General features: G+C 44.7%; 4 protein-coding genes and 1 long non-coding RNA gene across 7 annotated transcripts in view; 1 reads left to right on the top strand and 4 right to left on the bottom strand.

Moving 5' to 3' along the window:
- Window positions 1–2,629: 2,629 nt before the first annotated feature.
- On the bottom strand, window positions 2,630–3,583 carry LOC136610109 (putative olfactory receptor 2B8). The gene has a single exon (XM_066589370.1). It carries the CDS (start codon window positions 3,581–3,583, stop codon window positions 2,630–2,632), a length of 954 nt encoding a protein of 317 aa, XP_066445467.1.
- A 124,263-nt stretch (window positions 3,584–127,846) lies between these two features.
- On the top strand, window positions 127,847–259,002 carry IL16 (interleukin 16). 3 transcript variants are annotated; one of them, XM_066592689.1, is made up of 20 exons: window positions 127,847–128,039; window positions 162,720–162,791; window positions 176,211–176,594; window positions 184,836–184,938; window positions 199,105–199,247; window positions 202,427–202,537; window positions 206,155–206,269; window positions 207,012–207,085; window positions 212,396–212,588; window positions 215,241–215,358; window positions 217,689–217,821; window positions 220,466–220,538; window positions 227,804–228,216; window positions 230,328–230,448; window positions 231,814–232,858; window positions 237,321–237,510; window positions 238,541–238,642; window positions 249,517–249,757; window positions 250,071–250,202; window positions 254,796–259,002. In XM_066592689.1, exons 3-20 carry the CDS (start codon window positions 176,253–176,255, stop codon window positions 254,972–254,974), a joined length of 3,828 nt encoding a protein of 1,275 aa, XP_066448786.1. In that variant the 5' UTR covers window positions 127,847–128,039; window positions 162,720–162,791; window positions 176,211–176,252; the 3' UTR covers window positions 254,975–259,002. The 3 variants fall into 3 exon arrangements, with proteins under 3 accessions (XP_066448786.1, XP_066448785.1, XP_066448784.1); XM_066592688.1 differs by lacking the exon at window positions 162,720–162,791 and having other exon boundaries at window positions 212,399–212,588; XM_066592687.1 differs by lacking the exon at window positions 162,720–162,791.
- Window positions 234,701–238,618, bottom strand: LOC136612387 (uncharacterized). The gene is made up of 3 exons (XR_010790389.1): window positions 238,539–238,618; window positions 235,383–235,450; window positions 234,701–234,749 (listed from the first exon to the last, which is right to left on the bottom strand). It is a non-coding gene; the product is annotated as an uncharacterized lncRNA (long non-coding RNA).
- Window positions 259,003–260,146: 1,144 nt separating the features above from the next.
- On the bottom strand, window positions 260,147–276,413 carry STARD5 (StAR related lipid transfer domain containing 5). Its single transcript, XM_066592686.1, has 6 exons — window positions 275,997–276,413; window positions 274,272–274,321; window positions 270,752–270,884; window positions 269,512–269,629; window positions 268,203–268,296; window positions 260,147–262,846 (listed from the first exon to the last, which is right to left on the bottom strand). Exons 1-6 carry the CDS (start codon window positions 276,084–276,086, stop codon window positions 262,699–262,701), a joined length of 633 nt encoding a protein of 210 aa, XP_066448783.1. The 5' UTR covers window positions 276,087–276,413; the 3' UTR covers window positions 260,147–262,698.
- A 9,576-nt stretch (window positions 276,414–285,989) lies between these two features.
- The window catches only part of LOC136612383 (pseudouridylate synthase 1 homolog), a 10,257-nt gene continuing 7,888 nt past the window's right edge, over window positions 285,990–288,358 (bottom strand). Inside the window, exons 5-6 of the mRNA XM_066592685.1 lie at window positions 286,809–286,914; window positions 285,990–286,720 (exon numbers count right to left, since the gene is read on the bottom strand). Coding sequence (XP_066448782.1) covers window positions 286,068–286,720; window positions 286,809–286,914 — 759 coding nt within the window. The 3' untranslated portion in view covers window positions 285,990–286,067. The remainder of the gene's footprint in view (window positions 286,721–286,808; window positions 286,915–288,358) is intronic.

The following is a 288,358-nucleotide window of genomic DNA, read 5'->3' as shown; positions in this document are numbered from 1 at the left end:
TTTTGGAAATAAACATGTTATGGGCGAGTACATTGTTTTGTGATTTTGAACACATTGAATAGGATTCCCGAGAAGGGAAAATACTCCTTTATGTTAATTAAAAAAAAAAAATAACAGTTCATGGAGGTTTTTTGCAGCTTACTTACTGTTTTAAGCACTAAAGCCTGAATGAAGCATGTGTTGCAATTTTAATATATGTGTATATATATATATATATATATATATATATATATATATGTGTGAATCTCATTTCATCCAGCTGTGAAGACAACCGCAAGCCACTATTTCCACTAATGTGGTTACACGTTTCACCCCATGCACTTTTTTCCCTTGACCCCACCATCCTAAGCTGCTTGATGGGGATCATCATATAATCATTAGACTATCACTGTAAATCATAAAAATAACAAACAATCCTTTTGGATTTTAATAATATTCATAGTAAAGGCATTGTGCCAACATTGCAAAATAAAGAATAGGGGATAATTGCTGAGACCCCTGTTGATCCCCACTGTGGGAATACTTCTTCCCCCGCATTGACATAACTGTGAATGGAGTGCTGCTGATTTCAATAAGGCTGACGTAAATACCCAAGCAGATGTTCTGCTCGAGTATCTCAGCAGTCCTATTGACAGTAACCAGCAATCCATTCAGTCTCCTCCTCATTGTGGGAGAAGCAGTAACTCCACAATCTGGAAGACGAGCGGACATGGGACTCCCATTCTCAAGATTAGCAGGGATCTCAGCGGTGAGGCCCCACTGATCTGCAAGATACTTGGCTGAAGTGGTCCAAAAACTCAATGTGGGGATCTCCTCTTACAAGTGGCATCAAATTCAACTGCAACTAATAATAACAGTCAGCCCCTGGAGCAGCAGAGAGAACCATCTAGAGAACCCCCAGCTCAGGGCTGTCCCTACACTCGAGTTAGGGGTTAAGGAAGAGGTATCCAAGCTCAACAGGGATGAGAGTCGACACCTGTTTCTTCCCCAACAAGTGTGAAAGTCATCATGAATTTTACTGTGAGGGGTGTAAGCCATCCGGAATATCTTCTGAACGAAAACAGATAGAAGTGAGAAACTTTGTAGAACACGTAGATGGGGAGAGGATGTTTTGGTACTATAGTGGTGCCTGTCGGCCATCCTGGTCGCGGCCATCTTGGATTTAGCCCAAGAAACCTCCATATAAAGGGGATAATGGGCAATGTGATTTAGGATAGAATTTCATGAGAAATTGATTGGTGCAGTCATTTTTTCAATACCAGCAACCATTTTCAAATTATGCATGATGTCATGTTGGGTATTAATAAAATTGTTATGTTGAAATATGTGGTATGGAAAACACTAATCACATGTCTTTTCAGGGACCAGAAGATGCGGTTAACAATCCAGGACAGAACTGACATTATCCTGATGGTCGGTAACAGAAGTTCACATAAGGTGGCCGAGGCGTTCAATCAAGGACACCCAGGAGGAAAGCCAGTGAGTCCACGAACTGTCAGTAAACTTTTTCAGAAGTTCAGGGAAACTGGTAGCGTCCAGGAAAAACCGAGAACTGCTTGTCTGAGTAGTGTTTCTGAACCTCAGGTGTGGACAGCTGTGTAAGAAAGAACTTGCGAACCATGCATCTTGTTCACACATTTGTAATGCCCACTGACAGAATTCCAAGTGTTTATCATCTTCATGCTTCTTTTGCAGCTGCAATTTGTATGAGTGCCACTCGTGTCTTGAGGATCCTTATGACAGTTGATAAACTTACACTATGCTCCAATGTCAGTCTCCTGTGCTTTTCTGTGTACTTTTTGTGAAAACAGCCAGCATGGTCGTCAACATCTGAGGACTAGAAACACTGCTTGCAAGACCAGTTCTTGGTTTTTCCTGGAGACTACCAATTTCCCTGAACTGCTGAACCAGTTTCCTGACAGTTCATGGGCGCTCACTGGCTTTCTTCCTGGGTGTTCTTGATTGAATCACTCAGGTACCTCACGTGAACATCTGTTACTGCCCATCAGAATAATTTTAATTCTGTCCTGGATTGTTAACAGCAATTATCTGGTACCTGAAAAAACATGGGATAAGTGTTTTCCATACCACATCATTGAGCGTAACCTTATTAATACTCAACTTGACATCATCCATAACTTGAAAATGATTACAGGTATTGAAAAAAAATGTTGGCACTTGTCAATTTCTGATGAAATTCTACCCTTTAATCATATATTGCATGACTGCCTTTCCATAGAACTTTCTTGGGCTAAATTTAAGATGCCTGCTACCACGATGGCCAACAGGCACCAGTATAGTACCAAAAAGGTTTTCCCCACCCATCTATGTGTTCTATAAAGTTTGCTAATTGTATCTCTTTTATTCAGAAGATATTTCAGATGGCTCTGACTTTTGAATCACCGTTTATTTCATAGTTGTTAGATAATACTCAAATTTTCAAAGACACCAGTTTTGTAAATGTTGTACATCAATGTTATTTTTTGAGATATAAATAATATGTACTAGAAAGGCTTCCTTGACTCCTGATGTATTACAAATATGCAAAGTCAGACTGAAAGGCAGAACAGTAAATATTTCCCCCAGCTAACATTTTTTTTTCCATCTAAACAATACATGCGTCAAAGAATCAATGTCCATATCCTTTATCTGACACAACTGTTTTCCTTCTGATGTCCGCAAATGCTCCTATCACATCCTTGTTCCTCAAAGTGTATATCAAAGGATTCAGCATTGGGGCTATAACACTATAGAACAAGGAGGCCATTTTGTCTTGGTTTGCTACATGACTTGATCCTGGTCTCATATACATAAATATGATTGTACCATAAAAGAGGGATACAACTATAATGTGTGAAGCACAGGTGGAGAAAGCCTTCCTCCGCCCCACAGATGTGCTGATCTTCAGTATGCTGGAAATGATATAACCATATGTAATGAGGATGAGGAAGAATGGACCCATCACCACAAAAATAGCAAAGAAGAAAATAACAGTCTTATTAAGAGATGTATCTGCACAGGCTAGCTCCAGGACTGATGGGATCTCACAGAAAAAGTGATTAAGTACATTAGGACCACAAAACGGCAACTGCAATGCAAAGACGGTGTGTACAATTGAGTTTATTATGCCGCCAGCCCAGGAACCAGTTGCCATCTTAATGCACAAGACGGGATGCATAATAGTAGTGTAATGTAATGGACTACATATAGCCACATACCGGTCGTAGGCCATTGATAACAACAGATAGCACTCTGTCCCTCCTAGAGAGAGATGAATAAACATCTGAGTGACACAACCATTAAAAGATATGCTTTTTCTTAGTGACAAAAAGTGTATGAGCATTAGAGGAACTATGATTGATGTGTGCCAGATGTCCAAAAATGACAAATGACTCAAGAAGAAATACATAGGGGTGTGAAGCCGGGAGCTTAATCTACTGATAAGAATAATGGCTATGTTACCTTTTAATGATATAATGTAACATGGAAAAAATATCACAAACAAGATTATCTTAATATCTGGCAGGCTGGTAAGTCCAAGAAGAATGAATTCCTCAACTTTTGTGTAGTTCCACATTTTCATGCCAACACCAGGATTCTGTAGATTAAAGTACATAGTGGAGATATTATTGGTGATGTTGTGATGATCACCCAAGTACATGGTTATATTTCTTATTGGTAATGATTTATATGCATATTTAACTTCTATTATGACCACAATTATCACACTGCCGTTTTGCTCTGTATAATCATTTTCATAGAAAAGTGCAATAAATGGAAACAATCTATCATGAATACCTAATCACAGTTACATAGAAAACACACATCACAGTCAACTGTAGCATTTTATTATTACACTCTAGTTATTATGCTCACCTGTTCTCATAGAATGTCTGTAAGTGACATTGTCCTTTACATGAATAGAGAATTATTTAGACATGTGTTATTTCTTCTCATAATAAACTTACACAATTTCCAGATTGAAGTCAAGGTGCTTGGTTCAGAGGGTAATCATAAAAGTTTGCAGAAATTGTGTTTAGCTTTGTTTCCAGCCAGAATTTAAATGACTTTCAAGCTCTCCAAAGAGCAATTTACGAGTTGTAGCTGAATTTTTCAGTTTACTTAAGGGATTATATCCCAGAGTGCAATTACAAATGTTAAACTTTTTCAATAAGTTCACAGAAACATTCATGTTTGTAATGTTGATAAAATGTTTTATGTAATGAAAACTTCTCAGAACTCTCCTGTATAGAGCCACATGTTCATGCAGGATGTGTATTTTTATAAATTGTATTTTCGATACAAAATCTCAAGACTGACAGTTTTGTATGAGAATTATAAAGTAAAAACGCAACCTCAGTATTCTGAACTACAAGGGGATTCTTAAAGGGAACCTGTCATATTGTACATGCAGTCCAACCTGTGGGCAGCATGGAGGAGATGAGCAGATGTATACACAGTTTTCTGGGCATAGATTCAGTATAACTTGTTTTATTCAATGAATGGACCAAGCGCTGCCTGTGATTGGCTGAGCACTGTGACCAATCACAGGCAGCGCTCAGCTGTCAATCAAGGAATGGCTAAGGGGTGCCTGTGATTGGCTGAGCGCTCAGCCAATCAGAGACAGCATTTTCAGCTAGCGGGGATTTGAAATCCCCGCTGGCTGAAAAATCTTCGGTGTTGAGCCGTGGAGACACGTGGCAAGACCCGCTGGACCATAACAGTGGCAGACAGATGAATATATATATATATATATTTTTGTATTATTAACACAAGCTAGGGATGATTTTTAGGGTACCATTTGGAGAGGTGAGTATATATTTTTTTATTTTTTACACCAGATAGGGATGATTTTCAGGGAAGGGCTTATATTTCAAGCCCTTCCCCAAAAATCACTTTTAGGATTGCCTGCACCCCATTGCATCATATATCCTAAACTACGCTAAATATTTTTAAAAACATTACACTCCCAAGTACAGAAAAAATCATAGAATTTAAATTGCTAGTAAAAAAGTGATGTTTTTTAACTCGTAAATAACGCGTCACTTAAGTGGTTAAGCATGGTAATAGTGAGCCTACTGGATTACCCCTTAGTGACGAAGCCTGTTTGCGCCTTAGTGATGGAGCCAAATTTTGGAAATCTGACATGCGTCATTCAACGTAGCATAACTCCGTAAAGGCTTTACATATCCAAGTGATTCTAACATTATTTTTTCGCCACATGTTGTACTTTATTTTGGCTGTAAAAAGAGACTGATATAATTTGTGTATATTTATTAAAAGTACCAATATTGGAAAAAAATTGTCATTTTTTTCACATTTTCAACTGTAATATTTCAAATATGTCCAAACATACTGTACAAATTTTTGCTAAGGTATATATGTCCATCAGTTTACTTTATTCTGAATGCACACTTGAAAAACTTTTGTGTTTTTTTTAACCATTTAGAGGACGTACAAATTTAACATTACTTTTCAGCATTTTGAGGAACACTTTGTTTTTCTGCACCAAGCCAAGTTTGCAAAGGCTCATAAGTGTCAGAATAATAGATAACCCCCCCCCCCCAATGACCCCATTTTAAAAACTACACCCCTTAATGTATTCACTGAGGGGGTCATGAGTATTTTGACCCCACCAGTTTTTTTCAGGAATTAATTCAATTTAGAGGAGAAAAAATAACATTTCATATTTTTGCAAATATGTCATATTAAAGACATATTTATTTCCTATAGTTTACATGAAAATGAGGATTTACACCCCAAAATGGATCCCCCTGTTTGTCCTGTGTTCAGAAATATACCCATTGTGGCCCTAATCTTATGTCTGGATGCACAACGGGACCCAAAATGAAAGGAGTAGTCGGTGTCTTTCAGAACATAAATTTTGCTTGAAGGCGTTTTAGGCCCCATAGCACTTTTGTAGAGCTCTTGAGCGGCCAAAACCAAAGAGAACCCCCACAAATGACCCCATTTTGAAAACTAGACCCCTTAACGAATTTATCTAGGGGTGTACTGTGTATTGTGACCCCACAGTTTTTGAATGAATTCCAGCAAAGCAAAAGGAAAAAAATTTGATTTTCGTTTTTTTGGCAATTCTGTCATTTTGAAAACTGCTTTTTTTGTACAGCACACACATGAATGAAAACTTGCACCCCAAAATAGATACCCCTGTTTGTTCCGTGTTCAGAGACATACCCATTGTGGCCCTAATCTTTTGTCTAGATGCACAATGGGCCCCAAAAAGAAAGGAGTAGTCGGTGGCTTTCAGAACAGAAATTTAGCATGAAGGTGATTTAGGCCCCATTGCCCACTTGTAGAGCCCTTCAGCGGCCAAAACGACAAAGAACCCCCACAAATGACCACATTTTGAAAACTAGACCCCTTAACAAATTCATCTAGGGGTGTACTGTGTATTTTTACCCTACAATTTTTGAATAAATCTAAGCAAAGCAGTAGGAAAAAAATTACAATTTTCATTTTTTGGCAATTTTGTCAATTTAAAAACAGGTTTTTTTGTACAGTGTACATAGGAATGAAGACTTTCACCCCAAAATGGATACCCCCGTTTGTCCCGTGTTCAAAAACATACCCATTGTGGCCCTAATCTACTTAAATGACACATGGCAAGGCCTGTAATGCAGGGAACACCCGTTGAATTGCAGGGCACAACTGAATAAATCCCAGGCTCCATTGCCCACTTGTACGGAATAAAAATTGACACCTTAAAAAAATCCCCCCCCTCCCCACACACACTCCGCGCCCTTTTCGGCGTTCCCCAAATCTTAGATAAAAGTAATAATGTGAACTGTGTAGTATTTCCGAAGACAGGGGTAATTACGGAGGCTGGTTGGGATGGGTACATGGGGCAATAAAACTGTGTATCCCCCCTCCTCTCATGCTTTTTGGGGGTATTTCGTGACCTCATTAGCGGGTATGGGGTGTAAAAAGTGGCGCTTTGTGAGTCTCCGTAAGCTTGATGACACAGAAGACACTCAACAAGCTGCTCCCGGAACTGCAGGAAGGCGAGCGTTCCGGGGCTTCTTGTAAATTGCGTATTACAGGTAGCGGTCTGAATAACACCAGGCTCACGCAGCCGTAGGTGGAGTCCGCTTGCGGAGGCCCGCAGCGGATCCCATCTGTGAGCCTGGCTGTGACCCTGCGCATGGCTGCGTATTGTACTGCGCATAACTGCCTACTCACACAGGCGGTCATACGCAGTACATTTTTTTTTTGTTTGTATTTCCCGCACTGTCGCTTAGCGATGACGCGGGTACCCGCAGCCCGTATACAAGGTAGTTGCGTATGGGCTGCGGGTATATCCACGACCATGGGGCACAATGGGCTCTATGTTGCGGATATTCACAGTAAAATAGAACCTGCTGCGTTCTCTTTTCTGCAAGTGGATTACACAATTCCGACCCGCTAATGTGAGCGGAATTGTGTAATCCAATGCGATTGGTCTGCGTATTACAGCGGATCAGACACATGTGGAATCCGTAATTCCTATCCGGTCATGTGAGACCAGCCAAAGGTAGATCGCTACTTTTTTATTACGTGACCGGGGACCGCTCAACGATGTCACCTGTCACTGTTCCAGGCTCTTGGCGACCGTTGGTCGCTGGGAGTAAGGAGATTTTAAATTTCCTGGGCTCCCCGACTCCTGCGCATGTGTCCGGCATTTTGCCGGCGGTTGCATGTGCAGAATCCGGGAAAGTTCACGGAGGAAGATCACGTCGGGGTGCAAATATGGAGGCCTCCGGTAAAAAGTTTCATCTCATCTCACCGATCGCATCGGTGAGGGGAGATGAACCTTCACCTTTTTTTTACTTTTACGTGATCCCCATTATCCATTGGATAACGGCGAACACGGGATCAGGAACCGCTCACCGCGGACCCCCGTGAAATCTACAGGCTCTCGGCTAAGTTTTGTAGCCAGGAGCAGGGAGATTTTAAATTACCCTGGCAATCCACGGCTTTTGCGCTACGCCTGCCATTTTGGCGACAGGCGCGTGCGCAGAAGCTGGGGTAAGGTCCGCGGATAAATCCACGGGCCTTAGGTACGTCATTTCATCCTCCCTCATGCATATGATCCATGGGGGGAGATGAAACGTACGCTTTTTAAACTTTTTAAAAAAACTTTTTCTTACTTTTTACACTTTTTTTTTAAACTTTTTCTTACTTTTTACCTTTTTTCTTTTACTTTTTACACTTTTAAACTTTAAACTTTTTGAACTTTTTCGCGATCGCCGCTATCCAATAGCGCCGATCGCGGGCCCTGGGACCGCTCACAGTGGTCCCCTGTAACATCTCCTGGTTCCCGGCTACCTTCAGGAGCCGGGAGCCAGGAGATTTTAAATTTGCCGCGGGCTCCCGGGCTTCTGCGCATGCACCTGACGTCATCGTCTAGTGCACATGTGCAGAAGGCCAGCGGCAGGTCCGGGAGGACCCGATCTTCGGGGGACACCACGGACAAGCCGGGTGAGTATTTTCAGCTGCCCTGATGTATCCGATCCATCAGGGCAGCTGAATATCTAACTTTTTGCACAGTTTTATTTACTTTATTGCCTGGGAGGACTGCCCGCAGCCAGGGATGACAGCTCCATGCTGTCGGCTACCTGCGGGCACCGACAGTATGCAGCTGTCACGTCCTCAGGCAAGTGGGCATTAATCCAAAGATGACGCATAAAACTACGTGCTCTAGGATTAAAGCCCAGTTACTGAGGACGTAGTTTCCCGATGGGGCTGTCACTAAGGGGTTAAATGTATAGGCATATTTACAAAAAATACAATACAACAGCAACTGGATTACATTATTCCCCATAATTGGAAAAACTTACGTGGCAGAAAAAAACGGATATCATATTTGAATTCAGCGCACTAAAATTACTATAAGCCGCATATCTGCTTATCTGTTACAAAGATTGTGTTGCACAGTGTTATTAATTATAAAGTTTAATGTTGGAAATATCAGAGCACAAGAGAACATGTGCCAACATTACATAGAAGATGGTATAAGTTTCTTATGACAATACTTCCTGTTCCAATTTTTAGTTTAGGCTGTACTGCTGTCATAGCGAACTTGCATGTCCTCAAACCATTAGGGCTCATGTCCACGGGGAAAATATGATTTAGGATCCGCAGCGGATCTCCCGCATGCGGATCCGCATCCCATAGGGATGCATTGACCACCCGCGGGTACATAAATACCCGCGGATCATCAATAAAAGTGATTAAAAAAAAATGGAGCATGAAAAAATCTGGACCATGCTCCATTTTCATGCGGGTCTCTCCTAAAATAGGAATTTAAAGCATTTACTCACCCGCAGCGGGCCGCGAAGCTCTGCTCTTCCTCACGGCCGCATCTCCCTTGCTTCGGCTCGGCGGATGTGCCGGCGACGTGCCGCCGGCGTCAGGAATTCATCCGCCGGCCGAAAATGAAGATCCGGCCGTGAGGAACAGCTGATCTTCGCCGGCCGCTACGGATAGGTAAATGCTTTTAAATTGCTATTTTCGGCGCTCATGTCCGCGGGGCAGGAGGGACCCGCTGCAGATTCTCCATTGAGAATCTGCAGCGGATCTGATTTTCCCCGTGGACATGAGGCCTTATGAACAGGAATTTCTAAGTGGTAAGTGGGCTTGAATGGATAAAGACAAGAATGCTGATTTGGACACACACAAGGTGTCCATGTCAATACGACATAACAGCACTCTGAACAGCGAATGTCATCAGACTTTGCTGGCTTTCATTATATATCTTTATGAGATCAGAGCTCCATTTTCCGATACAGAACTCCATGCACCTGCTTCCCTTCACAGAGCCATTGCCTAGCAACAAAATTCTGTAAGCATGCAGCTAGTGTTCAGCGATTATTGAAATATTCAATATGAAATTTAAAAAAAATAATCGTGAATCAGTACAGCTGATATCAATTGAAATCATTGGGAGTAAAAATTGGCTTTACTAAATTGCCCTCTAAAGAGGGTGGGGTTGAGTGTCTCATTCGTTAGTTGCCTTTCAGTGTTGGGGCCATAGGTTCACGTCGCATCAAGGATAATGTCTGCATGAACTTTGAAATACTCCATCCAGATGTTGCCCTTGGACAGATTTGAATTTAGAACCCCAGCAGTACTAACAATTGTCCATTCTGCTCCAGAGGAGGAGGGGGGGGGGGGGGGGGGACGACAACCAAAGCAAACACAAAGTAAACACAGCCAGGTGTTGCCCTTGGTCAGATTTGAACCTAGAAATCCTACACTGTGAGGCAGCAGTGGCAGCAGTGCCAACAACTGAGCCACCACACCCATCCTTTCTGCTTAAGAGGAGGGGAAGGCCAGAAAGATAGTCAAAGTAAGCTATTGCCATTATTTGCAATTTTGCTGAACAGTGCAAACACCTATGAATAAGAAAGCGGCAGTAAATGTACAAAATAGCAATACTGATACATGTTCACTTGTTGCTTTCGCATATCATCTGTACACGATTTACAAACTTCAGCTGCTCGCTGAGGTGAAATTATGGCTTGTCGCTGAGTCATGTAAGTTGCATTAGCTTTACGGCAGCGTTGAACTCTCTGTGGTGACAGGTTTTCATGACAGCGACGGTTTGTTTAAACACTGGACAATGGTTCACGATTAGATGAAGACTCGACTGGTGTTGGCGGCATTAGCACTTGAGATGACATGATATCACGTCCAGGAGATGTGAAGATAGTGGAGGACTATGCTTCAATGTTGTTGGTCAATATGTACTGTCAGCTATGTATGTGGACATTTGTAAGGTGTCATTTATTGGAGTCTCCACACAGGTGTGCAGCTACAAACTGCCAGACTTAGTACTGCTATATCCATAGCAACTGACGCCACGGGGGTTTGTAGTGGATAACAGGGATAAAGGACCTGTGATGATGACACCGTCATTTGATCAGGGGTGGAGCTCAGTGCCCGATGACTGATCCCATATACATGTAACTCACACAGTCTTTCACATACAGACAGGTGGTCGTTAGTACTCCATAGCAACTGAGGTCTCGGGGGTTCGTAGGGGATGTAGTCTGCCCATAATCTGCACAAGGATAAAGGACCTGTGATGACATCACCCTCATGTGATCAGGGGTAAGACCCCCAGTGACCGATCACGTGACGTAACTCACACAGCCACTCTCACTCACTCACTTACAGACAGGTGACCATTAGCATTTTGATCCTCAACCTGCATGATTCCACTGAAGAATTCTGTCAACAAACAAGGATTTTCAACCTTACCATTCATGTTTTACCACTGCCTGAAACTTCTCTTGAGCTTTATTCTTATAGCTGTAACTTTATTTGTCTCCCACCTTCTCAGGCCATGTGCAATGTTACAGTCACTGGTCATGACCGATGGTGTCCCTTACCTTCTTCTGCCATTGTTTGTAGTCAGTGCCATGTCCCTCATGTTCTCTGCAGCAGACCCCACATCTCCCACCAGTTCCTGGTCCATTCCGAGAAGACTTTTGTCCTCTTGATCAAGCATCATTGGATTTCATCCTGGGTTCAGTTCCAGAATTGCTGATCATTGAGAAGTTAAGAATACTGTTAACTTCATCTCCCACTATTATTGTTGGCTATCATTGCTCAAGAACATATGGGACTTTGTGCCTGCCTGCCAATGTTTTACTTGTAACAAACACTCTCACCAGCATCCTGCTGGTCTCTGCTGCCATTACCTATTTTGGAGACTCAATGGAAATATATCATGAATTTGCCCGGCTACTCCAGTTGTTCAGTTGTTTGAGTTGTCTTGGATCGATTCTCAAAGATGATACACTTTGTCCCCCTTTCTAGACTGCCATCTGCAGCTTGGCTGGTTCACTTGTTTACACAGCATATTTTCCGCCATCACAGACTTCCCCAACGCATTGTTTCAGATCATGGGGTGCATTTCACCCCTTGCTTCTGGAGGGCACTATGCAGATTGCTTAGCATCAAGTTGGACTTCTCCTCTGCATATCACCCACAGTTCAATGGGCAGGTGGAATGAATAAATCAGACATTGGGATTCTACTTGTGACATTTTGTGTCATTCTAATAAAATAACTGTGTTTTGTTTCTGCCCTGAGTGAAGGTCATTCATCAGTGAATCTAAAAGAGTTTTGTTTTCATTGTCTACAGTCTTGCTACTCATGGCTCAAGCTTCAGATATACCAACAGCCAACGCCACACACCGAGACTTCCTTGCCATAGGATCAGTAAGTCTTTGTCCCAGACAGTCATTCAGATGAAGAGAAATGCTGACAAGATATTGAGGTCTCCTCTTTGCTTTTCACCCAGGTAACATACATGGTTATCATCTAGGAGCATTCCTCTGAAAGCACCCTTCTTCAAATTTTCACCCATAAAGCGGGGTACATTTCAACTATTGAAGTGCGTTAATTCAGTAACCTACTTGCTTCATTCGTCTCTCTCCTGGCATATTTTTAACTCCTTACTCCATGACCTCATTTCTGGCTCCTAAAGAATTTGACATGAAAGGAATCTTGTATGCAAAGAGAATTGGAAGAAAACTATTCTACTTGGTGGACTAATAGAGTTATGGCCCCAAAGATAGATCCTGGGAACCTGTGGAGAATATTAATGCCCCAACCTTCCTTAAATGCTTTTATTTGCAGTCCAGATTAAAAAAGAGAGTCTGTAAGCAGGAAGTATTGTTACAGCCAATGGTCATGGCCAATGGTGTCCCCTACCTACTCCCAGTGGTGTAGCAAGCTCAGGTGGTATCCGGTGCAGAAAATGTTTTTGTAAATACCCCCCATCAATTTTGGAATTATTAAAAGAAGGAAAAAGAAGATACTTACAGTTGCCATATGCGCAAACAGGCAGCATATAAATTAGCTCAAACATGCAGGCATCTCCACAAATTGCCCACCACCTGGACTGTTCTGACCAGACTGTTAGGAAGTGTTGAGGCCAGTGATGGTATGCAAACAAGGCAACTGGGCTCAGGATGACCGTAGCAGACCACCAGTACAGAGGATCATCTGATTGTCCGACAAGAAGCATTTCCAATTGTTTCATTAGAGAAAGACATTACCTGAAAGACATTTGGTCTCATGGCACCTATTACATGTACTGCCTTTGACACCCACCATCACCTCCATTTGCAGTGATGTTGTGAACGACAAAACTGAACTGCTATGGAGTGGAACTGGGTTGTCATCAGCTATTAATCCAGGTTTAGTTTTGGCAATGAGGTCGGCCATGTTCATATTTGGAGACCTGGTGAGCGCCTCAATCATGCCTTTGCTGTGGATCGGCACACTGTCCCCTACTGGTGTCATGGTCTGGGGGGCCATCGCATACAACAGTTGGTCACCCCTAGTAGTGGTACGAGGGACAATGACAGCTCAGCAATATGTTCAGGACGTCCTGCAGCCACATGTGTTGTCTCTCATGGTGACTTCCAAGAGGCATTTTGCAGCAGGATAATGCTCAGCCGTGCACACAAGGGTGTCACAGGAATGTTTTCCCAACATTGCCACACTTCTGTGGCCTGCCCGGTTACCAGATTTACCACCAATAGAACATGTATTGGACCATGTCTTGGTGTTCATGAGTTTGCATGATCTAGAGGCTCAGTTATAACAAACGTGGACCAATATGCTGCAGGAGAACATACAAAACCTGTATGTCTCTAGTACTATATTGAACTGGTGCAACAGTGTAGTAAAGCTTCCTTGCCCACCCATATCACATCTTGTATTCAAGCTAGAGGCAATACAACAGGGTACTAGAGCCTCCCTCCAAGGCGTCAGTTTTCTGCAACAAATTCTCCTTTTGCTCTGATATTGTAATCACTTATAACAACGTTACAATCACACAGAGAAAGTTTCATTAGATTTTGACAACTTCTTCTAGGGAAGGGACAACTGGTAGTATAGGCACCCCAGCCAGCCACAGTAGGAAATATAGGTACTAGAGATGAGTGAGCAGCAAAATGCTCGGGTGCTCGTTACTCGAGTCAAACTTTTCGCGATGCTCGAGGGTTCATTTCGAGTAACGAACCCCATTGAAGTCAATGGGCGACCCGAGAATTTTTGTATATCGCCGATGCTCGCTAAGGTTTTGATTTGTGAAAATCTGCAAAACCCAAGAAAGTGCTGGAAATGACACAGAAACGGATAGGGCAGGCGAGGGGCAATATGCTGGGCTGCATTTCAGGTTCCCAGGTCCCACTATTCAGCCACAATAGCGGCAAGAGTGGGCCCCCCCCCCTCCTACCAATTTTTACTTAGGACAAACCCTCATTAGCAAGGCACACCTTAGCTAAGCACCACACTACCTCCAACAAAGTACAAGCACTGCCTGCGGGACACACCCCTGCCTCTTCTCTTGGGTTACATGCTGCCCAACCCCCCCCCCCCCCCCGCACAACCAAGTGTCCACAGCGCACACCAAAGTGTCCCTGCGCAGCCTTAAGCTGCCCTCATGCCACACGCTGGCCTCACAGCCACACCACCCTCATGTCTATTTATAAGTGCGTCTGCCATGAGGAGGAACCGCAGACCAACACTGCAGAGGGTTGGCATGGCCAGGCAGCGACCCTCTTTAAAAGGGGCTGGGCGATAGCCCACAATGCTGTACAGAAGCAATGAGAACTCCAATCCTGTGCCACCTCCATCAGGAGCTGCAAATGTGGGCATAGCAATGGGGAATCCATGTGCCACACAGTATTCATTCTGTCAAGCTGTCGCATAGCTCAATCCACACTGCAAGGGGAAAGCCGTCAGCGCTCTGCCCTCTACCTAAGTCAGTCAGTGTCTTTGTGCCAGACAGGTCAAACACCGCAATGGGAACTAAGTTTGCACCAACAGCATAGGGGGGTCCTAGGAAGCCCAAGACATGAACCAAAAATTGATCTGAGCGGCCAAACATGGCAGACTTGCACCGCGCCCACGACATAGGCCTCGGCCCACAGCTTCAGCAATCCTAGGCAGGAAGCGGACTTTCACTGCACCAAGGACATAGGCCTCTGCACAAACCCTCAGCAATCGCGTGCCTACAGCAGACTCCAATGCTAGCGTAGCTGTGCACGTCTCATTAGCGCTGTATTCCTCCTGTAGTTTGTCCCAATGCAGTGCCCCGGATAGTAGAGCTAACGTCAGATTAAATACAGGTGGGCTTCGGCCCACACTGCATGCCCCAGTCAGACTGGGGTTTTTTATAAGTAGACACAGGCAGGTACAACTCCGTGTGGACCGACAGTATAGGTGGGTCCCAGGAAGCCACCGGTGGTACATAAATATATCCCATTGCATTGCCCAGCACAGCTGAGGTTACGTCCGATGAAATGCAGGTGGGCTTCGGCCCACACTGCATGCCCCAGTCTGACCGGGGTTTTTAATACATAGACACAGGCAGGTACAACTCACTAATGTGAAGTCCGTGTGGACCGACAGCATGGGTGGCTCCCTGGAACCTACCGGCGGTACATAAATAAATCCCATTGCAGTGCCCAGCACAGCTGAGGTAACGTCAGGTTTAATGCAGGTGGGCTTCGGCCCACACTGCATGCCCCAGTCAAACTGGGGTTCTTTATAAGTCGACACATGCAGTTACAACTCTGTGTGGACCGACAGCATAGGTGGGTCCCAGGAAGCCACCGGCGGTACATAAATATATCCCATTGCATTGCCCAGCACAGCTGAGGTTACGTCCGATGAAATGCAGGTGGGCTTCGGCCCACACTGCATGCCCCAGTCAGACTGGGGTTCTTTATAAGTAGACACATGCAGTTACAACTCCGTGTGGACCCACAGCATGGGTGGCTCCCTGGAACCCACCGGCGATACATAAATAAATCCCATTTCAGTGCCCAGCTCAGCAGAGCTAACGTCACATACAATACAGGTCTGCTTTGGCCCACAGTGCATGCCCCAGTCAGACTGGTATTATGTACCTTAACAGTAACCGCGTTGGTGGGAATGTGGTGGCGACTGCGGACCTAGTAGTACGGTTTTATTTAGTTGGTTTTTGGAATGTGGCCAGGATTAAGTGGGCCGTAGCGGGGGGATGGTGGGGGGGGGGCTCTCTTGTGTCGGTAAAGGTGAAATTCTTGGACTGCCACCAGACGGACCAATGCAAAGGTATTGGCCAAGAATGTTTTCATTGTTGGAGATGGAGGGGGGGGATGTTTTTGAGGCACTACGTGTCCTCTCCACGTATCCATGGTTATATGCACCTTAACAGTAACCGCGTTGGTGGGAAATGGCCTCGCCACCATCATGTCTTTGGGAAGCCTCCGTTTCCACACCGCAGTGACATAGCATTAGCAGCGGTATAGGCAGAGCCCAGAATTAGTAACATTTCAGCGGTAGCATTAGGGACAGGCCCCAGTAACATATCACTAGCAGCATTATAGGGGGAGCACAGTATTAGTTCCATTTCAGTAGTAGTAGCAGTCCAGACAGGTACCAGTAACAATTCCGAAGCAGCAGTATAGGGGGAGCACAGTCTTAGTTCCATTTCAGTAGTAGTAGCAGTCAAGACAGGCCACAGTAACAATTCCGAAGCAGCAGTATAGGGGGAGCACAGTATTAGTTCCATTTCAGTAGTAGTAGCGGTCAAGACAGGCCCCAGTAACAATTCCGAAGCAGCAGTATAGGGGGAGCACAGTATTAGTTCCATTTCAGTAGTAGTAGCAGTCAAGACAGGCCACAGTAACAATTCCGTTGCAGCAGTTTAGGGAGATAACAGTCTCTTACACATTTCAGTAGTTGCAGTATAGACAAGGCCCAAGTAACATTTATGTAGCAAAAGTGTAGGCCAACCCCACACACCTTGCTGTAGCATGAGTGCAGGTGAAGCCCATGAAAATTACTAGGATTACACTGTAGGCGATGGCCCAAAAAAATTGTTGTACCAACAGTACTGTGAGGGTTATGAACATATTAATTTATATATGTATGTATCTTTGATATACGTTTCCGGAGGCTGTAGGCCTAAATTGTACACTCTATTCTGTGTCCTATAAAAAGCTCCTGTACATTTAGCTTAGTACTCAATTACATTAAGTAGAGATGTAATCTTAAATGTCCATCATGTCTCCAAGAGCTTGTTTATCTCATTACACTGATCAAAAGGTTGTATGGAATGCTTTGTTAATGTAGAGTGTGATGATAATCAGGATACCAGACACGATGTCTACATACAAACAAATAAAGCATTGTTTATAGAGAAGACAAAATTATGTACCAGTAAAACAGGTCAACCTCTGTAACACTAGCCTACTGATACGCCTACTATTTTCTGTATAAGAATAAGGCAATGTACACAATAAACTCAGATTGCTTCTAGACACAGGCCTGATCTCTGTGTTTCATAGCTTTCTCATGGCGGCCGCCATAACAGCCTTTGATTTGGAGCCTCACAGCATATTGACGGAACATTGAATTCCCTAACAGTAATTGGCGCCCGATCGCGGGGCTTGATGGAACAAGAGGACCACCTACACCTCGAACCCCCCCGGACCCAGATGGGATAAGGAGCCACTCGGAACCACGGATTGACAAAAACTGCGCAGTAAGGTAAGGTTTTATCTTGCCACAATCTATCCGTGCTTCCTGGCTGCTCCTTTCCTGTCCGAGGGGTAAGAAGTGCATGCCTCTTATAAATCTTCAAGCTTTTTAAGAATTCATATGGTGGGCTGAATATGCTGTGCGGGTGTTTAACTGTTATTGTCTTTATTTGTTACTTTGCATGGTCAGTGTACAGAATATGATACCCTATTGCCAATCTCTGGAAGGCATGGTATAAGTTATACCAGGGAAGCCTAAAATTTTCAGGGGATAAAACCCCTGATGGGATCCTCTTATAAACATAAGAGAAGTAGTAGAGACGAGGTAAAATATGCAGGGTGAGGAAGTACAGAATATGAAACCCGCTTGCCGATCTCGGGAAGGCATGGTATAAATTGTACCAGGGAAGCCTAAAATTTTCAGGGGATAAAATCCCTGATGGGAGCCTCTTATAGGTATAAGAGAAGTAGTTGAGACGGGGGGAAATAAGCAGGGTTGGGAAGTACCGACACTTTTAGACAAGTGAGGAAGTACTGACACTTAAAGTACTGACAAAAAAAAAATAAATAAATAAAAAATTGTAACTGACATGCAAATGTTTTTGTCTTTATGTGTGTGTATAAATGGAAGGACCTGTATGAGAGTTAGACTGTGTTATATGGTGTATACTGTCCGGTAACCAGAAACGAAATGAAGCAAAAATGACCAAATGCTGAGCCAGACCACAGGGGGTGGAGCTAGGTGATGTAAGGAGATGGGAGGGAAGAACAATAGGAACAGGTCTTGCTCCACCCTACACACAGTCCAGCCTAGGTGAGAAGTGTGTCTCCATTTTAAGTGGATGTTGGTGTATATATATGTATATTGTGGTAATGTATAGAGTGAAGGTCACTCTTAGACTCCATGTTAAGTCTCTCACTTGAACAAATGGAGTGACCAAAGGAGGGGCATCTAATTTTATTCCTGAGACTAGTTGTGTGAGATAATAGCCCAGGATTACCACAGTGTATATATGTATATACAGATTCGTGGAATATGTGGAATTCAAAAATATTGAGTTGTGTTAATTTGAATATTATTGAATTTAGATATTAATATGAGATAATTGTGTACTTGAAACACCTGATAAGTACTTTAGTCAAATTAATAACAAAAGTTCTATTTAAAGTGTATCTCACTTTCAATTAACAACAGTAATATATTTGAAGAGTGTATAAAGAAAATAATAATAAAAATAATAAGCCTCTTGGTGTACATAAACCGCCAGCCATTGTCCATACTGCTGGTAAAGAGGATAAGGTGCGGAAGACTGCACAGAAAAATAGTGAAACAAACAATTGTTTTATGTGTGTGAAAGAATAAAAATAATAAGCCTCTTGGTGTACATAAACCGCCAGCCCTTGTCCATACTGCTGGTAAAGAGGATAAGGTGTGAAAGATAGCTAAAGAAATTGGCAAATGAATATTGGTCCCCATCCCACTTATTAGGGTCCCAATCAACTACAGTATGAACCTTTTATAGTGTCTAACTCTCTTTAAGGCGTAATTTGAACTAAGTCTTGCTCCTTGCAGCAATATATATTAATGGCGCTGTGAACCGGATTACGCAGAGAGTAATACACTAGTTTGTTTTAAAGGAAAATTTTGATAAACTGATAGTTGAAGAATTTCTTGTGATAATCGGGCTTAGTGTGAAAATGTCGCTGTTTAAGAAAATCCGCAATAGTACGAAAATGTCGGTAGCTAAGAACAAAGAAGTGTCCGATGAATTGTTAATAATGCCAGGGTGGAATAAAGCCCCCTATAATATATTGGCCGCTGAGTGGTCACAGTGTGGTGAATATCAGTATGTGAGTAGAAATGAGCATAAGTTGTATTGTGTTTGTCATTGGGTAGCCTATTCTGAGCGAATTGTGTAAAAACCGCGGTACTAAGAGTTTTTCTTATCTATACATAATTCGCTCATTATTGGAAGTCTGGTGTACAGTAAATACAATCCCAATTTCTACTTCACATATTATCAGTCCGTATAGGAATGAATAAAAACCCCCTTAGTGAGTGTGAATTTGCAGTTTTGTAAGGTGGGGGCAAGTGTATTACATTCTGGGTTAATCTTAAATAGACAGCCCAGGTTAGTTACACACAATAGAAGATGGTCACAGGCAGTGGAACCTGTTATACAGCTTTGCTATCTGTCTGGACAAGTTTCTGTGTTCTATAGAAGATAAGATAAATTTCAAAGGGTGGGGAGTACTGGGCTTTAGAAGACCTACTTGTCTTTGCAAAGAAATCTGAATTAAGAATTGGTTATATTTGGCTACACAGGAAGTATGTTGTATTATATATATATATATATATATATATATATATATATATATATATACACTGTTCAGTAGCTGAAAATGAAATGAGAAAAGAATTCAAAGATGTTCTCTCATTGTCGGGTTAGTTCCCTCTTCCATCTTCACCCCCTCCTTCATCTCAATTCCAACCGTCTCCTCCCCACCCTATGCCAAGTCATCCACTCCAAGGTCAAACATTGGACTGGAGGGATGGACCTGCTGGCATTGTGGACAACAGAACCCGGATTGGAGAGAGAGCTGCCCTGCTTGCGGAGCTCCTCGGCACAAACCGCTTATGCCTATGCTCACTAGATCCTAGGCTAGTGAGTGGAAGCATGAGGACAAGAAAGAGATGAAGGGAGCGGAGGGTGATATAGAAGTATATGTAAAACAGGGAAGGCAGTGGGAACGATAATCTAAAATTATGTGAAAGACTATTGTGGCACAGATTGGGATAAAATTAAACATAGAGAATTGAGAAGTGGTAAAATATTTTTAATTTGTCTGAAACATTGGGGAAAAAGAAAAAAAAATTGAGAGAATCCTCCTTGTCTCTTTCTAATATCACACAAAGAGAAGGAAGAAAGTGTAAAACAATTCTATGCCCCCCCCTTCAACAACGTTTGTCAGATCTGGGATATAGGGGCATAGAAGAGATGGGTAAACATGTACTTAGTATGGCCTTTGTAGAAGGTCTATTGAAATCCCTAAGGTCATAGATAATAAGCCAGAGTGGAGACAGTCTGAATCTCCGGCCCTTTTTCAGACAAAAGGGCATTTATGTAACTGTCCTGCAGGCTTGGACTCCGGCTTGCAATATGTTAATGACTTTCCAGCTTTGTGCTGAGGATCTGAAACATGTCAATCTGCATCTATTTCTCTTCTAAAATTTTTTTTTTAGCAGAAAATGGCTGCAAGGCTTAAAAAGGAAAAATTACAGCTTTGCAAACAAAAGGTTGTTGTCTAGCTCAAGAAGGCAGACATCTCACAGAACGACGCAGGGCTGCAGTTCAAGCCATTTCTGTATCTTCTTCTGCTGCCAAAGCTTCTGCTGCCAAAGTCCCCCTTTTTGGGACTTGTCTCATACTGCCGTCCCTGGCCTTTCATGCGACAGCAGTATTGACGCAAAAACATGGAGGACGTCCACGGTCACTTGGGTATTACTCCGGTAGCCCGAGGAGCCCCCTCCTGTGTCTGTGCGGTGGCAGCAGTACAAGTAAGGGTTGACAAGTCTTCTGAGTTGGTCCTGAACTACCCCCCCTAGTGGTTCTCACCCCTCATGACATCCAGAGTATACTTACTCAAGTACAACCTAAACATCTGTCTCTAGCTCGTCAAATAAGGTTGCAATGTGCTTTGCTCATGCCCCCCCTTTAATATTTCTTTTCAATGGTGAACCCGGCTACTCTTCTTCCAATCGAGTATCCTGTTTCAAATGGGGGAGGGGGAGGCATAGGTGATCAAATGGGGGAGGGGGATGCATAGGTGATCTATGTACTACAGATCAGCTATTTTTAAAAAATTTTTTGCAAATAAGAACGTGATCTATTTGGAATAGAATATCAGCATGATTGTCTAGCATTGATGCAACAAGAAAGTTTAAGTTTTAAAGAGTTATTGAAACCCCTTGTTAATACATATTTTGAGTTGTATTTTATAGATGGTACCAGGGTGATTGACGACTCCACACCAGATGTTCACACAACAAGATCTCTAAAAGCAGAATGCCTCCGCATGTCTCGGTACAAGAAGCGGAACTGAAGGCCCTCACTGAGGCGTGTAGAGTGACAGAAGGTAACCATTTACACTGACTCCTGGTATGTATTCGGCATAGATCATGGTTACGGCCCAATATGGAAGGCCAGACATTTTTAAACTTCTGTAGGACAACCCATTGAGAATGGTGTAGCAGTACAGAACCTTATGAAAGCCCTACTCCTACCAGACAAAGTAGCAATCCTGAAGGTGAAAGCTCATACTAAAGCCAACAGTGCAGAAGCAAAAGGCAACGCCCTAGCAGACTTCAGCGCAGACAGCGGCCCTCAAGCCGTGGAAGAAAGAAGAAAAGAAGATACTGACCGCACAAGTCAGAGACTATGATTTGGACTTTGATAAAAATTTGAACATTGATGTACTAAAGACATTACAGTCACAAGCCAGCAAAGAAGAAAAAGATAAATGGACTAATATGAGAGCAGTAGAACAGGGTGGCGTATGGCAAACAGTCAATAACTTGCCTACCACGATCCCTGTACCCCATGATGGCCCAGCTGATCCATGGAAAGACTCACCTATCGAAGGCAGCTATGTTACCTACGCTTGAGAGAGAAAGGGTTGCCCCCTGGGTTCTTTGTAGCTGCTACATCATTTGTCCAGTTTTGCATGAGCTATGCCGTAAGCAACAGGGTAGAAGTAAATTGACCACAAAGGCACTTGCCAGGACCACTCTACCCATTTCAGGGATTGCAAATTGACAACATTCAGCTCCCACGTGTTGGGAAGTATGAATATGTGCTTGTTGTTGTTGATGTTTTTCAGGTTGGAGGCGTACCCTGTTACAAAAGTAAATGAGCAGGTAACCGAAAAGAAGCTCATGAATAATGAGCAGGTAACCGAAAAGAAGCTCATGAATAAGGTAATCTGCAGATATGGGGTACCAGAGGTAATCGAGTCAGATAGAGGTACACATTTCACAGGTGAAATAATGCAACACTTCATGTCTGCCCTGGGTAACTCCCAGGCATTTGACACCCCCTTATCATCCACAAAGAGCCAGAAAACCATTGTGCATTATAATATTTCTCTTCAGGCAATGAAACCCTGCACCAGAGGAAAACGAAAATGGTATGATACCCTATTAGGGGGAATTGGTACAGGTGTAGGGGTTCTGAACTCTATAGATTTAGAGGTGATGAAGAATAAAATGGCTGGGGTAGGACAGGATGTTTCTAGATTGATAAATGTTCAGGCACAATGCATGCCTTCCTTGTTCCTCCCCCGATGTCTTGCATTAGGATATGATAAGGATGTATTAACGCTTTTTAATCTGGTTTTGCGGTTTAAAAGGATTTGTTTGTAAATATGAGTAAATTCATGAACTATACACAATGTAGCCTGCAATATGTATATATGATTCACGAGAGGGACAAAGCACTCAGATGTGATGACAAATAATGAAAAATTGTGGAGAAATATTCTCAATAATGTAATTCCAGTAGCATCTTGGATACGGCCCGCGGCTGATGGTGTAGAATGCTCTGATGAGTATAGCACTGGGGAAATGACTTTTTTTTTTTATGATGTAAAGGACACAAGCCTGATGTGTAAGTCTGTAGTACTACCTGTGGTGTTCGGACCGCCTCTATATGCTTTACAATATTGGTTGCCCAAGTTCGCAGGTATGATGATTTATAGTGAAAATAAAACCCATGGTATAGAGAACTGTGAAGAAACACTGGATGGCCTAGCATGCGGACGGAGTACAGCCGCATATGAGCCATGTTTCCAGCAGCCTTCAATCAGCATATGTGATTGGACGGTGTTACCTGCTTCTTCTATATGCTGATAGAAGTTGGCCCCCAATATGTATATGTTCTTTGTTGCCAACCGAACTGGAACCACCAGTATGTATAATCTCACCACTCCATTGTCTGGATGTATACAGAACATATCGGTGATACATAGATTTACAGAAACTTACACATTTTTGTCAGATGCTGAAGCAACATTAAGGTACTACTGGTACCCAGATACTATCCCTATGTCAACTCTGACAGTATCCTTGGGTAGAATTGTAAGACTAATGATAGATACTGAACACCTTTAAAAGCATTTGGATGTTACTAACCTCTCCCTTATGGAATTAGAAAAATGTATGGGTAGGAGATAAGCTAGTCAGCCTAGGTATTGAGATCCAGGTAGACACAGAGTATAACTGGTATGATATTTTTACTGAATGGTCACCTACAGCAGGAAAGATGATGGATTTTATGTTTCACCCATTACTAATACTGTTTCTTTTGTTCATTCTTTTGAGTGTTTGCAATTTATGGACATTCTGTGGGATACGGAGACAAGCAAATTATCTGGAATCGCTCCCTCTACGATATCGTTAAAACAGTCATACGTAAAAGAGCAACAACAGTGGGGATCCGGCGAAGAGGATAGAAAGACCGGCAGGGGTGGCTTAGCACCCTTGATAGTACCACTACAAAGGCTCTTTTCAAGATGGACTGTTTCAAAATGGGGGATTGTGAGGGTTATGAACATATTAATTTATATATGTATGTATCTTTGATATACGTTTCCGGAGGCTGTAGGCCTAAATTGTACACTCTATTCTGTGTCCTATAAAAAGCTCCTGTACATTTAGCTTAGTACTCAATTACATTAAGTAGAGGTGTAATCTTAAATGTCCATCATGTCTCCAAGAGCTTGTTTATCTCATTACACTGATCAAAAGGTTGTATGGAATGCTTTGTTAATGTAGAGTGTGATGATAATCAGGATACCAGACACGATGTCTACATACAAACAAATAAAGCATTGTTTATAGAGAAGACAAAATTATGTACCAGTAAAACAGGTCAACCTCTGTAACACTAGCCTACTGATACGCCTACTATTTTCTGTATAAGAATAAGGCAATGTACACAATAAACTCAGATTGCTTCTAGACACAGGCCTGATCTCTGTGTTTCATAGCTTTCTCATGGCGGCCGCCATAACAGCCTTTGATTTGGAGCCTCACAGCATATTGACGGAACATTGAATTCCCTAACAGTACTAATGTACCTCAGAAAAATTGCCCATGCCCAACAAAGAGGGCAGGTGAAACCTATTAATCGCTTTGGTTAATGTGGCTTAATTTGTAACTAGGCCTGGAGGCAGCCCAGTTAAAATAAAAATTGGTTCAGGTGCAAGTTTCAACGCTTTAATGAGAATTGAAACGCATAAACATTGTTTACAAAAGTCATATGACTGAGCCTTGTGGGCCTAAGAAAAATTGCCCGTTCGGCGTGATTACGTGAGCTTTCAGGAGGAGGAGCAAGAGGAGGAGGATGAATATAATACACAGATTGATGAAGCTAAAAGGTCCCCGTTTTTTATGGTGATAGAGAACGATGCTTCCATCCGCGGGTGCAGCCTACGTATTGTTTAGGTACCGCTGCTGTCCGCTGGTGGAGAAGAGAAGTCTGGGGAAATCCAGGCTTTGTTCATCTTTATGAGTGTAAGCCTGTCGGCACTGTCGGTTGACAGGCGGGTACGCTTATCCGTGATGATTCCCCCAGCCGCACTAAACACCCTCTCTGACAAGACGCTAGCCGCAGGACAAGCAAGCACCTCCAGGGCATACAGCGCGAGTTCAGGCCACGTGTCCAGCTTCGACACCCAGTAGTTGTAGGGAGCAGAGGACGGTTGTGCGATCGGCTACGTACTCCCTCACCATCCTTTTACAGTGCTCCCGCCGACTCAGCCTTGGCTGGGGAGCGGTGACACAGTCTTGCTGGGGATCCATAAAGCTGGCAAAGGCCTTGGAGAGTGTTCCCCTGCCTGTGCTGTACATGCTGCCTGATCTCTGCTCCTCCCCTGCTACCTGGCCCTCGGAACTGCGCCTTCTGCCACTAGGGCAGTCGGATGGGAATTTTACCATCAGTTTGTCCGCCAGGGTCCTGTGGTATAGCATCACTCTCGAACCCCTTTCCTCTTCGGGTATGAGAGTGGAAAGGTTCTCCTTATACTGTGGGTCGAGCAGTGTGTACACCCAGTAATCCGTAGTGGCCAGAATGCGTGTAACGCGAGGGTCACGAGAAAGGCATCCTAACATGAAGTCCGCCATGTGTGCCAGGGTACCTGTACGCAACACATGGATGTCCTCACTAGGAAGATCACTTTCAGGATCCTCCTCCTCCTCCTCAGGCCATACACGCTGAAAGGATGACAGGCAAGCAGCATGGGTACCCTCAGCAGTGGGCCAAGCTGTCTCTTCCCCCTCCTCCTCATGCTCCTCCTCCTCCTCCTCCTCCTCCTCCTCAACGCGCTGAGATATAGACATGAGGGTGCTCTGACTATACAGCGACATACTGTCCTCCCCCGCCTCCGTTTCCGAGCGCAAAGTGTCTGCCTTTATGCTTTGAAGGGAACTTCTCAAGAGGCATAGCAGAGGAATGGTGACACTAATGATTGCAGCATCGCCGCTTACCATCTGGGTAGACTCCTCAAAGTTTCCAAGGACCTGGCAGATGTCTGCCAACCAGGCCCACTCTTCTGTAAAGAATTGAGGAGGCTGACTCCCACTACGCTGCCCATGTTGGAGTTGGTATTCCACTATAGCTCTACACTGCTCATAGAGTTTGGCCAACATGTGGAGCGTAGAGTTCCACCGTGTGGGCACGTCGCACAGCAGTCGGTGCACTGGCAGATGAAACCGATGTTGCAGGGTCCGCAGGGTGGCAGCGTCCGTGTTGGACTTGTGGAAATGTACGCTAAGCCGGCGCACCTTTCCGAGCAGGTCTGACAAGCGTGGGTAGCTTTTCAGAAAGCGCTGAACCACCAAATTAAAGACGTGGGCCAGGCATGGCACGTGCGTGAGGCTGCCGAACTGCAGAGCCGCCACCAGGTTACGGCCGTTGTCACACACGACCATGCCCGGTTGGAGGCTCAGCGGCGTAAGCCAGTGGTCGGTCTGCTCTGTCAGACCCTGCAGCAGTTCGTGGGCCGTGTACCTCTTCTCTCCTAAGCTGAGTAGTTTCAGCACGGCCTGCTGACGCTTGCCCACCGCTGTGCTGCCACGACGCGCGACACCGACTGCTGGCGACGTCCTGCTGCTGACACATCTTGATTGCGAGACAGAGGTTGCGTAGGAGGAGGAGGAGGAGGGTGGATTAGTGGAGGAAACATACACCGCCGCAGATACCACCACCGAGCTGGGGCCCGCAATTCTGGGGGTGGGTAGGACGTGAGCGGTCCCAGGCTCTGACTCTGTCCCAGCCTCCACTAAATTCACAAAATGTGCCGTCAGGGAGATATAGTGGCCCTGTCCGCCTGTGCTTGTCCACGTGTCCGTTGTTAAGTGGACCTTGGCAGTAACCGCGTTGGTGAGGGCACGTACAATGTTGCGGGAGACGTGGTCGTGCAGGGCTGGGACGGCACATCGGGAAAAGTAGTGGCGACTGGGAACTGAGTAGCGCGGGGCCGCGGCCGCCATCATGCCTTTGAAAGCCTCTGTTTCCACAACCCTATACGGCAGCATCTCCAGGCTGATAAATTTGGCTATGTGCACGTTTAACGCTTGAGTGTGCGGTTGCGTGGCGGCGTACTTGCGCTTGCGCTCCAACACTAGCAGTAGCGACGGCTGGACGGTGCGCTGAGAGACATTGGTGGATGGGGCCGAGCACAGCGGAGGTGAGGGTGTGGGTGCAGGCCAGGAGACGGTAGTGCCTGTGTCCTGAGAGGGGGGTTGGATCTCAGTGGCAGGTTGGGGCACAGGGGGAGAGGCAGCGGTGCAAACCGGAGGCGGTGAACGGCCTTCGTCCCACCTTGTGGGGTGCTTGGCCATCATATGTCTGCGCATGCTGGTGGTGGTGAGGCTGGTGGTGGTGGCTCCCCGGCTGATCTTGGCGCGACAAAGGTTGCACACCACTGTTCGTGGGTCATCTGCACTCTCAGTGAAAAACTGCCTTTGAGCACCTCGGCCTCTGCAGGGTGGCATGGCGCGAGGGGGCGCTTTGGGAAACAGTTGGTGGATTATTCGTTCTGGCCCTGCCTCTACCCCTGGCCGCCGCACTGCCTCTTCCAACCTGCCCTGCTGCTGCACTTGCCTCCCCCTCTGAAGACCTGTCCTCAGTAGGCGTAGCAAACCAGGTGGGGTCAGTCACCTCATCATCCTGCTGCTCTTCCTCCGAATCCTCTGTGCGCTCCTCTTTCGGACTTACTCCAATTACTACTACCTGAGTGATAGACAACTGTGTCTCATCGTCATCGTCCTCTTCACCCACTGAAAGCTCTTGAGACAGTTGCCGGAAGTCCCCAGCCTCATCCCCCGGACCCCGGGAACTTTCCAAAGGTTGGGCATCGGTCACGACAAACTCCTCCAGTGGGAGAGGATTCGGAACCATTGCTGCCCATTCTGGGCAGGGGCCTGAGAACAGTTCCTGGGAGTCTGCCTGCTCCTCAGAATGTGTCATTGTAATGGAGGGAGGAGGCTAGGAGGAAGGAGGAGCAGCAGCCAGAGGATTCAGAGTTGCAGCAGTGGACGGCGCAGAATTCTGGGTGGTCGATAGGTTGCTCGATGCACTTTCTGCCATCCACAACAGGACCTGCTCACACTGCTCATTTTCTAATAAAGGTCTACCGCGTGGACCCATTAATTGTGCGATGAATGTGGGGACGCCAGAAACGTGCCTCTCTCCTAATCCCGCAGCAGTCGGCTGCGATACACCTGGATCAGGAGCTCGGCCTGTGCCCACACCCTGACTTGGGCCTCCGCGTCCTCGCCCGCATCCACGTCCTCTAGGCCTACCCCTACCCCTCAGCATGGTGTATTACCAGTAGTGCAGAAACAGACCGCTGTAATTAAATGTGCCACTTATTGGCCTGTGGTTGGAGGCTGACTTCCCTTACGGAATGCACAGCAGATCCAGGAAACAATTTTGCGCAAGCCTGCTGTAACGCTTAGCTGCGTATTAATTAGGACTACTACCCCCAGCAGATAGATACTGTAGGCAGCGTATAATATTATGTATACTGTTTCCCTCTGGCGGGATGACGGCGCTGATGTAACAGAGACAGCAGAGCCAGGAAACAATTTTGCGCAAGCCTGCTGTAACGCTTAGCTGCGTATTAATTAGGACTACTACCCCCAGCAGATAGATACTGTAGGCAGCGTATAATATTATGTATACTGTTTCCCTCTGGCGGGATGACGGCGCTGATGGAACAGAGACAGCAGATCCAGGAAACAATTTTGCGCCATCCTGCTGTAACGCTTAGCTGCGTATTAATTAGGACTACTACCCCCAGCAGATAGATACTGTAGGCAGCGTATAATATTATGTATACTGTTTCCCTCTGGCGGGATGACGGCGCTGATATAACAGAGACAGCAGATCCAGGAAACAATTTTGCGCAAGCCTGCTGTAACGCTTAGCTGCGTATTAATTAGGACTACTACCCCCAGCAGATAGATACTGTAGGCAGCGTATAATATTATGTATACTGTTTCCCTCTGGCGGGATGACGGCGCCGATGTAACAGAGACAGCAGATCCAGGAAACAATTTTGCGCAAGCCTGCTGTAACGCTTAGCTGCGTATTAAAGGGGTTGTCCCGCGGCGAAACGTTTTTTTTTTTTTCAATAGCCCCCCCGTTCGGCGCGAGACAAACCCGATGCAGGGATAAAAAAAAAAAAAACGGGTAGTACTTACCCATCCCCGCGCTCCAGTGACTTCTTACTTACCTTGTGAAGATGGCCGCCGGGATCTTCACCCTCGGTGGACCGCAGGTCTTCTGTGCGGTCCATTGCCGTTTCCAGCCTCCTGATTGGCTGGAATCGGCACACGTGACGGGGCGGAGCTACGAGGAGCCGCTCTCTGGCACGAGCGGCCCTATTCAGAAGACAGAAGACAGGACTGCGCAAGCGCATCTAATCGGGCGATTAGACGCTGAAGATTAGACGGCACCATGGAGACGGGGACGCTAGCAACGGAACAGGTAAGTGAATAACTTCTCTATGGCTCATAATTAATGCACAATGTACATTACAAAGTGCATTAATATGGCCATACAGAACTGTATACCCCCACTTGCTTTCGCGGGACAACCCCTTTAATTAGGACTACTACCCCCAGCAGATAGATACTGCAGGCAGCGTATAATATTATGTATACTGTTTCCCTCTGGCGGGATGACGGCGCTGATGTAACAGAGACAGCAGATACAAGAAACAAATTTGCGCCAGCCTGCTGTAACGCTTAGCTGCGTATTAATTAGGTCTACTACCCCCAGCAGATAGATACTGTAGGCAGCGTATAATATTATGTATATTGTTTTCCTCTGGCGGAATGACGGCGCTGATGGAACAGAGACAGCAGATCCAGGAAACAATTTTACGCCAGCCTGCTGTAACGCTTAGCTGCGTATTAATTAGGACTACTACCCCCAGCAGATAGATACTGTAAGCAGCGTATAATATTATGTATACTGTTTCCCTCTGGCGGGATGACGGCGCTGATGTAACAGAGACAGCAGAGCCAGGAAACAATTTTGCGCAAGCCTGCTGTAACGCTTAGCTGCGTATTAATTAGGACTACTACCCCCAGCAGATAGATACTGTAGGCAGCGTATAATATTATGTATACTGTTTCCCTCTGGCGGGATGATGGCGCTGATGTAACAGAGACAGCAGATCCAGGAAACAATTTTGCGCCAGCCTGCTGTAACGCTTAGCTGCGTATTAGTTAGGACTTCTACCCCCAGCAGATAGATACTGTAGGCAGCGTATAATATTATGTATACTGTTTCCCTCTGGCGGGATGACGGCGCTGATGTAACAGAGACAGCAGATCCAGGAAACAATTTTGCGCCATCCTGCTGTAACGCTTAGCTGCGTATTAATTAGGACTACTACCCCCAGCAGATAGATACTGTAGGCAGCGTATAATATTATGTATACTGTTTCCCTCTGGCGGGATGACGGCGCTGATGTAACAGAGACAGCAGATCCAGGAAACAATTTTGCGCAAGCCTGCTGTAACGCTTAGCTGCGTATTAAAGGGGTTGTCCCGCGGCGAAACGGGTTTTTTTTTTTTCAATAGCCCCCCGTTCGGCGCGAGACAAACCCGATGCAGGGATAAAAAAAAAAAAAACGGGTAGTACTTACCCATCCCCGCGCTCCAGTGACTTCTTACTTACCTTGTGAAGATGGCCGCCGGGATCTTCACCCTCGGTGGACCGCAGGTGTTCTGTGCGGTCCATTGCCGTTTCCAGCCTCCTGATTGGCTGGAATCGGCACACGTGACGGGGCGGAGCTACGAGGAGCCGCTCTCTGGCACGAGCGGCCCCATTCAGAAGACATAAGACAGGACTGCGCAAGCGCATCTAATCGGGCGATTAGACGCTGAAGATTAGACGGCACCATGGAGACGGGGACGCTAGCAACGGAACAGGTAAGTGAATAACTTCTCTATGGCTCATAATTAATGCACAATGTACATTACAAAGTGCATTAATATGGCCATACAGAAGTGTATACCCCCACTTGCTTTCGCGGGACAACCCCTTTAATTAGGACTACTACCCCCAGCAGTTAGATACTGCAGGCAGCGTATAATATTATGTATACTGTTTCCCTCTGGCGGGATGACGGCGCTGATGTAACAGAGACAGCAGATACAAGAAACAAATTTGCGCCAGCCTGCTGTAACGCTTAGCTACGTATTAATTAGGACTACTACCCCCAGCAGATAGATACTGTAGGCAGCGTATAATATTATGTATATTGTTTCCCTCTGGCGGGATGACGGCGCTGATGGAACAGAGACAGCAGATCCAGGAAACAATTTTACGCCAGCCTGCTGTAACGCTTAGCTGCGTATTAATTAGGACTACTACCCCCAGCAGATAGATACTGTAGGCAGCGTATAATATTATGTATACTGTTTCCCTCTGGCGGGATGACGGCGCTGATGTAACAGAGACAGCAGATCCAGGAAACAATTTTGCGCAAGCCTGCTGTAACGCTTAGTTGCGTATTAATTAGGACTGCTACCCCCAGCAGATAGATACTGTAGGCAGCGTATAATATTATGTATACTGTTTCCCTCTGGCGGGATGACGGCGCTGATGTAACAGAGACAGCAGATCCAGGAAACAATTTTGCGCAAGCCTGCTGTAACGTTTAGCTGCGTATTAATTAGGACTACTACCCCCAGCAGATAGATACTGTAGGCAGCGTATAATATTATGTATACTGTTTCCCTCTGGTGGGATGACGGCGCTGATGTAACAGAGACAGCAGATCCAGGAAACAATTTTGCGCCAGTCTGCTGTAACGCTTAGCTGCGTATTAATTAGGACTACTACCCCCAGCAGATAGATACTGTAGGCAGCGTATATTATTATGTATACTGTTTCCCTCTGGCGGGATGACGGCGCTGATGTAACAGAGACAGCAGATCCAGGAAACAATTTTGCGCCAGCCTGCTGTAACGCTTAGCTGCGTATTAATTAGGACTACTACCCCCAGCAGATAGATACTGTAGGCAGCGTATAATATTATGTATAATGTTTCCCTCTGGCGGGATGACGGCGCTGATGTAACAGAGACAGCAGATCCAGGAAACAATTTTGCGCCAGCCTGCTGTAACGCTTAGCTGCGTATTAATTAGGACTACTACCCCCAGCAGATAGATACTGTAGGCAGCGTATAATATTATGTATACTGTTTCCCTCTGGCGGGATGACGGCGCTGATGTAACAGAGACAGCAGATCCAGGAAACAATTTTGCGCCAGCCTGCTGTAACGCTTAGCTGCGTATTAATTAGGACTACTACCCCCAGCAGATAGATGCTGTAGGCAGCGTATAATATTATGTATATTGTTTCCCTCTGGCGGGATGACGGTGCTGATGTAACAGAGACAGCAGATCCAGGAAACAATTCTGCGCAAGCCTGCTGTAACGCTTAGCTGCGTATTAATTAGGACTACTACCCCCAGCAGATAGATACTGTAGGCAGCGTATAATATTATGTATACTGTTTCTTTCTGGTGGGATGACGGCGCTGATGTAACAGAGACAGCAGATCCAGGAAACAATTTTGCGCCAGCCTGCTGTAACGCTTAGCTGCGTATTAATTAGGACTACTACCCCCAGCAGATAGATACTGTAGGCAGCGTATAATATTATGTATACTGTTTCCCTCTGGCGGGATGGCGGCGCTGAAATAACAGAGACAGCAGATCCAGGAAACAATTTTGCGCAAGCCTGCTGTAACGCTGTAAACTGAAGACAGTCACAGGCAGCCCAAATATAGTATTTTTCCCCAATTTTTTGGAAAAAGCCCACTGCCTATATAGCCTGAATATCTCTTTCCCTGCCTCACCAGTACTTGCCCTATACTCTGTACAATGACTGCAGACTGAGGACGCAATGCTCTGCATGGCCGATATACAAAAAAAAAAAAAGTGCAACACTGCAAAAAGCAGCCTCAACAGTATTGCACACGGTCAGATGTGGCCCTAAGAAGGACCGTTGGGGTTCTTGAAGCCTAAAATCACTCCTAACGCTCTCCCTATAGAAGCTCCGGCATCAGCAGCACTTTCCCTGATCTCTGTCAGAACAAATCTGTGGCGAGCCGCGGGAGGGGCCGATTTATATACTCGGGTGACACCTGATCTCGCCAGCCACTCACTGCAGGGGGGTGGTATAGGGCTTGAACGTTGCAGGGGGAAGTTGCAATGCCTTCCCTGTCTTTCTATTGGCCAGAAAAGCGCGCTAACGTCTCAGAGATGAAAGTGAAAGTAACTCGAACATCGCGTGGTGCTCGCCTCTAGTAACGAGCATCTCGAACACGCTAATACTCGAACGAGTATCAAGCTCGGACGAGTACGTTCGCTCATCTCTACTTCTGACACATGCCCAGATAAGCCATCAAATTTGTGGGCCTATTCGGGTAGCTTGTCTGCGCATGCGCCGAGATTTCAGATTGGTGCATGGATGATGCCAACTACGTCATCCACATCACAGGGAGATGGAGAGGTGGGCTTTGATGGAAAAAAATAGATTTGCGAAAGATATATATATATTGCAGCGTTGTTATTGTTTTAATATGCTAAAAACTGGTGACAAGTTTCCTTTAATACACAGTACTGAGAAGGTTCGAAAGCTGCCCTTAACATCATCTATTTTTGTTAAAAGTTATCATATCTACAAGATTATTTAGTTTCTCTTGCTGGGATCAATCACGCGATACACAGTATATTCACATTATATACGTTTCTGTTACACACGTGGTATGTGTTAAATATATTCATATCTAACCTTGAGCCGGCTACCTGAACCATGCAGGGGATTGAATTTGCAACCCATGTCTAGTAGATGTTAAGCATCAGACTGTGTTTCACCACTTTTTTTCTGTAATTAATTTCCTAGTAAGAGGGATTTGTTTTAGCCACTTTGGGCACTACAGCTCATAATCGAATTGGTTTAAGTGTAGGGCCTGTGGTATGGGTCTTGTGGACACTACTGAGTGAAGAAGAATTATGTGATTACCAGTTATTGTGTGGCAACAGTATTTCTGTGAATAAAATGTGGAAATGATTTTCTGTTGATAAGGCATTTTCAGTGAATTGTACTATATGACCTGTACGAGTATGAGATTGTCACAATAGATATCAATTTTACTGTAAAGATAATATATCAGTTTACTAAAAAATAACGGTACTTGTATAACGTCTTAAGTCTGCAGATGATTCCTCAGCTGAAAAACTTTGTATCCCAGTGGGCTCGTACATTTAAGATGGCACAGGTAATTAAAAGATCCTCTCTGAGCATTATTAGTGTAATACTACTTACAACAGAGTAGTGTGGGAATAGCAAGAAGTTTAAAAAAGGCTTAGCATGTAAACCAGAGAAAAGTTAAGCGCTTAGTGTCATTTCCTGTTTTGGACTTAAGGATGTGACACTTATTTGGGGATTTTCATCTACACTTTTTAATAACTTTTTACTAGAGATGAGCGAGCACCAAAATGCTCTGGTGCTCCTTACTCGGGACGAAATTATCGCGATGCTCGAGGGTTCGTTTCGAGTAACGAACCCCATTGAAGTCAATGGGCGACTCGAGCATTTTTGTATATCGCCGATGCTCCCTAAGGTTTCCATTTGTGAAAATCGGGGCAATTCAAGAAAGTGATGGGAACGACACAGCAACGGATAGGGCAGGCGAGGGGCTACATGTTGGGCTGCATCTCAAGTTCCCAGGTCCCACTATTAAGCCACAATAGCGGCAAGAGTGGGCCCCCCCCCCAACAGCTTTTACTTCTGAAAAGCCCTCATTAGCAATGCATACCTTAGCTAAGCACCACACTACCTCCAACAAAGCACAATCACTGCCTGCATGACACTCCGCTGCCACTTCTCCTGGGTTACATGCTGACCAACCCCCCCCCCGCACGACCCAGTGTCCACAGCGCACACCAAACTGTCCCTGCCCAGCCTTCAGCTGCCCTCATGCCACGCCACACTCATGTCTATTTAGAAGTGCGTCTGCCATGAGGAGGAACCGCAGGCACACACTGCAGAGGGTTGGCACGGCTAGGCAGCGACCCTCTTTAAAAGGGGCGGGGCAATAGCTCACAATGCTGTACAGAAGCAATGAGAAATCCAATCCTGTGCCACCTCCATCTGGAGCTGCACACGTGGGCATAGCAATGGGGAACCTATGTGCCACACACTATTCATTCTGTCAAGGTGTCTGCATGCCCCAGTCAGACCGCGGTTTTTTATAAATAGTCACAGGCAGGTACAACTCCGCAATGGGAATTCCGTGTGCACCCACAGCATGGGTGGCTCCCTGGAACCCACTGGGTACATAAATATATCCCATTGCAGTGCCCATCACAGCTGAGGTAATGTCGTGCTTAATGCAGGTGGGCTTCGGCCCACACTGCATGCCCCAGTCAGACTGGGGTTCTTTAGAAGTGGACACATGCAGTTACAACTCCCTGTGGACCGACAGCATGGGTGGGTGCCAGGAAGCCACCGGCGGTACATAAATATATCCCATTGCATTGCCCATCACAGCTGAGGTAATGTCGTGCTTAATGCAGGTGGGCTTGGGCCCACACTGCATGCCCCAGTCAGACTGGGGTTCTTTAGAAGTGGACACATGCAGTTACAACTCCCTGTGGACCGACAGAATGGATGGGTGCCAGGAAGCCACCGGCGGTACATAAATATATCCCATTGCATTGCCCATCACAGCTGAGGTAATGTCGTGCTTAATGCAGGTGGGCTTCGGCCCACACTGCATGCCCCAGTCAGACTGGGGTTCTTTAGAAGTGGACACATGCAGTTACAACTCCCTGTGGACCGACAGCATGGGTGGGTGCCAGGAAGCCACCGGCGGTACATAAATATATCCCATTGCAGTGCCCAACACAGCTGATGTAACGTCAGCTGTAATGCAGGTGGGCTAAAAATTAATTTGATTACACTGTAGGCGAGGGCCCCCAAAAATTGGTGTACCAACAGTACTAATCTACCTCAGAAAAATTGCCCATGCCCAACCAAGAGGGCAGGTGAAACCCATTAATCGCTTTGGTTAATGTGGCTTAATTGGTAACTAGGCCTGGAGGCAGCCCAGTTAAAAGAAAAATTGGTTGAGGTGAAAGTTTCAACGCTTTAATGAGCATTGAAACGTATAAAAATTGTTTACAAAAATTATATGACTGAGCCTTGTGGGCCTAAGAAAAATTACCCGTTTGGCGTGATTATGTGAGGTTTCAGGAGGAGGAGCAGGAGGAGGAGGAGGAATATTATACACAGATTGATGAGCAGAAAGGTCCTCCGTTTTTGATGGTGATAGAGAACGATGCTTCCATCCGCGGGTGCAGCCTACGTATTGCTTAGGTATCGCTGCAGAGGCGTCACCGAGGACGGTCGTGCGATCGGCTACGTACTCCCTCACCATCCTTTTACAGTGCTCCCGCCAACTCAGCCTTGACTGGGGACCGGTGACACAGTCTTGCTGGGGAGCCAGAAAGCTTGCAAAGACCTTGGATAATGGTCCCCTGCTGTACTGTACATGCTGCCTGATCTCTGCGCCTCCCCTGCTACCTTGCCCTCGGAACTGCGCCTTCGGCCACCAGCGCTGTCGGATGGGAAGTTTACCATCAGTTTGTCCACCAGCGCCCTGTGGTATAGCATCATTCTCGAACCCCTCTCCTCTTTGGGAATGAGAGTGGAAAGGTTCTCCTTATACCGTGGGTCGAGCAGTGTGTACACCCAGTAATCCGTAGTGGCCAGAATGCGTGTAACGCGAGGGTCACGAGAAAGGCATCCTAACATGAAGTCAGCCATGTGTGCCAGGGTACCTGTACGCAACACATGGCTTTCCTCACTAGGAAGATCACTTTCAGGATCCTCCTCCTCCTCCTCCTCCTCCTCCTCCTCTGGCCATACACGCTGAAAGGATGACAGGCAAGCAGCATGTGTACCCTTAGCAGTGGGCCAAGCTGTCTCTTCCCCCTCCTCCTCATGCTCCTCCCCCTCCTCCTCCTCAACGCGCTGAGATATAGACATGAGGGTGCTCTGACTATCCAGCGACATACTGTCTTCCCCCGCCTCCGTTTCCGAGTGCAAAGCGTCTGCCTTTATGCTTTGCAGGGAACTTCTCAAGAGGCATAGCAGAGGAATGGTGATGCTAATAATTGCAGCATCCCCGCTCAGCATCTGGGTAGACTCCTCAAAGTTTCCAAGGACCTGGCAGATGGCTGCCAACCAGGCCCACTCTTCTGTAAATAATTGAGGAGGCTGACTCCCACTACGCCGCCCATGTTGGAGTTGGTATTCCGCAATAGCTCTACGCTGCTCATAGAGCCTGGCCAACATGTGGAGCGTAGAGTTCCACTGTGTGGGCACGTCGCACAGCAATCGGTGCACTGGCAGATTAAACCGATGTTGCAGGGTCCGCAGGGTGGCAGCGTCCGTCTTGGAGTTGCGGAAATGTGCGCTGACCCGGCGCACCTTTCCGAGCAGGTATGACAAGTGTGGGTAGCTTTTCAGAAAGCGCTAAACCACCAAATTAAAGACATGGGCCAGGCATGGCACGTGCGTGAGGCTGCCGAGCTGCAGAGCCTCCACCAGATTACGGCCGTTGTCACACACGACCATGCCCGGTTGGAGGCTCAGCGGCGCAAGCCAGTGGTCGGTCTGCTCTGTCAGACCCTGCAGCAGTTCGTGGGCCGTGTACCTCTTCTCTCCTAAGCTGAGTAGTTTCAGCACGGCCTGCTGACGCTTGCCCACCGCTGTGCTGCCGTGCCGCGCGACACCGACTGCTGGCGACGTGCTGCTGCTGCTGACACATCTTGATTGCGAGACAGAGGTTGCGTGGGAGGAGGAGGAGGAGGAGGGTGGTTTATTGTAGGAAGCATACACCGCCGCAGATACTACCACCGAGCTGGGGCACGCAATTCGGGGGGTGGGTAGGACGTGAGCGGTCCCAGGCTCTGACTCTGTCCCAGCCTCCACTAAATTCACCCAATGTGCCGTCAGGGAGATATAGTGGCCCTGCCCGCCTGTGCTTGTCCACGTGTCTGTTGTTAAGTGGACCTTGGCAGTAACCGCGTTGGTGAGAGCGCGTACAATGTTGCGGGAGACGTGGTCGTGCAGGGCTGGGACGGCACATCGGGAAAAGTAGTGGCAACTGGGAACCGAGTAGCGCGGGGCCGCCACCGCCATCATGCTTTTGAAAGCCTCCGTTTCCACAAGCCTATACGGCAGCATCTCCAGGCTGATCAATTTGGCAATGTGCACGTTTAACGCTTGAGCGTGCGGGTGCGTGGCGGCGTACTTGCGCTCAAACAGTGGTGCTAGCGACGGCTGGACGCTACGCTGAGAGACATTGCTGGATGGGGCCGAGGACAGCGGAGGTGAGGGTGTGGGTACAGGCCAAGAGACGGTAGTGCCTGTGTCCTCAGAGGGGGGTTGGATCTCAGTGGCAGGTTGGGGCACAGGGGGAGAGGCAGTGGTGCAAACCGGAGGCGGTGAACGGCCTTCGTCCCACCTTGTGGGGTGCTTGGCCATCATATGCCTGCACATGCTGGTGGTGGTGGTGGCTCCCCAGCTGATCTTGGCGCGACAAAGGTTGCACACCACTGTTCGTCGGTCGTCAGGCGTCTCTGTGAAAAACTGCCACACCGCAGAGCACCTTGACCTCTGCTGGCTGGCATGGCGCGAGGGGGCGCTTTGGGAAACAGTTGGTGGATTATTCGGTCTGGCCCTGCCTCTACCCCTGGCCACCGCACTGGCTCGGCCTGTGCCCACACCCTGACTTGGGCCTCCGCATCCTCGCCCGCGTCCACGTCCTATAGGCCTACCCCTACCCCTCAGCATGGTGTATTACCAGTAGTGCAGAAACAGAACGCTGTAATTAAATGTGCCGCTTATTGGCCTGTGGTTGGAGGCTGACTTCGCTTACAGAACGCCAGGAAATAATTTTGCGCAAGCCTGCTGTAACACTTAGCTGGCTGCGTATGAATTAGGAGGACTACTACACCCAGCACAGACACAGAACACTGAGGACAGTCACAGGCAGCCCAAATAGATTTTTTTCCCCAAATGTTTTGGCAAAGGCCCACTGCCTATATTCAATAAATATATCTCTTCTCTCTATGCGTCACCGCTACTGGCCCTGGAGTATGTCAAATAACTGCAGAGTGTTGCACTGTGGACTGGAATACAGCGGTGATTTAACAGCCAACACAGACCCAGGAAATAATTTTGCGCAAGCCTGCTGTAACACTTAGCTGGCTGCGTATGAATTAGGAGGACTACTACACCCAGCACAGACCCAGAACACTGAGGACAGTCACAGGCAGCCCAAATAGATTTTTTCCCCCAAATGTTTTGGCAAAGGCCCACTGCCTATATTCAATAAATGTCTTCTGTCCCTGCCTCACAATATATGTGTTCTGTCCCTGCCTCACAATATATGTCTTCTGTCTCTGCCTAACCACCACTTCTGGCCCTGTCGTATGAATAATTACTGCAGGGCGCAATGCTCTGCACGACCGATATACAAAAAAAAAAAAATGTGCAACACTGCAAAAAGCAGCCTCCACAGAACTACACACGGTTAGATGTGGCCCTAAGAAGGACCGTTGAGGTTCTTGAAGCCTACAATACTCCTAACACTCTCCCTATAGCAGCTCCGGCACCAACAGCACTTTTCCTCCTCTATGTCAGAACAAATCTGTGGCGAGCCGCGGGAGGGGCCGATTTTTATACTCGGGTGACACCTGATCTCGCCAGCCACTCACTGCAGGGGGGTGGTATAGGGCTTGAACGTCGCAGGGGGAAGTTGTAATGCCTTCCCTGTCTTTCTATTGGCCAGAAAAGCGCGCTAACGTCTCAGAGATGAAAGTGAAAGTAACTCGAACATCGCGTGGTACTTGTCACGAGTAACGAGCATCTCGAACACGCTAATACTCGAATGAGTATCAAGCTCGGACGAGTACGTTCGCTCATCTCTACTTTTTACATTTTCTGTCGACTTGGCCTTATGCGGGACTGTTTTTGTGTGATGAGCTGTAGTTTTATTAGTACCATTTTCTGGGTACATGTAATGTATTCTTTATTAAATTCTTTTGAAAGACTGGGAGAAAAATATTGTCTTAATTCTGCTTTTCTTTTTCATGGTTTTATTGACAGCATTATTCATGTAGCATAAATGGCATGATACATTTTTTTCTGCAGATTGCTTGATAACAACAATACCAAAATTAATTTTTTTAGGTTTTTCCACTTTTGCACAATAAAACCCCCTTTTTGGTGGAAAATTATGATTTTACTTTATATCGCTACATTCAAAGTCCCATTACTTTTTTTATTTTTTCATCAATGGAGCTCTGTAATGGCTTGATTTTCGCGCCAGGAGTGGTAGTTTTTATTAGTGCTATTTTTGGGTACATATGGCTTTTTAAATCACTTTCATTGCATTTTTCTGGGAAGTGAAATGAACAGACATCTGTACTGCAATGCTTTATTGCTAGCAATCTTATTGGATGCAGCCGGTCATGTCACAATTATGTTGAAATTTCTATCAAAAGCAATAAGAAAGGGGGAGGAGTGGTTATTATAAGTAAAACTGTTTATGATATGGAAGCTTTGAGGATGTTGGAGGGTTCCAAAAAATACTGAATTCTAGAAAGTAGCCACACTATATAGATAAGCGGCTTTGTTTGTGGATAAAGCTTCTGTTGAAAACTGTTTAACCAAAGAGAAAACAAGATTGTATTTGCTTAAAGAATCTTAAAATACCATATTTTTATTTTTTAGCTAAGATCCATGAATCTCTCTTAAATCCACCAGGCCATCCAATTATAGTGAGGGTAGGCTTGATCACCACGTAGAGATGAGCGAACGTACTCGTCCGAGCTTGATATTCGTGCGAATATTAGGGTGTTCGGGATGCTCGTTACTCGTAACGAGTACCACGCGGTGTTCTGGTTACTTTCAGTTTCCTCTCTGAGACGTTAGCGCGCTTTTCTGGCCAATTGAAAGACAGGGAAGGCATTACAACTTCCCCCTGTGACGTTCAAGCCCTATACCACCCCCCTGCTGTGAGTGGCTGGGGCGATCAGATGTCACCCGAGTATAAAAGTCGGCCCCTCCCGCGGCTCGCCACACATGCCTTGTGAGTTAGCTGAGGGAAAGTACTATCGTGCTGGTGCTGCTGTAGGGAGAGCGTTAGGAGTCAGTGTAGGCTTAAAGAACCCCAAAGGTCCTTCTTAGGGCCACATCTACCTGTGTGCAGGCTGCTGCTAGCAGTGGTTTTTTTTTTTTTTTTCTCAAAATCAGCAGTGCAGAGCATTGCACCCGGCATTAGGGACAGAAGTGGTGCATAGGCAGGGAGAGTGTTAGGAGTGAGTGTAGCCTTCAAGAACCTCAACGGTCCTTTCTAGGGCCAAATTTAACTGTGTGCAGTACTGTGCTGGCTGCTGTTAGCAGTGTTGCATTTTTTTTTTTTCTAAAAATCGTCTGTGCAGAGCATTGCACCCTCCATTGATACTACAGGGACAGAATTGTGTAGGCAGGGCCACAACACAGTTATTGTTCATTGAATATACGCAGTGGGGCCTTCCCTTTGCAAAAAAGCGAAAAAATTATATTTGGCCTGCCTGTGTCAGTCCTAAGGTCTCCGTGTACGTGTGTGCTGCGTGGAGAACGTACAAAAATCAGACGCAACCAGCTACGGTTTACTGCAGGCTTGCGCCATTGTCTTTCCTGACTTGTAAATACCTGCTCTGCTAGAGTTAATAACTCTGCTACACTAAAGTTGTGTGACCCTTTTTCAGGGCCACACCACAGTTATAAAAGTTATTGTTCATTGAATATACGCAGTGGGGCCTTCCCTTTGCAAAAAAGCGAAAAAATTATATTTGGCCTGCCTGTGTCAGTCCTAAGGTCTCCGTGTACGTGTGTGCTGCGTGGAGAACGTACAAAAATCAGACGCAACCAGCTACGGTTTACTGCAGGCTTGCGCCATTGTCTTTCCTGACTGGCAAATACCTGCTCTGCTAGAGTTAATAACTCTGCTACACTAAAGTTGTGTGACACTTTTTCAGGGCCACACCACAGTTATAAAAGTTATTGTTCATTGAATATACGCAGTGGGGCCTTCCCTTTGCAAAAAAGCGAAAAAATTATATTTGGCCTGCAGGCTTGCGCCAATTTATTTCCTGCCTGGGAAATCAAATCAATGGTAAAACAGCATGCTGAGGGGTAGGGGTAGGCCTAGAGGACGTGGACGCGGCCGAGGACGCGGAGGGCCAATTGAGGGTGTGGGCACAGGCCGAGCTCCTGATCCAGGTGTGTCGCAGCCGACTGCTGCGCGATTAGGAGAGAGGCACGTTTCTGGCGTCCCCACATTCATCGCCCAATTAATGGGTCCACGCGGGAGACCTTTATTAGAAAATGAGCAGTGTGAGCAGGTCCTGTCCTGGATGGCAGAAAGTGCTTCGAGCAACCTATCGTCCAGCCACAGTTCTGCGCCGTCCACTGCTGCAAATCAGAATCCTCTGTCTGCTGCTCCTCCTTCCTCCCAGCCTCCTCACTCCACTACAATGACACATGCTCAGGAGCGGGAACACTCCCAGGAACTTTTCTCGGGCCCCTGCTCAGATTGGGCAGCAGTGGTTCCTCTACCACCAGAGGAGTTTATCGTCACTGATGCCCAACCATTGGAAAGTTCCCGGGGTCCGGGGGATGAGACACAGTTGTCTATCGGTGAGGTAGTAGTAAGGGCAGTAAGTCCGAGGGAGCAGCGCACAGAGGATTCGGAGGAAGAGCAGCAGGACGATGAGGTGACTGACCCCACCTGGTGTGCAACGCCTACACAGGACAGGTCTTCAGAGGGGGAGGCATGGGCAGCAGCAGGGCAGGTTGCAAGAGGCAGTGCGGTGGCCAGGGGTAGAGGCAGGGCCAGACCGAATAATCCACCAAGTGTTTCCCAAAGCGCCCCCTCGCGCCATGCCACCCTGCAGAGGCCGAGGTGCTCTAAGGTCTGGCAGTTTTTCACCGAGACGCCTGACGACCGACGAACAGTGGTGTGCAACCTTTGTCGCGCCAAGATCAGCCGGGGAGCCACCACCAACAGCCTGACCACCACCAGCATGAGCAGACATATGATGGCCAAGCACCCCAGAAGGTGGGACGAAGGCCGTTCACCGCCTCCGGTTTGCACCGCTGCCTCTCCCCCTGTGCCCCAACCTGCCACTGAGATCCAACCCCCCTCTCAGGACACAGGCACGACTGTCTCATGGCCTGCACCCACACCCTCACCTCCGCTGTCCTCGGCCCCATCCAGCAATGTCTCGCACCGCAGCGTCCAGCCGTCGCTAGCGCAACTGTTGGAGCGCAAGTACGCCGCCACGCACACCCGCACGCTCAATCGTTAACCGTCCACATAGCCAAATTTATCAGCCTTGAGATGCTGCCGTATAGGGTTGTGGAAACGGAGTCCTTAAAAGCTATGATGGCGGCGGCGGCCCCGCGCTACTCAGTTCCCAGTCAGCACTACTTTTCCCGATGTGCCGTCCCAGCCCTGCACGACCACGTCTCCCGCAACATTGTACGCGCCCTCACCAATGCGGTTAGTGGCAAGGTCCACTTAACTACGGACACGTGGACAAGCACAGGCGGGCAGGGCCACTACATCTCCCTGACGGCACATTGGGTGAATTTAGTGGAGGCTGGGACAGAGTCAGAGCCTGGGACCGCTCACGTCCTACCCACCCCCAGAATTGAGGACCCCAGCTCGGTGGTGGTATGTTCGGCGGTGTATGCTTCTTCCACTAAAGCACCCTCCTCCTCCTCCTCAACCTCTGTCTCGCAATCTAGATGTGTCAGCAGCAGCAGGACGTCGCCAGCAGTCGGTGTCGCGCGGCGTGGCAGCACAGCGGTGGGCAAGCGTCAGCAGGCCGTGCTGAAACTACTCAGCTTAGGAGATAGGAGGCACACGGCCCACGAACTGCTGCAGGGTCTGACAGAGCAGACGGACCGTTGGCTTGCGCCGCTGAGCCTCCAACCGGGCATGGTCGTATGTGACAACGGGCGTAACCTGGTGGCGGCTCTGCAGCTCGGCAGCCTCACGCAAGTGCCATGCCTGGCCCACGTCTTTAATTTGGTGGTTCAGCGCTTTCTGAAAAGCTACCCACGCTTGTCAGACCTGCTCATAATGGTGCGCCGTCACTGCGCACATTTCCGCAAGTCCCACACGGACGCTGCCACCCTGCGCACCCTGCAACATCGGTTTAATCTGCCAGTGCACCGACTGCTGTGCGACGTGCCCACACGGTGGAACTCTACGCTCCACATGTTGGCTAGGCTCTATGAGCAGCGTAGAGCTATAGTGGAATACCAACTCCAACATGGGCGGCGCAGTGGGAGTCAGCCTCCTCAATTCTTTTCAGAAGAGTGGGCCTGGTTGGCAGACATCTGCCAGGTCCTTCGAAACTTTGATCAGTCTACCCAGGTGGTGAGCGGCGATGCTGCAATCATTAGCGTCACCATTCCTCTGCTATGCATCTTGAGAACTTCCCTGCAAAGCATAAAGGCAGCCACTTTGCGCTCGGAAACAGAACCGGGGGAAGACAGTATGTCGCTGGATAGTCAGAGCACCCTCCTGTCTATATCTCAGCGCGTTCAGGAGGAGGAGGAGGAGCATGAGGAGGATGAGGAGGAGGGGGAAGAGACAGCTTGGCCCACTGATGACGGTACCCATGCTGCTTGCCTGTCATCATTTCAGCGTGTATGGCCTGAGGAGGAGGAGGAGGAGGAGGAGGAGGAGGATCCTGAAAGTGATCTTCCTAGTGCGGACAGCCATGTGTTGCGTACAGGTACCCTGGCACACATGGCTGACTTCATGTTAGGATGCCTTTCTCGTGACCCTCGCATTCAACGCATTCTGGCCACTACGGATTACTGGGTGTACACACTGCTCGACCCACGCTATAAGGAGAGCCTTCCCAGTCTCATTCCCGAAGAGGAAAGGGGTTCGAGAGTGTTGCTATACCACAGGACCCTGGCGGACAAGCTGATGGTAAAATTCCCATCCGACAGCGGTAGTGGCAGAAGGCGCAGTTCCGAGGGCCAGGTAGCAGGGGAGGTGCGTAGATCGAGCAGCATGTACAGCCCAGGCAGTGCAACAGTCTTTAAGGGCCTGGCCAGCTTTATGGCTCCCCAGCAAGACTGTGTCACCGCTCCCCAGTCAAGGCTGAGTCGGCGGGAGCACTGTAAAAGGATGGTGAGGGAGTACGTAGCGGATCGCACGACCATCCTCGGTGACGCCTCTGCCCCCTACAACTACTGGGTGTCGAAGCTGGACACGTGGCCTGAACTAGTGCTGTATGCCCTGGAGGTGCTTGCTTGTCCTGCGGCTAGCGTCTTGTCGGAAAGGGTGTTTAGTGCGGCTGGGGGAATCATCACAGATAAGCGTACCCGCCTGTAAACCGACAGTGCCGACAGGCTAACACTCATCAAGATGAACAAAGCCTGGATTTCCCCAGACTTCTCTTCTCCACCAGCGGACAGCAGCGATACGTAAGCAATACGTAGGCTGCACCCGCGGATGGAAGCTACGTTCTCTCTCACCATCCAAAACGGGGACATTTCTGCTTCATCAATCTGTGTCTAATATTCCTCCTCCTCCTCCTGCTCCTCCTCCTGAAACCTCACGTAATCACGCTGAACGGGCAATTTTTCTTAGGGCCACAAGGCTCGCTCATAATTTTTCTAAACAATTTTTATATGTTTCAATGCTCTTAAAAGCGTTGAAACTTTAACTTGAACCAATTCTTAGTTAAACTGGGCTGCCTCCAGGCCTAGTTACCACTTAAGCCACAATAACCAAAGCGATTAATGGGTTTCACCTGCCCTCTTGGTTGGCCATGGCCAATTTTTTTGATGTACATTAGTACTGTTGATTCAGCAATTTTTGTGGGCCCTCGCCTACAGTGTAATCAAATTAATTTTTAGCCCACCTGCATTACAGCTGACGTTACATCCGCTGTGTTGGGCAATGCAATGTGATATTTCTGTGTACCGCCGGTGGCTTCCTGGCACCCACCCATGCTGTGGGTCCACAGGGAATTATAAATGCATCTGTTTCCACTTGTAAAGAACCCCAGTCTGACTGGGGCATGCAGTGTGGGCCGAAGCCCACCTGCATTAAGCACGACATTACTACCTCAGCTGTGTTGGGCAATGCAATGGGATATTTCTATGTACCGCCGGTGGCTTCCTGGCACCCACCCATGCTGTGGGTCCACAGGGAATTATAAATGCATCTGTTTCCACTTGTAAAGAACCCCAGTCTGACTGGGGCATGCAGTGTGGGCCGAAGCTCACCTGCATTAAGCACGACATTACTACCTCAGCTGTGTTGGGCAATGCAATGGGATATTTTTATGTACCGCCGGTGGGTTCCAGGGAGCCACCCATGCTGTAGGTGCACACGGAGTTTAACCTACATCTGTCCACTTCTAAAGAACCCCAGTCTGACTGGGGCATGCAGTGTGGGCCGAAGCCCACCTGCATTAAGCACGACATTACTACCTCAGCTGTGTTGGGCAATGCAATGGGATATTTCTATGTACCGCCGGTGGCTTCCTGGCACCCACCCATGCTGTGGGTCCACAGGGAATTATAAATGCATCTGTTTCCACTTGTAAAGAACCCCAGTCTGACTGGGGCATGCAGTGTGGGCCGAAGCCCACCTGCATTAAGCACGACATTACTACCTCAGCTGTGTTGGGCAATGCAATGGGATATTTTTATGTACCGCCGGTGGGTTCCAGGGAGCCACCCATGCTGTAGGTGCACACGGAGTTTAACCTACATCTGTCCACTTGTAAAGAACCCCAGTCTGACTGGGGCATGCAGTGTGGGCCGAAGCCCACCTGCATTAAGCACGACATTACTACCTCAGCTGTGTTGGGCAATGCAATGGGATATTTCTATGTACCGCCGGTGGCTTCCTGGCACCCACCCATGCTGTGGGTCCACAGGGAATTATAAATGCATCTGTTTCCACTTGTAAAGAACCCCAGTCTGACTGGGGCATGCAGTGTGGGCCGAAGCCCACCTGCATTAAGCACGACATTACTACCTCAGCTGTGTTGGGCAATGCAATGGGATATTTTTATGTACCGCCGGTGGGTTCCAGGGAGCCACCCATGCTGTAGGTGCACATGGAGTTTAACCTACATCTGTCCACTTGTAAAGAACCCCAGTCTGACTGGGGCATGCAGTGTGGGCCGAAGCCCACCTGCATTAACCACGACATTACCTCAGCTGTGATGAGCAATGCAATGGGATATTATTATGTACCGCCGGTGGCTTCCTGGCACCCACCCATGCTGTGGGTCCACAGGGAGTTGTAAATGCATCTGTTTCCACTTCTAAAGAACCCCAGTCTGACTGGGGCATGCAGTGTGGGCCGAAGCCCACCTGCATTAAGCACGACATTACCTCAGCTGTGTTGGGCAATGCAATGGGATATTTTTGTGTATCGCCGGTGGGTTCCAGGGAGCCACCCATGCTGTCGGTCGACAGGGACTTCACAATAGGGAGTTGTACCTGCCTGTGTCTATGAATTAAAAAGCCCGGTCTGACTGGGGCATGCAGAGACACCTTGACAGAATGAATAGTGTGTGGCACATAGGTTCCCCATTGCTATGCCCACGTGTGCAGCTCCTGATGGCGGTGGCACAGGATTCTATTTCTCATTGCTTCTGTACAGCATTGTGGGCTATCGCCCCGCCCCTTTTAAAGAGGGTCGCTGCCTAGCCGTGCCAACCCTCTGCAGTGTGTGCCTGCGGTTCCTCCTCATGGCAGACGCACTTCTAAATAGACATGAGGGTGGTGTGGCATGAGGGCAGCTGAAGGCTGCGCAGGGACACTTTGGTGTGCGCTGTGGGGGGGAGGGGGGGGGTTGGGCAGCATGTAACCCAGGAGAAGTGGCAGCGGAGTGTCATGCAGGCAGTGATTGTGCTTTTTTGGAGGTAGTGTGGTGCTTAGCAAAGGTATGCCATGCTAATGAGGGCTTTTCAGAAGTAAAAGTTTTTGGGAGGGGGGGGCCCTCTCTTGCCGCTATTGTGGCTTAATAGTGGGACCTGTGAACTTGAGATGCAGCCCAACATGTAGCGCCTCGCCTGCCCTATCCGTTGCTGTGTCGTTCCCATCACTTTCTTGAATTGCCCAGATTTTCACACAAGGAAACCTTAGCGAGCATCGGCGAAATACAAAAATGCTCGGGTCGCCCATTGACTTCAATGGGGTTCGTTACTCGAAACGAACCCTCGAGCATCGCGATAATTTCGTCCCGAGTAACGAGCACCCGAGCATTTTGGTGCTCGCTCATCTCTAATCACCAGTAATCTTTCAGAATAAATAGAAAACTAACTCCAAAGATTTGTCATGTACTTACATAGTAACATAGTATGTTAGGCTGAATGAAGACAATGTTCATCTAGTTCAGCCTCTTTCAACCCACCCTCCCCCCTTGTTAATCCAGAGGAAGGCAAAAAAAAAACAACCAGCCAATTTAGCTCATTTGGAGGGAAAAAAATTCCTTCCTGACTCCATAATAGCAGCCGGAAAAATCCCTGGATCAACATTTGGGATCAGCAACCTCGTTGATCACCTAATGTCTAGATCCTGTAATATCATAGCACTCTAGAAAGATATCTAGTCCCCTCTTAAACTCCTCTATCGATTTTGCCATTATCACGTCCTCAGGCAGAGAGTTCCAGTGTCTCACCGCTCTTACAGTAAAGAACCCCCTTCTATGTCAGTGATGAAGCCTGCTTTCTTCTAGATATAGATGTAGAAGATACCCTCTTGTTACCCTCGCAGTCCTGGTTGTATACAGATCATGAGAGAGATCCTGGTATTGAACAGAATGGGGCCCAATACTGAGCCCTGTGGCACCCCACTAGCAACGGTGGCCCATTCAGAGTGCGAACCATTTATTACCACCCTCTGTTTTCTATTTCTGAGCCAGTTCTTTACCCAGATACACATGTTTTCGCCCAGTCCAAGCTGTCTTATTTTATATATCAGCCTATTATGCGGCATGGTGTCAAATGCTTTAGAGCAGGGGTGCCCAACCACCGGTCCGCGGACCGGGGCTGGGCCGTTGGGTGTCTAGCGCTGGTCCGCGGCACCGCCGGGAACTTTTGTTCTAAACACAAGGCCCGCGGGCCTAATCCGGCCCGCTGCCTTGTGTTATGTGGCCCAGGGCGTGCTGACGCCGCTCACCCCTGAAGCGATTACCAGCGAGGGCGCCGCAGCTCCCCGCTGGTAATCGCGCTGATCCCGGTGCACACTGTGCAGCCAGGATCCTCCTCCCCGAGTCCCCTGCTCATTAGTTCCACAGGAGAGGACTCGAGGAGGAAGCGTGCCGGGCTGCACACTGACGTCAGGGCAGAGAGCGACGCTGACAGCAGGGAGGAGGTAAGTATGTGGGTTGGGGGGCTGCTTATTACTGGGGGGCTGCTTACTACTGAGGGTCTGCTTATTACTGGGGGGGATGCTTATTACTAGGGGGGCTACTTACTACTGAGGGGCTGCTTATTACTGGGGGGGCTGCTTATTACTAGAGGGGGCTGCTTACTACTGAGGGGCTGCTTATTACTGGGGGGGGGCTGCTTACAACTGGGGGGGCTGCTTACTACTAGGGGGGGCTGCTTACAACTGGGGGGCTGCTTATTACTGTGGGGGGGGGGCTGCTTATTGCTAGGAGGGGCTGCTTATTACTAGGGGGGCTGCTTATTACTGGGGGGGCTGCTTATTACATATGCTGCCCTATGTGTGTGCTGGGGGAGATAAATCATATGTTGCCCTATGTGTGTGCTGGGGGAGATAAATCATATGTTGCCCTATGTGTTTGCTGGGGGGGGGATAGATTATATACTGCCCTATGTGTGTGCTGGGGGGGGGGGGGGGATAAATCATATGCTGCCCTATGTGTGTGCTGGAGGGGGGGGGGGAATAGATTAAAAACTGCCCTATGTGTGTGCTGCCAGGCAGGAAGGGGGGGGGGATATATTATACCGCCCTATGTGTGTACTGCCAGGACATTCTAAATGTCATAATTAAATAAGTATGCACTAAACTCCAACCCCCTTCATAACCCCGCCCCATATAACCAAAGCCCCACCCATGTCCCACCCAACTCTGCCGAGCCTTGTAAAAATGGTCTTGCTTGAAGCCGGTCCCTGGTGCCAAAAAGGTTGGGGACCACTGCTTTAGAGAAATCCAGATAGACGAGATCAATAGACTCTCCCCGCTCTAGCCTAGAACTTACTTCATTGTAGAAGATGATCAAATTGGTCTGACATGATCGACCCCTCATGAACCCATGGTAATGAGGGGTTATACCATTGTTTTCCTTGAGGTATTCTAAGATGGCGTCTTTCAGAAACCTCTCGAATATTTTTCCAATTATTGAAGTGAGACTTACTGGCCTGTAGTTACTAGTATCTCTTTTGGACCCCTTTTTGTATATTGGAACCACATTGACAATGCACCAATCCAGTGGTACAAGCTCGGTCTCGATAATGTCCATAAATCTAAGAAATAGCGGTCTAACTATTATGTCACTTAGTTCCCTTAGAACCCTTGAGTGTATTCCATCTGGGCCCGGCGATTCATTGATTTTAATCCTCTTTAACCGATTCTGCATTTCCTCCTGTGTTAGGAATGCAATACTTGTGTGTGTGTGTGTGGGGGGGGGGGGGTTTATTCCACTGCAGCTCGTGTGACATTTCTTTTTCATTCGTGAATACACTCGAGAAAAACTATTTAATAGATTTGCCTTCCCTCCATCATCTTCTATGGTTTCTCCTGCATTATTTGTGAAGTGGCCAGTGCTTTCAGTGCAAATCCTTTTACTGTTTATATAATTGAAGAATAGTTTAGGGGTTATTCTTGCTCTCTTTGACAATCAGTCTTTCTGCCTCCTCCTTAGTAATTTAGGAGGCTGCCTTTTGCAGTGGTGCACATTTTTTTTTTTCCAAATCGGCCGTGCAGAGCATTGCGCCCTGCAGTAATACTACAGGGACAGAAGTGGTTAGGCAGGGAGAGTGTTAGGAGTGAGTGTAGGCTTCAAGAACCCCAACGGTCCTTCTTAGGGCCACATCTAACCGTGTGCAGTACTGTGCAGGCTGCTGTTAGCAGTGTTGCACTTTTTTTTTTTTTCCAAATCGGCCGTGCAGAGCATTGCGCCCTGCAGTAATACTACAGGGACAGAATTGTGTAGGCAGGGCCAGAAGACATATATTATTGATTGAATATAGTCAGTGGGCCTTTCCTTAAAAAAAAAAAGGGCAAAAATTCTATTTGGCCAGCAGGCTTGCGCCAATTTATTTCCTGGCTGCGAAATCACCGCTCTGCTGCAGTTAATAGCACTGCAGTTCTGTGACACACAGCAGGGCCACAGAACACATTTGTTACTTGATTGAATATAGTCACTGGGCCTTTCTTTTAAAAAAAAGGGCAAAAATTCTATTTGGCCTGCAGGCTTGCGCCAATTTATTTCCTGGCTGGGAAATCACCGCTCTGCTGCAGTTAATAACACTGCACTTCTGTGACACACAGCAGGGCCACAGAACACATTTGTTACTTGATTGAATATAGTCAGTGGGCCTTTCCTTTTTAAAAAAAGGGGGAAAAAATTCTATTTGGCCTGCCTCTGACAGTCCTCAGCGTTCTGGGTACGTGTGTGGTGGGTGGAGAACGTCAAAAAAATCATACGCAGCCAGCTAAGTTTAACAGCAGGCTTGCGCCAATTTATTTCCTGGCTGCGAAATCACCGCTCTGCTGCAGTTAATAACACTGCAGTTCTGTGACCCACAGCAGGGCCACAGAACACATTTGTTACTTGATTGAATATAGTCAGTGGGCCTTTCATTTTAAAAAAAAGGGCAAAAATTCTATTTGGCCTGCAGGCTTGCGCCAATTTATTTCCTGGCTGGGAAATCACCGCTCTGCTGCAGTTAATAACACTGCACCTCTGTGACACACAGCAGGGCCACATAACACATTTATTATTGATTGAATATAGTCAGTGGGCCTTTCCTTTAAAAAAAAGGGCAAAAATTCTATTTAGCCTGCAGGCTTGCGCCAATTTATTTCCTGGCTGGGAAATCACTGCTAATACAGCATGCTGAGGGGTAGGGGTAGGCCTAGAGGACGTGGATGCGGCCGAGGACGCGTAGGCCCAAGTGAGGGTGTGGGCACAGGCCGAGCTCCTGATCCAGGTGTATCGCAGCCGACTGCTGCGCGATTAGGAGAGAGGCACGTTTCTGGCGTCCCCACATTCATCGCACAATTAATGGGTCCACGCGGGAGACCTTTATTAGAAAATGAGCAGTGTGAGCAGGTCCTGTCGTGGATGGCAGAAAGTGCTTCGAGCAAGCTATCATCCACCCACAGTTCTGCGCCGTCCAGTGCTGCAAATCCGAATCCTCTGGCTGCTGCTCCTCCTTCCTCCCAGCCTCCTCACTCCACTACAATGACACATGCTCAGGAGCGGGAAGACTCCCAGGAGCTGTTCTCGGGCCCCTGCTCAGATTGGGCAGCAGTGGTTCCTCTCCCACCAGAGGAGTTTATCGTCACTGATGCCCAACCATTGGAAAGTTCCCGGGGTCCGGGGGATGAGGCTGGGGACTTCCGGCAACTGTCTCAAGACCTTTCAGTGGGTGAGGAGGACGATGACGATGAGACACAGTTGTCTATCGGTGAGGTAGTAGTAAGGGCAGTAAGTCCGAGGGAGGAGCGCACAGAGGATTCGGAGGAAGAGCAGCAGGACAATGAGGTGACTGACCCCACCTGGTGTGCAACGCCTACTCAGGACAGGTCTTCAGAGGGGGAGGCAAGGGCAGCAGCAGGGCAGGTTGCAAGAGGCAGTGCGGTGTCCAGGGGTAGAGGCAGGGCCAGACCGAATAATCTACCAACTGTTTCCCAAAGCGCACCCTCGCGCCATGCCACCCTGCAGAGGCCGAGGTGCTCTAAGGTCTGGCAGTTTTTCACAGAGACGCCTGACGACCGACGAACAGTGGTGTGCAACCTTTGTCGCGCCAAGATCAGCCGGGGAGCCACCACCAACAGCCTCACCACCACCAGCATGCGCAGACATATGATGGCCAAGCACCCCACAAGGTGGGACGAAGGCCGTTCACCGCCTCCGGTTTGCACCGCTGCCTCTCCCCCTGTGCCCCAACCTGCCACTGAGATCCAACCCCCCTCTCAGGACACAGGCACTACCGTCTCCTGGCCTGCACCCACACCCTCACCTCCGCTGTCCTCGGCCCCATCCACCAATGTCTCGCACCGCACCGTCCAGCCGTCGCTAGCGCAAGTGTTTGAGCGCAAGCGCAAGTACGCCGCCACGCACCCGCACGCTCAAGCGTTAACCGTCCACATAGCCAAATTTATCAGCCTTGAGATGCTGCCGTATAGGGTTGTGGAAACGGAGTCCTTCAAAAGTATGATGGCGGCGGCGGCCCCGCGCTACTCAGTTCCCAGTCGCCACTACTTTTCCAGATGTGCCATCCCAGCCCTGCATGACCACGTCTCCCGCAACATTGTACGCGCCCTCACCAACGCGGTTACTGCCAAGGTCCACTTAACAACGGACACGTGGACAAGCACAGGCGGGCAGGGCCACTACATCTCCCTGACGGCACATTGGGTGAATTTAGTGGAGGCTGGGACAGAGTCAGAGCCTGGGACCGCTCACGTCCTACCCACCCCCAGAATTGCAGGCCCCAGCTCGGTGGTGGTATGTTCGGCAGTGTATGCTTCCTCCACTAAAGCACCCTCCTCCTCCTCCTCCTCCTCAACCTCTGTCTCGCAATCTAGATGTGTCAGCAGCAGCAGGACGTCGCCAGCAGTCGGTGTCGCGCGGCGTGGCAGCACAGCGGTGGGCAAGCGTCAGCAGGCCGTTCTGAAACTACTCAGCTTAGGAGAGAAGAGGCACACGGCCCACGAACTGCTGCGGGGTCTAACAGAGCAGACCGACCATTGGCTTGCGCCGCTGAGCCTCCAACCGGGCATGGTCGTGTGTGACAACGGCCGTAACCTGGTGGCGGCTCTGCAGCTCGGCAGCCTCACGCACGTGCCATGCCTGGCCCACGTCTTTAATTTGGTGGTTCAGCGCTTTCTGAAAAGCTACCCACGCTTGTCAGACCTGCTCGGAAAGGTGCGCCGGCTCTGCGCACATTTCCGCAAGTCCCACACGGACGCTGCCACCCTGCGCACCCTGCAACATCGGTTTAATCTGCCAGTGCACCGACTGCTGTGCGACGTGCCCACACGGTGGAACTCTACGCTCCACATGTTGGCCAGGCTCTATGAGCAGCGTAGAGCTATAGTGGAATACCAACTCCAACATGGGCGGCGCAGTGGGAGTCAGCCTCCTCAATTCTTTTCAGAAGAGTGGGCCTGGTTGGCAGACATCTGCCAGGTCCTTGGAAAGTTTGAGGAGTCTACCCAGGTGGTGAGTGGCGATGCTGCAATCATTAGCGTCACCATTCCTCTGCTATGCCTCTTGAGAAGTTCCCTGCAAAGCATAAAGGCAGATGTCTTGCGCTCGGAAACGGAGGCGGGGGAAGACAGGATGTCGCTGGATAGTCAGAGCACCCTCCTGTCTATATCTCAGCGCGTTGAGGAGGAGGAGGAGGAGGAGGATGAGGAGGAGGGGGAAGAGACAGCTTGGCCCACTGCTGACGGTACCCATGCTGCTTGCCTGTCATCCTTTCAGCGTGTATGGCCTGAGGAGGTGGAGGCGGAGGAGGAGGAGGAGGAGGAGGATCCTGAAAGTGATCTTCCTAGTGAAGACAGCCATGTGTTGCGTACAGGTACCCTGGCACACATGGCTGACTTCATGTTAGGATGCCTTTCTCGTGACCCTCGCGTTGCACGCATTCTGGCCACTACGGATTACTGGGTGTACACACTGCTCGACCCACGCTATAAGGAGAACCTTTCCACTCTCATTCCCGAAGAGGAAAGGGGTTCGAGAGTGTTGCTATACCACAGGACCCTGGCGGACAAGCTGATGGTAAAATTCCCATCCGACAGCGCTAGTGGCAGAAGGCGCAGTTCCGAGGGCCAGGTAGCAGGGGAGGTGCGGAGATCGAGCAGCATGTTCAGCACAGGCAGTGCAACACTGTTTAAGGCCCTGGACAGCTTTATGGCTCCCCACCAAGACTGTGTCACCGCTCCCCAGTCAAGGCTGAGTCGGCGGGAGCACTGTAAAAGGATGGTGAGGGAGTACGTAGTCGATCGCACGACCGTCCTCCGTGACGCCTCTGCCACCTACAACTACTGGGTGTCGAAGCTGGACACGTGGCCTGAACTCGCGCTGTATGCCCTGGAGGTGCTTGCTTGTCCTGCGGCTAGCGTCTTGTCAGAGAGGGTGTTTAGTGCGGCTGGGGGAATCATCACAGATAAGCGTACACGCCTGTCAACCGACAGTGCCGACAGGCTTACACTCATCAAGATGAACAAAGCCTGGATTTCCCCAGACTTCTCTTCTCCACCAGCGGACAGCAGCGATACCTAAGCAATACGTAGGCTACACCCGCGGATGGAAGCATCGTTCTCTATCACCATCCAAAACGGGGACATTTCTGCTTCATCAATCTGTGTATAATATTCCTCCTGCTCCTCCTCCTGAAACCTCACGTAATCACGCCGAACGGGCAATTTTTCTTAGGGCCACAAGGCTCACTCATATAATTTTTCGAAACAATTTTTGCAAGTTTCAATGCTCTTACAAGCGATGAAACTTTAACTTGAACCAATTTTTCGTTAAACTGGGCTGCCTCCAGGCCTAGTTACCACTTAAGCCACATTAACCAAAGCGATTAATGGGTTTCACCTGCCATCTTGGTTGGTACACCAATTTTTTGGGGCCCTCACCTACAGTGTAATCATTGTAATTTCTATGTTCTTCGCCTGCACTCATGGTACAGAAAGGTGTGTGGGGTTGGCCTACACTTTTGCTACATAAATGTAACTGGGGCCTTGTCTATTCTGCAGCTACTGAAATGTGAAAGAGACTGTTATCTCCCTAAACTGCTGCAATGGGAATGTTACTGGGGCCTGTCTTGAGTGCTATTATTACTGAAATGGAACTAAGACTGCGCTCCCCCTATACTGCTGCTAGTGATATGTTAGTGGGGCCTGTCCCTAATGCTACCGCTGAAATGTTAATAATTCTGGGCTGCGCCTATACCGCAGCTAATGGTATGTCACTGGGGTGTGGAAACAGAGGCTTTACAAAGACATGATGGCGGCAAGGCCATTTCCCACCAACGCTGTTACTGTTAAGGTGCATATAACCACGGACACGTGGAGAGGACACATAGTGCCTCCAAAACATCCCCCTCCTCCTCCAACAATGAAAACATTCTTGGCAAATACCTTTGCATTGGTCCGTCTGGTGGCAGTCCAAGAATTTCACCTTTAACGACACAACAAGAGAGCACCACCACCATCCCCCCGCAACGGCCCACTTAATCATGGCCACATTCCGAAAACCAACTACATAAAACCGTGCTACTAGGTCTGCAGTCACCACCACATTACCACCAACGAGGTTACTGTTAAGGTACATATTACCAGTCTGACTGGGGCATGCAGTGTGGGCCGAAGCCCACCTGTATTGTATCTGACGTTAGCTCTGCTGAGTAGGGCACTGCAATGGGATATATTTATGTACCACCAGTGGGTTCCAGGGAGCCACCCATGCTGTAGGTGCACACGGAGTTTAACCTACATCTGTCCACTTGTAAAGAACCCCAGTCTGACTGGGGCATGCAGTGTGGGCCGAAGCCCACCTGCATTAAGCACGACATTACCTCAGCTGTGTTGGGCAATGCAATGGGATATATTTATGTACCGCCGGTGGCTTCCTGGCACCCACCCATGCTGTGAGTCCACAGGGAGTTGTTACTACATCTGTCCACTTGTAAAGAACCCCAGTCTGACTGCGGCATGCAGTGTGGGCCGAAGCCCACCTGCATTAACCACGCCATTACCTCAGCTGTGATGGGCAATGCAATGGGATTTATTAATGTACCACCGGTGGGTTCCAGGGAGCCACCCATGGTGTAGGTGCACACGGAGTTTAACCTACATCTGTCCACTTGTAAAGAACCGCAGTCAGACTGGGGCATGCAGTGTGGGCCGAAGCCCACCTGTATTGTATCTGACGTTAGCTCTGCTGAGTAGGGCACTGCAATGGGATATATTTATGTACCACCGGTGGGTTCCAGGGAGCCACCCATGCTGTAGGTGCACACGGAGTTTAACCTACATCTGTCCACTTGTAAAGAACCCCAGTCTGACTGGGGCATGCAGTGTGGGCCGAAGCCCACCTGCATTAAGCACGACATTACCTCAGCTGTGTTGGGCAATGCAATGGGATATATTTATGTACCGCCGGTGGCTTCCTGGCACCCACCCATGCTGTGGGTCCACAGGGAGTTGTTACTACATCTGTCCACTTGTAAAGAACCCCAGTCTGACTGCGGCATGCAGTGTGGGCCGAAGCCCACCTGCATTAACCACGCCATTACCTCTGCTGTGATGGGCAATGCAATGGGATTTATTTATGTACCACCGGTGGGTTCCAGGGAGCCACCCATGCTGTAGGTGCACACGGAGTTTAACCTACATCTGTACACTTGTAAAGAACTACTTATTTATGTACCACCGGTGGGTTCCAGGGAGCCACCCATGGTGTAGGTGCACACGGAGTTTAACCTACATCTGTCCACTTGTAAAGAACCGCAGTCAGACTGGGGCATGCAGTGTGGGCCGAAGCCCACCTGTATTGTATCTGACGTTAGCTCTGCTGAGTAGGGCACTGCAATGGGATATATTTATGTACCACCGGTGGGTTCCAGGGAGCCACCCATGCTGTAGGTGCACACGGAGTTTAACCTACATCTGTCCACTTGTAAAGAACCCCAGTCTGACTGGGGCATGCAGTGTGGGCCGAAGCCCACCTGCATTAAGCACGACATTACCTCAGCTGTGTTGGGCAATGCAATGGGATATATTTATGTACCGCCGGTGGCTTCCTGGCACCCACCCATGCTGTGAGTCCACAGGGAGTTGTTACTACATCTGTCCACTTGTAAAGAACCCCAGTCTGACTGCGGCATGCAGTGTGGGCCGAAGCCCACCTGCATTAACCACGCCATTACCTCAGCTGTGATGGGCAATGCAATGGGATTTATTTATGTACCACCGGTGGGTTCCAGGGAGCCACCCATGCTGTAGGTGCACACGGAGTTTAACCTACATCTGTACACTTGTAAAGAACTACTTATTTATGTACCACCGGTGGGTTCCAGGGAGCCACCCATGGTGTAGGTGCACACGGAGTTTAACCTACATCTGTCCACTTGTAAAGAACCGCAGTCAGACTGGGGCATGCAGTGTGGGCCGAAGCCCACCTGTATTGTATCTGACGTTAGCTCTGCTGAGTAGGGCACTGCAATGGGATATATTTATGTACCACCGGTGGGTTCCAGGGAGCCACCCATGCTGTAGGTGCACACGGAGTTTAACCTACATCTGTCCACTTGTAAAGAACCCCAGTCTGACTGGGGCATGCAGTGTGGGCCGAAGCCCACCTGCATTAAGCACGACATTACCTCAGCTGTGTTGGGCAATGCAATGGGATATATTTATGTACCGCCGGTGGCTTCCTGGCACCCACCCATGCTGTGGGTCCACAGGGAGTTGTTACTACATCTGTCCACTTGTAAAGAACCCCAGTCTGACTGCGACATGCAGTGTGGGCCGAAGCCCACCTCCATTAACCACGCCATTACCTCAGCTGTGATGGGCAATGCAATGGGATTTATTTATGTACCACCGGTGGGTTCCAGGGAGCCACCCATGCTGTGGGTGCACACAGAATTCCCATTGCGGAGTTGTTCCTGCCTGTGACTATTTATAAAAAACCGCGGTCTGACTGGGGCATGCAGACACCTTGACAGAATGAATAGTGTGTGGCACATAGGTTCCCCATTTCTATGCCCACGTGTGCAACTCCAGATGGAGGTGGCACAGGATTGGATTTCTCATTGCTTCTGTACAGCATTGTGGGCTATCGCCCCGCCCCTTTTAAAGAGGGTCGCTGCCTAGCCGTGCCAACCCTCTGCAGTGTGTGCCTGCGGTTCCTCCTCATGGCAGACGCACTTATAAATAGACATGAGGGTGGCGTGGCATGAGAGCAGCTGAAGGCTGGGCAGGGACAATCTGGTGTACGCTGTGGACACTGACGTGCGGGGGGGGGCGGGTTTGGGCAGCATGTAACCCAGGAGAAGTGGCAGCGGAGTGTCATGCGGGCAGTGATTGTGCTTTGTTGGAGGTAGTGTGGTGCTTAGCTAAGGTATGCCATGCTAATGAGGGCTTTTCAGAAGTAAAAGTTGTTGGGAGGGGGGGGGGGCCCACTCTTGCCGGTATTGTGGCTTAATAGTGGGACCTGTGAACTTGAGATGCAGCCCAACATGTAGCCCCTCGCCTGCCCTATCCGTTGCTGTGTCGTTCCCATCACTTTCTTGAATTGCCCAGATTTTCACACATGAAAACCTTAGCGAGCATCGGCGAAATACAAAAATGCTCGGGTCGCCCATTGACTTCAATGGGGTTCGTTACTCGAAACGAACCCTCGAGCATCGCGAAAAATTCGTCTCGAGTAACGAGCACCCGAGCATTTTGGTGCTCGCTCATCTCTAGTAGTTATCCTTAATTGTTCTCAAGAACTTATCACCCTTGTGAGATTTGCAGGTTCCATCTTCTCATATTATATCTGGATAATTAAAGTCCACCATAATAATTACTTCATTCTTCTATTTGTCTTAATAAAATTTCAGTTTCTTCTGTTGCTTTGGTGGTCTATAGAAAACAGTATTTTGTTATTTTTTTCTCCCTGTATTTCTAACCACATAGATTCCACATGTTCATCTCCTGCACCTATATCTTCCTGTAGCCTCGGCATTAAGTAGGACTTAACGTACAGACACACCCCTCCCCCTTTCTGTTTCCCATGGTCTCTTCTGAAGAGATTGTAACCCTGTAAATTCACCATCCAATCGCACTTATCATCAACCCATGTTTCCCTTATACCCACTATTTCGTAATTTTCATCAGTCATTCTCATTCCAAGCTCACCCACTTTACCGATTAGACTTCTTGCATTCGTTGCCATACATTTTATACTGTTGTTCTTCTTTATGTTCATTTTGCTACTAATGGTACTATTGGCTGTTCCGTTAGTTCTAACTATACTAACCCTAACCCTTCTTGACCCCCATTCCTGTTACTTGATCCTAGGTCGCTATCTACACTGTCTACCCCATGTTTCTCTTTTTGCCCTCCCCCAGTCCCTAGTTTAAACACTCCTCCAGCCTTCTAGCCATCTTCTCCTCCAGCACAGCTGCACTCGCCCCATTAAGATGTAGCTGACAGCAAAGTCAGCCCATTTCTCCGGAACCCAAACCCCTCCTTCTTACACTGACTCGGGAGCCATTTGTTTACCTCCCTATGATCCAGCTGCCTTTTTAGTGTGGCTTGTGGTGCAGGTAGTATCTCCGAGAAAACTACCCTGGAGGTACTCGCCCTAAGCTTGGATCCTAGGTCCCTGAAATTGTTTTTGAGGGCCCTCCATTGACCTCTAATTTGTTCATTGGTGCCAATGTGCACTATGACTACTGAATTCTCACCAGCCCCTCCCAGTAATCTGTCAACCCGATCTGCGATATGTCGAACTTGAGCACTAGGAAGAAAACACACCGTTTGATGATCCTGGTCTTTGTGGCAGATTGTCCTATCTATCCCCCTTATAATTGAATACCCCACCAGTAGGACCTGTCTTACCTGCCCTGTGCTCCCCATCCCCTTCTCACTGGAGCAGTCATCTCCCTGGTGTTCAGAAAGCATGTCGTGCTGCAGCGGTGCTGGCTCTGTAATGGCATCCCCCTTATCTGCCAACTTTGCAAACTTGTTGGGGTCTGCTAGGTAAAGGACTAGCCTCTCAGGTTTCTTCCTTTTACCCATTCTAACTGTCATCCAGCTAGCTGCCTGCTCCCCCTGTTCTTCCAAACTACAATCAGCCTCTGCCTCTACCACACTGAGTGTCTGCTAAGTGAGCAGCAAACTCCTTTCTATGTTGTCAATGAATCTCAGTGTTTCCAGTCGTACATTTAGATCCAGGATCTGGGCTTCCAAATGAGCGATGAGCATGCATCTTGCAAAACAATATGTAACCTCGATCGGCGGATCAAGGACTGCATACATTGCACAAGTAGCACACTGGATGGCATTGTCAGGCATGGAGCTTATACTAATAGGGATCTACAATTTACTTATGGAAGCAGTGAAGATTGACAAGAACACACTCCAAACATGCCTCCACCCGTTCGCTACCACTCACATGCCTCCAGTCCATTCGCAACAGCTCATGCGCCTCTGCACATTCGCAACCACTCACACACCTCCACCTGTTCGCAACCGCTCATGCGCCTCCGCCCCGTTCGCAACCACTTACACACAGACACTTACTGACGGACACATACACACAGACACTTGCTGACAGGCACACACAGAATATACTTAACAGTCCCTGTCAGCAGCAGCAGACTCCTCTTCAGCAGCTGATGACGTCACCCTCAGGCTCAGCATTGGGACCTCTCCCGCGGCGATCACACTCTCTGGCCTCCTGCTGCTCTGGGACCCAGTCCTCTTCTTCTGCCCACTGAACTGATCCTCCAGAGGCTCCTTCAGTCTCCTGACAGCGGCTCTGGTGCCTCGCCGATGCCCCCTTCCGCCCTGCTCCCAACTCGCTTCTGGCATCTGACGTCACTTCTGGTCACTTGTCGGCGTACCTGAAGGTTACTGGACATCTCCTATCCCTGATTGATGATGCAATATGGAAAAAAATTTACCTATGGATGACCCTGGATATAAAGTCATTATATACCAATATTCCACATGATATGGGCATACAGGTGTTAGAACCTCCTTATGCCTGAACACCAAAGGGTTTTTATATGAGGAGCTATGCATTTTATTCAGCATAAAAATAATTTTACATTTAATACCAAATTTTAGCTACAAAACAAAGCAACTGCTATGGAACAAAATTTGCACTAAATTCCGCTAACGTATACATGGCGGCCTTTGAAGAGAGTATAAATGACCACCATGTCATTTTCATAAACATTTTATAGTCAACTAGCTTACCCGTCACGCAAAAAAGACAAGCACATACATACATTCGTTTTTATATATCTAGATAACAACCAATCACAGCGCAGCTTTCAAGTTACCTCAGCGGTATAATATATAACAACCAATCACAGTGCAGCTTTCGGTGGACGCATCATTTTGTACTTGAACACGCTTGCTCGTAATGCCTTTTGCTTTCATGCTTGAGATGGAAATCAAACGATCTTTGTCTGAGGGGCATAACTGTCGACGATGCTCGCACACGCGCCACCTATTGCAGGATAGATGTAATATGCCAGTAATCTTCCCAGGAGTGTACTCAACAACTTCCCAAAGTTTCATGGTGATTGGATGAATGGTGTAGTAATGCATAAAGAACAGACAGACAGACAGACAGTCATTCATTTATATATATATATAGATGACATTGGGAAGTGAGAAAATTAGATTCCGTACGTAAAATTTGGACACTAATTGTTTGGCGCTTAGAATTGAATAATCGAGTTGGGACCCATTAGCTTTTCCTATTTAGGCATAATGAATGCTCATGCCAAATTTCAAGTTTCTATGACATTGGGAAGTGAGAGAATAAGATTTTGTACGTAAAATTTGGACGCTAATTTTTTTGCGCTTAGAATTGAATAAACAAGTTGGGACCCTTTAACTTTTCCTATTTATGACATAATCAATGCTCGTGCCAAATTACATCGGGAAGTGAGAGAATTAGATTCCATACATAAAATTTGGACGCTAATTCTTTGGCGCTTAGAATTGAATAATCGAGTTGGGACCAATTAACTTTTCCTATTTTTGACATAATCAATGCTCATGCCAAATTTCAAGTTTCTATGACATTGGGAAGCGAGAAAATTAGATTCCGTACGTAAAATTTGGACGCTAATTCTTTGGCGCTTAGAATTGAATAATCGAGTTAGCACCTGTTAACTTTTCCTATTTTTGACATAATCAATGCTCCTGCCAAATGTCAAGTTTCTATGACATTGGGAAGCGAGAAAATTAGATTCCGTACGTAAAATTTGGACGCTAATTCTTTGGCGCTTAGAATTGAATAATCGAGTTAGGACCCATTAACTTTTCCTATTTATGACATAATCAATGCTCGTGCCAAATTTCAAGTTTCTATGACATTGGGAAGCGAGAAAATTAGATTCCGTGCGTAAAATTTGGACGCTAATTCTTTGGCACTTAGAATTGAATAATCGAGTTAGGACCTGTTAACTTTTCCTATTTTTGACATAATCAATGCTCATGCCAAATTTCAAGTTTCTATGACATTGGGAAGCGAGAAAATTAGATTCCGTACGTAAAATTTGGACGCTAATTCTTTGGCACTTAGAATTGAATAATCGAGTTGGGACCCATTAACTTTTCCTATTTTTGACATAATCAATGCTCATGCCAAATTTCAAGTTTCTATGACATTGGGAAGCGAGAAAATTAGATTCCGTACGTAAAATTTGGACGCTAATTCTTTGGCGCTTTGAATTGAATAATCGAGTTAGGACCCATTAACTTTTCCTATTTATGACATAATCAATGCTCATGCGAAATTTCAAGTTTCTATGACATTGGGAAGCGAGAAAATTAGATTCCGTACGTAAAATTTGGACGCTAATTCTTTGGCGCTTAGAATTGAATAATCGAGTCGGGACCCATTAACTTTTCCTATTTATGACATAATCAATGCTCATGCCAAATTTCATGTTTCTACGACATCGGGAAGTGAGAGAATTAGTGGCAATGATGGAAATCGAACGATCTACGTGGGGGGGGCGTAACTGTCGACGACGCGCGCACGCGCGCCATTTATCATGGCATAAATGGACTATGCCTATAATCTTCCCAGGAGTGTACTCAACAACTTCCCAAAGTTTCATGGCGATCGGATGAATGATGTAGTAACGCATAAAGGACAAACAGACAGACACGCAGACATACATTCAATTTTATATATATAGATATTTTATTCATATGGGATGGTAATGAACCAGATGTAAAAACCATTTTCTGGGTCCAAAATAATATTTTGGGATCTACACCCACACATACATATCTAATAACCAGGTACATATGAAGACACATTTTGAAAAAGTAGACTCAAAGAGTTATTTAGATTTCTGAAGCTGCCACGCTAAAAAATGGAAGGTAAATGTTGCCGACAGAGTAAGTGTTGTTCCAACATCTGTCACAACCAGAAGGAGATCCATCTAGAACAAAACCTCTCGTTTACCCTGAGGGACTTCTTGAATTGTGGGTCCAACTATTAAAATGCCCATGCAGTGCATAGGCTGGAGCATTATCTCCAGGATATGGATATGAGCAAATAAACACCGTTCAAACATGCAGAAGAGGTTCACAAAGCATAGTGTTTCCAGACACTTTATAAACCATGATAACAATGACCCCTTTGGAATATGTCTAACTCCCCTAGAGACTGAGAACAAAACAAATATTATGGATCTTCCGATGGAATACACTTGCACCTAAGGGCCTCAATGAGGTACTAGAGAAGATCTAACTTATTCAGGGTACTTCGAGCAGTTGGCAGAGGGTACCCATACTTATTGAGTTTTTTAAAATATTTTTACTCATTTTTAATATTTTTATTCAGGTTTTTATTTGTTTTTAATCCGGTAATGTTTTATATGTATGCACCTTGTTAATCCAACACAGTTCATAAGTCCCCCATGTATAAATAGTAGCTGACATGCCTGGCTTCGCCCAAGTTAATGTGAAGTAGCCCTCAGTGATGAGTAATTCAGTGAGTGAAAAATCAATGAGGGCTTTCGCATTTATATATACTTTATATAGACAGATGTGAGGTAGATTCTCCTCAGTATATACACATAGAGGTAAGGTAGATTCTCCTCAGTATATACACATAGAGGTGATGTAGATGCTCCTCAGTATATACACATAAGGGCTTTTTTCACATGGGTGTGTTTTAGTCCCGTTATTCGGCTGTGATAACCAATGGTTTCAATGATTTCAATGGTTTTGCTTTCATTAGCGGTATTGTTGCCTGTTAATAGTACGGGCAAGAAAAGATAGGATTTGTCTGTATTTTCCAGCTGTTTTTTTTTTTAAACTTGTGCGCTGTGGCGCGGAGTTTGGATGGCCTGATAAAAAGGTGGAACTACGGTCCGTAGCGGCGAGTGTAGTTGTGCATACGCCTGTTTGTTTTTGCCCTATAGGTGAGGTAGATTTTCCTCAGTATATACACATAGAGGTGAGGTAGATTCTCCTCAGTATATACACATAGAGGTGAGGTAGATTCTCCTCAGTATATACACATAGAGGTGAGGTAGATTCTCCTCAGTATATACACATAGAGGTGAGGTAGATTCTCCTCAGTATATACACATAGAGGTGAGGTAGATTCTCCTCAGTATACACAAATAGAGGTGAGGTAGATTCTCCTCAGTATATACACATAGAGGTGAGGTAGATTCTCCTCAGTATATACACATAGAGGTGAGGTAGATTCTCCTCAGTATATACACATAGAGGTGAGGTAGATTCTCCTCAGTATATACACATAGAGGTGAGGTAGATTCTCCTTAGTATATACACATAGAAATGAGGTAAATTCTCCTCAGTATATACACATAGAGGTGAGGTAAATTCTCCTCAGTATATACACATAGAGGTGAGGTAGATTCTCCGCAGTATAAACACATAGAAGAGACGTAGATATTTAAGTTGCGGCCCCTTTACTTTCCCTATTAACATACCTAATTTCCAAGATTTGTATTTTGATCATGAATCATTACGCTTAAACAATGAATTTCTCAAAAAGGCATGCTTAGTATGCCACCGTGACCTAAAAGTAGTGTGAGTACAAAAAAACAATTTCCCTAGGCTTTATGGTATCTGAGAAACTTCATGTATTGTGTTTTTTTGCAGATTTTCACGATTCGAATTAAATAATCAAATTGCACCCCCTTTACTTTTCCTATTTGGGACCTAAAGAATGTTCGTGGCAAATTTCAAGTTTGTACGACACCGATTAGACACTAAGTTAGAGAATTAGTGGCGAGTCTGTCAGTCAGTTAGGGAGTCATTGAGTGAGGGCTCTTGATTTTATATATATAGATCTTTATATTGTTATTTTCTTTTTATTAACAATATTATTAGTTTAAGTTGAAACCATAATCTTATTATTACTCATTGTAGTTAATATATAACCTTTAATAATTAATTTTGCTGTCTGAATTCCATTACCGTTTAACCCACCTTCTTATTTCTTCTTATATATTATACTTTTATATTTCTCTTGTCCTATTTTCCAGAAAATATTTAATTGTATTAGGGTGGTTTCACATCTACGTCAGTGATTCCGGTTTCCTGATCTGTTTGGGGAGCAGGAAAGAGAAATTCCCTGGCCAAACGGCTTTGATTTATGACGGAATTGAACAGCACTGAATGGACCCCATTGACTGTAATGGGGTCTATTCAGCTTCCGCTCAGCTGTTTGTCAAGAAAAAAAAAAGTATTATTCTAATACATTGCTTATTAGTCTTAGTATGTTCTTATAACATATTATAATTTTTTTATACGCTTTATCATTACCATAACCATTCTTATGATACATATTTTATATATGTTTTTTATTTCTAAGTCCCACTGCCCCTCCCTATGGCTCCCCACAATTTTCACCCTGCTTATCGCATACGACCTTTACCCCTGCACCTCCTTACCGCCTCACCCTGTTTGCTTCCTAATAATTGATTTTTATATTCAACTACCAAGACTACCCTAGATGGTAAAGGGGCAAAAACTGACAGATATAAAATTGATAGATGTGACAGCACCAAGAAGCAGATAAGAACTTGGTCAGGTCAAGAACTCCACCATTGAGAAAAGAACTGGTGCCCTCTGAAAGAAGAGTCAGGTTTTTATATACTATAATAAAGGTTGATTAGCTGTCTGGGGAAATGACCAATCAGGCGACAAAACAGCAGTAAGGCGTTAACACATTGGCGCTGAGTGCCAAATGACAGGGAACATGCGCTGACACTTTGGTCATATGGGCCAGGCTGACACCAGCTTCCATGTCCTGGCCATCATGCTGTGACATAGAGTTTGCTATATCAGTCTTCACTAGATTTTTCTTAGAACCACGCTTGAAATCCCCGCCTCCAGAAAGCTAATGCTGTGATTGGCTAACTCAGGTGGCGTCACCCAATCACAGCCATTCAATGACATCATTAAATGGCTGTGATTGGCTGACGCCGCCTGAGTTAGCCAAATTACAGCTATTCAATGAGGTCATTGAATGGCTGTGATTGGCTGACGCCACGTGAGTTAGCCAATCACAGCCATTCAATTATGTCATTGAATGGCTGTGATTGGCTGGCGCCGCGTGAGTTAGCCAATCACAGCATTAGCTTTTTGGGGGCAGGGATTTCAAGCCCCGCATCCAGAAAGCAATGCTCTGTCGTGGACGAGGAGGGAGTTACAGCCTGCATCAGCGCCGCAGAATGCCGGGGGAGGTGAGTACAGCTATTGTAGCATTGTGAGAGCCACCAAGGCTAGGGTACTGAACGACATTAAAGGGGATGTCCAGCTTTGAACTATTGATGACCGAGTAAACAGCTGCATGGCAAAAAGCTAATGATAAATCATTAATAGTTCAAAGCTGAACAACATATTTAAGAACGTTGTTAATAATGTATGTTGTTTACTACCATATATACCGGTGTTTCTCAACTCTAGTCCTCAAGTACCCCCAACAGGTCATGATTTCAGGATATCCTATGAAGAAAATACCAGAGGTACTGACAATAACTATATCACCTGTGCAATACCAAGGAAATTGTGAAAACGTGACCTGTCATGGCTACCTGAGGACTAGAGTTGAGGAACACTGCCAAATACTGCATGGTAAAAAGTATGTAGACACCCATATATCCCATTCCTATGAGCTTGTTAAATATCTTATTACTAATAAAGTCTCTTCTCTTTTGCAAAGGCTTAATTGCAGGTATTCTACCACAAGAACGTGAGGTATATCAGAATTTCTCTTTACTGCTGAAACCATACATTCACACAGGAAACAATTTCCTGCTGTAGTCAAAACCAAATTTGTCTGGCTTCCAGAGGGTTATCTATTACGTCTCACTGAAAAGAACCTATAGCATTTCTACTGCTCTACAGGCCAATAACAAAACTCTTTACAAGACTATAGGTAATGCATAGCATTGTGTATAGTGTTCTCATGTTTCTTTGCAACAGTTTGAACATGGAAACCCAACCCATAATCATAAACCCAACTATAAACTTATGTTGACTTTTCTTCCAAAATCTGACAGCAAGTTCTACAACCAAGGATGGAGAAGTGCTTTACTGTTCCTCAGGCCTGTTACGTTAGATTTATTGGACTATAGCTGAGCTTTTGCTGCCCCTAAAGGTTCTATCTTCTGACATAAAACATGATATTAATAAAATCTGTGTTGAGACTAACTATAGATCACTGTCAAGGACATAACATATGTGGTCATTATCCATTATTCAATTAACTCAGTATGGCATGACGAAATGTGAAACTGATTGCATTTATTTCTATGATCAAGCAAGCTAATTCTTTGTGATATATTCCTTATTCTCACTGAGAAACTTCCTTCAAGCAACAATCCTCTAGTTAATATATCCCTCAGGACTCCTAGCATCATATTTACAGTTATAAGTCAAGTGTGTTTCCAAGAGCTTGATTAGTAGAACTGTTATTACAACAGCCCAATGGGGAATAGCCTAAGTCATAAGTGGTATCATTAATCCAACAGGATTAATTTGTTCAATGAAAGCTAGTAATTAGAAATTCTTACATCTGAGCAATGAGATGTGTTTGTGAGTTTATGAGGAACATAAACATGTAGAAATATTTGGTTATCATATGTGAAAAGGCACAACTATCCAAGACCAGATTAAGGTCCATAGAAGCCCTTGGGGAAAAAAAACAATGAAGCAGTGGAAAGTAGATCAGGAACATCAGAGTACGGGTGAACAATAAAAGTTTACTAATGTATACAGTATATTACCGTATTGTAAACAGCAGCATAATACTGCAGATAACCACCTAAAATGGCAGTGCGAAATGGTCATCTAGATCAGTGTTTCTCAACTCCAGTCCTCAGGGACCGCCAACAGGTCATGTTTTCAGGATTTCCTCAGTGTTGCACAGGTGATGTAATTATTGTCGGTGCCTCAGACATTGCCACAAGTGTTCTTACTATAGGAGATCCAGAAAACCTGGCCTGTTGGGGGTTCCCAAGGGCTGGAGTTGAAAAACACTGATCTAGGGAAATGGTCCACTCAAAAAAAGAGGCCAATAGAACCGCAATTCCAAAAAAGTAGGGACACTGTGTAAAATAGTAATAAATATAAAGAAAAACAGAATGCAATGATTTGAAAATTTCATCTAACCATATTTTCTTCACAATAGAATATAGGACACATATCAGAAGGCGAAAGTGAGACATTTTTCTCTTTCATTTAGAAATTGTTGACAGCTACACATCTCAAAAAAGTTGGGCCGGGGCCATGTCTTCCATTGTGTAGCATCCGCTTTTCTTTTTACAACAGTCTGTAAACATCTGGGAAATGAGGAGACCAATTACTTTTGTGATGGATGTAGTATGCAGTATAGAATTGTCTTGCTGAAATATGCAACGCCTGCCCTGAAAGAGACGACGTGCAGATGAAAGAATATGTTGTTCTAAAATCTATATATACTGCTCAACAAAGGCAGATTGGGAAATCAAAGTGGCCCTGGTAAAAAATGACAAAGTGGCCCAGTGTTGTAGGTGGACCCAAACCAGCAGGAAGTGGGGTGAATACAAGTAGGTAGGGGTTAGAAAATCACCTGCCACAGCCATGAGGGTGGTAGGAGGGAAGAAGCCTATTTAGCTTGCATAGCTCACTGCAGCAAATTTATTATGAAGCACACAATAGGTTAGAACTGGAGGTATACATTAAGTTGCCACTTATTTCTAACTCCTTAAGCCTCCATGACGTAAATAAACATCAGAGACTGGCTTGTCTTTAGCTTCTGCAGAGAAACACGGCCCATGCTGAGAAGCTGGCGGGGCAGAGAAGGCACTTGTCACGGTGGCTCTACCAGACTCCTCCCCAAAAAGACGCACTGAACCTCGGCTAAGGCACCGCCAGGCCCTTTTCCAGGCAATTCTGGGTAGTGGTTACCTGTATAGGTGTGTAGTGGACTATAGAAGTTGTCACTCGTGACACCACTGTTCCTTCTTACCGATGACTCTTCGGCGGTAGAAATAAAGAGAGTCCACACACGGTTAAAGAGAACCTCAATTGCTGGGAACATGCAGTGACTGGCAAACATTACTTCAGACTTTTGCAGAATACAGTTTACTCGCTCATGCAGGTAAAAGACAGTTTAGCTGATGGTCAGGGAGGAGGACTCAGGATGATATCGCGCCTACAGTCTCATTATCTGTAAGGCTCCGCTCCTGGACTCATACACTCTGGGATGCAGAATAACACCGGAGGGGACACAACACTCCGCAGACACTCACTTGAAGCTTAGCAGGTAAATTGTTGCACGGTGGTCTCTTGCTCCTCTTTCTCTCTCACTCTTCTCACAGGCGGTTCCTGGGATTTGGAACGTCAGAATACCTTTCTTCCACTTCCATCACAACACCACATGAGGGTTGAAGGTACCCCCATATGTCTGGCACTCTCACTCCTCTCACAAGAAGACCACAGACAGAAGACCACACCTAGCTCTCAGTCACTCATATTTATAATCATTTGACACCACGTGACTAGACAAACTTGATACTTTTTCAGACATGTCCCAGCCACTTTCAGACATTAACCTCTTGCATGCTGCAGCTGTGCAATACACATAACAGCAGACAAGACACTTTGCACAGTGCATCCACATAAAAGACATGACATGTATGACAATTATGGAGGAGACAGAAATGGGTGTTTCGGGCCACTACACTTCTATGACAGACAGACATGTCATGTGTCCTGCACCCTGTGTTGACTGACAGCAGAACTCTCGTTGTAATGGCAAGGATCAAAAAGACTCTGATCCCTGTCATCAAACTCCCTAGATGCCACCATCAATAGCGATCATGGTATCTAGGTAATTAACCGATGGAGGGAACTCTCTCTTTTCCCCATTGACTTCCCACAAGTGCAATTGCAGGATGCTGATGGATAACCATGCCAGCCAGAGGCCTAGGAAAGACCCCTAGGTATGCCTATTACGATCAGCCTTCAGCACAACCTGCAGATTCCTTTGCAGTTTTAGACACACAAGAAATAATTCTTTGCTATACTGAGTATACCAAATATCACTTGTGGGTCTAATTAAAGAATGCAATAAATGTTAATAGAGTTTATTTTAAAAATGTACACAGTTAAAAGAAAATATTTTTTAGAAGTGAAGAAACATAAACTACACACTAGAGATGAGCGAGCACCAAAATGCTCGGGTGCTCGTTACTCGAGACGAAATTTTCGCGATGCTCGAGGGTTCGTTTCGAGTAACGAACCCCATTGAAGTCAATGGACGACTCGAGCATTTTTGTATATCGCCGATGCTCGCTAAGGTTTTCGTTTGTGAAAATCTGGGCAATTCAAGAAAGTGATGGGAACGACACAGCAACAGATAGGGCAGGCGAAGGGCTACATGTTGGGCTGCATCTCAAGATCCGAGGTCCCACTGTTAAGCCACAATAGCGGCAAGAGTGCCCCCCCCCTCCCAACAATTTTTACTTCTGAAAAACCCTCATTAGCAAGGCATACCTTAGCTAAGCACCACACTACCTCCAACAAAGCACAATCACTGCCTGCATGACACTCCGCTGCCACTTCTCCTGGGTAACATGCTGCCCAACCCCCCCCCCCCCCCCACCCCACACACACACACGACCCAGTGTCCACAGCGCACACCAAAGTGTCCCTGCTCAGCCTTCAGCTGCCCTCATGCCACAAGCTGGCCTCATAGCCACACCACCCTCATGTCTATTTATAAGTGCGTCTGCCATAAGGAGGAACCGCAGGCATACACTGCAGAGGGTTGGCACGGCCAGGCAGCGACCCTCTTTAAAAGGGGCGGGGCGATAGCCCATAATGCTGTACAGAAGCAATGAGAAATCCAATCTTGTGCCACCTCTATCAGGAGCTGCAAACGTGGGCATAGCAATGGGGAACCCATGTGCCACACACTATTCATTCTGTCAAGGTGTCTGCATGCCCCAGTCAGACCGGGGTTTTTTATAAATAGTCACAGGCAGGTACAACTCCGCAATGGGAATTCCGTGTGCACCCACAGCATGGGTGGCTCCCTGGAACCCACCGACTGTACATAAATGTATCCCATTGCAGTGCCCATCACAGCTGAGGTAACGTCCGATTAAATGCAGGTGGTCTTCGGCCCACACTGCATGCCCCAGTCAGACTGGGGTTCTTTAGAAGTGGACACATGGAGTTACAACTCCGTGTGGACCGACAGCATGGGTGGGTCCCAGAAAGCCACCGACGGTACATAAATATATCCCATTGCAGTGCCCATCACAGCTGAGGTAACGTCAGGTTTAATGCAGGTGGGCTTCGGGCCACACTGCATACCCCAGTCAGACTGGGGTTCTTTAGAAGTGGACACATGGAGTTATAACTCCGTGTGGACCGACAGCATGGGTGGGTCCCAGGAAGCCACCGGCGGTACATAAATATATCCCATTGCAGTGCCCATCACAGCTGAGGTAACGTCAGGTTTAATGCAGGTGGGCTTCGGCCCACACTGCATGCCCCAGTCAGACTGGGGTTCTTTAGAAGTGGACACATGGAGTTACAACTCCGTGTGGACCGACAGCATGGGTGGCTCCCTGGAACCCACCGACTGTACATAAATGTATCCCATTGCAGTGCCCATCACAGCTGAGGTAATGTCCGATTAAATGCAGGTGGTCTTCAGCCCACACTGCATGCCCCAGTCAGACTGGGGTTCTTTAGAAGTGGACACATGGAGTTACAACTCCGTGTGGACCGACAGCATGGGTGGGTCCCAGGAAGCCACCGACGGTACATAAATATATCCCAATGCAGTGCCCATCACAGCTGAGGTAACGTCAGGTTTAATGCAGGTGGGCTTCGGCCCACACTGCATGCCCCAATCAGACTGGGGTTCTTTAGAAGTGGACACATGCAGTTACAACTCAGTGTGGACCGACAGCATGGGTGGCTCCCTGGAACCCACCGGCGGTACATAAATATATCCCATTGCAGTGCCCATCACAGCTGAGGTAACGTCAGGTTTAATGCAGGTGGGCGTCGGCCCACACTGCATGCCCCAGTCAGACTGCGGTTCTTTAGAAGTGGACACATGCAGTTACAACTCCGTGCGGACCGACAGCATGGGTGGGTCCCAGGAAGCCACCGGCGGTACATAAATATATCCCATTGCAGTGCCCATCACAGCTGAGGTAACGTCAGGTTTAATGCAGGTGGTCTTCGGCCCATACTGCATGCCCCACTCAGACTGGGGTTCTTTAGAAGTGGACACATGGAGTTACAACTCCGTGTGGACCGACAGCATGGGTGGGTCCCAGGAAGCCACCGGCGGTACATAAATATATCCTATTGCAGTGCCCATCACAGCTGAGGTAACGTCAGGTTTAATGCAGGTGGGTTTCGGCCCACACTGCATGCCCCAGTCAGACTGGGTTTCTTTAGAAGTGGACACATGCAGTTACAACTCCGTGTGGACCGACAGCATGGGTGGCTCCCTGGAACCCACCGGCGGTACATAAATATATCCCATTGCAGTGCCCATCACAGCTGAGGTAACGTCAGGTTTAATGCAGGTGGTCTTCGGCCCATACTGCATGCCCCACTCAGACTGGGGTTCTTTAGAAGTGGACACATGGAGTTACAACTCCGTGTGGACCGACAGCATGGGTGGGTCCAAGGAAGCCACCGGCGGTACATAAATATATCCTATTGCAGTGCCCATCACAGCTGAGGTAACGTCAGGTTTAATGCAGGTGGGCTTCGGCCCACACTGCATGCCCCAATCAGACTGGGGTTCTTTAGAAGTGGACACATGGAGTTACAACTCCGTGTGGACCGACAGCATGGGTGGGTCCCAGGAAGCCACCGGCGGTACATAAATATATCCTATTGCAGTGCCCATCACAGCTGAGGTAACGTCAGGTTTAATGCAGGTGGTCTTCGGCCCATACTGCATGCCCCACTCAGACTGGGGTTCTTTAGAAGTGGACACATGGAGTTACAACTCCGTGTGGACCGACAGCATGGGTGGGTCCCAGGAAGCCACCGGCGGTACATAAATATATCCTATTGCAGTGCCCATCACAGCTGAGGTAACGTCAGGTTTAATGAAGGTGGGCTTCGGCCCACACTGCATACCCCAGTCTGACCGGGGTTTTTAATACATAGACACTGGCAGGTACAAATCCCTAATGTGAAGTCCCTGTGGACCCACAGCATGGGTGGCTCCCTGGAACCCACCGGCGGTACATAAATATATCCCATTGCAGTGCCCAGCACAGCTGAGGTAACGTCAGCTTTAATGCAGGTGGGCTAAAAATTACTAGGATTACACTGTAGGCGAGGGCCCAAAAAATTGGTGTACCAACAGTACTAATGTACCTCAGAAAAATTGCCCATGCCCAACCAGGAGGGTGGGTGAATCCCATTAATCGCTTTGGTTAATGTGGCTTAATTTGTAACTAGGCCTGTAGGCAGCCCAGTTAAAATAAAAATTGGTTCAGGTGCAAGTTTCAACGCTTTAATGATTATTGAAAAGTATAAACATTGTTTACTTAAGTAATATGACTGAGCCTTGTGGGCCTAAGAAAAATTGCCCGTTCGGAGTGATTATGTGAGGTTTCAGGAGGAGGAGCAGGAGGATGAATATAATACACAGATTGATGAGGCCATAAGGTCCCCGTTTTTGATGGTGATAGAGAACGATGCTACCATCCGCGGGTGCAGCCTACGTATTGTTTAGGTACCGCTGCTGTCCGCTGGTGGAGAAGAGAAGTCTGGGGAAATCCAGGCTTTGTTCATCTTTATGAGTGTAAGCCCGTCGGCACTGTCGGTTGACAGACGGGTACGCTTATCCGTGATGATTCCCCCAGCCGCACTAAACACCCTGTCTGACAAGACGCTAGCCGCAGGACAAGCAAGCACCTCTAGGGTATACAGCGCGAGTTCAGGTCACGTGTTCAGCTTCGACACCCAATAGTTGTAGGGGGCAGAGGCGTCACGGAGGACGATCGTGCGATCGGCTACGTACTCCCTCACCATCCTTTTACAGTGCTCCTGCCGACTCAGCCTTGACTGGGGAGCGGTGACACAGTCTTGCTGGGGAGCCATAAAGCTGGCAAAGGCCTTGGAGAGAGTTCCACCGTGTGGGCACGTCGCACAGCAGTCGGTGCACTGGCAGATTAAACTGATGCTGCAGGGAGGGACTTGCACCTTTCCGAGCAGGTCTGACAAGTGTGGGTAGCTTTTCAGAAAGCGCTGAACCACCAAATTAAAGACGTGGGCCAGGCATGGCACGTGCGTGAGGCTGCCGAGCTGCAGAGCCGCCACCAGGTTCCGGCCGTTGTCACACACGACCATGCCCTGTTGGAGGCTGAGCAGCGAAAGCCAGCGGTCGGTCTGCTCTGTCAGACCCTGCAGCAGTTCGTGGGCCGTGTGCCTCTTCTCTCCTAAGCTGAGTAGTTTCAGCACGGCCTGCTGACGCTTGCCCACCGCTGTGCTGCCACGCCGCGCGACACCGACTGCTGGCGACGTGCTGCTGACACATCTTGATTGCGAGACAGAGGTTGCGTAGGAGGAGGAGGAGGAGGGTGGTTTAGTGGAGGAAGCATACACCGCCGCAGATACCAGCACCGAGCTGGGGCCCGCAATTCTGGGGGTGGGTAGGACGTGAGCGGTCCCAGGCTCTGACTCGGTCCCAGCCTCCACTAAATTCACCCAATGTGCCGTCAGGGAGATATAGTGGCCCTGCCCGCCTGTTCTTGTCCACGTGTCCATTGTTAAGTGGACCTTGGCAGTAACCGCGTTGGTGAGGGCGTGTACAATGTTGCGGGAGACGTGGTCGTGCAGGGCTGGGACGGCACATCGGGAAAAGTAGTGGCGACTGGGAACCGAGTAGCGCGGGGCCGCCGCCGCCATTATGTTTTTGAAAGCCTCCGTTTCCACAAGCCTATACGGCAGCATCTCCAGGCTGATCAATTTGGCTATGTGCACGTTTAATGCTTGAGCGTGTGGGTGCGTGGCGGCATACTTGCGCTCAAACAGTTGCGCTAGCGACGGCTGGACGCTGCGCTGAGAGACATTGCTGGATGGGGCCGAGGACAGCGGAGGTGAGGGTGTGAGTGCAGGCCGGGAGACGGTCGTGCCTGTGTCCTGAGAGGGGAGTTGGATCTCCGTGGCAGGTTGGGGCACAGGGGGAGAGGCAGTAGTGCAAACCGGAGGCGGTGAACGGCCTTCGTCCCACCTTGTGGGGTGCTTGGCCATCATATGCCTGCGCATGCTGGTGGTGGTGAGGCTGGTGGTGGTGGCTCCCCGGCTGATCTTGGCGCGACAAACCTTGCACACCACAGTTCGTCGGTCGTCTGCACTCTCAGTGAAAAACTGCCACACCTTTGAGCACCTCGGCCTCTGCAGGGTGGCATGGCGCGAGGGGGCGCTTTGGGAAACAGTTGGTGGATTATTCGGTCTGGCCCTGCCTCTACCCCTGGCCACCGCACTGCCTCTTCCAACCTGCCCTGCTGCTGCACTTGCCTCCCCCTCTGAAGACCTGTCCTCAGTAGGCTTAGCAAACCAGGTGGGGTCAGTCACCTCATTGTCCAGCTGCTCTTTCTCTGAATCCTCTGTGCGCTCCTCCCTCAGACTTACTGCAATTACTACTACCATCGTCATCGTCCTCCTCACCCACTGAAAGCTCTTGAGACAGTTGCCGGAAGTCCCCAGCCTCATCCCCCGGACCCCGGGAACTTTCCAAAGGTTGGGCATCGGTCACGACAAACTCCTCCGGTGGGAGAGGAACCATTGCTGCGTAGAACTCTGGGTGGTCGATAGATTGCTGGATGCACTTTCTGCCATCCACGACAGGACCTGCTCACACTGCTCATTTTCTAATAAAGGTCTACCTCGTGGATCCATTAATTGTGAGATGAATCTGGGGACCCCTGAAACTTGCCTCTCTCCTAATCCCGCAGCAGTTGGCTGCGATACACCTGGATCAGGAGCTCGGCCTGTGCCCACACCCTGACTTGGGCCTCCACGTCCTTGCCCGCGTCCATGTCCTCTAGGCCTACCCCTACCCCTCAGCATGGTGTATTACGAGTAGAGCAGAAACAGAATGCTGTAATTAAATGTGCCGCTTATTGGCCTGTGGTTGGAGGCTGACTTCGCTTACGGAACGCACAGCAGAGCCAGGAAACAATTTTGCGCACGCCTGTAGTGAGACGTAGGTGCGTAGGACTGAGCTAGTGGAATTCACAGCGCAGAAGCAGTCAAGTCGCCAAAGGGCAGTGGTAGGCCTTAAGTATTTGGCTTCCCTTTTTTTAAATGGTGAGCTGAAACAGCAGACAGATACTGTATGCAGCGCATATTATGTTTACTGTTTCCCTCTGGCGCTATGACGGCGGTGATGTAACGGAGACAGCAGAGCCAGGAAACAATTTTGCGCACGCCTGTAGTGAGACCTAGGTGCGTAGGACTAAGCTAGTGGAATTCACAGCGCAGAAGCAGTCAAGTGGCCAAAGGGCAGTGGTTCGCCTTAAGTATTTGGCTTCCCTTTTTTAAATGGTGAGCTGAAACAGCAGACAGATACTGTATGCAGTGTATATTATGTTCACTGTTTCCCTCTGGCGCTCCGGCGGTGATGTAACGGGCACATCAGAGCCAGGAAACAATTTTGCGCAAGCCTGCTGTAACGCTTAGCTGCGTATTAATTAGGACTACTACCCCCAGCAGACACGCAGTACACTGAAGACGGTCACAGGCAGCCCAAACATAGTATTTTTCCCTCTTTCCCTGCCTCACCAGTACTGCCCCTATACTCTGTACAATGACTGCAGACTGAGGATGCAATGGTCTGCATGCCCGATATATACAAAAAAAAAAAATTGTGCAACACTGCTAAAAGCAGCCTCAACAGTACTGCACACGGTCAGATGTGGCCCTAAGAAGGACCGTTGGGGTTCTTCAAGCTTAAAATAACACCTAACGCTCTCCCTATAGCAGCAGCAGCATCACCAGCACTTTCCCTGATCTCTGTCAGAATGCATCTGTGGCGAGCCGCGGGAGGGGCAGATTTTAATACTCTGGTGACACCTGATCTCCCCAGCCACTCACTGCAGGGGGGTGGTATAGGGCTGGAACGTCACAGGAGGAAGTTGTAATGCCTTCCATGTCTTTCTATTGGCCAGAAAAGCGCGCTAACGTCTCAGAGATGAAAGTGAAAGTAACTCAAACATCGCGTGGTGCTCGCCTCTAGTAACGAGCATCTCGAACACGCTAATACTTGAACGAGTATCAAGCTCGGACGAGTACGCTCGCTCATCTCTATTAAACATATACTGTATGTGTTCTCATATTTTGAACGATTTGTAATTAATGTGCATGAATATTCTTAAATATGCAATGCGGCCACTAGGTGGAGATGTACTTTACATCTTTCAATGAATTACCCCAGCTTGAAAAAGAAAATAGAAAACTGACTATAATCTAAATGAATAAAAATAAATGCACTCAAAATAAAAATAATTATTAACTGTATTTGATTCTAAAAGGAGGAAGTGATAAGTGCAGGGATACATTAAAGTTTCTCTCCAGTCTAAACAGCTCGACTGGGAAACAAAGTTTAGTTAGGCTGCATTTACAACTCCATACTAACAGTAAATGTGTGCATTGTATGCTTCTAACCCAAACGGGTGGATTCCATCAGAAGAAAGTATGAAAACTTTGATATTGAAACATTTTCATGCTTTGTTGTGATGAGAAGGCCTTCTCTTTTTGGTAAGTGATCCTTAGGGCTTAAGCACATGGGTTGTCTTTTTGTCCCGATTTGCAGCCGTGAAAATCATGGCCACAAAATGGGCCGAAACGAAACCATTGATTTCAAGTTTTCACTAAAGGCTTTCTTGTGCATTAATACTACATGCGAAAAAAGGTAGGACTTGCTCTATCTTTCTCGCATGTAGTTTTTCCACGTGCGAAAAAGATAGGGCCGGACCTATCTTCATGCCTTTTTGCCCCTGATCTTTTAAGACCCTAGCAACACCCCTGTTGTGCGCTGCACTTCCAAGTTAGGGCCCCTTTACATGAAACCATTTGTGTGTGTATTTGCGTGCGCAATATACAGAGAATAGAACCCATTGATTTCCCATCCCTTTTTTGCGTGTGCACACAAAATACATTCGCAAATGCACAAAAGGCTGCAGAATTCAATGAAAAAAAGAGAGTAATCACCAGACTTGTGTTCCTCTACTAGAGTACGCTTCTGTACCACTTAAAGTGACGGTAATCACCAAGAAGGCTGCGTCTGTACAGCATATAAGAAAATACATAACTCCAAAAGGTGATGGCTATATAGAAGCTGCAATAAATACATTGAAATTGTACAGTGGATGAACGACCGTAGGACCTCATTATAGCTTTATAATGTTAAATTATATATATATATATATGTGTGACATTTTTGTAAGTTAAAGCAGAGGAATAAAACAATACTGTGAGTACAGAGTCTGCCATGTTACATTTTCTTTGTGAATGTAAGAATATGGTTTGAATAAAGGTGATCGCATTGTTTTGAGTTTCCTTAATGCATAATGAAAGTGGAGCTGCACTTCGGAAAGATGTGCTCAGTAAAACAAGCTTTACTGATCCAAGGAAAAAATATTTGCCTGAGTTGAACTCTCCAGTCCTGATAAATACTCATGTCCTTATATTTTTATATATATCTACATATGTTAGTTTTATCTTTTAAAGATGATAACTCAGAATAAAAATAATTTTTAAAATACTGCATGGTAGCATTTAATGATTTTTGTGCACCCAGTAATGCCATTGCATGTCCTTAAATATTTTTCATAGGTCCCCTGTTGCAACTTTTTCCAAAAAAACCTGTGACAGTGCAGCTGTGTGATGTCACATACAACACTGTGGTCAGGGGCCTCGGCTCATGGGATGCTATGCAAAATATCAGCTTCTCACCACCACAAAAATGTTATTTATGTATGGATTTATTTTCTTATTTATACATATTTATTTGTCTGTTATAGGGCTAATGGGTTATTCACACGGACGTAGGCGTTTGTGTGCCCGTTCAGACGGGCTGGTGCATATACGCCAAGCCCGCAATGCCTTCCCCTTCCCTCCCCCTCGCCGGCTCTTGGTAAGCTCCCATCCCTCTCCGCCTCTTGTCGGCAGCCAGCAATGGAAGGGAGTGGGACGGGGTGGGAGTTTAGCAACTAGCTTCTGCCTCCTCCCATTGCAAGCAGCCGGCAAGGGGCGGAGAAGAGGAGAAAGGGGGAGGGATTTTAGCAGTCACGCTGCTAAACTCCCTTCCACCTCCCTTCTCTGGCAGCTTTCATAGGCTCTCAGAGGAGTCTATGTAGCCGCCGCCATATTACGGACAGGAAGATAGTTCCAGCACTATCTTTTCTGTCTGGCGTAAAAGCACCTGGCCGTAATCCACTCCTATGTTCTATCCTGGGCGGCCGGGCCCTTTTATGTGGTAGAAAATCACCCATGTGATCTGATGCATTGGAATCCAATGCATCAGATGGTAGCATATATCAGCCGGCCGTGAAAACGGCAGCCAATATATGCTTGCATGAATAAAGTCTTATTCACATTGGACGTCAGCATTTTTACGTTCGCCCAATGCCGACGTGAAAACGTGTGAAAGGGTACACAAATCTAACGTTTGTGCGTGCGTTCAGTCGGCCTGGGCCCGACGCATATACGCCGAGCCCGCAATGCCGTAGGGCAGGGAAAAACAGTTTAGCTCTGCTAAACTGTCTCCCCCTTCCCTTCCCCCTCGCCGACTCTTGGCAAGGGGAGGATACGGGAGGGGGCGCAAGCTAGTGTGCTAAGCTCCTCTCTGTCCCTTGTCGGCAGCCAGCAATGGGAGGGGCGGAGAAGAGGAGAGAAGGGGGGGGGGGGGGGGTTAGCAGTCACGCTGCTAAACCCTCCCTTCTCCAAAAGTTGAAACTTATTCACACGGGCATTGGTGTTTTCATGTTCGCTCACCGTCGACGTAAAAACACGTGAACGGGCACTCAAATCTAACATTTGTGCGCTCATTCAGACAGCCCAGGTCCGGTGCATATATGCCAAGCCCGCAATGCCGTCAGGTGGGGAAGACAGTTTATCTCTGCTAAACTGCCTCCCCCTCGCTGGCTCTCGACAAGGAGAGGAGGTGGGACGGGGTGGGAGCTAGTGTGCTAAGCTTCAGTCCCTCTCCGTCCCTTGTTGGCAGCCAGCAATGGGAGGGGGCAGGATAGGGCGGGAGCTTAGAAACTAGCTCCACCCTCTTCTCACCACCTCCCTTTGCAAACAGCCAACAAGGAATGGGGAGGAGGAGAGAAGGGGGAGGGAGTTTAGCAGTCATGCTGCTAAACTCCCTCCCACCTCCCTTCTCCGGCAGCTGTCATAGTCTCCCATAGGAATCTATGCAGCCGCCGTATTCTGGGGCGAAAGATAGTTCCAGGACTATCTCTCCTGGCTGGTAAAAAAGGCGCCAAGCCGAAATGCACTGCTATGTGGCCAGCCTGGCACTTTTATGCGGGGGAAAATCACGCGTGTGATCTGATACATTGGAATCGAATGCATCAGATAGTAGCGTATATCGGCCAGCTATAAAACCAGCGGCCGATATACGCTTGTGTGAATAAAGCAATACTATGTAATCAGCTCTCAGTTGTGAATGTGCAGATAGATATGCACAATGAACTCGGTCGTTGGTGGCTGCCATCTTAGACCAGGCTAACACGGCTGTGTGGGTATAGTGCATTCTGCGTGCACATTTTGAACGCGGAATACACTGTATCAATCTCCCATAGGCGGCCATGTCGCCATTCACATGAATTGTGCAAAAAACGCGATCAAGAAAAAAATTGCAGCATGTTCTATATTGGAGCATATTACATACGCAAGAACTTCAAGATAGTATATGGCGATGAGCGACATGCAGCAAGTACGCAATGTCATTGTATACTTGCTGTATGCCGCACGCGTGCCTCTCGTGAGTGGCACGACACAAATTATAGCCATCTGAGCCCGTCCTTAATAGTAGAAAGTTCTAGTAGCCTGAATAGTTGCACAGAGGGTCAGGGAGCTGAATAATCCTGACAGCAGGCCGGGGGTCACTACGCCGAGGAGGATGAGGTGCAGGTTTTATAGTTTCTCTTCCTGCAGCCTTCCCCTTCCTCCCTGCAGATAGACAGCATCAGTTGGCTGGGCATCAGAACAGTAAAATCAAAATAAATATTATCTATAAACTGGGAGAAGAAATGGTTCAGTGGCAAACAAGCATCAGCAGCGAGGAGACCGAGATTCACCGGGATGCACAAGATGCTACCAAGAACGAAAAACATCAACAATGTATTCTGACCCAACAAAGATCAAAAAGACATTAAAAAATATATTTCGATCCATAAAAAACAAGCCCGCATAAAGATGTTACGGTTTTTGGAAGACAAAGAAGGAAAAACAGAAATAAGCAAACAAAAACTGTCTGTTTCCACAAGGGGATGAAAAAATAGAAAAACAAAGTAAACCTGTTTTCTAACTTCTTACAACCCCTTTAAGGCTGTCTGTCTACAGGCGTAGCAATATTCCGCTGTGGATTTCTGCTGCGGAAGCCGCACCGCTAGGGAGCACTTGGGCACCGCGATTTTGAACATTTGGGCTGCGGTTTCCATAGTTATCCTGTGGAAAGCATTCACTGCGTTACCCACGTGCAGATTATCACCACGGGAAACGCAGTGAAAAACCACCCGTGGACAGGAGGCCTTATACTTACAGGCTGGGGCGTAAGTATAGGGGGTGCAGAGGATGCGGTCGCACTGCTGGGACCCATAAATTCTCTCTTTCCCATATTGCAAACCAATACTATCAATGAAGCTTTATAGTTGGGGGCTCAGTTCCAGATTTTGCACTGGGGCCCAGCAGCTTCAAGCTATGCCTCTGCTTACTCTGTATGTATAGATTGCAAACACAGAATCATTAAGGGTATTAGCACAAAACCAGAAGAAAACGTATTTTTGAGAAGCAAAGCTAAACAACAATGTCTATGGTATGTAACATCATGGAGATATGTATAATATTCAGTCGAAAGACTTGAAAGAACCAAATAGTTGTAACCTCTAATTAATATTTTTTCCTGCCGCTATGTCTACGAAGAACTTACTCTAGAGACTTACATTCTGGGAAGTGTTGTCTTTACACAAGCCACTGTACAGTGATCTCATGTAGGAAAAAGTTCTACTACATTAAAGGAGCTCAGCTAAATATGTTATTGTTGACTATTTCCAATAAATGGTGGATGCAGCTCTGTACTATATTACAGACTGCAACTTGGGATCAGTGCAAGTAATACAATGTATTTGTATATTTTAGAGCTTTTTTTTGCAGATTATATATAAACTATAAAATGCTCGGAGTGCTTATACCACTTAATGTTATACTGCAAACAAGGTAGATTGCATTTACATCATTGGACCCGTGTAAAGGTACTTTTATAAGAGCCGGCGATAAAGCACAATCTCGCTCATAGGAACATCTGTTTGCTTGATATGCCCCCGATCAGCCAACAAACAAGCAAACACTTATCATTGGCTGATCAGCTTGTTTGTGCTGCAGTAAAAGTTATCAGCAGCACATCATATTGTGTGAACAGGGCATGAGCAGCAGACAGCATGGAAAGTATATAGGAGACATACATCGGGGTAAAAGCCGTTTAAAAGACTGCCAATCTTGTTGATTGGTGCCTGTCAAATAGTAGGAATCAGCCAATAGAAAAGGGCTCTTAATGTTATTAAATATACAAATAACAACAATCAATGGCAATTATCATTATTGATGTACAAGGTGACATCTGATGTCATACCCAGGGCATAGGAGGTGAACAAAGATTTATTTGTGTTGACACAATTTACTCTGAGGGAAGTGTATGTTCACAAATCTCAGAGTGGCCTATTTCATCACAGACATAGCTTTATATATCCAGTAGGCAGGCTTATTAAAAGCGAACACTTATTGGCTCATCTTATCTTTTAACATCAGACAAAAAAAAGAAAGAAGTATGGTTTACTTTCACTTACAAGTTTAGAGAAGAGAGGGGTAGAGAGTGTGAGTAAAGAAACGGGGTATTAGTGGGTAAATTCCGACTGCTGCTGCTGGTATATGGTTACACAGTGTATCTTAGCTACAAACTACTATCACACAGGAAAAGATTAGATATACAGCAAAGCAGACTGCATGTACAGACAACTATGTATCAAGGGAAGGTAGCTAATAAGGCTCAAATTAGTATACAGTAAAATAAACAAAACAATATATAATATGCTTCAGCCTTCGGGCTGCTAACAGAGAAAGTATAGTTTATAAGTCCTCGTACCACATTATCACAATCAGATTTCACCCTGCAATAAAATTACAAGTAGAAACACATGTACAATCTAGAGGTCAGATAATATGATATACCAGCAGAATTACCCAACCTTGCACGGTCTACCTTGTGTAACTGTTTGATGTTTGTGTGTGCTCAGAAACGTTGTTTGCTATTGATATGAAGCCAACATCTTTGCAGCACTAAATTAGCAATAAGGATACATCAGGAGCTTCAGAAGATTTTAGGGTGAATTTCAGTTCATATTTTCTTTTGTGTTTTGGAATTTTTGTAAAGTTGTTAAGAATTGTAGGGTCTAGAGAGCTGAAAATTTGTCTAAGACCTCCTGCACACAGAACGTTTGCATTGCGGAATCCGGAGCGGGCATCCACCTCCGGATTCTGCTGCAAATACCACCCATAGCATGCAATGGAAAAGTGCTTTTTCCTGCACGCGAGTGGAAACCGATTGCAATTTTCTGCTTGTGGAGGAAAAATCGCAACATGCTCTATTTTTGTGTGGTGTCCGCATGGATGGCTTCCATTGAAGTCATTGGAAGCTGTCTGACCCACGGCTCTTGCGCAATTACCATTGCAGAAAGGTCGTGGGACTCAAGTCATCGCCTAGCCTAGTGCATGTCAGACAGCTCGCTGACTGGACCATCCGCAGTACAGAAGAATTCAAGAAAAGACAGGTACGGAGGGAAACATGACACAGGGACAGTAATATACATCTAAATTATATATATATATATATATATATATATATATATATAGAGAGAGAGAGAGAGAGAGAGAGAGAGAGAGAGAGAGAGAGAGAGAGAAACCTTATTTACATGAGCAGATGATATCTCAAGTATGATTGTAGCAAATATTACCCTGACTAAAGCCCGATTTACACAGGACGAATGTCGGAAAAACGATGCCAGACACTCGTCTCCACATGTACTCGCTGTTGCACAGGAGCCAGTATCATTGGCTCACAGCGGGGCGGCAGGAGAGGGTTTCACTCCTCACTTTCCTCCGCCCATCTCCATTCACTTAACACAGTGGCCATTCCGTACTGAAGGCTGCTATTTACGCTCACCAATCAGTGATCTGCTCATCGTCCATTGTTTATGCAGGATAAATGATGGACGATGAACTGAACGATCTTTATTCAGTGTAAATAGCAGCCATTCAGTACTGAACGGCCACTATGTTAAGTCAATGGAGAGGGGCAGGGGAACGCGAGGAGTGAAATCTCCTGCAGCCGCCCCACCCTCCTGATGGCTGCTCTGTCAGAGAGCCAGCGATACTCACTCTTGTGCAGCAGCACGGGACCAAGTATGTGCAGGGATGAGTGTCAAGCATCGTTTGCCCGACATTCGTCCTCTCAAAATGGTCCTTTAACTACAATGCTGTAAATCAAGTTATCACAATGCGACAGTCAGGTTAATGATTGCTTAATCTGTAAAACCAAACTTATGGCATTATATGCTCGAATCGAGATGATCATTCTGATGGTAATTACATTACTATAGTGCACATTGGTAAATGCTGCCTCTGCCATGAGCCTTAGTAGCGAACAACCACAATTTATATGTGAAAGTCCTTTTAGTAGATTAAGTTGTCAGCGATTGGAGGTAAAACACTCTTCCCTACACTATAGTAATTCACCATTATCATATAAATATGAAAGCTCGTGAATAAAATACATTCAGTTTACTACCCTACCCTTGTGTAATACCCTGGCCATGACCGAATAGCTTTGTTACTCCCTATACATGGCACTCAGGGTCCATGCCCACCAGCCACCCAATAGCTTGTTCAGACATTAAATTGTGTCTTAGAGCACTCAATCAGATTCCAATTTCAATTTTTAGTGCAAACCAGTAATAAATAAAAATGTTCGAATTGTTTTCTTTGGGAAAAAGTTCCAATTTTTTATTACTGCCTCAGATTTCATGTATTGAGTTGACTCTACACAACAACCCCATGAACTTCGCCAAAGCAAAGGATTGAAAGTCCTCAAGGGGAAACCAGAGAAGACATTTTAAAGACATGAAGTCTTTAACTTCAGTTGTAGATTAGGTTTGGCATTACCCACTAAAATGTTTTCACAAAATACAGAGGGGTTCAACGCATAGTTCATCATAAACCAATGAAAGTCCCATTGGGGCTTTTGACTGAAGCTTACTCTTTACAGCAGTGGCTTATTTCACTGCCAAGCCTTGATTTTAGCATTAAAAAGACTAGAGACTTGTACCCCATATTCAGACTGTGTCCAAACTATTACTTAAAGGAGATGTCCCGAGGCAGCAAGTGGGGTTATACACTTCTGTATGGCCATAATAATGCACTTTGTAATATACATTGTGCATTAATTATGAGCCATACAGAAGTTATAAAAAGTTTTTTACTTACCTGCTCCGTTGCTAGCGTCCTCGTCTCCATGGTGCCGACTAATTTTTGGCCTCCGATGGCCAAATTAGCCGCGCTTGCGCAGTCCGGGTCTTCTGCTGTTCTCTATGGGGCTCCGTGTAGCTCCGTGTAGCTCCGCCCCGTCACGTGCCGATTCCAGCCAATCAGGAGGCTGGAATCGGCAGTGGACCGCACAGAAGAGCTGCGGTCCACGAAGATAGAGGATCCCGGCGGCCATCTTCAGCGGTAAGTATTGAAGTCACCGGACCGCCGGGATTCAGGTAAGCGCTGTGCGGGTGGTTTTTTTAACCCCTGCATCGGGGTTGTCTCGCGCCGAACGGGGGGGGGGTTTAAAAAAAAAAAAAACCCGTTTCGGCGCGGGACATCTCCTTTAAGTACTGCATCTGCAAAGTTCAGAAGAGGAGGCCCACATTCTGCTAAAATTGCAACAGCCAAGGGAGGCTAATTTCCTAATTTTGATATGTTCCTGCATACAACTGTTAAAGAGAGAACTGAAAAACAGCACTAGAAGGTAAATGATCGGTTATTGGAGACCTATGCTATGGATAGATCATGAATTCTTAAGAGCTAGAAAACCCTATTAGCATATCATTTATATCGCACAGGTGGAACAAGAAAAAAAGCCAAACCCAATAACTTGTGCAACTGCTGTTTTTTAATATTCCCCATGCAAAAAAAATAATAAAAGTTTATTATTGCCACTTTGGCACCGAAAAGTCTTCCAGATGCAAACCTTGGTGAATGAACTATAAAAGCCTGACTTTATTTGAATGCTTTCCTATTCCTGCCTCCTGTTTTTGTATTATATTATTGATGATTGTTCTCAGAGGAAACACTGTTTTGCAAATCTAAAATATGCTGAATATGTTAGAGATTGTGGAATAAAATGGCCATGTGCTTGTTTATTGTTCTCTGGTGTTTTTGTTGCTCTATAAAACCTATTTTTTGGAGAAACAGCTTAGATTGACTTGAAATTTCTGCATTATTTTTTTCAAGAATGCTCTTTTTCCTTATACGGACAATACAAAGCCTCCCTCCATGCATCTGCAGTACAAAGAGTTAAATCAGATTCGCTCCTCTGATGTTTTCAGGTTTACTTTTATCAGCATTTTGGCCCAGCATATAAAGCACAGAAGGCACTGAGGGTAATGGATTATCATTCTGACTTTATACCAAAATCCTGACATCAAAAGGCCTGCCTATCATATATGCCAGAAACCAACATGGGAATTTGTCTGATCTAAGAACTGCCTGGCAAGACTGCAGTAAATGATAAAACTGGATGACGTCTGTGCCCTTTTAAAGTAAATGGATCTATTTCATGGCTCATTTTATATTGAAATGTATAGGCATCATTTTGATGATAGCTTGGAAATACACTTGTCATGACAAGTCAAAGAAGTTAATGTACAAAGTGTCCATTGTTTCTAATAGGACAACACTGTAATAAATGTTTTTTCCATGACTAGTATCCTGCATTTTTCTCCATTTCCCCCTCAGCAGGGTGTATATCTGATTATCATTTCTCTCAGAACTACTTGGAAGAGTTTGAGCTGTTCTAATGTCTTCTTACAGATTCTATTCCCTGCTGGTAACAGACACAGTGGCATAACATCATCATATAGACAGTACATTGTAGTACTGAGCAGTGTAGACTTGAATAAATAGCAGTAAATAAGTCACCATTAGGTCTGACAGTATGTCTGTGTGAGTCTCCACTTCTTTCCTCCACGCCCTCCTCTCTGCTCTCATAGACTTCAGTGATCACGATGACTCATCCCCCTCCTTCATGTACTACTCCGCTAGTAACAGAGGTAATATACCTTGACAACAGGCAGGAGAATGGGGGACGTCTAGTGTCCAGCATTTCAGAGTAATTTTTCAGCACAAAATTTGTTAAAATAAATTTATTTGGTAAACAAAATAAATTGCACTTTTGCTACCGTAGTTATCACACTGGCTGTCATACACCTACAAGTTGTTATAGACCTTTTAAACTACACATCCAATTTTCATCATCATGTTTTTACTAGGCCAAAAATTCTACACAGACTAATTTCTTACTTTGTCCTTATGGTGGCTCTTCAAATTCCCTGTATAGACATAGCATTGAAAGATAACATGTTGACTGTCTGTAGCCACTGTTAAAGGGAACATGGGAGCTTAGGGTATGTAGTTAGAGCCTAAGCTTCCTCTAGTGCTGGCTGTAGCAATTTATCTTTTAAAGTGTGTGTCCTGTAAGTGCTGACTACTATAAAAATATATTAGGAAATTAATAAGCACAACCCTTTGAACCATCTTTTGATTAAAATGGCCTTTACAGTTGCTTTAGAAATACAGTATGAAATGATATAACTAGAGATCCCATAAAATATTTCTGTCATTTGAATTGCTCCTTTATCGTACATTCACACATTGGTGCGGATCAAAATTTGCACCATTGGCGGATTTTGATGCGGATCCACAGCAGACTTCACCCCTTTAATCGCAAGGGTGGAATCTGTAGCACATCCATATCAAAATCTATCCTTTATTATGTTTAAGGTCTTAATCATATGGGCGATGTGTATCTACGCCGAAAATCCCATCAGTGAAAAATAGCTGCAATCAAGTCCTGAAATTAATTCATGTTTATAAGTTACACAATTGGATTTTACTTTAGTTTTCAGGTCTTTTCCACAACAGAAAATATTCTCTACATGTGTACATGGTTAGAAAAAGCCTGAACATTCATGTATCTTAGGTTCTGCTCACATCAGTGATGAAAGTTTGGCTCAGAATCTCAGTGACTAAATTTTATTAAAAGGTAGGACAAAATAGTGCTGCATGCTGTGCTACTTTGCCCTGTAAAATACTGGATATTGTCCACAAACCAAACAGACCTCATTATAAGCAACGGGTTTCATCCTGCTCTGTTTAGTGCTATCATATGGCAGTTCAGTTTGATCAGTGGGTTCAATTTTTCTATTTCTATAAAGGAGTAAAACAGCCCTTACATGCTGTCCTGTTGCATAACTAGTCACAAGTACCTTTTAGGAAAAATATCCTTAATTAGATGAATAAATGTCTTTTTTGGGCTGCTTTCACATGGGTGACAAAATTGCATGAAGCCCATGCTTTCCAATGGGCTCCTTCACATTAGAGAATGTTTTGTAGGCTGCTACATTGCGAGAGAAAAAAAGCGATTTGTGATGACTTGTAGCCAACGTTTCCCTATGAAGCCTTCCTTTGTGTTGCATCATACGAAAACAGTTGGAAGTCCTACTGTTTGAGCCCTAAAATAAACCCTAGCTGCATTAAAAAAAAAGAGCAATACATCATCTGACAGGCACTGTCAGCTCCTCCACACTTTTCCTACTGAAGCTCCGACACCTTTCTGTAGTCTTCAGCTAGCACTTGGTCAGAGGGATCAAAAACCCTATTTCCAGGAAGCAGTAGCTCTGATTGATTCTTAGGTGCCACGGCTCAGCCAATCACTGCAGTGCTCTATGTACCAATCACAGCCATCACATTGAATGGCTGTAATTGGTCTATTGAGTGCTGCAGTGATTGGCTGAGCCGAGGTGCACGAGAACCAATCAGAGCCAGCACTTCCTGGAGGTGAGGTTTTTGAAACCCCTGAAAAGGAAGCGCTGGTTGAAGACTACAAATAAGTGCCAGAGCTGTGGAGGAGAAGTGTGGCGGAGCAGACAGCTTCTGTTAGGCCTAGTGCCCATGGCCGTGACAGGCTCCACAAGCGGAATTCCGCAGCGGAGTCCGTCACGGCGCCCCCTAGAGGACCCCATACTCACCTCCGGATCCACTGCCCGATGCCCCACTTCCCGCACTGGCGCGCACGCGCAGTACAGCGCATGACGCGCTGGCAGTGTAATGTGACGTGCCAGCAGTGTCATATGACACGACCACAGCATCACATGACGTGCTGGACGCGTCATATGATGAGGGCAGGGAAGCATTTTCACGCTATCTACTGTGCTACAGCGGAAGATAGCATGACGAATGGCTTCCATAGACTGCAATGGAAGCTGTCCGTGCGTACGCCCGCAACAAATAGAACATGCCGCGGGTGATTACAGGTGAATTCTACACTGTGAGCATTGCGCTGTTAGGTTCAATAGAACCTAATAGCTGCGGGGCAATGCCATGGATTTCACGCAGTGGAAATCCGCCCGTGAGAATTAGGCCTTAGGTGCTGTATTGTTTTGTTTTTTTCTAAATGCAGATAGGGCTTATTTTCAAGGTTGGGCTTATATTTCAAGCCCCCCGAAAATCCAAGCAAAAGAGTGCTATAAAGTCACATGACTTTGTAACACCACAAAATCATGATATCGCCGTGAGAAAATGCAGCGATAACGCACAGACCACAGCTACATTATCACTGCGATTATCTTGCGACGATATCGCTGTCGCCCGTGTGAGAGATGCCTTATGGTGACTTGCAGAAAAATAGTAACATATCAAGGTAAAGCCCTTTAAATACTGTTTTGCATTGGTGATGGAAATGATTTTTTCTTCAATGTCAAATGTAAGTATTTATAAAAGGAATAATATAGCAGCAGATGTGAAATGTGTGACTTAAATTTAGCTATATGCAATTGCTTTATTATTTTTATATTTTTTGTGGATTTCAATTGTTTTATATTATATTGAGTAACTTTGTAATATACTTTTTAATGTATTTTTGCTCTAAATGTCTTTTATAGTATCACCACTTTCTTATAATGTGGCCAAGTAGAAAATAATTGTTTAGAGCAAAAATATGTTAATAAAGCATAAGATGCAATTTCCTGATGAAATCTGCAAAAATAAACTATAAGTACTCTATAAAGCACTATTATAGAATGTATACAACACATCATTCTAATACAATGGATTGCACTGCCAATGTGCAGAAAAGCTTCATGTAGCACATTACACCCTCTCCTTACTTCCATTTATGTAACCTTTTGCCTGCAAGCAATTATCAGGAGAGCACAGACCATCTATTCATGAAACAGACGCTGAACATTGGTGCCTTGTACACATCGAACTTTGTTGACTTAGAAACAATGTTGCATCTGCTTTGCTGCTCACAGAAATTATTTAATAATAAATGTGCTGATGAAAACATTGTTGCTTCTTAAAAAGCAACATATTGCACTAGTTATATCCTGCTAGGTAATGGGGTCATTTTCAAATTTTCACAATGTTTCAGCATTTATTTTTCCCTATTATGATTTCATTCATGGCCTCATTGATTTGTATATTTGACCTGCCTGCCTCTAACTTCCTAGCATTTTGAAGATTGTGAGGATCAAGAAAACAACGTCACACCACGATCTCACAATTAGGCCTCATGCCCACAGGCGGGTCGGATTCTGCATGTGGGAGCCCACAGTGGAATCCAATTCTAGTGGGGGCTGCGTCTGCCCGTACCTGCTTTTCTTCTTCTTTTTAGCTGGTCCGCACGGCTCGCTGTCAGACAGGCACAGTACAGATTTCTTTTTACAAACTTCTGCTTCTCCTGTGGAATCCTCAGCCCGTCCGCAATGTAAATTGCAGATGAGCCGCAGGTCGAACGGCTTCCATTGACTTCAATGGAAGCCTTATGTGCGGGAACCGCGGTAAAATGGAGAATGCTGCGATTTTTTTCCACCTGCATGCAATGAAGGGTTATTGCTGTGGAATCCAGAGGTGGATGTCGGCTCCGTATTCCGCAGCAAAAATCCGCCCGTGTGCAGGCGGCCTTAAAAGAACCAAGTATTAGGCTGCTTTCACATATCAGTATTTTGGTCAGTATTTTCCAAATTTTGCATTAGAATTTGCAAGTCAAAGCCAAGAGTGGATCCAAAATATGAAGAAGGTATAAATTTTTCCATTATACTTTTTCTCTTTGTAAATTGCATTCTTGGTTTTGGTTCACAAATACTAATGCAAAATACTGACCAGCATACTACTGTGTGCAAGTGGCCTTAGGCCTCATGTCCCACGTGGATGATCCATAGTTCAATATGCCCATAGAATATCATTGGGCATCCGCAATCAGAGATGCTTGGCTTTTGGCAGAACTAAAAACCTAGCAACGGTGAGGGCATATAAACAGGAGCCGCTCAATGTTTGAGCACCGACTGTTTATTGTATTCACTTGAATGAATATCACTCCTGTGTAAAGCATAGGAGTGATAGTTTGGCAGCAGTCCATGGGACCTATGAGCAGAGGCGTAACTTAAAGCTTCTGGGCCCCAAAGCAAAATCTGTAACAGGACCCCCAACTATGATGCTATACTCATAGTACTGGGCTTCCTATATGAGGAAGAGAGGCCTTATGGGCCCTCTAAGGCCGTTGGGCCCAGATGTAGCCACATCCTCTGAATCCCCTATAGTTACGCCCCTGGACCCTACTCTTTTCTGTGATCCCGTTCAGAAAGCATACGACTCCCTTCTTCATATTCGCCCCGTTTTGTCCAGGACCTGTGGCCCCAATGACTATCAGGCAACCCCAATCCAGCCTAAGGGCCTTTCAGGCCTGTCTCCAACCATTTCTTGAAAGGATCTGATGCCCTCATGGAGATCCATGGTCTCTAAATATTGTGAATCCTGTCTCGCTCCCTCTCATCTACAACCCCCTCCTGCTCATACCTCATTAGCATATCAAATTTTTCCTTTCAAATAATCCTCGTAGTAGGGAAGGTGGAGCGCCACAGGCCAGGGACTGACATCCTCAATGCTAAAATGCATGGCCGCAATAGCTCTGACTTGATCCTGGCAATTGATCCAGGAAGCATCAGGAGAAGGGCCATCTCAGCTGTTATGGACACCGCCTCGCTGGTCATAACGTTGTATAGTTGTTCCCCGTTGTACCATAAATCTCTAACTAGACTCCACTCCCACCATATATGTAGCATTGTTCCTGGACTACTCTGACATCTTCAGCACAAGGAGGAGACCCGAGCATCTATTTGGTGCAGCCTTGACGGTGTCCTGTACCAGTGAGAAAGAATCTTAAAATTCTGCTCCTGAAGTCTACCAAACGTAGTGCGCTTGTGGGACATGAGGAAAGCTTTTCACCACTCGGTTCCAGGGAAACGTCTTTCCAGCTCCTTCTACCAGGCCTCTGTATAACCAGGAAGTGTGTCCCCGCCGCACCGGCCAGCAACATTTTATATATCGCTGAGATCCCATGCTCAACTGCGGATGACAACATGTACATAGCCTCGAATGGCGTGAGTGGGAGGCCTGCGCATCACCGGGTGTCAGGGACTCCACAAACCCCCTTACCTGAAAATACCTTAACCAAGTCCCCGGGGATACTGTAGACCCTCCACAAATGTTTCCCAGGGAGAATACCCATAACAATTTTGCAAGAATTCTGCGGTGGCCAAAACTGCACCTAATAAAAGGTGACGATTTAGCCGCGTTTTCACTTGTGGTACAGTTGCAGAATTCATCCCTTTGCATCTTGGATCTGGGGAAGCAGCTGAAATCAATCACATTCAAATCTGTCACTGCATAATGTCATCAATAGGGCAATGTTAGGCTTTGGGTCTGTAACCAAGCAATTGTCATTTATTATAGAAACATAATGACTAAGTGAGAACAGAATATTAGAAATCTTTGTACATTTTTCAAAAATGAAAAACTAACATTTTGCATTGATATAAGTATTAAGGCCCCTGTAACGCTTGAAATTTAGCTCTGGGAGGGCTCCCATTTTTCTTGATTATCTTTGAGATGTTTCTGCACCTTTATTGGTTCCACCTATATACAACATTCATACCATATATAAAATTTTTACAAGTAATATATTCAAATTACCGTATATACTCAAGTATTAGCCGACCCAAGTATAAGCCGAGTCAATAAGTTTTACCATCAAAAACTGGTAAAACTTATTGACTCAAGTATAGGCCGAGCTATACTTGACTATATACTAGATTAAAAAATAGCGCAATACTCCCCCCTCAGCCGATGTCTGCCTCCCCTACGGTGTGGCAAGCTGCTTGAGAATTCTCCCCGCTGTCATCTCCCTGTTTGGCTTTGATTTCCCCCGCCATCAGCACTGTGTAAGTAAGTGCTGTGATTGGATCGAGCGCCAGCCAATCACAGCTAGATGACAGCAGGGAGAATTCTCAAGCTGCTTGCCGCACTGCCAGTGAGACCATCGCGTTGGGGACACAGACGCCGGCTGGGAACTGAGTATTGCGCGTTTTTTTTGTTGTTTTTTTTACCTCACTCGAGTATAAGCCGAGGGGCGCTTTTTCAGCATAAAGAAATGTGCTGAAAAATTTGGCTTATACTCGAGTATATACGGATATATACAGGTACTCGAGTATATGTTTAAATCTATCTGTATCTTAAAAGGCTTTTAAGTGGATCATTGGAGTTAGGCCCCTTGTCCACGGGCATTGCGAAGTCCCGCGGCGGATCTCCACTGCAGGAGCCGCCGCCCAGGAGCAGGAGCCAGCACATGAATCTCCGCCGGTCAGCCTATCTGACAGATAGGCTAACTGCGAAGAATCACGGCAATTCGCAGCATGCTGTGAATTGCCGGACGCGAGTGGAGAATCGCAATGATTTTCTGCTTATGGACATGGGGCCAGCGCTTTCTATAGCAAGGGTATGGAAAGCTTCAGATGGCGTGATTCGCCGGCGATTTACTGCCGGCGAAATCACACTTGTGGACAGAGGGGCCTTATTCTTTTATTTCACAGGGTGTTTAAAAAAAAATCAGGAAAGAAATATTGTTACTGTACTGAATAATCACAGATGAAATACATACTAATGGTTAAAGGGGTTGTCTCGCGAAATCAAGTGGGTCTATACACTTCTGTATGGCCATATTAATGCACTTTGTAATATACATCGTGCATTAAATATGAGCAATACAGAAGTTATTCACTTACCTGCTCCGTTGCTAGCGTCCCCGTCGCCATGGTTCCGTCTAATTTCGGTGTCTTCTTGCCTTTTTAGACGCGCTTGCGCAGATCCGTCTTCTCCCTTCTTCTCCCTTCGGCAGCATCAGCATTTTGGCTCCGCCCCCTTGTACGCATCATCGCGTAGCTCCGCCCCCGTCACGTGCCGATTCCAGCCAATCAGGAGGCTGGAACCAACACACATCATGGGGCGGAGCTACGCGATGATGCGTACAAGGGGGCGGAGCCAAAATGCCGATGCTGCCGAGCGGAGCCGAAGGGAGAAGAAGGGAGAAGACGGATCTGCGCAAGCGCGTCTAAAAAGGCAAGAAGACACCGAAATTAGACGGAACCATGGCGACGGGGACGCTAGCAACGGAGCAGGTAAGTGAATAACTTCTGTATGGCTCATATTTAATGCACGATGTATATTACAAAGTGCATTAATATGGCCATACAGAAGTGTATAACCCCACTTGCTGCCGCGAGACAACCCCTTTAACACTGTTGATCTTTATACTACTACATTTTTATTGAAACACTAGTGCTGTGGGAAAAAAATAACTATATTGCTCAATTTTGGAAGAGAATGACTCATTAATAAGTGCCAAATGCTTTTTTACCTAGGCCATTATTCATAGGACTTTACAGGCGTGTTTTCCATATTTTTTCATTTTGTTCATGTAAGTAGGACTTAATTATAGGCCAATAGCATATCACTACAAGGAGTCTTGCTTCTTGGAGGAATTTCTGTTTTGCTTAATTCAACGGAAACGAGTGGTGTTGGAGTCTTCCCAAGCAGAGGGAAGGATGGCTTCAGAACATATTTGTGTAATATCATCAATTCCAATATTACCCTAAAGTGGTGGTAATGTTAAACTAAAACACATTTCAGGGGGTGGATTTTAAAGCATTTGGCCAGTGAAATTGTTACTTTTCCAAAACCTTAACACACTGTATTATTTCCAAAAAAGATTCTGTTCCAAAACTCAACTTCTTATAAAACACTGAATTGTAAGTTTATCTAATGAAATCTCTCTCAGTTGTACCGATGATCAAAGAGCATTAGAGTACACATAAGTGTTCCCTTATTGACAAAAATTAAGTCCTCTGATGTAATGGTCTAGCAGACAACGCCTGGATTCTCTTCCAAGTAAGCCAGTGCTCTATAACCCCTCTTATGAAAACTACAGACATGTAAAAATAATTAAGTGTAGACATACACTTAGCTTTTAGATGTATTGCAATATAGACAAATCCAACATCAGAGTCAAGATCGGTAAAAGAAACATCAACAATCTCAGGTATGCAGATGATACAACCGTGCTGGCAGAAAGTCAGAAAGATCTTGAACAGCTGATACTAAAAGTTAAAGAAGGAAGTAAAAAAGTAGGCCTTTGCTTCAATATCAAGAAAGCTAAGATCATGACATCAGGAAAAATCAACAATGAAGAAATCGAAGCAGTTCAAGACTTCATCATCTTCGGATTGAAAATGGACCACAATGGAGAACCAAGACCCAAAATAAAACGATATATCTCACCATGTCGCAGTGCAATGTTAAGTAAGGTTAAGATCTGGAAAAACAAAGACATAAACATTGCATCAAATTGCTGGATAGTCAATGCAATCATCTTCCCAATCACAACTGTGAACATTGGACACTGGAGAAAACGCGCCAGAGGAAGATTGATGCCTTCAGACTTTGGTGCTGAGAGAAATTCTTACAAATTCCTTGGACCAACAAGATCATGAACAAAACAGTCCTAGACCCCACCAAGCCAAAATTTTCATTGGACGGCAAAATTACGAAACAGAGACTCTTATACTTCAGCCACATAATACAAGCTAATTCATTAGAAACATTGATAATGCTTGGAGTGGTCGGCGGCAAAAGAAGACCTGCCAGCCAAAGAATGCGCTGGTGTGATACTTTCAAAGCCGACACCAATGATTGAACTGAAAGAAGCAGTACAAAAGAGAACCACTTGGAGAGGCCTCCATGGAACACTCATGCAAAAAATAAGACACCAGATATTCAGGGCCCTATAGTAGAGGACTATATTCATACAGAAGGAGTCTTCACAGATTATCTCATCATGATAACTAAGGGCGGCCTCACACGAGTGTATGCCCAGAAACGCTTGCATAAGCGTTTTTGCACATATTACTGTACTTTTTGCCCTTGCTTGGCCATTTAGCCCAATGAATTCCAGATGTGCTCTTTTTCCTGAGAAATTCTATGGGGCCTTTGGTTTGCAAATGCGCACAAAAATAGAGCATGCTGTTTTTCTTTTCGCATGTGCAGAATACGTATGCAAAAATGAGTACTGGTAAAGAAGCTATTGGAATCAATGGGATCTCTTCTCTGCAAAGTGCATATCAAAATACGCTCCTGTGAGTCTGCTATAACCTTGTAAAAGTGATTCAATCTATTCTCTAAGTCTTTGACTCATATGAAAAAGCTTCCAATTTTAGGCTATATTCACATGAGAGAGTGCAATTTTGGTTAGTGAAAAACTGACCATTTTCCATGTGATTTTCTTGCGATTTTCATGTGCATTTCTATTGCTCGTTTTTATTGCACATTTTCCTCTGTTCTGTACTTCCTGGTTCTTTTTTTCATGTAGTCCCTATAATAACCTGCATGAAAATTGCATTCAACATCATATGACACGTGATTGCGATGCATTTTTTTTAACACTTTCACAGAAAATAATGGGTGATTCTTAGGACATGCAGAGAATATCAGTCACAGAAAAAAGTTATTTATGTGAATTAACCCATTCAAATGAATGAGTTCTTTTTCTGTGTGTGTTCTGTCAATAGAAAAGAAGTCACATGGGAGAATCACCTGTGTGAATACAGCCTAAAAGTTAACCTTGAAAAATCTGAATTGCTAAACATATATGTCCCTCAATCAGTTATTCAAAAACTTAAACCTTCTACCCCTTTTTCTAAGACACAAAAGTCAATTAAAGAGCTAAGAGCACAAATCCCAGCTGACCCAGGACTTCTCTTCCATCAACTTTGCCCCACTACTTACTAACCATAGGCACCAAATGTCTAATCTTAAACTCCCTTTCACCTCTTGCATGGACAAGAAAATCATTATAAAAACTTGTATTTTACCCTAAATTCTCTATTTATCCAGAATAGTCACCCTCATTTGTCCTTTCACACCTGTCTATGGTCTTCCCTTAGGTATACAAGGTGCCGTACGTTGGAGAAACCTCGTTTCCCCCTTCCTAAACTAAAAGCTTAGTGCTGACAATAACTGGTTGCCTATTGGCTATATGTCAAGCCTCCACTGATTGGTGAGAGAGCCCAGAGCAGGAAACATTAGTATGGGATCCAATGCAAAGTGGGAGGAGAGGAGAGAGTGTGGGAAGAGAGGAAGTGGAGGAGGAGTTTGCAGTGAGTGGTGTAGAGAAGTCTGCAGCGAGTCATCGGAGAAGAAGGTGTGTGTCAGGAGTGCAGCCAAGTGTGCAGTGACTCACAAGCCTTCAAGGGTAGCAATGTCTTTTCCGCTCCCTTATCCTGCCAGCAGTGAGGAGAAAAGAGTTGAAAGTCATCGTTCCACTAAAACAGTGAGTTAAACTACCCAGTGAATTCAAAGCCCCGACTAAGTTCAGAGGCAATTACCTCTCTCTTATCCAACACCTATATCTTACATTTCCAATAAGCCCATCATATAGTCAACACTGTGGAGATTCATTGCTGAGTAACCTCTAGAAAAATAGAGAGAACGTTGAAGGAAAGTTGTATTTCAATTTCAATTTCAAGCCTACTGTTTTCAACGTTATAATTAGAAATGAGAGAGCATACTCGCTAAGGCAAACTACTCGAGCGAGTATTGCCTTTTGCGAGTACCTGCCCGCTCAGCTCAAAAGATTCGGGTGCCGGCGGGGGTGAGCGGTGAGTTGCAGGAGTGAGCAGGGGGGAACGGGAGGGAGAGAGAGAGAGAAAGATGATCTCTCCCCCTGCTCCCCGCTGGCACCCAAATATTTTGAGACGAGCGGGCAGGTACTCGCAAAAGGCAATACTCGCTCGAGTAATTTGCCTTACGCGTACACTCGCTCATCTCTAGTTGTAATTAACTGCACCATTTCCGGCTCTGCTAAACCTTTTAGTAAGACAAGCTAACTGGACTCGTGTCAAGTTATTTCACCATCGCTCAACTTAGAGTCACACATTGCGAAACAACTGTTCAGTATTCTTATACGTCATTTGTGCCACTGTGTGACAGCTGAGAAGAGCACCATTTCTGTCATTGTCAGGAGAGATTGCAGAGCTACTCATGACAACCATCTTGAAATCCCTATGGTCTCCCCTGCTTTGGCGCGCTCAGCTCAGCCATTGCACCATCTCTTCTGAATTGCCAAAATCTTTTTTAAACAGGTTTGTGCTTTAAGTAGCTCATTCTTATGAAGTGGCAAGCATCCCAGACTTGCTTATTCTCTGTTGGCACAAAAAAGACAAGGAGGCTTTTTCCTCCTAGACATCTACATTTAATATAAAGCAAATCACCTCAAATTCTCCATCCCTGTTTATGTCGCCCTTGTAAGAAAACTGTTTTAATTCTAGTCCTCAAAATTAACATCCCATAAAAAACAAGTATTAAGTTCCATCACTAGAGACACTATAAGAGTCTGGAAGCAGTTTAACACCTCAGTGGGTTCGGAAGGGGTTACAGTACCTCGTCCTTAATGCCAGTTAACTTAATCCCCACTTGGCAGCATGGCCATTTAACTATGCCAACCATATATTGGACTTAATTCTATAATTCTCCCATAAGAGATCTGGAGGCAGAGAGGTCTAGCTGCAATCTTAATAAACTCAACGAATTAGACAGAACAAATTTGTCCTTTTTACAACAAGTTTCCTTCCATCAATCTTGGAAGAAATTCATATTCAGTGTAGGCCCTCATTTCCAGGGTTTGAGTTGGTTAGTTGTCTATATGGACCCCCAGGGGTCGATTTTGACTTGAGAAAAAAATGTGGGGGGTGAACGAGATGTAAATGGTGGTCCATGTGAGCGGACTCCATTTAGTCAGGTCATTATCAACATTTAGGCGTTCTGTAAATGACATAATACACCTTCCACAAATTGTGTACATAATACTTATAATAGATATAGAAATTACTTACCTCTTTGATAGTTCATTAAATTGTTTATGCAGAGTTTGCGCAAAACTGCTTGGGCTCTGGCGATAGACAAAACAGACCTGCCCAGTAGCTAATTTACCTATAAAGTTTCTACTGCCCATTGTTTTAATGTGATCTGCCAGAGCCTAAGAAGTTTTGCGCAAACAATACCTATCTGATTTGTAGTGTGCTATGTTCACGTGCAATTGTTTATACCGGGAGCAAAAAGAAATTGATTGCAAATCACTGGAGGTGGAGATTAGAGACTACACCTTACTGCCGGTAATATGAAGCCACATATTGAACAATTACTCTAAGAGCATCAGGCACATCCCTCCCATTTACAGCATTATTTGTGTATTAATTTTATGTAAGAATTTTACCAGGTTCTGATTTGTTTTGTCCCAAATCGAAAATATTTACTTGCATTTTGTATCTTTTCAATAAAGATCTGAATAAAAATTGTACGTTTTTCTTTTTTTTAGAATTGTCCACTTTACAAAATACCCTATCAAAGTGAGCAGCACTGTGTCAGCTGGGAAAACCCATTTGAATGTAATAAGTTAAGGAAAATTCAATATTAGGTAGCCAGGGGGTCTACAGAAAAAAAATCAGCAAGTGGTCTACGGAGCAAAAAAGTTTGGGAAGCTCTGCTCCAGAGGCAAGATGCAATTACAAGGATACAATAAAAGTAACTAACTAATAATGCAATAAAAAGTCCAGTCGGCGGTTCATACCATGCGATTCATATGTTTGCTAAATATGCATCCAAAATACCTCTCTGTCAAAAAGTTTGCGATGATGATCTCCACCCCGTAATGGGTGGTTAACTCTTTCAATACTGCAGACTTGTAGAGAGGAAAAAACTCCTTTGTGAACCAAAAAGAAATAGGATGAAACAGCCGATACATTTTTCCTTCCAGCATGCACAATATCAGATATGTCTTCTTATCCTAGTTTTTAAACTGCAGACACCACATCCAACATACTGCACTTGGCAGGACAGAGATGTGATGAGATAAACCACAAAAATAGTATTACAATTTTGAGCTATGTGCAATGACCGAGACACAAGGCACACCACTGAGGTGATAGCTGGGGTAGTTTTTAGGGATGTCACAGTGGCACTACCAATTCCTCCCTGGATGGACGCGCATAATCTTGGCCTCTTCCAGGCAACGTTGAGGCAGCGGTTACCTAAAAAATTGGTGTGGTGGACTTGAAGAAATATGTCACGGGTGACACCACCGTTCCTTACTCTGTAGGATGTCCGACAGGAAAAGTAAGAGAGTCCACAGACAAGAAAATATTTTAAAGATGCACCAGGTGTATTTTTAATTGTTATCCAAATATATAAATGAGTGTTAACTCACCTGGTGCCAAGCGAGGAAAACCTTTTATAAGGTACCTCGCTGACACCACAATCCAAGTAGACGTATAGGAAATCTTGAATCCCAAATCCGTTAGCACACGGAGAGCAGCAGGATAAATAACAAGCTCACCGGAAACCCCTGGCTTGGTATATACAGAGTGCATGAAACAAAAAAATAAAAAAATAAAGTAAATCCGAGCGCAGAGTCCACAGACAGTTAACTTGATAACTTCAGTCATTGGGAACGGTCAGTGACTGGAACTTTACTTTCAGATTTGATAAGCTCACACACCAGTGCAGGAGGTCAGGGAGGAGAACACAGGATGATACCGGGCCTACAGTCCAAGTTATCTGTATGATTCAGCTCCTGGACAGATACATTCTGGGACACAGGATGAAACTGAGCCTACAGTAAAGTTATCTGTATAACTCTGCTCCTGGACATACACACCAGAGGAGGACAAAACACTCCACTGACACTCACTTGCAAACAGCTTTCTGGACACTGCACGGTGGACTCTTTCTCTCCTAGGATTGTGGTCCTGGGATTAGGTCATCAGGGTACCTCTCTTCCTCTTTCATTCTTCACCACATGGGGGTTGAAGGTACCCCCATGTGGCTGGCACTCTCCCTCCACACTCAACCGTTGAAGCAATGGAACCCCCTTCCTTACCTGTCACTCACATATATATCTTGCATACTCATGTGACAAGCTAACTCATTACAATTTACAGACATATCCCAAACATTCACAGACATTTGACTCTTACATGCTGCAGCTCTGCAATAGACATAACTAAAGACAAGACAATTTGCACAGAGCATCCACATTAAAGACATGACATGTATGACAGTTATGGAGGAGCCAGATATATGCACTTCGGGCCACTACATAAGCTGAAAGGTTTTTTTTGTGACACATGACACAAAGTTTTTTGTAGTGTGAACAATGGAGCAACAAATACATCCAGTATGACCACATTTCACCTAGCTGGAATAATGAAACCATGAGGAGGACTCAGTTCGATGGTCAATCATCATACTGGGTGATAATGTAGTGGCTCGAAACACCTTTTTCTGGCCCCTCCATAAATGTCATATATGTTGTGTCTTTTATGTGGATACACTATGCAAAGTGTCTTGTCTGCTGTTATGTGTATTACTCAGCTGCAGCATGTAAGAGGTTAATGTCTGAAAGTGGCTGGGATATGTCTGGAAATTGTAACGAGTTATGCTGTCATGTGAGTATGCAAGGTGTATATGTCTACAAGAGTACAGAGTGAGTGTCAGTGGAGTGTTCCCTTTACCCTGTCCTCCTCTGGAGGGCTCCCTGTTCAGGAGCGGAGCACTGCAGATAACTGAGACCGCAGGCCCAATATCATCCTGAGTTATCCTCCCTGACCCAGCACTAGCAACTTGTCTTTCTTGCACATGCGAGTTAATTGTATTCTGCTGCATCTTCTACAGTAAAGTTTCCAGTCACTGCCAGTTCCCAGTAATTGAGGTATTCAAGTTTATCAGTGTGTGGACTCTCTTTATTCATCCACCGGATAATTTATGGTGAGAAAGGAATGGTGGCGTCACGCGTGACAACTTCACGTCCACAACACTTATACAGGTAACTGCTGTCCCAGCGTTGACTGGATGAGGCCTAGTGGTGCCTTGGCTGAGGTTCTGTGCGTCCCTCCAGGGAGGAGTCTGGTAGAGCCACCGTAACAAGTGACACCTCTACCCCCGCCAGCTCCTCCGCGTGGGCCTTGTGTCTTGGTCGCTGTGGGGCACCATAATAATAAATGTCACATGGTGCGTGCTTTTTTTAGCCACAAATTTACAGCCTGAATCAAGAATTCTGGCAAAATCCCTGTCAGCACACAGTAAAGGCAGATATTTCTCCATAATCTGACAGATAGAGGGATATTCTACACTATATGGGGTTGAAAAAATCATCATGTGCAGTGACTGAGGCTCAGGGCCCACAGCTGAGGAGTTGGCGGGGTAGGTGTTAGGCATGTCATGTTGGCACTACCATCTCCTCCCCTGAGGGACGCGTGCAACCCTTTACTAGGGCCCTGACAGGCCTTTCCAGGCAACACAGGTCGTGCAGTTACCTGTATATAACTCTGTAGTAAAACTTCCTGATTTGTCACGGGTGACGCCACCGTTCCATCCACTGCCGTAAACTCTGACGATGGTGCAATAAATAGTCCACACACACAGGGCTGCACGTTAAATAGACTGAATCAGGAATGGTCAGTAAAGCCTTTCTTTACTGGAACATCCAGCAGGGATAATACATAACAGTTCTTGCAAATGGAGGATTCGCTTTAGGACAACTTCTATTTGTGAGGAGGCAGGGAGGCTACTCAGGGCATCTTGGTGCATACAGTCCTTGTTATCTGTAAGACCACTCTCCCGGACGACTTCTCTCACTCTCACTCTCCCTACCGGCCAACGCTCACTGTTTGGTTGTCTGTTACGGCACTCTCTCAATCCTTCCATTGTAGCTTCGGAACTCTAGACCAACTGGAGATAAATTGAGGTATTCTCCATTCTTAGTAGATGGCTTCTTCCATATTGGATAGGCCTAGGTGAGGCTTTCTCTCACACTCCTCTCAGACAGACTGTAATCCACAGGTAGACTTGCAGACTTACTCCATCACTATGTAGACTGTCTGACTGTAGAAACTGTCTAGACTCGCTGAACTCTCTGAACTGACTTTCTTTCTCCCTGATTTGCACATCTTGCAAACTCATATATTTTTCATGCTCATGTGACAACATTGGATACACACAAACTTACATTTTCCAGACATACCCAGAAATTAACCTCTTATATGCTGCAGCTGTGCAATACACATAAATCGCTGGGAAGACAATTGCACAGTGCATCCATATTGAAGACATGACAGACATTTAGGGATACATCTATTGGACATTTGTGAACAGTTATGGAGGGGCTAGATATGTATACTTCAAGCCACTACACATGCCCCTCCCATTATTACATGGGTGTGGCTTAACTCTCAACAAGATTAGCAACACAAAAGGATCTAGCATGACCCGTAACAATACTGTTTTATATACTGTATCGAATCTACTTCTAGAAAGCACAAATTATATTAGAGGTAAAGGATGATTGAGGATCCACTGCAATATCACTGTTATCAGATGGAACAACTGAAGAAAAATGCTTTTTAACAGTTAAATTACGACAAAACCAATTAACATCAAGCAAAGTGGAATACAAATCAAAATGACTCATATTGTGGATTCCTTTATCTTCATCCAGATATCACCTTTTTTTTCACTTTGGGGTTTCTTAATCTTGTTGTATTTTGCACTATGGTATATAATGCTTTGAACAAATATATGATCACTCTGTCTGGTGTGCTTTTTGTATTGTCACAGATCTGTTATGCTTTATTGTATTCAGGGCTTCAATAAACTAGCGCATGCGCAAATATGTTCACTTCAAGTCTTTTTTCTTTATTGTTAAAATTTTGCGGTATAAAAAAAAGCAGGAAGATGGGTCCTGCCCTATCTTTCTCATATGTAGAAAAACTACGTGCTAGAAAGATAGGGCAAGTCCTATCTTTTCTTGCACGTAGTATTATCACGCTAGAATCACACTAGTCAAAACAAAACCATTAAAATCAATGGTTTTGTTTTGTCGCAATTTGCGTCAGTAATTATCACGACCACAAAACCTGATGAAATCATGTCCGTCTGTTTAGGCTGCCTGTCCACAGGATGGAATATCGCTAGCAATATTCTGCTATTGGGGAGGAGGGGGAGCACTGACAGGTCTCGGTGATGAGCTTATCTAATAGATAGGCTCACCGCGGAGACTTGCAGCAAATCGCAACATGCTGCGATTTTAATCCTGTGAGCGGAGAATTGTTATGATTCTCCACTCATGGCCGTCAGGCTGCATATTCCATAGTTAGCCTGCGGAAAGAGTTCACTGCGTTACCCGTGGCCGACATATCGCCCGTGGACAGGCAGCCTTAACCCTTTCCAATCCAATTTGTATCCTGGTTTTCCTAGGGGGGCTTACTCTTTTTCTGCCATTATACAACGGCGCTATATGCTGGCTAAAGTCAGTACTGCATTAGGTGACACGTTTGATATCCTCCGACAGCAGAGAGGCTGGCAATACAGAGTAAGAGAACCCCGACGGACGTCTTCCAACATCAGAGCTGTACAGTCTTAAATCATAATGTCTTTAGACATCAGACAGTGGATTGGAAAGGGTTAAGCCCTTAAATAGTAAAAGACATACAAACACAAGACATACAGAGGTAGGCAATCCATACACAGAGTAATGTAGGTGTAACCACTATATTTTGAGCCTGTTAGTGTGGCTGTACAGAAGATATAAAAAAGGTATATGCCAGGTAAACATTGCATGGCAGTACATGAAACCCAGAGTTAGGCCAGGCTCACATAACAATCAAAGTGCGTGAAGTTCTGTAATGTACCATGTATTATACGTGCGTACATTGCACATGTAAATCACAATTCAAATATGCTTGGGTGAGCCTGGCCTAACAAGTATACATACAGATGCATGTGGGTATAGAGAGAGGGAAATGTTTTTTAGCCACGTTATTATATTTTAGAGTGATAATGGCTTTTGGATGAAAAAGCAAAAAACATACTTAATCCATTGAGGCCTAAACTATGCTGCTTGCTTAAAGGGTTAAATGGTTTTGTCTTGATTAGAAGAAAAGCTTTGCTTTTTATCCAGAAACAGCACCACATTTTTCCATAGGTTGTGCTGGTATGCAGCTCAGTCACATTCAAGACTCCACAGAGCCCTTTTGTTCTGAAAAGCAAAACAGAAATACAATTTTTGTGCCATTACAATTTCTAGATTATTGCAGATTTGGCTGAATTGCAAAAAAAAAATCTGTAAAAGTGGTAGAGTATTTATTAGCGGTATGGGTCAAGACAATGTGGTTCTATATTGACGAAACAATACTCTTGTAGGGCATGGTAATATATTATATGGTATGTTCATGTCAGTGTTATTCTACATAGAGCAGTGAAGCTCGTAGTGTATGGCATTTGATAATATGAAGTAATAATAATTATTAGTGATGAGAAATTACTGGAATAATCGGTTTGGGCCAATTTTCCAAAAGACATTGTGAACCAGAATGACCAATTTGAACTCCAATTAAAGTCAGTAGGAGTAAAAATCGAGTACACTAATTTGCCCTGCATAAAGTTCCTGATGCAGCCAAAGCCCCCCAAATTGTATGGGAATGCAGCCACACATCTGGGGAACACTGTGCTCCTCCAGTAAATTGGTCAAAATATTGTACAGTGGTGTAGGGGTCAATCATAGCATAGGGGTGTCACTGGAAACAGAAGAAGGCCCACATAGGATCTCCTAGATTAAAGATTGTGCCAAGGAAGACAGTAGGTGTGCTGCTTGTTTTAAAAGCAAAGTTATAAATTTAACAAGGAGAGATTTGGCAAGCTGGACATAACACTCAAGCACGGGCCTCCTACCCCTCCTTCTCCTCCTCCAAGGAAATGCAGCAGATTTACCAAAAAATACATCAAGTGTGACAGCATGTGTGCTGCTTGTTTTAAAAGCAATATCATAAAGTTTGGAAATGACAAATTCTACCAGGTGAACAGAACAGCGAAGTGCAGACCTTCTCCAAGGAAAGGCCGTAGAGATACAGTTGTTTCTTGTGCTTTAGAAAATCTTCATTTTGGGAGAAGGAGGAGGAGACAGACAAGGATAAATGTCCCACAGCTCTTTTGGGTACCATGAAACGTGGGCCACCACTTTCAGCTTCATCCCCCACCTGCAGGACATTGACCCAGTGTGCTGTTAAGGATATGTAATGCCCCTGGCCATGCTTGCTGGACCACATTTCATAATCAGGTGCACCCTGACAGAGTTCTTCAATGCCAGGGATAAGTTATCACTCACATGCCGGTGCAGGTAAGTGACAACTTTTTGGACAAAGAAATTGCTGCTGGGCATCAGGTACTGTGGGTCAGCATGGAGCATTGTGTTGCAGAAGGCGTCTGTGACCACTAGCTTGAAGGGCAGCATTTGCATTGCAAGCAGCTGTGCAAGACTTGTGTTCAGGCTGTGTGCTACTGGATGGTTGGGGTGGTATTTTTCTTACGTTCACATAGCTGGGGATGGAGGGTTAGCTGCTGACCTGGGACAAACTGGAATATGGAGTAGATGTCAATATTGGTGAAGGTGGTTGTGATGGTGGCGGCTCAACTTCTACTCTCCATTTCCGACCCCTGGCTCTGAAGCCTGCAGTCTGGTCATAACTGCCAGAGCAGAGGCCTGAATTAGCCCTGCTATTGCCCCTAGACAAAATTGCTTCTTTGTGCTCAGAGGTTACTGCATGAACAGGGAGATCGAAATTGCAGCCTTTTTCCAACAGTATGTGTAAGAGTGGCCTGACTCTTTTGCCCTGTGGCTAGGGAAGCTCTTCAAGGCAGCGGGTGGTGGGAATTCATATGACTGTTTATATAGGTTGTATTGAGGTTGTTTACGTTCCTGCTGCATTATAAACGATTACTGCAAATCTTACAGATGACCACTCTTCTGTCATCACATGTCATTTTAAAGAATGCTCAGGCTGCACAAGTCATATGAGCAGACCTAGCTGTGAGCCTGATGTTGGTGCTGCTGCAACTACTAGTGGCTGTTGGTGACGGTTCAGCCTTTATGTTCATCTGCAACACCCTACTTCCTATCTTAGCATGGTGCTGTCCTGCAATGTCCACCTCTTCCTCCTCCACTGCAAGCTATTATCATGACTCTCCATGTCTGTCCATGTTTGGTCAAGCATCTCACCATCTTCCACCACTTCTTCTTTGTCACCCTTCTCCTCCTAAGTGGACTCTATTACAGTGAGCAATGGGAGCTTGCACCTCCATTTCCACATCCCCCTGAGTACACATTGCCTGTGGAGGGCTGACCAAATATCTGGGGCCACAAATCGAGAACTGCAATATCCCTTGGGCCAAAGCGTATTTTGTCTGTCTGTTTTGCTGCTATATACATTGACAGCAGCAAAAATATACCTTCCACCAATGAACAGACCATGTTTTGTATGGGCATATAAACATAATGCAGCTTCTTTCTTTACTCCCTCCAATAAAACCTTTTTAAGTTCTTTGCTTATATACAAGTTTCCATATCCAACAGTAATATATCCTCTGTAGAATATCTGTCCCTAACAACAGACCACATGTTATATAGGCATATAAATGTGATGCAGCTTCTCTGTCCTGTGCTCAACTGTAAAATAACCACTGGTAACACTGTGCCTATGTTATATATGGCTAGGTCGCGTGATACAACGAAGACTGCTGATAGGCTGTATGCTGACCTCTGCAGTAGGCATTTGGGACATTTTCCTGTGATTTTTGCCGAAAAATGGTTGTACATGCAATTAAGTACTAAAGGGCTGATTTAGCCTATTAATACCTATGCAAAATGATTGCTCAGAACTGTCAGTTTCTGATGAATTTTGAGCAATCATCTGTGTGTTTAAATGCATCTTAAGCCTACCATCCTAGTACTTCTATTATACTCTGCCATCAGCAGGGTGTAATAGAATGACAGCAAAGGGACACTACACTGCAATATATAAGTATTGCAATGTATTGTACAAGTAAATGAAAGATCACAAGAAACCGAAGAAATTCAAAAAAATATACGTAAGAAAAAATTAAAAGTTTAAAAATCTCGTTTTCCCAAATTTTAGAGGCTAAAAGCCAAGAGAAAAATCTTACTTTCTGATTCCACATCTAGCAATTGGAATACATTAATGAAACAATAATTATCTATTACATAGCTAGCATATAAAACTTATTATTATTCTCAAATAAGTCACCCAGGTTCCTTTTAAACTCTTTTAAATAAACTTCAAGTTAACTTTCAATAAATTAACTATGACAACTTTGTCTAAAGCTCCATTTAGACGGGACGAATGTTGGGCAAACGATTCCCGACACTCGACCCTGTGTAGTATCATTTGCTCGCTCACAGAGCAGCCAGTAGGGGCGTGCTGAGGCTGCAGGAGATTTCACTCCTCACTCTCCCCCACCCCTCTCCATTGAATTAACATAGCGTCCATTCAGTACTGAAGGCTGCTATTTACACTGAGTGATCAGCTCATTGTCCATCATTTATGCTGCATAAAGGATGGACAATGAGCAGATCGCTGACTGCTCAGTGTAAATAGCTGCTGTTCAGTACTGAACGGCTGCTATGAAAAAGTGAATGGAGAGGGGAGGGGGAGAGCGAGGAGAGAAATCTCCTCCAGCTGTCCTGCTGTGAGCCAGCACCAGAGCGTGTATGTGCGGGGATGAGTGTCGGGTTTCATTTGCCTGACATTTGTCCCGTCTAAATGGAGCTTTACACAGAGTTCATAATCTCACTGCTCTTATAGTAAAGAATCCCTTTCTAGTAGAGTATTTAAGGCTCTGCCAATCTGTTATTTTTCTGTCAAGCCCTGGTATATTCTTGCACCATGTGCCTGCTGCTCAAGCTCCTTTTATAATTTATTCAAATTCAGGGAGAAAGAGACCTCTAGGGTCTTTTACTCCTTTTCATCTAGGGACCAACTCAAAACTATTGGAACTTTAGGGTGGTCTACTAATTGAGATTCTTTTTGGTGGGGGATAGCTTTAGTAATAGAAGCCTGTTTTTATCAAGGCACCTCATACACTAGCTCTATTACTTGGGCATTATAGTGGCATTATTTGGGCACATTATGGCAGTATTATTTTGACACTGTATGGCACAGTTATTTGAGGACTGTGTATTAGTTTTTGGAAAGACTATTGTGATTATTCTACTGTTTGTAAGATATGAATACTGTACACAGGGTGCAGTCAAAAAGACGGATCCAGCGCTACATCTGAATACTGGTGTCCTATATTGAAATAACAATAGCGTACTTGGATCCGAAGGCATGGACGCACTATATGATAGTATGGTAACATAGTAGTAACATGGTTCAGTCTGGTTTAACCTCCCCACTATTGGTCCAGAGGAAGGAAAAAGAAAACCTGTGAGCCAATTAGCTCCTATAGAGGAAAAATTTTCCTTCCTGACTCCATATGGCAGGCAGAGTAATCCTTTAGTCAACGTTTGAGATAAACAACCCCGCTGGTCACCTAATGTCTATATCCTGTAATATCGTAGCGCTCTAGAAAGGTATCTAATCCCCTCTTAAACTCCTCTATGGATTTTGCCATCACCACGTCCTCAGGCAGAGAATTCCACAGTCTCACTGCTTTTACAGTAAAGAAACCCCTTCTGTGTTGGTGATGAAACCTGCTTTCTTCTAGACATAGAGGCCTCTTGCAACCATCGCAGTCCTGTGTATAAACAGATCATGGTAGAGATCCTTGTATTGTCCCCTAATGTATTTATATATAGTAATTTGATTGCCCGTTAACCTTCTTTTTTCCATGGTAAATAACCCCAATAACCCCAGCCTCTCTGGGTATTCCAGTCCTCACATTCCGTTTATTAATTAAGTTGCCCTTCTTTGAACCCCCTAAAGCGCTGCAACATCTTTCCTGAGCACCGGTGTCCAGAACTGTACACAGTATTCTATGTGAGGCCTGACAAGTGCCTTATATAGCAGAAGAATAATGCTTTCGTCCCTCACCCCTATACCTCTTTTAATGTATCCCAAGACTTTATTTGCTTTTGCAGCAGCTGACTGGCATTGATTGCTCCAGTTAAATCCACAATCCACTAGTACCCCCAGGTCTTTTTTCATATCCCTTTTCCCTAGCAGTACCCCATTTAGTGTATATTGGTGACATCCGTTTCTGCTGCGCATGTGCATAACCTTACATTTATCCATATTGAACTTCATTTGCCATTTTTCTACCCAAGCCTACAGCTTATCTAGGTCCTTTGTAGCTGCATATTGTCTTCTGTTGTATTAATTGTCTTGCATCATCTGCAAATATTGATATTTTACTGTACAGTCCGTCTATCAGTTCATTGATAAATATATTGAACAGAATGGGGCGTAGTACTGAGCCCTGTGGTCCCCATTAGCAACGGTGGCCTAATCAGAGTATGAACCATTTATTACTAACCTCTGCTTTCTATCTCTGAGCCAGTTCCTTACCCAGATACACACGTTTTCGCCCAATCCGAGCAGTCTCATTTTGTATATCAACCTATTATGCAGCATGGTTTCAAATGCTTTAGAGAAATCCAGATATATGAGATCAATAGAATCTCCCAGGTCCAGCCAAGAACTTACTTCATCATAGAAGCTGATCAAATTGGTCTGACATAATCAACCCCTCATGCACTCATGCTGAGGAGGGGTATACTGTTGTTTTCCTTGAGGTGTTTTAAGATGGCGTCTCAGAAGCCCCTTGAATATTTTTCCAATTACTGATGTGAGACCTACAGGCCTGTAGTTACCAGGCTCTCTTTGGACCCCTATTTGTATATTTGAACCACATTGGCCAATACAGCGGTACAACCCCAGTCTTAATAATGTCTATAAATATAAGAAATAGCAGTTTAGCTATCACTTCACTTATTTCCCTTAGAACCTTTGGGTATATTTAAACGGGCTTGGCGATTTATCGATTTTGATCCTCTTTAACCAAATCTGCACTTCCTTCTGTGTTAGGTATGCAATATTTAGTGGAGGGATTAATTTTTCCCCTGCATCCCGTGTGGCATTTCATTTTCATTCGTGAATACACTAGAAAAAAAACCAAAAAAAAATATGGTGCACTGGCAATTTTGTTTTGTGGCCCCTGTAAGAGATAAAGGATAAAACCTAATTGCAAAGTTGAAGAGTAGTGTATGAGAAGCAGAAATTCGCTTTCCATGTTGCTCGTCCCATCGGACTGCTGCTTTGACTGAAGTAAAGAAAGTGTATTCGAAGTAGCATCTACTGCAATAAATACGTGGAGCCAGCATTGGACTGGTGTTCATTCCAGGGACTCTCAACAAATATTGGTGCCCAAATCCCCTGCAGACAACAGTGGATGACTTCCTGGATCAAAATAATGCAACTGCCAAAAGAGCCTCCAATGGTGGTGTGAACACAGCTTGATTTATACTATAGTCTTGAAAAACTGTGATGAAATACAGTATGTGTTATCAGACAAATGATTATTACTACGGTATGTCTGCCACTAGCAGTGGGATTTTAGTGGTGCCATTGCTGCGGTGGTGTTTGAAGCTAAAAACAGCAACATAACTGTCAAAGTATGGGGGTTTTTATGCACTCGCAAAGCTAACCCCTTAGTGACCAAACCTGTTTGAGCCTTAGTGACGGAGCCAAATTTTTAAAATCTGACGTGTCACTTTAAAATAGAATAACTCAGTTAAAGCTTTGCATATCCAAGTGATTCTGACAATGTTTTTTCGCCACATATTGTACTTCATTCAGGTAGTAAAAATAGAGCGATAGAATTTGTGTATATTTATTAAAAGCGACAAAATTGGGAAAATTTTTTTAAAAAATTCTCATTTTTTCACATTATCAACTGCAATTTGCAATGTATAGCCAACTTTTGGCTTTGAATTGGATAGTAGCTTTAGGTATTTATTTGCTAATATGTTGTTACTGACATAATCATCCTTATTGAGATTTTATTTTATCCTAATTTATAAAATCTGTTAAAATAATGTTTCTTCCATGACTGAGTCAATCTGTTATCCCCCATAATCTGTAGCTTTTGGCATCTATAAATATGACATTATTTGCCATTATATATTTGGATATACTGCCATTTATGTTATTTCAAAATACTATTCAAAGACCAAGAAACATTTAATCCACAGAAGCGCACATGGTCCTATTTTAATGCTTCTACACAAACTGTATGTAAAGTTGCCACCTTTGTCACTAAAAAATTCCAACTAATGTAAAAGGGGGTGTTGTCAGGAGCATGGCCTATCACGATGTATAATTCTGCCTCCTTATTCTAGTGGCCCCTACAGTAATAGTGCTCCCTCTCAGTGGCTCCAGTAGTAATAGCACCTCTTCTCAGTGGCCTCAATAGTAACAGAGCCCCCTCTTAGTGGCCGCTGTAGTAATAGTGTTCTCTCTTTGTGCCCCCAGTATTAATAGTGCGCCCCTTAGTGGCCCCAATCATAGTAGTATCCTTGTTAGTGGCCCCAATAGTAAAAGCACACCCCTTAATGGCTCCAATAGTAATAGTGCCTCCGTTAGTAGTCTTAATAGTAATAGTGCCACTGGTAGAGGCACAAATAGTAATATTTTGCCCCCCTTACCCCCGAACAATAACCATGTCATGATAGTGTAGTTTACTTATCGAAGCAGGCCAAGCCTGGCTGCGGCAGCTGCTGCACGCAGGAACCTGCTGCCTTTTCCGGCATCTGCATTAATGTATGTACAGTACACAGGGCAGATGCCAGGGAAGGAAGCAGGGTCTCTATGTATAGCAGGCGAATAGGGCCTGCTTCAATAAGTAAACTACAAGCTGCCATGGTTGCTGTCCGGCCGGAGGTGCTCACACAGAGCAATTATTTTTTACCAGCCATTAATTTGGGCGTTAAAAAATATTGACACCAGCCTTGGAGCTTACGGTAATTATCGGCCGGGCTGGTAGTCTTACTGGCTGGGTGGCAACCCTAATTATATGCCACATATAGGAAAGTTGCAAATGAAACCAGCATTTTCGTTCTTGTGCCCCTTATAGTAGTGATAGTAGTTTATTGTTGGGGCTCACATCAACCAGACATCTTTCATCACCTTATATCTAGGAGACCTGAAATTTGAGAAAACTATTGGACAATACCTTTAAAAACATTATTTACATAGCAAAGATTTCAGGGATTCCAATAGGGCGAGACATTTTTGAAGCCACTATATTCTTGGGGAAAAAATACAAGACTAGTTTTCATCCAACCTGCTTCACCCATGTTGGGCCACTTCTAGGTTGTTCCAAACTATATTTTATTGTTGAAGAATTGTATTGAAATCTAAAGACATTTGCATGTCGAGCTCCATCCAATGCTTATTATGCATACAGCCACAGTAATCCCTCAGCTTCACTCCATCCCTTTCATGTATATGATCATGCTTGGGGCGTCTTCAGACCAGCATATTTGTGCACACAAATCTTGTGCACGCAATACGCAGAGAATAAAACCCTTTTAATGGATTCATTCATATTTTCGTATTTTGCCTGAGGATTTCAGTCACCCAAAAAATTTAAAAATACTCCTTCTGGATATTTGTGGACCAAAGGTCCGATTTTATATTATCTGACACTCCCTTTCATCTCCTCCGTAGGCTTCAAGCTTTCACCGCTCCCCGGCTTCTGGTTCACAGTGGTTTATTGTGGCCTCTCCTGACCAGTATCACCTAACCAGCAGCGCCACACCTGACCAGGCCGCTGGCGAATGGAAGCCAGGGAGTGCTGACATTGGGAAGACTTTAAAGAAGGTGAAGGGAACACCGCATTGCATAAAATCAGCTTTGGATACGCGTTTGATTTCCAGTTAAAATCCGCACCAATGATACGGATTTTAACTGTTTTTTGGATGCGGAAATGCTGCAGAATTTGCCACAGAAATTACTGCTAGGGACATTCTGCAGCATTTTTGCCACGTTTAAGCATACCCTAAGTCAGCTTAAGGTATGCTGCCACGTGCAGAGTGTCCCCAGTAGTAATAGTGACCCCCACAGTGGCCTCAGTAGTAATAGTGACCCCTATATTGGCCTCAGTAATACTAATGACCCCCACAGTATACGCAGTAGTAATACTATTACTACTGGTGCTGATATAGGGGACACTATTACTAATAGTGTCCCCTATATCGACCCCAGTACAAATAGTGTCCTCTATTTTATCCCCAGTAGTAATAGCGACCCCCACAGTAGCCCCAGTAGTAATAGAGACCGATATACTTCCTTCCCCCTTTTATTTTCAGAGCGTCGCTGCTCTTTCACTTAGATTTGCTGCGGGATGCACACACTGATGAAAGTTTGTGCACCTGGACTGCTCCTCCTCTTTCCTCTCCTCCTGCGGAACCAACAAGGAGAGGTCAGGGAAGGTGGAACCCAGGTGCACACACCAATGTCAATGTGTACATCCAGCTGAAGCGTCAGTGGGTGATTACCAGCTGGGGAGCTGATGCACCCCGGCTGGTAATCACCTGCATGGTGATCCCGTGTCCCGAAAGTGGGACAGACGTCCTGAAAGCACGAGAAATTGCTGTCCCGCTTAGGAATCCTGGGGAAAGTGGGACATAGGGTCCCAAAGCGGGACTGTTCCACCCAAATTTGGACGTCTGGTTACCTTATGCAAATGCTTTTACACCAGCCTTATGGTAAGCTTTACCTCTTCACTATCATGTGTATGGCCATATTCATGTTATCCCTTTCTACCCTAAATCTATCACACTGCTCAGCCCCTGTTTTGCACGGCTGGCCTTAGGTTAGATGGTGCCCTGTTCAAATTCCCCACCACCACCACCTCACCCTCCCTCCCGCTCTCCTAACATAGTGAGAAACAAATACAGGGAAGAAAATGCAGGCTATTTAATGCATTTTAGGCCTGTTTCACACAAGCGTATTACGAATGCAGAAATGTAGCTGTAATATGCTTGTGTGAAACTGGCCATATGGAGATGATTTGTTTCCACTTTGACCACATGTTTAATGACACCATTCAATGTACCATATAATGTATTGAAAAACGTATAAAATGCACGGTGGAATGGAAAAAAATGGCTCAGGGTGGCCATATTCTGAGGATTATAACTTTTTTACATTTCCAGAAGTTTGTGAGAGCTTTTTTTCTTGCAGGACAAGAGTCAGTTCCTACTAGTGCAATTTTGGGCTACATACAACTTTTTAATCACATCTTATTCCTTTTTTTGTGGTGAGGCCAGGTGACCAAAACACAGCAACTGGCACCAAGGGGTTAATGGAACCTGTACGTCATATGACCCGCTTCTACATTCCTCTACTGCAACCTGTAATCAGCTTTTCAGTTACATCCACCCTAGTAATGTCCCTGTTGTGGTCCCTCATATTAATAGTTACTCCCCTTTGTGCCCCCACATAATAAGACTCCTTGTGTGACCCTCACTTAGTAATAGCACCTTTTGTGCCTCAGTACACGTTTGGGGCCCCGGGGCTCTGCTGCTAAAATTCTGGTGGATTGTGATGGTTAAATTTCAATAATACACATTGCCTGTTCTGAGCTTCTAAAGTCTCTGTGGGATGTTACACAACTTCTTCACCCCACCCCCTGTCTCCAGTACACAAAATACAATGAGTGCCGGGAGAGGGGAGTGAAGTAATGCTCAGGTTAGCATTAGGTGGTCCAAAACACCCCCACCCCACGATGAGATCACAAGTTTGGTTGCCATGGCAGCCAGGGCATAGCTTGATAGACTGCCTATCAGAATGTGGTATAATGTAATAATATGGTATTGAATTATACTCCACGAGCAATCAAATGATTGTAAGTCCCTATGTGGATTAAAGGGGTTGTCCCGCGCCGAAACGGGTTTTTTTTTTTTTTTAAACCCCCCCCCCCGTTCGGCGCGAGACAACCCCGATGCAGGGGTTAAAAAAACCACCCGCACAGCGCTTACCTGAATCCCGGCGGTCCGGCGTCTTCATACTCACCTGCTGAAGATGGCCGCCGGGATCCTCTGTCTTCATGGACCGCAGGGCTTCTGTGCGGTCCATTGCCGATTCCAGCCTCCTGATTGGCTGGAATCGGCACGTGACGGGGCGGAGCTACACGGAGCTACACGGAGCCCCATTCAGAAAAGAAGAAGACCCGGACTGCGCAAGCGCGGCTAATTTGGCCATCGGAGGGCGAAAATTAGTCAGCACCATGGAGACGAGGACGCCAGCAACGGAGCAGGTAAGTATAAAACTTTTTATAACTTCTGTATGGCTCATAATTAATGCACGATGTACATTACAAAGTGCATTATTATGGCCATGCAGAAGTGTATAGACCCACTTGCTGCCTCGGGACAACCCCTTTAAAAAAATATAAAAATGAGCGAAAACCATATTTATTAATTATTTGAAGAAATAAAAGGTAAGTCCGAAAAGAAAAAAATAATAATAAAGAGTTATCAAAAAGTTATATGTACTCCAAAATGGTACAAATAGAAACTACTGCAAAAAAACAAGCCCTCGCACAAGTAATTTAATGGAAAAATAAAAAAGTTTTAAAAAATATAAATAAATTTGATGTTTTCATAATTGTACTGACCCACCGAATAAAGTTATGTCATTTTTGTGTATGCTGTAAAAACAAGATCTCTGCAAAGATAGCATACAATATTTCTTGTGTAATTCTTCAAAACAAGTGTAGTTCCAACAGTTTGAAGTAGATTTTTTCCATTTCAGATGATTTCTATACTATATGGTGCTCCCCCTCATCTCCTCTGGAGGCTTCCCACTGTCAGCGCCCCCGTCTTCCGGTTCCCAGCAGTCTGGTCAGGTGCGGCCATATGTAGCCTCTGCTGTAGACTCGCAGCGTTTTACTTATACTGCTGTGGACATCAACACTAAGATATATGCTTATCCCCGGCAGACTTGAATTGATTTATCGTTGATTGTCCAACCACATATGTTTACACTGATGGGCATGTCTGTAATAAGTTATGTTGCCAACAAATATAGATTAGCACACAGTTACTTATGCAATGCTCTTTGGGGCATACCTACAATGGAGGTAGACCTATGGGGTCTATGAGGCAAGGAAGTCCAACATGCCTAGATCTGCATGCACAGTATGTACTCTCCACTGCCTGGCAGTCTGTTTCTAGCATTTTTCTGCTGCCTGGCAGCTTGTATCAGTGCATCTCTATTGCCTAACAGCTTGTCTTTTCTACCTTTCTGCCACCTGGTAGCCTGTCTCTAGTAGTTCTCTGCAGCCTGGCAGCCTATCTCCAGTAGCTCTCTGCCGCCTGGCAGCCTGTCTCCAGTACCTCTCTGCTGCTTGGCAGCATATCTCTAGCACTTCTCTGCTGCCTGGCAGCCTGCTTCTAGTACTGTTGCATTTTATGGCCTATTCTTCACTGCCGTGCTATAACATTCAGTTGACCAAAAGATGCTTTACTGAATGTCTAGCCCAGTCTTCTGACATTCCTGTCCCACCCCTCCAATGCCATGCCTCTGCCTCTTTGAGTTTCAGGGTAGAAGTGCTTGGCAATCACTGGCAATTCCACTCAAATGAAAGGAGCAATGGCGTGCATGCTCCACTGATGTCCCATTGATATGGATTTTCTCATGACCGGTGGGGGGCCAATGGGAAAGGGACTACTTTCAAGCTTGGCAGAACCCCTTTAACCCCTTGAGTGGCACGCCCGGAAAAGTTCCGTGACGAGCTCCACTGCCCATAGTGATATACCCCGGAAGATTTCCGGGCTATGTATCACTATGGGAGCTGCAGAGCACAATGTCACAAGCTGTGACATTGTGCTCTGCCTGCACAGTCCCACAGAGAACAAAGCAAGGGCTTTGAAAAACCAGCAGAAGATATTGCCGACATGCCGGCAATGTCCTGCTTTGTTTACAGGTTGCCATAGAGACCATCGGCTTGTCAGAAGCAAGCCGATGGTCTCTGTGGCAGGGAGAGCTGGTTGTTAGCTGTCAGAGGACAGCTAGGTACTAGCTCTTACAGCAGAGATCAGAGAAAACCTCCGATCTCTGCTGTGTTAACCCTTTACATGCTGCAGTCTATGTGACTGCAGCATGTAAAGGGCTGTCACTGCAGCATGTAAAGGGCTGTCACCATCGGACCCCTGGAATGTGATCAGGGGTCCTGATGGGTCCCTGTGGAAGTCCCCTAAAGGGACAAAAAAAAATAAAAAATTTTAAAAAAATTAAAAAAAAAAAAGTAAAAAAATTATTAAAAAAATTAAAAAAACACTTGTCTCTCTTTACTTTGTAAAAAATCAAAAATACAATCATACATGTGGTATCCATGTGTGTCGTAATGACCCAGAGAAGGAAGTTAATACATTATTTAACCCCTTAATGACATGGCCCCTTTTTTCTTTTTTCCCCATTTCTTTTTTTCCTCCCCCCTGTTTAAAAAATCACAACTTGTCCCGCAAAAAACAAGCCCTTACATGGCCATGTCAATGGAAAAATGAAAAAGTTATGGCTCTTGAGACGCAACTGCAAAACTAGTTGAAATTCAATGATTAGACCATTTTAAAAAACCTGCCCTGGTGGGCACGACAGGGTGGTAGGAAACCCGCCACTCAAGGGGTTAACAGTACAGAAATTTTACTTAGAAACTATAAGCTATACTACAATGAAAGCTCACTATTCAGATGAAAGCAAAGTTTATCTCTAAAGTTTTTTAAAAACTGCAACTTTATGAAGCCATGTTGTAGAACAAGTGATTTGTATACAACTGGACCTCAGCTATCACTTGCAGTGCTGTGGATGTAGTGAATCCTGTATTTGCGTAGACTAAACGTAACTTGGAAAAACTAACAGTTTCTGTTGGGTAAATGATTCAAATATGTTTTTTTATAATGCCAAAGTATGGGTGATGTAAAATCCATCTGTATGTGAACGGGTGTGGTACAGCAACTGGCAGGATGCTACATTTTCCCCACAGATCTTATCCAGACCATGTAGTACTTGCTAAGGACATTTTTAATTTGACTGTTGTTATTGCTACACAATATTTAGTTCAAACTGTCCATCTTGCAGTAATGTGTAGAAATAAAGCTTTTTGTATTGCAATGGTATTATAACATTCATTAACATAGATCGCCAACATATAGTGTATGACAACCGGTCATAACACAATAGAACAAAACATACAGATGTAGCAGCGTCATCCTTGAAGGATGGCACAGTACCTCTATGGCATAAACTGCCAGGCGCCACTACACTATAGCATGGCCACTGCTATTCACTTTGAACGGTGGCTGCGCTATGCAATTAGTGTAGTTGTGATAAGCCACGCTTACATTTCTCAGTAGTGTGCTAACACAGGCAACACTAGTACTGCTACATCTGTAGGACATGAAGATTAACATATGAGAAAAAAGTAGTGATGTGGGCTCCACAAAATTTTTTCTCTTTATCAGACTCTGGTTCAATGTCGTACATTTGGTGGGAGTGTCCGCTTATAGCTCTCTAGCTCTCTTATGGCAGGAGATCTCTAGGTTATAAATGGCAGTATGTACACCCTCAATTAATACCATGTTTCCCCGAAAATAGATCCTACCCCAATAGTAAGACCTATCAGGTTTTCAAGGGAGGCTTGAAATATAAGGCCTCCACTGAAAATAGGACCTTGCAAAATTCCCCGCCTCTCAAAAAATCAATACTCACCTGGTCCACGGCGTCCCAATGGTCTCCGGCGGCGCTGCGGTAACCTGCGTCTCACAGCTGAGCTTCTACTGGTGACGGGCTTTGAATACCCCGCCTCCAGCAAAGCGAGCGCTGTGATTGGCTAATCGAGCACCAGCATCCAATCACAGCTGGCACTTGATGAATGACATCACTGAATGGCTGTCAGCAATGAAGTAGCAGCATCAATGGTGTAGTAACATAGAAAAGAAATTTATTGCTCCATAAAAATGGCAACGTTTCGACTAGGTGAGTCTTTATTAAATCTGAATGGCTGTGATTGGCTCATCGAGCGTCGGCTGTGATTGGCTGTTGGCGCTTGATGAGCCAATCACAGCGCTTGCTTTGCTGCAGGCTGGGTATTCAAAGGCCCGTCACCTGCGGAAGCTCAGCTGTGAGACCAGGAGGACGCAGGTTACCGCAACACCGCCGCCGAAGACCATCGGGAGGTATTGGGACACCGCAGACCAGGTGAGTATAAGGCCCCCAAAAATAAGACGCTGTGCCTTTTTTGGGGCAAAAATTAGTATAAGACAGTGTCTTATTTTCGGGGGAAACATGATATCACCCCAGAGATGGCACTTTTGTCCATGTTCCCCGGACCAATATCTAAAAATAAAGAAGCTTTCTTAAGACATTTCATCATGGCAATTCGACAAATCATCCTGAGATACTGGAAATAAAGCTTCTATTCCACCTCAGCGGTATGGATAGCCTTTTCGAGACTCACTATCTTTCTCCAGCTGGCTAGCAAGCAGGATGGTACAGTAAGAGGGGCTATTCCATCTATACATCTATTTAACCTCTTAAGGCTGTTTTGTACCTAATGGACTATACACTTTTCTTTAGTTTTATTAAGGGAAAATGATTTGATTTAACATTTATAGTTATTTTTTGTAATTAGTATATTTAGAGTAAAATAAAGTACGGGAACGGGTTCCTCATTTTCTTTCGGACGTTTTGATATATAATATGTATGGTTTTGTATTACAGGGCACATACGGTGACGGTTTTGTTTGGCGTCAGCTTTGAGTCATGTTCTTTTTTTTGTACATACTTTTATTTTATTCTGTAATTTTTTAACTTATTTTTGTAACTATTTTTTTACCATCTATGATCCTCATGATGTTACATAAGATCTCTAGACCATTCACATGGTCTTTATTTTTGTCACTACAGGGGGATGTTTTCCCCTGTAACTGGGGCTTCTATGGATGACAATAGTCACTGGCAGAGCTGATCAGGGTTTGCTGGGACCCTGTAGCTCTACTGTAACAGGGAGGACCGGGCGGTCACATGATCGTCAGGTTGTGTAGTGGAAGAAACACTTCCACTTTCACTTCTAAGTACATAGCACTCATTGTTTGCTAAAAACAGCGCATGCCCACTCACATTATGGCTAGCATGCACCATGGAGAGTTTACATGGGTCGCATTTGTAACAAACTTTCTGCTGCTATTCCATCAAATTTCACAGCAAGTGCAAAAGTGGTAAAAAAATTGGGTATAAGGAGCAACTTATGGACATTATAGAATCACACTAGGCCGGGTACCCAATACAGAACGCCTGCAATACATAACGTGACATCTAAAACACAAAATCTGTTTGTTTGTGTCATATACAAATCTCCAGTTCTGGTATAATTTGAATAAAACTGGGCACTTTTTGTTGCCAATAGCAACCAATCATAGCTCAGCTTTCATTTGTTATTCTGCTGAGAAAAAATGAAAGCTGCGCCGTCATTGGTTGCTATAAATTATAGTGCTAAGTTGAAATAAAAGCTGTGCTATGATTGGTTGCTATAGGCAACAGCTTTTAATCCTCTTAGTCCTAAGATAAAATGAAACCTGTGCTGTGATTGGTTCCTATGAACAACAGTTTTCAATCCTCAATGCTGAGATAAAATGAAAGCTGCTCTGTGATTGGTTGCTATGGGCAACAGTATTTAATCCTCTTGGTGCTGAGGTAAAATGAAAGCTGCTCTTTGATTGGTTGCTATGGGCAACAATATTTAATCCTCTTAGGCCTTAGTCAGACGGGCGCATGCGCATGCGTCCGTCGATTTTATAAAACCATTGCTTTGCAATGGTATCGGACACATGAGCGCTTTTTATGCGCTCGTCCGATAAATTATAGAACAGAAATCGCAGATCGCACCTATCTGCGATCTGCGATTCCTGTTCTCTTCTCTATATGCGCTCAATGGGGCCGGCGGCAGCAGCGCCGACCCCATTGAGAACATATAGAAGACAAATCATTCTTCTCTGCCACAGCTGTAACAGCTGTGGCAGAGAAGAACGATGTTTGCCCATTGAATTCAATGGAGCCGGCAATACAGCCGCCTCCATTGAAAGCAATGGGCTGCCGGCGAGCGCAGGATGAATTGTCGGGAAGGGCTTAAATATATAAGCCCTTCCCTGCAATTCATCCAGAAAAGTGTTAAAATAAAAAATATATACATACTCATCTGCTCCCGGCAGCCGGAGTTCCGTGCGGCCGTACTGCAGTGGGTGTGAAGGGGGTGTGAGTCAGACCTGTTCCCTGATTGGCTCAGCGCTGTATTGCCGCTCCATTGAATGCAATGCGCTGGACAGCTCCGGCCCGTTTCTAATGAAACGCGGCTAGGAGCAGATTTTCGGGCGATTTTCGGGCACCGGTCACGCGATTTGCGGATGCGCATCCGTCATGCGATCCGCAAATCGCGCGAAAAAACGCCCGTCTGACTAAGGCCTCAGTGCTGAGGTAAAATAAAACCTGTGCTGTAATTGGTTGCTATGGGCACCAAAAACTTTTTTTTTCTACTGTTTGTATGGGCCAGTGGTCATACATTTGCTCCATGTTTTCCTGTCTGAGGACAGATCATTTTTGCAAACATGGATATCCAAGGTGAAATTAGGAAGGACCAAGTGGGCAAATGATTGATGGCTCAACAAGGGTTAGACTGGGGAATAACTTGTTGGAAATAACCAGGAATACTAAATCAAGTACGTAGAATCCATTGGTGAAAGCAAATTTGGGGTCTGCTGAATTAAAATTCAAACAAAGGCAAAAAAAATGCAAATAAGGTTTCAAAAACAACATTTCTGAATGGTTTTTTTAGCCTATAACCTTCTCCGGGTTGCGATTATACTGTGTGCAAACATTCATGTCAATCGGTTGTATAGTTTGTTCGCGATGTTCCAACAAACAAACAGACATTGACAAATATAGAGAAGATCGGATTGATGTTTGCCAAACTTCTCTGTTTATTTAAAAAACAGCATATATATACTCTGAACCTTCTCTCAAAACACGTCAGCATCCAAATCTGTATCCCCAGCAAGTACTGAAGAAGAGGTCTGTATGACCTTGAAACGTGTATATATGCTGTTATTTTTTTAAATAAACAGAGATGTTTGGCAAACACCAATCCCTTATGATTAGATACATCTATAGCCTAATGCACATGGGCGGAAATTCCACACGGAACTTTCGCCATTGCATGCTGCCATAGGATTGCATATGTGCATGCAATCCTATGCTGACAGAGGCAATTTCGATCGTGGAACATCCGTGCGGTAACAATATTGCGGCATTTCCTATTTATGCGCGAGCCTCGCATAGGCTTGCACTGCCGTGTCATCCCTGATGCGTTTGCTCTGCACTGCACATGTGCGGCTGTGCGCCAGCTGGCACATTGCAGAGCAGTGAGAGAAGACGCCGGACGGGTAAGCGAGAGGTCAATGCAGGGGCACAGGTCGCATCACGCTGCGAGAATCTCGTAGTCGGAATCCAACTCGGCCGTGTGCATTCAGCCTATAGGTCGCGCCTTATACCAAATTTTTTTAACCACTTTTGCACTTGTTGTCTAACAGACTACCCAGGAGGTAAATTTATTTTTCTTCAAAAAGAGGAAATGGTCCTCAATTTCTTCTATTTTCCACTGGGCTCACTCAACCATCCATTTATCATCTTGCTCTTCAAATTTCACAGGCAAATTTGCAGCTGCAAATATATATGAAATTGCTGCTGATATCCCTTTTGCTAAAACCTCCCCCAATATTCTCACCTTATAAAACCCCCTTGGCACTCCGACAGCAACACTTGCCTTGTCCCCTGCCAGTCTCTGAATTGCACCCCTGCCCATTTCCACAAATGTAGTATTTGATTGCTGATTTCTTCTCTCGCATTGAATACTTGCCTGCTACTGTATTCCGCTGTGGATTTTCCATGCACAAATGCGCACGTAAAAATCCTCAGCGCCTCCGTCCTGTGTGAATTCACCGATAACTGTGCACTTCATGGAATTTTTCCAATACTACAGCTGAGCTGTGGTTTTCTGCTGCGGATGTGCAGGTGCAGTTGCCATGGATCTGCATGCGGATTAGCCAATCTCAATGTGAATATACATATTATCTTGTAAGCAATCACTTACCTTAGGGCGGCTTCACACGAGGCTATGCACAAAAACACTCACCGCAGTGCAGCTTATTTACGCAGGAATGAGGTTTGAAGAGTTATATAATCTGTGTGTTGTGCGCTTGCCTGTGCATAATACTGTACGTTTTGTGCACACAAGGCCAGTTAACATTTGCGCATGATACACCCTTTCCGTGGATTCAATGGCTATTAAAAGCCTAATGAGCTCCATATGTGTTCTTTGCCTTGCATTTTGCGCAGTGTCACATCCTTCCCCACTTTTTGTGCCTCCCATAGACTTCTATGAGACTTTTGCTGCACCAAACGCAGGTCCTACTGTTTCCCATGCATGCGCTAAACGCACTTATGAGAATGATTCCATTGAAATCAATGGGTTCTCTTCTCACAGTATTTAGCATGTGCAGATTTTGTGTGCACAAACACGGTTGTGGGAAGAAGCCCTAAGATTGTAACATTTTTAGTCATTTACTTATCTTGGACTTTCGAAAATGCTGTATATCAGATGGCTGATGTATTAATATAGTAGCATTAAGTTTCTGAAGAATGGTTGTGCTCTGTGTCACTGTCTTATATTTTTACAAGAGGCAGTAAAGTGCTCTGTCCCTTGTCACATCATTTTCATTTTTTTTGGAATAGTCTCCACACAGACATTATTCACCCTGTAGCAGCCTGGAAACACTTTATGAAAGGCGTTTTCTTCCTGGTAAAGCAAGTTAGAAAGAACTTTTTCCCTTTTGAAAAAAAAAAAAAAAATCTAAATGATTCATTTTAATTTCGGGCATGAAGTATAGCTAATGTGTAGCAGTACAGAACTGTATAAACAGTCCGCCAGCGAACAAGGAGGAATTAAAGAAAAAGAGTGCCTTAACCCTTCACTGGCTCTAGCACTACCATATAACCTAGAAGTATGCTTGTATAACAAACCAGCGACTCAGTGAATGTCTTAAAGGAAAGTCTGAGGTTTTTTCATGTTCCCTCGTGGTGCAGAAAAAAAGGGTTATGACCAAAGTGGTTTCATTCAGTGAAATAGCATCTCTTTTATGCACATCTGTCTCACTGGGCGGTATTTAAAATGCAGAGACTCAGGCAATTATGATTTACTGGCAAGCCACTCAGTCACTGCAGAGCAAGAGGGAAAAAACTGTATGAAAGTATCGCTCGCTGTGGATGTGTTCAGCAGCAGAGGAGGGAAATACACACAGGAGTTCCAGGGTCGGCACTCAGAAACATGGACTGGCCGCTCACTCCTAACCTGGGGAATAATTTTGTGTTAATGAATCTGTAAAGAAGATATTCAATATTCTTGGCAATGGTAAGTCCTTTTTTTTCATCGATGTATGTTTTAGGGACTTATAAAGTGGAAAAGTTTGCCAGATGTTTTTCATTTACAGTAGCAGCAAGTTTGTCCTGGGTTATTTTTAATTAAGAGCAACCAAAGAAAGAGCTCTTTTCATATAAGTGCAGAGATGCAGTCAGGCTGCGGGAGACCATCAGCCACAGAACAGAAATTCATTGTGAGGTATACAAATTGTTGCCTGAAATACGATTTGGAACAAAGCGATAATAATAATAGAATTTGTATAAAAATGTTATTTTGTATTGCTTTCATTAACACAACAGTCATCTAAATACTATGTGGCCCATCTATCTAATGATAAGGTGTTATACAGCATAGTGAGTGAATAGTCTAGAATAGCCTATGGGGGGATACTACAATATTTAAGTCAATAGTACATTGAGTATCAGTTGGAAAGGTCAATGGAGAAAGATTGTTACAGTAAGTGTTTAATTGCGCTCAACAGATGTTTTTATTGTACTATCCAAATAAGAATAACGGTTCTTGTCTCATACACTAACTAGGACTCATCCTAGATCTTGGCCTTCGCGTGGATATCATTTTACATATTTTAGCCTAATATATTTGAATGTCTCCTCTACTATTTATTTGAATATTTCCCAGGTATACTGGAAGGTGGTCAAATAAATGTTTTTTAAGTAAAAAAGACATCTTGCTGCGCCATTTTCTTGTTCATTTCATAATATAGCTATTTTTCCATTTCTACAATGCCATCTGTAACTTGACTAATCAGTACATTGTAATATACAAGCAAAACACTAACTTGACATTACTATGCAGCCGGAATGGTTTGTGTCTGGGAAAGGCTCTCTGCCCTACCAATGAGGCATGACTCATCATTAGGCAACGATGGCTTGTCAAAGTCTATTCTTTGACAGCTTCGTAATATTGATTATTATAAAGAAAAGCAGCCTAGTAGGCAAATTCTAGATAGAACTTGGCAGAAGAGATATTTTTTCTTGTAACTTACATTAGCGAATGTTGCGAACTAAGTTTCTTCTTCATGATCATCTTAAGATGGGGCCTACTGTGACATTATTATCATTAGTATATTCCCCTTCAGTTAGATGGATATTATTTACTAATGTCAGTTTGAGATGGCTCAAGGGTGACTTAGGTTTATTTCAGTACAGCTATCGTGGTCTGGGTGTTGTGGCTGGAATGTGGACATTAAAATGTGGCTTCATTGTGGACGTCTGAAAACCAGCCTAAAGCCGCTTTCACACGGCTCAGAAAAAGGTGTGACATCTGTGTGTTGCGAGATGCATATATCTCACATGAATATGAACCTCATTCTTTTGAATGGGATCATATACATGAGGGACTTTTTTTCTTGGCATCGCATGGCAGTGCGGGAAAAAAATTGCGTTATGCCCTATCTTTGGGCGTTCCCTTGGAACACCCTGCCCATTGTTTTCAATGGGCCGGCAAAAGCACGAGCTGCGTGCAAGTGCAATGCGTTGCAAGGTTTCCCATTGAAACCAATGGGAAACACTTGCCGATTCACCGGCCAGGGAGGATCCCTACTTCCATGAAGTAATGCAAGGTATTTTTGACACAAAAATGCCTTTCATCTCTGGGAACATCGCATACTGGTGAGCAAGATATGAGGTCGAGGTTTCATGGCCTGACATTGTACTCGCCCTTGTGAAATGAGCCTAAATCTCTATTATTGTGTATCCTACTGGTAGAACATATATGTATGTGCTATATTACATATATGGATATTCATGGCACATAAAAATGTTGCATAACAGTAATTTGCTGCCCTTTAAACATTTTTAAACTTTGCATGGATTTATTGAACACATGGATTCAACTATATTTTCTTGTTGATGTTGAATTTTAGTTTTCGTAATACAAAAAATACTTTATTGCTTCTTCAGTGACTCACTTTCTTAATACAGAACTGCTCCAATTCTTGAATTCATGTTTGAGCTGTGTTGCATTATCTACTTTTGACATTGTGTAAGATCCAGTTTCTTCTTGGCCATCTCTATCATGGCAGTTGGCATTCATTAAAGGAATTTCTATAGATCTAAGCATTAAAGGAGTTCTGTCATTAGCAAAAAAAAAATTCTATACTTACCTATTCCTCCCAGGCAGTTTTCTTACTCCATCTTCTCCTCCCCAGTCTCCTCCTGGCTCCTCCAGTCCCCGGGTCACATCACCTCCAGCCGGCTGGATACTCTTCTTCCTGTGGCGTTACATACATTGCCGGCATTCTCCTTCCTGCAGGGCAGTGTACGCTATGTCACTAGTAGCGTTCACTGCCTAGCAGGGAATGCTGAGCTATTGCAGAGACTGCGCATGCGTGCTGTCTCACAACAATAGTATATGAACACTCGCAGCGAGATAGTGCGCATGCGCCGTCTCAGTAATAGCTCAGGATTCCCTGCTAGGCAGTGAACACTATGTCACTAGTGACATAACATACATTGCCCTGCAGGAAGGAGAATGCTGAGAATGGATGCTCCAAAACAGGAAGAAGAGGATTTGACCGGCTGGAGCTAACATGATCTCGGGGACTAGAGGAGCCAGGGGAAGATCGGTGGGGAGAAGATGCGATAACAAGACTGACTGGGAAGGAATAGGTAACTATTGAATTTCTTTTTTTCTAATGACAGAACCCCTTTAAGGGATTGTCTCTTGGGGTGCATAATAGAACTGCTACATTTACTTGTTAAATATGACATCTTCCTTTTTATAGATTTTGTATATAACTGCTAGCTTTATTGATATCTGTTGAAAGGCAAGTAGGCGGAGTCTACTTACCTCGTCTCCCATTCACTTCTCCTATGTGTTAGTATTTTAGTAGCGTATTGGTTTCTTAGTTCTTAAATGAACTAAACATCCCAAATCAATGTGTTTTGTATTTATCAGATTCATGACTCAGTTGTGGTTTGCTAAATGTTAGAATTAAATTATGCGCTAATGTAAAGTGACTTTTCAGATCAAAAGACTGGAATGCAGAAAATTGAAATAGATTTTAGGCAAAGTACAATCACTTTCATGTGAACAGAGGCAAGTTAAAGATGATTTATTTTTAATTAAATAGGAGCTGTGCTTGTAGTACCAAACCAGTCCGCTGCCATGTTTACAATACTCTGTGCTTCCAGCACTGTCAGGACACTTAGGCCTCCCTCACACAGACGTTTTTGTACAGCGTTTAGCGCTGCCTTTTCAGTGCTGCGCTGAACGCCGTACAAGGCTCCCATTCATTTCAATGGGGCTGCTCACACAAGCGTCAAAACGCTGCACTTTGAAAGCGATGCATGTCCTATCTTTGGCCGTTTTCAGTCCTGTGTCGCCCATTGAAATGAATGGGCAGCGCTAAACACCAACGCTAGCTGAACTAACAAAAAAAAAAAAAGGAATACTCGCCTAGCTGACGCTGTCTGGGACTCTCTGGGGCTCCTTGCAGGCTGCTGGGCACTTGTCAAGCCAACAGAGGATCTGTGATTGGTGCATCCAGCGCTGGCTGTGATTGGTGGAGGCAGCTGACACTCAGCGAGCGTCAATCAGAGCAATTTCTTGCTGGAGGCAGGGGATTTCAATCCCTGTCACTAGCAAAAGCTCCTCTGTCGGCTTGACAAGTGCCCGAAGCTCCGGAGAGCAGCGGCAGGGACCAGACAGCGTCAGTAAGGTGAGTATTGCTTTTTTTTGTTTGTTTCAGCATCCTTGGCATGCCAGCACTGCTGAAATCGGGCTGAAACAGCAGTAAATGCAACGTTGAAAAATGCTACATTACTGCAAACGCCTATGTGAGGGAGGCCTTAGGGATCAGCTGATCAGTGGGGATCCAGAGTGACAGACCCCTAACGATCAACTATTGACCAACTATAGTAAAAGTCCTGGAGAACCCCTTTAATGACTACTAATGTTTAGAAATACTCAGCATCACTCACTCCAGTAAATTATGGTGCGCATTAATATGAAGTTACTAAGCAACAGATCTGTGGGCTAGTGGTAGTCCCACCCGCTTAAAATGGCACTTTTTCTACATAAATGGCAGTACTTGCAGTATTTGGGCACAGTTAGACCAGCTGCACACGAACTGATTTTTGCTGCAGAATACATGGTCAACATCCACACGGAGGATCCGCAACAAATACTGTTCAAAGTATGCTATGTAGAGATGAGCGAGCATACTCGTGCGAGCTTGATGCTCGTTCAAATATTAGGGTGCTCGAGATGCTCGTTACTCGAAACGAGCACCACGCGGTGCTCGTCTCGATTAAACGAGCACTGACCATTGAATTCAATGGAGTCGGCAATACAGCCGGCTCCATTGAAAGCAATGGGCTGCCGGCTAGCGCGGGATGAATTTTCGGGAAGGGCTTAAAAATATAAGCCCTTACCTGAAAATCATCCTAAAATGTGTAAAAAGTAAAAAAAAAATATACTCACCTTGTCCCGGCAGAACGATGTTAGCCCATTGAATTCAATGGAGCCGGCAATACAGCCGGCTCCATTGAAAGCAATGGGCTGCCGGCGATCGCACAATGAATTTTCGGGAAGGGCTTAAATATATAAGCCCTTCCCTGCAATTCATCCAGAAATGTGTAAAAATAAAAAAAAAATATATACTCACCTGGTCCCGGCAGAGGGAGTTCAGCTGCGGCCAGCTGGCAGTTCTCCTGAACTGCTCTCTGTAGTATTCAGCAGCCGGGGATTTAAAATCCCCGCCTGCTGAATGAGCTGCCTCTGATTGGTCACAGCCTGACCAATCAGAGGCAGATCTCACTCACACCCATTCATGAATTCATGAATGGGTGAGTGAATGCTGCCTCTGATTGGCTCAGCGCAGCTCTCAGCTGAATGTCAGCAGTTCAGCACCACAGTGCAGGGGACAGCAGGAGAAGACACGGCTGTGCCCCGGCAGCAGAAGGGAGGTGAGTATCTATTTTTTTTGTTTTTTAAATCACTTTTAATTCATTTCCAGGGAATGGCTTATATGTAAAGCCCTTCCCTGAAAAAGAATTCAGGTGTGCCAGCGGACCATTGTCTTCAATGGAGTCGCCGGCAGCAGCAGCGGCTTCATTGAAGAGAATGCCTGCATTTTTATTCTTTTTTACACTAAAATCTTTCTTTTTCAGGTAAGGGCTTATATTTTTAAGCCCTTCCCGAAAATTCATCCCGCGCTCGCCGGCAGCCCATTGCTTTCAATGGAGCCGGCTGTATTGCCGGTTCCATTGAATTCAATGGGCTAACATCATTCTTCTCTGCCACAGCTGTTATTTTTTCTATTTTTACACATTTTAGGATGATTTTCAGGTAAGGGCTTATATTTTTAAGCCCTTCCCGAAAATTCATCCCGCGCTCGCTGACAGCCCATTGCTTTCAATGGAGCCGGCTGTATTGCCGGCTCCATTGAATTCAATGGTCTAACATCGTTCTTCTCTGCCACAGCTGTTACAGCTGTGGCAGAGGAGAACGATCGTCATGCTGACAGTGGGGGGGGGGGTCTCACTCTTGCCACTATTGTGGCTTAATAGTGAGACCTCGGTGCCCGAAATGCAGCCCTGCATGTTGCTCCTCGCCTGCCCTATCCATTTCTGTGTTTTTTACATGACTTTGGTGATTTGCTAAGATTTTCACAAATGAAAACCTTAGCGGAGCACCAGTCATATACAAAAATGCTCGAGTCACCCATTGACTTCAATGGGGTTCGTTACTCGAAATGAACTCTCGAGCATCACTGAAAGTTCGACTCGAGTAACGAGCACTCGAGCATTTTGGTGCTCGCTCATCTCTAATGCTATGTAAACGCATGGAAGCGAGTTGCAACTTCCGCAAGCGTCGTAAAAATCCCAGCATGCTCTATTTTGGTGCGGACTCCGGGTGAACAGCTTCCATTGAAGTCAATAGAAGCCGTCTGACATGCAGCCCATTCGCAATTGACGTTGTGGATAGGCCGCAGGTACCCACAGTACAGAAGATACAGATTCACAGGGTCAGAGCCAGAATCCGCTGCGAGAACCCTGCATACAGAATCTGTCTCTGCCGTATGCAGCCGACCCTAGTGTGAAGGTTATCTATCAAAAGTACTAAAACACATCTCTGTAGTAAGAAGCTTTGTTTCTTAGCATGGTTTCTCTTTATTCAAACCCTGAATATGTGACCTTGATGTTTCAGTCAAAGTTTTACTTAAAGCTGCTGAGCCCCCATAATCTTTAAAAGGGCCCCCGACTATCAGGAATCATTTGTAGTATCAGTATCCTCATATTGGCCAAAGCGGCCTATGACCTCCCCAGGCTCCTGGGCCCTAGTGTTATTGCAAGAGCAACCCTTCATAGTTACTCTAGAATCTTGGGTCTAATACATGTATATTTGGGGCTAGTAACCAAAAATATCGTGTATGACTGTTGCTGCTAAACCTCTGTACATTCTCATGTAAAATACAAACCATTTAACTTAGTTTATTCAAGCTTCCCAATAAACTTTACTTCAACAGAGATGTCTGTTATTATGTAAGTGCAGCTTCTTAATGGTATAATGAAAAAATACACAACTTCCCGGGATTCTGTACTTCAATTCATTGCTATTTTCAACCTCCCTATTTACAGCCAGTGGATAAAAAACATTCACGTTTAGTTCCAAAGCCCATAAAGACCTAATCCTTCTCGAAATGTTGGGGGTGATCCAATTGCATACAGTTTTTTAGCAACTCTCTGTTACAGAAGCAATCTTTACCATATTTACCTATACTGATATGATTTAGCAAACTACCAAGACAGAACAAAGATTTGTGCGGTTGCATAAAGACCTAATCCTTCTCGAAATGTTGGGGGTGATCCAATTGCATACAGTTTTTTAGCAACTCTCTGTTACAGAAGCAATCTTTACCATATTTACCTATACTGATATGATTTAGCAAACTACCAAGACAGAACAAAGATTTGTGCGGTTGCTGCACTGGTTTTCTAATACTGAGTACAGAGTTGCTTTTTTTGTAGAATTTATGGACTTTTGACAGCCTTGTAGTGCCAGCATACATCTGTTAAAACAAGAGTGCCAAGGGGGCTATTACCTTTATGGTTCTCCTGCTCTCACCATGCAGGAACTGCTACATACATATTAATGAGTGTTATTAATAGCTTCTTTAAGTGACTGTGTTACCGTCCATCATTAATATGCCATCGTCTAAAGATATTTATATGTGGCTTGAACTTTACAGTTTTATCCGCAGCTACATCTTAGAAAATATACAGGGCGTCCCAAAAAATGTAACTCAACCAAAACTGGTGCAAAGGAAAACTGAATTAGCTGCCCACAGCAACCAATCAGATTCCACCACTAAAAAAATGAAAGCAGAGACCTGATTGGTTGCTATGGGCAAATTAGCCATTTTTCCATTGCAGCAGTTTTGATTTATCTCCCCCTCTTAATTTCACTCATTTTTAGGCTTAACTAATTAGAAAAAATGGATACAAAAGAAATTTATCCTAAAGTGCTACAGGAAGTTTGAAAACGCAGTTGAAGTGCAAAGACAGTTTAGGACAGAGTTTTAAACAAATCCACCTACGTGACTTACCATCACTTAAATCAAATATAAGTTTGAAGCAGATGGAGCATTCTGGAAAATCGCGGATACCAACGAGCCCCATTAAGCAAGAAAGAGTGATGGAAAGGTATCTCTAGAGCCCAAGAAAATTTTTAATTCAAACCTCTCATTCCTGCCTCCAAGACTTCTCCAGAGCAGCACCAGTCCTCTGGAACACACTACCCAAAACTATCCAGGCAGTCCCAGACACACAAAATTTCAGGCTTGCGCTAAAAACGCACCTCTTCAGGGAGCCATACCATATCTCCTAAACCAAACCCCTCTGTACTCTGCCTGATAACATGCTCTCTGTCCTACTGACTGCAATCCCTGCTAGCCATAATCAACTGCCCCCTGCAGTCATGCCGATTCAGCCACCACACGGCTTAAGGCCCACTGTCCACGGCCGGGATGGAATATCGGTAGCTATATTCTGCTGCGGGGGAGGAGCCCTGACAGGACTCCGAGATGAGCCTATCTGATTGATAGGCTCACTGCAGAGAATCGTGGCAATTGCAGCATGTTGCGCTTTAAATCCCACGAGCAGAGAATCGCTATGATTCTCCGTTCATGGACACCGGCACTGCCCTTTCCATAGCAACCCTATGGAAAGCTTTGCAGAGCATGATCCGCGGGCGATTTATCTCCTGCAGATCATCGCCCATGACAGACAGCCTTAGTCCGACCATAGTCTATGTGTATAGCATCCCTGACTCTCCACCTCGCCATACCGTGCACATCTCCAGCCCCTTTACCTTCTGTATCACCTCACTATCTGTAGTATGTAAGCTCATTGGAACAGGACCCGCACCCCTATTGTTTCCATCCATTGATTACTACATGAAACCGTGGTTTTGTTTCTGTTTCCCTGTCTTTGTAAGGGCTGCGGAATATGTTGGTGCTATATAAATAAAGATTATTATCATTATTAGAAGTCCATGGCAGGTTGTGTCGGGTATGATAACACCCTCTGTTACGGTGAGCGTATTTGTGCATACATTCATCTGTGGAAGCCCTCACTCTGTGATTATTACAAGATGTGAAACCTATGGCTTATTCACATGGGCATGAGCGTATTTCGGTTCGTGAATACATAGCATATTGACGGATCAAAAAGTGTTTGTTACATGCATATTTCAGCCCTCTTGCATGTGTTCTGCTCGCAGATGTTAATTATCCCATTGAAATTAATGCATTCTATTCACTGCTTATTATGCGCACAATATGTGGTGCATTTATGCCTGTGTGACTGAACACTTAAAGGGGTTGTCTCGCGAAAGCAAGTGGGGTTAAGTACTTCTGTATGGCCATATTAATGCACTTTGTAATATACATCGTGCATTAAATATGAGCCATACAGAAGTTATTCACTTACCTTTCCTGCGCTGGCGTCCCCGTCTCCATGGCTCCGTCTAACTTCAGCATCTAATTGCCCGATTAGACGCGCTTGCGCAGAAGGGTCTTCTGCCTTCGGCTCGGTTCGGCAGCAGCGGCGTTCTGGCTCCGCCCCTTCTACACATCATCGCGTAGCTCCACCCCATCACATGTGCCGATTCCAGCCAATCAGGAGGCTGGAATCGGCACACGTGATGGGGCGGAGCTACGCGATGACGTGTAAAAGGAGGCGGAGCCAGAACGCCGCTGCTGCCGGGCAGACCCGAAGGCAGAAGACCCTTCTGCGCAAGCGCGTCTAATCGGGGGATTAGACGCTGAAGTTAGACGGAGCCATGGAGACGGGGACGCCAGCGCAGGAAAGGTAAGTGAATAACTTCTGTATGGCTCATATTTAATGCACGATGTATATTACAAAGTGCATTAATATGGCCATACAGAAGTACTTAACCCCACTTGCTTTCGCGAGACAACCCCTCCATTGTAAAAATCTCTACGGAAGTGAAAATCCCAGTTAACAATGCAAATACATCCAAATGGCCACCATGTCAAATGTTTATAATGTGAAATTCAATGAATGGCAGAGCACTGCCTGTGATTGGCTGAGCGCTGTGACCAATCACAGGCAGCGCTCAGCTGTCATTCAATGAATGGCTGAGTGCTGCCTGTGATCGATTGAGCCCTTCATTCCAGTGCCAGGAACCAAGCAGCTTTTACTACAGCTAGGGATGATTTTCAGGTGGATTTCTACCTAACTGTTGCATCTTTGGTGCCATCAGTTGTTGCAGTAGCATTAAGGCCCAATGCACATGGGCATAATTGCACTGCAGGATCCAAACCGAGCGTTCGCCTTTTGAATCCCACAGCAAATACAGCCCATAGGACATGCATTGACAAATGCATTGCCATGCCCACGAGCAGAAATCCCCTGCGGTATTCCGCTCGCGGGGTTGAAGTCACAGCATGTCCTATTCCAGTGCGCACTTCGCAGAGGCTCACACTATCCATGTCATCACCAGCCCGATGGCTCTGCACTGTGCATGTGCAGCTGTGCGCCAGCCGGCACATCCGCAGAGCAGAGAAAAGACACCAGACAGGTAAGCCAGGGGTCACTGCAGGGGCACAGGGTCGCATCCCGCTGCGAGGATCTCACAGTCGGAATCCGACCCTGCCGTTTGCATTCGGCCTAAATTACACAAATTGTGAAAATCAGCCTGGATTATGATAATACATTGGCAGGTCCTTTTAAAGGAGATGTCCCGCGCCGAAATTTTTTTTTTTTTTTTTTTAAACCCCCCCCCCCCGTTCGGCGCGAGACAACCCCGATGCAGGGGTTAAAAAAACCACCCGCACAGCGCTTACCTGAATCCCGGCGGTCCGGCGTCTTCATACTCACCTGCTGAAGATGGCCGCCGGGATCCTCTGTCTTCATGGACCGCAGGGCTTCTGTGCGGTCCATTGCCGATTCCAGCCTCCTGATTGGCTGGAATCGGCACGTGACGGGGCGGAGCTACACGGAGCTACACGGAGCCCCATAGAGAAGAGGAGAAGACCCGGACTGCGCAAGCGCGGCTAATTTGGCCATCGGAGGGCGAAAATTAGTCGGCACCATGGAGACGAGGACGCCAGCAACGGAGCAGGTAAGTATAAAACTTTTTATAACTTCTGTATGGCTCATAATTAATGCACGATGTATATTACAAAGTGCATTAATATGGCCATACAGAAGTGTATAGACCCACTTGCTGCCTCGGGACAACCCCTTTAAGTCTTTAGCCACTCCGAACTATAGAAAAATGAGGAACTTCTGTGGAATGGGAGCTGTATAAACATTGCAGAGATGACAGTTTACATTATTCTAAAATCCTATCTCTGGAGATGACAAGAAAATAGCTCATATTGGAGAATATCTGCTATTCCTAGCGCTTACTGTCATACAATGTATAATAGAGTTCTGTATTTTTCCATAATTGTGTTGTTTCTACAGCTTTCAGGTCTACTTTTAAAAGAATTTTATGTACTTTAAAGTACAAATCAACTTCAAATTCTTTGCTTCAAATTGTTGCTTAGATACAGTTTCTTGTTGAGCTTCAAAGTTATCTGAATTGAAGAAGTTACTTTCAACCATTTTCCACTTAGGGGTTAAATTGTCTGGAGATCTGGAGACTAAGGATAGACTCATGCCACATATCATTTATTTTGTCTGCATGTAAAAATAATTAATACAAACATTAACACAGAGTTGTTTTTTTTTGTGCAGATACATACCAAACTAGCGTCCTTTTGGGTGGTTTACCGCACATGTTTTTATGGCAGTTTTTCACGCTGTTTTGAAAGCCAGAAGTGGATTCAAAAGCTATGGGAAATATTGTATAAAGAAAAAACTTATATGACTACTCCTTCCTGCTGGATTTGGCTTAAGGTTAAACCAGAAGAACGTGATTTCGTCATGTTTTGCGGCCATGAGAATCACGGCCGCAAAACATGACGAAATGGAACATTGATTTCAATGGTTTAATTTGACTAGCAGGACTTGCCCTATCTTTCTCACACATGTGAGAAAGATAGGGCAGGACCTATCTTTCTGCCTTTCTTTGTTTGCCCACGCACAATATTTGAACAGTAAAAAAAAGAATTTTGACTGGTTCATGTGCTAATACGCTCCGTAGCGGTAGGCGTATTTCCAGATGCGCCTATCTGTTTTAGCCCTTAACTCAAGACATTGCATCAAACTGCAACAAAAACCTAAGGGCTCATGTCCACGGGCAAAATAAGAATTAAAATCCGCAGCGGATTTTAACTCTTCTTCTGCCCGCGGATCCGCACCCCATAGGGATGCATTGACCACCCGCGGGGTAGATAAATACCCGCGGATCGTCAATAAAAGAGATTTAAAAAAAAATGGAGCATGAAAAAATCCGGACCATGCTCCATTTTCATGCGGGTCTCCCGCGGGGTCAGCTCCCGCGGGCTTCTATTGAAGCCTATGGAAGCCGTCCGGATCCGCGGGAGACCAAAAATAGGAATTTAAAAGAATTACTCACCCGGAGCGGGCGCTGAAGGTCTTCTCTTCCTCACGGCCGGATATTTCTTGCTTCGGCTCGGCGGATGTGCCCGGCGCATGCGCGCGACACGTCGGCGACGTGCCGCCGGCGTGACGAATTCATCCGCCGGCCGAAAATGAAGATCCGGCCGTGAAGAACAGCTGACCTTCTCCGCCCGCTACGGATAGGTAAATGCTTTTAAATTGCTATTTTCAGCGCTCATGTCCGCGGGGCAGGAGGGACCCGCTGCAGATTCTCCATGTAGAATCTGCAGCGGATCTGATTTTCCCCGTGGACATGAGGCCTAAGTGTGAAAGCACCCTGAGGCTAGCTTCACACGGGCAAGGGCAATATCGGAGTCGTGAATCACGACCTGATATCTCCCTCGCCAACCATGTGAAATCCCCGAGGAAGGCGAGGCGTTTTCATGTGGAGGGAGGTTCACGGAGTTTTACAGAATTTCTCCAATTGTTTTCAAGGGGAGATCTCACATCGCGTGCACTCTGCACGTGGTGTGATGAAAACTATGGGCAGTGCGATGCGAAAGCAAGCACAAGATAGAACATGCTGCGATTTGATTCCTGCATCGTAGTGCCATGCGGGAAAAAAATCACTCATGTGTATGACCCCATTCAAAAGAATGGGGTTCATATTTGTATTTCTCCCAAAGCACAAATCTCGCACAATTTTCTCACCTGTGTGAAGCCGGTTTTGGCATACAATCATTTACAGCGTTATCTTCCATTTAGGCTTTCTGTCTCTCTGGTTCATTTTTCAAGCAGAGAGGCAGAATTGAAACAGAATTAAACGGGTTGTACTGTTACAAATTGATAAACATCAGACAGGAGGCTGCACTGCATGGAAGTGACTGCAAATCAGGTCCAAATGAGGTAATACAATAAAACAAGAGGTACTTACCTGTTCTCTTTCCTGGTGATCCAGCACTGCAGCCCCACAATACTCCCAGTCTGTGTTGACAGCAAAAGTCAGGTGACAACTGTCTGCCAATCAGAGGCTGTAGTGTCACTTTTCAAACTCCTGGCATCATGGTACCCAGGATATGAGCGCTGATGTCAGGAGAATGGGCAGTGATGCTGTAGCCTCTGATTGGCAGGCAGCAGTCACCTGATATTCACTGTCAGCACAGAAAGGGAGCATCAAGGGGCTTCGGTGCTGGATGGCTGGGGCTGAGGACAGGTAAGCACTGTTTATGTTATTGTTTTAAATCATTTGGACCTAATTTTAAAAAGTCAATTTTTATCCGGACAATCCCTTTAAATTATTTGATTTTTTACTACCATTGATTTCAATTGGGTTTTTTAAAATGGAAAGCAAATGGAAAATTACCCATTTGCTTCCATTCCGTTAGGTTTCCGATTTTTAAATGGAGCAGTGCAGTCTACACAATGAGTCCTCCGGGACCTACTATGCAGGGATCTGAAATACGGTGCAGGGAAAACGTAAAAGAAGGCGCAATGCTAAATCATTCCAATCACAACCTTATAGCATGTTCTAGAAAGGTGCCATCACTCTCCGACAGGGAGTACCCCATTAAACATTGAAGTGGTCTAGAACATGCTTATTTCTACAACAAAGTGTCAGTTTCATTATATTGGATCCAAATAACTTTTTCTGAAGTTTACAAAATTTGACACAGACTTGCCAGAAAAGAGGGCTTCAGTACTATAATGCCACATGCCAGTCAAGGGGCCCTGGGACCGTTTTTGCATGAGGGCCCAAGAACTTGAAGTAATGCCTCTGCACATATTATCCACCTTTGTCATAATCATTACAAAATTGAAATACAATGTAGGTGTCTTCCATTACATATATAGACTGGAAGAATGTGGTTCAATGGTAATGAGTTATAACGAATGTGAGCTGGAATGTGTCCTCCGCTCTTTCATGCTTATTAGTCTGTGTACACAACTATTGTATATTATATTAGAAGGAAAATCTTATGAGGACCTTATTTATGAAGCCCACCCTGCCCACTGCAGCTAACTGAACAGGAGGCAACATTCAGCGTCCTACGGTCTGTGGTCTCCTCATATTTAGAATGCCTACCCTCTTATACAAAGGGCTTTCTTTGTTAATCATGAGACCGTGTTCGCTTCGGCCATATGACAGTCTGTGATGGATGAAAACAGTACACAGCACTACTTCTTTTTTCTTTCCAGTTAAAATTGTTGAGAGTTTCAGCAGATTCCGATTTTTAACTTCATCCAGGAATATCTCACACAACTCTATTTTATTATGTTGCAAACAGGAGGGAAATACTGATGTGTTACTGAACTATTCCAGTAGCGGCTGTACATATGAAGAGGTGTTAGTCTGGTCACATAAATTAATGGGGTTTTCTGGCCTTTAAGAATAAATAGCCCATCTTCAGGTTAGGCTATATAGATCTGATCTGTAGGGGTTCACTGCTCCGGATCCCGAATGATCAGCTAATTGAAGGGGCCACGGCGAGCACCACAGGCGCTTCAGTTCTTGCATATGACCATGATCATGTCTAGAGATGAGCGAACGTGCTCGTTTAGGACAATTACTCGATCGAGCATCGCTTTTTTTGAGTAACTGCCTACTCGGACAAAAAGATTCAGGGGCGCCGGGGGGCAGCGGGGTGGAGCGGAGGGTAGCAGGGGGGAACAGGGGGGAGCTCTCTCTCTGTTTCCCCCCCACTCCCCCCCCCCCCCCCCGCAACCCCGGCGCCCCCCGAATCTTTTCGTCCGAGTAGGCAGTTACTCAAAAAAAGCGATACTCGATCGAGTAATTGCTCTAAACGAGCACGTTCGCTCATCTCTAATCATGTCCATACTCAGAATTCTGTATTACTTTTGGTGCCATTCTGAGTAGTATGGTACAGCCTTGTTCCATTCATTTCAATTGGTGCATAATGAGTCAATAGTACCACAAAAGAATCAAATATATCAAGTCAAATACTTAAACACTTGTTCCAATACATAGACAACCAAATTCATAGGGCATCGTTAGCGCTAGTTCTTCATATGTAAACCAGAAACTAGATTAAAGCAATGACCCTAGATCAAAGAATACGTGTGCCTTATGTACTGACTGTTTTATTAGAATATTTACTTGAGTTGCTTCAGGCCACCATCACACAGGCGAGAAAATCATGCGAAATTTGTGCGTTGAATAGGTGTCATACACATGAGTGATTTTTTTCCTGCATGACACTGCAATGCACTGCAGGAAATGAATCGCGACATGTTCTATCTTTCTGAGTGTTCTCACATCGCATATCCCATTGTTTTCAATAGGGCCGGTGGCGGCATGGCACCCTGTGCTAGGTGCGTGCAATGGGAGGTCTTCCATTGAAAACAATGGGAGAAACTGCGCGGTCACTACATCCCCGAAGTGATGCTAGGCAGTTGTGACATGAAAACATCTTGTATCCGCTGGGAATTCACGTGGTGGCAGGCGCAATATCATGCCGTGATTCACGGCAATATCGTGCTTGCTTGTGTGAAGTTAGCCCTAGATTTTTTCACAAATGTAACATCTGTTGATTAATTGAATAATTTATTTGTTTATTAACAATAATGACTTTTTATCCCCAATTAACCAATATATTGTTGTGGAAATGTTTCAGGGCAGTTTTTTCCTCCCTGCTTAGTATAGAGAATTGTAAAGGCACTGTAGGTTGAGGATCCTGGATGTGGTCGCCTTTAGCAGGGTGGATACCCTGTGTTACTTAGGGCTTAAAGGGACCTTTTGGGGGATAGGATATTATAATACATCTTGAGACTCCATTGTATGTTCCTTCCTCCCTCATTTGTATCACTATTGAGCGCATCTTTTTGTACACCTTTTGGTGTTATGGAACATTGTATGTATGTGTGGATATATTCATAGATAATAAATAAAAGTTACAGGTTAACATTTTCAGTGCTATATATTGTACACTACATAAATCCTTTGTATCTTCTATTTTTTGATTATTACAGTGATATGTGTTCACATCATCGGTTGCGTCCAGCCAGTTGTTTTATGCCAGACACAACTGATGAACATTGATGCTGGACACAACTGATGAACGCTTTGCGCACTCTGTGCAGTGGCCCGGTGTCCGCAGCCTGAAATAGCTGGACAGAGAAAAAACTACATTCAACATTTTTCTGTCCAACACAGGGAGATATCCAGCATCAAAACTGATGCGCTGAATGCCATGAACAATCCGATAGAAACGTATTGGATCTGTTCTGGCATCAGTTTCCCTCTTGCATTCTCTACAACAGCAGAGGGGAAAACGAGGGATTGCCACAAATATGCAAACCGCCCTTAAAGGGATTGTCCAGGACTTTAAAAACAATTGTCTAACAGCAGGGAATATACTAAAATAAAAAATAACCAATATTCACCTGTTAAATCTTCTGCCACCTTGGTAATGACCCGAAAACTTTGTTCACTACTGCAGCAATCACTGGCCGCAGTGGTGATGGCTGTCTGTAAGTGATTGGCTGCAGTGGCCATGTGGATGAACAATCAGATGACATCATCACTGCAGCACAGTAAACAGAGATCAGCAGGGACTGCAGGAGTGGTGGAGTTGGAGTTGTGAAGGATTTAATGAGCTGCATAATAATGAGGGGCCTCAACACTCATGCTAACACTGTAGCCTCTCCAATAGTTACATTTCAGCACAATCCTGTTTGTACTCACAGCGCCATATTATTTATAGCAGTTTGTCATGAAGTGAGTGAGGCGAGCCTGCAGTACTCAGAACAGCCGCTCTAAATTATATTGCAATCTCAGTACAAAGATGATCATGTTTAGATATAAACATTGAAAAGGCTGCAGTGCTGGCAAGATCACTGTGGCCCCTTCAGTTAGCTGATCAGCAGAGTTCCCGAGCAACATACCCCCACGATCAGATATTGATGGCCTATCCAGAGGACAGGCTATCGATTTGTAGTCTGGTTAACCCCTTTAAGGGGGAACTACTACTTTGAGGACATGGAGGAGGCACTATTACTTTGAGGACAAAGAAAGGGCACTATTTGGGGCTCATTCACCTCTAGGGAACACTATTACTTTGTAGTACTGAGAGGGTGTCAGTGTGGGTAGTGACAGGATGAGGATAGTCTACACAGGTGAGTCATAAAAAGAAGAGGTCCTCCTCATCACAGTCTGTACCCAGGGAAGTGTACGGCTGTAATCAGAGAAGACATCACTTGTGATCAATATGGGTTTCTGTACTGTAATCACTATCACTGTGTAAAATTGCAATCTATTACATGGTGACTGCATTATTTACAGGTGTAGTAGAGCTGAGCCACTGTATGCCTAGCATGCCGATATGCCGTTTCAGATATATATATATATATATATATATATATACTGTGTATATATATATATATATATATATATATATACTGTGTATATATATATATATATATATATATATATATATATATATATATATATATATATATATATATATTATATTGTAGGCAGTTAAAGGGTGAAGTTGTGGATGGAGTATATCTCCCTCCCAGGCTCTTAGTCTGGATAGGGTGGTGGTCTAGTCCACAACTTCACCCTAGTCCTTAGGAAGCTCAGCTGTAGGCACTGACCCCATTACTAGGGCATAAAAGGCTACAGCATCTCATTTGTTATATCGCATAGACTTTTGTGTTGCTGTTTACAGGAACCGAGTTGTGACCAATGGTTCCCCCATTTTGCCATTAATAATAACTTGCTGTATAGAGTAACAAAAACAAGCGAAAAAGTGGTGGAACAGTTGGTCATGCCGAAGCCGTACAGGCGCAAGGTGCTAGATTTAGCACATAATCCTATATTAGAAGGACATTTAGTAACTGATAAACCGCAGGATTGAATTCTTCCAAGGTTCTTCTGGCCAGGGGTATACAAGGACATAAAGGAGTACTATGAGTCGTGCCCCACATGTCAGATCACCACTCCTGTGTCGCACTTCCGCAGTCCATTAGTGCCTCTCCTGATTATAGAGGTTCCCTTTGAAAGAATTGGGATGGATTTAGTGGGTCCCATAGTCAAGTTGGCTAGAGGACATCAAAACATTTTGGTCGTGTTAGATTATGCCACTCAATATCCTGAGGCAATCCCTTTAAAAAGCCCTACAGCCAAAAACATAGCACGAGACTTGTCCCTTATGTTCTCCAGAATAGGTCTTCCCAAGGAAATCCTCACGGGCTAAGGGACCCCGTTCATGTCCAAAGTAACAAAAGAATTGTGCCAACTCTTTAAAAATTGATCACTTACGAACCTCGGTATACCACCCTCAGACAGATGGGTTGGTGGAGAGGTTCAATAAGACCCTGAAGCTAATACTAAAGCAGGTAGTAGAGAAAGATGGTCGGGACTGGGACCATCTGTTACCTTATCTCATGTTCTCCACTCAACATTTGAGTTGCTATATGGTCGGCACGACAGAGGGTTGTTGGAAATAGCCAGAGAAACCTGGGAGACCAAGTCTACTCCCTATAGGAGCATCATAGAGCACGTGGCTCAGATACAGGACCGCATTAATACTGTAATGCCCATTGTCAGGGAACACTTGCAGAGGGCACGAGAGGCCCAAAGCAGAGTGTACAATCGTTCTGCCAGGGTGAGAACGTTTAGTCCCGGTGACCGACTTCTCATCTTGGTGCCTACTGTAGAGAGTAAATTCCTCACTAGATGGCAGGGTCCCTACTAAATCATTGAGCAGATAGCCGACATAAATTATAGAGTGCACCAGCCGGGGAAAAGGAAGCTGTATCAGGTGTACCATGTTAATTTAATAAAACTCTGGAAAGATAGAGAAGCTTTGGCTACCTCAAGCATCAGGAGGGGTGGGCCACAGCCCCCCCTGCCCGATGTTAGAGTAGGTGAGGCCCTCTCAGTGTGCCAATGGCAGGAGGCAAAAGAGTTCCTGCAAAGAAACAGAGACAAGTTCTCTGACCTGCCAGGTCTTACACATGTCATAAAACATGATATCATAACTGAACCCGGGATGAAGGTAAACTTAAAACCGTATAGGATTCCAGAATCACATAGGGAAGCAGTCTCTGCCGAGGTTAAGCACATGCTGGAATTAGGAGTGATAGAGGAATCAAAAAGCGAGTGGTCAAGCCCCATTGTGTTAGTCCCCAAACCAGACGGTACTTGGAGGTTTTGCAATTATTTCAAGGAGTTAAACAAAACCTCCAAATTTGATGCGTATCCCATGCCCAGGGTTGATGAATTAATTGAGAGACTGGGTAATACAAGATATATCACCACACTTGATCTTACTAAAGGGTACTGGCAAATACCTCTCAACCCCAGAGGGCTTGTTTCAGTACAAAGACATGCCGTTTGGATTACATGGCATGCCTGCTACCTTTCAAAGGTTAATGGATCGGATTTTGAGGTCTCACCGTAACTATTCTGCTGCGTACCAGGATAATGTCGTAGTCTATAGTGCCGATTGGGGGAGTCACCTTGGGAAGGTACAGGCGGTCATAAATGCCATAAAAGGGACAGGTTTAACCTTAAACCCTGGAAAATGTGAACTTGCCCTGGAGGAAGCCAAGTACCTTGGCTATGTTATTGGCCATGGCATCATTAAACCCCAGGTCAACAAGGTAGAGGCCATACAGGCATGGCCTAGACCTTTAACAGAAAAACAGGTCAGAGCTTTTTTAGGAATGACCGGGTACTACCATAGGTTCGTGCCTAATTTTGCCTCCATTGCAGCACCACTTACAGACTTGATGAAAGGGGGCAAGTACTGTAATTAAGCCGGAAACTATCTCCTGCGGAGAAGAATTATGCTATTGTTGAACATGAATGTTTAGCAGTAAAATGGGCACTGAAAACGTTAAGTTATTATGTCTTGGGGAGAGAGTTCAAATTGGTGTCAGACCATGCCCCCTTGACCTGAATGAAACAAAATAAGGAAAAGAATGCGAGGGTGGCGAGGCGGTTTCTTTCGCTTCAGAACTTCAAGTTCACTCTCGAATATAGACAAGTCACAAGGTAATGCTGATGCTCTGTCTAGGATGCATTGTCTGATCACCACAAAGGCCCAGCCCTCAGGTCTGGAGAAGAGGGGGGTATATGTAGGCAGTTAAAGGGTGAAGTTGTGGATAGAGTATATCTCCCTCCCAGGCTCTTAGTCTGGACAGGGTGGCAGTCCAGTCCACAACTTCACCCTAGTCCTTAGGAAGCTGTAGGCACTGACCTCATTACTAGGGCATAAAAGGCTGCAGCATCTCATTTGTTATATCACATGGACTTTTGTGTTGCTGTTTTGTTACCTGACGAGCTGAGGAGAGATATACAGCCTTGCAGCAGGACCTGAGCACCCTGCGTGGTGCATCATGGCAGATATTACGTGGACTTTTCTATTTTGTTTGGCTTGGAGTGTACCTTAAAATAAAACTGACGTAAGTTTTATTCACCCTCTGGAAGACTTTCTTACAATATATATTGTCTCCATTGTATTTACTGTTTTCAGGGGAAGGTGGGAAAGTTGAACTTTTAGACCCGGGCCCTCTACGCCCCTGCAACTAATTATAAGCAGATCAGGCAGCTCCATCAGTAGATATTGCTCTGAGTTCTATCACCTTATTTTTTTCTTGTAAAATTCCTTATTTTTGTTGGAATCTGAAATACCTGATATTGAACAATAGCAAGATATACATTCAATGGATAGAATCCTTTGTTTCAGTTACAGAAAAACTAAGTTCATCCAATAGCCTCTAAGGAGCCGGCAGACGGGAGCAGGAGCCGCCTGGGAGCAGGAGCCAGGTGACGGATCTCCACTGTCAGCCTATCAGACAGATGCTGTGAATTGCCATCCGCAAGCGGAGAATCGTAATGATTCTCCGCTCGTGGACAGGGGGCCGGCGATTTCTATAGCAATGCTATGGAAAGCTTCGGACGTTGTGATTCGCTGGCGATTTACATATTTGCACAGGGGGCCTATAGGGGAACAAATAAAAAGCTCTACAACTTTATTCTAGATGGTAATTATGTGTATCAGAGTGGGGCTTTGCATGTATCAAGATGGTAAGTGAGTGCAATTTGTTACTATAAGATAAGCAGAGCTTAAACCGACCCTCTGGTTTCAGGATAAAATTCTGTCTCGGGACCCCAGAGGGAAGGGGGTAAATTACCTGCAGTTGTTCTTTTCTGCCGTCCCTCTGGTCCACAGGTTCTGGGTCCTGTATTCAGCCATCCAAGATGGCAGATGCAACCTTCAGGCTACCTAATCCTCACAATGCATTGGTAGACTTGCTGCTCTATGATTGACCTGAACTGCTCATGTAATCAGTGCTGACCAATCAGAGAGCAGTGCACAGTGTGCATTAATTAGTTAGAAAATTGGTGAAGCCATCTTGGAAAACCGGGCCCGAAACATGTTCTAACCTGGTGTGTATTACGCGCACATACACGCCAATATAGTACATGGCGATGGGCGGCATCCATATCGCACAGCCTGCACACTGCAAAATACTGTTGTGTGAGCCCGGCCTATGTTGTAGGGGTTTTTTGCAGCATTGAATTTGATTGTTTGGGCAGTATTTTGTTGTTGCCATTTTTTGCATCACAAGCATCTTTTTATGATAAACAAATGTGGCTACAAAGTTTTGGTGTAGCTTCTTTGGCTTTTGATTGACAGTCGGCTACTGTTGCATTTATTGTTCTTTATTGTTCTTTCTTGAGACTCATACTTGCGTGCTAAAACAATCCCTTCCTTGGCGTACGACTCATTTCTATAGTTTTCTGTACTCAATTATAAATCATTTCCTTTAAACCGTTCTGGTAGTTCCCAGTGTAAACTAACCCGTTAACCATGCAAAACTACACAGTTCTAACAGTTGTGGTCTTTTTTATTGAGGAGAGCCTAAAGGCCACACTGCAGGGCACTCCTTAGCACTTGGTGGATGTTAGTAAGAGAACATAATTACTTCCAGGTTCCTGCCTCGTAAGCATTCGAAAATTCTACATAAAATTATAACAGGAAGGAAAAGCAGAAATTGATCTCTGTGTTTAATTAACTAATAATTAATGACATCCTATTGACATTGTCCTATTTTTTTCATTGTGTTCTCTGGTGAGACACTCCAGCAATAGCTTTTTTCAAAATGACAGCAACGGGCAACTTGGCTGACGAGTCACTTGGAAGGAATCAAACTTGCTGGTCAATGCCAAAGACAAGTTTATACTGGAAAGGTCTGATTCAAGTTTCCAAATTCAAAACTAAAGTGCAGCGATTTTATGTATATTGCTACACCAAGAAAGTGACTCATCGTGACTTTTAACTTGTTCGGTGCTAAACATGCAGCCAGTTCTAACACTTTCTGAAATCTAGTAATGTAAAACATTAAACAATTTGTCATTTTTGTATAATTAAAAAGATTTTAACCCCTTAGTGACATGGCCTATTTCAAGATGAAGGACAGAACAGATTTTTGGGAGATTTTCCTTTCCACTTTTCAAAGGCCCTAGCTTTTTATTTTTCTACATGGCCATATGAGGGCTTGTTTTTTGCATGACAATCTGTAGTTTTATCAGTACAATTTTTTAGGTACATAAAACGTATTGCATAACTTAGATTACATTTTTTGGGGGAGAGCAGAGAGAGAAACATATCAATTGTGCCTATATATATAAAGGGTTAATCATGCAATATAAATGACTTGATACATTTTTTTTGCGGGCCGGTACGATTACGACAATACCAAAATGATATATATATTTTTTTAGGTTTTTCCACTTTTGCACAATAAAACCCCCTTTTTTTTGCATTCAAGGTCCCATAACTTTATTTATTTTCATATCAATGGAGCGCTGTGAGGGCTTGCTTTTTGTCTTACAGGCTGTGGTTTTTATTGGTACCATTTTGGGGTACATATGGCTTCTTTATCACTTTTATTGCATTTTTGGGGGGAGGCAAAATGAGCAAAAACATGCATTTTGGCTCTGTGTTCTAGCTTTTTTTTTTTTTTACAGCGTTTTCTGTTCGGCAGAAACGTGTTAAATTTGTTGTATGGGTTGTTATGAACGAGAAAATACCAAACATGTTTTGGGTCTTTTTTTTACACAAAAAAGAGAAAGTGCATGAAAAAGGTTGTTTTGATTACTATTGTTGTAAGCTTTTTAAAACATTTTTATGTCCCTGTATGCGATTTGAGCCAGTGGACCTATGATCACTATTGTTAGCAATCATAGTCCATGGCAGACCTGGACACCATTGTCTGGTTTCCGGTTGCCACGGCAATGCATCAGCCCTCTGCAATTATATAGTGGAGGGCCAATGATATCACAGAGGGAGCACCCTTGTGCACCCTTTATATGCCACTATCAACAATGATGACGGCATGAGGGGTTAGCAGCAAGGATTGGTGCTCTCACCAATCCATGCTAATGCAGGGTAAGCTGGCTGTTTGTCACAGCCAGCTCCCTCTGCGGATTGCCAAGCCCCAGCTTCTGAACATGTGCCATCCATAGGAAGTAATCTTACATCTATTTGCAGGAACTGCTTCCCACCCAAGACGTAAGTTGATGTCCTGTAGTGGGAAGGGGTTTACACTTTAACTAGCACCCATTTTGGGGGTTTTCTTTTTTCCATCCCCGTACTCCAAGAGCAATAGGTTTTTCATTTTTTTGTCAACATAGCTATAGGAATGCTTGTTTTTGCAAGACAAGTTATATATCTCAATGGTGCCATGTAATGCATCATATAATTTATTGGAAGACTTTTAAAACATTTTTACGTGGGGTGCAATTAAAGAAAAATGCAAATTTGCGTGATTCTGTCATAGAAGGAAATTAGATTCGTCTGGCATGACTTGTTTGTTACAAACCCATGCTGGCTCTGGTTAATTACTCTATTTTTATCCAAGTACTTGCATACATGCTGTTTAATAATTTGTTCAAAGATCTTTCCTGGTATAGAAGTCAGGCTCACAGGTCTGTAGTTTCCTGGATCCGCCTTCTTCCCTTTTTGAAGATAGGGACAATATTTGACCTTCTCCAATCTTCTAGGACTTCTCCTGTTCTTCAGGAATTTTCAAAGATTATGGCGAGTGGTTCAGCAATTACCTCTGCTGCTTCTTTTAGTATACTAGGATGTAATTCATCTGGACCTGGAGACTTGAATTCAGTTAAGTTAGCTAAGTGTTCCCTCACTATCTCTCTGCTTATAAATAGCCTGGATTCTTTTATTCCTTCAGTAGAACAGGGAAGATCAGTTGATGTGTCATTTTTGACTAGCTCACCATTTTCACCCTGTAAAAATCCTATAGCAACTTCTGACATTTCTTTTGCTTTTTACATAACCCCCAAATCCTTTTTATTGCTTTAAAGCATTATTAGTAGAGATGAGCGAACGTGTTCGTCCGAGCTTGATATTCGTGCGAATATTAGGGTGTTCGGGATGTTCGTTATTCGTAACGAACACCATGCGGTGTTCGGGTTACTTTCACTTCCTTCCCTGAGACGTTAGCGCGCTTTTCTGGCCAATTGAAAGACAGGGAAGGCATTACAACTTCCCCCTGTGTTGTTCCAGCCCTATGCCACCCCCCTGCTGTGAGTGGCTGGGGTGATCAGGTGTCCGCCGAATATAAAAGTCGGCCCCTCCTGCGGCTCGCCTCAGATGCCGTGTGAGTTAGATGAGGGACAGTGCTGTTTGTACCGGAGCTGCTGTAGGGAAAGAATTGGTAGTTAGTGTAGGCTTCAAGACCCCCAAAGGTCCTTATTAGGGCCACTGATAGCTGTGTGTTGGCTGCTGTTAGCAGTGGCAATTATTTTTTTCTCAAAATCGCGTCTGCAGAGCGTTGCACCCGGCATTAGGGACAGAAGTGCTGCATAGGCAGGGAGAGTGTTAGGAGTGAGTGTAGCCTTCAAGAACCTCAACGGTCCTTTCTAGGGCCATATTTAACCGTGTGCAGTACTGTGCTGGCTGCTGTTAGCTGTGCTGCATTTTTTTTTTCTTCTCAAAATCGCCTCTGCAGAGCATTGCACCCTCCATTGATACTGCAGGGAAAGAATTGTGTAGGCAGGGCCACAACACAGTTATTATTCATTGAATATACGCAGTGCTGCCTTTTGGTGGAAAAAAACTGAAAATAATTCTATTTGTCCTTCCTCTGTCCGTCCTAAGGGCGGTGGACACGTGTCGGCTGCGTGTGCAACGTTTAAAAATCAGACGCACCCAGCTACGGTTTACTGCTGGCTTCGCCATTTGCTTTCCTTAATTGGGAAAAAAAATACCTGCTCTGCCAGAGTTAATAACTCTGCTACCCTCACGTTCTGTGACACATTAGCAGGGCCACAGCACAGTTATTAAACTTCTCATGTTCATTGAATATACGCAGTGCTGCCTTTTGGTGGAAAAAAACTGAAAATAATTCTATTTGTCCTGCCTCTGTCCGTCCTAAGGGCGGTGGACACGTGTCGGCTGCGTGTGCAACGTTTAAAAATCAGACGCACCCAGCTACGGTTTACTGCTGGCTTCGCCATTTGCTTTCCTTAATTGGGAAAAAAAATACCTGCTCTGCCAGAGTTAATAACTCTGCTACCCTCACGTTCTGTGCCACATTAGCAGGGCCACAGCACAGTTATTAAACTTCTCATGTTCATTGAATATACGCAGTGCTGCCTTTTGGTGGAAAAAAACTGAAAATAATTGTATTTGTCCTGCCTCTGTCCGCCCTAAGGGCGGTGGACACGTGTCGGCTGCGCGTGCAACGTTTAAAAATCAGACGCACCCAGCTACGGTTTACTGCTGGCTTCGCCATTTGCTTTCCTTAATTGGGAAAAAAAATACCTGCTCTGCCAGAGTTAATAACTCTGCTACCCTCACGTTCTGTGCCACATTAGCAGGGCCACAGCACAGTTATTAAACTTCTCATGTTCATTGAATATACGCAGTGCTGCCTTTTGGTGGAAAAAAACTGAAAATAATTCTATTTGTCCTGCCTCTGTCCGTCCTAAGGGCGGTGGACACGTGTCGGCTGCGTGTGCAACGTTTAAAAATCAGACGCACCCAGCTACGGTTTACTGCTGGCTTCGCCATTTGCTTTCCTTAATTGGGAAAAAAAATACCTGCTCTGCCAGACTTAATAACTCTGCTACCCTCACGTTCTGTGCCACATTAGCAGGGCCACAGCACAGTTATTAAACTTCTCATGTTCATTGAATATACGCAGTGCTGCCTTTTGGTGGAAAAAAACTGAAAATAATTGTATTTGTCCTGCCTCTGTCCGTCCTAAGGGCGGTGGACACGTGTCGGCTGCGTGTGCAACGTTTAAAAATCAGACGCACCCAGCTACGGTTTACTGCTGACTTCGCCATTTGCTTTCCTTAATTGGGAAAAAAAATACCTGCTCTGCCAGAGTTAATAACTCTGCTACCCTCACGTTCTGTGACACATTAGCAGGGCCACAGCACAGTTATTAAACTTAGATTATTCATTCACTAGAGGCAGTGGGGCCTTTCGTTTTCAAAAAAGGGAAAAAATTATATTTGGCCTGCAGTCTTGCGCCAATTTATTTCCTGCCTGTGAAATCAAATCACTGGTAATACAGCATGCTGAGGGGTAGGGGTAGGCCTAGAGGACGTGGACGCGGCCGAGGACGCGGAGGGCCAAGTCAGGGTGTGGGCACAGGCCGAGCTCCTGATCCAGGTGTGTCGCAGCCGACTGCTGCGCGATTAGGAGAGAGGCACGTTTCTGGCGTCCCAACATTCATCGCCCAATTAATGGGTCCACGCGGGAGACGGTTATTAGAAAATGAGCAGTGTGAGCAGGTCCTGTCCTGGATGGCAGAAAGTGCTTCGAGCAACCTATCATCAACACGCAGTTCTGCGCCGTCCACTGCTGCAAATCCGAATCCTCTGTCTGCTGCTCCTCCTTCCTCCCAGCCTCCTCACTCCACTACAATGACACCTGCTCAGGAGCGGGAACACTCCCAGGAACTGTTCTCGGGCCCCTGCTTAGATTGGGCAGCAGCGGTTCCTCTCCCACCAGAGGAGTTTATCGTCACTGATGCCCAACCATTCGAAAGTTCCCGGGGTCCGGGGGAAGAGGCTGGGGACTTCCGCCAACTGTCTCAACAACTTTCTGTGGGTGAGGAGGACGATGACGATCAGACACAGTTGTCTTGCAGTGAGGTAGTAGTAAGGGCAGTAAGTCCGAGGGAGCAGCGCACAGAGGATTCGGAGGAAGAGCAGCAGGACGATGAGGTGACTGACCCCACCTGGTGTGCAACGCTTACTCACGAGGACAGGTCTTCAGAGGGGGAGTCAAGGGCATCAGCAGGGCAGGTTGCAAGAGGCAGTGCGGTGGCCAGGGGTAGAGGCAGGGCCAGACCGAATAATCCACCAACTGTTTCCCAAAGCGCCCCCTCGCGCCATGCCACCCTGCAGAGGTCGAGGTGCTCTAAGGTCTGGCAGCTTTTCACAGAGATGCCTGACGACCGACGAACAGTGGTGTGCAACCTTTGTCGCGCAAAGCTCAGCCGGGGAGCCAACACCAACAGCCTCACCACCACCACCATGCGCAGACATATGATGGCCAAGCACCCCACAAGGTGGGACGAAGGCCGTTCAGCGCCTCCGGTTTGCACCCCTGCCTCTCCCCCTGTGCCCCAACCTGCCACTGAGATGCAACCCCCCTCTCAGGACACAGGCACTACCGCCTCATGGCCTGCACCCACACCCTCATCTCCGCTGTCCTCGGCCCCATCCAGCAGTGTAGTTCAGCGCACCGTCCAGCCGTCGCTTGCGCAACTGCTGGAGCGCAAGCGCAAGTACGCCGCCACGCACCCGCACGCTCAAACATTAACCGACCGCATAGCTAAATTCATCAGCCTTGAGATGCTGCCATATAGGGTTGTGGAAACTGAGTCCTTCAAAAGTATCATGGAGGCGGCGGCCCCGCGCTACTCAGTTCCCAGTCGCCACTACTTTTCCCGATGTGCCGTCCCAGCCCTGCACGACCACGTCGCCTGCAACATTGTACGCGCCCTCACCAACGCGGTTACTGCCACGGTCCACTTAACAACGGACACATGGACAAGCACAGGCGGGCAGGGCCACTACATCTCCCTGACGGCACATTGGGTGAATTTAGTGGAGGCTGGGACAGAGTCAGAGCCTGGGACCGCTCATGTCCTACCCACCCCCAGAATTGCGGGCCCCAGCTCGGTGGTGGTATCTGCGGAGGTGTATGCTTCCTCCACTAAAGCACCCTCCTCCTCCTCTGTCTCGCAATCAAGATGTGTTAGCAGCAGCATGTCGCCAGCAGTCGGTGTCGCGCGGTGTGGCAGCACAGCGGTGGGCAAGCATCAGCAGGCCGTGCTGAAACTACTCAGCTTAGGCAATAAGAGGCCCACGGCCCACGAACTGCTGCAGGGTCTGACACAGCAGACCGACCGCTGGCTTGCGCCGCTGAGCCTCCAACCGGGCATGGTCGTGTGTGACAACGGCCGTAACCTGGTGGCGGCTCTGCAGCTCGGCAGCCTCACGCACGTGCCATGCCTGGCCCACGTCTTTAATTTGGTGGTTCAGCGCTTTCTGAAAAGCTACCCACGCTTGTCAGACCTGCTCGTAAAGGCGCGCCGGCTCTGGGCACATTTCCGCAAGTCCCACACGGACGCTGCCACCCTGCGCACCCTGCAACATCACTTTAAGCTGCCAGTGCACCGACTGCTGTGCGACGTGCCCACACGGTGGAACTCTACGCTCCACATGTTGGCCAGGCTCTATGAACAGCGTAGAGCTATAGTCGAATACCAACTCCAACATGGGCGGCGCAGTGGGAGTCAGCCTCCTCAATTCCTTTCAGAAGAGTGGGCCTGGTTGGCAGACATCTGCCATGTCCTTGCTAATTTTGAGGAGTCTACCCAGGTGGTGAGCGGCGATGCTACAATCATTAGCGTCACCATTCCTCTGCTATGCATCTTGAGAAATTCCCTGCAAACCATAAAGGCAGCTGCTTTGCGCTCGGAAACGGGGGCGGTGGAAGACAGTATGCCACTGGATAGTCAGGGCACCCTCCTGTCTATTTCTCAGCGCGTACAGGAGGAGGAGGAGGAGCATGAGGAGAATGAGGAGGAGGGGGAAGAGACAGCTTGGCCCGCTGCTGACGGTACACCGGCTGATTGCCTGTCATCCTTTCAGCGTGTATGGCCTGAGGAGGAGGAGGAGGAGGAGGAGGATCCTGAAAGTGATCTTCCTAGTGAAGACAGCCATGTGTTGCGTACTGGTACCCTGGCACACATGGCTGACTTCATGTTAGGATGCCTTTCTCGTGACCCTCGCGTTGCACGCATTCTGGCCACAACGGATTACTGGGTGTACACACTGCTCGACCCACGCTATAAGGAGAACCTGCCCACTCTCATTCCCGAAGAGGAAAGGGGTTCGAGAGTGTTGCTATACCACAGGACCCTTGCGGACAAGCTGATGGTAAAATTCCCAGCCGACAGCGCTAGTGGCAGAAGGCGCAGTACCGAGGGCAAGGTAGCAGGGGAGGTGCGGAGATCGAGCAGCATGTACATCCCAGGCAGTGCAACAGTCTTTATGGGCCTGGCCAGCTTTATGGCTCCCCACCAAGACTGTGTCACCGCTCCCCAGTCAAGGCTGAGTCGGCGGGAGCACTGTAAAAGGATGGTGAGGGAGTACGTAGCCGATCGCACGACCATCCTCGGTGACGCCTCTGCCCCCTACAACTACTGGGTGTCGAAGCTGGACACGTGGCCTGAACTAGCGCTGTATGCCCTGGAGGTGCTTGCTTGTCCTGCGGCTAGCGTCTTGTCGGAGAGGGTGTTTAGTGCGGCTGGGGGAATCATCACAGATAAGCGTAGCCGCTTGTCAACCGACAGTGCCGACAGGCTAACACTCATCAAGATGAACAAAGGCTGGATTTCCCCAGACTTCTGTTCTCCACCAGCGGACAGCAGCGATACGTAAGCAATACGTAGGCTGCACCCGCGGATGGAAGCTACGTTCTCTCTCACCATCCAAAACGGGGACATTTCTGTGTCTAATATTCCTCCTCCTCCTCCTGCTCCTCCTCCTGAAACCTCACGTAATCACGCTGAACCGGCAATTTTTCTTAGGGCCACAAGGCTCACTCAAATAATTTTTCTGAACAATTTTTATAAGTTTCAATGCGCTTAAAAGCGTTGGAACTTTAACTTGAACCAATTTTTCGTTACACTGGGCTGCCTCCAGGCCTAGTTACCACTTAAGCCACATTAACCAAAGCGATTCACCTGCCATCTTGGTTGGGCATGGCCAATTTTTACTGAGGTACATTAGTACTGTTGGTACACCAATTTTTTGGGGCCCTCACCTACAGTGTAATCATAGCAATTTGTATGTTCTTCGCCTGCACTCATGGTACAGAAAGGTGTGTGGGGTTGGCCTACACTTTAGCTACATAAATGTAACTTGGGCCTTGGCTATACTAAGGCTACTGAAATGGAACTAAGACTGCGCTCCCACTATACTGCTGCTTCAGAATTGTTACTGGGGCCTGTCTTGAGTGCTACTATTGCTGACATGGAACGAAGACTGCGCTCCCGCTATACTGCTGCTTCGGAATTGTTACTGGGGCCTGTCTTGAGTGCTACTATTGCTGACATGGAACGAAGACTGCGCTCCTCCTATAATGCTGCTACTGATATGTTTGTGGGGCCTGTCCTAATGCTACGGCTGAAATGTTACGAATTATGGGCTCTGCCTATACCGCTGCTAATGGTATGTCTCTGGGGTGTGGAAACAGAGGCTTCCCAAAGACATGATGGCGGCGAGGCCATTTCCCACCAACGCGGTTACTGTTAAGGTGCATATAACCACGGACACGTGGAGAGGACACGTAGTGCCTCAAAAACATCCCCCTCCTCCTCCAACAGGGAAAACATTCTTGGCAAATGCCTTTGCATTGGTTCGTCTGGTGGCAGTCCAAGAATTTCACCTTTACCGACACAATAAGAGAGCCCCCACACCATCCCCCCGCCACGGCCCACTTAATCCTGGCCGCATTCCGAAAACCAACAAAATACAACCGTGCTACTAGGTCCGCAGTCACCACCACATTACCACCAACGCGGTTACTGTTAAGGTACATATTACCAGTCTGACTGGGGCATGCAGACACCTTGACAGAATGAATAGTGTGTGGCACATAGGTTCCCCATTGCTATGCCCACGTGTGCAGCTCCTGATGGCGGTGGCACAGGATTATATTTCTCATTGCTTCTGTACAGCATTGTGGGCTATCGCCCCGCCCCTTTTAAAGAGGGTCGCTGCCTAGCCGTGCCAACCCTCTGCAGTGTGTGCCTGCGGTTCCTCCTCATGGCAGACGCACTTCTAAATAGACATGAGTGTGGCGTGGCATGAGGGCAGCTGAAGGCTGCGCAGGGACACTTTGGTGTGCGCTGTGGGGGGGGGAGGGGGGGCGGTTGGGCAGCATGTAACCCATGAGAAGTGGCAGCGGAGTGTCATCCAGGCAGTGATTGTGCTTTGTTGTAGCTAGTGTGGTGCTTAGCAAAGGTATGCCATGCTAATGAGGGCTTTTCAGAAGTAAAAGTTGTTGGGAGGGGGGGGAGCCCACTCTTGCCGGTATTGTGGCTTAATAGTGGGACCTGTGAACTTGAGATGCAGCCCAACATGTAGCCCCTCGCCTGCCCTATCCGTTTCTGTGTCATTCCCATCACTTTCTTGAATTGCCCAGATTTTCACACATGAAAACCTTAGCGAGCATCGGCGAAATACAAAAATGCTCTGGTCGCCCATTGACTTCAATGGGGTTCGTTATTCGAAACGAACCCTCGAACATCGCGGGAAGTTCGTTTAGAATAACGAACACCCGAACATTTTGGTGTTCGCTCATCTCTAATTATTAGCTTTAGCGGTTCTGACACTTACTCTACAGTTTCTGCAGACCGCATTATATTCATCTTTAGATATTCCCCCTCTTTCCATTTGATAAACATTTATTTGTTCCTTTTTAGCATGTGTGTAAGTTCTGTGTTCATCCATCCTGGTCTCCCATTCTTCTTGGACATTTCTGTCCTTAAGAACATCCAGCCATTGGATTCTTCCTACCCTCACTCTGAGTTCATTAAAATCTGCCTTTCTGAAAACCAACCTTAAGGTCGGAGGCCTCTGAGGTCTTCTTCTCCTTCTTAACCAAAATTCAAGGATAACATGATCACTGCCTCCTAAGGTCCCAGCCACCCTTACTTCCTCAACCATTTCCTCCCTATTGGTAAGAATTAGGTCTAAGATAGCAGATTCTCTTGCTTTATCTTCTACTTTTTAGAATTTGTTGGACCCATTACTCTTACCTGAGAGAGATTCCCAACAAATGTCTGGATAGTTAAAATCTCCCATGATCACTATGTCATGCTTTTTTAAGAACTTGTCCATCTGATGTAGAAAGAGTTCATCCATATCTTCTGCTTGTCCAGGCGGCCTATAGTAAATGCCTACAATGGTGTCCTTCCTGTTGTTCTCTCCTTGCATTCTTACCCAAAGGGTTTATACAGAACTCCTATTCTCTGAAGCTTAAATCTCTGTGGAGATGTATGTTTTCCTAACAGACAATGCAACACCCCCTCGCCTTTTATTAGGTCTGCTTCTTATAAATAAGTTGTATCCTTCAAGCCTTGTATTCCAATCATGTGTATCATCCCGCGAAGTTTCCGTGATGCCTATGAAATCATATTTCTCTCCCTGTGTTAGGAGCTCCAATTCTTCTTGTTTGTTCCCATGCTCTGTGCATTTGTGTAGAAACATTTTAGTTTGTGATCGGTGTCTCTTACTCCTCTACTTTGCTTCACAATTTTTTTGTCTTTTGCTCTACTTCTTTCTTTCTACTTAATAATAGTAATAGCAAGGTTCTCAAATGTATTCATTAGTACTATATTTTTACCTGGCCTTTAACTTCCCTTTCCATATTGTTCTAGTTTAAAGCTCTCCTAATAAGTGAAGCAAGGCGCCTGCCAAATATATGCTTTCCGGTCTTTGTAAGGTGCAAACAAGGTCTCTAGAAAGGAGTCCATCATATAGGTAATTCACTCCATGGTCTAGAAATCCATATCTTTGCTGATGACACTGTCAACATAGCCAGTTGTCTACCTTTTAGAAGTCAGTTCCATCTCCGTATTCCCTGACCAACCACTGAGAGGATGGATGAGAACATTACCTGTGCTCCTAGTTCTTTCACATTCCTGCCTATGTAATCAAATTTTCTGCAGATAGTTGCAAGGTCCTTTTTGTGGTGTTATTTATCTCTACATGTATTAGTAGGAATGGATAATCGCCTGTACAACTGATGCACAAATCAGACACATCTTTGATTTGTGCATCTGGAAGACTGCAAACCTCTTGTGAGGTGCCAGGTCTGCAGACTGCGGCCTCTGTTCCTCTCCATAGGGAATCTCCCACAACAACCACTCTCCTTTTCCTCCATCCAAGAATATTCGTAGTGCTTACTGCACTGTTCTTTTGGGGGAAAGTCATTTCTTGATGCACCTCTTCATTGTTCTCCTGTGGGAAAGCCTGGTACTGGTTCCCGAGCAGTATAGGTTTTGGCTGACTCCTGATCCTCCTGCTTCTTTGTGTCAGATGCTTCTATTCCTCTGCCTCTGCAGGTTCACTGAAAATGTATTTTCCTTCAACATTTTGAAGACTTATTTCAGCTCTGTCAAGGAAATCCTCATCTTCCTTAATGAGTTTCAATGTAGCTATTCTCTCCTTAAGACTTTGCACCTTTTCTTCCAACAGAGACTCAAGCTTGCATTTCTGGCAGGTGAAGTTTGGCTTTTCCTCTGGTGGGCCTGTAAACATATAATATATATTGCAGCTCACCATATAGCTACTCTCCTCTTCCATGTTGCACATAGTCAGGTGATGTCCACTTCCAAACCTTTAAGAGTCAAGTATTCTCGTAATGATATTTAATCTATACAACTTTACTAAGTGTAAAAAGCCATGTGCCAAACCTTGCGCTCGCAGCCACTCTTCGCAGTTCCCATAATGCATCAGTAATATGCTAATTACCTCTTGGAGTTCCATTCCACGATCTGGTTATGTCCTCCAAGCCACTAGACTCCCACTCACAGCAACTTTTCACACTTCCCAGAATGTGTTAAGAGTATTCAAATTATCTCCTGGAGCTCTGATACCTGGTCTGGTGATTTAGCCAGAGCAGAGAGTGACTACAGAAAGTATTGCTTTCTTTTATAGGACCTGGCCTGTCCATTAATTTAACAAGCAATAAATTAATTTTAATGTGGTGGCACAGCTTCGAAATTGAACACATACCACCAGGTTCCCATGCAAGGTGTAGATGATGGTTGTAGGTCCCAGACACATCCCATCCTATGATCAACTATAGCTGGAATTAAACTGATGGTACTGAGCTAGCAAGGTAGCCAAACCACAAAACAACATATCCATACTTGACTTTTTATAAAATCAATTTGCAGTGAGCTAAATATACATGATACAATACACAAACTGACAACGCCAACCATTATGTACACATAGAGGAAGAAATGTGTTAGGAATATTTTACATTAGCCTTGTGATCTAGTTGATAGCTATAGAGACCTTTAATGATCGCAAATTATTACATTTGAACTTATCTTGTTTCCTTAGCTAGGGAAACCATCGAAGAACTAATGGATATGGTCACATTTGCACTTTCTTTACTTCGAAGCACAGTAAAAGGTGAGTTTATGTTTAGATTTGAGCCTTACAAGTTCCAGCTTGCTATTTTTATTTTTTAGAATCATGCTTGTAATTTTTTAATAATGATGATAGTAAGTAAGGCTGTTTGATAGGAATACATGATAATCAATAGCAGAAAGTAAGTGTCAGGCAGTACAGCAATAAATGACAAAATTTCTTTATTAATCCTCCATAATCAGCACTAAAAAGGCAACGTTTCAGCCCCTAATCGGGGGCTTTTTTCAAGCCTCCAAGTGCGAGGTGAGATTCACATGTCTGAAGAGCTCCCAAATACATGATAATCAAATAATACTAATAAGCATTAATGTATTGACCCATAGCATGCCTGACTTGAGAATCATTGAAAAAAAAAGCGTATGGCTTGTCAACAACAGAAAATGGTCAAATATGAAGATTTAAAAGTCGAAATGAAGAGTCTCTGGCAGAAGGCAGCAGTGGTGGTCCAAGTGGTATAATTGGCACACTGGGTGCCGTGCCTAAAGACCTTGACTGGCACTTGAAAGAACTCAATACCAACAAAATTAAGATCTGTCAGTTAGAAAAGGACACCTCTGGGCTCTGTACGCATTTTATGCCAATAGATAACATCATGCTAGGTTTCTGGGTAGCTCCAGATGCATAATTAAACTGAATTACTAAGCTGTGCTCTTATGCGTGTGTTGTAGTCCGGATCCTTTGAATTGTTAATTTGGAGTCTTGGACTCTGAATACTGGCAAAATTATCACCATATATTTCTCAGAGAAACATTGTTATTTGCTTGTAAGGCCATTGCTTTACATTGGATTGATCTGCACGCACCACATCTATGTCAGGGAATTGCTGGTTAACCAAGCAGTGTCATATGAACAGCTTGTTTCTAAAAATCATAAATGCCCTATTAAATTTAACCATATCAGGGGAGCATAGAGGACACCTCCACTGACTTTAAAAGGTTTTTATTGAAGCCAAGTTCAACAGTTTTTACAGTGAGATACAATAGCTTTCTGACATAACACTTTCCACATTGTCTCTTCTATTGTAGTACAATATCAGCTTCTCAAATTTTTGAAAATTTAACAAAACCATGAAACAAAACAAAACCTTTGTTGTCTCTTTTGAAAATCATCTCCATCTGCATATTCTGGATGGGCTAAATGGTACTATTGAAATAAGGTATTTAAGTAAGGCATAAAGCTTCATATTGGTTCCGAGTAGAGATGAGTGAGCATACTCGCTAAGGCAAACTACTCGAGCGAGTAGTGCCTTATGCGAGTACCTGCCCACTCGTCTCTAAAGATTCAGGTGGCGGCAGGGAGCGGCGGGGGAGAGCCAGGAGGAACGGGGAGGAGATCTCTCTCTTACTCTCTTCCCCCCGCTCCCCCCCTGCTCACTCCCGCAACTCACCGTTCACCCGAATCTTTAGAGACGAGCGGGCAGGTACTCGCATAAGGCACTACTCACTCCAGTAGTTTGCCTTAGCGAGTATGCTCGCTCATCTCTAGTTCCGAGTATAGAAGACAACACTTGGCATTTTTTTGCTAAACTCCTTAAGTTGGAACAAGGGAAAGAACTAGTAGGGCAAGAGGTAGAGAAAGAGTGGAGGAGAGAGAGAGGAAGGAGGAAAAGAAGGGTGAAGGATAAGAGAGGTAGATATAGTGTACCCATCGGAAGCACCCACACATCTCGCCCAACACAACTCCCCCATGTATCATAACCATTTAACCGTTTAATAACCAATCAGAGAAAGAGGGCAAGCCTCTAAAGTCTATCTAGATTGACTTGTGAAGAGAAACTCCCCTCAGGTCCTCATCTTGATCCGAGCATCTAAGCTCCAAGTATTTTAGGTGTTCCAATGCCTCTACCCATGTGATCCTCAGGAAAGCTATACTCTGTTTCCAGAATTTGGAATAACCTGTTTCATGGTCATTACGAAGCGGCGTAAAAGTACCTTTTTGAATCTGGAGATCGATCCCAGGAACATAGACAGAAGCGCCATCTCTGAGGTCATGTCTATCGAAAATTTACCTCCACTGACTCTTAGGGGGCAGCCTGGACTGAACTTTGTGTTAAAGAGCTGTGTACGATTTTTTGGTGTTTGTCATCCTGTTTTCTCAGGCTTCATATTTATTGTGTCCAAACGTAGATTCTCCCGTACTTTCTACTTTGTTCCATAAAATGCATTAAAAGACATTTCTACTCAACAGTGCACAGAACTGCAGTATGTGAGTACTTGAGCCTCTTCATTCATTATTTAAAAATAGTCCGCATGAAAAATACAAATGATTCAGATTAAGTTGAGTATCGAAAGGATTTCAGAACATTCCTAGATGTTGAACATAAGGAGGCAGTTGTCTGATTTGCTGCAGCACAAGATCACCTTACATATGTAGTAGATTTTGGCACTAGTTCATAAAAAGTACGTTATGGAGCTGGAAGTACATCAGAGGCAGCAATCTCAATTAATGAAGGTAATAAAATATAGGAGTGATCTGAAAGGCTGTCCAAATTGAGTTTGTTTAGATTTCAAAAAAGGCCATTATAGAGGTTCATGACATCTACAGGCTGCACAAATGGGTCTAGGTTACTTCCATCAATGGTTCCAATAAGCTTCGATGTCTTTAATTTACAGACTACACATATTGTGCATAGCGAACCATGAAGTGTATAGATTGTGCCATGAATATAATTATGACTATGTTTATTGTTTACAGATGATAATCTTTATTTCCAGTATCGGTCCGCTTCTCACCGCTCTCTGTTGTAAAGCGTGCGATCCTGTTCCTGCAAACTGAGTAGTGCAAATAATTTATTTAATATTCAGTATATATCCCTCATTAGCTCAAAATTGTTTATTAAAGGTATTTTCAAATGTGGCAGATTCCACATGTGAGAATCCCTTACATACATCTGAACAGGGTTTTCCTGCAGCATCTGCTGAGATTTCTGCTAGCTCCATCCAGATGAATGGGGCAGTCTTAGCAATTTCTGCAACAAATCTCCTGCATCTGAACATACCCTTGGTGTATCATTAGGATGATACATCTAATACTGTAAGACCGCTCTCACACAGGTGTTAGCAAAACATCACATTCAAAAACGTGGTGTTTTGCGGTGTTTTTGACCGCATTCTACAGCATTCAACAAAGTTTTTAAACGCAACCTATCATTGTAATGGGTGATAAAGTGCGTTTAAAAACGCCTATCTTCATGAAAATACAGCAGACATTGTTTTGAAAATCTAACGCAACGTTCAAACGTTACTCTGCTAAGCCCCATTGCAATCAATGGAGGTATTATACAGCGTTTAGCGTGACATTTGAAGCGCCGTATTGAATGCTGTAAAAAGCGGTGAGTGTGAGAGTAATAATCAGTCTACCACTACGTTAGCCTTATGTTCTGGCTTTCAGTGCACAAACAATGTAGATTTATATGGGAGCAACTATATTGTAGAACTAGTTGTTACAGTATCCTACCCGATGATACGCCAGCCTGGGTTGCCCTAAAACTTACCCACAACCCCTGTCCCTGCCTACTTGCCTCCACTCCTGGCTAACCCCAGGCGGGCAACTGGGCGGCGGTCCCTACACTCACTAGGGACCGAGGAGGGACGCTGGCGTACCAAGATGGAACAGGGTAGGATACCGACAGGAAGGACAGGTGAAGAAAACCAACAGGAAATATAAGCAGACAAAGGCAGATGGATAACCTGGCAGATAAAGCACACAAGCTGAACACAGGAGACTGACAAAGGCAGGAAGCTAGCACACTGAACAGAAACCAATAACTGGCAGTGAATGGACCTCACTGCCAGCCTTATAAACAGAAGCCTCCGCCCAGGGGTAGAGAGGGGGAGGCGACGTCTCCTAGCAGAATCTCATAAGAGGGACGCGTACATAGAGCTGCACTCACAGATGCCCGCGCACACGCCGCCGCCCACACCCACGAGCGTGCGCACCGCGCCGACCAACCACCCACGGCCCTGGTAGCTGCCGCATGGTAATATTACCCCCCCCCCCTCTGACGGGGGACCTCCGGGCCACCGCCACCATATGCAGGCCTATCTGGAAACAGACGGTGGAAGCGCCGCACCGAAACTGGAGCATGAACATCATGTGCGGCCACCCAGGAATGATCTTCTGGTCTAAAGCCCTTCCAGGCCACCAAATATTGTAAGGTTCCCCGACACAGATGAGAATCCAGGATCTCCTGGACCTCGCATTCAACTTCATCCCGGACCAGGGTGGGCGGAGGGGCACCGGAGGTGGGCATCACAGAAGGGACAAAAGGTTTCAATAAAGATTTATGGAACACCCTGTGAACCCTCCATGTAGCTGGCAAACCCAGTTCGTAGGCGAGCGGGTTCACCACACGTGTGATGACAAAGGGACCCACGTAATGCGGCGCCAGCTTCAAAGATGGGACCCTTAATTTGAGATTTTTAGAAGACAGGTTTACCTTCTGTCCCACCCTGCAAGGTTCAGATACAGACAGACTCTTCCCACTACGCAACTGCATACGAGCCCCCGTTGCTTCCAAGTTTTTCTGTACCTCTTTCCATACTCCCTGCAGCGTATCTGTGGCTACATCAGCTGCAGGACAGACAGATGGAGTAGGGATCGCTGTAAGGAAGCGAGGATGCTGACCGTATACACAAAAGAATGGAGATACCCCAGTGGAAGAACAAGTGCGGTTGTGTAGTGCAAACTCTGCCAACGGCAGGAACTCTGCCCACTGATGAGCCTTTTCGCCAGCAAACAACCGTAAATATTCCACTAAATCCTGGTTCTTCTGCTCAGTCTGACCATTAGTTTGCGGGTGGAATGCTGAGGAGAAGGAAAGCGACGTTCCCAGGTTTCTGCAGAAGGCACGCCAAAACTGCGACACAAACTGAACCTCGCGATCAGATACAATGTTTTGGGGAACCCCATGTAGGTGAATTATTTCTTTTACAAAAATCTTGGCAAACTCTTTTGCCGAAGGTAGCTTCTTTAACGCCACAAAATGTGCCATCTTTGAGAACCGGTCGACAACCACTAAGATAGTGGTGCACTTCTGGGATTCTGGTAGATCAGTGATAAAATCTACCGATAACTGCGACCACGGACCAGAAGGTACCGGTAACGGTCTCAGAGGGCCCTCTGGAGGACGCCGCTGACTCTTATTGCGTGCACAGACAGAGCATCCCTTAACAAAGTCGCGGATCTCCTGAGACATACCTGGCCACCAGAAGTGTCTAGAACAAAGATCCAGGGTTCCCTGAAACCCTGGATGACTTGCGAAAACCGACGAGTGAGATTCATCCATAACTCTAAGACGTAAGGTCTCTGGCACAAACCATCTGCCCTCCGGCACCCCCCAAAGGAGCGTCCTGCTGAGTATTCTGTAGTTGAGGGACGAAGTTAGATTCTACAGCTGCCACCATCACGCCAGGTGCCAAGATATTCTCGGGGGTCATAGTCTCACTTTCCGGCACCCCGAAACTCCGTGACAGGGTGTCCGCTTTCACGTTCTTCTCTCCTGGGATATATGTCACGACGAAATTAAACCTGGCGAAGAACAATGCCCACCTGGCTTGACGAGCTGTGAGTCTTTTAGCATTGTCGAGATATGCCAAATTCTTGTGATCAGTATATACGGTAATAGGGTGTCTAGCACTCTCAAGGTGGTGTCACCACTCTTCTAAAGCCCATTTGATTGCCAGTAACTCACGGTTACCCACGTCGTAGTTGCGTTCTGCAGAACTAAACTTCCGCGAAAAGAATGCACATGGGCTATACCCAGATCTCCCACTGACTTCCTGCGACAATACTGCCCCTGTCCCCACCTCAGATGCATCTACCTCAATGAAAAAGGGTAGACGCGCATCCGGCTGTATTAACACCGGGGCAGTCGTAAATGCCCTTTTTAGATGACTAAAGGCCTCTAGGGCTGCAGGCGACCATTTTACCAAGTCGGCCCCCTTCTTAGTCAGATCGGTCAAGGGTTGAGCAATAACCAAGTAATTCTTAATGAATTTGCGGTAAAAATTTGCAAAACCCAAGAACCGCTGGAGAGCCTTAAGGTTGGCTGGTCTGACCCATTGGGAGATCGCTGCTACTTTGTCAGACTCCATCTGAATCTCTGTGGGTGAAATCACATAACCAAGGAAAGATACTTGTTTAGAACCAAATGTACATTTCTCCAACTTGACAAAAAGTTGATACTCGCGCAAACGGGTCAGAACCAACCTCAGGTGCTGCACATGTGAATCCCAGTCAGGAGAATACACTAGGATGTCATCAAGATATATGACCAGAAATACCCCCAAGAAGTCGTGAAAAACCGCGTTCATAAAACCCTGAAACACAGCGGGGGCGTTACAGAGTCCGAAGGGCATGACCAGACATTCAAAATGCCCTAACGAGGTGCTGAACGCCGTCTTCCATTCATCTCCCTCTCGAATGCGAATTAAGTTGTAAGCCCCCCTTAAGTCCAGTTTGGAGAACCAGTGGGCCCCTACCACCTGATTCAACAAGTCAGGAATTAGGGGCAAGGAGCACTGGTTCTTTACTGTGATTTTATTCAAGGCCCGATAATCCACACAAGGCCTCAATGTCCCATCCTTCTTCTCAACAAAGAAGAGACTTGCCCCGGCAGGGGACCTGGAGAGCCGGATATGTCGTTTGACCAAAGACTCCGAGATATAGGACTTACGGGCTTCATGCTCACGCCCTGACAAATTGAAAATGGCTCCATTAGGGATGGGACTGTCGGGAATCAGATCAATACCACAGTCCCACTCCCTATGGGGCGGCAAGGCCTCAGACAGTCTTTTGGAGAATACGTCCTGAAAATCCGACAAATATTCCGGAATAAGCACAGTATCTGCGGACCACATGGCTATAGTAGTTAGGTGATTATGACAGGATGACCCCCAATGAGTCAATTCCCGGGTGGACCAATCAAATTGGGGATTGTGCAGTGCCAACCAGGGCATACCAAGCACCACATCAACAGACATATTTTCCATAACTAGGAAAGACAGATTCTCAGAATGGAGAACACCCACAGTGAACTGCAGAATGGGAGTCCTCCATTTAACAACACCTGCGGAGAGAGGGGTCGAATCAATACCAATGAAGCGCATGGTAGGCTTCAGCATGGAAAATTTGGTTATTAGAGGTCTGACAAAATTTAAATTAATCAAATTGACTGCAGCACCCGAATCAATATATGCTTGACCAGACCGAATAAAATTCCGGAAGCCAATCTGACAAGGCACCAACAACCTAGGGAGTACCTGTGACCCTAGGCAACCCTTCAGAGAATCGCCTAGGATCGGTAGTTCTTCCGCCGCTTCAGACTGATGTTGCCGTTGCTTCCGTGGACAGGTTGCTACTTGATGTCCGTCTTCCCCACAGTAGAGGCAAAGATGATGAGTCATCCGGAACCGTCGCCGTTCCTCAGGACATAGCTGGTCCACTTCCATAGGCTCGGCCCCTGGAGCTGGCATGGGGGAAATGGGAACGGATCTACAGGGCTCCCTAGTTTTACAGGCCTGACGTTCCTTTTTTCTAGATCTCAGTCTCCTGTCAGCCTTTACTGCCAATACCATCGCCTCATTAAGTGTTATGGGCGCGGGATGGGAAATAATTAGATCCTTGATAGCATCAGAAAGGCCCAACAAAAACACATCTTTGAGGGCGCCATCATTCCAGGAAGTTTCACTGGCATACTGTCTAAACGTAGAGCAGTAGTCTTTAGCACACTGCTGCCCCTGACGCAAAGCCATGAGGTGAGATACAGCTAACCCCGCCCGGTCCGGCTCATCAAAAATACCTCCTAGTTCCTGAAAAAATGCATCAACAGACTGCAGGCAAGCAGAACTCTCAGGTAAGGAGTAGGCCCATGTCTGGGGGGGTCCCCGCAGCAAGGACAGAATCAATCCCACCTTCTGGGACTCAGAGCCGGAGGATTCGGGCCGCATCCGGAAATATAGTTTACATGCCTGCTGAAAAACAAAAAACTTGCTTCTGTCGCCAGAAAACACCTCAGGGAGAGGAAATTTGGGTTCAGGAATAGATGGGGCGGCAGGAACCTGCGCCAACATCCGCTGCTCCTGGGCCACCATACGACCGGACAGGTCTTGGATCATGCCCACTAGCTCCTGCAACTGATTAGCAAGGACATTCATAGTCTCCATTGGAGACCAAACAAAAACCCATAGGGAAATTTTAAGGGCCAGCTATTATGTTACGGTATCCTACCCGATGATACGCCAGCCTGGGTTGCCCTAGTATTTACCCGCAACCCCTGTCCCTGCCTACTTGCCTCCAATCCGGGCTAACCCCAGGCGGGCAACTGGGCGGTGGTCCCTACACTCGCTAGGGACCGAGGAGGGACGCTGGCATACCAAGATGGAACAGCGTAGAATACCGACAGGAAGGACAGGTGAAGAAAACCAACAGGAAATATAAGCAGACCAAGGCAGATGGATAACCTGGCAGATAAAGCACACAAGCTGAACACAGGAGAACACAGCAGAATCTCATAAGAGGGACTCATGCATAGAGCTGCACTCACAGACGCCGGCGCACACGCGCCGACCAACCACCCGCGTCCCAGGCAGCCGCCGCATGGTAACACTAGTAATGCAAATATCTACAGGGCGTGTACAAAAATATGGAAACACCGAAGCTGTAGGCTGCTTCTTTTTCATCCCCAGTCTACACAATGATCGCCTGTCTTTGTCACTCAACAAACATTTCAGTCCACGCTGGTATTTGTCAGAGGTGGTTTTTCCAGTCTTACTGTATGTGGTCATGATCTTGGATACTGTGCCTCGTGATACAGCACAAACTTCTGCTACCTTTGTTACAGAGGCACCCATCAAATGGCACCCAACAATTTGATTGCGTTGGAATTTCACTAGCTCTGCCATGATTCCCTCACAATGCGCAGAACGCTGTCGCGAAGACAAATGACACTTACTACATGTTGGCGCATTACATCACACAACAACTACAGCACCGCCTAACTCCGCTGTAGTACATATGTATGGATCCTGGACTGTTAGGAGGGATCCACATGGGATTTCAATCTTTAGCACTGAGCTGCCCTTTTGGTTTAGTTAAACTTTACTGGTAATATTGTGAAATACGATTTAGAATCCCATGTAATTTAAAGGGGTTGTCTCGCGAAAGCAAGTGGGGTTAAGCACTTCTGTATGGCCATATTAATGCACTTTGTAATATACATCGTGCATTAAATATGAGCCATACAGAAGTTATTCACTTACCTTCCCTGCGCTGGCATCCCCGTCTCCATGGCTCCGTCTAACTTCAGCGTCTAATCGCCCGATTAGACGCGCTTGCGCAGAAGGGTCTTCTGCCTTCGGCTCGGTTCGGCAGCAGCGGTGTTCTGGCTCCACCCCCTTCTACGCGTCATCGCGTAGCTCCGCCCCTGTCACATGTGCCAATTCCTGCCAATAACATTTTGCTTGCTTTTATTCCACCTTGCAAAACATGGTTGTCTGCCTGCCATGGTTACCATATTTAGACCTGGTAAGATCATATAAGAGATATTCTAGGATTTTCAATTGATTGGGATAGGCCACCAAAGTATCACCTGTGGAAGATTCAACAACTAGTACAGTACCACTGCCTATCAGCAGAATAAAATCTAGCAGCATCGCTGGCCCTTCAATATAGTACCCAGTACAGCACTGTCCATGCTAGTGTGGCTGTTTCTGGTACTGCAGTTCAATTATGGTCAGACTTGTTTACTTGAGCGCCCCTTCATTATGCTGATTGGTTGGGGTCCCAGAGGTCAGACCCTAACTGATCATACAAAGATCCTTTATCCTAAGGATAAACTATTGTTTGTAAACAATTCTAATAAGTCTGAAATAGTTATTTGCAAGTTGGATTAATTGGTTCTTTTATTTAGGCGGTATATTAGAAGTTATAGATGTTACACAAGTAACATCAGGAGGGATTTAGTGCAGGATATGACATCGCCATGTACAACATAACTACAGTATGACTTTTCAATTAGTCTTGCAAGCTATAAAACCAAAACATACTAGCATACGTAAGAAGAGGGAGATGTTGAAATGGTGTCCTCATTTACACGTTGCAAGCATTGTGAAGTTATGAGCTGTATTAGAAGAACAGCTAAAATGTCAGCACATATAAACACAAGACACATATACGATAATTACTGGATAAACATCTATCCATAAACTGTCTACACAACAGTCCTAAATAAGTAATAAACCAGGCTTGAGTCATCTTAGCTGCTCACTTGTATGACAGCAGCGTACAGTAAGTCAGAATGAGTAAAAACAACAATAAATTAAAACCTCATGCTGATCCAAGTCCTGCAGACACAGAGAGAAAGAATTCTGCAAGCCAATAAATAATCGCAAGTGTACATATTGTGATGTAACAAGATGTATAATATTTATTGTGGAACTGAAGGATAGCTGTAAATTTTGCAAACTTGTGTAGAGTCATAGGGGGGCAGTGAAAAGTTTGTGTCTTATTGCGACACCATCTAAAGTTGCAATCAAAATTATTCAACCCCCCCAAGTTCAAATTAGATTTATTTGCCAAATGTACAAACTTTCAGCTGTTGGCAAAATAAAAAGTGTCAAAAAATAGCAATTTAAATAACTCAACACAACTAATTTAACCCAAAATGTCACTACTGCTGTCCCAGAATTACTCACCCCTTCATAAGAGCATACATAGATCAGGCCAAATGTTAGGGCAGGCAGCAGACAAGGAAAGCACAGTCAAAGCACTGAATCAGAGTAAGGATTGGAGACAGAGGCGTAACTTGAAACTTCTGGGCCCCAATGCAAAATCTTTAACGGGCCCCCAACTATAATGCTTTATTCATAGTACTGGGCTCTCTATATGCAGAGGAGAGGTCCTATGGGGCCCTTAAGGCACCTGTGTCCGGGAGCAACCGCATCCCCTATAGTTACACACCTGGTTGGAGAGGTCAGGGAGCGGTGTGGTCCGGGCACAGATCAAATACCAAAAGATCAGACAAAAACACATTTGCACATTCACACCGTTTGGAGTCTGATTCCTTTGTCATCTGCTATATAGCCTAGGATATGTCAGGATTGGTTGGGGACTAGAAAGATGGATCTGTGCGTTGGCCCTTTAAAAGGCAGACCAAATGCATGTGCACACCCAAGGGGCATCAGAAAAGTTACATGAGATGTAGTGTCTGCCACAGGGGGTAGGGCACTGACTATGCCTTATGGCAGGAGGAGGTAGGGGATGCCACTGGTGATAACAGTGGCCATAACAATTCTGGCTGGTAAGCCTATGGCTATTGGATGTTAGATGGATGGTATCCAACAGAGGTATCTGTCACAGCTGTCTAGTCAGAAAATGTACACATTAAACATGTTTTTTTTTAAATGGAAGTCTATTGGTGAAGGAATGCTGACTGATGGCATGCATGGAGGCATCTGCCAGACACATACTTTTTTCATGTTTCTTTAACCCCTTAAGGACCAGGCTATTTTGTACCTTAAGGGCCAGATACCTTTTAGGGATTTTACCCATGTGGTAGTTTAACTGCACTTTTTCCCTTCAGCTACCAAAATTATTTTTTCTGTGACATAAAGGGCTATTTTTTAAAGATCTTTTTTCACTGACTTTTTTTCATTTCTTAGTTTTATTGGGGGTAAAAAGCTAAAAAAAATATTTTTAAAACATTTATAGTTTTTTTTTAAAATTAGTATATTTACGCTAAAATAAAGTATGGGAATGGGTTCCTCATTTTGTTTCAGACATTTTGATAAACATGTATGGTTTTGGATTACAGAGCACATACAGCGAAGGTTTTGGTTGGCGTCGGCTTTGGGTTATTTTCTTTTTAATGTATATATTTTTATTTTATTCTGTAATTTTGTTTTACTTATTTATGTAACTATTTTTTTTTACTATCTATGTTCCCCATGACATCACATAAGACCTTCTGGGGGACATTCCCATGTTTTTTGTTTGTTTTTTAATTGACACTTTTCCACTGTAGCTGGGGAATCCATAGTTAGGCCGCCTGCACACGGGCGGAAATCCCGCGGCGGTATTTCCCGCGGGATTTCCGCCACTGAAAGTTTGCATAGGAGTGCATTACAATACGCACTCCTATGCAAACGGCCGCGGTTTGGCCGCGCGAAATCTTGCGCGGCAAACAAACCGCGGCATGTCCTATTTTTGTGCGGGGCACGCACTCACCCAGCCGCCGGCTCCGGTCTGCGCATGCGCCGGCTGGGCAGCAGCCGGCACATGAAAGAGCCGGGGCCGCCAGGCGCGGGTGAGTACACGCTCGTCCCTGCAGGCTCTCGGGTCGGGTCCCGCGGCGGGAATTCTCGCTGCCGGATCCGACCCACTCGTCTGCAGGCAGCCTTACAGGGGGAAACATCTCCTGTAGTGACAATAGTCACTGGCAGAGCTAATCAGGGTCTGCTGGGACCCCACAGCTCTGCTGCATCAGGGGATTCCAGCAGTCATTTGACCGCTTGCTCGCGGAGTGGAAGAAACACATCCACTTTCACTTCTTAGTACATAGCACTCATTGAGCACTATGTACTAGGGAAAGGAGAAAGAAGAAGGGGTTAAAAACCACTCCTGCCTTCTCCTTTAGGTTCTCAACTGTGACTAACAGCTGACAACCCGACCTGCTTCTGATTGATTGCAAAAGCAAGGGCTTTAATCCCCCACCATACTTTTACTATCAGCTGGGATTAAAGCCCAGGATCAAGCCCCATAAATTTACAGTGTTTGGTCCTTAATGAGTAAAAAGGAATGTGTCATCAGAAAGTAGCCTATTATAGAAATCACGTTTTTAGGTTAAATCTACTTTTTAAAATTTTTGTTGAGTTTTTTTTAAGTTTCAAGTTTTATATTTTAAAAAATCTCGCAGTTTTCACACTGACCTCTGAGCCTAATAAAAGTCCGACACTTTCTGCTCTGTAGAGAAAACTTTTCAGTAGTCATCTCACTCTGAGCACAGGCAGGATTACAGTGAAAGGTAACAGCTATATATAGATAACACAGGATCCCCCATTCTAACCCAAATTAGAGAACGCAGCCTTTACTCCTAATGATTTTAATGGAAGTCAGATTCGGGGGTCCTGATTCGCAATTAATTTTTAAAATTAGGTCAGTCACTCTCAACCCGATTATTTCAATAATCAATCAACACTATTATATAACATACTACATAGACATTAAAATGAGGCGATAGATTGGTGAAGGTTATACAAGCAACTCAGCAAAGTGACGATGTTGATCATGAGCAAATATGTGAAATGAATGGTTCCATTATGCTATAAAATCATGAGTTCTTGGCTTTGAAATGTTACATATGAACTAAGTGCAATAGTATAATAATTTTCATTGTATTTACAGCAACAATGTTACACAGTGGCTGATGCAAGCCTAACTCCTGACATGCCTAACAGATATGGTCTCGAGAGAACCAGCATCTTTATGTCCTCGCTAAAGATGGACAGACAGAACAGTACTGGGAAAAAAATGAAGAAACCTAAAAACTTTCGGTCTATATCCAAATCTCTTATTCTTTGCAACACCAAGAACAGTGATGATGGGTCCAGTCTGGAAGAAAAGTATTCTGAAATCAATGACATATCACAGTCAAGTATACAGCATACAGAGTTGCCCACAGCTGATACATTGCATATAGATAGCACAATGCCAGATGTCACAGGAAGAACAACTGCCCCATCCAAAGCAGCTTCCAATGACAAGACTATAAACAAATCATCTTTAAAGGTACGTTATTTTGTGTTGAGAGGCCTTGGAACAGGCTGCATAGCAATGGCAGACAAAAGATGTTGATTTAGATCTCTTAATATGTGTAAAAGGTCAGTTCTACAAAAGCTTCATATATCTGCTTATTTATTTCATTATAATATACAAATTATTAAACTATTGAGATTTCCAAAGTCAAAGCAAAGAATCAAAGAACCATTAAAAAAAATTCTAACTAACCAATTAGATATTAGAAAACACTTTCTGACAGTGAGGGTGATCAATGAGTGGAACAGGTTACCACGGGAGGTGGTGAGTTCTCCTTCAATGGAAGTGTTCAAACAAAGGCTGGACAAATATCTGTCTGGGATGATTTAGTGATCCTGCACTGAGCAGGGGGTTGGACCAGATGACCGTGGAGGTCCCTTCCAACTCTACCATTCTATGATGCAATGGTTGACATTTTCTGGCCCACTGAACCACTAGTCTCATAAACTAGGGTCAACATTGTGTGCCAATACTAGGGCTGTTATTATTTTTAGGTCATCCCTAATACATTTTACCTTTGGTTTTCCTTTTAAGATCAGCCATTTTGTGTTAGTTCCCACTAGAGATGAGCGAGCACCCAAATGCTCGGGTGCTCATTACTCGAGTCGAACTTTTCGTAATGCTCGAGAGCTCTTTTCGAGTAGCGAACCCCATTGAAGTCAATGGGTGACTCGAGAATTTTTCAAGCTGACCAATGCTCCGCATAGTGGATGATCTATGAAACACCAGAAAACCTCAGAAAGTCATGGAAACACCACAGAAACGGATAGAGAATGGCAGGGGCAGCATGCATGGCTGCATCTGAGGCTCCCAGGTCGCACTATGAAGCCAAATTGGGTGCAAGAGCCTGGCAGTCAACCCCTTAACAATTTACTTGGGACAGATCATCATTAGCAAGGCACATGCGCTGGCACATTTTAGCTAAGCACCACACTAGCTGCAACCAAGGCCAATCACCACCTGCAGGTGACACCGCTGCCTCTTTTGCTGGGTTACATGCTGGCATTGCTGTCCAACCCCCTCACGAGCCTGCGTTTACAGCTGCCCTCATGCCACACGCTCGCTTTATAGCCACACCACCCTCATGTCGATTTATAAGTGCATCTGCGATGAGGAGGAACCAGAGACACACACTGCAGAGGGTTGGCAGGGCCAGACAGTGAGCCTCTTTGAAAGTGTGGGCAACAGCCCACAATGCTGATGAGAATTGATGATAAATTGATGTACGATCATAATTCCAATCCCGTGCCATAAAATTGTCAGGAGCCGCAAACATGGGCATAAAGGGGACTCAGGTGCCAGCACTTCTACACATCTCTACAATGCAGCAGCGCATACTAACACCAAAGATTGGTTTGAAACAGGAGGTGTCGCAAAAGTAGTGACCACAGGTATACAGTGACCCTGTGAAAGTCTCATTAAATCAGTTACGTTTCCTGTGAATGCTCCAATCCAGTATCTCGGAAAACTGTGGTAATTTGTAGCATGAGAGATAATACATGTCAACCAGCGCAGATCCCCAGACCCCAAGCAGGAGGAGGAGGTGATATAATAAGCACGAGAAACTGTGACTGAGGTAGGACCCGTAATATTCTGTGTGGGAAGCACGTGAGCGGGCCCAGATTAAGGCTCGGTCCCAGCCTCCACCTGGTTGACCCAATGTGCCGTGAGTTACATAGCTATGGAAAAACCATGTGTAGCCACACACTTCATTCTGTGTAGGTGTCAGATAGCAGAACACCACAATGGGGGAAGCCTTCTGCGCCCTACCCAAGTCATTCAGTGTATTTGTGCCAGATAGCTAAAACACCGCAATGGGAAATCTCTGTGCACCTACAGCATAGGCGAGCCCCTGCAGCCCAGGGACAGTATGAAATATGAAGAAATCAGGGTGCCCACACATGGCAGAGTTTCACCCTGCCAAGGACCTCGGCCTCTGTCCACACTTCTGCCCAAGTCATTCAGTGTATTTGTGCCAGAGAGGTAAAACACCGCAATGCGAAGTGTTTGTGCGACCACAGCATAGGCGAGCCCATGAAACTTAAAGACAGTATAACACATGAAGAAATCACAGTGCGCAAACTTGGCTGAGTTTCAACCCGCCCAGGACCTCGGCCCACACTTCTGCCCTAGTCATTCAGTGTATTTGTGCCAGACAGCTGAACACCGCTATGAGAAACCTTTGTGCACTCATAGTATAGGCGGACCCCTGAAACATTTCTGTAGCAAGAGTATAGGCGAACCCCTCAAACCTTTCAGTAGCAAGAGTATGGGCGGACCCCGAAAACATTTCAGTAGCAAGAGTATATGCGGACCCCTCAAACCTTTCAGTAGCAAGAGTATGGGCGGACCCCGGAAACATTTCTGTAGCAAGAGTATAGGTGGACCCCTCAAACCTTTCAGTAGCAAGTGTATAGGCCAACCCCTCAAACCTTTTAGTAGCAAGAGTATAGGCGGACCCCAGAAACATTTCTGTAGCAAGAGTATAGGCGAATCCCAGAAACTTTTCTGTTGCAAGAGTATAGGCGAAGCCCTCAAACCTTTCAGTAGCAAGAGTATGGGCGGACCCCGGAAACATTTCAGTAGCAAGAGTATAGGCGGACCCCTCAAACCTTTCAGTAGCAAGTGTATAGGCGAACCCTCTCAAACCTTTCAGTAGCAAGAGTATGGGCGGACCCCGGAAACATTCCCGTAGCAAGAGTATAGGCGGACCCCTGAAACATTTCTGTAGCAAGAGTATAGGCGGACCCCTCAAACCTTTCAATAGCAAGTGTATAGGCGGACCCCTCAAACCTTTCAATAGCAAGTGTTTAGGCGGACCCCTCAAACCTCTCAGCAGCAAAGGTATAGGCGGACCCCTGAAACATTTTCGTAGCAAGAGTATAGGCGGACCCCAGAAACCTTTTAGTAGCAAGAGTATGGGCAGACCCCGGAAACATTTTTGTAGTAAGAGTATAGGCGGACCCCTCAAACCTTTTAGTAGCAAGAGTATGGGTGGACCCCGGAAATATTTCTGTAGAAAGAGTATAGGCGGACCCCTCAAACCTTTCAGTAGCAAGTGTATAGGCGGACCCCTGAAACATTTCTGTAGCAAGAGTATAGGCGGAAAAATGGTTTGCAGTGTCCCAGGAAATATTAGAGTACTGTTTAGTGAAGAGACCTCTGCCTAATGCACTGCAATCATAGAACGGTATAACTGAAATGGTTAGCAGTGGCCCAGGAAATATTACAGTACTGTTTAGCGATGAGACCTCTGCCTAATGCACTGCAGACATAGAACGGTATAACTGAAATGGTTAGCAGTGGCCCAGGAAATATTACAGTACTGTTTAGCGATGAGACCTCTGCCTAATGCACTGCAGACATAGAACGGTATAACTGAAATGGTTAGCAGTGGCCCAGGAAATATTACAGTACTGTTTAGCGATGAGACCTCTGCCTAATGCACTGCAGACATAGAACGGTATAACTGAAATGGTTAGCAGTGGGCCAGGAAATATTACAGTACTGTTTAGCGATGAGACCTCTGCCTAATGCACTGCAGACATAGAACGGTATAACTGAAATGGTTTGCAGTGTCCCAGGAAATATTAGAGTACTGTGTTTAGCTATGAGACCTCTGCCTAATGCACTGCACACTGAGAATGCTATAGCTGTAATGCTCTGCACAGGCCTAGATACTTAAAAATAAAATGGTGCACTACTGCTCCCAGCCAGCCACAACTGTAATGCACACAATGGGGAGTAGCCCTAAGAAGGACCACTGGGGTTCTTGAAGAGAGGGTCCTACTCTAACACTTTCCCTATATCAGCAGCAGCACTGTCCCAAACCTCTGGCTAATGCACTGCAGACATAGAACGGTATAACTGAAATGGTTAGCAATGGCCCAGGAAATATTAGAGTACTGTGTTTAGCGATAAGACCTCTGTCTAATACACTTCACACTGAGAATGCTATAGCTGTAATGCTCTGCACAGGCCTAGATGCTTTAAAAAAAAAAGGGTGCACTACTGCTTCCAGCCAGCCACAACTGTAATGCACACGATGAGGAGTAGCCCTAAGAAGGACCGTTGGGGTTCTTGAAGACAGGATCCTACTCTAACACTGTCCCTATATCAGCAGCAGCACTTTCCCTAACCTCTGCCAGCATGCGTCTGAGGCGAGCCGCAGGCGGGACCAGTTTAAGTACTCGGCGGTCACCTGATTCTGCCAGCCACTCATTGCTGTTGGTGGGCAGAGGGCTGGCACATCACAGCAGGACATGGTAATGCCTTCCCCGCATGTTTATTGGCTAAAAAATGGCGCTAAACATGCAGGGAAGGAAATGCAATTAACTCGAGTACCGTGTGGTGCTCGTCTCGAGTAACGAGCATCTCGAGTACCCTAATACTCGAACGAGCATCAAGCTCGGACGAGTGTGTTCGCTCATCTCTAGTTCCCGCTTTTCAAGAGCTATAACTTTATTAAGTTCATTACTGCAATACCAAATGTATATAGTTTTTTTTGTGTGTTTTACTACTTTTAAAGTAAAAAACAAATTTTTAAAGCTTTCTGTTGCCATATTCTGAGACTCATAACTTTTCCCTTTTTCCATCAATGGAGCAGCATGAGAACTTGTTTTTTGAGGGGCAAGCTTTTTCTAGATACCATTTTGGGGTGCATACTTTTTGATGACTTTTTATTACATTTTTGGGGGGAGACGGGGTATCCAAAAGAATCTAAATTCTGGCATTGTATATTTTTATCCCATTCACTGTGTAAGATTACTAATGCAATATTTTAGTAGTACAGACTTGTATGTAGCAATAGCAATTATGATTTTTTTTGTGTTCTGTTATTTTCATGCGGTAAATAGAAAAAGGGTTTTCTTTGAACTTTTAAAGCGGGTTCTCAAACCTTTTCAAATTGATAGGACATCAATATCTAATTGTTGGGTGTCCACCTCTTAGGACTTCTGCCGATGAGCTGACTAAACAGCTGCAGCTCATGAGCATTGTAGCCTCTTCTATGTTTACATCTGATCACGATCCTGTTAGTTTTCAGAATACCATATTATTTGCAGTGGCTGTTCTGAGTACTACAAGCTTGTCCCGTTGAAGTGAATGGGATAAGCCTGTAGTACCCAGAAAGGCTGATATAAATAATACAGCGTTCTGAGCACTGACAGGATCATGCGCAAATGTAAACATTGAAGAGGCTGAAGTGCTCCTATGAGTCCCACAACCTGTTTAATCAACTGATCGTCGGTTATCCCAATGAGATGTTGATGGCCTATCCTGAGGATAGGCTATCAATTTTTAAAGGCTGGTTTTAACACTTTTTAAATATATATTTTAAAATTATGTTTATGTTTTTTTAGTTCCTTTATGGGCTTTGAATATGTGTTTGTGTGATTGCTCATACAATACACTGCAATATTTCTGTATTGAAGTGTATTGTACCTATCAATGATGGCCTATTAAGCCCTAAGTTTTAGGATGCCCTGGCAACCCATCGGCACTCCGCTGTTGCTGCTCAGGTGGTGGTGATGGGGCAATGAAGGGAGCCGCCCCCCCTCTGTCAAAAGTCTTAGATGCCAGGGTCAGCATTGACCATAGCATTGGAATGGGTAAACAGCAGCTATCTAGCAACCCTGACAACAGCTATGTGTCATCTGCGTAATGTGCCATTAAGATGGGATGACAGTCATCTAAATAACTGCATGAGCGCTGATGTTACAACTATGGCTATTAGCGCTTGTGCAGAGCATTTAGGCCTCATGTCCACTAAGAAATTCGGGCCTGTGCGGATTCTCCATGCAGAATCCCGCAGCGGGTCCCTCCTTTCCCGCAGACATGAGGTCTATAAATTGATAATACTCACCTATCCAGAAGCCGCGGGTTCCCGTCCGTCGCGGACAGATCTTCTTTCCTTCTGCTTCTTTTCCAGTAGCCCCACGGCAGAGCAGAAATTAAGCTGCGGGTGTGCCGCAGATATAGACGGCTTCCATAGGCTTCAATAGAAGCCTGCGAGAGCCGTCCGTGCGTGAGACCCACACAAAATGTAGCATGCTTCGGGTGATTCCCCGCACGTGCGATCCGCGAGGCAGGGAAAAATTACATCCGCAGGTATTTATTTACCTGCAGGTGTCCAATGCATCCCTATGGGTGTGGATCACGCGTGCGGGACACCCGCGCGGATTTCGTAAGTATAATTAGCCCGTGGACATGAGGCGTTAGACAGGTAGAGTTCACTGCTGATCGTGGGTTTTTTTGGTGGCTTCCCGCACATTCTATGTGAAGCACTGACTGGGGAGCATTTACACCCAGTGAAAATCCCGCAATGTTTTTTATGCTGACTAAAAGCCAGGGAAAACGAGAAGCAAACGAATAGTAAACTATTTTTTTGCATTTACGCTGGATGATTTTCGCTCAATTTAGTTCGTTTGAACGAATTTTGAGCAAGAATCGTCTGGTATTCATGGCACTTAGCACAGTCAATACCCATCGGGTGTGGATCGGTTCAGCTCCCCATGTGACCTTTTATGTATGTAAGTGGTTAGAGGAGTCTTAAGCATTTATGGTAAATCCACAAATGATTTTCAGACTTTTTATCCCAGGTGACTCACTTTATAGCATGCAGAAAGCATTGCATAGTGACATGGTAGACATGTATACAGTTGTATGCCTCCTTATCTTATAGTACAGTGTTGTCATTTCAAACGGACAGAGCCTCTATGGGGGTACAGCACTGAGGTGTAGCCCGATTTCCTGCTGTATCATGGTTCCTCCGTAACGCATCATATTATGGAGAAAATTTAAGAGAGAATATCTCCATACTATTGTACGATACTGTTGTACCTTGTCGACACCAGAAGCTAGGGGCAGACCTGGCTTTGGTGGAGGTAATGCCCCCTGTCAAGCCCCTAGCTTCCGATTGGCTGTCCCATTCCCCCGCCGTTCAGTGCCAAAGACACTGCCGTGGCCTTACACCGGACACACAGCAACTATTGCGGCGGCCTCATCCCTCACTGAAGTGGCGGCCTTGTCCCTCACAGCAGCGGCGGTCTCCTCCTTCAAAGCCCCGGTGGGGTCGTGAGTAAGAGTCACTGTAAGCCTTCATCCATGGCACAGCACTGCAGCACAGCCACACATACACATAGTCAATCGGAAGCTAAGGGCTTAACAGGGGGTGTTAACTACAAGATACCCAGGGCAGCCCCTAGCTTCCAGTGGAAACAAGATACAACAGTACCCTATTGTAAATGCTGGATTTTTCTTTTTCTGCTGTGACTGTTATACAGATGTAGCAAAGTTTAACTTGAAGTTTAACACGTTATGATAACATTTTGTGCTACACTTTATTTGCCCTTTCAATTGATGTACAATTGCTTGTGTTGTGTTATAAGATAACAATAGCTTTTGAAGGCTTACGTCTCATTCACACGTCCGTATGCATAAGACACTGCATCGGGCATGTTTTACTGGTTTGTGCAAGCCGGTTATCGCCACGTATGGCATCAAGTGCGCGTCGCATGAAAGCGCATCTCAGACATGCTGTCATGAGCAGTGTGACTTTTGCCTTTTTTTTTTTAATTTCCCGTCTCATAGCGGAATTACGTAAGTATCGTCGCCCATATGCAATGTATTGCGTAAGGACAGTGCTGCATACATTACCCATACAAGAGCTCTTGCTGTGTGATTCACAGTGAAATATAGCATGCTGCGATCTTTTTACGTGTGTATCTACACACAGTGTTTGCACGCTAATGTGAATGTGTCAATGTACTTTCATTGACTTCATGCACCACATATCACACGTGCGTAATACGTGCCGAAATCACGGTCTTATGAATGAGCCCTGAGGATAAAATAACGTGTTGCAGAAAGTTAGCAGGGTCAAGTTAAACTTTGCTCCATCTATAACTTAGAAATGTATTTACTTCAGCATGAGCTCTACATAGTTGTCAGACATACCTCTTCTCCAGCGGAATCAGGGAGGATTGTTGAGCTGAATGTACAGCAAATGTTTTCTATAACCAGAGGACAGCCTGCCAGTACTTTACCACATTTGGCACGTGGCTCTACTGAAACCCCAGCTCGGATTTGCAAGACTTTTGTCTACAAAATTGATGTAGACAGATTAACCACAGCAAGCATATCTGTAATCTTAACCCTTTATTAAAAGTAATGCATTCTAATTCGACTGCTTATCATCAATCTTTTGTCTTTCAGGAAACCGCTTTGAACGCTTTTATAGAAAGTCAAGCGAAACTGGAAAATCACTGCATGCTACAAATGAAGGTTCCCTGCGTTAGGACACGAAGTAATTCCACAAGTATGTTCTGTTTTATATATACATCAAGGGGAAACTGATTCGCTTTGTAATGCAGTTTAGAAACTACATTACTGCGGGGATATAATATCCATGGAGTAACAAAATTGTACCAGGAGTTTAAACAAAGACATGAATACCATTTCTTAGGAAAAGGTTGGTTCCCATTTGCAAACATTTTATTTGCATTCTGTCTGTCATCAACTTTATGCTAATCAACCAAATGGAAAAAGTAAGGGATTGAAAGATTGCAGGATTACACTATGCAGAATTGGTTTTCCATGGAGTTGTACACTCTGCATATGAGCTTAGTGATTAATATCATTTTTACATGAGACGATTGTTGTTTCAACAGCCGCATGAGCGAGTGACGTCACCGCTAGTTATTTGCGATCATGCAGAATGTTTAGACAGGCAGATCATCACTGAAAATTGTTCACTTCTCTTTCAGTGCTTCACATTCCTATGTGGCTCAGAAACGCTATCTTTTCTCCTTAGGGAGCGCACCGAGACAGTGAGTGAGGAGACTCAAAAGGCTATTCCTCTGGTAATATGCTAAAAAGGGAGATGGAATAATGCCTCCACAGTGCCACCTATTGGAAGGCAGCATTCCTTCAAGCCAAAGTTAGACTCTTGATACAAGTCTTGTAACAATGACTGGGAATTGTTACAAGGCTTAAATAAGGAATCTAACTTTCACCTATCTGAAACACTGAGCAGGGAGCGTTTAGCTGTAACGAGAAGTGAGTGAGACAGCGATTATTTTTATGCAGGCTGAGACAGCGAAAAAACGAAGTGAATAAAAAGTACGAGATGGCTCCTGTTTAGACGTAAAGATTATCATGCACTTTCACTCGTTTGAGCGAATTTTCAGAGACAACCGTTATGTGTAAATGGGCCTTAAGACCTGTTGCAAAGTTGCTTAATTTTCCATTTTAGAAGTATTAAAACTATGAAAAAAATAAGTTGTGATGATGTGCAAAGCCGTTAAGTTGAAAAGAGAGCTGTTGAGATTGCTCAAATAAAAGAATATCTAAACTTTCTTTTGTGCAGGCAGGATTTCAGTTGATTTTAAGACACTTTGTAATTTGTAATATATTTAATCAGATGATTTTGCTAATTTTTTTTTTTTTTTAAACTGCTTCTGGACTTCCCTCAACAGAGCATCTGACAGCTACAGATAAGGCAGTTGAGTACGGGAACTTGAAGGACAATCGTCCCATGTAAATGCCATGCAGCGACTGAACGATAATTATTCAGTCATTCAGTTTTTGCATGCAGAAAACTGAATGATGAGCCGTTCAGTGAAAAAACAGCAGCTGCACGAAAGACTTATGAAAGACTGTCGCTTTACTGTGAAAGGGGGCGGGGGGGAGAGGCCTCGCCATCAAGCTCCTCCTCTATTCCGGCTGCGCTGTGAGCGATGACAATGGTAGTTGCTCCTATGCAACAGCACAGGAGCGAGCATCACTGGGACGAGCTGTTGGACATTGTTTGCCCAACTGTTCTTCCCGTCTAAATGGACCATTACCAACTCTGTGTTATCCGCTGTTTCACACTCCTATGACATAGACTGTCTCACAAACTCTGTCTCTGAAATATGATAAGCAGCTGATAAGATAGAGCTCATAAGACATAGTTGGTCTGTCAGATGCTCTTTTGAGAGAAGTTCAGAAGTAGTTTAAAAAAAAAAAAGGCAAAATCGTCTGATTAAATATATGATAAAATGTCTTACAATCAATCATACGTACAATTCAAATCACCCCAAAAAAGTTTAGTTATTATTTAGTCACCATCCAGCATTCCACCCTACTGTTGCTGTAGTAGGGTCACAGCCGGGCTCACAGCTGGGATCCGCTGCAGGCAGATTCCACATCCGACCGTGTGAGCCCGGCATTATTCAGAGCGCTACCTGTAGTACATAATTTACAAGAAGCCCCGGGAACGCTCGCCTTCCTGTAGTTCCAGGAGCACTGAAGTCAAGAAATAACACCCAAAAAAGCATGGGAGGATGAGAGATACCCGATTTTATTGCCCCATGTGCCCAACCCAAGAAGCCTCCGTAATTACCCCTGTCTTTGGACATACCACACAGTTTACATTTGTACTTTTATCTAAGATTTAAGGCACGCCAAAAAGGGCACGGAGCGGGGGCAATTTTTAGGGAGTCAATTTTTTTTTTTTGCACAAGTAAGCAATGGGGCCTGGAATTTATTCAGTTGTGCCCATAAATTCAATGGGTGGTCCCTCCATTACAGGGGCCTAGCCATGTGTCCTATACATAGATTGGGGCTACAATGGGAATGTTTCTGAACACAGGACAAAAAGTGGTATCCATTTTGGGTTGTAAGTCTTCATCCATATGTGTGCTGTACAAAAAGAAACAGTTTTTAAAATGACACAATTGCCAAAAAAATGAAAATAGTAATTTTTTCCTTCTGCTTTGCTTAGATTCATTCAAAAACTGTGGGGTCAAAATATGCAGTACACCGCTAGATGAATTCGTTAAGGTTTCTAGTTTTCAAAATGGGGTCATTTGTGGGGGTTCTCCATCGTGTTGGCCGCTCAAGGGCTCTACCAGTGTGCTATGGGGCCTAAATCACCTTGAAGCAAAATTTCTGTTCTGAAAGCCACCGGCTGCTCATTTCAGTTTGAACCCAGTTGTGTATACAGGATTTGGGGTGTAAATCCTCATTTTCATGTGCACTATAGAAAAAAAATGTCTTTAAAATGACATATTTGCAAAAAAATGAAATTTTATTTTTTCTCCTCTTAATTGTATTAACTCCTGAAAAGAAACTGTGGGGTCAAAATACTCCTGACACCCCTCAGTGAATACATTAAGGGGTTTAGTTTTTAAAATGGGGTCATTTGTGGGGGTATCTATCATTCTGACACCTATGAGCCTTTGTAATCTTGGCTTGGTGCAGGAAAACAAAGTGTTCCTCAAAATGTTGATAATAATTAGAGATGAGCGAACGTACTCGTCCGAGCTTGATATTCGTGCGAATATTAGGGTGTTCGGGATGCTCGTTACTCGTAACGAGTACCACGCGGTGTTCTGGTTACTTTCAGTTTCCTCTCTGAGACGTTAGCGAGCTTTTCTGGCCAATTGAAAGACAGGGAAGGCATTACAACTTCCCCCTGTGACGTTCAAGCCCTATACCACCCCCCTGCTGTGAGTGGCTGGGCCATCAGATGTCACCCGAGTATAAAAGTCGGCCCCTCCCGCGGCTCGCCTCAGATGTCTTGTGAATTAGTGAGGGACAGTGCTGCTGGTGCCTGAGCTGCTGTAGGGAGAGCGTTAGGAGTTAGTGTAGGCTTCAAGAACCCCAAAGGTCCTTCTTAGGGCCACATCTACCTGTGTGCAGGCTGCTGCTAGCAGTGGGTTTTTGTTTTTTTTTCTCAAAATCGGCAGTGCAGAGCATTGCACCCGGCATTAGGGACAGAAGTGGTGTTTAGGCAGGGAGAGTGTTAGGAGTGAGTGTAACCTTCAAGAACCTCAACGGTCCTTTCTAGGGCCACATTTAACTGTGTGGAGTACTGTGCAGGCTGCTGTTAGCAGTGTTGCATTTTTTTTTTTTTCTAAAAATCGTCTGTGCAGAGCATTGCACCCTCCATTGATACTACAGGGACAGAATTGTGTAGGCAGGGCCACAACACAGTTATTGTTCATTGAATATACGCAGTGGGGCCTTCCCTTTGCAAAAAAGCGAAAAAATTATATTTGGCCTGCCTGTGTCAGTCCTAAGGTCTCCGTGTACGTGTGTGCTGCGTGGAGAACGTACAAAAATCAGACGCAACCAGCTACGGTTTACTGCAGGCTTGCGCCATTGTCTTTCCTGACTGGCAAATACCTGCTCTGCCAGAGTTAATAACTCTGCTACACTAAAGTTGTGTGACACTTTTTCAGGGCCACACCACAGTTATTAAACGTATTGTTCATTGAATATACGCAGTGGGGCCTTCCCTTTGCAAAAAAGCGAAAAAATTATATTTGGCCTGCAGGTTTGCGCCAATTTATTTCCTGCCTGGGAAATCAAATCACTGGTAATACAGCATGCTGAGGGGTAGGGGTAGGCCTAGAGGACGTGGACGCGGCCGAGGACGCGTAGGCCCAAGTGAGGGTGTGGGCACAGGCCGAGCTCCTGATCCAGGTGTGTCGCAGCCGACTGCTGCGCGATTAGGAGAGAGGCACGTTTCTGGCGTCCCCACATTCATCGCCCAATTAATGGGTCCACGCGGGAGACCTTTATTAGAAAATGAGCAGTGTGAGCAGGTCCTGTCCTGGATGGCAGAAAGTGCTTCGAGCAACCTATCGTCCAGCCACAGTTCTGCGCCGTCCACTGCTGCAAATCCGAATCCTCTGTCTGCTGCTCCTCCTTCCTCCCAGCCTCCTCACTCTACTACAATCACACATGCTCAGGAGCGGGAACACTCCCAGGAACCTTTCTCGGGCCCCTGCTCAGATTGGGCAGCAGTGGTTCCTCTACCACCAGAGGAGTTTATCGTCACTGATGCACAACCATTGGAAAGTTCCCGGGGTCCGGGGGATGAGGCTGGGGACTTCTGGCAACTGTCTCAAGACCTTTCAGTGGGTGAGGAGGACGATGACGATGAGACACAGTTGTCTTGCAGTGAGGTAGTAGTAAGGGCAGTAAGTCCGAGGGAGCAGCGCACAGAGGATTCGGAGGAAGAGCAGCAGGACGATGAGGTGACTGACCCCACCTGGTGTGCAACGCCTACACAGGACAGGTCTTCAGAGGGGGAGGCACGGGCAGCAGCAGGGCAGGTTGCAAGAGGCAGTGCGGTGGCCAGGGGTAGAGGCAGGGCCAGACCGAATAATCCACCAAGTGTTTCCCAAAGCGCCCCCTCGCGCCATGCCACCCTGCAGAGGCCGAGGTGCTCTAAGGTCTGGCAGTTTTTCACCGAGACGCCTGACGACCGACGAACAGTGGTGTGCAACCTTTGTCGCGCCAAGATCAGCCGGAGAGACACCACCAACAGCCTGACCACCACCAGCATGCGCAGACATATGATGGCCAAGCACCCCACAAGGTGGGACGAAGGCCGTTCACCGCCTCCGGTTTGCACCGCTGCCTCTCCCCCTGTGCCCCAACCTGCCACTGAGATCCAACCCCCCTCTCAGGACACAGGCACGACCGTCTCATGGCCTGCACCCACACCCTCACCTCCGCTGTCCTCGGCCCCATCCACCAATGTCTCGCACCGCACAGTCCAGCCGTCGCTAGCGCAACTGTTGGAGCGCAAGCGCAAGTACGCCACCACGCACCCGCACGCTCAATCGTTAACCGTCCACATAGCCAAATTTATCAGCCTTAAGATGCTGCCGTATAGGGTTGTGGAAACGGAGTCCTTCAAAGCTATGATGGCGGCGGCGGCCCCGCGCTACTCAGTTCCCAGTCGCCACTACTTTTCCCCGATGTGCCGTCCCAGCCCTGCACGACCACGTCTCCCGCAACATTGTACGCGCCCTCACCAATGCGGTTAGTGGCAAGGTCCACTTAACTACGGACACGTGGACAAGCACAGGCGGGCAGGGCCACTACATCTCCCTGACGGCACATTGGGTGAATTTAGTGGAGGCTGGGACAGAGTCAGAGCCTGGGACCACTCACGTCCTACCCACCCCCAGAATTGCGGGCCCCAGCTCGGTGGTGGTATGTTCGGCGGTGTATGCTTCTTCCACTAAAGCACCCTCCTCCTCCTCCTCCTCCTCCTCAACCTCTGTCTCGCAATCTAGATGTGTCAGCAGCAGCAGGACGTCGCCAGCAGTCGGTGTCGCGCGGCGTGGCAGCACAGCGGTGGGCAAGCGTCAGCAGGCCATGCTGAAACTACTCAGCTTAGGAGATAGGAGGCACACGGCCCACGAACTGCTGCAGGGTCTGACAGAGCAGACCGACCGCTGGCTTGCGCCGCTGAGCCTCCAACCGGGCATGGTCGTGTGTGACAACGGCCGTAACCTGGTGGCGGCTCTGCAGCTCGGCAGCCTCACGCACGTGCCATGCCTGGCCCACGTCTTTAATTTGGTGGTTCAGCGCTTTCTGAAAAGCTACCCACGCTTGTCAGACCTGCTCGTAAAGGTGCGCCGGCTCTGCGCACATTTCCGCAAGTCCCACACGGACGCTGCCACCCTGCGCACCCTGCAACATCGCTTTAATCTGCCAGTGCACCGACTGCTGTGCGACGTGCCCACACGGTGGAACTCTACGCTCCACATGTTGGCTAGGCTCTATGAGCAGCGTAGAGCTATAGTGGAATACCAACTCCAACATGGGCGGCGCAGTGGGAGTCAGCCTCCTCAATTCTTTTCAGAAGAGTGGGCCTGGTTGGCAGACATCTGCCAGGTCCTTCGAAACTTTGAGCAGTCTACCCAGGTGGTGAGCGGCGATGCTGCAATCATTAGCGTCACCATTCCTCTGCTATGCATCTTGAGAACTTCCCTGCAAACCATAAAGGCAGCCGCTTTGCGCTCGGAAACCGAGCCGGGGGAAGACAGTATGTCGCTGGATAGTCAGAGCACCCTCCTGTCTATATCTCAGCGCGTTCAGGAGGAGGAGGAGGAGCATGAGGAGGATGAGGAGGAGGGGGAAGAGACAGCTTGGCCCACTGCTGACGGTACCCATGCTGCTTGCCTGTCATCATTTCAGCGTGTATGGCCTGAGGAGGAGGAGGAGGAGGAGGATCCTGAAAGTTATCTTCCTAGTGCGGACAGCCATGTGTTGCGTACAGGTACCCTGGCACACATGGCTGACTTCATGTTAGGATGCCTTTCTCGTGACCCTCGCATTCAACGCATTCTGGCCACTACGGATTACTGGGTGTACACACTGCTCGACCCACGCTATAAGGAGAACCTTCCCACTCTCATTCCCGAAGAGGAAAGGGGTTCGAGAGTGTTGCTATACCACAGGACCCTGGCGGACAAGCTGATGGTAAAATTCCCATCCGACAGCGGTAGTGGCAGAAGGCGCAGTTCCGAGGGCCAGGTAGCAGGGGAGGTGCGGAGATCGAGCAGCATGTACAGCCCAGGCAGTGCAACAGTCTTTAAGGGCCTGGCCAGCTTTATGGCTCCCCAGCAAGACTGTGTCACCGCTCCCCAGTCAAGGCTGAGTCGGCGGGAGCACTGTAAAAGGATGGTGAGGGAGTACGTAGCCGATCGCACGACCATCCTCGGTGACGCCTCTGCCCCCTACAACTACTGGGTGTCGAAGCTGGACACGTGGCCTGAACTAGCGCTGTATCCCCAGGAGGTGCTTGCTTGTCCTGCGGCTAGCGTCTTGTCGGAAAGGGTGTTTAGTGCGGCTGGGGGAATCATCACAGATAAGCGTACCCGCCTGTCAACCGACAGTGCCGACAGGCTAACACTCATCAAGATGAACAAAGCCTGGATTTCCCCAGACTTCTCTTCTCCACCAGCGGACAGCAGCGATACGTAAGCAATACGTAGGCTGCACCCGCGGATGGAAGCTACGTTCTCTCTCACCATCCAAAACGGGGACATTTCTGCTTCATCAATCTGTGTCTAATATTCCTCCTCCTCCTCCTGCTCCTCCTCCTGAAACCTCACGTAATCACGCTGAACGGGCAATTTTTCTTAGGGCCACAAGGCTCACTCATAATTTTTCTAAACAATTTTTATATGTTTCAATGCTCTTAAAAGCGTTGAAACTTTAACTTGAACCAATTTTTAGTTAAACTGGGCTGTCTCCAGGCCTAGTTACCACTTAAGCCACATTAACCAAAGCGATTAATGGGTTTCACCTGCCATCTTGGTTGGCCATGGCCAATTTTTTGGATGTACATTAGTACTGTTGATACAGCAATTTTTGTGGGCCCTCGCCTACAGTGTAATCAAATGAATTTTTAGCCCACCTGCATTACAGCTGACGTTACATCCGCTGTGTTGGGCAATGCAATGTGATATTTCTGTGTACCGCCGGTGGCTTCCTGGCACCCACCCATGCTGTGGGTCCACAGGGAATTATAAATGCATCTGATTCCACTTGTAAAGAACCCCAGTCAGACTGGGGCATGCAGTGTGGGCCGAAGCCCACCTGCATTAAGCACGACATTACTACCTCAGCTTTGTTAGGCAATGCAATGGGATATTTTTGTGTATCGCCGGTGGGTTCCAGGGAGCCACCCATGCTGTCGGTCGACAGGGACTTCACAATAGGGAATTGTACCTGCCTGTGTCTATGAATTAAAAAACCGGGGTCTGACTGGGGCGTGCAGACACCTTAACAGAATGAATAGTGTGTGGCACATAGGTTCCCCATTGCTATGCCCACGTGTGCAGCTCCTGATGGCGGTGGCACAGGATTCTATTTCTCATTGCTTCTGTACAGCATTGTGGGCTATCGCCCTGCCCCTTTTAAAGAGGGTCGCTGCCTAGCCGTGCCAACCCTCTGCAGTGTGTGCCTGCGGTTCCTCGTCATGGCAGACGCACTTCTAAATAGACATGAGGGTGGTGTGGCATGAGGGCAGCTGAAGGCTGCGCAGGGACACTTTGGTGTGCGCTGTGGGGGGAGGGGGGGCGGTTGGGCAGCATGTAACCCAGGAGAAGTGGCAGCGGAGTGTCATGCAGGCAGTGATTGTGCTTTGTTGGAGGTAGTGTGGTGCTTAGCAAAGGTATGCCATGCTAATGAGGGCTTTTCAGAAGTAAAAGTTTTTGGGAGGGGGGGGGGCCCACTCTTGCCGCTATTGTGGCTTAATAGTGGGACCTGTGAACTTGAGATGCAGCCCAACATGTAGCCCCTCGCCTGCCCTATCCGTTGCTGTGTCGTTCCCATCACTTTCTTGAATTCCCCAGATTTTCACACATGAAAACCTTAGCGAGCATCGGCGAAATACAAAAATGCTCGGGTCGCCCATTGACTTCAATGGGGTTCGTTACTCGAAACGAACCCTCGAGCATCGCGAAAAGTTCGTCCCGAGTAACGAGCACCCGAGCATTTTGGTGCTCGCTCATCTCTAATAATAATCAATCAATGTTAAATTTGTACGTCTACTAAGTAGTTTAAAAAAATACAGTTTTTCAAATGTGTACCCAGAATAAAATAAACAGATGGAAATATATATCTTCGCAAAAATTTGTATGGTATGTTTGCACATATTTTAGATATTACAGTTGAAAATGTGAAAAAATGAATTTTTTTCAAAATTTTCCCAATTTTGGCACTTTTAATAAATATATACAAATTCTATTGGTAAATTTTTACCACCCAAAAGAAGCACAATATGTGGCGAACAAAAAGGGCAGAATCACTTGAATATGCAAAGCCTTAATAGAATTATTCTATGTTAAAGTGACACGGGTCAGATTTCCAAAATTTGTCTCCGTCATTAAGGCAAAACAGGCTTCATCACTAAGGGGTTAAGAAGACACCTAGACACTGGCACTGGGGTCACAGGGGTTGCAATGGTGACCGCTGAGGAGGCCCAGAGGCCCCACCATATTCAAGATGCTCATTACTGCGTGATTGGTGCGGCCCACAGTGTGTGGCTGCGGGAGGAGAGAGGGAGAAAAAAGGAGGGAGGCAGTGCTGCAGGTCAGCACTCGGAGATGGGAGGGTTGTTACCTGTGGAGTCGGCAGCCAATTACAGGCTCCAGACTCCCATGGCGCGGGGCCCTCCCACTGATAGACTGCAGTTATGAGTGATCACAGCTGCAGTCTATCAGTCACTGCCGATCAGTGATTAGCAGGGGGATGGCCTAGGTCCCCGCTCTACTCCCTTTCGGAGTGCCTGGACAGCCGGTAAATGAAAGTACGTCTCCTGTATATAGTGATATACAGCATGCTGGTGTAACCTGGAGATCTCCTGTATATAATTATATATGTACAGCTGGTATAATGTATAAATTCTGTTTATAGTGATATGAAGCATGCTGGTATATCCCAGCCCAGTTTATATCAGCATGGTTGATATCACTATATACAGAATGTATAGCTTATATCAGCTGTACATACATAATTTTATACAGACGATACCCAGTTTTGAGTGGTTTCACACCAGCACTAGGGGATTCCGCATTCTTGATCCATTTGGGGAGCAGGAAAGGGGAATCCCTGCGGCCAAACGGATCTGTCTCAGGATGGAACCGAACAGCATTGGACGAACTCTATTGACTACAATGGGGTCCGTCCGCTGTCCGCCCAGCTGCCCGTCTTTTGGATGGAAGAAAAAGTGCTTTGTGCAGCACTTTTTTTTCCAGTATTTGGTGCAGGATCTGTGATGAAATCTCCGGCTGCAGATTCCACAATGTAAATCCAGCCGTGTGCAGCCAGCCTTAGGCTAATTTTATATGAGTGAGTCTGATATCAGGCTGTGAAACTCTGCCCCATATCATGTTTGCCAACGTGTGATGTCCCCACGGATGTGAGGGGTTTTTGTGTTAAAAAGAAAATCGAGGAAGTAACGTGCTTTTAGCTGTGGCGGAGTATCGCAGAGTGTTTACCATTGTTTTCAATGGGTAAACCTTGCATCGCATCGCACTCGCATGCATCTTGTACGCTGTGCGGTGCTGTGCCAGCCTCATTAAAAACAATGGGCGATGCGAGGCATTCCAAGGAAACACCAAAAGATAGGACATGCCGCAATATTTTCGTGCGATGTGGGGGAAAAAAAAATTGCTCATGTGTATGACCCCATTCAAAAGAATGAGGTTCACATTTGCGCGTGATATGTGCGTCTCGCAACACACAAATCTCACACAATTTTCGTGGCTATGTAAAAGCGGCCTACAAACAGATTTACATGGAGTTCGGGAAATGAGCCATGTTTAGAAATCCTATGCCAAGGGGTTAGTTCATGTATGTAAATTAGCACGGTTTAGGTATGGGAACAAGTACAGATGAAGGGGGTGGGCCCTGAGCTGAACTTTTGCACCTGGGCCCCTGAGCCTTTAGGTACACCCCTGCACCTAGAAGATGAGTGAGGAGACTCATAAGGCCATGCATGTTCCTCTGGGAAATGTAACATGGTGTTTTTGTGACAAATTTTGTAAAATTCTTTAAGAAAACTTGAACTGCGGTGCGTTCACTTCTGGCGGATATTGGTGTGGATCCACACTAAAATTCACATCCAAATCTGCACCACTGCACCATTTTGGTGCAGATTGTGACACAGATCCACAGCAAATTTCACCCTTTCAACTGAAGGGGTGAAAGTCTGCTGTGGATCTTCATCAAAATCTGCACCAGTTATCCAGTATGAGTGAGCGCACCCTAAAAGAATAAATGATGATGTCGTTTAGATTACATCATATTTCTGCTTCTACTGACTAAGAGTTACACTAGGGAGAAGGCTCAGCAGGAAAGGCGCTCTCCCACTGAGCAGCCCAAGAATTAAAGGGAATCTGTCATGTACTTTCTGCAGTCTTCACTGAGGGCAGCAGAACGTAGTGACAGGCATGCTGACTTCAGAGGTCTGTCACTTATGGTGTAGTGTGCAGTGGTTTCTAAGAACCTATAGTATGTTTCTGCTGCTCCCAACAAGATATAAGTACTGTTTAGCCCCAATATCCATGGTCAGCAGTTTGCGTGTAAAGGGTATATTCACACAAACGATTTTTCTGTTTGATTTCAGATCGATTTTTTCAGTGTCAAAATCAAATAGAAATAGAACACATTCATTTAATATGAATATTTAGATGGGCTTTTTGTCACTTGGAGTAAAAAAATCGCAGCATGTCATATTTTGGTGCGATTTTTGTATGAATAACAGATTGGACTTGCATGATGTGAATGAGATCCGTTTTTACAGTATGTAACCATGGGGACCATAAAAAGAAAATTAAGAGAACCAGAGCCTGTATATTTCTGCTTTTCTTATGTGCTCAAAAAATTGAAGCAACACAGATGCAAATCATGTGTGAAAATAGCAAAAAAAAATGAAAATCACACATAAAATTAAACTAATTTTTCAGGGCCGAAAAAATTGCTTCTGTGCTTATATCTTATGGCCGTCTTTACGTGGGCGAGAGAATCATGTGAGATTTGTGTGTTTTGCGAGACGCTCAAATCTCATACGGATAATGACCCTATTCTTTTGAGCAATGGTATCCCGCATCGCATTGCACCGTGATGTGAGAAACATGTCCTATCTTCATGCATGCTCTTGAATCACATCTCCCATTGTTTTCAATGGGGCCGGCGGCAGCCTCGCGCCACTTGCTAGGTCCACGCGATGCAATGCGAGGTCTCCCTTTTGAAAACAATGGGAGAAACTCCAAGGATCGCGACTTTCTTGAACTGATGCAAGGCGGTTTTGAGATAAAAATGCCTCACACCAGCAAGGGAAATTGCATGTTGGCGAGCACAAAATCACGCTCGTCCCTGTCAAGTTAGCCTAACGGTGCTTTTGCATGAGTGGAATATTTCCTCTATCAGCACCTAAAGGGTGGAATATTTCCTCTATCAGCACCTAAAGACGCAGCTTAGGGCTTCTTCACATTGGCACATGCGCAAATACACTTACCGCTATGGAGCATATTTGCCCATGAACCAGTGAAAAGTTCACTTTTTTACATTAAAGTTATAGTTTTATAGAAATAAACCAAACAAAACACTAAAACAACATGATATACAGGGCAACATAGCAGATGTATATTAGGAAAAAGAAAACACTGTTTATAAGCTGGAAAACATTAATTGGTAACTAAAATGCAAAATTAGGGGAATCCTGAACTAAGGAAACACCTACAGAATAGGAGAAAATCTGCCTAGATGAAAACATAAAAAGTGCTTCTCGGATTTCGATCTGGATAAGCGGATTTCCCTGTTTTCTTTCTGTACCCACCCCAAAATTTATAAATAAAGATTTTATACAAACAAAAAAAAAAGGACTTCTGGTAGTTCAAGTTAGCAAATCTATTTGCTACAAACCTATAAAACACAGTGACATCTAGTGTTCACTAGCAGCATTACACAGAAAACCCATGAGTAGATTGACGGGCATGAGAGTCCAATTATAGGATATTTGCAGCTTAACTTCCCTATTAGGACAAACCTGCTTGTAAAGGTGATGACTAGAATTAATGGTTTGTGTATACAGGATCAGGAATGTCTATCAATACAGTGATAACTAGCATTAGTTATATGTTGTTAGTAAAGTAGCTGAACTAATGGTTACATCTTGTACTCTGCCTGCAGTTATAAAGGTTTGTACAATAACATCAGATTGTGAATAGTAGTGTATATTTACTAACAAATACCTCTCTTTTCATTTTAATGGGCTGACGAAAAAATCCGAGCACAGCGCTTGGCACGTGTGTGCGCCACTGAGGCATGTAGCCGCTGCAGCGAATGTGCAACCAGCAGCTACATTCTCCACTACACTACAGAAATGGGAAAATTAGTCTTGGATTATGTGAAATAGGGGGCACAGGTCCCCCATTCTCAGGATTGGTAGGGGTCCCAGCAGTCGGATCCCAACACTCTATCAGTTTTTACCCATCCAGTGGATGAGGGAAAGCTGAAAAAAATGACCCGACACTTGAATACCCTTTTAAGTGCTACACAAGCATAATATGTCCTACGATGACTAATCACAAATGATGCTACAGGGCAATACACAGCCACTGGCATCCTTACAGCAGTCTTGCAGACTTTGCAGCTCTCTCTTTCTCTAAGTGACTCCTCTGAAGGCTTCCAGTTCCATGACCTGTCTCGCTTTCACTCTGACACTGTCCTCAGATGCCGGTCTCATGGGCTCCCCTCCTCCTAGGGCCTCTCTTTTACATCCTACTGGTGTGTTCTTCGCAGGCTGGCTCTCTGCTCTTTCTTGCTCTCATCAGGTCTCACTGTCCCATATGCACTTACTGTGCCCACACTCACCAGAGGGTTATATGGGCATATCTAAACTTACAGATGTTGTAATGCAATGCATCTAGCATCACAACGTGACCATGATGGTCTGAAAAACAGCAAGAAAATCCAGCATGGTCACCTCTGGAATGCTTCTTACTGAATAATTACATTTACAGACGCAGTTTCAGCTGGAGATTTCCTTCAGGTTTACATGATCAATTTGTATTCAGGAATATCCAACACAAAGTACTTTAACATTATTGCTATGCCTTTAGAAGCAAATAAAGCAGTTGTACCTGTCTTGTTTTTGAATATTTTCTCATATTTGCATTAGGTGTGAACCCTTATTGGATTGGTGAAATTGACCCTTCTGCCACTAAGAAACCATCACTGTATAGAGAGAGGCAATCAGCAAATTTGTGCAGCAACCGGAAATCTTTGTCTCAGCAGTTTGACTGTCCTACAGGGGCTGTTCAGGTAACAACTTGTTGAATCAATATCTGGTAATGAAGTTAAAGCCATAATGCAAACACAGTAAAGTCTGTTCTTCCGGGCCTGTTTGGTCTGCTACATGTTTTGTCTGTTTCTTTGAGGAACTGTGAGATGTAGCTACTAACTGAACATATTTTCTCTAAAAATTAGCTTACATACATGGTTCCTTTTCATCAGTACAGGACAGGGACAGAGAGGGGGACAAGAGAAGCCGAGGGAAGAAGAGGAGGGGGGGGGGGGGGGGGAGAAGTCCAGCCACCACCCACCTTCCAGGACTGTATTATTGTGTGCATTGTGCTAGCTTGGAGGAAGAGCTCTAGCAGTAATCTCAGAGTGAAATTTGTGGAGTGGCAATGACCTGCATATTCAATAGTCAGCTACTCTACCCCAAAAAGGGTATTTGCATGCATCAGCTCTGCTTTAGTTTGTAATCAGTTAAAAAACTGATCAGTTTCAAAAGGACCTCCAAATGCAGGTGTGAAACTACCCTAAAACATGCAGATTTGGTACAGATTTTTCTGTGGATTTGTCAAAAATTTCACTAGTTCATGTGAAGGGGTGAAAACCTGTAGCATAAATCGACATGCTACAAATAAAAAAATCTGCACTGCAGGTCAATTTACACTGCAGTTTTTTTTCCATGGTAAGGCCGCCTGCAGACGAGCGGGTCGGATCCGGCAGCGAGAATTCTCGCCGCGCGATCCCACCCGAGCGCCTGCAGGGACGAGCGCGTACTCACCCGCGCCTGGCGGCCCCGGCTCTTTCATGTGCCGGCTGCCGCGCAGCCGGCGCATGCGCAGACCGGAGCCGGCGGCCGGGTGAGTGCGTGCCCCGCAGAAAATTAGGACATGCCACGGTTTGTTTGCCGCGCGAGATTTCGCGCGGCCAAACCGCGGCCGTCTGCATAGGAGTGCGTATTTTAATGCACTCCTATGCAAACTTTCAGCGGCGGAAATCCCGCGGGAAATCCCGCGGCGGGATTTCCGCTCGTGTGCAGGCGGCCTAAATTAATGAGATTTTCCCTTTGCTTGTACTGTAATACCCTTGTATACTTTTCACATCTAAACTTACCCTTGCAGTTTGCATTGCCTGACCTATAGATCACATTTTATAGTCTTAATTTCTATCAGTAAATGTTCTTAATGGTAAATTTGGTAGGTCTATAGCAATCCATCACCATACATGCTAGTTTCAATGTTAGTTGATTTTCCAACTTACATTTGCAGCGTCCGAGGAATGGGCCCTCAGCCACTGGCGTACCGTGAGGGGAAGCAACGGTGACCCGGCCCTTGCGCTGAGGGGGCCAAGGGGCCCCGCCATATTCAACATGCACAATGCGTGCATTACTGGTGCTGTCAGCCGCAGCGATCATGAGTGTGTTTGTAGCGGGAGGCAGAGAAGAGAGGCAGGAGGCAGCTCTGCAGGTCGGCACTGGCAGAGGGTAGGGCTGCTACTCGTGGAGTCAGCGGCCAATTACAGGCTGCAGACTCCCACAGCGTGCGGCCCTCCCACTGATAGGCTGCATTTGTGAGTGGTCACAGCTGCAGTCCATCAGTCTCTGCCGGCCAGCGATTACCAGGGGGATGGCTAGTAAGGCTCTACTCACCTCCAGAGCCATGGATGCACAGGACCTGCAGGAGGACCTGTGGCTGCAGATCACATGAGCTGGTCATGTGATCAAAAGACCCGAACTTTCATTTACAGGCTGCCCAGCTGTATATATATAATTATATACAGGACATACACAGGTTATACCAGCATGGGACATACCACTATATACAGGGATACAGGGGGATATACATCCTGTATATAGTGATATGTATCATGCTGGTGTAACCTGTGTATCTTCTGCCGGTCATGTGTTCTTTCCTCCGGCGCTGCAGAGAGACGGACGTCTTCAGGTACGTCCGTCTACTTCCTGCATTCACGCGGGCGCATCGGCGCCGGTGTACGGATGCCGATGCGCCCGTGTGACTGAGCCCTCAGACATTACCAACAGGTTTTTACGTAGTCAAGGAAAGGAGTCATGGTGAGAAGGCTTACGCCAAGGGGCTAGATCATGTTTGTAAATTAGCACGGATTAGGTATAGGTACGGGTACAGATGGAGGGGGGGGCCCAGATGGACTTTTGCACCCGGGTCCCTTAGCCTTTAGATACGCCCCTGCCCTCAGCCTAGGGTACAGCAAGCTAGAGTTTGGGCCTTGTCATGTCACTCTACCATCTCCCACCCTGAGGGTAGCAAGGGGACCCGTCCAAGGAACCGAGGGCAGGCTATTAAATGGGGGGGAGGGTAACGCAACTATGGTTTTCCTTCAGTCTTTGTCACGGTTGACGCTACCGTTCCGTCCTCTGTGGTGAATTTAGCAGGTGTAATAAAGAGTCCACACACACAAAGTTGACTTTTCATGGCTGAATCGGGAACGGTCGGTAAAGCCCGTTTACTTGAGTAACTTGAACAACAGTCCACAACAATTTACATCCATCGTCAGGACACTAGTGCAGGAGGATTTGTGATATGACAGGGAGGAATCACAGGATGACAGATGAATCCACAGGCTAAGTTATCTGCGGGGTTCTGTTCCCGACTACTCTTCTTCTCTCTTTCTCTAACTCCCTCTACTGGTACACACTCATATTCCAGGATACGCACTCAGCGCTGCACGATGGCCTCTCACATACTTGCAGTTCTCCAAGTCTTTAGCATAGAGGCCTGGGTAGATTGGGCCCAGGACACACACATGGCATTCTCTCTGCCTCTTCCATCTTCCCTACACACAGACTGAAGGTGTCTGTGTAAAGGCAGGCTCTCCAACTAACACTCCAAGGAGAGACTGAAAAGACAGACAGACAGCACCTCACATGTACCTTGCAACCACATATATATAACAAGGTCACATGACATACAACAAGATACATTTTCAAGCCATAACCCAGACAGTAACCCATTCAGTGCTGCAACTATGCAATACACATAAAATTCACTCACATAGAAGACACTGACAACACATAAGCACGAGACATGCATATATCATTCAGAAACGTACACTAACTTCTGTACACTACACATTATGCATTAAACCTATAGAGAGACAATATCTATTTTCATCTTAGTAACCTAGTAAAAGTCAAACTAATTGTCTTATTAAATCCTCCATACTTACAGGGTGTTTCCCGTTCATCACGGTCACTGAGTTCTGCACAATTAATGAACATTAGAAGCTCCTCACATGCTTCCGTCATTTCCAATATTATCTTAATGAAGGGTCAAGGCAAGGTGAGCTGCTTCTTGTTATTATTCATTAGCTAATATGCCGATGTGACAGTATTTTTAAAAAATCAAATGCTTATGGTCTCACCCCTAATGTCAGATAGGATGCATAATGGCAAAGTTATAATAATGAAGACCGAGTATAATACAAACCCATTTCATGCAAAGCATCATGTATTAATTAATACTGAACCATTCATCCCCCTTCAGTGCAGAACTATAATAATTCTATTGTTTTAACATAGTCCTTTCATGTGATAACCTAATAAAAGCGATGTATAATACTGCTAGGTATTTAGACAGTGTCTAGTTCATACTAAACCTCATACACTACTTTTCAATGCATTATTAAATCTTGACCATTATCTTTGGAAAATGGTACTGTGGTATATTGTGTTCTTATGGATTATACTACATGGCATACACTAACATCCTAAAGACTTAAAGCGTATCTTTGATGTTAAAGAACTTTCCATATATCAATAATACAGGTGAAAATAAGAAACTTTGTAATATATCCTGTTATAGAAAAATGCCTCTATCTCCATTAGAGTCAAGAAAGAATAAAAATGTCCTTGCACTACTGGCCCAGCAAAGAAATCACATACTGAAAGGAAAACTGTAAATTGACTTACTTCACTGAGAGGGGGGTTTGGACCACAGCTCTCTCTTACAGCCTCTCTAGCTGCAATGCAGTCCATCACGGCTGAGCACCACTCAGATCACTCTTCAGCTTGCCACTCTCTCACCCGGTACCCGGCTCCTAAGATTTCTACCCGAGCACACCAAGCCTGTGCACTTCTTTATCATCCTCAGTCCTTCAGACATCCCACCTGATCTCTGCAGCCAATCGGAAGTAACATACAATGCTCCATAGAGAAATACACAAATGCAGTGATCTATGAAGGCCAGTAGAGATCATCCTTATACCATTGATGGGAAGCATCATCTGAGCCCCTTACAGCTGTATAATATGTTCCATCCTGTTGCTGCTTCTGTGCTTATGTGAGAGAGAATAGGGGAGCAAAATCTCCTCTGTATGCTGTATGTATTGTATGAAAGACACTCATCCATTCTCCATAGACTTCTATGGGCAGCTGATCTCTCAGTGAAGCTGAAAATCTTCCCTCTGTCTGCTGTCTGAAATGTATCAGTGAATTCTAAGTGAATGAACAGAGAGTACCTGTTATTTCTGACCATTATATGATTTATATATAGGATTTTTGACAAGTTTTCCCATTAATAGGATTTATTTCTAGTTGTCAGTCTTTGCTGAACTAGTGGGTGGAGACTAGTTGCTATGAAGTTTCCCATACAGAGCACACAGAGATAAGAGGAGATCCTGATCTGCTATCTCACTCTGTAGCACACAGATAGAAGCAGCAGCACAGAGAACATTATACAGCAGTACTGAACAGTGTAACTGTAAATTCAGAACCGGGGTGAGATAGATAAATTATTAAAACCTTCAGCAGCAGTGTCGTGTGCCTTTCACTCACTGAGCAGCTATCTCCTTCTCCTCTTCATGGACTTCTATGGGTAGTAGGTAACTTAATCCCTCAGTATTATGAGCTCATATTTGGAGAAGGAGGCATTTTTCTCTAATAAAATACATTGTATTTCCACACTGTGACAATTAATGGATGGAGTGGGGTGGATTGATCTGTGGCGGTTAAAGAACCCAGAGGCCAGAGAGTATACCTGTCATACCGTGGGTGAGGGATCTCGGATAGACTATATATTCAGTACACCAGCACTTGTGGTTTTTGTAACATCCATAATAGAATGGTCTGCGAGGTGCATCAGATAGAATTACATATACAATTTTCAATGCAGACCATAATGCCCAAATGGAAAATGCACCCATTCTGGTTAAAAGTAAAAGGGACCCAATGATCGTATTCCAGATCAGATAGCACAATTCTTACAAATCCATGAAGATACTGTCCCACACATCCCTTTAGGGATACTTTCGGGCTGCCTTAGGTGCACCATATCATATGTCCAAAAAATGTACTTTGCAGGCAGACCTCTTATTAGAGGTGCGGATGGCAGAAGATATATGTATATCCCAACCAGATATATACAGATCAAATCACAATAGAATAGTGTCTGAAATACTTGAATATCTGGCCGACCTTATATTTTCAATGCTCACGACAGACCAAATAGACTTCTTGGACACCCCATTTACGCTGCAGGAAGTGCGTTAAGCAATTCATGATCTTGCCAGAAATAAATCCCCGGGACAGGATGGTCTCCTGGTCGAGATTTACCAAAAATGCACGGAACAGCTTTCCCCCTTGCTATGCTATTCCCCTTACAACAGGCTCTGGAAATGGATTCTCTACCCTCCTCATTTTATGATGCCACTATCATAGTATTCTTAAAAACAAAACAAAGATCCAATTAGATTGCGGCTCATACCACCCGATATCTTTAGTAAATGTAGGTTACAAAATACTAACTAAAATTCTAGCTATTAGGCTTATCCTAACACTCATCCATCCTGACCAAACAGGGCTTATGCCAGGTAAATCCACAACTATTAATATACACAGAGTACAGACCACTATGCAAATTGGTAAGAAATATGATATGCCTTGGGCCCTGGCTTCACTAGACACCAAAAAAGCATTCAAATCTCTGGACTGGAACATTTTGGAAGCCTGCCTTCATCAATTTGGATTTGGCCAACAATTCCAAAAATGAATTAAACGCATCTACAAATCTCCAAATGCTAATGTCCAAGTAAACGGTATCTCTTCTGAAACATTTTCTCTCACGAGGGGGACCAGAGAGGGATGCCCGTTGTCCCCTGCTCTGTTCTCACTGGCCATTGAAACTGTGGCTATCCGGTTAAGAGCTACTCCCATGGCCATGGGTGTTGAGTGTGGGGGGGGGGGGGGAGCGTGTCATCGGACTATATGCGGACAATATCATACTCTTTCTCCATAACCCAGAGCAATCGCTTCCTCATGCCATGAATATCATTGAAAGATTTTCTCAATATTCTGGCCTATACATTAATTGGCAGAAGTCTGCAATATTGTTTACCACGCAAAATCAAATCAAAGATTCATATATAACCAGATGCAAGCTACCAGTAGTGTCTAAATTCAAATACTTGGGCATAACAATGGTATGTAATCACGAACATGTCCTAGCCGAAACTATTACACACTGCAGGAGTTAATCAAAACCAAACTCAAACTTTGGTCTAAATTGCCCCTCTCTGTGGCCGGGAGAATAAACCTTATTAAAAGGGTGATTCGACCCAAATGCCGTTATATTATGCAGCACGTACCAGTCAAGATATCACTAAGATGTTTCCAATCTATAAATCCCACACTTACTACTTTCATATGGGGCTCATCCCGTGCTAAGATGAAACTAACCACGTTACCAAGACCTAAGAACCAGGCAGGTATGGCCCTCCCAGATTTCAAACTTTATTACCTGGTGGGACAGCTATAAGTGGAAAAGGAGACCTAGTTCTGTAATAAGTTATATTACAAAGTTTCTTATCTTCGCTTGTGCTGCTGATTTATGGAATCGTATTGTTTACATTCAGAGGTGTACTTTAACAGTTACATAAAGTTACATCTATTGTTGTTGGCCAGGGATTGGGTTTCAGTATTGTTGGAGGGAAGGATAGCATCTATGGACCAGTGGGCATCTATGTGAAGACAATATTTCCGGATGGAGCTGCTGCAGCTGATGGAAGGCTACAAGAAGGTAACTGTCTCCAAAGTGTGTAAAAGTAATTTAATTTTCAGCTAGTTCTGAATGTGCTTTCCTAAAATCTTAAATCAATGCAGTTATTATTCATCAATAACCCAAAATGTCTGTTATGAAAAAAGCATGGCATAAGCTGTACAAGTTCTTATTCATATCTGGTCAAAGAAAATCCCAGCACACACTTCATCGATTTTATTGCATACTAGAGATATAAAGGACGTCTTTTCAACTGCTAGGGCTGGACAGGCCAAAACGCGTCCTTTAAATTGCTAGTATATAACAAAAATGATGGAGCAGAAATAAGTGTATGCTGAGATTTTCTTTGACTGTATTGAACTTTTCCTACATGTGCACCGCTGAAAGGCCAGTGTGCTGTTCAAGGTGCTTATTAATATCTGGGCATACAGAAGGAAATGAAATGTTGCCCTATTTTCTAATAGAACAGTAATCATGAACTATTCGATATGCATGTCATCTGAACTGTGAGCCTGACTAAAAAATGTACATAGCTTAATTACCTCTTATGGTGGAAGACAAATGAAAATGCTAAGTATAAATTACCTATATGAATGCAGCCTGTGACATGGAATAGATTGTCTTCTAAACTAATTTAATTAGTGTAATTGAGACATATGTAGCTGCTTTTAGCAGAGCTTATTAGATTTAGCTGTATTATGACATGGAAGAATTCCATTGATGGGTCTGTGCATAATTAACTTTCCAAAGTGTTTAATTGAAGGGGATGAAATTCTGGAACTTAATGGAGAGTCGATGTACGGTCTGACACATAATGATGCTCTACAGAAATTTAAGGTAAGAGTTCATATTCCTAATTGGACACCCTTGTGATTTGTATTCCATTTTGGAAAGGTAGTTTATTGATATATCAATGGAAAGTCATGAAAGAACACCAAAAAATCCAGGGGCTCAAGGGAATTCTTTCAATATTTCCCTGAATTTTCTGGAGGATAGCATTATGCTAACCATGGTACTTGCAATCTGCAGTACTTTTGTCCAAGACATCGCATTCCCTATCATGGTACTTTGCTTCAGTCCTCAAGTACTCCTAAAGGCCCATTTACACTGAAAGGTAATCACTCAAAAATCGTTCAAATGACAGTTTGAGTGACAATTTTGAGCGATCATCTTTGCATAACTAAGTAGCTAATTAGTTACTTGAGAGTTAGTGTAGGCGGAGCAGGATACCGCCATGATAGCTGGGAGAACAAAGCAGCTGTTTTGTATATACAAACAGCTGCACTGTTCTCTGAGTTTTCAGCTGGTGTCCCACTGGGAACTGCCAGCAGGATACCAGCTGAAAGAATACTATCAGCGTCACCTGCTAAGAAAATTTGCGTTCAGCGATGATAACAGTCATTGGTGATTTCTAGCTTGCTATAAATTAGTTTAGACACAATGGTGCATATTTGCCTGCCATTTTTTTAGCGGATCTGCTGCGGGATTTAGCATTTGTATTTCAAGGGTTGAATAATGCAGTGTAAACTGACATGCTGCGGGTTTAGAATCAACAGTGTTTTTCAAAAATGCTACAGATTCTTTGCGGAAATTTTCTGCATCACATTAAGACTTTTGAAATCTCCTTCTGTACTACAACTTTCAGATCTCCCTGCAGTTCAAAGATCAACACAGCCTCTCCAACAAGTTTCACCACAAACATGGCGTCCTTATGGAAAAGGGGCTATATGCTCACGAGCTGATCACTTCCAATAATTAAATAGACACGGGGAGGTACCAATGGTGTATGAACAGCCAATCTAAATTAGAGATCAGAACTCCCCCAGATGCTCCACAAATAATAGTGATTAGAGACCTTGATGGATGAATTCATGTACCTATCCGAGCGCCACTGCAGTGAACACCAATCGTCACTGAGTGTTTGCTTCTAATGGACAGGTCAATGTGTTAATCACAGTGCTCCGATAGCGGGCACCAGATATTGTTGGGCGTTCACATCATAGCACTGTCACTGTATACAACAGTATACGGGCACTCACAGCTACATAGGTGATATATCTTACCCCATTTGGTGCACATGTGCTTGGCATGTATACTGGCGCATGTCCATTACTTCGAGTATCAGAAAAAATCATTCAACTATTAGTTAGTACTGACATGTTAGCACAGAATTAGTACTTAGAAGTGATATTATATAGACCGGGTAGATATATTCAATCCAGTGAGTTTAGAGATGTTGAGAAGGAGCATTCTCAATGTAAAGTTTGTATCATATATAATACATACCCAAATTTGGGGTACTTGCATACTGAGAATATAAGGGCTGTTACACCGTCACATGTAGTTTCCATACTTTATAATATAGTTAAAGGCTCCCTACTGAGGTGATATAATCATCCATATGTCCCTATACCCATATATGGGGATCATTAGTGGAGTCTTTTACCATCACGTATTCTTCATAGTGATGGTAAAAGGGTATATAGATGTACATCATTGCTTTTGTCCTAAAGGTATGTAGTTATAAGAAGGCTGCATATGAAAAGCCTCTGATAAGGCCATTCAAACTCATACTTTGAAGTCTATAAATCCACCTGGTCTTCTCCGTTACAAGACACCTATCCAGTTTTCCTCTACATGGTCCCAATTTTAATTGGCATAATCCCCAGAATCTGAGGCAGTTGCCATCACTACCATGGTCACATTGACATGTCTTGCTACTAAGGTGTCACTATTTGCTCTCACACAACTGAGATGTTTTGATATAGGTTTTCTAAACTCTTGATGATGTGTCTTTACCACCTAAAGTTTGAGCCTTGTTCACTGTACCACGTATATAATGCCCATAGTTCTACAATTAATGAAATGTCAAATATGGCATTTCCTTCCATCTTTAGGTTTGATAAAGACTTTGGATCTAGCAACTATTGTACAGCTTTAGCAGTTACCACATGGATAACATTTCATACCCATGTCCTGTAACCAATCCCCCCACTATCACTGATGTTAATTGGGTGGCTGTGTACCAGAATATCCTTAAGTTTGGGTTACCTTCTGTATGTGACACTGGGGTATGCTGGAATGACTGGCTCCAGGTCAGGATTTGCCCGTAAAATTGGCCAATATTGTCTCATAGTCCTCCAGACCTGGTCAGAGTAACCATCGTATGTTCCTGTATGTCTTACAATTTTGTTGGCTTGCCTCTGTTTCTTATGCTTGCTGAGCAGGGTTATTCTTTTTTTTTGCTTTAGCCCTATGGTAGGCTCTTCTCAAACAGATGGATGGATGGATGGATTACCCATCACTAAACATACTACGGTGGCTATGACACTCATGTTCAAAAGGTTCATTTCTAGAACAGTTTCTTCTAGCCCTTAAACACTCTCCAATTGGTGATAGAAGACCCAGGATAGAAGATCATTGGTCGTCGTAGTTTCTTAAGATGGTAGTTTGTAGCATGCCCACAGGGCAGATAGTTATGAGGAGATTGAAAAAGTTGGTAGTAGTGTCATGCATTTCCGAAGTGAAATGCATGGCAATATCTTTGCTGTTTAGCACAGTAAAATTGTTTAGTCCCATAAAATATGTATGTAATCTATGAAGCATTCTCAAAAAAGAGTATAATTAGTGTATAAATCAAGGGTATCCGAAAAGACAATAGTGGATTCCAATCACCCAAGAAATAGATTTGCATATATTGGTGCACATGCCATACCCATGGTTACGCCACATGTCTGGGAGAAGAAAGTATCCTCAAACAAAAAATAGTTGTGAGTAAGGACAAAATCAAGAACAGAGGGAACAAAATCATTATGTGTGGAGAATTGCGTGGACCTAGTGCTCAAGAAATGTGTCACAGCTTGTAGGCCCAAGATGTGATTGATGGTACTACTGTATATAAGCATTCAATATGTATACTTGCTAAGAGGACACCAGCTTAAACGTGTATTTTTGTAATGTTATACTTATAACAGGACTATTTAAAAAAACTTCACATATTGGTATTTTCTATTATTTTATTCCTTTTTGTTTTCATACTGTTTGTGTGTATTTGTATGCTCCTAACCCTTTAGTAAATATCCCTTTTTGTATATTTTTACCTAAACACTGGCAATTGTTTTTAGAATAAAGCTTTAAACTTTACTTGTCTTTGAACATTTTAAGCAATCAATAACCCTGAAGTATCTTAATTGTGTGTCGGCTGGTGGAAACCATGGTGGTTGATCTACCTGTCAGTGGTGGCAGTGAAGTATGTTGAGGTATGCTAGGCTGTGTAGGGTGCAAACTGGGCTTCATCTTGCACAAGTCCAGGTTCAGGGGAGATGGAATAAGCCGATCCTGCGGTCTGCCCCTGGGTGCTGTACATCACAGGTCGGTGACTGTCAGACCTGTAAACCCCATTACTGTGACAACTTGTCATAGTGGTGGGGTATTTAAAGCATTACTGCTAGGTTTAAGTCATTATTCCTTACACTAAAAAGCTGTCAGTTTTCTTGCGAGGATTACTGTAGCTTTACAAGGACCGACTCAGTACTTAATTGTATAAGAGCATACAGTACTCCCTGACAATCACCTCTTCCCCCCTCTGAACATGGCAGCCACATTCAGGAAATTAAGTGAGAAGGCTCTGGTTACTCTCTGTGTGCAGAGACCTTGACTTAGTCGAGAAGACCAAGGTAGAGAGGGTTCGCTTATTGTAATTTTCAAGATATGCACAGTACTATTGTACCTTATCACCACTGGCAGCTAGGGGTTTGACAGGGCTTGCATGGAGGAATGCCCCTGTCTCATCCCTAGCTCCCAATTGGCTGAATTCTCTCCTCTGTCCTCCCCCGGTGGCCACCCCACCGCTGGGCTCTCCCCTGCTGTAGCGGCGAGATCAGCCCTGCAGTGGCCACACTGTCCTCCCCCCTGCTGTAGCGGCGAGATGTGGCCGCTGACGGTTACTCCACTCCCCATCCGCCTCTCAGCAGCGGCGCCAGTGACAGCTGCTAAAGTGAGAGGAGGCAGGGGTGCGGAGTAGCCATCAGCGGACGCATCCCCTGAAAGTCCAGAGAGCATTGGAACGGCCTCATCCAGTCCGCTGAGCGCCGCTACAGTACAAAGGCAGGATATTTTTGGCCACAGTGGCGTGGGTAGGGGGGAGGATGATAGTGTTGTCGGCGGTGGGGCGCCGATCTCTGTGTGCACAGCACTTCAGAGCCGACAGGGCAATGGGGAGAGGCAAGGCAATCAGACTGTATTGTTTTTTGCCTGTCCTGGAGGGTTAGGGTTTGTTTATGTGTTAGGCTTACATTATTAGCTCTACATGCTTCCATGTTACACAGCTGTAGCATGAAAGCATGTAGAGCTAATAATGTAAGCCTAACAGCAAAACTAACCCTATTCCTCCAGCTATGACTTTCAACAATTCAGCCATTCGGGAGCTAAGGGCGTGACAGGGGTGTTCCTTTATGCAAGCCCTGTCAAACCCCTAGCTTCCAGTGGTGACAAGGTACAACAGTACTGATATGCACTAGGCATAACACAGTGTATCAGTTTTACCTTGAGCAGTGTTTTCCAAACATCAGTCCTCATGACCCTCAATGGATCATAATTTGAGGATATCCTATAGAGAGAACACCTGTGGCAATGCTTAAGGTACTTACAAAAATTACATCACCCGTGCAATACTTAGGAAATCTTGGGCTCACAGGAGAGGGGCTGCTGAGTCCATGGATGTGATTTTTATACTCACCTACCTCCTCGTTCTCTTCTTGTCTGCCCACAAAGCCGTTGCTTGGTACATTACAAAACCTCCTTCTCTTCAATGCACTGAATAGTGGCTATGTGGGCAGACAGTGGGGGAACGGGGAACCAGGTGACTCTAAAAATCACATCTTAGGACTCTGCAACCCCTCTCCTATGAGCCCATAGTGGTAGTTTATTCATAGGAAGCCACAAGTTCTCTTTAAGAAGTGACTGTATGTATTCACTATTCCACCTGTTCAGACAGAACAACGAAAAGATTTAGAGGAGCTCACTGGTCTTCTTGTTCTGACAAAAAATAGATCTTTGTGTTCCTGTGTTTGCTTCCTTCCTTTTTGCAGTGATTAATACATTGTTTTTGGATTATAAATATGACATGCTCAAATTTGTAACTTTCAGCAGGTGAAGAAAGGAGTGATAACGCTCACAGTTCGAACAGGACTCAGTGCACCAGATATCATCAAAGCCTGCAACACTCAAATGGTTCGCTCCAAAAGCTCCAGCATTTGCGCAGTGAGAGAGCATAGCCCGCTACAACCAGAAACCTCTAACCCAAACGACAGAGTCATTATGGAGGTGTCATTACAAAAAGGTACTAGCTAAACTACATTCTTTGTATTCTGTTCACACCAGATTACTAATACTTCCCACCATATGTTATATTCCCTAACCAGTTTCTTAGAAGTCAAATGTGCCACTCAAGCCCTTGGGAAGATGGAACAATGCCTCTGTGTGGTAAACTGAGGGGACCAAAGGTCCGGGCTGTTCACACAACTTGGGACAACATATCCACAGCAAATCTACTGTGTGTGTGTGAAAATACCCTAATAGTCCCAATATGATGGCCCCAAAGGGTATGTTCATATGTAGCAGATTTGATGCTAATTTTGACATTGGTCTGCAGCAGAATTCATTCCTTCAATTCAAAGGCTAAAATCTGTTTCAGATCGGTATCAAAATTTGCACCAATAGTGCAGATTTTGATGAAGTTTGTGGTGCGAAACCACACCAAAATCCACTATATGTGAATGTACCCTAAGGGTATGTTCACATGCTGAATCCTACTATCTACTACAGATACGCATGCAGAGTTAGCCCTGTTAATGGACTAAAAATAAATCACACACACAGTGTCACTGCAATCATCATGTGCCGTATAATTACTTCCATGCTGTCACTCAACAAAACCCACTATGCCAAGACGAACATTACCAATAGTAACACTATATTAGGGCCAAATAATACTGCCACACCATAATCACAAATTACCACTACATAGTGATTAATACCAACATACTGTCACCGAATAAAGAGCACTACAAAGATAGATACTACCAATAATATAATAACACTATATGAGAACCAGATAATACCCCCAGACTGTGAACCCATAATCCCCCCATAGTGTTACTGAAAAAACACTATACAAAGGTCAATATTACCTCCAATACGGTGGCTATATAGCAGTATACAGCAGATCTACAATGGCACTTTACAGACTGCATAAATGATTACAGTACCATTATATCCAGTGATCACAGGTGACATCTCCTCTGAGTGGATTTGTTCATTTTCTTTTTTTCTTCATCTGGCCCATACTATCATGATGACTTCTACCAGTCATAATTTGTCTCTGCAGAATTTGACACAGATATCTTTAACTCCTCAATTGTCCAGGGACCTAGCTTAGCTTCACAAACTTTCACATAATCTCCGTATCCATAGAGCCCCATATAATAGTTTAGCCACCTGAGGTGACCCACACAGTAACAGTATCCCCCTTTTTGTGATCCCTGTAGGCTCCACATAGTAAGTGCTACTTTTTATATCCCACACATTGTTAAAGTGCCCCCACTCAGTAATAATGCTCTCCTTATTGCCTCATTCATTAATAATGCCCCAAATAGTTCCCCACTCAGTAGTAAGGCGGCACATAGGCTCCCACTCAGTAATAATTGCCCTCACTCCTGCAAGTCAATGTCAGAATTTTAAACAAGACTTGTAACAATGACTGGGAATATGAGCCAAAACCAAAATCTTCTCCAGAAGGAAAAGTTAACTATGCACAGTCTCAGGATGATTGCCCCTCATCAGTGTGCAATCGGTTTCTGGCTTTGTATTATATTTTGATGTCATAGTAACCAGCCACAGCTGTTATCCTTTGTATGACACGAATTAGTAGTGTGACAAGTTTTCTCAACCATTTAAAACTTCAGAGCTATAAGGAGGATCTATAGAAGTCAGCCATATTATAGATCCATACAGCAAAGATAAATATTATGGCCATGTGCATGGGCCTTTTAAATTTCATTAAAGTGAATAAGCAGGCATGGTAGACAACCTTCACCCAATTTGGAAGTTGCTTGCTGAAGCTCAAACTTTTATCATAAATATCAACATAGAGCGAGACAGAGTGACTCTACCAGAGAAAGATTTTCTCTTATTTAGGGGCTCCAGCCGATCGTATAGGAACTCCTCCTCCCCCAGGAGACTATATGCTTTAAGAAGGGCTCCTGCACATTGGTGAGAGCCATATCGGGCCATGATTCACGGCCAGATATCCCCCTCGCAATCCTTCAGAAAACCACTGGATGTGAGGTGATCTCACATGAAAACAGCCTCGCATCCCTGCGGGCGGAAGGAATCCCCAATAGCGAAGAGAGAGAGAGAGGGAAGCAGAGCGACAGGGGATCTCCTAGAGATCTCCCCATATTTGGAGAGATAGGGGGCTGGGCTAGAGCACTCCCCCAGGGCTTACCCCTGAGAGTGTGGAGAGAGGGGGCTGGGCTAGAGGGGGTTCTTATAGTCATTTATCTCTAGCCAAGAGAGGGCGCAGGGCTAAAGGGTGGATCCCACTAGACTGACCCCTGTCTCTCCAAATATGAGGACATCTCTAGGAGATCCCCTGTAGCTCCACCCCCTCTCTCTCCTTGCTATGGGGAATTCCTTCAGCCCTGCAGGCTGTTTCACAATCTTCTCCTATTGATTTCAATGGGGCATGCACTGCTAATGCTGGCCCTATTGACAACAATGGGCGATATCGCTAAAAGAAAGAACATGCTGCATTTGACGATTCATTCTGGATTCTGAAAAGAAGAGATGTATAATGAGAAGTTTTAGATGGATTTGTCTAAGAAAAGGCATCAAATACTGTACTAAGCGCCTGAAGTTTTATAGGGAAACTAGTTAACTATCACTACCTCGTAGCATTGCTCTGTAATATTCTTCTTCTCTATGTCCCCAGAGTCAGGAGTTGGTCTGGGGATTGGGCTGTGCAGCGTCCCAAACTGTGGCAGCATTTCTGGAATATTTATCCATATGCTTTCTCCAGGTTCCGTGGCCCACATGGACGGACGTCTGAGGTATAACTTATTTTTATACTGTCTAACACCCCAAAGAGCAGGACGAAATGTGTTCCTCATCCAAAAATAAATTCCTGTTTCTAGCAGGTTGACTTTGTGGATACAATTCACTGAACTGTAAGGCAGTAGGACACACATTATGTGGTGATAAACCCATTCATTTGCTAGTTATTTATATACTCTCTGATTTTTCGCATCCATTTCCTACTAAAAAGTGTCGTTATTTGTACAGATATTTATAGAGAAAAGAAAAAAACAGATTGTTCCCTTTACTGCTTTAAAAAATACTGTAGTTTCATGTGTGGATTTCAGGAGGTTGCAATAGAGCCGCCAATCTACAGTATCACTCTGTCAACAGGCTGGTGTCTTTGTTTGCCAAACCGACATAATAAGCCTCGTGCCTCATGATGAAAGACATGTTTCCGGTATCTAGAAACTATATGATTGCACACAGGTACACAGCGGTTCCGGATTTCATAATACTATAATGGGTGTAGATTACATTAGTCCTGTTCCACATATAATAAGTTCACACTTGTGGAAAGCTCAAATATTTTGCTCTCTGAGTTACTAGAGGTTCACATTGTTTTAGTGAGTTGCAAAACTTCTGCTGACATTCACTTTTACTCATTCTTCCTGTTTTTTTTCACACGATGTATAAGTGAAACTTGTTAATATGCAATCTGCAAATGTGTAGAATGTGCAAAATTAAAAGTCATCGGCAGTGCCACTCCAGTCTAATAGACACAGAGGCCTGTCAGATATTTACAGTCAATAGGTGCTCCAAAATTTACTCCAAGGCATCAAAAAAAAAACATAATAGAAATAGCATGTACAATGCTTTCGGAAAGTCTTCAGACCCTTTCGCGCAATATCCACGGGCAAAATAGAAGTAATAAAACCACGCGGGTCTCCCGCACCCATAGGGAATCATTGTACACCCGCAGGTAATTAAATGCCTGCGGATGTCATTTTTCCCTAGCACGCGGATCGCACAGCATGCTTCATTTTGTGCGGTTTTCCCGCATGGACGGCTCCCGCGGCTTGCAATGAAGCCTATGGAAGCTGTCCGGTCCCGCAACACACCCGCAGCTGTTATTGTGCTGTGCCGCAGTACCACAGGAAAGCAGGAGTTAAAAAAAAAAGTGTGCACAGCGCATGCACATCCACCAGACCAAAGAAAGAAGATCTGGCTGCTACGGAGAGGAGACCCGCAGCGTCCGGACAGGTAAGTATAATCTATTTTCTTGGCCTCATGTCTGCGGGCCAGGAGGGATCCACTGCGGCATTTTGCACGGGGAATCTGTGCAGGCTCAAATTTCCCCATGGACATGAGGCCTTTTACTTTTTAATATTTTGTTATGTTGTAGCCTTGTGCAAATTAAAAGGATTGTAGCTATCATTCTGCACTCAATACCCCATAATGACAAAGTGAAACACAATGTTAGAAATCTTTGGAACTTTTTAAAAATGAAAAACTAACATTTAGCATTGACATAAGTATTCACACCCTACACTCAATACTTAGTTGAAGCACCTTTGGCAGCGATTACAACCTCCAGTCTTCTTGGGTATGATGCCACAAAGTTTGCACACCTGGATTGAGGGATTTCTGCCATTCTTCTCTGCAGATCCTCTTGTCAGGTAGGGTGGGGCCCGTCTGTGGACAGCCATATTTAGATCTCTCCAGAGATATTCAACTGGTTTCAAGTCAGGGCTCATAGCAATTTTGACTGCTATGCTTTTAATGTGCACAGATTAAGACTTTAAATACATAAATAGTATTCCTGCGAATGTCCTTGACTCAAGGACATTCACAGAGTTATCCCTAAGCCTCTCCTATGTTGTTTTGGCTGAGTGCTTAGGGTCACCCTGACCGATCTCCATGCCCCAGCTAATGAAAAACACCCCCACAGCATACTGCTGGCATCACCGTGCTTTGTTATATAGTATTGGGCAGGTGATGAGCAGTTCCTGGATTCCTCCAGACATAATGCTTAGAATTCAGGCCAAAAAGTTCAATATTGCTTTGATCACTCCAAAGTATCTTGTTTCTCAGCCTCCTTTAGGTGTTTTTTGCCCCATTCCATGTGGGCTTTCATGTGTCTTTTACTGAGGAGAGGCTTCTTTCTGGCCGCTCTGCCATAAAGTCCATGGGTCTGGGATATTGAGTATAGAGTGATGGGAAAAACTTGAAATACAACATAAAATGTAAAAGAAATGAAAGAGTCTGAAGACTTTTGAATGCATTGTATGCTCAACCAGCCAACGTTTTGGGCAGAGTAGGAGCTAATGATATTTATTGAAATGTTTTTTATTTCTTATTGTAGGAAGGGTGATGAAATAGTTGAAATAAATGAACATGTTGTCACAAACAAGTCCCTAAATGAAGTGTATGCCTTTTTAAGCCATTGTAACCCTGGAGCAATCATTATTCTAATCAGCAGACATCCAGATCCTCAGGTAAATAAAGTCATATTAAGCAATAAATAATGGAGTCGGACTTAAAGTGAACGATCACCTTCTAACACCATGTCCAAAATTCAGAACTTTGTTTTTCTGCTAAATAGCTCCAAAAGGCCTGCATAAACATAAAAGATAATATCCTGGCTGCCTGTAATGAATACTAGGGAGAGCTTACAGCATACTGTGGCATTACTAAGTTCAGTGTATATCAGTATGAAGCAAGCTCCCCCTAGTAGTGGCTGCAGGCAGTCAGCCTGTTACCTCCTAAATCTACCGGAATGCAGAGGCTTTAGAGCTCTACATAAAATGGGGCACTGAACACTATAAAGATATACTGTATTATGGCACTCAAAATGAATGTGTTCTTTGATGTTATTGACAATACAAAGACAAAGTGAATAATAGGACATATAGTCTAGATATAGAAGACATGGAAGACATATTATTTAGTACTGTCGGCTTACTTTGACATAATCTGTACCGCATACATTCTAACCTTGGCCACTAATACTCTACATCCTACATCCTGCCCGCAGCCGAGGATATTTTTTTTACCTGTCCAGGTCCTGTGCGGGTCTTCTCCGTTCCGTCTGGATCTTCTTTCTTCTGCACTGCGGATGCGTGTGGGCAGTACATTTATTTTCTTGAACTTTCCCACGGTATCTGCGGCCTGTCCACAATTGAATTGCGGGTGGGCCTTGGATCGGTCCGCACAGGATCCGCAGCAAAATGGAGCATGCTGCGATTTATTTTCTGGACCGAAAGGTCCACAAAAAAGCTCTGCATGCTTTAATGCATTTGCAGACGCCCATGTATTCCTATGGGCGGTTTGATTTGCGGTTGACCACGCGGATTCCTCAAATCAGATCTGCCCATTGACATTGGGCCTAATCCTGTTGTTGTATTGTCAATAAAAATAAAAATGCAACATTAATTTTGACTGCTATGCTTTTAATGTGTACAGATTAAGAGTTTAAATACATAAAAAGTGTTACTGTGATTGTTGTGGTGTTATAGAGAAAAAAACAGTGTGTTCTCATCACCACCTTGAAACTGCAATTATGTATCACGTTTTACTATATTATGTACTGGATGAGTGTAATGTTATTGTACAGCATACACATTATATATATATATATATATATATATATATATATATATATATATATATATATATATATATATATGTGTGTGTGTATGTATTGTATATATGAGTACAAAATGCAGCTGAAGATAAGTTATATAAAGGAGTGGGGAAAGTTTTTTTTTTTCTGGTTAGTACAGTAATTCTAACAAAGAAGACTACAGCCTACTTCTCCTTTGCTCCATCCACCCATAGATATACTGCATGCACTTCAGCAAATGTGTCATTCAACAAATATCTTCAAGGATTATTTGAAAAGTGCTCTTTTTTTTCTTACAAAAACACTGAAAACTTCCATATTTGGCACTAGATAAAAACTATAAAGAAAATAATATGTATACCTATTATGGCTTAAATGTATTTTCTGAATATAAACTTATTTAAACATGCATATTTTGATATAGGACACTATTGTGATAAAGGTCAGAGATCATTACACATTTATGTTTAATCAGTTTCTTAGCTTTTAAATATACATAACATACAATAGTAATCAGAGATACAATTATATACTTTTAGGGCATGGCCCTGCATTTCACAGCAAGGATTGTATCAAGTAGTTCTTATAGTCTGTACTTAAAGCTTTTTTCCAGCATTTCTTAAAGGGGTCCTGTCATAAAAAAAATTACTATATTTACCTATTCCTCCCCCGTTAGTCTACTTACCAGATCTTCTCCTCACCTATCTTCTCCTGTCTCCTGCAGTCCCCCTGGGTCACCTCATCACCAGCTGGCTGACCCTTCAGCTTCCTGTGATGTTACATACATTCACAAGCAGTCCTCTTCCTGACAGTCAATGTACGTTAAGTCACAGTTCACAGGCCAGCAGGGGGAGTGCCGATCTACTTCAGAGACTGCTCATGCGAGCTGTCACGGCAGTAGATCAGCATTCCTTCCTAGCCAGTGAATACTACAGCACAGGGACCTGACCTTCACTGACCCATCTGGAAGAGAATACAAGGAATGCAGCCTTCATAACAAGCCGGCCAGCGTGCGGTGAGGTGACCTGGAGAACTGCAGAAACTCAGCGATGAGAAGATGTGTTAAGGAAACCGGGGGTAAAAAAAATGGGTGAGTGTGGCATTTTTTTTTATGACAAAACGTTAAATGATAACAACACTTGTGTAACAACTGAAAAACTATTGGATTTGGGTTCCCAGCCATTTCTTTGGTAGGAGGATGTAGGGTTATTTTTTTGCTATTAGTCCCTTTGTTAGAGCAATTTGCTCATCTTGAAATTTGTCGTATATAGTCTCTTAAGTAAATTATTGCTTTGCAGCTGGTAGAACCCAAGATCGTACCGACTTCATTGTGGGCTAACGGTAATATAGGTTAGGTGAAAGAGGCAAAGAAGAAAGCAAGGAGACCAAAAAAACATGATGAGCCTAAGAGAGAAGGCCAGCTTATCATTATTACACATTTAATATGGTAAAACAAGATAAATGGATACAATATATCTTTTCTATCAGTACTTAATGTGGTGTTTGCATTTGGGCAGGTTTCAGAGCAGCAGTTGCAACAAGCTATGGCTGAGGCTGTGGAAAGAGATAATCCTCAGTGCTACATTGAAGGTAAGACAAAACCTGCATGTAAAACCTTAAAGGGGTTGTCCCGCGCCGAAACGGGTTTTTTTTTTTTTCAACCCCCCCCCCCCGTTCGGCGCGAGACAACCCCGATGCAGGGACGTACAGACAGCTTACCGGAGCGCTTACCTTGATCCCCGCGCTCCGGTGACTTCTATACTTACCTGTGAAGATGGCCGCCGGGAACCTCTTGCTTCGTGGACCGCAGCTCTTCTGTGCGGTCCACTGCCGATTCCAGCCTCCTGATTGGCTGGAATCGGCACGTGACGGGGCGGAGCTACACGGAGCCGCTCTCTGGCACGAGCGGCTCCATAGAAGACTACAGAAGACCCGGACTGCGCAAGCGCAGCTAATTTGGCCATCGGAGGGCGAAAATTAGTCGGGCTCCATGGGAACGAGGACGCTAACAACGGAGCAGGTAAGTAAAAAACTTTTTATAACTTCTGTATGGCTCATAATTAATGCACAATGTATATTACAAAGTGCATTATTATGGCCATACAGAAGTGTATAGACCCACTTGCTGCCTCGGGACAACCCCTTTAATACAAATAAGCCCAGTGAAATTCAAACATATTTCACAGAAAGGGTATCTACAATGAAAGAAAGTGCCGTCAGATAGCAAGCAACAATATTGGCTGTCTAGATGTTGTAAAAGAGTTCAATCCACCTTGGCCTACAGGATATTCTACAACATTCTTCAAAAACTGGGTTTCCAAGGTCTTGTCTAAAGGCACTATTTTTTTCTTTTGTTTATTTTTTTTTACTCTAGAAATACATAGTATGAAAAGATTAATTCAAGCCGTAATATCATAACAACGTGGCAACTAGAGATGAGCGAGCACCAAAATGCTCGGGTGCTCGTTACTCGAGACGAACTTTTCGCGATGCTCGAGGGTTCGTTTCGAATAACGAACCCCATTGAAGTCAATGGGCGACCCGAGCATTTTTGTATATTGCCGATGCTCGCTAAGGTTTTCGTTTGTGAAAATCTGGGCAATTCAAGAAAGTGATGGGAACAACAAAGCAACAGATAGGGCAGGCGAGGGGCTACATGTTGGGCTGCATCTCAAGTTCCCAGGTCCCACTATTAAGCCACAATAGTGGCAAGAGTGGGCCCCCACCCCCTGCCAACAATTTTAACTTCTGAAAAGCCCTCATTAGCAATGCATACCTTAGCTAAGCACCACACTACCTCCTCACTGCCTGCATGACACTCCACTGCCACTTCTCCTGGGTTACATGCTGACCAACACCCCCCCCCCCCACGACCCAGTGTCCACAGCGCACACCAAACTGTCCCTGCCCAGCCTTAAGCTGCCCTCATGCCACGCCACCCTCATGTCTATTTATAAGTGCGTCTGCCAGAGGAACCGCAGACACACACTGCAGAGGGTTGGCACGGCTAGGCAGCGACCCTCTTTAAAAGGGGCGGGTCGATAGTCCACAATGCTGTACATAAGCAATGAGAAATCCAATCCTGTGCCACCTCCATCTGGAGCTGCACACGTGGGCATAGCAATGGGGAACCTATGTGCCACACACTATTCATTCTGTCCAGGTGTCTGCATGCCCCAGTCAGACCGCATTTTTTTATAAATAGTCACAGGCAGGTACAACTCTGCAATGGGAATTCCGTGTGCACCCACAGCATGGGTGGCTCCCTGGAACCCACCGGCTGTACATAAATGTATCCCATTGCAGTGCCCTGGACAGCAGAGCTAACGTCAGATTAAATGCAGGTGGGCTTCGGCCCACACTGCATGCCCCAGTCAGACTGGGGTTCTTTACAAGTGGACAGATGCAGTTACAACTCCCTGTGGACCCACAGCATGGGTGGGTGCCAGGAAGCCACCGGCGGTACATAAATATATCCCATTGCATTGCCCATCACAGCTGAGGTAATAATGTCATGTTTAATGCAGGTTGGCTTCGGCCCACACTGCATGCCCCAGTCAGACTGGGGTTCTTTAGAAGTGGACACATACAGTTACAACTCCCTGTGGACCCACAGGATGGGTGGCTCCCTGGAACCCACCGGCGGTACATAAATATATCCCATTGCATTGCCCATCACAGCTGAGGTAATAATGTCATATTTAATGCAGGTGGGCTTCGGCCCACACTGCATGCCCCAGTCAGACTGGGGTTCTTTAGAAGTGGACACATGCAGTTACAACTCCCTGTGGACCCACAGCATGGGTGGCTCCCTGGAACCCACCGGCGGTACATAAATATATCCCATTGCAGTGCCCAACATAGCTGATGTAACGTCAGCTGTAATGCAGGTGGGCTAAAAATTAATTTGATTACACTGTAGGCAAGGGCCCCCAAAAATTGGTGTACCAACAGTACCAATGTACCTCAGAAAAATTGCCCATGCCCAACCAAGAGGGCAGGTGAAACCCATTAATCGCTTTGGTTAATGTGGCTTAATTGGTAACTAGGCCTGGAGGCAGCCCAGTTAAAATAAAAATTGGTTTAGGTGAAAGTTTCAACGCTTTAATGAGCATTGAAACGTCTAAAAATTGTTTAGAAAAATTATATGACTGAGCCTTGTGGGCCTAAGAAAAATTGCCCGTTCAGCGTTATTATGTGAGGTTTCAGGAGGAGGAGCAGGAGGAGGAGGAGGAATATTATACACAGATTGATGAAGCAAAAAGGTCCCCGTTTTTGATGGGGATAGAGAACGATGCTTCCATCCGCGGGTGCAGCCTACGTATTGCTTAGGTATCGCTGCTGTCCGCTGGTGGAGAAGAGAAGTCTGGGGAAATCCACGCTTTGTTCATCTTGATGAGTGTAAGCCTGTCGGCACTGTCGGTTGACAGGCGGGTACGCTTATCCGTGATGATTCCCCCAGCCGCACTAAACACCCTCTCTGACAAGACGCTAGCCGCAGGACAAGCAAGCACCTTCAGGGCATACAGCGCGAGTTCAGGCCACGTGTCCAGCTTCGACACCCAGTAGTTGTAGGTGGCAGAGGCGTCACGGAGGACGGTCGTGCGATCGGCTACGTACTCCATCACCATCCTTTTACAGTGCTCCCGCCGACTCAGCCTTGACTGAGGAGCGGTGACACAGTCTTGCTGGGGAGCCATAAAGCTGTCAAGGGCCTTAGAGAGTGTTGCCCTGCCTGTGCTGTACATGCTGCCTGATCTCCGCGCCTCCCCTGCTACCTGGCCATCGTAACTGCGCCTTCGGCCACTAGCGCTGTCGGATGGGAATTTTACCATCAGTTTGTCCGCCAGGGTCCTGTGGTATAGCATCACTCTCGAACCCCTTTCCTCTTCGGGTATGAGAGTGGAAAGGTTCTCCTTATACCGTGGGTCAAGCAGTGTGTACACCCAGTAATCCGTAGTGGCCAGAATGCGTGTAACGCGAGGGTCACGAGAAAGGCATCCTAACATGAAGTCAGCCATGTGTGCCAGGGTACCTGTACGCAACACATGGCTGTCCTCACTAGGAAGATCACTTTCAGGATCCTCCTCCTACTCCTCCTCAGGCCATACACGCTGAAAGGATGACAGGCAAGCAGCATGTGTACCCTCAGCAGTGGGCCAAGCTGTCTCTTCCCCCTCCTCCTCATCTTCCTCCTCCTCCTCCTCACCGCGCTGAGATATAGACAGGAGGGTGCTCTGACTATCCAGCGACATACTGTCTTCCCCTGGCTCTGTTTCCGAGCGCAAAGCGTCTGCCTTTATGCTTTGCAGGGAACTTCTCAAGAGGCATAGCAGAGGAATGGTGATGCTAATGATTGCAGCATCGCCGCTCACCACCTGGGTAGACTCCTCAAACTTTCCAAGGACCTGGCAGATGTCTGCCAACCAGGCCCACTCTTCTGAAAAGAATTGAGGAGGCTGACTCCCACTGCGCCGCCCATGTTGGAGTTGGTATTCCACTATAGCTCTACGCTGCTCATAGAGCCTGGCCAACATGTGGAGCGTAGAGTTCCACTGTGTGGGCACGTCGCACAGCAGTCGGTGCACTGGCAGATTAAACCGATGTTGCAGGGTGCGCAGGGCGGCAGCGTCCGTGTGGGACTTGCGGAAATGTGCGCAGAGCCAGCGCACCTTTCCGAGCAGGTCTGACAAGCGTGGGTAGCTTTTCAGAAAGCGCTGAACCACCAAATTAAAGACGTGGGCCAGGCATGGCACGTGCGTGAGGCTGCCGAGCTGCAGAGCCGCCACCAGGTTACGGCCGTTGTCACACACGACCATGCCCGGTTGGAGGCTCAGCGGCGCAAGCCAGCGGTCGGTCTGCTCTGTCAGACCCTGCAGCAGTTCGTGGGCCATGTGCCTCTTATCTCCTAAGCTGAGTAGTTTCAGCACGGCCTGCTGACGCTTGCCCACCGCTGTGCTGCCACGCCGCGCGACACCGACTGCTGGTGACGTGCTGCTGCTGACACATCTTGATTGCGAGACAGAGGTTGCGTTGGAGGAGGAGGAGGAGGAGGAGGAGGGTGCTTTAGTGGAGGAAGCATACACAGCCGCAGATACCACCACTGAGCTGGGGCCCGCAATTCTGGGGGTGGGTAGGACGTGAGCGGTCCCAGGCTCTGACTCGGTCCCAGCCTCCACTAAATTCACCCAATGTGCCGTCAGGGAGATATAGTGGCCCTGCCCGCCTGTGCTTGTCCACGTGTCCGTTGTTAAGTGGACCTTGGCAGTAACCGCGTTGGTGAGGGCGCGTACAATGTTGCGGGAGACGTGGTCGTGCAGGGCTGGGACGGCACATCGGGAAAAGTAGTGGCGACTGGGAACTGAGTAGCGCGGGGCCGCCGCCGCCATAATACTTTTGAAGGACTCCGTTTCCACAACCCTATACGGCAGCATCTCCAGGCTGATAAATTTGGCTATGTGCACGTTTAACGCTTGAGCGTGCGGGTGCGTGGCCGAGCACAGCGGAGGTGAGGGTGTGGGTGCAGGCCAGGAGACGGTAGTGCCTGTGTCCTCAGAGCGGGGTTGGATCTCAGTGGCAGGTTGGGGCACAGGGGGAGAGGCAGCGGTGCAAACCGGAGGCGGTGAACGGCCTTCGTCCCACCTTGTGGGGTGCTTGGCCATCATATGTCTGCGCATGCTGTTGGTGGTGAGGCTGTTGGTGGTGGCTCCCCGGCTGATCTTGGCGCGACAAAGGTTGCACACCACTGTTCGTCGGACATCTGCACTCTCAGTGAAAAACTGCCAGACCTTTGAGCACCTCGGCCTCTGCAGGGTGGCATGGCGCGAGGGGGCGCTTTGGGAAACAGTTGGTGGATTATTCGGTCTGGCCCTGCCTCTACCCCTGGCCACCGCACTGCCTCTTCCAACCTGCCCTGCTGCTGCCCTTGCCTCCCCCTCTGAAGACCTGTCCTCAGTAGGCGTAGCAAACCAGGTGGGGTCAGTCACCTCATTGTCCTGCTGCTCTTCCTCCGAATCCTCTGTGCGCTCCTCCCTCGGACTTACTGCCCTTACTACTACCTCACTGATAGACAACTGTGTCTCAACGTCATCGTCCTCACCACCCACTGAAAGGTCTTGAGACAGTTGCCGGAAGTCCCCAGCCTCATCCCCCGGACCCCGGGAACTTTCCAATGGTTGGGCATCAGTCACGATAAACTCCTCTGGTGGGAGAGGAACCACTGCTGCCCAATCTGAGCAGGGGCCCGAGAACAGTTCCTGGGCGTCTGCCCGCTCCTCAGAATGTCTCATTGTAATGGAGTGAGGAGGCTGGGAGGAAGGAGGAGCAGCAGCCAGAGAGTTCTGAGTTGCAGCAGTGGACGGCGCAGAACTGTGGGTGGACGATAGATTGCTGGAAGCACTTTCTGCCATCCACGACAGGACCTGCTCACACTGCTCATTTTCTAATAAAGGTCTACCGCGTGGACCCATTAATTGTGTGATGAATGTAGGGACGCCAGAAACGTGCCTCTCTCCTAATCCCGCAGCAGTCGGCTGCGATACACCTGGATCAGGAGCTCGGCCTGTGCCCACACCCTGACTTGGGCCTCCGCGTCCTCGGCCGCGTCCATGTCCTCTAGGCCTACCCCTACCCCTCAGCATGCTGTATTACCAGTAATGCAGAAACAGAACGCTGTAATTAAATGTGCCGCTTATTGGCCTGTGGTTGGAGGCTGACTTCGCTTACGGAACGCCAGGAAATAATTTTGCGCAAGCCTGCTGTAACACTTAGCTGGCTGCGTATGAATTTGGAGAACTACTACACCCAGCACAGACCCAGAACACTGAGGACACTCACAGGCAGCCCAAATAGATTTTTTCCCACAAATTTTTTTGCAAAGGCCCACTGCCTATATTCAATCAATAATATGTCTTCTGTCCCTGCCTAAGCACTTCTGGCCCTAGGGTGTGTCACAGAACTGCAGAGTGTTGCACTGTGAACTGCAACACAGCGGTGATTTCAGAGCCCAGACAGAGCCAGGAAATAATTTTGCAGGCCCACTGCCTATATTCAATCAATAATATGTCTTCTGTCCCTGCCTAAGCGCTTCTGGCCCTTGAGTATTACTGCAGGGTGCAATGCTCTGCACGGCCGATATACCAAAAAAAAAAAAAATGTGCAACACTGCAAAAAGCAGCCTCCACAGTACTGCACACGGTTAGATGTGGCCCTAAGAAGGACCGTTGGGGTTCTTGAAGCCTAAAATACTCCTAACGCTCTCCCTATAGCAGCTCCAACAAGATAGCACTGTCCCTGATCTCTGTCAGAATGCATCTGTGGCGAGCCGCGGGAGGGGCCGATTTTTATACTCGGGTGACACCTGATCTCGCCAGCCACTCACTGCAGGGGGGTGGTATAGGGCTTGAACGTCGCAGGGGGAAGTTGTAATGCCTTCCCTGTCTTCTATTGGCCAGAAAAGCGCGCTAACGTCTCAGAGATGAAAGTGAAAGTAACTCGAACATCGCGTGGTACTCGTTACGAGTAACGAGCATCTCGAACACGCTAATACTCGAACAAGTATCAAGTTTGGACGAGTACGTTCGCTCATCTCTACTGGCAACCTATTCTTTCCAACCTGCAATTTAGAGAAAAGAAAAGAAACAAAATCCTATAATAACTAATAGTGTATCCATTATTGAGACTTGTTAATAACACGATATGATCTCCTTCAAATCACTTTTCAATCTGTGTTTGTGTCTCTGTTAATATAATTAAATGTGATAAAGGATCTTTTATTGAAAATGTATAATAGTCCAGTTGGTGCTTATGATCAAAACTGCAGCTTATATGTAACTTTATATATATTTTCATTTCAGGAGACAAAAAGATGTTATCATGTTCCCATGGTAAATACCAATGTGACCACTGTATAGAGAGGTATGCTGCATATTTATATTACAGCAGGAGGGAACAGAAACCAATGGTTCGCTCAATCAGCGACAGCAATTATAACCCTAGATGTGCCAGTACTGATACCTACCAGCTGTATGACCTAAAGAACAGAGTACATAGTGTGGATGTGCCTGTGCGAACAGAGCCCACTCAGCCACATTATGCGGCCCCTGTAAGCATGGAAGAACATACACCCCTCAATAGTGACGTTCAGACCACAACTCAGGTCCTGTGTAAGAAAATCAGTGGACACTCGGGAGAGATCATAGTGAAGAAGCTGCCATCAAAACCAGCTCCACCGCCAAGGAAATACTACAAGCAAGATACAAAGGATGATGTAAGTCCTCTTAAGTCCAGTGGTGTCTAGTTGGTATTTTTTTAATAACGACTTTTGGGAAAATACTCCCAATGCACTCTAATGCCGATGCTCCCATGTCAGTTTCTGTTAGCCTGCCAATGGTGATAACATGCTGTATTGGCACACGATTACTGCAGTATATCACTACCCATACCAGTAAAATCAGTAAGTACCAGTACAGTGATCAAAGGCCATTGAGGAACTATTGAAGCATCGGTCAATACTAACCCCCAAGTGGTGGGGGTTAGTATAGTGAATAATGGGCCTTCCCTATTTCATTGCATATTTTGCTGCAAGTCTTTTCTTTCTTTTTAATTATGGAAAACACTTTTAAATTAACTGTGCATTGGGCAGCATTAGCTTGTTGGTTCATATTAACCCAGTACTTCCATATTGCTACAATCAAACCACTCCAATGTATCAATCATGGTTATATTCACTTGGGTACATACAAAGCACACTAGGCAAAAGAAAATCATTATTACAAACAAGAGATACATAGGATGTGGTTTGGCAAAGGAAGTTTGAGCTTCATATAAAAAAATTACTTTGAGGGCATAGACATGCCTGAGAACATTTAACGCTGATGATATGTAATAATATGCCCGATTTAGTGATGACCAAATCGGTGAAAACTTGCTTCACCACAGTGTACTCATTGTATAAAATGTTAACAAATAAAGGTTAAAGGGGAATTCTGAGACTTTTACCACTCATACTATTAATGAGGTCATCAATAGTTGATCGTGAGAAAAAGAGAAGGGGTGGAGCAGTACCCAGAAGACCAGAGTCTATAAACCAGTGTCTTTATTGGACGGTTCTCCATGCTAAATTCTTGATGGGTTAAAAAAAGGTGCAGCCAACCCAAAATTCGTCACACTTTTGGAGGAGGTCATATATGAATAGAGTAAACACAGGAAAAAAGTGGGTGTAGGCGCAACACTTTTCTTAAAGAAGCACAAGATGTGATATTAAGCTTGACTCCTCCGATTTTATTAAATCCAGCATTCATATAAATGCGTTTCAGGGCTGTAGCACCTCTTCCTCAGTACTTAGTTGGGGGGGACACATCCGGCATTGGTGTATACTTTCTGGAGAGGAGCAATGAGGAAGGCGTAGTCAACATTAGAGATGAGCGAGCACCCAAATGCTCGAGTCCGCTTTATTCAAGAGTCAGTCTCTCTCTCTCTCTGACAAAAAATTGCCAATGACCCGCGTTGCGGCGGGAAGGGGCCAAAACAGGCACGTCACAGCGGAGAGGAGCCAAAAACTGGGGCGGGGTCGAACACGGCTTGATGCTCGTTCAAGTAACGAGCACCATCGAGTACGCTAATACTCAAACGAGCATCAAGCTCAGCAGAGTATGTTCGCTTAAATCTAGTCAACATCCAACTTGGCTGCAACGAGTGTGGGGGCTTAGATCACCTGATCGGCGGACCCACACAGATCAACTATTGATGACCTCATCAATAGTATAGGGTGTAGTATAAGGAGTTTCCAGAGAGGGAAAATAGTTACTGGGATCAGTAATGTCAGAATCTCCACTTCTGGTTCCAACACTCGGTCACATTGTATGGACCCTCTCTGCGTTCATAGCATCATCTCAGGGGACTGTTTTTTTGGCTCATTTCAAAAGGAGGTTCTCACTGGCCAAACATGGCCATGATAAGAACACCACTATGTAGAAAACAGCTGAGTGCTGCTGTGCTATGTCATTTTTCAAACTGCCATAGAAGTTATTGGGGGTTACACAAACAGTATAGCACAGCAAGCTATGCTGTTTCCGTAGATCCAGAGTTATGGAGACTGAGTAAAACACTGTGCTGCACTTTTGGCGTAACTCCTATTGATTTCTGTGGCAGTTACGGAAATGGGTGTTTCCATAATCTTTACCATCCCTGGCCAGCTTGTACAGCCAGTGGTAGTGGGGGCCACAATTATAGGTGCAGGTTCCAAAGGTGGGACTATCCGGTCCTTTAAATCAGGACCAGCACCTGCTTGCTAAGACACACAAAAACTGCACACAGGACTTTGAGAAAATCTTGTGGTTTCTATAATACTGTTTTTGACACGGGTTTATTGTTTCACAGGAAGCAGGAAACTTGCTGCTAAAAGGAAACCAGCAAATGACAGCCCACAGAGTATTAGATACAACAGTATCATCTACTGAGTCCTCACACACGACTGGTGAACAAAAGTCTCCAGACACAGGTACGTCACCGGCTGATGCAGCCCTTACCCTACACACCTCAACAATACTGTGCATCACATTGTGCTGAAGATACTTATATATCTCAGGGGGCAAACTAGCTTATCATTACAATGCAACGTGTGATTTACTAAGCCTGGACATATACATATTAACCATAGTTAGTTCATTTCTCCTTAAGACAGTCATGTCAAAATCGGCAGTTTTAATGATGCCACTTCTGAATGCTGGGTAAGCAAGTCTATAGCTTCTTGTAGCTTATGGTTGTACATATAAGGGTTTTGCATTTTTAACTTGCAGGGAATGTGAAGCTCCCCTGTCCAGGTATTCTAGACTCTATCAATCTATACAATATAAACTAACACCTGACATTGATATATAGTTTATAAGTACCTTCAAACCCCAAATGCCTTTTTTTGGGTCTGGGTGGGACTGCTTTCTTCTATACCCATGCCCCTGGTTATTTGCATTAAAGCTATAATACCACTGATGACTTTGATGAAGATTTAAATATGTTTTTAAACTATAAAGATGTCCAGATAGATAGATGGTGGTCCTGAACAAATACTGTAAGGGGACATGAGGGTCATCATTTGCACTGGGGGGGGGGGGGGGGGGGGGCCAAAGTAACCAAGTCTGATGCAGTAATTACATATAACTTAAGAGTTATATTCTGCATTTTCTAAAGCCATATGGTGTATTTTCATTTACTAATTTGTTTGTAAGTAATGTTGCAATTGCAGCTATCTCCATTGCAACATTCAGGAAGAATTACTATATTCAAAACTTAAGGGCAGCCTGGATTTTACAAAGATATACTCAATAGATTAATTAAAAGCCTGTGCTACTATCTATAGGTCTTAGAAATTGTGAAATTATAGCTATACCAACATTTTTAGATGACTTTCCAGAATAAGCTGTTGCACTGTCCTGTTTGTGTACATGAGGAAAACAGCATTTCTGACAATTGAATGACTTGTATCCTGCATTATTAGCAGTTTTCAGCTTCTGTAGACTCTGTTTCTCAGTTTTCATGGAGATCAGCTCCACTGTGGGTGTAGACTAGCTGCTATGATGTCTCCATACACAGCACACATAAAGAAGAAGAGATCCTGTTCTCTGATCTCTCGGCAACATATCCTCAGAAGCAGCAGAACCATGGAAGGACTCCTGTATACAGATTTTACCAGTAAATTCAGACTGAATGATCAGTGCAGGTGGCAGGGGGAGAAGTGCCTCTTAAGTAGATAATGGCAAAGTTGCTTAAAACGACATGTACTATTGATTTATTGAAAAAAATATATAAGGTTTACCAGTAAGTAATATTTAACATAATTATACAATTAATTTTTGTTCATGTTCCATAGGAAATCCTATTGTATCACATCGCAAGCCATTATTGAGACGACAGGCACGTGTTGATTACAGCCTTGATACAACTGCAGAAGATCCTTGGGTCAGGATATCTGACTGTATTAAAAATTTATTCAGTCCCATGTTGTCAGAAGACCACGGTCTAATGGATCTGGATGGAAACATTAGCACAGAATTGGATAGTTCAGCTGCTGCTCAATTAGAGCATGGGCAGCAACAAACTCAAGGTGGGGACAGTAGTTCTCAAACATACAAAAATGAAGATGTAGGGAACGTGAAGAAAGGTCCACCAGTAGCACCAAAGCCAACTTGGTTTCGGCAGAGTTTAAGAGGGTCTAAGAATGCAGACATAACATCAGACAGTCCCTCTTTTGTTAAACCCAGGGAAACCAGTAACACGTTTAGACCACAGATTTCCAGTAGGGCATCATCAATCAAACAGAGAATAAGTTCATTTGAAACTTTTAGTACACCACAGCCACCAACAAAAGGGAACGATAGACCCAATGCTCGAAATCCAGGCCAACATGAAAAGCCTACTAGCAAGGAACAAGAAGTAGAATGTGTAACTGTTTCATTCAATAAGGTCACTGTTAACACGGTTGAAAGTCAAATGAAAGAAATTAGCGATCCTTTGATAGGGTCTTCCATGGACAATAATGAAAACAGAGAGCCACATTCTCCTCTAAGGTTGTTACATACAAGAAGAACTAGCAGTACCGGTAATGAACCACACCACCACTCTTCATATACGGAGCTCACTGAGCCCTTACCATTCAAGGCTCCAAGCCAAAGATCAAGGAGTTATCCATTGACCTCCACGCCTTCCATTGATAACAACAAGACATCAGAGAACTGCAGCAAAATCTATTCTATAAGCAACCAGGTGTCTTCTGCCCTGATGAAATCCTTGCTGGTCTTCCCCCAGTCGCCATGTGTACAGGGCAGTGATTTATGGCAATTTGAGGCAACTACTGGAGAAAACATATCAGCTTCAACAAAGGAAAATCAACACTTGGACGCAGGATTTTCAGTGAAGTAAGACAGGCTGTTAAATGCTTATATAATGCAAATATTGTGTAACTTCCTAAATAGAGAGCTGTAATAACGTCTTTATTTTTTATGATTTCTGATATTTAAGGCATCAAAAACAATATCTTCATCCATATCATTAACAGTGTTGACATGATTCATAAGTAACAGTATGACCTACTGTATGAGATGATTCAGATGTTGATAGTATGGGTTTATAGCACATTGTATAGTAATGGCTGTCAATGACACTCCGGGACTGATGGTCAAGGACTTTTGATTATTACTAGAGAATGTAGTTCTAAACATTTTGTTTCTAAGGCCGGGTTCACACGAACTGGTCGGATTCCACTTGTGGATTTATGCAGTGGAAGAATCGTGGAAAGTAATTGCGGAAGAACGCGGATGCGAGCATTTTCCCCCGTGCATGTACGCTATGCATGGCGTATCGTCTGCGCGGAAGAAAGATCTCTCTTTCCCCTCCAGCCAGCATTCTGACTTTTCGATCTACTTTCCTTTGAAGTTGCGAGCGTTTGTGCCACTCATACGCAATGGGCGATGAAACACTCGCATCCATTGACTTCATTGAGGACCATCCACGCGGAATCCACGCAAAAATAGAGCATGCTGCAATTTTTATTCCACTCGGAGAAACCACAATTCCTATTCGCACATCTGAGCGTACTTGCAAAAGCTCATGCCTTCCAATGGCCACATATTACCGCGTATCGTCCACGCGGTTGCTGATCACAGAATACGCAAGTCAAATCCGCTCGTGTGAGCCCGGCCTAATAATGCTCACATTATCACCAGATTTCCTGGTTACGTAATGTAAGCATTCGTTTGACCCATACCGGTGCTAAAATGGTTGTGCGCATAATATTACATTGTACTATTTGTATCACTTGGGTGATATGTTTCAATCTTGCTGCCTGCTCTATTATTTCCATAGTGAGTGAAGTGGTTTGTGATTTCGTTATTAAAACAAATTGTATTTTTTGAAGTCGCACCTGACATATATTTTAGTCAAGTAATGAAAATAAAAATAACTTAACGAGAATCATGCAGGTGCACCATATGAAGTATATAAACTCCCTTTGTAGTATGTAACGGTGGAAAATGTCTGCACTGAGCTCTATTATAGAGCTGCAATGAAGCTATTATCCATCCTGCTAACATCTGCACCCTACACTGCAGTTATGGTAGTGCAGAATTACGGGTCCCTTGGTGTATATGGGGTACAGACGGTTAATGACTGTTCTCCTTCTTGCTGACCTCAGCAGGATTTCTATTTCAGCTATAATCTTTGCTAATAGCATCAAGTTAGATGCATAATGTGCAGACATTAGAAAAATGCTAGATACCAAAACATATTGAAGGGACCTATGCTTAATATCTGAACAGTGCAAATACACTTGTCTAGTATTGGGAATCCAAGGCCTTGGGGAAAATAACAAAAAATGATGTGTTTGGTGTTATTTAGTTTCTACTGATTATTGTTCTATACCCTAGAGTGGTAAAGCCAGCATCGAGCTAATTAGATCATTAGTCTATTTCAATGTTTGAAAAACAAATTAAGAACTGTACCTCTTTGGATGTTACAGCCAGTGGTTGTCCAATTTTAAAAGACCACTCCAGTAAATAAGAAAAATCATTATGTAACTTCCCCAGTATATATAAGTCAGCTCGGATTACATTATTTATTTATTCTTTATTTGAGTCATGTCACTATGACCACGTGAGTTATTTGGCTTTGTGCTCTCTCAAGAAGTCATTATTTTAATCACCAGAATTTCCTGTATGATGAAATTGCAGTGACTGTACCACACAGGCTCTTCACATGGGGAAGGGGCAGAGGAAACTCCTACCACAGTGACAGATGATGATTATGCAGCACCTGTAACACAGTTATAATGAAAGAGATGATAGTTCATTCTCTTGACTGAATACGTATAGTCTTTAGCTTATTTACTTTAATATAGAAGGTAATGATAATTACAGCATCCTCCCAGCAGGCAGAGATGGTACTGCTTTTTACTGGTCATGCTGCTGCATCATGGGATTGCTAGCATAGCATAGAGGAAGAGAAAGCAGGAAGAACTGTAAAATTAAGATGGTGTCTGCTAAGTATCAGACAGGATCCTACACTGCATAGGCGTAAGTACAGTATACATAGGAGAAGTACAGCGTAGCAGGGAATCAGGTGAACAGTGAATGGATAGAAGAATATGAATTAGCTGGAGTGTCCCGTTAAAGGAGTTTACAGTGATGGAAATGCTTTCATTTCTACTGTAATCTGCCCTGCAGCTGATCTTGGGGTACAGAGCAGCAGGTGCTAGTATTCACATGGATGGGATACATGCATAGATCCCTATGTAGATGAAGCCAAACAAATTTCACACATATGTATTCTGTGATCAATACTAATTTACAGTATTACAGAGATTACATTAAGAAATCAGAGCTAAACCAGTCCCAATTTCTGGAAGTATATTGCATATTCCTGGAAACACCCTTATAGTACACCTACCATATGATATTATTAGATTGATTGCCCAAAGTACTTCTCTTTTTTCTGGTGTTTTCCTGTAGGCTTTTCTAGAAATAAAAGAAAATGTCAGAACAAAATGCATGCGTGCATAAAAAAGAGCCCCTGAAAAACGCTTCTAAAAAATGCTTGTACCGGTTAAGATATCACTGGCATTCTTGCATGCATTCTTTAGGGACAAGAGGAGTACTGTTTGTACTTTTGGAGAGTGCCAAGTGGGCATGAGAAGGGTTGTAGGCCATACTGTGCTCCTCTGCGAAATAAGGTAAAATTCCTCTGCAGTATCACCTATTGGAAAGTAACTTCCCTATAAGTCAATGATCAAACTTTTGACAGGTCTTGCAACATGACTAAGGATATAATCCCTACTAGAGTCTCTTCTCTCAGGAAAAGTCACCCATCTACAGACAGTTCTCTTCACACCAGTTTGGTACTCCTCCTGACCCACCTCATAGGCCTCTTACCCAGCTAACCAGAAGTCTGCTCTGCATTGATGTGGGGGGATTACCTTGAAAAAGGCGTTTATGAATGGGTGTTTTTTCCTTGTGAAGGAGACTCTGGTTAGTTTTATATCCTATATGCATTGACTTACAGGGAAGCTGCCCTCCAAATAAGTAGTGCGGCAAAGGCCTCATACCATCTCCCTTTTGCATATGTTAAGGCCAAACTAAACCACAAAAATACTGTGTGTGAAAGAAGTCTTGGGGCTCATTCACCTGGACATAAGAGTACTTCGGGCCATGAAAAGCCATATTCCTGCGCATTTCGTGACTTCTGCATTTTTTTTTAAAAAGCGTAAATATGTAGCGTACTTACGACTGCCAAAAACTTGCAAAAAAGACCATTTATTTCATGTACAAATACGCAGTGAATGTGCATGTATTATGCATATCCACTGCATAGTTGTACATTTAAATTTACTTCAATTACCTATTTCAGTACATAATACACACCAAAATAAGGCATGCTATGTATTTTTTCACTTGACTGAAAAATCGTGTGAAAAATGCACACAAGTGAATAACCCCATTGAAATCAATGGGTCTTATTCACTGCGTATGACGCGCATAAAAAATATGCGCAGAAGGGTGACTTCACACAAGTATAATGTGCTGCATTCCACCTGCTTGACGCAGTCACGAGGCGTGCAGAAGTTACGCAATGACATTGCGTACTTGCGGCATGCCGCCGATCGCCTTACAATATCTTGGCGTGTGTGTGCACAAAATGTGATTGTCCTTACTAAGAGAAACCAAGTAATCTTGTAGATATGATACCTTTTAATGGCTAACAAAAATACATGATGTTAATGTGAGCTTCCGAACCAACGCAGGGTTCTTCCTCAGGCTTAAATGGAATAGATCCGAAGAGGCATGCATATTTATACACAAATACTGATGACAAGGCACAGACATGGTGTGATTAATTTGCACCTAAAAAAATACCAGAATAGGATGAGTAGAAGAGTAAATAATTAGTCCACTGATAAGGGATGTGAACGTTTTATGGTCTCTGAACTGGTGTTAGGAGGTCACCATAATATACGCCAAGATAGAACATGCTGCGATCTTTATTAGGAGCTTATAGCAGATTGGTACTGTGTAGTACACGCGCGAAACCCATGTGCGTAATACGCTGTAATGAAACCTTTTGTGTGAAGAAGCCCTAATATATGGTGTATTTATGCCTGTGTGAACGAGTCCTTAAACAGTTAAACCACTGGGTGCATCTCTTATGCTACTATTCCCTGTGATAGTATTTGGGTTAATTAAACCTGTTTCTGCCATTGTGGTAATTTGTTCCATCGATCAATACATTAGAAGTAGAGATTTGTCATTTCAACTAAATAACATTGTTGTCATTTGTTAAATGAGTTCTGATAGAAGTTTTCAGAGTTTACTATATTTTCTCTTCTTAAAGCCTTTCTGAACTGAAGGAGTATAGAGTGGGGCAGCCAGAGAGGGAGAAGGAGGAGAAGATCTCTGGGCAGAAACTTTCTCTGCCTTCTACATGTGTGAGTGCAGGCCAGTCTGTCATTTCTCTACTTCCTCTAGAAGAACTGACACAACTAATAGAGGAAGTTAAAGGGCTGGATGAGAAAACACTGAAGGTAATTTTTTGAAAAATATTCAGCTTTTTCCCCTGTTGCCAAAATGTCTTGCAAAAACTGAAGCTTAAAGGAGATGTCCCGCGCCGAAACGGGTTTTTTTTTTTTTAAACCCCCCCCCCGTTCGGCGCGAGACAACCCCGATGCAGGGGTTAAAAAAACCACCCGCACAGCGCTTACCTGAATCCCGGCGGTCCGGTGACTTCAATACTTACCGCTGAAGATGGCCGCCGGGATCCTCTATCTTCGTGGACCGCAGCTCTTCTGTGCGGTCCACTGCCGATTCCAGCCTCCTGATTGGCTGGAATCGGCACGTGACGGGGCGGAGCTACACGGAGCTACACGGAGCCCCATAGAGAACAGCAGAAGACCCGGACTGCGCAAGCGCGGCTAATTTGGCCATCGGAGGCCAAAAATTAGTCGGCACCATGGAGACCAGGACGCTAGCAACGGAGCAGGTAAGTAAAAAACTTTTTATAACTTCTGTATGGCTCATAATTAATGCACAATGTATATTACAAAGTGCATTATTATGGCCATACAGAAGTGTATAACCCCACTTGCTGCCTCGGGACATCTCCTTTAATCAAATAAAATTTAAAAGGAGGAACTAAAGAAGTTTGGCCAAACAGGTTTGCTGACAACATACATTTACAACATGCCAATGCTATCAGATAAGCTAGAAAATATTGAATGTACATAATATAGAAGTATCAACAATTTGTCTTTAAAGTATCAAAAAGAATTTCAAAATGATCATTTGGGCGATATTCCCACTTGTGTTATTTACAAACATGACAATAGTGTAAAACACTCAAAAACACTGACAGCTTCACAACACAAGGGTCCCTGATGATGATATTGTGGCAAGATTGCTGTATACAGAGCCTGATCCAGTTCTTGCCATAGCTAATGACCTTGTAATATTCTGAGTGTCTTTATTAGACACTGTGTTTGTTTTCATTGAGCCATTTGTTCCATATGTGTCAGCTTTAAATGTGTAATCATATCTCCGTATACTCATCTATTACAGCAATTTGATGACATCCATGTGGTGGTTCTCCACAAGGAGGAAGGCACTGGTTTGGGCTTCAGTCTTGCTGGAGGGCTTGATCTGGAAAACAAGGAAATCACTGTATGTATTCAAGTATAAATTCTATTGAATTTGCTATTTCTCTCTCAGCCCAAGTCTTTGCTCAGAATGTGTGTAATTATAAATAAGTCCTTTTCACGTTTCAATTTTTACTATTTATTTGGCTACACTGTTCACCAAGTTTGTTGTTGACAATAAATGTAATTAAAGTACTTTACAAAAACCAATCCATAACAAGCTAGGCGATAAACTAAATGCCTTACTATCTGCCAATGGACTTGGAAACAGAGATTGCTGTGAGGCTGTCCACTTCTGCACGTCAAGCTAGGGAAACTCATCACAGCCCTGAATATCATTAAAGGGGTTTTCCAAATTATATATTTTTTTGTAAATCCTGCTGCCCGTGGCCAAAGATAATAGAAGACCCGCTATTTTAGGCCAAATCAAACATTAGTGGTCTTCTCATACTTCAATGCAAGCCGCTTTCGTTAAAGCCCTATTAATCTCGCTTTTGGGTATTTCTTTTACATCCTCTCATATGCAAATCCCAAATCTACCTAGTATTCGGGCTTCATTCTGGGCATGGCAATATCTTATTTCCACTTCGACCTCCCTGGTTCTGACCTCGGTCCTTCCTATGAAGATGTTATCTTTCATTCTCCCGGAGTATGAGTTTATAAATCTGTATATCATATCCTTGTTGTTATTTCTACAACTTCCTAAGGCTCCGCCATGCGCTGCTCTCGGTGGGTATCCATAAATATGTTTTTCTAAAGTCAGTATATGTCCACTTTTCTTCATCATCCCGGGTGTAAAGGTTATTCCATATTTTATGGGGACTAGAGATGAGCGAGCATACTCGTCCGAGCTTGATACTCGTTCGAGTATTAGGGTGTTCGAGATGCTCGTTACTCGTAACGAGTACCACGTGGTGTTCGGGTTACTTTCATTTTCTTCCCTGAGAAATTTGCGCGCTTCTCTGGCCAATAGAAAGACAGGGAAGGCATTACAACTTCCCCCTGCAACGTTCAAGCCCTATACCACCCCCCTGCAGTGAGTGGCTGGCGAGATCAGGTGTCACCCGAGTATTAAAATCTGCCCCTCCCGCGGCTCGCCACAGATGCATTCTGACATAGTTCAGGGAAAGTGTTGTTGATGCCGGAGCTGCTATAGGGAGAGTGTTAGGAGTGATTTTAGGCTTCAAGAACCCCAACGGTCCTTCTTAGGCCATAGAAATCGCAGATCGCACCTATGTGCGATCTGCGATTTCTGTTCTCTTCTCTATATGCGCTCAATGGGGCCGGCGGCAGCAGCGCCGACCCCATTGAGAACATATAGAAGGCAAATCATTCTTCTCTGCCACAGCTGTAACAGCTGTGGCAGAGAAGAACGATGTTTGCCCATTGAATTCAATGGAGCCGGCAATACAGCAGGTTCCACTGAAAGCAATGGGCTGCCGGCGATCGCGGGATGAATTGTCGGGAAGGGCTTAAATATATAAGCCCTTCCCTGCAATTCATCCAGAAATGTGTTACAATAAAAATATATACCGTCGTATAAGGCGACGGGGCGTATAAGACGACCCCCCAACTGTCACCTTATACGCCGGCAATACAGTGGAGCAAAGAATAAAAATCATTACTCACTTCTCCTGGCATTCTGTGCCGCTACTGCAGGCTGTCGCTCCCTCCTGGTTCCCGGCAGAGCATTGCTTTTTCTACGAAGGGCTTTAAATCCCCGCCTCCAGAAACACAGGTGCCTTCAGCCAATCACAGCCAGTGACAATGATGTCATTGAATGGCTGTGATTGGCTGAAGGCACGTGTGTTTCTGGAGGCGGGGATTTCAACCACTGCGTCCAGAAAGCAATGCTCTGCCGGGGACCAGGAGGGAGCGACAGCCTGCAGCAGCGCCGCAGAACACCAGGAGAAGTGAGTAATGATTTTTATTCTTTGCTCCGCTGTATTGCCGGCATAAAAGGTGACAGTTGGGGGGTCGTCTTATACGCCCCGTCGCCTTATACGCCGGTATATATTTTTATTGTAACACATTTCTGGATGAATTTCAGGGAAGGGCTTATATATTTAAGCCCTTCCCGACAATTCATCCTGCGATCGCCGGCAGCCCATTGCTTTCAGTGGAACCTGCTGTATTGCCGGCTCCATTGAATTCAATGGGCAAACATCGTTCTTCTCTGCCACAGCTGTTACAGCTATGGCAGAGGAGAACGATCTTTATGCTGACAGTGGGGGGGGGGGCCACTCTTGCCGCTATTGTGGCTTAATAGTGGGACCTGGGAACTTGAGATGCAGCCCAACATGTAGCCCCTCGCCTGCCCTATCCGTTGCTGTGTTGTTCCCATCACTTTCTTGAATTGCCCAGATTTTCACAAATGAAAACCTTAGCGAGCATCGGCGATATACAAAAATGCTCGGGTCGCCCATTGACTTCAATGGGGTTCGTTACTCGAAACGAACCCTCGAGCATCGCGAAAAGTTCGTCCCGGGTAACGAGCACCCGAGCATTTTGGTGCTCGCTCATCTCTAATGGGGACCTTTTTTCCACGCTTCCCAAACCGAATGCTGCTGTGGGAACAAGATTGAAAAAAACAAAACAAAAAACTGTTTCAACTAGAATAAAACATTCTCTTTCTTGGACTACAAAAATGAAGCACTGGGAATCATCTCAAAAGTTATTTCTCTGCTGGTATCTGGCCCCTGTAAGAGTTGCAAAGATTAATGTTTTTTTCCCTCTGGAACATGCTGGAAGGAATGCTGCTCTAAAGGAACAAACTTCAATTTTTTGGCGGTCTTACCCTTTTGGAACTCCTTTTTGCCTTTTTTCAATTGGTAACAGAAGATTTTAGATCTCCTAATCTGTTTTCTCCATGCTAATCTTCTCCCTTTCAGGTTTTCATTGGTCATATGCCACATCCTCCTTTTGTCTCATTTAGCAAAATCAAAGAAATATAAATCCTTAGTCGTTCCTTCCCTGCCCAAAGTAATTAATTTAGTAACTCTTTTCTGAAGAAATGATACTCCACTAGATTTCTGAACTTGGACTCCATTAGCTCCTCTTGGTTACTATGGATGCTTTACCTTTTTGTCAACCTCTTGTGATTGCAACTATATCTAGTAATGGTTTTTCAACAGATATAGCAAAGTTTAACTTGACAGTGATAACTTTCTAGAAGAAGTTATCTTAAGCCATTAAAAAGCTGTTAGTATCATATCCCAAAACCACAAAACCATTGAAAAAACAATTGAAAGGGTAAACAAACCATGGCACAGTTAAACTTCGCTACATATGAAGGCATCAGTTTGGAGGGTCTCTCCATCGTTCTTATATGTGCTGCAGCCATGCTCCTCTACCTAATCTGACACGTATTTTGTAATTTGTAAGTATAATTGTATCCTCATTTTTTTACCTCTTAGTAGTGGATGCATTAGTCTCTTCTCATGTTGATGTTAAAGGGGTTGTCCCGCTAAACAAAGTGGGTCTATACACTTCGGTATGGCCATATTAATGCACTTTGTAATGTACATTGTGCATTAATTATGAGCCATACAGAAGTTATTCACTTACCTGTTCCGTTGCTAGCGTCCTCGTCTCCATGGTGCCGTCTAATTTTCAGCGTCTAATCGCCCGATTAGACGCGCTTGCGCAGTCCGGTCTTCTCCCTTCTGAATGGGGCCGCTCGTGCCAGAGAGCTGCTCCTCGTAGCTCCGCCCCGTCACGTGCCGATTCCAGCCAATCAGGAGGCTGGAATCGGCAATGGACCGCACAGAAGACCTGCGGTCCACCGAGGGTGAAGATCCCGGCGGCCATCTCACCGGAGCGCGGGGATTCGGGTAAGTACTATCCGTTTTTTTCTTTAAACCCCTGCATCGGGTTTGTCTCGCGCCGAACGGGGGGGCTATTGAAAAAAAAAAAAACCGTTTCGGCGCGGGACAACCCCTTTAAGTTCTATACAAAGTACAATCAAACTACTAACAACCACTTGTGTACTCAATTTGTATGTGTGTGACGTGTGAGTTACATGCAGGGCCTGACAGCACCTGTGTGATGTCCGTTATTACCGTCTCTTAGCTCCGCCCCCTGACCACATGACGGTGACATCATCACAGGTCCTTTATTCTCCTTCTGCAGTGAGTGAGGAATTATGGGCAGACTACATCCCCCATAAACCCCTGCGACCTCAATTGCTATAGATACAGCACTACTCAGTCTTCCAGTTTGTACCTGGTTGTCAAACTGCTGCACACCTCCAATAAATGACACCTAACAAATTTACACATACCGCCTTGGCTCCGTCCCCTAATCACATGATGGTGACGACCCCACAGGTCCTTTACACATACATAGCTGGCGGTGCATATTGACCAACAACATTGAAGCATAGTCCTTCATCGCTATCTTCAAATGTTCTGAACGTGATATCATACCATACCAAGTGCTAATGCTGCCAACACTAGTCCAGCCTTCATCTAATTGTGAGCCGTTGTCCAGTGCTGGAACAAACCATTGCTTTCGTGCAAACCTGTCACCACAGAGGGTTTAAAGCCGCCGTGAAACTAATGCAGCTTACATGACACAGCAACAAGCAACGATTTCACCTCAGCCACCAGCTGAAGTTCATAAATCACACGCAGCTCATATGCGAAAGCAACGTAACAGAGCTGTGTATGTAACGTGCATGTAGCAGAGCTGTGCATGTGACGTGCATGTAACAGAGCTGTGTGTGTGACGTGCATGTAGCAGAGCTGTGTGTGTGACGTGCATGTAGCAGAGCTGGGTGTGTGACGTGCATGTAGCAGAGCTGGGTGTGATGTGCATGTAGCAGAGCTGTGTGTGTGACATGCATGTAGCAGAGCTGGGTGTGTGACATGCATGCAGCAGAGCTGGGTGTGTGACATGCATGCGGCAGAGCTGTGTGGCGCATTGCGCCACCAGAAACACTGTTACTATAATTTCCTAATAATTACTAGTACTGTTTAATATAAAACACTTAGTATATATTTTCCCCCTTTACTCCAATTCTGTTTTTTTTTCTATAACCCTTGGCCCTTATTTTCTGCCTTGTTAAAAATTTAAAACTGTTCTAATAAAGGAAAAAATGAAATATTATTATACGAGCCAATACTCACCTCTCCTAAGACCACCCATGTCTAGCACTGCAGCTCCATACTCTGCACTGGGTCTGTATTGACAGGCTACAGTCAACCTGTTAATGGGACCTCACAGGTTCCTGCAACGAATCACAGACCTCAGGTTGACTGCAGCCTGTCAACCCAGACCCAGTGCGGAGTACAGAGGTGAGTTTTGGCTCTTCTATTATTTTTGGCCATGGACAGCAAAATTTAAAAAAAGTAAGTAAAAACCCAGGAAATCCCTTTGATTACTTTCTCCTGATGACTTGTGATTTGTGCACAGAGCAATTTTAATGCTAAGACATTGTCTCCAAGTTGGAAACTCACGGTTCCCCAAAAAGGTATTATATACTGTAGCATTAATCAGTGTAAATAGATAACTCAGCCAAAACAGCTTCATTCGATTATTAGGTTTCCACCAACTTCTTGGGTAGAACAATGCATTCCTCAATCAGACAGTAAAATTCAAAATAATGATCCGCGCCACCAGGAAATAAATAGTGAAAAGGACTCACCTGGTGCCCAGCGGGGTTCCCATAGACCAGACGATCATACGGGAGCTGCCCGCTGGCACCTGTAGTCCAGGTAGACCCGTAGTAAATGAAGAGAATCCCAATATCCTTCGATGAGGAAGGAGAGTCGCCAGGAAAGAAACAAAACCCCAAAGGGAGAAAATCCCCTCAATGGGTTAAAAGATAAAGTTCCAAGGCAAAAAAATCTTTCCGCGCTGCTGTCGAGTTTCTCTTACGAGAAAAAAATGAATATAAACTGTCGTAGCAGACAGTAATTGAACATATAATTCACTGGTTTTAATTCCAAAGAATAAAAATACAAAGCATGCTGCAGGGAATAGCTCTGCAGCAAAGGTCTTTACAACGCGTTTCAGCGTTCTATAAAACGCCTTTATCAAGTATAAATAACATACAAACAATCCCACATTATATAGCAAGTCTTACCTCTCCGGAGGTGGGAGTTCCCAGTAGTTCGCGCTCGCCTCCATGCCGTGTCGCTATGGCGCGGCATCAAAGCGTCATGAATGAATAACGGAGAGGGTGTTCCGGCGTAAATGTACGCTAATAATGAACGTAAACTCCGTAGATGTGGAGAAGGAGATACGTAAAATGCGTAACTCTCGATCTCCTGGAATGGAACAAGGGTAACTCCAACCTCTAGAGGGAAGAGTGTATCATAACCATTTACAATTATCTCAATCCATTACAAATGAGAGTACAATAAAAAATAATATACAGTTACATGAAAACTTATGTGCATTGATCTCTGAAAAAAATATATATATATATTTTACACACTTAGGGTAATGTTAAAATTCAAAAAAGGGGTCTTGCAAAAAACTACCTCCCAATGATAAATTCATGTCAATTGATATATATAATAAATAAACATGTAAATAGATATCAACTTATACCAAACATCGAATTAAAAAAATTTTTTAGAAGCCATATTCCAAAAATGCCAATAAATACATATAGTAAATATACATACAAATGGATATCACAATTTACTACACATCCAAAAATTAATAACTATAAATGTATAAGAAAATATAAAAAAATATATATGTATAGATCAGTAATAACGAGTTTAACTATTAAAATTTTTAAAAATTTTTTTTTAAAATTTTTCCAAAACTTCGTTCAAACCGAAAGGGATTAGGGTATTTAATCTATAAATCCAAAACATCTCTCTCGTTCTCAATTGTGCGAACGAGAGAGTGTGGATGTGTTCTAAAGGTGTAATTTTCATAACCTTGGGATTTTTATTGTGTTTTTCTAAAAAATGGCGAGAAACACTATGCTTAAAATAACCCGTTGAAATGTTGAATCTATGTTGGTTCGCCCTGATATTCAGAGCGTTCATAGTACGTCCTATGTACTGCAGTCCACACGGACATTCAATCAAGTATATTACAAATTTTGAGCAACAGTTTAAAAATTGGTTGATTTTTATGTGCTTTTTTTCTTTCGGACAGTACACTGATTTTCTCCCTTGCGTGATGCTCTCACAACATTTACATTTTTTCTTACCACAACGGTAGACTCCTGTTGCCAAAGGTTTTTTTATTGTTGTTGTTTCTATAGCAAGTTTATTTTGTGGATTGGATGGAGCTAATGTATTTTGTATTGTTTTGTTTCTACGATAGATTATCTTGGGGCTGTCACATATTTCTTTATTTAGAATAGAGTCTTTCAATAAAATATTCCAATTGTTTCTCAATATTTTTTCTATTCTTGTTGCTTGACAATTGTATTTCGTAATGAATAACACATTACTTTCTGCATCGATTTTATTTGTTTTTTGGAGCAATGCAGTTGGGTCAGTGGATTCGTTAAGCGCTTTTGTATAGGCTGCATCAATTAAATTAGCGGGGTAGCCTTTTTGTTTAAAACGACCTTTTAAAATTTCAGCTTGTGAAGAGTATATTTCAGTTGATGAACAATTTCTACGAATTCTTTTGAACTGTCCGTAAGGAATGTTCGTCTTCCATTCCTTCTTATGGCAGCTTGAAAATTTTAAAAAACTGTTGCAATCAGTCTTTTTAAAATGGGTTTTGGTTTCTATGTGACCCTTCTCAGAGGATATCACTAGGTCCAAAAATATTACCTCCGTCTTGCTCAAATCATGTTCAAATTTCAAATTAAAAGAATTATTATTTGTCTCCAAAGCAAATTTTTTAAGATCATCTATTTCACCTTCCCAAATCAATAAAATATCGTCGATAAAACGTCTAAAAAATACAATTCTCGGGTCATTAAAAATAATTCGTTCAAAAAATCCCATAAAAAGATTAGCGTAACTCGGGGCGAATTTCGTGCCCATCGCCGTACCATTGGTCTGTAGATAAAAAATCCCATTGTATAAAAAATAATTATTTTTCAATATAAAGTTTATGGCATCAATTAAAAAATTTTTTTGTTTTAATGGCATTAAAGGGTCCATGTTTAAATAGTATGAAATTGCTTCTATTCCTAAATCTGGATGTTTGTGCACTCTGGATGTTTGTTCCCTGTATACAAATATTCGACACGATTTAGGAATAGAAGCAATTTCATACTATTTAAACATGGACCCTTTAATGCCATTAAAACAAAAAAATTTTTTAATTGATGCCATAAACTTTATATTGAAAAATAATTATTTTTTATACAATGGGATTTTTTATCTACAGACCAATGGTACGGCGATGGGCACGAAATTCGCCCCGAGTTACGCTAATCTTTTTATGGGATTTTTTGAACGAATTATTTTTAATGACCCGAGAATTGTATTTTTTAGACGTTTTATCGACGATATTTTATTGATTTGGGAAGGTGAAATAGATGATCTTAAAAAATTTGCTTTGGAGACAAATAATAATTCTTTTAATTTGAAATTTGAACATGATTTGAGCAAGACGGAGGTAATATTTTTGGACCTAGTGATATCCTCTGAGAAGGGTCACATAGAAACCAAAACCCATTTTAAAAAGACTGATTGCAACAGTTTTTTAAAATTTTCAAGCTGCCATAAGAAGGAATGGAAGACGAACATTCCTTACGGACAGTTCAAAAGAATTCGTAGAAATTGTTCATCAACTGAAATATACTCTTCACAAGCTGAAATTTTAAAAGGTCGTTTTAAACAAAAAGGCTACCCCGCTAATTTAATTGATGCAGCCTATACAAAAGCGCTTAACGAATCCACTGACCCAACTGCATTGCTCCAAAAAACAAATAAAATCGATGCAGAAAGTAATGTGTTATTCATTACGAAATACAATTGTCAAGCAACAAGAATAGAAAAAATATTGAGAAACAATTGGAATATTTTATTGAAAGACTCTATTCTAAATAAAGAAATATGTGACAGCCCCAAGATAATCTATCGTAGAAACAAAACAATACAAAATACATTAGCTCCATCCAATCCACAAAATAAACTTGCTATAGAAACAACAACAATAAAAAAACCTTTGGCAACAGGAGTCTACCGTTGTGGTAAGAAAAAATGTAAATGTTGTGAGAGCATCACGCAAGGGAGAAAATCAGTGTACTGTCCGAAAGAAAAAAAGCACATAAAAATCAACCAATTTTTAAACTGTTGCTCAAAATTTGTAATATACTTGATTGAATGTCCGTGTGGACTGCAGTACATAGGACGTACTATGAACGCTCTGAATATCAGGGCGAACCAACATAGATTCAACATTTCAACGGGTTATTTTAAGCATAGTGTTTCTCGCCATTTTTTAGAAAAACACAATAAAAATCCCAAGGTTATGAAAATTACACCTTTAGAACACATCCACACTCTCTCGTTCGCACAATTGAGAACGAGAGAGATGTTTTGGATTTATAGATTAAATACCCTAATCCCTTTCGGTTTGAACGAAGTTTTGGAAAAATTTTAAAAAAAAATTTTTAAAAATTTTAATAGTTAAACTCGTTATTACTGATCTATACATATATATTTTTTTATATTTTCTTATACATTTATAGTTATTAATTTTTGGATGTGTAGTAAATTGTGATATCCATTTGTATGTATATTTACTATATGTATTTATTGGCATTTTTGGAATATGGCTTCTAAAAAATTTTTTTAATTCGATGTTTGGTATAAGTTGATATCTATTTACATGTTTATTTATTATATATATCAATTGACATGAATTTATCATTGGGAGGTAGTTTTTTGCAAGACCCCTTTTTTGAATTTTAACATTACCCTAAGTGTGTAAAATATATATATATATTTTTTTCAGAGATCAATGCACATAAGTTTTCATGTAACTGTATATTATTTTTTATTGTACTCTCATTTGTAATGGATTGAGATAATTGTAAATGGTTATGATACACTCTTCCCTCTAGAGGTTGGAGTTACCCTTGTTCCATTCCAGGAGATCGAGAGTTACGCATTTTACGTATCTCCTTCTCCACATCTACGGAGTTTACGTTCATTATTAGCGTACATTTACGCCGGAACACCCTCTCCGTTATTCATTCATGACGCTTTGATGCCGCGCCATAGCGACACGGCATGGAGGCGAGCGCGAACTACTGGGAACTCCCACCTCCGGAGAGGTAAGACTTGCTATATAATGTGGGATTGTTTGTATGTTATTTATACTTGATAAAGGCGTTTTATAGAACGCTGAAACGCGTTGTAAAGACCTTTGCTGCAGAGCTATTCCCTGCAGCATGCTTTGTATTTTTATTCTTTGGAATTAAAACCAGTGAATTATATGTTCAATTACTGTCTGCTACGACAGTTTATATTCATTTTTTTCTCGTAAGAGAAACTCGACAGCAGCGCGGAAAGATTTTTTTGCCTTGGAACTCAATCAGACAGTAAAATACAATTCATCCCTCAAAAGAACCCATCTCAATGGATCATTAGTCATTTGCTTTACATCATTCCAAGCAATGTTTGGCATTGTGATCTCAGGCTTGTCATCATGGGAGTACAATCCCTAAAACAAAGATTTCTTGTGCTTATATTTTATCAGAGTACAGACATTTGTAACGCATTATATGCGTTGGCACTTTGTGGTCTGGTTTTGTAGACCTGTGTATGCTACTATATAACATCTGATATATCCTCCAAAGTGGTAGCATTTAATGCAATGTTAAAAGAACTAGCCATATCCACTAATTAGAAGGGCTGGCTATATACTTTTGGCCATGTAATATAGTTTAAGGTGTATCAAGTAAGTTTTGACCAATTTTAGAGTCTGTATGTAATTTGGACATTGTTCCTGCTGCAGGTACATCGAGTTTTCCCTGATGGGCTAACAGCTCAGGAAGGAACAATACAGAAAGGTGATAAAGTTTTGTCTGTTAATGGGAAATCACTGAAAGGTGTCAGCCATAACGATGCTACAGGAATTCTGCGCCAAGCTCGCTACCCAAGACAAGCTGTCATTGTAATAAAGAAAGAAAAAAATGGAGGGCAAGCTATGGACACAAACGACTTCTGTGGTACCTCGGATGACTCAACGCTATCTGGTGAGTATAAGTATATAGAAGTTAACCCTGAACATTACACCAAAATGACTGGATTATTCTCCCTATAAAATAGGAATAAAATAATGAATGTGAAAGCAATCCCTTCTCATCAGAGCTTTTCTCTGTATTACTACAAGCCTGTTAATGTAGCAGTGGTGGCCATAGTTGTATTATTATTACTACTTCTGCTACCACCATTGATGATGATTATTATTTTACTAGTATGTTTTCTAAGCCTTTCTGGATCAATTAATACATTGTATAACTCTGTATGGTATATTTAGCATTTATTATAATACATGTTCCCTGACAGATTCAGAGAGTGCAGGATCTACAATGACTGTTACTCTTGAAAAGCATTTATCCGGCCTTGGATTCAGTTTAGAAGGAGGAAAAGGCTCTGTTAACGGAGACAAGCCTATTCTCATTAACAGGATATTCAAAGGTGAGCATATTTCATTATATTAACACCTGAGAACATTTATACAGTATTAGCTGCAGTATAAAGAAGATGCTACATTTAACATAAAAACATAGACATCTAAGGAGTTGTGAGTGGTTAGAATACCAGCATACTGTATGTAATACTAATAAAAGGTATCACTTTAGTGTAAACAATCCCTAGGTTTAAATTAAAAATACCTAGACAAGAACAAAATATTTCCCTACTTTGCATGAAAATATCAACAGCAACCACTAGAGGGCAGTGGTGCTCCTAGCAGGAGAAATACAGTTTTTGGACATGGTTAATGCTGATCCAGTTCAGTAAGTGCAAAACTAAAGAGGTCGTCTTGTTGAGGCAGATTGGCTCTCACAATTTGACCAAATATGTGCTAAAACCTCACATTTATATACACAGTAAATATAGCATAAATGCAATTTAAAATTAATATATCTAATATTGGCATATTTCTTTGAGCTTGTGGTGTGCTTTTGCATTGCCGCCACATTAACATGCACCTGTATACATTGATTTCACTTCAGATTTGCTGTCTAATCCCCTTTTTAAAGTTTGCTAATTTGTTGTACTGCAGGATTCACACAATGCATTTCTTCGAATGTATAGAAAGCTTTGGTTACTTCTAATGCCATTAAATTAGACTATTCTCTCTCATTATTTTTTGCATGAGGTGTTTTTTATTTTACCTTCCTTGTCTGTATTGGCTCTGCTCATAGAGCAACTGCAGATACTGAGGGGCAGATTTACTAATACTGTTTCTCTGTCGGGTTCTACTTTGACATGGGACAGCTATTGGTCAAAATCGCCCTTTTGAGTGATGTTTCAGTTAATAGTCGGCCCGTGCAAAAGTAACCTTCGACTAGACAATCTAAAACTGCACCAGATTTATCACAGTAATCCTGTTTTGTTTTTTTTCAGACAACATCTCCAAAGTAAAGTGAAACAAAGATGTGCAAGTGCATGTTACAGTGGCTATATTAAAATGGAAAGATGGAACAATATCTCTACAGAACCAGCTATTGGAAGGCAGCATCCCTTCAAATCAATGTCAGACTTTTTAACAAGCCTTATACAATGACTGGGAAGTCTGAGTCAACACCAGAATCTTCTCCATTTGCATACTTCTCAGAGGAGCATGTATGGCCTTATATGTCACCACATATCTACTAAGTGCTCTCCCTAAGGAAAATTAATACCCTTCCTGATCCACATCTATAGGCCTCTCACTAGCCAAGCCAGAAAGCTACTGCACACTGATTTGGGGCAATCATCCTGAAACAGCTGTTTGTGCATGGTTATTTTCTCCTTATGGAAAAGATTTTGGCTTTGGCTTACAATTCCAAGTCATTGTTACAAAGCTAGTCAAAAAGTCTGGCATTGACTTGCAGGGATGCTGCCTTCCAATAGGTGGTGCTGTAGAGGAAATGTTCCATCTCCCCATTTACATATTTCCCAGAGGAGCATGGATTGCCTTATATGTCTCATCACACCTTCTAGGTACTCTCCCTAAGAAGAAACGATACCCTTCCTGACCCAGTGTCTATATTACAAATATACAGATAGGGCATAACAGCACACTACAAGCACCAACACCACATTGCGTTAGGGCTATATTTATACATTTGAGGTTTGTAGCGTACATTTTGATCGAATTGTGAGGGTCCATCTACAATGATAAGGTGAGCTCTTCAGATTGGACCCAACTCTACCAGACAAAGCTCTCCTAACATCACGCCTACAGTGTGAACTCAAGGCAAGTGGGGTTCAGCTAAAATTAGCCTTGGACAAGTGGGAAGGAGTCCATGTACAAAATGAAGGAAGCCAAGCCTCCAAATGTCCTGCCTATATGTTTGTAATGTAGTCATTGTAATGTGCAGCTGCACAGAACTATTTACTTTATTTTAGAGGTGTGATGTGATCCTGTTTTTTTGCATTGTACAAATTTCAGCAGTAAATGTATGTATTGGTTTAATTCACTCATGTATATAGCACATATAACTTCCACAGCACTGTACATCACTTAATGTAGGGTTTTATTCTCATTGGGCCCACAATCTAAATTCACCCATTAGCATGTTTTGGGAGTTTCAGAGCAAACTGGAGTACCCGGGAAAATAGTGGCAAACATGGGAAGAACATACCAGCTCTACTAAACCTGCCCCAAGTTTGCTTCCCTTAAGGTGCCAATATAGAGTTTTAATTTTTACCAACCAACAATTTTGATCTATTTCATTACACAAAACAAAGAATAATAATTAATAATGTTATTAAACAAAAAGTTAAATACAATTAAACATTCATTATTCAATATTATTAAACATAACATTCTACTAGGATCTGGCATCAGATGACAGAAGATAAGCTTTTAAGAGACAAACTGTAAAGTGAACCTCATGTCTATGATTTATGTACTTTAAGTTGTTACTGGGTACATTACAGTACTACAATATTTTTCTATAGATTCTTTAAAGGGGTTCTCCAGTTGTAAACTACTGATGGCTTATTCTCAAGATAGGCCATTAATAGTAGACCGCATGTTCTGGCACACAAGAACCCTGCTCATCAGCTGTTCTCTTAGCTGGTACAATGAGATCATTTCCGTAGGAAGCAGACAGCTCCGTTTCCACTGCAGTAGACAGGCATGGTATTACAGACATAGATCACATTGAAATGAATTGGGACTTTGGATGTAATACCAAGCCTGGTCACTGAAATGGAAACAGAGCTGTCTGCTTCCTGCAGAAATCAGCTGATTGCATTAGCACAATGGCCCAATGAACAGCTAATCACCAGGGATCTTGGGTGGCAGACCCCTGCTGATTTACTATTGTTGCCTTGTCCTGAGAATAGACCATTAGTATGGTAGTTTATAACTGGAAAACTCCTTTAATCTAAAGTTTTCGTTTGTTTGAGTTGGTTCATTTTTTTTTCTCTCTTTTGGTAACAATTTTAGAAAGCTTGATTGTAATTTTCTCTCAAATCAATATTATTTTGATCCATTGTTGCGGGCTCCTAAAAGGTGTGGGGTCCATAGACTGGTGCTTACTCTGCCTAACTGGTAATCTGGCACTGACTTTGATCTAAAGTACTGGTCCCAGTTAGTATTGTAACAGTTACACATAGGTTCATAGCTAGACTACCTAGATAGCGGATTTCAGTATGGATGCATGTCAATCCGCGTGAAAATATATACATGATGTATTATAATTTTGGTGCTGATTTTGATGAAGATTTCGCCCCCTCATTTGAAGAGGTGAAATCCATGTTGAAAATTTACAACATAAATTGACATGCTGCATTAAAATGCATAGCATAAGTCAGTTTACACTGCAGATTTTTTCCACAATACATGATGCGATTTCATGAACTCTCCTCCACATCATTGGTACTGTAAAATGCTGAAGATATTCCACAATCAATTCTGCTGTGGAAATTCTGCATAATTTCTACTATATGTGAACATAAGACATAATTCTGTGTAGCTTCACCTTTATATATGCAGTGTCCTATAGGGTGACCCCGGACACATGGCATACACTGAGGAGCTGGGAGGGCAAGATGCTGGCTTGTCACAGCGGCAATTACCAGGCTCCCTCCCCGAGGGATACATGCAGCAAAGCCCATGGCAGTGCTGGGCCTCCACCGGACACCTCCAGCATGGCGAAGCCCAATAAACATTAGGACAGGTGAAGGGGTTGTCACAGGTGACACCACTGTTTCGACAGCCATTGTCATGAACATTGGCGGGGAAATAATTGAGCCACAGACAGTAATATAGTACCTCAGGTCCCTGGGAATGGTCAGGGCCCGGAACAACTTTACTTGATAACAGTTCCAACGATACAAGGCAAAACAGACAGTATTTCACGTGCAGGTAGAATTAGGAACATATACAGATAACCTTGAAAACAAGTACCTCCACACAGCGATCCCAGACTTCAGGACGCCTGTGTGTCTGACAATTGTAGACGAGTACCTCCACCCAGTGGTCCTAGACGCTTGGGCATGAACAATTGAGAAGAAGAGTACCTCTCCACTGGGCCCTGCATAGGGAAAACGTAGGACTGGCTCATGTTTGCTTTATCTTTCTGGGCTCACTTACTGCTCATGCTGATCTTTGCGCTCAGGAAATCTCTCCTCCTCCATGTTTCACTACATGATGGCTGAAGGTGCCCCCATGCAGCTAGACCTCCTGACTATGACTTCAGAAGACATGGAACACCTTTCCCACTCTCAATCACTCACATTTATACCACGTGACAGGATAGATATGATACATTTACAGTCAGCTCACACTTTGCAGACATTAACTCATCATTTGCTGTAGCTGTGCAATACACATAACAGAAGGACAAGACGGTTTTGCACAGAGCATCTACATAAGACATACATGTATGACATTATGGAGGGGGCCAGGAAAGCATGTACTGGGCCACTACGCATACATCCTGACATACAGTATTGTTCATGACTTAGTATTCAAGCATATCAATAGCACTTGCTGGAATCACTCTATTTACCAGTGGAAAATGTTATATGGACCTTGTCATGTAAATCACCGGATTTTTGTTTTTCTAGGTGTATCGGACAAGAATGATGCTGTTCAGCCAGGGGATGAATTACTGCAGTTGGGAAATATCAACCTACAAGGTCTTACTCGCTTTGAAGCTTGGACTGCCATCAAAACATTGCCCAATGGGCCAGTACTTGCTGTTATCAGGCGATCTAGCACTACTGGCTGTGTGAGCAATCAATAGTCGCAAAATGAAGAAAACTGCTTGGAGCCTATTGCACAACTGCATTTATTTTTGTCATGGCATTTAGGTACTGACAGACTAACTGCAAAATGCAGAAGTGGTAGAAAAAGGACAGGGCAGATTAATCTTCAGTTCTAAATAATAAGATGGTCGGTCGACCCACCAAGTACATTTAATAGCATAGCACAGTGCTTCCCAACTCCAGTCCTCAGGGACCGCCAACAGGTCATGTTTTCAGGAGTTCATCAGCTTTGCACAGGTAACGTAACTATGGTCAGTCTTAGACATTGCCACAGATGCTCTTACTATAGGATATCCTGAAAACATGACCTGTTGGGGTGCTTTGAGGACTGGAGATGGAAAACACTGGCATAGAAAATAATAGAAGTTAAAGATATTGACCAACAGGCCCATTTTAACAGGCATAAATACAAGGCGGCGGACACCCGGACAGCATCTTGTGAGCTCATCAGGGGGAGGGGAGGCATCTGGGATCCCAGACCACCAATCAGGGCATTTAAATGGTTATCGGCCACAACTGGCATGAACGCTGACCGTGGCAGTTGCGGCTGGGTGACAGCTGTCAAAGACAGCTTACACTGGCCATGTATGGAGTGGGCTCGGCCTATACATCCTGGGGTGCAAAGGGATTCAATTCGTTTTCACTCTGCTTTCCATACCATACTGTAGTTTCTTAGCGTTATACATCAGCAATGCGGTGAAAGTTACCTCACTATATGCTCTGTCACAACATTAACTGGAAGACCCTGTATATCTAATATGTGATCTGTGCCTGATGACTCTGCTAAGTAAATGCAGCATAAATCCAAGTCACATTGTCCCTTTTAATGTCACCATGATTGCAGTATTATTTGTTCAGGGCCAGTACAAGTAGTAAAAAACAATATTTTGGTTTTTAGCTATATAGTTTCAGTTAAAATGAGTCAGGTAGCATAATAAAAGCCTAACAGATGTTGCATGTATAACATTTTAATGAGGATAGTATTAGATTTACATCTTTGGAGACTGTAGAGCGCTCCTTGTGACCTCACCTTTAATAGACCCATCCCAAAAACGTGTTTAGTATGACATGTACTGTCTATGGAGACAAAAACACCAACGCCGAATGAAGCCTTATAATTGAATATGGCCCTGACCAGCAGATGCCCTTCCTCAGAGGACTGCCCAAAAGCCCATGCCTCTTGTGCCTAAGTAAAAGTCCATCCCTGAGTGCGGAGAATACTGCGGTGGATACACCCACATGGAATAAAGTTAATTATTTTAACTTCATTGCTATTAAAACTAATATAATGAAAACTAATGAAATGACTATTAATTTAGGTAGAAGATGAGTAAAGCAATATTCATTACCAGCTGTCACGAACCATTGAAGTGTATGAATGTTCCAATTACTAACTTAATAGTGCCATAAAGCTTTGGGATAGGGTATGTGTTTATGGAAATGAACATTATAGAACTACAGATAGAACCTTCGAGTAGCCTGCCGCAATTAAGACGGGTTAGAGCTGTTTGTTTTGTGTACACTCATCGAAAGAGATTTTGTTTTTAATTGGAAGCCAGCAGCTAATATTGAAGATATCGCATCAGTGATAAACACACGCATAAATATACATAGAGCGGTGAATAATGAGATTTAGTGCATCTGGTAATTTACAATCAGAACACATGGCGCTATGCAAATCATCAGATAAAATAATACTTAAAGCAAGGCCAAAAATATTACCCTTTTTTCTTCATGGACGTGGCTGTGTTGACTCTAGTCTAGACATAGCATTCATGGAAAATAAGCAGTGCAGTCTTCCAAGAAATGCACATGTAGAGTATAAATGAATGTATTTTCTTTTAAGCACATTAAGCCAGGCAACGATACTGTAAAGGCCTGTTTACACGCAAAGACAATCTTTCAAATGATTGAAAGTTTTAGCGATCATTAATGTCCATTAACACTTTATCACCTTCATTTGCGTGTAAAAGGGCCTCCGGGAGCTGTTTGCAGAGCACAGCTGCATTGTTCTCACACGGGTTGACGGCATAAGACAATGTAATCTCCTGGAACCCGCTGAGAACATAGCGTGCGGTCCCTGTTATCTTCCCTCCGGCTGAACAATGGATTTTAAGCTTACCTTAAAATCATCGTTCAGAGGAAAAGTGAACGATGACAATGTTTACATGCAATGTTTATCGATCATTTGACATTGTTTGAACGAATTTTGAGCGATAATTGTTGTGTGTAAGTGGGCCTTAAGTTTTGGAGGTTAACCCTTTCCAATCCACTGTGACGTCTTAAGACATTATGATTTAAGGCTGTACAGCTCTGATGTTGGAAGACGTCCGTCTGGGTTCTCTTACTGTATATTGCCAGCCTATCCAACGTGACACCTCATGCAGTACTGGCTTTAGCCAGCATATAGCACTGTTGTATAACGGACGAAAAAGAGTAAGCCCCCTAGGAAAACCAGGATACAAATTGGATTGGAAAGGGCTTATTCAGATGGGCATATATTTCATGGACAGCACAGGGCCCCATTATGGGCTTTAAGGCAATATAAAGGGAACTTTCACACTGATCAATAGCCCGTGTTTAAAAAAAAAACAAAAAAAAACACTTTATGTCCTATTGTCATCCGTATTCACGGGCATACAGTATGCACTGACTGTTCAGATCGGACAGCACATGGATGGGTGTATATTGTCTGATGTAAGTTGTACACGAGGTCTTGAGATGGAACTCGCAGTCACGCATGTGAATTAATCCTAAGTGTAAACAGGAGAGATGGTGACATCTAGAGGTTGCGTTTGTTTTTACTCTCCTTGTAGCCCTCCTAATGCTGGCTAACAGGCCCTCGCTCCCTCTTTCTTGGCACTCTGTCAGTCCTAGACATATAGTTGTGGGCTTTGGTGAAGACGTGGTTCAACCTCAGGCCCCATAACAGCATGGCTGCCTTATATTGCAGATACTCTGCTGCTCACTGAATGTGGATCTGTGCTTAGAAATATCTGTTGTCTTAGAAGAGAATTGAGATATTTCTCTTACATGTTACCTTACTGCTTTTCACATCTCAACTATAAGAGCTTTTTCACACGGCCATATTTTTCACCAGTATTTTGTGAGCCAAAACCAGGAATGGAAAGTACAGAGAGAAAGTGTAACAGAGAGATTTGCATTTCTTCGGTATTTTGGATCCTGGTTTAGATTTACAAAATACTGCCAAAAAATACTACCATGTGAATAAGCCCTGAAACTCAGCAAGTGGATGTGAGTTTACAAAATGAACCAATGTCCTAACAAACGAGCTGTTGGCTCTCTTGACATACAAGTAAATACTTGTCTTCCCTAATGACACAATTCTAGAGCTTTTTGCATTAGAACTTTGTGTTCTTCTGTTATTCCTCCTGGAAATGTAGGAATAACTTGACATCTGGCTGTTATCATTACCATTGGGAGTAGCGCACGTCCTTACACGTGAGAAACTCTTCAGTCAGTGCCCACAGTATCACTATGTGTAGCGACACATCCTATCAACAAGAGAAATGATCGTACCCACTTGTAAACGGAGTCCTACATTTCCAGAAGAAATAACAGAGGAACGGCAAAATGTAGAGATCTAAGAAAAGATGCTCCAGAGTTGTATGAGGAATGCAAGTACTCAAACACACGTCAGAAGAGCCGATAGCTCCTCTTTTCTGACAGCTGTAACTAATCGCTGTAATCCTTTTCTACAGAGTCATTTGCCATTTAAAGTTCTAGTATGGATAACTTGATGGTCCATAGACTTCTGTAATACCGGACAACTAACATTACTTACTCATATACATTGGTTAAAGAGCTTTAACATGCAGGAATTAAGGAAATAGTAGGCTTAAAGCTTCTGCCCAGGAATCTGTATGAAGCCTGCTCTAACTCTATGCAATATGCAGTTTTTGTAAATATTCCATTAGCTTTGTGGGTATATGATATATGTAAATACGTATGGTTATGTAATATTGAATAAAATTGTATAGTTCAATGTGGTTGGTCAAATTGTGTTTCATTGTGAATAATGATAAAGTCTCCAGTTTTGATGAATCTTCAGTCTTATAATTAACCAAAACCCTTCTAAATAGATCTGATGGAGGGTTGAGTGTGGCCTGGATGTCTAGTAACAGCAATTTTTTGATTTTAGAATATTATGTACCTGAATTGAAAAAAAGCCCACTAAGCACATATACTTTTTGAAATCACACATACACTTTTTGAAATCAAGGGGTCTTCCCTCAAGTTTTTTTTACTTGTACTATAAGTAGGATAGGTGATGAAATATTGATTCTGACTAAGGGGTGTCATGTCTATCTGAGACTGCTGACGAAACTATGATGAGCAAGGTACCGGAGCAGTCTGGACAGGCGTGTGCACACAAGACCAAAGGTGGCTAATATGCAGAAGCGGAACACTTTGAACCTCTCCAACAGGACCTGCCTCGTAGCGGAGCACCCGTCCCTAAAGGGACGACCCCAATGCTTTAACATGGTAAGGTCCGAAGTCAGAGAGGAACTGGAGAACGGAACCAGGGACTACAGAACTGAACATAAAAAACTGACAACAAACAAGCAGACTGTAGACAGTAGGCGAAAATGCAAAGAATACAAAACAAACAAACACAGACTACTAGCCAGCCAGGTATGCTGTGAGGGCTGACACGACCAGAATACAAGAAGTATAACTGACACTTCCAGCCAGGAAGAGCTGGATTATATATCTAAAGGGAAGTTGCTGGTTGGCTGGCAGAGCTGTCAATCCTCACAGACAGCACATTTGATTGGCTGACAGAGCTAAAGATCACCAGTTAGAACCTCAGCTAACAGCAACAGAGAGATGTTTAACCCTAACTAGTCAGGGCTAACTGAATTATGTGTAAGTTGGCTGGATGTGACAAGGGGACCCTGAAAATAGGTTGGTTTTAGTTCCGTTCACCACAGAAGAGCAAGTCATGCGTTATTGGCCTGGTACTCTCGGAGATTGCTGAGAGCTTCCATTGGAGGAACCAAAGCATATTTGCCCTGAAACCTGCAACAAAAGATATGATGCTTGACAAAAACGCCAGAGAGCGCAGAAACACGTTGCTTGTTTCCTGTATGATATTTTATCTTTTTATTAAAATACCATTATTCCAGTGGAAATAGAAGCATCGGATATTTTTCAATGGATATATATACTATTTTCAAAATGGCAGTCAAAGTTAATTTTCTATGTGCTCCTGGACTGGCTCACTAACATTTCCAAAGAAAATCCAAGACACTTTATCCAAGGTATCAAGTAAAATATCTGCCTTTATTCAACTCATCTTTGAAAACGTGCATTGTTTCGGCCATGCAGGGCTTTTTTCAAGCCAGGAATTTAGACAAGTACAGGAATCATTCTGCACCTTGAAAAAGGCCTTGCATGGCTGAAAAGCTGTGAAATTAATAAACATGGACATTTTACTTGATTCCTCCAGTGCTTTATATATGGTGACAATTGACTTTAAAAAAAAAAAAAAAAAAACTGCATCAAGTACAGCATGGAGGGTAAGCAAGCAATGCATGAGACTCGCGCAGAATATATACATGGCTCACTATTACAGTACAATTGCAGTTCTCCTGTTGTCTGTCATAAGGAATGTGTATCTGAGAAAATAAAGCAATATCCCTTGGAGCCATTCACATGGGACAGAATCACACTGTAGGATGTAGCCAACTCCGCAGTTACAGTGTTCCACACCAGAATGCGACTGTTGCCCCCTTGAATATTTTATTCTGAAACACTGTGGCGTTTCAGAAGAAATACATTTTGAAGTTTGACCCAAAGCTGACAGCTCTCTTTCTATACACAAGCAGGGAAAAGAGCAGTCGCTCTGCAGGATGTGGGCGGGGACAGACCGGTACAGCCCGCCCCCGTGACTCAGAGCTCAGCGTGGAGTCAAACTTCAAAGTGTATTTATTCTAAAACGCAGCATTTCAGCATAAAACATCTACAAGGGCAACAGGTATCCCCATGTCAGGTTCTTGCTCCCTGTGGTTTAGGCAACATGAACCGGATGTCAAAATCCCTTTAAATCCATGACACGTCTATTATTTCCTGTCAATTTTCACTGTAGAATTAATCCCTTTCAATAAGTGTTGTGAATTCTGAGAAAAATCTGCAGCTAAATCTGTGACAAATCTGCATGTAACACAAACAGATTATTTTACAAATCTGTTGCTGCTTTTGCCATGGAATTTGCGTCTCGTGTGGCTCTAGTCTTGCAGGTGAAGATTTAGACTACTATGCTGTGAAGCTTGAATCTCTGTGGAGATGAATGTTTTCCTAACATACAACACAATACCTCCTCCCCTTTCATTTGGTCTGTCTCTTATAAATAAGTTGTATCCTTCAAGCCTTGTATTCCAATCCTGTGTATCATTCCACCACGTTTCTGTGATGCCTATTACATCATATTTCTCTTCCTGTGATATATAAGCTCCAATTATCCTTGTTTGTTTCCCATGCTCTGTGCATTTGTGTAGGAACATTTTAGTTTGTGATCGGTGTCTCTTGCTCCTCTACTTTCCATCAGATTTTTTTGTCTTTGTTCTTCTTTTCCACTTCTAATAGCGAGGTTCTCAAATGTATTCCATATTCTTTGGTGGGAAAAGATTCTGTATAACTTGTATTTAAATCTGCTCTTCCTATGCTTAGCAGTCCAGTGGGCAGTCTAAAACAGTGATTGACAGTCTTCCCTATCTAATTGTGCATATGAAAACTGCTGTCAATAATGAAGTAGAGCCACCAACTGGACTCCTACACATAAAATGTCATTCTGTTCTACAATGTCCTTCCTAAAGAAGGGATTGCATGTACAATATGATAGGTTCCCTTTAAGATCATACCACTAGGCAGGCACGGATACACCTATACTAGAAGTTTTACTTTCCCCTTCTAATCCTGTCTGAATGCATCTACATTTTCTGAATTACAATTCTGAAAAACAATAATAAAATTTAAAAAAAATAGGTTTTATGAATATTATTACTTGTAAAAATAGTTACAATAGACATTCACAGGTAAAATAGTTGCTCTACTATGCAGATGACAAAATAAATATGCATATGTATTTCTTTATGTTACAGAATCCTGCTCAATGCAGCAAAGGGCAGCGGAACACCTTTCCAAGGTTATAACTTTAAAGTGATTAACCAGCCTTTAAAAACTCAATATTTGATCAGTAGGGGTTCACCACTCGGGATTCCTGTCGATCAGCTGATTAAAAGGAAAACCGCACAGCTGTGACCGTTGTTTTTTCTTTAAAGTTTACATCTGAGCACGATCCTGTTCATCCTGCGAATGCCGTATTATTTATAGTGGCCATTTTGATAATCACAGCCTTGGCTTGTCCTATTGAAATGAATGTTGCAAGCCTTTAGTACTCAGAACAGCTGTTATAGAGAATATGGCATTCTGAGTATGAACAGGTTTGTACTCAGGTCTAAACATTGAAGAGGCTACAAAGCTCAGACAAGTCCCGTGGCCACTTCAATCAGCTGATCGGCACAGATCCTGAGCGCCGGACTCCCACTAATCAGATATTAATGGCCAATCTTAAAGATAGGCCATCAATTTTTAAAGGCTAAATAACCCCTTTAATGCTGTTGTTTTCTCTTGATCTCTTCCAAGTAGACCATCCATCTAAAACAGACAGGACTCTGTGTCATACACTTAATGCTGCAGCAGCCTTCGATAAGTTGTTGTAAAACTGAGTCATGCTGTATGGGAAAAAGGATTCCACAACAGATTTCGGGAGGTAGCCACTAAGATCTGTCTGGAAGAAACTTAGAACTTGTGTTTTCTCAGGTTCCCTGGAAGATAAAGGAAGATGATTAGCAATAATGAATTTACCGTGATTAGTAATTTTTTTATACTACAGAAAAAGACATAAAGAAATTCTCATTAAAATTAAACAAAATCATACAGAAATAGTGTCTTGCAGATTTGGACTCTATAAAAAAATGTACATAAAACCATTTTTTCCAACAGAAGCTATTACCGTGTTTCCCCCATAATAGGACCTACCCCTGATAAAAAGCCCTACTCGGGGGAGGCTTAAGATATAACCCCCACTGAAAATAAGCCCTAGTTACCTTCATAAAAAAACCCTCAATACTCACCTGGTCCTGCAGCATCCCGATGGTCTCCAGCGGCACTGCGGCAAACTTCAGTGTGATCCACTCTGACATTTCAGATTCTTTCTGGTGACAGGGCTTTGAATACCCCGCCGCCAGCAAAGTGAGCACTGTGATTGGATCGAGCGCCAGCCAATCAGACCCAGCGCTCGATCATTCACAGCCATTCAGCGAATGACATCACCGAATGGCTATGATTGGCTCATCAAGCGCCGGCTGTGATTGGCTGCGCTCAATCCAATCACAGCGCTCGCTTTGCTAGAGGCAGGGTATTCAAAGCCTCGTCACCAGAAAGAAGCTGAGGTGTCAGAGCGGAGGACAGTGCAGTTTGCTACAGTGCCGCTGGGGACCATCGCAAGGCATCAGAACGCTGCGGACGAGGTGACTATAAGCCCCCTCCCCTGAAAATAAGACACTGTGCATCTTTTGGGGCAAAAATTAATATAAGACAGTGTCTTAGTTTCGGGGAAACACGGTATACATATCCATTAACTATTAACATTAACTGCCCATCTAATAGCCTGTGTGTATCTCATCGATCTTGCAATATACTTTCATTATAATTTTTTTGTAAATCAGATTTGAAGCGCAGTTCCTCTGCAATCCACTGCCTTTTGTTACAACTTCTCTAGCAACTACAGTAGGACCATGTTCTTAGCTGTGAGGGAGGGGCAGTTTTCACAGACTCAGCTCCCTGCACTCACCCAGCTCTCAGGTCTGCAGTCAGTGTGTACATAATCTCTACCTCTCCTGATGTTATTCCCGGTATTTGTGTATCTTGATGCCACCGGAAGCTAGGGGTTTGACAGGGCTTCCATGGAGGAATGCCCCTGTCATGCCCCTAGCTTCCGATAGGTGCAAGATGAAGGTACTAGGATTAATTACATCGCAGCCGGCTGTCACTGACTGTCCCCCGCCGCTGTGACGTCCTAGCACCAGTGAGTGAATGTTTCCCCTGCGCTGTATGAGCTCCCTGCGGTACTCTGCGGCCAGCAGCTGTAGCGGCTCTCCGGTGGCTTATCTGCCACTGCATCAGGCGCATCACCGCAGCTCTCTAGCACAGACATGTGCTGGCCGATGGCTGTGTCCGGTGGCTTCTCCCCTACAGCGCTCACATGTGCCAGCCGTCGGCTGTGTAAATTGTCTTCTCCCCCACACTATGAGGAGCAGGACAGGTTACAGCGGGCCAGGAGGTCGTACTGTACAGCTGGCGCGGACACTCCCGTGCCGCAGCCTCAGGGTCCACCGTGCCTTCCCCAGCCGAACAACGGCTTCTTATCCGGCGGCCACAGTGGCTTCCCTGACGGCCTCCCTGCCAGCACACATGGCACCACAGAGCGACGGTGGACTGTGAGTAAGCGGCGGCGTGGCATGGCCCACTCTTACTGCACTCTGAAGCCGCTGTCACAGCCGCTGGATACTACGAAGAAGCCGCTTTTAGTCTGTGGCAGGACCTGAGAACCCGAGCAGAGGGGGTGGCAGGCCTGCAGCCAATGAGAAACAGGGGGGCATGCCCAGGCTGTCAAGCAGGCTGGATCTTGTCACCACCCACATTTCCGATGGCGACAAGATACACTAATACCGTTATTCTCTTACTGACTAGCCTATTTTTTGCTTTAAGGACCAAGCGATTGTCATCGTCGCATTGGAAGAGCCATAACTTGTTGACGTAGCCATATGAGAACTTGTTTTTATTTTGTTTTGTTTTTTTTGGGACAAGGTGTATTTTTTTTATTGACAGCACTGTGAGGTACATATATTGTATTGTATAACTTGCATTACATTTTTTTAGGGGGAGATGGAAAAACCCCTTAGAAATTCCTCCATTACTTCCGGATTTTGTTCTTACTGCGTTCATCAACCGGTAAAAATAACATGATAACTTTCTTATCTGGATCTGCACGATTACTGCGATACCAAGTTTACGTAGATTTTTTTATTTTTTACTAATTTTTAGGAATAAAACACACATTTTACAGAACAATAGAATCTGCATCACCACATTCTAAAATTGATGACATTGTTATTTTTCAGGCGAGGGAGCTCTGTGAGTTCTTGGTTTTTGCAGGTGAACAAAAGAAAAATAGCAATTCTGGTTTTAGTTTTTAAATTGTTTTTACTGCGTTCCCCATTTGCGATAAATAACAAAATATTTTCGTTGTCTGGGTCATTACGAATGCGGTAATACCTATTATGTGCTACTTTTTTTTAAAAAAATAATTTTTTTATCCATTGAAAAAGGGTTTTTGTGTGGAAAAATACATATTTTTTTAAACCAAATTTTTTAAAATCTTGAATAAAACTTTATTGAACTTTTTTTTAACGCTATTTTTTTAGTCCCTCAGGGAGTCTTGAAGATTTTCACTGCAGAATTCATTTATTGTATCGAATGAATTCCACATTTGGTGCTCTACAAATAAAAAGATTTATTTATTTTTAAGGTGTTGTAGATAAAATACCCCATTTGAGACCCTCCTATAATAGCCATCGTGGAGAGCCCATACAAAAAGCGAATCCCGTTCTAGTACGCTCAGGACAAGCATACACTATGTTGACAAAAGTATTGGGACCCAAACCAATCCTGTGTTGTCAGGCGAAGGGAATATGTGTGAGACTTATTAGTTATATAGGAGAGTATCACGCAGGCATATCCCAGTACAGAAACCACCAGAACGCTACAATGTGTAAAGTTGACAGAATTCCAACAGGGTATGGTGGTGGGATGACACCTGAGCAGCCAATCAGTATGAGATATAAATGCACTTTTGGATCTTCCGAAGTTCACTGTCGGCAAATGTTATTCGTAAATGGAAAAATTTCAGCCACATTCAGGAAGACCTCATAAACTGACAGAACATGGACAACAAAGCTTTGTATGAGCTGTGAAGGCATCACATACATCGTCTGTGGTCTATAGAATTATGGATGCAGTCCTTTTACGAACTTGGATCTCCCAGGTGGACTTCAAATATACCACTGAAACTATATCATATACTTATAAATCAATTACTCAGCGCCTCATGTTATAATAAATGACATTCCAAATTATAAGTAAGTGAGTGACAACTCACCTGGTGCTCAGTGGACTTCTCTATATAGAGAAACCACTGGCGCCCGATATCCACAATGGCTTCAAATAAACAATCCGGACTCCAGGATCCAATACTGGAGAGATGTCCCAGGGTTGCAACCTTTATGAAGACTGTATTATCCAAAATAGGTCCAACCCAAATATAAAAAATACCCCCGTGCTCCGGAGCCCAGAAAAAATTAGTGGCTTGTTGTATTATTCACTTGGATGATCTGGATCCGTCTCCTAATTAACGGCTGTGCAGGGAGAGCCTCCCCTTGGATAAGGGTTTGTTGTAGTGCTGCGGGTATCTACATATTGTTGGAAGTTGTTGTATTATTCATACATTTATTGCGACGCGTTTCGGTGGAGAACACCCGCCTTTCTCAAGCAATTATAAAACTTTACAGAAACAACATGACTATAAATAGATACAATTAAAAGATTTAACTTACGAAACCTGCTTTCGGTGGACGCCGGTGGGGCGCCATCCTAGTGTCACGAGGTCACCCCACGTGATGCACCACGTCACTCAAATCACGTGATTAACCACGTCATTAAACAAGATCCATTCATAATAACGGGTTAGTAGTAGATCTATCCCGTGACCGTGAGCGTACTCTACTCATTCATTCATAGAGGTTATATTGGTTCCGTTTAACCCTTCCCACCTATCATATACCTTTTAGTCTCATTCATAGAATATTTATATAAAAACATATTAACTAGAAACATTTACCCATCATGTAATATATTATACTTCATCATAAAACTTTCTATTGTAATAAGCAATCAATTAAGTAACTAAAAGATCAATACATTTGTTAACCATTTGTTATATATCAGTATATACCCATATTTGTATATCATCTATCCTATATATTTACAATTTACCACTGATCATCATTATTTTAATCAATTAATTTAAAGATTTATTTTATGATCATTTCCGAAGTGCACTACCATTCCTCAGTTTGTGATCACTAAATAGCTTTTATAAAATACTATATAAAAATAAATACAGTCACTGAATAAATATAATTATCCACTAGAAAACTAATTTAAAAAAAAATTCTTTAAACGAATTTCTAATATTATTAAATTCTTATAAAAAAAAAAAACATGTATTATGGTACTTAATAAATGCATATAAACGTTATATGGATATAATCTTAATAAAACTATCTTGCATATATGGCTTGAATATAAATTGAATACAATTATATTTTCTCTAAAACCTCATTTAATCCTAGTGGTACCAGAGTTTTACGGCGAAGGTGACTAATAGATTTATTGTGGATAAGTTCCAATGGTGTATTTGTTATACCACTGGAACATATCCACAATAAGTCTATTAGTCACCTTCACCGTAAAGAGATGTACTGGATATATAGGTTCAAATTTTGTGGTTACTCCCACTGTACACACAAGATCAGCAGCAGAAGTGCGGCTGTTATACACAGATGGGCTCCTCCTGTATTTGCTGGGATCTGAGATAATACTTATCTATGCTTAACCCCTTAGATACCACAGTGCATCAAAGCAGTTAGAATTACTGTTTTTTGTTCATTCTGCCTGCTGTAATTGCACTGACCTGCAGAATAAAGTGAGCACATTTATTATACCGTGAATTCCGTAACAATGAAACAAAACGCAAAGAATTGGTGCAAAAGCTGTTTTTTCAAAACCTCTCTCCGAACAGATTAAAGTTTGTGTATATATATATATATATATATATATATATATATATAAAATTACACTAAATGGTACCATTAAAAAAAATTCAACTCATACCTGAAGAACAAGTTATCATAAGACTACGGCAACAGCAAAATTTAAAACTTATGGCTCTTGGAACCTAGTGCCAATAAAACCCTAAAAAAGTTACTGAGTACTAAAGGCCCAAAATAGCTGCATCGTAAATGGGTTAAGTTCACACATGAGAAATTCTAACTTGCTTACCCAGAAACAGGAGCACAGAAACAGCCACAAGGATGGTTAAACCCTCTGACAAAGTATCGCTGGGGAGGGCAGCTCGGATGTTCAACATTTGTTGCTATAACAATACACAAAATAAAGGTTAAAATGTGTCATTCTCAAAGAACAATCATTAAGCACCACAATAGATCTACAATCTATATATATTTGTTTTTATATTCTGACATCATTTGCTTTATCCTATTAGTATTAGGCACCATTCTGTCCAGGAATGGGGTTGTTAGGCAACATGCTGGTTAGCAACCACCTAAATCCCTGACAATTAGCCCTCTCAGCTGCTTTAGCACAGCTTTTCCCCTCTCCCTATTGAAATAAACATGACTGCTCAGATGGGTTATGTGTCGGTTTATGGGAAGTCAAAAGATATAACTGATGGCCAAACGTACTCATGTGTGATAGACTTTACATCCCTTGGTAATGCTCTTAGAAAACATAGAAAACTGACGGCAGAAAATAACCCCTGGTCCATCTAGTCTGCCCTTACATTTCTCTCTAAGGACAACTCTATGATTATCCTAGACAGCTTGAATTCATTTACTGCTGATTTTCCAACCACGTCTGCTGGGAGTTTGTTCCAAGCATCTACTACTCTTAAAGTAACATAATATTATCTGACCTTGCTTCTAATTCCCCCCCTCCCCCAACTAATCTCAGATTGTGCCCCCTTGTTCCAGTGTTTAGCCTCCTAATAAATACACTTCCCTCCTGAGGTATTGATACCTTTAACATATATAAAGGTTTTGATCATGTCCCCCCCCTCTTCCTTCTTTCCTTCCGGTTACACAAATAAAAGGGATTTTCCCACTATCTAAAATTGCTTCATAACCACTCCTGATTGCCAGTGACCAGGACCTTTGACTGGTGCAGCCAATCAGAGCTATAGAAATTACCTGCTGTGGTCAGTGATTGGCTGCAGCAGACAAAGTTCCTGGTCATCGGCAATCAGGAGTGGTTTTAGATAGTGGGAGAACCCCTTTAAGTCTTTCCTGATAAGTTCTGTTATTGAGACCTTCCACCATTTTTGTAGCCGTCTTTGGACCCGTTCTGTTTTATCAGTGTCTTTCTGTAGATGAGGTCTCCAGAACTGAGCACAGTATTCCAGACGTGGTCTCACCAGAGCCCTTGGCATTGGCTTGGTGTTACCATCTAATAGGGAGATGAACTCAATCTTGACAAGGCAAAGTCCATCTCTCCCAGCAAAAGGTAAAACATTGCACAAGACAGACTAAATGCACAAAATAATTAACGGAGTCTAGAACTGGCATGTACTAACCATTAGACGTTATGGAACCATCCTCATATCTCTTAATCATTACCACATCTACAAAATCCCGAGGAGATATAATGCCCATGGCTGCTGATGGCGTCACTGTTCGGCAAATACTGATGTCCTAACGAACACAAAATAACATAATTCTGATGTGATAATTAATTATAGAGCTAATTATGGTAACATTCATGTCTTAGGGTGGCTCCACACCTACCCTGGGTTCCACTTTCCTGTTCAGTTCGGGGAGCAGGAAAGGGAAATCCCTGCGGCTAAATGGCTCCGATCCTGGACGGAACCGAACAGCGCCGAACAGACCCCACTGACTATAATGAAGTCTGTTCAGGTTCCACTTAGCTGTCTGACTTTTGAATGCATGAACGCAGCACTTTTTCTTGTGGTATTTTGAGCTGGATCTGTAACGGAACGTTCAACCAGAGGTTCCAACGCAGATGTGAAGCCGGCTTCAAAGGTAGGTTCCACTAAATGTCCATCTACAGTGCTGAAACATTGTATTATTATTGTTGGGACTATTTATTAGAGAGTCTTAATGTGCAGAATGTTGTCCCGATTAATGTTGTGCAGTGTCTATATAGTGGTCAGAGCTTCATTCTACTGATACAAAGCTTCTAATCTCCTGCTGAGATATCTACAGGGTAGGGAATAACTTTATGATCGGTAGGGGTCTCACAGCTGAGCCTGAGAACTGGGCTGCTATGACCCCTCTTCTTGTCACTGTGGGGATGCTTCTACCTCCCACAATGAGGTCAGCCTGAATGGAGCACTGGTCACACATGTGTAGCAGCCTCTCCATTCATTTCAAGGGGGTTGATGGAATTTGCCAAGTGCTTGTAGTTGGCTCTCTCCAGCGATCCCATTGACAGTGAATGGAACAGCACCGCACAGGCTCGACTGACACTCCATTCAATCGTCTCCTCACTGCAGGGGTCCAGTAAGCCTGTAGTGAGAAGGAGGAGGACAACGGGACCCTCGTTCTCTGGATTGATGGCGTTCTTAGTAGTGAGACACCCACCAATCATAAAGTTATCCTCTATCCTATGGACAGGGAAAAAACTTTTGATTTTAGGATAACTCCTTCAAGTACTAAAAGATAATAAAAATGTAAAGTCCATCAAGTTTCAAGCTATTATTTATGAGGTCGTTTACACACACACAAACCACATTGATGCACTCTAGTACAGTACAGAAATAGTGCCCTCTTGTTATCCAACACGCCAGTACTTACATCACGGACAGCTTCTAAGAGCTGAAAATCCTGGACATTATTATCCCACGTCACTCGCAGCCCACCAGGCTCTGGTTTTAGACATTCCCAAACATGTTCTGGTTTAGCCTCCACCAATCCTTCTCCTTTGTACCTAATATAAGATACATAATATGCTTGTGGATACATGTACACATTTTATGGGGAGACAACTGGCTCCTAGATTTTTTTCGGGACGAGTTGTACTATTTAGAGGGGATTTCCAGTGAAGTACTATTGATGACCAATCCTCAGGATAGGTCATTAATAGTTAATCGGCCTGGGTCCGTCGCTCGGGACCTCGACCGATCAGCTCAGTAAGCGCATGCTGTCAGCGCTGCAAATACACAGAGGTCGGAGCAGAAGCAGCGGAAGCCTCCGTGCCGACCTCTATGTAGTGGCCGTTACTTGTAGCTGCTGGCACAGCTTGCGCTGAAATTACTGGGAGCCGTGCCTGCAGTTACAAGCGCCGGCCACTACATGGGAGGTCCGACTGGAGACTTCCACTAAAGAAACAGAGGTTCTAGCAGAAGCCTCCATGCTGACCTCCTTATAGTGACCAGCACTTGTAACTGCAGGCACAGCTCCCATTGATTTTAATGAAAGCCGTGCCTGCAGTTACAAGCACCAGCCACTAGACAGAGATCGTCGTGGAGGCTTTTGCTCCGAACTCTGTATTTGCCGCGCTGACAGCTTACACCTGCTCAGCTGATCGGTCGTGGACCTGATGATAGTTCATCAATAGTATTTCACTGGTAAACCCATTTAATGTACCATATAATATACTGAAAAACTTTCAAAAAGTTCAAAGTGAAAAAAACCCTAAATTCCACAGTTTTTGGTGGGGATGTCTTGTTTCTACAGTGCACAAACTGCAACAAAAATCACCTGATAACTTTATTCTAGGGGGCAGTGCGATTACTATGATGCCAAGTTTATATCGTTTTTTTTTTTTTTTGCTGTACTACTTGTATTTTTTTCCAAAGACATTTAATTTTTTTTATTATTTCCTGTCGCCATCTTCTAACAGCCAGCCATAACTTTTTATTTCTGTTGACACAGTTGTATTTTTTAGCTTTTATTACCTTTTTTTTAAAAAAGAATTAATAGAACTTTTTTAAACTAACTTTAAAATTTGTATTTCCCATAGGGGACAAGAAATTGCGATGCTTTTGTCGCTTCTGCAGTATGGTGATAGCATTACATTATATTGCGATCTGACAGGCACTCTATCAAACCACGCCACAGGCATGGCTTAATAGGCAATCTGCAATGGCAACCTTTCGGAAGGCTCCCGGCTGCCATAGCAACCACATGGCTACCTGCAATCTCATTGCAGAGGGCAATGCGGGACCCACAAAGATTGATTGGGACATTTAAAGGGTTAACAGCTCTGATCAGTGGAGCTGCTTAGTGAGCTGTTGCAGGCGGACATCGGCTGTAAGAAACAGCCAACACCCGCATTGTATGCAGTGGGCTCAAGAGCCAAAACCGCTTCATACCCAGCAACAATTAGCTATCTCATACAGCTGCCTGCATTGGCTGCAATTGAAGCCAAATCCAATCAAAGCCATCTAACTGCATAGATACCGTAGTCAATGCTGACCACAGCATCTAAGCAGCTGGCTGGAAAGCCCCCCCCAACACGATTGCATGGTGATTGGCAACCAGGGGTCTTGCTAAACCCTGCCCAGTGGAAGAGCTTAATAGGTTGACATCAGAATGACAATATATTGAAGCAGTATACTGTACAAGCGATCAGACGATTTCAATTTCACGTTCCCTATGGGTATTAAAAAGAAAAAAGTAAAAATAGGTTTAATAATTTTTTTTTTTTTAAATATTGCAAAAAAAGAAACTTTTAAAAATAAAACCCTTTCCCCAGCTTTCACATAAAAAGACTAAACAATAAAAATTAAAGGGGTTGTCCCGAGGCAGCAAGTGGGTCTATACACTTCTGTATGGCCATATTAATGCACTTTGTAATATACATTGTGCATTAATTATGAGCCATACAGAAGTTATAAAAAGTTTTATACTTACCTGCTCCGTTGCTGGCGTCCTCGTCTCCATGGTGCCGACTAATTTTCGCCCTCCGATGGCCAAATTAGCCGCGCTTGCGCAGTCCGGGTCTTCTCCTCTTCTCTATGGGGCTCCGTGTAGCTCCGTGTAGCTCCGCCCCGTCACGTGCCGATTCCAGCCAATCAGGAGGCTGGAATCGGCAATGGACCGCACAGAAGCCCTGCGGTCCATGAAGACAGAGGATCCCGGCGGCCATCTTCAGCAGGTGAGTATGAAGACGCCGGACCGCCGGGATTCAGGTAAGCGCTGTGCGGGTGGTTTTTTTAACCCCTGCATCGGGGTTGTCTCGCGCCGAACGGGGGGGGGGGTTTAAAAAAAAAAAAACCCGTTTCGGCGCGGGACATCTCCTTTAAACATAATTACTATTGTCACAGCCTTAAGGCTGGGTTCACACAGGGCAGATTTGCCGCGGTTTAGCCGCGGATTGCCGTTGCATATCCGCACTGCAGCAAAACCGCTGCGTTTGCAGTGCAATGCAGCAAAAATGAGATTTGCCAAAAAGCTGTTCTCACAGGATGGATTTTTTCTGCACATCCGCAGTGCGGAAATGCAACTGCGGTGCGGTTTTAAAAGATGCAGCATGTTCATTCTTTGGTCTTTTCCGCAGCGCTTTTTTGTCCATAGACCTCTATGGACGCAGCCAAAACCGCACCAAATTCGCGACAAATACGCGACAAAAAGTAAAAAAGCTTGCGGATTTTTCCGCACAAACATCCGCAGCAAAATCCGCAAGCCCAAATTAACCTTTGAAGCGGTTTTGCCACAGAAGCAGTTCTTCTGCGGCAAAACCGCGACAAATCAGCCCTGTGTGAACCCAGCCTAAAAGTCCAAAACATTAAAATATTGTATTACAGGATCTATGCATGGTGAATGCTGTAAGAATAAAAAATCCATATTGACAGAATTGCAGCTTTTTTGTCACCTTGCTACTCAGAAAAAAAAATAAAAGGCCTAGCAAGATTCCATGAGAAAAAAAAAACAATGCTCACCTAGCAACCCACGTTCGGGTTCCTCGCAGGCTGCAGTGTTCTCCTGAACACAGACAAAGCAGTTCTTCCTGGTAGTAGGGTTTGAATACCCCACTTCCAGCAAGCTAATGCTCTGATTGGTTAATTGAGCGCCATATCAGCCACTCAGAGCTGGCTCTCCATTAAGCTAGCGCTGGCTGCTAGGTAGGTATTATAAGACACCCCGGAAAAAAGACACGGTGCCTCTTTTGTGCAAAATTTAATATAAGACAGTGTCTTATTTTGGGGGAACACGGTACAAGTGCTGGCCACCACATGGGAGGTCGACGGGGAGACTAACTCTCCAAATACACAGAGTACTGCTGTTTTGGCTCCTCACACGCCAGTAATATAGTCCTGTCCTTACTTTCAGGCATCAGATAGATGAAGGACTATTTGACTCCATCACTTACAAGTTTCCAGTGAACTCAGTTGAGGGTCTCCAGTACACGGCAACCTCGCCCTAGAGAGGGAATAACAGAACTATTAAATAGATAGATAGATAGATAGATAGATAGATAGATAGATAGATAGATAGATAGATAGATAGATAGATAGATAGATAATTAGTGTATCTTGACACCACCAGGAGGTAGGGGTTTGACAGGGAGAACACCCCTGTTACACCCCCAGCTCCCGATAGGGTCAAGACACGAAGGTCCTCCAGTAGGCATTGATAACTGGCTGCCCTGTTGGCTTAGGCTGAAGATGTAATAATGAGAATTAACCGTCACGCTAAGGCAGCAGGCCAGCCAGTCATCAATGCAGACGCCACAGCCATCAGTGTGAGCAGAGCGGCCGTCCCTGGCGGCCGCCACCTCAGTGCTGAGTTGCGGCACTTGGCGCAGAGCCTCTGCTCCATGACGCCCGCTCCCCCGCTCAGCGGCATGTTGCCGCTGGCTGTGCCTCTGTTTCGCCGCCTGGACGGCCAGCTGGCCGGCAGCTGACTTCTGCATGGCGGCAGCCGCCGTAGCCTCTCGGTTCCCTGCCGTCCGATCCACCCAGTCACCGCTGCAAAACTACACGATCGTCACGCATGTTCTGCTCCGCCGGCCGAACAGCTAAGCGGCATCCGCATGTGCTGCTTCATGGCCACGACACCCGACAGGTCGCCGACTTCTCTCTGCTACGTCTTGGCTGCGCTGAATGTTTACTGGCCTTCCAGGACCTACAGGTCAAGCTGATAAGCAGCCAATCACTGACAGGGGGCGTCACAGCACTGTCAATCTTGATTCCACCAGGACTTCCTGGTGGAGTCAAGATACACTAATACCGATAGATAGACAGACACATATACACACATACATATAAAAATGTCTGTAAGTAATATCTGTACAGCTAGTCATTGAGCTGAGCCTTTGCAACAATTAACAATTGTTAATGATTCCATTAGTCCCCGGCAGGTATAACGGACACAGGAGCCGTCAGATCAGTGGCCCTGCGGTCTTAGATACTCAGGCGGACAGGATTTCCCACTCAGCACAACTCAGCGAGCACAGAAGCGTTCCGGCACCTGCAGCAGCCTTATTATCGTGTTTGGCCTACTTCTGGTTTGCGCCATTTATTTAGTGCCTATTTGCATTACACATGTACTAAAAAGAACAGCTGCAGACCCCTGTGCACGGGCTCTCACATAGACTTCTACGGGGTGCATGCCCAGAGCGGTCTGAAAAGAAGCAGAATTTTGGACTGTGGGAGGATTTCACCAGCGGACAATGTTTATCCACCCCTTATCACACTAATTATGGACTGAAGGAATATTGCCTGAAATGTCATGTTTGCCACAGAAGCATTAATAAAAAAGTATGCCCCTCGCCATACACATCTCTGTGCGGCTAAAGCAGTGTGACCCCCTGGGGCTTACACCCCCGACAACACCGAGGTGCTGCTATACTGCTCTTCTATGGAGAGGGAACGGCCGAGCTCCCCCTGCTGGACGTGCGCAGTATTACAGATGAGGATGTCACAGCTCATACACCGAGAGGCAGTGTGTCCGTCCTCACACCCGGCCGGCTACAACTAGACGTCCGGCCCCTTCATCACCCTCAGCATGCCATTACAGCCTTATACCATGCCATGCTGGGAGTTGTAGTCCCACAAGCTCTACCCTGTGGAGGAGCCGACATGCCTTCACTTACAGTTTTCCTGCAGAGTTTCCAGCCCGCCTCATCCTTCCTGTAGGAGAGCAGTGTGTCCGCCGCAGCCTCGGCCGCCCCCGTGTAGTCCATGGTGTGCAGAGGGCAGAGCGGCGGCTGCCGGTAATGGCAGCGGGAGGAGCGGCGCACGTCCCTCCCCTCACCTCATGTCTCCTCAGCCTCCTCCGCACCACACGGGTGGCACGTCAGCAGGGGAAGCAGGCAGATGTGTCCCTGCAGTTGCCGGCACATACCGTCCTCACGCCCCGGCTATAGTCACCTACCGTCCTCACATCCCAGCTAGTAACCCATCGTCTTCACAACCCCGGCTACAGTCACCTACTGTCCCGGCTACAGTTGCCTACTGTCCTCACAACCCCGGCTACAGTCACCTACTGTCCCGGCTACAGTCACCCACAGTTCTCGCGCCCCGGCTACAGTCACCGATCGTCCTAACGCCCCGGCTACAGTTACCGACCAACTTCGCGCCCCAGCTACAGCCACCCACCGACCTCGTGCCCCGGCTACAGCCACCCACCCCCAGCCTTCCCCCAACCCCCATTTTCATTTTTTCCTCCCCCGTTTAAAAGAAAAAAACAAAAAACAATCGTAACTCCTTTATTTATCCATTGACGCCGCTGTCTGAGGGCTTGTTTTTTTGCGGGACGACTTGTATTTTTCAAGCGCTATTTAAGGTACTGAAAATCTTTTAAAGAATTCTAAGTGGAGTAAAATGGAAAATATAAATATAATGAAATTCTGTGCATCTTGTTTCTACGGGGCACAAACTGCAACAAAAATGACAGCTTTATTCTTTGGGTCGGTACGATTACTACGACACTAATGATAGCATTTTTTGCTGCACTATTTTTTTCAAAGACATTTATTTTCTGCCGCCACCTTCTGCGCACAACAGTTTTGTATGTTTTTGTTGACATAGTTGTGCGAGGGCTCATTTCTTGCGAGACGTCCCGGACTTTGCATTGCTACCATTTTGGAATACATACGACTTTTTGATCACTTTTGATTGTATTTTTCTGTTGAAGACAGGGTGACCGAAAAAAGATTTTTAAAAATTTTTTTTGTTCAATGTTCACTGTGTGGGGTAAATAATGCATTACTTTGATAGATCAGATCTTTACAGATGCAGACCAAATATGTATTTTTGTTTTATTTATCTTATTGTAAATATGGCAAGGGGGGGGGGGGGGGGGCTGACCTTTTATTACCTTTTTTCTTTTCTTTAATTCCGACAGCAGCATTTAAATCCCCCAAATGATGTTCGGGGGTCCTGTATTTGTTCTTATTTTTACTTTTTTTTTTAGTCCCCAGCTTGTGATGCTTTGATCGCTGCTGCAGTATGATGTAATGCATTAGCATTGCATCATACTGCCATTGGGCAGGCAGTCTGTCAAGCCACCCTACAGGCATAGCTTGATAGGCATTCTGCCATGACAGCCCTGGGGCCTTTTAGGGCTCATGTCCACGGGCAAAATGACATTTAAAATCCGCAACGGATCTCCCGCGCGCGGATCCGCACCCCATAGGGATGCATTGACCACCCGCGGGTACATAAATACCCGCGGATCGTCAATAAAAGTGATTTTAAAAAAAATGGAGCATGAAAAAATCTGGACCATGCTCCATTTTCATGCGGGTCTCCCGCGGGGACGGCTCCCGCGGGCTTCTATTGAAGCCTATGGAAGCCGTCCGGATCCGCGGGAGACCTAAAATAGGAATTTAAAGCATTTACTCACCCGCAGCGGGCCGCGAAGCTCTGCTCTTCCTCACGGCTGCATCTCCCTTGCTTCGGCTCGGCGGATGTGCCCGGCGCATGCGCGCGGCACGTCGACGACGTGCCGGCGATGTGCCGCCGGCGTCAGGAATTCATCCGCCGGCCGAAAATGAAGATCCGGCCGTGAGGAACAGCTGATCTTCGCCGTCCGCTACGGATAGGTAAATGCTTTTAAATTGCTATTTTCGGCGCTCATGTCCGCGGGGCAGGAGGGACCCGCTGCAGATTCTACATGGAGAATCTGCAGCGGATCTGATTTTCCCCGTGGACATGAGGCCTTAGAAGGTCCCCGGCGGCCATGACATCCGTACAGGACCCCCGAACATCATTTGGGGGATTTAAATGCTGCTGTCGGAATTGACAGCAGCATTAAAAGGGTTAACAGCTCATATCAGCCTTGCGGCTTATCGTAGCTTTTGCCACTGGGTATCAGCTGTAATAAACAGCCATAGCCCGCGATCTCTCTTTATACATATCCCGAAGCTGCAGGACGTAAATATACATCCCATAGCGGAAAGGGGTTAAATACAGTCACCTACCGTCCTCACACACTATTAAATGCAGTCATCTACAGTCACACACTATATAACAACCTCAGTCACCGACCGCCCTCGCATCCTATATAACCTCAGTCACCGACCGTCCTCGCATCCTATATAACCTCAGTCACAGTCCGTCCTCGCATCCTATATAACCTCAGTCACCGACTGTCCTCGCATCCTATATAACCTCAGTCACCGACCGCCCTCGCATCCTATATAACCTCAGTCACCGACCGTCCTCGCATCCTATATAACCTCAGTCACCGACCGTCCTCGCATCCTATATAACCTCAGTCACAGTCCGTCCTCGCATCCTATATAACCTCAGTCACCGACTGTCCTCGCATCCTATATAACCTCAGTCACCGACTGCCCTCGCATCCTATATAACCTCAGTCACAGTCCGTCCTCACATCCTATATAACCTCAGTCACCGACCGTCCTCGCATCCTATATAACCTCAGTCACCGACCGTCCTCGCATCCTATATAACCTCAGTCACAGTCCGTCCTCGCATCCTATATAACCTCAGTCACCGACTGTCCTCGCATCCTATATAACCTCAGTCACCGACCGCCCTCGCATCCTATATAACCTCAGTCACAGTCCGTCCTCACATCCTATATAACCTCAGTCACCGACCGCCCTCGCATCCTATATAACCTCAGTCACCGACCGTCCTCACATCCTATATAACCTCAGTCACAGTCCGTCCTCACATCCTATATAACCTCAGTCACCGACTGTCCTCGCATCCTATATAACCTCAGTCACCGACTGTCCTCGCATCCTATATAACCTCAGTCACCGACCGCCCTCGCATCCTATATAACCTCAGTCACCGACCGTCCTCACATCCTATATAACCTCAGTCACAGTCCGTCCTCACATCCTATATAACCTCAGTCACCGACTGTCCTCGCATCCTATGTAACCTCAGTCACCGACTGTCCTCGCATCCTATATAACCTCAGTCACCGACTGTCCTCGCATCCTATATAACCTCAGTCACCGACCGTCCTCGCATCCTATATAACCTCAGTCACCGACTGTCCTCGCATCCTATATAACCTCAGTCACCGACCGTCGTCGCATCCTATATAACCTCAGTCACCGACCGTCCTCGCATCCTATATAACCTCAGTCACCGACCGTCCTCACATCCTATATAACCTCAGTCACAGTCCGTCCTCGTATCCTATATAACCTCAGTCACCGACCGTCCTCGCATCCTATATAATAACTACAGTCACCGACCGTCCTCGCATCCTATATAACCTCAGTCACCGACCGTCCTCGCATCCTATATAACCTCAGTCACCGACTGTCCTCGCATCCTATATAACCTCAGTCACCGACCGTCGTCGCATCCTATATAACCTCAGTCACCGACCGTCCTCGCATCCTATATAACCTCAGTCACCGACCGTCCTCACATCCTATATAACCTCAGTCACAGTCCGTCCTCACATCCTATATAACCTCAGTCACCGACTGTCCTCGCATCCTATGTAACCTCAGTCACCGACCGTCCTCGCATCCTATATAACCTCAGTCACCGACCGTCCTCGCATCCTATATAATAACTACAGTCACCGACCGTCCTCGCATCCTATATAACCTCAGTCACCGACCGTCCTCGCATCCTATATGACCTCAGTCACCGACCGCCCTCGCATCCTATATAACCTCAGTCACCGACTGTCCTCGCATCCTATGTAACCTCAGTCACCGACTGTCCTCGCATCCTATATAACCTCAGTCACCGACCGTCGTCGCATCCTATATGACCTCAGTCACCGACCGCCCTCGCATCCTATATAACCTCAGTCACCGACTGTCCTCGCATCCTATGTAACCTCAGTCACCGACTGTCCTCGCATCCTATGTAACCTCAGTCACCGACTGTCCTCGCATCCTATATAACCTCAGTCACCGACTGTCCTCGCATCCTATATAACCTCAGTCACCGACCGTCGTCGCATCCTATATAACCTCAGTCACCGACCGTCCTCGCATCCTATATAACCTCAGTCACCGTCCATCCTCGCATCCTACATAACCTCAGTCACCGACCGTCCTCGCATCCTATATAACCTCAGTCACCGTCCGTCCTCGCATCCTATATAACCTCAGTCACCGTCCGTCCTCGCATCCTATATGATAACTGCAGTCACCGACCGTCCTCGCATCCTATATAACCTCAGTCACCGTCCATCCTCGCATCCTATATTACTACAGTCACCGACCGTCCTCGCATCCTATATAACCTCAGTCACCGTCCGTCCTCACATCTTATATAACCTCAGTCACCGTCCGTCCTTGCATCCTATATTACTACAGTCACCGACCGCCCTCGCATCCTATATAACCTCAGTCACCGACCGTCCTCACATCCTACATAACCTCAGTCACCGTCCGTCCTCGCATCCTATATAATAACTACAGTCACCGTCCGTCCTCGCATCCTATATAACCTCAGTCACCGACCGTCCTCGCATCCTATATAACCTCAGTCACCGTCCGTCCTCGCATCCTATATAACCTCAGTCACCGACCGTCCTCGCATCCTATATAACCTCAGTCACCGTCCGTCCTCGCATCCTATATAACCTCAGTCACCGTCCGTCCTCGCATCCTATATAACCTCAGTCACCGTCCGTCCTCGCATCCTATATAACCTCAGTCACCGTCCGTCCTCGCATCCTATATAACCTCAGTCACCGTCCGTCCTCGCATCCTATATGATAACTGCAGTCACCGACCGTCCTCGCATCCTATATAACCTCAGTCACCGTCCATCCTCGCATCCTATATTACTACAGTCACCGACCGCCCTCGCATCCTATATAACCTCAGTCACCGTCCATCCTCGCATCCTATATAACCTCAGTCACCGACCGTCCTCGCATCCTATATAACCTCAGTCACCGTCCGTCCTCGCATCCTATATAACCTCAGTCACCGACCGTCCTCGCATCCTATATAACCTCAGTCACCGTCCGTCCTCGCATCCTATATAACCTCAGTCACCGTCCTTCCTCGCATCCTATATTACTACAGTCACCGACCGCCCTCGCATCCTATATAACCTCAGTCACCGACCGTCCTCGCATCCTACATAACCTCAGTCACCGTCCGTCCTCGCATCCTATATAATAACTACAGTCACCGTCCGTCCTCGCATCCTATATAACCTCAGTCACCGACCGTCCTCGCATCCTATATAACCTCAGTCACCGTTCGTCCTCGCATCCTATATAACCTCAGTCACCGACCGTCCTCCCATCCTATAAAACCTCAGTCACCAACCGTCCTCCCATCCTATATAACCTCAGTCACCGACTGTCCTCGCATCCTATATAACCTCAGTCACCGACTGTCCTCGCATCCTATATAACCTCAGTCACCGTCCGTCCTCGCATCCTATATAACCTCAGTCACCGTCCGTCCTCGCATCCTATATAACCTCAGTCACCGTCCGTCCTCGCATCCTATATAATAACTGTAGTCACCGACCGTCCTCACATCCTATATAATAACTACAGTCACCGTCTGTCCTCGCATCCTATATAATAACTACAGTCACTGACCGTCCTCGCATCCTATATAACCTCAGTCACCGACCGTCCTCGCATCCTATATAATAACTACAGTCACCGTCTGTCCTCGCATCCTATATAATAACTACAGTCACCGACCGTCCTCGCATCCTATAACCTCAGTCACCGACCGTCCTCGCATCCTATATAATAACTACAGTCACCGACCGTCCTCGCATCCTATATAACCTCAGTCACCGACCGTCCTCGCATCCTATATAACCTCAGTCACCGACCGTCCTCGCATCCTATATAACCTCAGTCCCCGACCGTCCTCGCATCCTATATAACCTCAGTCCCCGACCGTCCTCGCATCCTATATAACCTCAGTCCCCGACCGTCCTCGCATCCTATATAACCTCAGTCCCCGACCGTCCTCGCATTCTATATAACCTCAGTCCCCGACCGTCCTCGCATCCTATATAACCTCAGTCACCGACCGTCCTCGCATCCTATATAACCTCAGTCACCGACCGTCCTCGCATCCTATATAACCTCAGTCACTGACCGTCCTCGCATCCTATATAACCTCAGTCACCGACCGTCCTCGCATCCTATATTACTACAGTCACCGACCGTCCTAACATCCTATATAATAAGTACACATGCTATATAATTAGTCACTGACCGTCCACGCATGCTATATAGATACAGTTATTGACCGTCCTCACACCCTGTATAACTAAAGTCACTGACTATCCTCACATCCTATATATAACTACAGTCACCGACCATGGCCAATGCGATCAGGGCATCCAAAGAAGTAGGAACCCCACGCCTGGCTAACTCATCCTTGATTTGCCCTGTAAGCCCCTCCCAGAAGGTGGCTACCAGAGCTTTATTATTCCATGCCAATTTGGAGTCTAAGGTGCGAAACTGTATCATGTATTGGACCACCATCAGATCATTTTGGCAGAGTCGTAAGCGCGCAGTGGCGGATGATTCTGAGCAACCCAGATTGTCAAAAACTTGGTGAAAAGTTTCAGTAAAGAAAGCGAGGTTGTTCACGAATGGGTCGTTCCGTTCCCACAGAGGGTTGATCTATGCTAATGCTTGGCCTGAAAGATGCAACATGATAAATGCAACCTTAGCGCGTTCGGACATGAAGAGAGGCGGGAGAAGCTCGAAATACAAGGTGCATTCATTAACATGGTGACAGGCTGCAAAGTCAACATGGCATCCAAGATGCCATCGAGCAGAGTACTTAGGTCCCACAAAAAGGTCAGGATCTGTTCCTGTCACTGCACTGCAAGTTCCTGGAATAACACTGGTAGATCTCTGGTGAGATTCAGCGGGATCCATGGCTTGGTGTACTGTTATGTAATGCTTGTGGATCCACTGCGTCTTCCTGCCAGATAGAACCACCCGGCAGGATAGACCGCTGACATCAAAGTGAAGATTGAATAGAATGCGAGAACTCGGTACAACAACTAGAATGGGCCTTACCCTGAACTCAGATGAATGGGTTGTCCCTGTCCTGGAGATACTCCTGAAGGTAGAGAGGTCCAGGCCGCCTTTCCTGACCCTGGCTTCTAGATGTCCCTACCTACCTGGTGACGATGGGAATTCAGGGTCATATGCATCGAGCCACGCTGATATGCAGGAGTGAACATAAAATGGGAACCAGAGACAGTCCTGAGCAGAGATCACAGATACAGAGACTAGACAGACAAAACAAACCCAGAAGCAAAACACACAAGAAGCTGGGAACACACTAAGACAAGGTTTAAACTGGTTTAGGATACACAACAGCGAATACAGACAGGAAGGCTGCAACAGCGGCTTGCATGCAGTCATACAGGCAATGACTACACCACCAAGCATTGTGGGTAAGTTCTGGAGGGTTTACATAAGAAGCTGATTACAGTTCCCCACAGGCTGGGCAGAAAAGCCAGCCGTAGTAACCTTGTGAGTGCTGGAAGAAACAGAAGCAGACTCAGGAGACAGGACGACGCCTCTGTCTACAGGACCTAACACCACATACGGCATCCATCACAGCAGCATGGCTTCACAGAAGAAGAGTCCAGGTGCTGAACCGTCCGCCTGCAGTCCAGACCTTTCACCAATGGAAAACATTTTGTACATTATGAAACAAAGACGACCCAGAACTGTTGAGCAGCTCGAATCCTACATCAGACAGGAATGGGACATTCCTCTCCCAAAACTCCAAACTACCCAGATGTTTACAGGGGATGTTACACAATTGTAGACATGGCCCGGCCCAACTTTTTTGAGATGGTATGCTGCAAATAATTTCTAAATTAGTTTTTTTAAATGAAATGGAAAAATGTCTCCCTTTCACCTACTGGTGTGTGTTGGTCGTTCTATTGTGAATACAATATGGTTATGTGAGATTTCAAAATCATTGCATTATTTTGTCCTTTACATTTTACACAGCGTCCCAGGTGTTTGGGAATAGGAGCTGTATATAACCAGTGTTGGTATAAACTGAATTACAACACCCTCAAGGGCAGGATTTGGGTAGTTTTGCTTCTCAGACAAAGCACATTGCTAATTATAATATCAAGAAAAGGCAATTAACCAAAGAGACAGACAATTATAACCCTTAGAAGTGTAGGTCTGTCCTACAGAGAAATTGACAAGATAGCCAAGGTGGCACTCAGTAGTTTACTATGCCATCAAAAGGCACTTGGAAACTGGAAGAAACTCTGACAGGAGCAGGTTTGGCAGACCAAAGGCCACTACTAAAATCAGTTTTTCACAGTTTATAGTATTGGTACCTCACAGCATAAAAATGTGAAGCACAGCCTAATGCAGCAGAAGATAAACAAGTTTCCATTTTAACTTTCAAAGGAAGACTTCTATCTGCAGGTCTGACAGGTAGAAAGCCACTGCTAAGATTGCAAAATAAAACAAAAAACTTGCCTGGGCCAAGAGATAAACTGGAAAGAAGAGTGAAAGCAAAGCAACCTACAAGTGCAGCACATTTGTGGGAACTTCTGCAACCATATTGGGAAGAAATTTTTGAATGCAATTATAGATAGAATGCCTCAATTGTGTAAAGCAGTTATATCAGCTGGAGGGGGCGACTTCAAAGAGTCTAAAATTTGTAAAAGAATGTAATCCATTATTTTTATTCATTTTATTTATTCTGTTCTTTCATTTCAAACTATATTTCAGGCATTAAATAGTGTAAATATCAATAAAAACTAAATATTGAGGTGTTCTAAAACTTTTGACTGTTAGCATATATTAACATGAACTAGGTTTGTTGCAGGAATTTCTGTGACCATAATATTTGTCTGACTGGGGCTTGCAGAAATCCATGTGCTTGCTGTTAAAACAAACCTTTCCAACATATATGTCTTTATTTTGTGATTATAGATTTTTTTATTCTATTGTCAGTACATGAATATGGGGGTGGCTATCTTGCTTTGCTGCAGAGATATGCTCTATTGCAGCATTTAGAGACGCTTTGCAGCAGAAATCAAGGTCCATTTACACAATGAACAGAAGGGGACCTATTGATATCTAAGGTCAGTCTCACACGAGCGGATTTGAATTGCTAATTCCGCAAGCGTTTGATCCGCGGTTATATCAAATGCATTGAATTATACAGTTCCGCTGACATTAGCTTGTTGAAATTGTGTAATCTGTTTGCGGAAAATAGAACACAGCAGGTTCAATTTTACCACCGATATCCGCGACATATAGCCCACAGCTTATATGCGGATATCCCCACTGCCTATATGCAATTATACTGCGTATGAGCATGCAGTAATGCGCAGTACAATTTCGCCACTATACGTGGTCTTAAGTAGGATCACGTCCGGGTTCACAGCTGGAATCCGCTGTGGGCCTCCACAAGCTCATTCCGCTTACGGCCGTGTGAACCCAGCCTAAGGGAAAGTGTTGTAGGCATGTTCTATAACATTCAATTATCAGCTTATATCTTGCCCCTTTGCAGCTTGAAGTCATTTCATGACCAGATTTTACAGAAAGTGGTCCAAATTGCTGCAACAGAAGTTCAGCAAGAATTTTATCTTGCAGGTGGTTAAACAAATATGGTCATAATACAAAACAAACATGGTGGTACTTAACATTCACAATGTATTACCATTTTAAGGCTTTTACCACATAAGAAGTCTTACAATGTCTTATTTCAGATGACCTCTCACATATAGGCATTAAGCAGCTGCAACCAGGAAGACATGGAAAGAGCTTGCAGTTCTCCCTCAATAATGACTGGCATGATCTTCTCCTCCCTGAAGGCTTCTATTGTAGGCAAAAAGTCTTCCCAGGTTACGGTGCGCATGGACTGATTTGTATGGCAACGTTGATTATGAGAGTCAAAATGCGTACACTCTAAAACCAACCCTAAAGATGGAGCCATCCGAATGTTGATCTTTTCTGGCTGCATCGATAGAGGAAGAAATTCCGGTGCAACAGAACCCTTCATCACTGCTATGATCAGAGCAACCATTTTTCGGATCTGGTGCAACATGAAACTTTGCCCTTTAATGACAATTCTTGCAAATTCCACCTCATGCCGAACAAACGGCTCAGAGCAGGAGATTTGGTATATCCGTCTCCATGCGCTGGGGTCATCTGACGATTTTCCTCTTGTGAAGTTATGGAAGCGGTGTGATCCTTTATAGAAAGAAAGAAGCGCGTTGGTGCGGTGGAAATCTTCTCGAGACAACCGGAAGCTGGAGTCAGGAGCAGAGCTGGCATTCCTCGATAGCGCAAATGTGGGGAGAGTGTAAGAATAGGTCCGTGCATCACACATGAACTTAGCATTGAAACCCCTGGTCGCTCTTTTTATACCTGTGTCCAAAAACAAAAAATGATAGGTAAATGTGCTTATTGCAATCGGATGTATAGTTCTGGATTTGATATTACAAAATTTCACTACCTATGACACGGATTTCTGGTGGAAGGTAGGAGTTGATAACTTCAATGGGATTTGCACAGCTTTCAAAGAGCCGTACGGAGATAACTTGAGCCAAGGCAGAAACTCCCTAGTAAAGAAGAAGTGCAAAAAGTGATTGGAATCTTACTATTAATTCTTTGCAAATTAAATATTGCCAGGATAAAACTACAAATGTTAGTGCAGCATGGAGCAAACATTCCCTTTTTATCTACTAGATTCGAAAACTCCTATCCTCTGTTATGTCACATTTATAGGTTGTTTTTTTTAAAAAAATGCTTTAAAAAAAAACATACAAAACAACATAAAGGCTTTTTGTAAAGATTGAAGATATTAATGAAATTCAGACAAGTCCTTGGGCTGCTGGCACAGGGTGTATGTAGCCCCATGGTAGAGAAATCGAATTAGACCCATATAGCAAAGACCCATGGTCAAGAAATAGGAGCCTTGTACACACTGGGCAGTTAATTGCTAATATACAAAGAATGTTATAATTATAAGGGCTCTCTCACAAATGCACTTTTTACCGCAGCCTTTGAACGCCGCAGTAATTGCGGTATAACGCTCCCATTGATTTCAATGAGGCCTTGCAGACATGAGCACGATCGCAGTGCTTTCTAGTGCCACGATTTTCTAGCACAATCTGCACTATTTTGCACAGTTAGCAAACCTCATCACAATGATGGGGTGCACTGAAGCCCGCTGTCGGACGCAGGAACTACGTCCAAAAACGAAACTAGAATCGCGGCCGAGCGCATGTGTGAGAGTGGCCTAAAACTGGACAATAACTGCAGAACCTTTAGGCTGGGTTCACACAGGGCGGATTCCCGTCGGAAATCTCGCGGTTTGGCCGCAGCAAAAACCGTGAGATCTCCGCCGGGAGAACCGCCGCGGTTTAAGCCGCGGCGGCTTTGAAGCGGCTCGGCCGCATGCTTTTCCGTTGCGGTCGGCGCTCCCATAGAGGTGAGCGGGGGGCCGCGACGTAAATAAACAAAAAAGGAAAGGTAAACAGACCTGCTCAATCTTCGGATTTACCGCTGCGGATTAGCCGTCCCGTGTGGACGAGATTTCTGAGAAATCTCATCCACATGGCTGGCTAATCCCGAGATTAGCGGCCGCGGGCGGTTTTGCCGCGGGCGGATCTGCTGCGGCAAAACCGCGGCAAATCCGCCCTGTGTGAACCCAGGCTTAAGCTGCTATGACGTGGAGGGGTGGCATACTGAAGACGGCAAATTAATTGTGTCTGGTGTGGACGATATAACTTGCTCCAAGCAAGTTTGCTTGCCTTTGGTAAACACAAGCCACAAATGCTGTATATTCTTGCTTGATAATTAGCGCAGACTGGCTTGTTAGATGCAAGCACATATCGTAAAGTGCAAAGAAAATTAGAGCGCTAATAGGAGCATCACCACTTGGGCAGGGCCTAAAGGGAACTTGTCACTTATATTAGCATCAGAAACTAAAGGCCCATTGAGACACAAAAATTATCGCTCAAAAGATGTCTTTTGAGTGATAATTATTGCGTCATTTACTGC

The sequence above is a fragment of the Eleutherodactylus coqui genome, chromosome 2 (assembly GCF_035609145.1).
Source record: "Eleutherodactylus coqui strain aEleCoq1 chromosome 2, aEleCoq1.hap1, whole genome shotgun sequence".
NCBI classification, from domain to species: domain Eukaryota; kingdom Metazoa; phylum Chordata; class Amphibia; order Anura; family Eleutherodactylidae; genus Eleutherodactylus; species Eleutherodactylus coqui.
This window is presented reverse-complemented; position numbering and strand designations above follow the sequence as displayed.

Coding starts and splice junctions, on each gene's coding strand:
- STARD5 (XM_066592686.1), bottom strand. CDS start 276,086: ATGGACTACACGGGGGCGGCCGAGGCTGCGGCGGACACACTGCTCTCC. Junction 269,630..270,751: donor TCTTAGAAGCTGTCCGTGAT/GTAAGTACTGGC, acceptor TGTGTTCGTTAG/GACATCAGTATTTGCCGAAC. Junction 268,297..269,511: donor TGGTTCCATAACGTCTAATG/GTTAGTACATGC, acceptor GTATTGTTATAG/CAACAAATGTTGAACATCCG.
- LOC136610109 (XM_066589370.1), bottom strand. CDS start 3,583: ATGAAAATGTGGAACTACACAAAAGTTGAGGAATTCATTCTTCTTGGA.
- IL16 (XM_066592687.1), top strand. Junction 202,538..206,154: donor TAATGAAGGGTCAAGGCAAG/GTGAGCTGCTTC, acceptor GTTGTTGGCCAG/GGATTGGGTTTCAGTATTGT. Junction 206,270..207,011: donor TGATGGAAGGCTACAAGAAG/GTAACTGTCTCC, acceptor GTTTAATTGAAG/GGGATGAAATTCTGGAACTT.